This window comes from Xyrauchen texanus, chromosome 35, assembly GCF_025860055.1.
Source record: "Xyrauchen texanus isolate HMW12.3.18 chromosome 35, RBS_HiC_50CHRs, whole genome shotgun sequence".
In the NCBI taxonomy this organism is placed as follows: Eukaryota; Metazoa; Chordata; class Actinopteri; order Cypriniformes; family Catostomidae; genus Xyrauchen; species Xyrauchen texanus.
The window spans coordinates 10,601,925-10,869,419 of NC_068310.1; the positions used below are offsets into that span (position 1 = coordinate 10,601,925).

General features: G+C 40.9%; 3 protein-coding genes and 1 pseudogene across 7 annotated transcripts; 2 read left to right on the top strand and 2 right to left on the bottom strand.

Annotated features, from left to right (window-relative positions):
• The first annotated feature begins 4,006 nt into the window (after nt 1-4,006).
• On the top strand, nt 4,007-100,847 carry LOC127628988 (sodium/potassium-transporting ATPase subunit beta-1-interacting protein 3-like). 2 transcript variants are annotated; one of them, XM_052105995.1, is made up of 7 exons: nt 4,007-4,396; nt 43,988-44,125; nt 48,472-48,552; nt 65,392-65,589; nt 85,928-85,988; nt 93,264-93,348; nt 97,658-100,847. In XM_052105995.1, exons 1-7 carry the CDS (start codon nt 4,343-4,345, stop codon nt 97,665-97,667), a joined length of 627 nt encoding a protein of 208 aa, XP_051961955.1. In that variant the 5' UTR covers nt 4,007-4,342; the 3' UTR covers nt 97,668-100,847. The 2 variants fall into 2 exon arrangements, with proteins under 2 accessions (XP_051961955.1, XP_051961956.1); XM_052105996.1 differs by lacking the exon at nt 93,264-93,348.
• Nucleotides 100,848-100,875: 28 nt separating this feature from the next.
• Nucleotides 100,876-110,604, bottom strand: LOC127628987 (baculoviral IAP repeat-containing protein 7-like). 4 transcript variants are annotated; one of them, XM_052105991.1, is made up of 7 exons: nt 110,029-110,604; nt 107,949-108,048; nt 107,617-107,698; nt 107,475-107,514; nt 104,301-104,516; nt 102,754-102,819; nt 100,876-101,573 (listed from the first exon to the last, which is right to left on the bottom strand). In XM_052105991.1, the coding sequence occupies exons 1-7, from the start codon at nt 110,594-110,596 to the stop codon at nt 101,371-101,373; spliced, it is 1,275 nt and encodes a 424-aa protein (XP_051961951.1). In that variant the 5' UTR covers nt 110,597-110,604; the 3' UTR covers nt 100,876-101,370. The 4 variants fall into 4 exon arrangements, with proteins under 4 accessions (XP_051961951.1, XP_051961953.1, XP_051961952.1 ...); XM_052105992.1 differs by having other exon boundaries at nt 100,877-101,573; nt 102,790-102,819; XM_052105994.1 differs by having other exon boundaries at nt 101,462-101,573; nt 102,745-102,819.
• Nucleotides 110,605-111,849: 1,245 nt separating this feature from the next.
• On the top strand, nt 111,850-142,381 carry LOC127628529 (probable ATP-dependent RNA helicase DDX23; annotated as a pseudogene).
• A 9,124-nt stretch (nt 142,382-151,505) lies between these two features.
• LOC127628385 (voltage-dependent L-type calcium channel subunit beta-3-like) lies at nt 151,506-252,519 on the bottom strand. The gene is made up of 14 exons (XM_052105105.1): nt 252,345-252,519; nt 247,275-247,367; nt 177,092-177,211; nt 171,469-171,591; nt 168,776-168,894; nt 167,618-167,715; nt 161,806-161,825; nt 159,662-159,742; nt 159,488-159,546; nt 159,284-159,384; nt 159,032-159,183; nt 158,645-158,740; nt 157,682-157,852; nt 151,506-151,923 (listed from the first exon to the last, which is right to left on the bottom strand). Exons 1-14 carry the CDS (start codon nt 252,423-252,425, stop codon nt 151,561-151,563), a joined length of 1,677 nt encoding a protein of 558 aa, XP_051961065.1. The 5' UTR covers nt 252,426-252,519; the 3' UTR covers nt 151,506-151,560.
• Between the last annotated feature and the right edge of the window lie 14,976 nt (nt 252,520-267,495).

Genomic DNA, 267,495 nt, shown 5'->3' on the forward strand with positions numbered 1-267,495 from the left:
CTTTGTCAGCTGGCTCTGAAACTCACAAACCCACTAACAACTAACAAACACCAGCTTCAGACCAGCACTGCTGAACAAAACCAAATCAGAATAAACCAAATCATACAAGAAAGCACAAATTCATATTTGGACCATTGGGAAAATGAAAGTAAAAACCAAAGCAAATTAGAATGTCATCGGAACCTAAACAGAAAGTATAATCTGGCAGAATATTCAATTTCAATTTAAAGTACTTTATTGGCATGATTGTGTTTACAAACAATATTGCCAGAATATCTCCAAACTGTAAGAGATCCAAAACAGAGACGGATCCTCACCAAATACAGGCTCAGTGATCACAGTCTGGTCATAGAAAAAGGCCGACACAGACAAACATGGCTTCCAAAGGAAGAACGAGTCTGTGCTCACTGTGACACGGGTGAGGTCGAGACAGAGACACACTTTCTCCTTCACTGTGAGAAATTTACAGAGGTGAGAGAGTAATACCTCCACAAAATCTCAAACCTCATGCCACAGTTTTCCAGTTCAGCAGAAACAGATCAGATGCTGGTGTTACTGGGGGAGGACCATCATGCATCAGTTGCAGCTAAATTCATTTGTGAGATGCACACTCTCAGAAACCAGTTACTGCCTTAATGTACTTCATTCACAGTATTTTTATTTTCTTATATTAATAATGTCTTTATTTTAATCATTACCTATTTTACATCCTATTTTAATTATATTTTTTATTGTTATTTGTTACTATTTTATTATTATTATTATTTGTCTTGTCATTATCTGTTTTGTGTAGTAGTGCCAATAAAGTAATTGAACATTTTATTTTTTATTTTTTTATTGTGTATATACAGTGACTGAGGCCGAGTTCGGAATGGCATACTACCATACTAGGCTACTTTTACTTTCTGTGCCATAGACAGACATGGCAGGAGTAAAAGTATTATCGGTAGTATTCCATTCCGAACTCAGCATGACTCACTATACACTCACCTAAAGGATTATTAGATACACCATACTAATACTGTGTTTGACCCCCTTTTGCCTTCAGAACTGCCTTCATTCTACGTGGCATTGATTCAACAAGGTGCTGAAAGCATTCTTTAGAAATGTTGGCCCATATTGATAGGATAGCATCTTGCAGTTGATGGAGATTTGTGGGATGCACATCCAGGGCACGAAGCTCCCGTTCCAAAGATGCTCTATTGGGTTGAGACCTGGTGACTGTGGGGGCCATTTTAGTACAGTGAACTCATTGTCATGTTCAAGAAACCAATTTGAAATGATTCGACTTTGTGACATGGTGCATTATCCTGCTGGAAGTAGCCATCAGAGGATGGGGACATGGTGGCCATAAAGGGATGGACATGGTCAGAAACAATGCTCAGGTAGGCCGTGGCATTTAAACGATGCCCAATTGGCACTAAGGGGCCTAAAGTGTGCCAAGAAAACATCCCCCACACCATTACACCACCACCACCAGCCTGCACAGTGGTAACAAGGCATGATGGATCCATGTTCTCATTCTGTTTACGCCAAATTCTGACTCTACCATCTGAAAGTCTCAACAGAAATCGAGACTCATCAGACCAGGCAACATTTTTCCAGTCTTCAACTGTCCAATTATGGTGAGCTCTTGCAAATTGTAGCCTCTTTTTCCTATTTGCAGTGGAGATGAGTGGTACCCGGTGGGGTCTTCTGCTGTTGTAGCCCATCCGCCTCAAGGTTGTGCGTGTTGTGGCTTCACAAATGCTTTGCTGCATACCTCGGTTGTAACGAGTGGTTATTTCAGTCAAAGTTGCTCTTCTATCAGCTTGAATCAGTCGGCCCATTCTCCTCTGACCTCTAGCATCAACAAGGCATTTTCGCCCACAGGACTGCATTCTTTGTAAACCCTAGAAATGGTTGTGCGTGAAAATCCCAGTAACTGAGCAGATTGTGAAATACTCAGACCGGCCCGTCTGGCACCAACAACCATGCCAGGCTCAAAATTGCTTAAATCACTTTTCTTTCCCATTCTGACATTCAGTTTGGAGTTCAGGAGATTGTCTTGACCAGGACCACACCCCTAAATGCATTGAAGCAACTGCCATGTGACTGGTTGATTAGATAATTGCAACAGAAATTGAGAAATTGAACAGGTGTTCCTAATAATCCTTTAGGTGAGTGTATATGCTGTCTAAGGTGCCATTCTCACATAACACGTCCTTAAAGGGTAACTAAACCCCTGGTCAGAGTCTGACTCCACCCACTAGCAATATTTGAAAAATGCTCGAAAAGTGGGCAGACCCCAGCGGGGATAGAGGGGACGAACCGAGGGCGGGGATGAGCGGGGGGACCCGTAGTGACAGATTAATTGACAGCTGCTGTCAGACTCTAAAATGGAGAGTGACTGGAGTGACGCAAGTAGCTTTGCCACGGAGCGGTCTTTTGAAGTCGAGGACCTTTCTCCCCCACCTTTACCTGAAGTGGAGGAGGGTGAATTGTCTGTGGACACAGGGCCGAGCCATATCAATTCGAGCCGCTGGCTCAAACTGCGGTTTTAACTCCCTGTTGAGCATCCGAAGCGCATTCACCTTCACTGCGTGCAGGAAAAACAAACGAAGCGCTGTTCAGTGATGTTTATCCTTTTAGCAGGATTTTTATTTAGCAAGCTTCACTTGAACATAACATCAGTTAGCTGTTCTCTCAACTTAGAAGAATGTGACGTAAAGCGTAACGTCATCATGTACAAAATCATATACCTCCAAATAAAACTATACAGGTAGTCAATACCGTAATACAATGTATAAGGGTGCAATACGTTTAACACTCCCGCATCGCGAACGCGTGTTTGTCGGCCCCAGAGGATTAACTTTAGCCTAACCATAAATTGTGATTCAAATATATATGATCACTCACCTCAAGACGCCGCTGAGGTGGTCGAGTCCATGCAGGTGGAGCAGCGTTTGGCACTGCGTCGCTTTTCAGCGCGAGCTGTTTGGAGAAGCCCATTTCCAACTCCATTGCGTTGGAGAAGCAATCCTGCGTAAAATGCAGTTTGCACACTCCTACAGCTCTAGGCAGGAACTCGCGGTCTTCCAGAACAAGGACGTGCAACCCCTGGCGTCTAATTTCCAAGTCTATATGGAAAGCAATACAGTCCAGCAGTGCTGTTGCAACCAGCAACATTACACCTACATACCATCCTGACCACTGTACTAAATACAGATAATCTACGCTAACTTGAAGCTATCCTAACTGACCTAATACTATGCTACTAACTAACTATGCTTCTAACAATACTACACTAAAATATATGCTAATTAACTACCTAGGCTACACGTAAATAATCTAAATAACTATATAAATGCTATGCTAAATAGATGCTAAAATACTCTATCCTGATCGCTTTCAATACTCGCAATTCCAACTCCTGACTCGCTACAGTGGTTTTGACTAAACGAGATGGTTTTTATACTGCCATGGGCGTGGTAGCTCGTACCAAGGGCGTGGTGAGCTGGAACCTGCTTATGTCAGCTGTCACCGCTACGTCACAGTACCGCAAACAGCCAATAGGAAAATTCAACTGCAGTAGCCACCGTTCAACCTGAAGAGGGCAGCACTCAGATGTTTTTACACCATATATTGTAGAATTAAAACACTTTATACACAAATGTCAAAAAAATTACTTGAATCAATGACCAGTACTAATAAAGCCCCATTCTTACAGATCATTAACTAAAAAAAGTTGGTTTAGGGTTTAGTTACCCTTTAAGCTAAAACATGAAAGATAATAATAATAATAATAATAATAATAATAATAATAATAATAATAATAATAATAATAATAATAATAATAATAAAAAGCTACAGCGCGTTTTTAACCATTTAAGTTCTTTTTAAATTGACACGGACGCTGAAAAAACAAAACAAAAACAGCGAGACATGACGCAACGGGTAATCACGTCCGTTCAGCGCATATTTACATAGAACAACAATTGAAATACAACGCGTCTGGACACAGGAACGGACTCGCACGTTGTGTGTGTGTGTAAGGGAACTGCGATTTACAAAAGCGCGATTTAAGCACCCCCTCTCCCTACACTACTACACCCTCCCCTCTAGCCCCGTCTACCCCTTCTGTTTTCTGCCTTTCTTTATTCTCATACTCGCGCCGCGCCGCTCGTGTCTTATGCTTCACACTTTCCACGCGTGCTTCATTGAGCGCTGGAGGAAACAATGGGAATGGGAATGCACGCGCTTTGTCTCGGACAGCGACTGACGCGCGTCTTTGTGTTTGTTTAGAACTTTCTGCTGATATAAACACACATTCGTAATCACATTATCATCAAGATCGAACACAATGGGGTGCTGCAGCGGACGGTGCACGCTTATATTTCTGTGCACGTTTCAGATGGTGAGTTTGTATTCTTTTTGATGTTGCATTTAGATGTGCTCTACTTTTTTGCCTTGCTGGTGTTGCAGTGTCGCTGTTGTAATGGATACACAGTGTGATATTACTAACTTTCCGTTTGAGTGTGTGTTTTAAACCCCTTTCTTCAGTTCATCTTAAACATGTTTAAGTGATTGACCCAAAGAGGCGCCCTCTCTATGGAGTTGTAAAAGAGACTTTAATGGCCAGTTGCATGAGAGTTTCTATTCTTACACTAAAAAGGATTAGGCTATCAATCAACCAAACTGAGTACTGATTCTTGAGTACTGAGACAAAACAGCCTACAAGATAATAATAAAAGTTAATGTGCCAGCCAAGGAATTATTTAGGGTTAATCTAATGCGACCTCCTGCATATTCTGTTATTTCAATAATCAGAATGCTCAGTCATATATGACATTTTTTTTTGTGTCATGTCAGATATTTATTATACATATTAACAAATATAGCATTCACCTCATTTAATCACTGTATGACTGTATTCATATTTTGCATTGCACACATGTTGATATCAAAAATGTGGTGATGGAGTTGACATCATGGTTGTGAAACAGAAAATATAAGGTATAAAACAGAGTAACCTTTTGAACTCACACAGCAGGTGAAATACAGCAAGAGAAACTTCATGATAATGGTTTACTTAAATATTACCTTATCTTCACAAAAGTTTTAAGAAATATCGGAAAGTGTTGACTAGAAGTAGGGACACGTCTGTAAAAACTTTTATATATTTTATTGCACTGAATATAATTAATTGCACTGAATTAACTAGTTAAATCGACAGCCCTAATGTTTTTGTAAAATATAGTTAAGCCAATAGTTTTTTCCAAAACTCCCTAAACCAAGACCAAACTTGTACATAATTTGACTGTGCACAAACACAGGGCGCTAAAACTACTATGAACTATTTCTCTTCAGGAGTTTAGACCCATAAAGCTGTCTTTATATTCCTTTCGACTTGATTTATACAAATGCAGGTGTCTCTGTCCTCCTCGTACATGTGTTCTTGATGTGCACGTCTACTGTTGTTGTTTCCAGCTTCTTCTCCTGTTTAGCGGCAATCACATCATCTTCTAGCACTTCTTTTTGACAGCAACTGCTCAACTGTGAGTGTTGCCACCTTGTGGACCCACTAATTAGTGTAAATAACTCCAGCCGCATGTGCATTCTGCATGTTCAGAGTACACACTGTTAGAAAAATCTAGCTGCACGTGTTCAGTGTTCGAGCACTCTGCTGATGGTGAAATTAGCATCACGTGTCTGACCAAAGACTACGTGGGGTTTACCCCTCCTAGAATTTTCAAGCTACATCTACCAAACTTATTAGAGACCTTAGTACAGTTCTCACTTTTTGTTGCTATGACTTCTAGATTGATCTGTTTACACTATAACTACTAGCTAGAATACTATATAGCAATGCCTAGCAACCAACTGAAACACCCAAGCAAACCAATTATTAATGCTCGGTCTGATTGACTTTCTGTCTGTGTGGGTTTGTTAAACCAACACAAAAGTTTGTCTTGTCTAACTTTACCTGTCTTGTGTAGATCCTATAGATCTTGCTGCATGTCACTTTGCACTAAATTTTAGGGCTGGGGGAAAAATCGATTGTGTTACAAATTGCAGTTCTTGAGCCAAACGATTTAAAAATAGTTTCCCTGGTAAAATAAATTGTTTATATAAATAAAAAATATAGGTCTTTATCTTAATGCTACAATTAGTAATAGATAAATACAGGAAGCTATATATGTGCAGATTTCCACACTAACAGGTTTTCTCTTTGAGAAGTTTTGTCTATTTTATTCTTCACCTTTAGTTCTTTAATGCACTGCTGCTGCAGCCGTCAAGCGCCGTTTGTTCATCGTCGTATGTCAAAATCCTCTGCTGTGATCAATGCTCCTGTTATTATGTGTAATTCAAAAGATAATTTGAGAGGTGTTTTGGAGAGAATTTGTTATAAGTCATTCTGCAGATTCTGTCTGACACTGCTCAAATAAAGTTTAGCTGTAAAAAGGCTTATAAACTGTTGGATGCTAATAAACTACATCACGCCCTGCAGTATTTAACAGCCAGAGTATTCACGCACTGTGGCTGGTAATTTTGCACGTTTACCTGCCACTGTCGACAACAAATGTCTCTAGACACAAAGACGCGTGCTTGAGGAAACTCACCTGATTATATTTTGAAGAACAGATGAAAGATCCCATGTGTGTGTCTGATTTGCTTTTTTGTTCAGAATTTCAGCAGATCGATCGTGTCTCAGTCAGTCATCTGGGAGCAGTTTGTAAGAATAGTGTTGTCTATGAGAACGCTGAATAGGATCTCAGATTATCTTAGTATGCATATGTAAGTAACATGTAATGACACTGAGATTACAGGTGATATGCCATGTGTGTCATAACACCCCAGAAATGGTTCTTGAACAAATTTACTCTTTAGCCTCCATTTGTATGTTGCAAAATTATCATTATGATAATAGTGATAGCTTATGGTAATATATGTTATATTGTATATTCTAAAATAACAAAATTAGTTAAAGTTTAATGATATATGTATATATTTCTATTTAATACAAATGGACATAACGCAGCTTCCTCATACATGGGTTCCTTATGGTCGTCTAGCTCAGACAACGCAATGACTGGTCGATTGGTAGTTTTAAATTGGTAGTTTTGCACTTCCCTACCCTTTACCTACAAATTATATATTACAGAGTGAAAACAATTGTCATTTCAGACACAACTGTTCTTCAGTAGACAAATCTTTCTGACAAAAATTACTTTTAATTGATTTTTTTATATCAAAACATCAAATTACAATACTTACAGAATTGCAATATTGCAATACATATTGAATCGGCTAGGAAATATAATTGTAATATTGAACCGGGAGGTCTGTGGCAATTCCCACTTCCCAGATCTACTAAATTGATCTAGTTGCACTCTAGATAGAGTTGGCAGGAGCTTTCAGTGGTCAGTCATTAGTTAGGTCTACCCATGATCCTGTCAAAGAGAGAGATATGCATTTCTCCAAGAAGCTATCATACTGTAGTTGTCGCTTTATCTTTATTGCAGTCTGTCTTGGTTCATCGGATACCCAGCTTAAGTGTTTCATAGAGGTTTTGTTTATCAGTGAAATGCTACGTTGACTCAAAATTCTGCCATTGTGATTCAGCCGTTAGTGGCTGGTGTTCTCATTTCCATAAGAAAAGTTTGCAGCTGCTCTCTTTTCATTCTTTCAGAGTTAACCTGCCCCATCTACAATCCCAGCCCCAACAACCGCACAACAATGTAGGCTAAATGGGCATTGTACTGCTACGGCAAACATCTGCTGTGTGCACAAGACTGATTGCATGTTATTAAAGCATACACTATAGCACACTTCCCTGCTACACAGTATGCCATAACAGGATGTCAAGTGTATAGGATATCTGAATACTCAGTAGTCATCATACAGTATAGGCCAACAAAACCTGGATAACCTGCATCTGCTGAGATTCTGAAGCATGCAGACACATTTTAAAAAGTTGAATTAAAAAAAAAATGGTAAAGAGCTCTGAGCCAGGTATTTTTTTTCATGTGTAAGTTAACATACCAAGAAAGTTGTTACTCATGGTCACCACCCTATTTACATGACATACTTCATCAACGGTCAAGATGTAAGTTCTTCCTCTGATTCAGAACATTCTCTAAAAGTACAGGAATTTGGATGCGGTCTGTGAATGCTGCTGATCAGCTGAAAAAGATGCTGAAGAAGGTTTGCCAGTTTTAATCATTTAAGCTATTCTCCCAGCCTGACCTGCTGTAAAGTGCCCAAAACACCTGTAAAACCAGCCAACAGACCAGACCGACCAGGCAGGGAGACTGACTAAGACCACTTAACTGACATAGAATGGTTTTAGCTTGTTTTCCAGCAGTGTGTGAGGTAGCAGCCAGTGTTAATCTTATCAACAAAATGACCAATGAAAATGCTTGTTGATGAAGGATTTATCGCTTGTCAACGATATCAAAGATAAGACAAAAAAGACGATAAACTGTTTTAAGCACTAGTCAGAATGCACCTAAATTGTGTTGTTAATCTGCCATATTCTTGCACTTAATCTCCTAAATTCTCTAAATGTGAGGACTTCACAACAGAGTATTTTCTAAAAAAGTAGCTAATAACTATATTAATTATTTGTTATTATTTCATTATACATTATGTCATTGTTTTCTCATGTTGTTTAATAATACATATTAAACATATTAATTAACATAATTAATCTTTATAGTAATACATGTTTAAATAATTATAACTAGTTTATATATATATATATATATATATATATATAAAAATACTTGAATATGTGGTTAAACTTTGGTCTGCTGCAGTTACATGTTTTTTTTTACTCCACACATTATTGTCAACTAAAATAATTTGGCCTACTACAGTATTTTTGTTGACTAAAATTATACACCATTTTAGTATGACTAAAATACATTTTTGTGAATGTGAAATGCGAAAATTAACACTGGTAGTGTTTTCTTCTACAGTCCCAAGATGTGTCACATCCTGTGGCTCTGTGTCTGTAATGCTCAGTAGAGGTGCTACCCATTATTCCAAGAATCCTCTCTGAAAGAGGAATAATAAAGCTGCTGACACCTGCCACCTCCAGACAGTCATGTAATACACCTTGGGCCACATGCATGTTTGCGCGCCACACACACACACGCAACTACTGTCAGATCTTCTGCCTTCTCTGAGCTTCCTTTCATTTGAAGCACTCTTGGGGACAAACATTCTTTGGCTTTGATGTAGTTCTGCTCTGTGCCTTGCTTTAAGAACTTATTTTCTCAACGTCACAGAGTTTACCAAACTTGTTGACAGTCATTGCTGTTCCCACAGATGCCAGAGAGAGCATGGCATGAATATGACTATTCACTATTACAATTCCTCATACTGAATGCACAATTTACTTCATTGAAATTGAAGAACAAATAGGTGTGATGTCATTTCGAACTAAATCTGGCCATAAAGAAGTTGTTTTTGGGAGTGTTGCGGTGGGAAAGTCTCTGTTTGGAGACAGCGTACCCTTTCCACTGTCCACCAAAGCAGACAAAGAGCTGCTCAGAACGTCTAAAGCTCTGCGTGTGGCCCACATAATTAAACAGGGCATGTACTGGACACAGCAACGAAAGGGCTGGGTCTGCCTCTTCCCGGGGCAGCGCTTTCAGGTTCACGTCCTGGTCACTTCCTGGTGAGTGTCTGCCAGACCGAACTCCAGGCAAGTGTCGGCCAGACCGAACTCCAGGCAAGTGTTGCTGACAGAGAATGCTTGCAGGTCCCCAAACCTCTTGATGGAAGCGAGCGTGATCAGGAGGACCATCTTCAGGGAGAGGGCCTTGAGCTTGACTGTTTCTAGCGGCTCGATGGTGGGTATCTGGAGGCCCTTGATGACCACTGAGAGATCCCAGGAGGGGAACAGGCTTGGCCGGGGAGGGTTCGACCTCCGGGTGCCTCTTAAGGAACCTTTTAATCAAGCCGTGCTTACCCATGGACTTGACGTCCACTGCATCGTGGTGGGCCGCGATAGTGGCTACATACACCTTCAAGGTGGAGGGGGACAGCCTCCCCTCCAACCTCTCCTGCAGAAATGAGAGCACCGACCTGACTGCGCACCTCTGCGGGTCTTCAGACTGGGAAGAGCACCAATTCGCAAACAAGCGCCACTTCAGGGCGTAAAGTTGCCTGGTAGAGGGAGACTGTGGAGAGAGGCCTCTGGCTTGGTTGATCGTGTCTACGACGGCAGGTGGTAGGCCACTTAGATTTTCCGCATTCCCATCCAGGGACCAGACGTGGAGGTTCCAGAGGTCTGGGCGTGGATGCCAGAGGGTGCCCCGTCCCTGAGAAAGAAGGTCCTTCCTCAGGGGAATTTGCCAGGTAGGGGCTGTCGCGAGGAGCACGAGAGCCGAGAACCATGTCCGAGTGGGCCAGTAGGGGGCCACCATAATGACTTGTTCCTCGTCCTCCCTGACCCAGCACCCGTGCAAATAGGCTCACTGGGGGAAATGCATACTTGCGCAGCCCCTAGGGCCATCTGTGTGCCAGCGCATCTGTCCCGAGGGAGGTACCCGTTAGGGAGTAACAGAGCGGGCAGTGGGAGGTCTCTTGGGAAGCAAACAGGTCTACCCGTGCTTTGCCGAACTGTTCCCAAACCAGCTGGACCGACTGGGGGTGAAGCCTCCACTCTCCGCTGAGCGTACCTTGTCCCAACAGCGTGTCCGCTGCCATATTGAGGTTGCCAAATAAAATTTAAGAGCTACAGTGAAGGGGTTAGATAGCTACTGTCTGATTTCAGAAGACTTGAAATAAGAGGTTGACCGATAGCTAAGGTGGTAGAAAAGGCATAAAATATATTAATCAGCTGATAGTTTTAAAATCAATTTATAGAATGATAAAAAACAAAATGTGTTTTTCCTTACTGTGTTAAGTACACACATAGAGGCTACAAGTGTCCATAATAAATAAAATCTCAGAAGCGGTTTATTGCGCAAATAAATTCCCAATAATAACCAGAAAGAAAAAACATTGGATGCTTAACATGGGACTTTTTACTGTAGGCAAGCCCCGAACATACCAGGGGATTCTTATTTTGAAATGACAGATACTTGGCTCCATTACAATGCTCCATATGTAAGAATTTACCAAATTAAGCTTTTTATAGCCTTAATATTCACCAGATTAAGTGATTTGTATGTATATATTTTGCCAGATGAGGTTTATTGATTAGTATTTTTGCAGACAAACGATAGTTCCAAAAAGCAGTTATTGCACCGATTAATCTGTAAAATCTGAAACTTGAAATATGGCACACAAGTGACATGCACTAATTTTATGATGTTTTCTTTTTTTTTTACCTCGGAGCTTGACATCCACTGGTCTTGTCTGAAGAAAAAAATGACTTTAAGGCAAGTACTATGTTTAGTATCATAGGCTAGATGCCTGTGGTGGAGAATACTGTATTTATGAAAGTGGATGCATACACAAAACAATAATACAATAAATCACTGGAATATCTCTCTCTTAAAGAACAAACTTGAACAAATAATGCTGAAGAGCTCTGAAGTGAGCAAGCAAAGGAGGAATAATCTTTAGAGATGGTGAGAAACGGAGTTCTACTCGTGCATTGGTGACTAAAGAAGAATAGCATTAGAGAGATAGATGTGTAACTTAATGGTTTGTGTGACAGCTGCTGAACAGTGAAAGTGATTGATGAAGGACTCTGGGTAATAGATGGTTGTGTCTTTGACCTCTTTATGGAAAAGTAGCGAGGCTCATGGGAGCTACCATAATGAGCTCAAGATGAGGATAGACTCTGCTTCTTGACCCATGATCACACACACACACGTCAAATCAAAGTCGGAATGCTTGAATAGATATCACATACAATGTGACACATGCACATTTTTCCCTTCCTTACTTTCACATTAAAGGAATGTTCAAAGTTTAGGACAAGTTAAGATCAAACAACAGCTTTTGTGTCAAAATGCTGATTACCATAAACAAATATTTTGACTCGTCCTTTGTTTATTAAAAAAAAAGTGAAAACGTTACAGTGAGTTACAATGGAAGTTAAAACTGTTTCAAAAGCATAGCCCACAAGATGTAAAAATTATGTGTTAACATGATAAAATTTGTGATAAAATGAGGGATTTTCCAATGTTACAGTGTTTCCCCGATTATAGGGTTTACTACCAGTATGTCGTCATGACAACAAAGTTTACTATTAGATATAACTCTACACAGACAAGGTTAGTAAACAATTTTTATCATGCTAAAATCATGTTAACATGTATAATGTTTCTATCTTGTGGCTTTACTTTGGTGACAGTGTGTATTTTAATGTTTATGGACTGACCCATTCACTTTCATTGTAAGTGCCTTACTGTAAAAACAATACATGTTTGTGGTTTAAGCCTCAAATGCAGTTGATTAAGCTTATTTTACTTTAATTCCTTTAGGATTTATTGACCGCATCTGTAGCATGCTGTTTATTACATTATTGTAAAAAGATGTTTACTATAATGCACTTTGAATGAAAGTCTTGGTGCAAGAGTTGCAAGGAGCGATAAAAGGCTTAAATGTGCAACTTGTTTCTTTTTTTGTTAAAAAACATTGTCTTCTGTACAAAAATGTGTGTTATTTGAGCTGTAAACTTGTATAAATTGTCCTTTTAGTAGTGGGAACTGTTCTAGGTGAACATTTTTTGGTTAGAAATTACCTATGTAATTCCTGTAGCAGGACCTTTCTCCATATAAACAGTTATTTTCTGGTAAAATTGTACCTACAGTATTATGCAAAGTTTCCAGATTAACCAGCTTTACATGGTAATGAAAGAAGTTGAAAATTTGGACAAACTCACACAGACAAGGTTAGTACAGTGCATCCGGAAAGTATTCACAGCACTTCATTATTTTCCTCAAAATTCTACAAACAATACCCCATAATGACAATGTGAAAGAAGTTTGTTTGAAATCTTTGCAAATTTATTAAAAATAAAAAACAAAACAAAAATCACATGTACATAAGTATTCACTGCCTTTGTTCAATACTTTGTTGAAGCACCTTTGGCACCAATTACAGCCTCAAGTCTTTTTGTGTATGATGCTACAAGCTTGGCACACATATTTTTGGGCAGTTTCTCCCATTCTTCTTTGCAGGACCTCTCAAGCTCCATCAGGTTGGATGGAGAGCGTCGGTGCACAGCCATTTTCAGATCTCTCCAGAGATGTTCAATCCGGTTCAAGTCTGGGCTCTGGCTGGGCCACTCAAGGACATTCACAGAGTTGTCCCGTAGCCACTCCTTTGTTATCTTGGCTGTGTGCTTAGGGTCGTTGTACTGTTGGAAGATTAACCTTTGCCCCAGTCTGAGGTCCAGAGCGCTCTGGAGCAGGTTTTCATCAAGGATGTCTCTGTACATTGCTGCATTCATCTTTTCCTCGATCCTGACTAGTTTCCCAGTTCCTGCCGCTGAAAAACATCCCCACCGCATGATGCTGCCACCACCATGCTTCACTGTAGGGATGGTATTGGCCAGATGATGAGCAGTGCCTGGTGGTTCAAAACTTCATGCACTGTTAACTGTGGGACCTTATATAGACAGGTGTGTGCATTTCCAAATAATGTCCAATCAACTGAATTTACCACAGGTGGACTCCAATCAAGTTGTAGAAACATCTCAAGGATGATCAGTGGAAACAGGAAGCACCTGAGCTCAATTTTGAGTGTCATGGCAAAGGCTGTGAATACTTATGTACATGTGATTGTTTTTCGTTTCAAATTTTTAATACATTTGCAAAGATTTCAAACAAACCTCTTTCACGTTGTCATTATGGGGTATTGTTTGTAGAATTTTTAGGAAAATAATGAATTTAATACATATTGGAATAAGGCTGTAACCACAAAATGTGGAAAAAGTGAAGCGCTGTGAATACTTTCTGGATTGTCTGTAAGTGATTATGTACAGTCAGCTGGTTGTTGTCACAAAATAAACACTGACAGAATGACCAGGCCTGAGTTTCCCGATAACGTTGTCTCTTAGCGCGCTACGAAGACTCTTAAGGTATAACTTAACTGAAGGTATACCATTTCTAGGTGTGTTCCTCGAACCATGCCTTAGGAAGCCGCTTAAGATATACCTTCTTACGTGCGACGTTACCCGGTGCTGTCCGTGGCGATGGTGCTGAATTTGTTGATATCGATGGCTCGAGAATCAATTATTCTCTCGTGCAGGGGCTGCTTCACTGCGTTATGTGAGAAAACGGTGTTCTTTTTAAAAGAAGCACTTCAGAAATAGTGGAAATTGCATTTATTTGGACTCATGGGATATTATAAAAATAAAAAATTACAAATTGCAAACTAAATTAAACCCTGGATATTTTATATAATTTCGGAAAGAGTGCGCGAACGCACAACCTCGTGCTCAAACGTGTCATACCCACTACTGAATTGGCCCATACAAAGCTGTCGTGTGCGCTACCAGGCCACTTTGCCACCACGTCTGACATCCCCCTGTGGTCCACCACCACCTGGACATTGATGGCCGCGAAGCCCTTACGACAGATGAAGGCCTGGTTGAGCGCTGATGGGTTGGCTATGGGGATAAGTGTCACGTTGACAAGCCCTATTATTTGTGGTATACCGGCAATGGCATGGAAGCTTTGATGCGCCTCCATCACTTCGTGCCTGGCGGAAGGCATGCGGATATAATCTGTGGCATGACGGAGCAGGATGTTTGTGACTGAACGAACGCACCGCCACACCGAGGTCTTAGGCTACTCAGTCCATATCCATCCCCAACCACCTCCAGAAAACTCCCCACTGCATAAAAACGGAGAGCCACAAGCAGCTGAATTTCGGGACTGAGGGGGTGGTTTCGTCGAGTTTGTCTTGACACATCCGGACTAATAAGATCTAAAAGCTGCTGAATTTGCTGTCGTGGCAGGCGAAATTTCTTTTGAATTGTATCTTCTGACATGGTAGCCAGGGGACTAAAGTTTTCGCGAATATAATAGTGCACATACACTAAATGGCATCGCGAACGGCGCCGTCTTTGATTTAGCACAACTATTCGCTGTATCGCTGCAATAGTTTGACCAAATTCCCCACCACAGTCATTCTCTTTAAATAGACGAATAAGCCTTTACTTTCGAATGGTTTGCCAGCTGATGTACCTTTGGATAATATATTTAAAAAGCTAACAACAATCAGTGTGATGACAATTTTATTATTTGCATGAAAACACTTGAATTAGCCTAATTGAACACTGGGTGTATTCAATTTAAAATAATATTCGTATAGACTAAGATGTAAAGAAGCTTTTTGCAGTGGTGCCCACTAGCGGAGTGAACTGCCAACAGTGATAAGGTATAGCTAAGAGTGCTCCAGACCAACCTTCCGAACGTATGACTTACAGAAGGTATACTTAACTAAGAACGTTTCGGGAAACACGTATTAACGATAAGGTACAGCTTAAGGTGTAACTTAAGAACGACGTAGCGTTAAGAAGGTTTCGGGAAACTCAGCCCAGGACTCCGACGCAAAGAGGCTGACTGTACATTATCACACTTATTACACGGTTACTAACAAAAGAAATAAATAAACAAATACATGAACATAAAATATTAATTTGCATTGAAATTATGGAATTATGTGTGAAGAAAAAAAATAGCTGAACAGCTGAAACCAACCTGTTCTTTTCTGTTAGTGTTTATTTTGTGAAAATTATTGTAGCACTCCTCATTATCCATCAAATTATAAGACTTGCCAAGTAAATGAATAAATGGACATGAAACATTGATTTGCACTGAAATTATGTGAGAAGTAGTAAATTACTGAACAGGTGAATTAAACCTCCGGTTTGGGTAGAAGTTCTGCTGGTGTTGCACATGAAACATTGATTTGAGTTGAAGTTATTTTATTAGCTTACAGAATGCTCACACAATGATCCGAGAAGCAGAAATGAATACCCGGATGAGCGGTCTGACACATGGATGTGCGGTTGTTACTGAGCAACATCAGATCTCTTGATGGCGCCATCGACCATTCAGAATTGAGTGATAATCGACAGCATCAGAGCTTAACTAGTACTGAAGCCTTAACATTCTTTTAACACACACGCACACATTGAATAAAGCCTCCCTCCCCCCCTTTGTCTATCTAGAGAAGTACATTTGACATGTCATGTATTTTCACTCTTAACCCCTCACTGACAGCAAGATTATCTAAACAAACAGTGCACCCTATGGAAAAGAGAAGCTGCGGAAATGTGGACGAGCCGACTCCACAAAGTTAGAGACTGTCGTGGGAGGGTAGAAAACAGGAGGGGACATGGTCATTTGTGGTTTAGTTTGCTTGGGAGGTGCCATTACAAAGGCTACAAGGGTTCACTGGTTATGTTAATGAAAAGTTTTGCCCTCCTGTAAAGGTTAATTTGGCCCTGTTGTTGTTTCACTACAGCTAGGGAAGATAGAAACAGACTTGACAGCCACCACTGTGTTCCAGACAAATGGCGGAAGAGACGCATGGCTCTGTTTATCAGCTTATTTGCTTTTTATGATCCATCCTTTCAAACCAACATCAAATGTGTGCATCCCACAGCCAGACAAGCATATGAATGAGACTGTAGAAAAAGAGAGAGACCCAATTTACACCAATGATGGAAATGGGATCATAAGCATACACAACTGTCTGATGAGGAATGATGGAGAACAGGCCAGATGAGGGATCCAGCTGAGGGGAAGACTGCAGCTGCTCTTGACTAAGAGAATGTAGTCATACTATCTCTCACAGTTATGAGAGCCACAGAACAATTGAGATTAATGATATTTCTCTATGAATCTATAGTTATTTTCTACTACCTTGTGAGCTACATTATGTGGCAAAAATTGTGTGGACACCTTTTCTAAGTAATGGGGTTTGGCCAGGCCCCTTATAGTGGTAATTTTCCTTGATCTTTTAACATATAATAAATAGGTCCTAAAAAATTCCTCCTCATTGCCAAAAGAGCATTTGTTGAAACCAAGCTGCCAAAATGACTCATTCCCTACTTCCTCCACATTGTGATGTCACACTGTGGTATACATTTGCATCTGACCGCCTCCACACAACACATCAATGCCTTCTTTATCTTATCAACTCCTTAGCCTGCACAGGATTGTTTTTTTTTTTTTTGTTGGCAAAATTGATATTATAATTGAACCTCAAGAAATGTATAAAAAAATAAAAAAGGCACATCATGACCCCTTTAATTTCAATGAACACAAACCTTAATGCTTTGGCATACAGTGACATTATAGAGAATTTTGTGTTTCCTACTTTGTGGCAACAATTTGGTGAGGGCATTTTCTCTTCCAGCATGACCATGCGTCTGCGCACAAATTGAGGTCCATAAAGTAATGGTTTATTGAGTCTGGTGTGGAAGAACTTGTCTGGTCTACACTTTGAACATTTTATCAGGGCTCTGCATGAAACATTGTCACGTGCATTGCCAAGTAAATTGGTAATTTACTTGTCCGCGTAAAAAGGTTAATTGTTCGAGAGAAAAAAGGACATTGAAGTATTAGTTACATGCTGAAGTAACATGTTAATGTTTCTGTTGTATTTTTTCTAAATTTAGACAGTTACCCAACCTAATAGTATACCTATGCAATCAACTCTTCCGTGAAACAAAAATAGCTAAATTAAAATTAAGAAAACAGCTTTTTTAACAGCTTTAAACATTTTCTAAAAACAGTAACAAGTATTAGGTAAACAGTAAATGAGAAGTGAAATAAAATTCTACTGGTCTTCACTGTATGATTATAATACATGAATACTTTTAAAGCTACTAAATATATCCAGCCAAGAGCAGTGTGTGAATTTCTCATTTTCTTGTTATGGTTGTTTAATTAATATTAACGACATTCTGGACAGCAGCAGGTCTATCATTAGGTTGCACTTCAAGTCTGACATTTTGATACAAATCTGCTTTGTTTCCCCACTGTTTACATTAAACTGACTGTGTTTATATGAATACCTCACCAAGATGGGTATTTTGGTGGAATTTTGAACCATTGACATTCAGGCACATATCCCCATTACCATGAGCACACGTGCATGTTCAGTGTACACATTTTAAAGTTAAATGCGTCCTTGTCACATGTTCCATTATTTATGTGAACGTGACTTCCAGGTTTCATTGGGGCCAGACTGATCACACTGTGATTACTGAAATATCCGAAATTTAAATCACTTCCCCCAGCAGTCAAAGTTGTGTTGTTAAACGTGTGAGCTCCAGTTTCTGGATGAAATGTCCACAGAGTGGCACACCATTGTTTATGTGAATGTGGTTACTTTGGTTTCCATAGGACCAGAACCCACATCTTGCTTGCGCAACACACTTAACATTACTTACAAAAGTAATTTGGCAGAATTGGGTCAGTTTCAGAGTACATGAATATTCAAAAACATTAATAAATGTTACATTTATATAGCACTTTTCACTACACGCAGAGCACATTACACAGTGAACAGGGGACTCTCCACAACCACCACCAGCGTGCAGCATCCACCTGGATGATGCAATGGCAGCCAAAGTGCACCAGTACACTCACCACACACCAGCTATTGGTGATGAGGAGAGAGCAGAGTTATAGAGCCAATTATGGATGGATAATTATGGCCATGATTGGGTGATGGCCAGGATGGGATGATTGAGAAGGGCCAATGGGGGAATTTGACCAGGACACCAGGGTTACACCTCTACTCTTTTTGAGATGTGGCCTGAGATTTTGAATCCCCACAGAGAGTCAGGATCTCAGTTCAATGTCTCATCCGAAGGATGGTGCCTTCTTACAGTATAGTGTCACCGTCATAATACTGGGGCATTTGGACCCACATAGGCTGCAGGGTGAGCACCCCCTGCTGGCCTTCCTTATACCTCTGCCAGCAAAAACCTTAGTTTTCCTCAGGAGGTCTCCCATTCAGGTACTCACCAGGCTCAACCTTGCTTAACTTCAGTGGGCAACAAGTCTTAAGCTACAGGGTGATGAATAACTGCTGTATCAACACCCCATCAGCAGACAAACAACCAGATAATCTCCTCAACGTCTAACCTTTACCTACATATTCCAACTCACTCACGTCCCATTGAGTGCATTAGAATGAAGTAACTGATTAAATGTTTTGTGTTGAAGAAGGCCTCTTTTTCAATCTCTCAATTCCTGAAGTTGGTCTGATGTACATAGACTGTGGCAAACTGATCAGACCTCTGACAGTGAAAATTGGACAAACAGGACTGTAAAGATCGTAAAGTCATCTAACAGCATGTTCAAGACACGCTTGAGTTCAGGGCCATTTCTAGGCATAGGCAAACTAGGCAGCCACCTAGGGTGGCACTGTAGAAGCCACCCCACTAACAACATGGTGATCAACTGGGTCATCAAGTTTGAGATGATGAGTTTGCTCCGGGAGTCGGAAGCACCAGTGGCAAGGTCGCAGTGCAAGTCAAACCCCCCAGCTGAATGGAAACCATGATACTAAAGCACCAATTGAGAGAAGGTATCAGTAGGTAGTTGAAAGTTATTCTGACATCTCAAAAACTACAGTGTGGTGTTTTCATTCAGGTTTAGCTTGAGCATTTTGTAATTTTGAATCATTACACAGTCCTGTCAACTGACCCCGATCACCTGTTTGCTGAGTCACAACAAGATGCCTCAGAGTATGGTTGAATGATGCTTTTACTGTGATTATTGACTGCTCTCTGAAAAACTGAAGCCCCTGGTATTGAGTGCAACAGCAGGCAAGTTGTTCACCTAGAGGCTGATCAATAGTACTGAGGGGGAAGTTGACTCTGAACATATAATACTTTAGTCTAAAGAGAAAAAGAGAAATGGAGAGAGTGAACCCATGGGGGAAGAAACAAGCTCTACATTATTTGGTTTATTCTTCTTCCATATCAAAGAACAACAGAAAGAACACACATTCACTTTTTAAGAGGACTCCTAATGTCTCGTTTTTGTACTTACAGGAGACACAGATACATGGTCTGATCCAAAACCTAGTGAGCTGCCTACGTACACAACAAAGAGTGCCATAGATGTTTTCAATGTGTTCTGACTCAATCTTTTCGATAAATTCTAATGCCATTACCACACATCCATTTTCGTTCGAAATCAACATTTTCCAAAGTAGGCTGTAATAAAGATTGTTTGCAAAAGTCTCCACTTTTAGTTGAGGAAAATGCCATTACTGTGTGGATAAGAGGCAAAATGTGGCAAAACCAATGTGTTTTCAAACAATAATGGATTGCTGTGGATATAGCCCAAGTAACATGGATCCTTCAAAGATAAAGTAATCCCAAAAAATATCAGGCCCGGATTAAGAACACACAGGGCCCTGGGGCTATAGCAATCCCAAGGGCCCCCCTCATGGTCCATCTTGGTAGCCTATCTCAGCCCCTTCCACACATGAAACCAGGTAAATTACAGAAAAGTTGTTGGGTTGCATTTACTGGCATGTGCTTTTCACACAAAAAAATCAATATTTAAAGTTTTGTTAAAATTTGTCATTAAGGGAAATTGCTAGAGCAAAATATAACAGTATTTTCAAACACAACCTCTAACCTGGCAGTGTGAAGCATGGGAGCATGCAGCATTTCATCTGAGGTTATGCACAGAAATCTGACAAAACTATACCTTTCCCCTTCTGTCGCTCTCTCCACGTTGTGTCAGAGAAGCGACACTAGGGGTCTCTCTTGAGCGCCGATATTCACCTCTGGACTATGAAAAAAGGCCAATGAGAGTTGGCAACCAGTATTTGCATGTCCCGCCCCCGGACATACGGGTATTTAAGCGGCGCAAATACGGGAGTTCATTCAGAAAATTTCTTTGGAGCCGATGGTCGTGCATGCAGTCTGCTGCGAGTTACACACCAAGTTCCTGTTTAATCCTCTGACGCTCTGCATGCTGTTGGATCTGACGGCGCATAACAGCGGCTTTCTCATTCGTGCACGGCTGTGCATTCTTGCCCCTGGGCGCTTCGACAGCGCAGACAACTCGAAAGAGTTATTCTAAAAGAGTGAATTTCGCTCTAAAAGAGCAAAACACAGCGGCGTTGAACATCCCTCTCAGGACGCGTCTTTTTAAAGACGATTTTCCGCCTCTGTGTAGTTTCTGGATGCGTTGATTCTCCCCACCTCTGACGGCCAGAAAAACTGCCTTGCATTCCTGGGTTGCGATCACACACAGGCAGCGTTTTTATGAATGGTCTATGTTTTCAGTACGAGAACATAGCCATGACAGCATTGCGGTCGTAGGCTTTTTCTTGTAGTGAGAAAAAGCCGCTTCAGCCGCCCCCCGCGCCTCGCCTCCTTCCTACGGGATTGAGGCAGGCGCCGCGGGCGATGAAAACGATCTGGGGACAGTGACGGGCTCCGTTTCGCCGGGTGAACCCCCTCGAAACCCCCCGCCTCCCCGGCACGCTTGCTTGTTTCCGTCCGAGCTCGGGATGAGCATTCTCTCCAATGGGTTATGTTTTCAGTGTGAGAACATAACCGCGGCAGCGTTGCGATCTCTGCTTTCTCTTGTAGTGAGAGAGAGCCATTTCAGCCACCCCCCGCGCCTCGCCTCCTTCCTACGCGCCTCGCCTTCCTTCCTACCTTCCTTGAGGACCCAGAAGGCTCCCAGGCACTCCTGAGATGACAGACCCAGAGACCGAGATGTTAGCTCTGGAGCTGGTAAGACCACTCCGTTCCCCGGTGGAGGGCCGGGAGGAGAATTTTTGTTAAATTCTTTACACTCTATAGAGCTATTTCCTTGTTGTCTCTGGGGTCACCTGGCCCGCAAATGCCGTTCTCATGGCACTCTGCTTTCAGGCCTCAACAGTCCCGGCTCCATTGACTATGTGTCCCCGCCTTCAGCCCCATGACTGTTCCCCGGCCGGCCAGTTCAGACGAGTCCAGAGGACGCCAACATCAGCCCTCCTCCTCAGTCACGAACCCGCCCCCTGCCGTATGCGCGGAGCAAGGTAAGTGCTTTGAGTTTATTCTCAGCACCAGAGCCTCGGGACGCCACGTTGCATATGGGTATTTAAGCGGCGCAAATACGGGAGTTCATTCAGGATATTTCTGAGGTGCCGGAAATGGTCCGGCCACAACAGTGCGTTACCTGTTCCGCACCGCTGCAAAGCCCTACCGGGTACGTCCAAAAAACTCGTCCCCTTGGTGCCCCTAGCACGGAGTTTAGAGGCGTGTCTTTCACTGCCCAACCCGTCATGCTGGCTGCACCGGACCATTCGACTCGGTTACGCAATTCAGTTTGCCAGGTCTCCGCCCCCCTTCTTGGGCATACATTTTTCCGCAGTAAACGGCCAACATGCCCATTCCCTGCGCGAAGAAATCGCCTCCCTTATATTAAAGGACGCGATAGAGCCTGTCCCTCCAACCGAAACGAAGAAGGGTCTCTACAGCCCTTACTTAATTGTACCCAAGAAAGGCGGCGGCTTACAACCGATCTTGGACTTGCGAGTTTTTAATCGGACCTTGTCCAAACTCCCGTTCAAAATGCTCACCCAGAAACAAATTCTATCTGGTGTCCGGCATCTAGATTGGTTCGCAGCGGTAGACCTGAAGGACGCGTACTTCCACGTCTCAATTCGCCCTCTACATCGACCCTTCCTAAGGTTCGTGTTCGACGGCCAGGCGTATCAGTACAAAGTCCTCCCCTTCGGCCTGTCTCTGTCCCCTCGCGTCTTCACGAAAGTCGCAGAGGCAGCTCTTGCCCCGCTCCGAGAAGCCGGCATATGCATACTCAATTACCTCGACGACTGGCTCATACTGCCCCACTCCCGAGAGTTACTATGCGCACACAGAGACCAGGTGCTCAGCCACCTCAGCCGTTTGGGGCTTCAGGTCAACTGGGAAAAGAGGAAGCTCTCCCCGGTCCAGAGCATCTCTTTTCTCGGTCTGGAGTTAGACTCAGTCCCAATGACAGCACGTCTCTCCAACGAGCGTGCTCAGTCAGTGCTGAAATGCCTCGCTTCCTTCAAGCCAGGCGCCGTGGTCCCGCTAAAAACGTTTCCAACAGCTCCTGGGGCATATGGCATCCTCCGCGCCGGCCGCGCCGCTGGGGTTGATGCATATGAGACCACTTCAGCACTGGCTCCGGACTCGAGTCCCGAGACGAGCATGGCGCCGCGGCACGCACAACGTAAAAGTTACCTCTGCCTGCCGCCAAACCTTCAAACCCTGGACAGACCTCTGCTTTCTAAGGGCAGGAGTACCCTTGCAGCAGGTGTCCCGACGCATTCTGGTCACAACCGACGCCTCCAAACTGGGTTGGGGCGCCGTGTGCAAAGGGCGCGCAGCCGCAGGCCGGTGGAACCGAGGCCCGCTGTGCTGGCACTTCAACTGCCTAGAGCTGCTGGCTGTTTTTCTGGCCCTGCAGAAGTTTCTTCCGTTAATTCGGAACAAACACGTCCTAGTCAGGACAGACAGCACCACGGTCGAAGCCTACATAAACAGCCAAGGCGGAGTACGCTCCCTCCACATGTCACAGCTCGCCCGTCGTCTCCTCCTTTGGAGTCGGCAGCAACGCAAGTCACTGCGCGCCACTCACATCCCCGGCAACCTCAATGTGATAGCGGACGCGCTGTCAAGACAAAGCTTGCCTGGTGGAGAGTGGAGGCTCCACCCCCAGTCGGTCCAGCTGACTTGGGACCGGTTCGGCAAGGCTCAGGTAGACCTGTTTGCCTCCCAAGAAACCTCCCACTGCCCGCTCTGGTATGCCCGGACAGAGGCTCCCCTCGGGGCAGACGCGTTGGCACACAGCTGGCCAGCGGGGCTGCGCAAGTACGCATTTCCCCAGTGAGCCTTCTTGCACAGGTGCTATGCAAGGTCAGGGAGGACGAGGAGCAAGTCATTCTGGTAGCCCCTTACTGGCCCACCCGGACTTGGTTTTCAGACCTCACGCTCCTCATGACAGCTTCTCCTTGGCGAATTCCCCTGAGGAAGGACCTTCTTTCTCAGGGACGGGGCACGCTCTGGCACCCGCACCCAGACCTCTGGAACCTCCACGTCTGGCCCTTGGACGGGATGCGGAAGCTCTAGCCGGCCTACCACCGACCGTCATAGATACAATCAATCAAGCCAGAGCCCCTCTACCAGGCATCTCTACGCTCTAAAGTGGCGTCTGTTCGCGGACTGGTGTTCTTCCCGAGCCGAAGACCCGCAGAAGTGCGCAGTTAGGTCCTCTCTCTCAAGACTGCCCTGCTGATCGCGCTCACTTCCATCAAGAGGGTCGGGGACCTGCATGCGTTGCCTGGAGTTCGGTCCGGCAGATACTTTCGTGATCCTAAGACCGCGACCGGGCTATATGCCCAAGGTTCCTACCACGCCCTTCAGGGATCAGGTGGTGAACCTGCAAGCGCTGCCCCGGGAGGCAGACCCAGCCCTTTCACTGCTGTGTCCAGTACGTGCTTTACGTATTTATCTGGGCCGCACACAGAGCACCAGACTCTCTGAGCAGCTCTTCGTCTGCTTTGGGGGACAGCAGAAAGGGAACGCTGTCTCCAAGCAGAGACTCGCCCACTGGGTTGTCGACGCCATTTCCCTGGCTTATCACACCCAGGCCGTGCCCCCCCCCTTGCGGGTCCGAGCTCACTCCACCAGGAGTGTTGCGTCCTCATGGGCACTGGCTAGGGGCACTGCCCTAGCAGACATTTGTAGAGCAGCGGGCTGGGCAACACCTAACACTTTTGCAAGATTCTACAATCTCCGAGTTGAGTCAGTATCGTCCCGTGTTTTCTCAGGTACCGAGCCCGTAGAACTCGGTGGCACGCCCACGATCTGACCAGGTGAATCGCTTGCACCTAGCGCCCTTCCCCCTAACCAGGGGAAACAGTGCGCCTTCATTCCCAGGAGATCTCAGGTTTGGGACACTGGTTGATTCCTCCCTAGCCCTCGTGGGTCGCAGTTCAGCGGAGGAACTCGCTGACCCAAGCCACTGCGGGTACCGCAAGCTACCCTGTACTGGTATAGGTGCTCCACAGGTAAGGCCTCCTTCGGACTCCCCCTGTATGTAACACCACGGTTCTGTCCCCTCTGGTGAGCTGACTCCCGTGTTTCCCTTAGGCAGTCATGGCTGCCTCGGTTGCCGTGCTGTATGTTCCCCCCTCTATGAGGCTGGATCCACCACCGCACTGACTTTTCCACATAGGCCCTAAGCAGGCCTCTGATGGTTTTGCCACTTAAACTTGCCTCCCCTCTCGGGTAGGTGTGGCCTCCGCAGGGTCTTCTCCGCCCTGAATAAGGGCTAAGACCCCCTTCCCTCAATGCGTGTAAGGGCCCCGGCCTTAGTTGCTCTATGCGAGAAACATAGAGAGAAAAGAGGCCCGGCCAGGCTTGGCCCGTTCCCAGGTTGGCGGCCAGCACCTTGTTCCCCCTCCAGGGTAACGATAAGGAATCCTGATGGCTTAAATGGGGCATTGGGGAAGGGTACGTGCAGCCTGATACAGTTGGTCGTCCTGCACGTAAGAATACCTGCTCGCTCCTGTATCAGCAGTTCACGTACACGGCTCAGTGCATGGCACTTTTATAAGTGGACCCCTAGTGTCGCTTCTCTGACACAACGTGGAGAGAGCGACAGAAGGGGAATGTCTAGGTTACGTATGTGACCTCCGTTCCCCGATGGAGGGAACGAGACGTTGTGTCTCCCCTGCCACGTCGCTGAGCCGAGCCACTGTTGTGGCCGGACCATTTCCGGCTCCTCAGAAAAATCCTGAATGAACTCCCGTATTTGCGCTGCTTAAATATCCGTATGTCTGGGAGCGGGACATGCAAATACTGGTTGGCACTCTCATTGGCCTTTTTTCATAGTCCAGAGGTGAATATCGGCGCTCAAGAGAGACCCCTAGTGTCGCTTCTCTGACACAACGTCTCATGGTAAACAATTGAAAAAGAGCTCGAGCGGATGCAAAAACACATTCAATGTGAACAGCTCCTTGTTCAAACAGCACTTGCTGAAGTTTCTACATTTTACCTTGCAAAAATGCAGCCTTTTGTTTCAGTTGATTGTAGGTAAATATCCAATTTATCCATATTAATAAATATCCTGATACTGTTTTAAAGAGTGAGAAACTGCTCCAAAAGATTTCATGAGAGAGCGATCCGAACGAATTGGACAGAATCACAAATCGATTCAGGATGTTTTGCTGGCTCATTTGGCCAATTCACTGAAAAGAACCGACTCGAATGATTGATTTGTGATTCAGTCATCGCTATTTCTTTTAACAGGCAACAGAAAGATGAGACACGTCATTATTACTGAAATATTCTGAGAGTAAATGTTTCTCAGGTCAGTCGGAGCTCATGGTATGCATGGACATTCGGACTGCTCTCACTTTTTTGATAATTTTTGAACTCCGCTATTTCAACACGTTCTAGCCACATTTCTGAAGTACCAATGGGTAAATTAAAGTGGCGATCCCAGACACAATTCAGGCAAGTGTTCCGATCATCTCTTTTTGTGTTAAACACAGACAAACCACTTATGACTTGTCAATCAAGGAAGGACTTCTGCCCTCCGCAGCCAATCACAGGACCCCCTTTCTTTATTGGGCCTGCCGTTATGTTAATCCGGCCCTGCTAAATATGCTTGTATTTTATTAAGTACTGCAAAGAGCTGATAAAAATAGCTCCATAGAGGCCAATTAAAATCAAATAAATATTTCTGCATGCTGTGTATTTTTGTGCTCTAGCAGAGTATAACATCATTAGCATAGCTACATGCTAACTAACGCTAGAAAAAACAAATGTAACAGTTTAAATAATTTAATAATAATTTAAGGAGACCCCCACATTACTGATTCTCTCTCAACAGGATCTGTGTCTGTCTCTCACTGTCGATTTGTCTTTCTTCCCCTCCTTGAATATGTGTGAATTATTGATTGGTGAGTGTGACGTATAGGATGGGCCGGGGGAGAGAGTCAGAGGGCGGGTAGTCACACTTACCCCTCCTCTTCACCTCACCATTGCACTTTTAGGACCAATTATATAGGTGAACCCCAAGACAAGGGGGCTCTCTCTGCATTTTCTGATGTGTGCGGTCCAGTAGGGTGGTTCCCAAGGCAATTCTCCAAAATGATGCAGCAGAAATTAAGCTATCATGTGTTTTAACATGCAAAAAGATAGGAGGGGTCTGCCGTTATGTACATTTGAATGAGAATGAATCTTAAGATCAGTGCAGGTTAACATAAGCCCATTTTATTGTGTTAAGTCGCTGTGAACTTCTGCAGACCTCTAGATGCTGGTCCATTATCATTTCAGCTTCAGTTCAGTAATTCATTGATTTCTTGCTGACACTGAGGGTCACTGAACTCTGAGGTCTAAATCCTCCTTGTGCTCTCGCTAGTGTGGGAAAGTGTGTTCGTATGTTTAATGTTTATCAGGTATGAATGGCTTTACTTGCGCCAATAAACAAACCACTACCGTGTTTCTGTTTGTGAACACGCATCTGTGTTTGTCTTTTACTTTTCACAAAATTCCATCCTTAGGTTATGTTCCATGCTTTCACAGGGTGTTTGGCCATCTTAAGTAAGATCCTAAATTGTAGGACCACCCTTACAAATACATTTAAACTAGCCACACATTTTTCCAGAAGTTTGCAGCTCTTCACCGGTACTGGTGAACCTCTGGCAAACCTTTGGCAACAATGGACATCATGGACAAGCTCATTTGCATGTGAAAATTATCTGTGGCGAATTTGCGGCAAGTTTGCAGCAAATTTGTAGTGAACTCTCAATTTTTGTAACTGCATATACACTTTGTTTGAAGGGCACTGTAAATGGTATGGGAACAAGTGTACATCGATATATCACCACTTGAAATAGCGAGTAGAGGAATGTATATATTTTAATATAAAAACACTTGTATTTGTTAAATCGAAGTGTGTGGGGAGCCGTGAACACTGCGTTGAAACCTTGTGAATCGAAATGCAGCTTCAGTGTATCTCCATTAATGTTCTTTGTTTATCAGTTTTATGTCTGCGTTTATATTCTGTTGTACATGATGTAAAGGGGTGTTCTGATGTTTTAATTACTGGCTTTATCAACTGGGCAGCTGACCATGAATTAAGCTGTTAATTACTTTACAGAAAATAAAGATGAATTATGATAGATTTTACAATGATGAATGCAATAGGGACTTAATTACAACATGCTTTGATGAAAACATGCTGGCAGCCTTTGCGTTTTTTGGCTGTGGCTAGAAAAAAAAAAGCAAACTTAGTGTTTAACTTCAAAGGGAACGTATTAGGGTAGTGTTTCCACTGTTTTCACAGTCTCTGAAATAACATTTGTTTAGTTATATTGCTTAGAATTAACGTTGTGTTTGAAGTGATTTCCAAAGATCCAGTTTGGACTGTTCTGTTGTTTGGTTTATTGAAATTAAATTGCTCATTGTTCAGAATGCTGTCTTTGTGTTTTAAGGTGATCAGTGGTCTAATTGCCATAGAAGTGTGATATATATATATAAACAGGGTTGGGGAGTACTGGAATACATGTAATGGGATTACGTATTTAAAATACAAAATATAAGTAATTGTATTCCACTACCGTTACAATTTAAATCATTGGTAATTAGAATAAAGTTACATTCAAAAAGTATTTTGATTACTGAAGAGATTACTTTTCATTTTATTGTCATTTGTTTCATTTAATATTTAGTCCTTTTCAAGTAGAAAACATTTATACATATAAATTATGTGATCCAAATTGCATTTGAACAGCGATGAAACACTTTCTTATGATGTGTTACATTCGTACGAGCAGACAGAGACGTAAGGTTGAAGTAAGTTTGGAGCAGAAGAAATAGAAATAAACCTTGTGTAAATTGGCAGCTTTACGCTAAGCTAAAATGCTATTTCTAGCCATTTTATAAGCACATGTTACCAGGCACGATCATATTTTTTATCAAGAAGATTCATGTTGGATCATAATTTCTTTTTTTCTAGTAAGACCTTTGATATTAGGGCAAAAATCATATTCTTGATAATAATTTTTGTATTGTTTTCCTATAAAAATATAAAAAAAATACTTAAAACAAGATCAGTTTCATTTATCTTGTTTTAGAAACAACACTGCATAAGATATTTAGGTTTTTCAAAGAATGAATTTTTAACATGTGTATTTGGTCTTACTGTACAGGAAGAATTTTTATAGTCAAAACAAGTGAAGTAGTAATCCAAAGTATTTAGAATACGTTACTGACCTTATCAGTAATCTAACGGAATACGTTGCAAGTTACATTTTACAGCATGTATTCTGTAATCTGTAGTAGAATACATTTCAAAAGTAACCCTACAAACCCAGTATATAAAACATTCTAACGGTGTTAGATCTCAGTGAGCATATCTTGATGCAGCAGTTTTGAATGTATGCTAATGTGAATGAGATTAGAGAGCTAAGGAAGATTTTAAGGGGAGTAAATTAAAATGTTGGTCTCTTGCTCACACAAAGGTATTGTGTGACTTCAGAATACTTGGAATATAGTGTTGGACAACTTTTATTTTACTTTTACATTGCTTTAATAGTACCCATTCACTTTCATTGTATGGAAAAGAGCCCTTTAAGCCCTTTAAATCAACATGCATAGTTTTTTTTAAATAGTCAGTCGTTTGATTGCTAATGTTGTTATGAACAACTTTTCTGGGTGTGGCTTACTATTCTGGAAAAGATAGGAATGCTTTTGAAGCATTTTGGAGCAAATTGCAGTTGTTTATGCTGGGGTTGTACAGTGTGTATAGAAGGTAGGAAGAAATGACTTCATGGAATGGATTTTCTACTGAGGTAAAAGTGATGGAAAGACCATTAAATGCCTAGATCACACTGCTATAGCTTTCATCTATGTGTGTGTATGATGTTTGTACAGCAGCCTTGTTATCAAGAATGGAAAACAGTCTCCTCTTTATCAGTAGGAAAGATGGGGTAGAAAAGAGGTGACCTCTCAGAGGATTTGACTGATCTCTCGTTTGGGTCACAGGAAGGATGGAGGAATGGATGGATGAATGCAGTCATGGGTTATGGTCAGGAAATCACACCCCCTCTTTCATTCTGAAAGATAGGGATGTAACAGAGAGAGTGGTATATGTGTGCAGGTCTGCTGTCCCAGTGTGAAAGAGACTCCCGTCCGGGTCAGCGCTGCTTTGTCAGTACATCTCATGCTTTTTGATAATATACATTTTTATGTAATATATATAATGTATATAATCATTCAAATGTTTTATAAATATAATATGTAGGGCCTATAATAAATATAATTCAGATAGAAATAAATTGCATTATTGTGGCAGATGAGTAAAGCATTGATTAGACAACACAAAAAGTGTCTTTATAAGTCAATATATTGTATTGTTTTATATTAACAAATATATAGTTTTTTTTATTCCCATATAATTGAACATGAGCCTACAGCAGTCCATTTTGTATTGATTTTTTCAATCTGTTCTGCTCTCATAGGACACAATAGACTCTTTTGGAGTGCCTCACTGGATTTCAGGGTCATAAACGCTGTGTTAGCAGGATGCTGCATAAAGTTAAATGCAGTTGAACATTTTGATCTCAAGATTCCTACTGTCACGATTCACTGTTGTCTGGCCTGTGTTTCTACCCTGTCATCTGTTCCCGGACTACGCTTCCCATAATTCCCTGCTCTCATCTCTGCCAGCTGTCCTTCATTGTCCTCACCTGTGTTTCATTAAGTCATTATCCTTTGTGTATTTAAGCCCTGTTGTTTGATCATTTGTGGTCAGTTGTTGAATGTGTTTAGACCTACCGTGGTTTCCCCTTTTTTTTAAATTTATTTTTTTATGTTGTTGTTGCTCATCGTGGATGTTTTATTTGTTCCTGTGTCTACAAGTTATTTGTATTTGTTTATTTTCTTTAAAATCCTTAGCTGCACCAGCGCTCTTGACTTCTTCTGTTGTTGTTTTATGGCAGTTGGCAATCCAACTTAAATGGTGCATTCCCGCCACCTACTGGATTGGAGTGTGGAGCGCTAAATGGTTGGAAAGTTGGAGAAAGGGGAGAGGAGAAAAAAAAAAAAAACACTATCTTATATTCTATTAATCAATCTTGTATCTTTTAAGAAATCAAATAATTCTTCATAAATTCTTGATTGCTTTGGGCCATTTCCTAGCAAAACCTGAAGAGATATGTCATTTACTCCCAAAGATCTTAAAGCTTGCGTTAGATGTAATCTTGCTCTTTCATATGCATCACATTTTATAATTACATGTTCTACAGATTATTCTAGCCCACATTTACCATTCTCATGTTTCCCTATTCTATACAAACACTTATTTAATGCACAATGTCCAATACGTATTCTAGAAATTAAAACATCCTCTTTCCTGTTTCCAGATTTTCTTCTTTCTAGACCAACTTCTTTTTGAATATGTTGCAAGTGTCTTCCTTTAATTCCACTATCCCATTCTTTCTGCCATATCTTTCTTATTTCTACATTTCTAAAACTTCCGTTTTACTAAATGATACTTCTATGTCAATTTGAGAATGATTAAAAGCCTGTTTAGCCAGATGGTCTGCCTCCTTGTTTCCTTTAACACCCACATGTGATGGTACCCACAAAAAAATGTACAATAAGCCCAGATTGTTTTATTCTAAATAGACTCTGCATCACTTCATATAACAAATGTTGTCTTGCTACTTACATGCCACTTGACAAGCTATTGATAGCTGAAAGTGAATCTGTGCATATCACTGACCTTGTAGGTTGTTTTTCCTCAAGCCATTGAAAGAGCTAGGAATATTGCTATTAATTCATAAGTAAATACCGAAATATGGTTAGTGATCCTCTTTGAAATTTTAACTTTAAAATGAGGTATGTACAGGTCCTTCTCAAAAAATTAGCATATTGTGATAAAGTTCATTATTTTCCATAATGTAATGATAAAAATTAAACTTTCATATATTTTAGATTCATTGCACACCAACTGAAATATTTCAGGTCTTTTATTGTTTTAATACTGATGATTTTGGCATACAGCTCATGAAAACCCAAAATTCCTATCTCAAAAAATTAGCATATTTCATCCGACCAATAAAAGAAGTGTTTTTAATACCAAAAAAAAGTCAACCTTCAAATAATTATGTTCCGTTATGCACTCAATACTTGGTCGGGAATCCTTTTGCAGAAATGACTGCTTCAATGCGGCGTGGCATGGATGCTATCAGCCTGTGGCACTGCTGAGGTGTTATGGAGGCCCAGGATGCTTCGATAGCGGCCTTAAGCTCATCCAGAGTGTTGGGTCTTGCGTCTCTCAACTTTCTCTTCACAATATCCCACAGATTCTCTATGGGGTTCAGGTCAGGAGAGTTGGCAGGCCAATTGAGCACAGTAATACCATGGTCAGTAAACCATTTACCAGTGGTTTTGGCACTGTGAGCAGGTGCCAGGTCGTGCTGAAAAATGAAATCTTCATCTCCATAAAGCTTTTCAGCAGATGGAAGCATGAAGTGCTCCAAAATCTCCTGATAGCTAGCTGCATTGACCCTGCCCTTGATAAAACACAGTGGACCAACACCAGCAGCTGACATGGCACCCCAGACCATCACTGACTGTGGGTACTTGACACTGGACTTCAGGCATTTTGGCATTTCCTTCTCCCCAGTCTTCCTCCAGACTCTGGCACCTTGATTTCGAATGACATGCAAAATTTGCTTTCATCCGAAAAAGTACTTTGGACCACTGAGCAACAGTCCAGTGCTGCTTCTCTGTAGCCCAGGTCAGGCGCTTCTGCCGCTGTTTCTGGTGCCTGTGCACAGTGGCTCTGGATGTTTCTACTCCAGACTCAGTCCACTGCTTCCACAGGTCCCCAAGGTCTGGAATCGGTCCTTCTCCACAATCTTCCTCAGGGTCCGGTCACCTCTTCTCGTTGTGCAGCGTTTTTTGTCACACTTTTTCCTTCCCACAGACTTCCCACTGAGGTGCCTTGATACAGCACTCTGGGAACAGCCTATTTGTTCAGAAATTTCTTTCTGTGTCTTACCCTCTTGCTTGAGGGTGTCAATGATGGCCTTCTGGACAGCAGTCAGGTCGGCAGTCTTACCCATGATTGCGGTTTTGAGTAATGAAACAGGCTGGGAGTTTTTAAAAGCCTCAGGAATCTTTTGCAGGTGTTTAGAGTTAATTAGTTGATTCAGATGATTAGGTTAATAGCTCGTTTAGAGACCCTTTTCATGATATGTTAATTTTTTGAGATAGGAATTTTGGGTTATCATGAGCTGTATGCCAAAATCATCAGTATTAAAACAATAAAAGACCTGAAATATTTCAGTTGGTGTGCAATGAATCTAAAATATATGAAAGTTTAATTTTTATCATTACATTATGGAAAATAATGACCTTTATCACAATATGCTAATTTTTTGAGAAGAACATGTAAACTGCTGCTGCAGTAAATCCAGAATCTGGGTCCTTTGATCCATCTGTATAAATTTGCACTGCATTATAATATGTTTGATCAATATATTGTTGTACTGTTACACTTTCCAACACATTTCTTTCCTTGATATGCTTCTCTTCATACAACTGTATGTCCACTAGAGGCATAGGGAAAAGCCACGGAGGTATTGCTGACATAGCCACAGAAGGGGAAATGTCGAGATCTTTAACTCCTATGCTTTGTGCCTCCATATTAGCGGTCCATCCAAAACTTGTTGATTTTTTATATTCGTATTCCCAGCAATTATTCAAGACTTTCTTAACTGGATGACTATCTGAATGACCTTTTATATTAATCCAATATCTCATCTTTAATTTGAGCCTTCTAATTTCTAGGAGGCATTTCGTTCATCTCTACTTGTACTGCTGTTATTGGAGATGATCTTATTGCTCCACAACATATTGTCATTGCTTGTGACTGCAGTGCCTCAACTTTTAAATGTAATGTTTTAGAAGCAGAACTGTACACCATACATCCATAATCAATGGCAGCTCTTATTAGTGCACAATAATTACTTTTAAGAGACTGACGGCATGCCCCCCATTCAGTTCCTGCCAAACACCTCATTACATTAATTGCTTTTTTACATTTGTCAATCATTTTCTGAATATGTACTTTAAAATGTAGTTTTGAGTCCATCCACATTCCCAAGAATCTAACTACTGCTGTTTGCTCCAGTTGATGTCCATACAGATTAATATTAATAGATGGGATAATCCTTCTTTTTGTAAAACAGATTACCTGAGTTTTTGCCACTGAAAAACAAAAACCCCATTCAAAAGCCCAATTCTCTACCTTTCTTACAGCAGTTTGAATACACCTTTTCACGTGCTCAACATTGCGTCCTCTCTTCCACAGTGCCCCATCATCTGCATATAAAGACCTCCCTATCCCTGAATCTATCTGAGAAAAAACGTAATTTATCATTATATTAAACAGAATTGGACTGCTAACACTTCCTAGTGGTGTTCAGTTCTCTACTTGATATACCTGAGAAAAATCTGACCCTACCCTCACTTGTATTTATAATATTAAAATTTATAATCCAGTTATACATTCTACCTTTTATTCCCATTCTATCCAGTTTTATTAAAAGTCCCTCTTTCCACAACATATCGTAAGCTTTTTCTATGTCAAAAAATACTCCTACTAACACTTCCTTGTTTATTTGGGCCTTTCTAATTTCAGCTTCCAGGCATGAAACAGAATCCATTGTGTTTCTCCCTTTTCTGAAACCACATTGAAAAGCTGAGAAAAGGTTTCTCTTTTCAACAACATATAACAGTCTGTTCATGACCATACGCTCCATTATTTTACATAAATTTGACGTTAATGCTATGGGCCTGTAATTAGTGTGCTGCGAATGATCCTTCCCTGGCTTCGCTATAGGCACTATGATCCTGTGCTTCCAGTAAGCTGGCAATTTCCCTGACTCCCACACCTTATTAAAAAGAATCAAAATAATATTTAGAGATGTTTCTGATTGGTGTTTGACCATCTCATAACAGATATCATCTCTACCTGGAGAAGTTTGTTTTACCCCAGCACGCACTTTCTTTAATTCAAACAAGGTAAACTCTAAATCTAAAGTACATCCTGATGATCCTTTTTCCTCCAGAATTTGAGGGTTCTTACTCACGCTCAGATCCCTAAAGCTCCTCATTTCTTCTGTTATATTTGAATTACTATGGATATTAGCAAATGTTTCTGCTAACACCTCTGCTTTTTCAATGTCTGATATAACTGATCTGTTGTTGTATTCTAGGACAGGAATGATACTGTTTCCTTGTTTTCCTCCCATCTTCCTTATCATATTCCATACTTCATTAATTTCAATATCTTCTCCAATCTTACTACAAAATTCCCTCCAATATATTTTCTTAGATGTCCTAATTACTCTTCTCACTATAGCCTGTGCTCTTTTATAGTTAATAAAATCATTATAATTGAGTGATCTTCTTACTCTCTTAAGCACTTTATTTCTTTTTTTAATTGCCTCATTGCATTCCTCATTCCACCATGGGACAGCTTTACCCCTGCATCCTGACCTCTTCTTACCAATTACTTCTTCAGCTGAACTCCGAAGAACTTCACTTACCTTATGATTAAAAACTTCTACATCCTCTATAGAATTACTAATTTCTGCCATTTTGTTTTGACATAATTCCTTATATTTATCCCAGTTTTAAATTTCCACCTAGGTAACCTTTCCACCACTGTCTGGGCTATGTCCACCCCGATTATACAACTGATAGGAAAATGATCACTACCTATTGAACTATGATTTAGAACTTTCCAATCACATTTTCCTGCTAAACTTTCAGAAACGAGGGTCAAGTCTAACATTGAATATTTTCCCTGGTCCAAATCAACTCTTGTAAATCTTCCATCATTAATGCATACTAACCCTCTCCATTCAAGCATGTCTTCTATTATCTGTCCATTATGATCTGTTATTGTGCTACCCCATAATGTACTGTTTGCATTAAAGTCACCACACCACACTACTTTATAATTTTCATTCCCTCCAATATTTTCTGAAGTATTCTTACTTAACCTGTCACATGGATTATACAAATTAATTATTCTAATACTCCGTGATCCTTCCCGAATTTCCACCTCCACTACCTCTTGCTCCCCATCAACCTCAACTATTCTATACCCAATACCTTGTTTAATAAATGTTGCTACCCCACCACCATTTCCTTTATGTCTATCTCTTGTAATAGTATTGTATCCATGCATTAAAAAATTTAGTTGTGGTTTTAGCCATGTTTCTTGTACTCATATAATGTCAGGATAATTTTCTTGATTTGTTATGAATTTCTTAAATTCTCGTCCTTTAGCAATTAAACTTCTTGCATTCCATTGCAGGATCGTAAATACCATTATGAACCACCACATGCTGCCTGACTATTTACTGTCTGACTGTTTGCTGTTTGCATCTTAAGCCTTTCGTTTATCATATCAACGTTAAAATCCACTAATTCCAAGTACTTTTCAGCAGCTCTGATAATAATTTTAATTCTTTCTGTCCTACTTTTGGTTTGGGCTGAACAATTTACCACTTCTGCCAAGAATGCTATGAATGACACTTTATCTGAAATTACTTCTTTCTCTTTACTTTGTTCTTGCAGCTTAACTTTTTGTTGTGGAATTGTTGCCTTATCTTCTATTACTTTGCTTGTCTGTCTTACCTTCTTTAGTGCTTCAGCATATGATATTCCTTCTTCCACTCTGACATTTTGAACTTTCACTGCATTTTTCCTCACTAAACAACCTCCATACCCCGTGCTATGATCACCTCCGCAATTACAGCACTTAGGGTTTGTACCTTGCTCACATTTGCCATATTCATGTTCACCTCCACATCTCGCACATCTCTGTTTGCCTCTGCACACAGCTGCTACATGTCCGAATTTTTGACACTTATAACACCTTAAAGGGGGTGGGACGTAAGGTCTAACCATGTAGCTCACAAATCCTACAAATACTCTCTCAGGTAACTTATGCTCATCAAAGTTTAACACCACTGAGAGACTGTCTGTCTTTACATTATCTCTGACACACTTCAGTCGTCTGACGTCATTTACCGAAGCTGCAGTTATATTTCTTTTTATCTTTTCAACTGATACATCAGTTGGAATCCCTGTTATCACACCTTTAACCCAGATCTTTTCTTCAGGAATTAAACAAACTACTTTATGCCCAACTAGTGATTTAATTCCCAGGGCCGTTCTTTTTTGTCTACTATCTTTACAAAACAGCAACATTTTACCATCCCTTAAGGTCTTAACACTTTCAATCGTCCCTAATATTTCTTTCAGTGCTTTAGTTAATTTCAAAGGGTTGATGATGTTTACAGATTCTGACATAAACTTCAACAACACCTTATACTCCTCTTTCCTCCTCCTTACCTGTTGATATCCCTTCTCACTATCTGTTTCTGATATTTGCCCCCAACTTTTCTTTCTTTTCCTAGCTTCTACCACCTTCCATTCATTACTTGCATTTCCTTCTTTAGCCACATCTGCCATTTCATCCTTCATTTCCGGATCGCTTCTGGAGACCACGCTACTTCCTACCATCAGCGCTCCAGTCACAATCCAGCCGTTACCAACCGCCTTCCTTCTGCCGCCCCCTCTCTTGACTTCTTACCACCGTTACAGAACAACCGACCAAGACTGAACAGAAATCAGGGCATTATATGCACAAAGACTAATGAGAAAATTAAACACAGGTGAGGAACAATGGGGAACAGCTGGAGGTGATCAGAGCAGGGGATGATGGGAAGTGTAGTCCATGGGGAACAGATGACAGAGGCAAAACACAGGGCAGACAACAGTGAATTGTGACACATGCATTCTGTATATCCAGTTGTCAAGAATGCATCCTGTGTGACTTGCTCTCATTCTGTGGCTGCGGTGTTTGAGGTTTTTTGTGTAGTCCCTACTTCAGGCTTGAATTGTTCGTATGGTAGGAAATCCTTACTTTTATTACAGAATTTATGTACAGGTGGGGGGTATGAATACATAATTTTTTTTTTTACATAATTTTTTACATAATCACACAAATTTAACATATTAAATCGACAATCCTAGTTAAAATGTATCGCCTTACAAGTCATAAGATGGCATTGTGTGGACAACAGAGTGAAAGTAAGTATTTATGAACTGATAATCTGCTGTTTACTCATGATTTGTGTGTAAGGGATTAAAAGTAGTTGTTGTAGTGCCTACTTCACCAGGAAACTATCGTGATACATACCATGAGCCAAGTGAAAATTATTTTGCAAAAATTTGGAAAAGTATTGTGATTCTGTGAGTCCAATGATGGCAAAAACAGTTTATGATATATGTAGTGTATGCTCCTATTGTAAATGAGTAGTTGTGCCCCTGTTTCAAGTTATTATTCCAAAGTAGAAACCTAACAAATTGTTAACTGTTTTATTGAATCAATTTTTATGTAAAGAGAACTTTTAAAGAAAATAATGATCATGTAATTATAAAATGATGTACATGTGTGTATACACCTATCAGCCACAATATTAAAACCACCTGACAAATATTGCGTAGGTCCCCCTCATGCCGCCAAAACACGAGATGATATTCTTCTCCCCACAATTGTACAGAGCGGTTATCTAAGTTACCATAGACTTTGTCAATTCGAACCAGTTTGTCCATTCTCTTTTGACCTCTCTCATCAGCAAGACATTTTCGTCCACAGAACTGCCGCTCACTGGATGTTTTTTGAAAATCCCTTATTACAGAAATGCTAAAACCAGCCCGTCTGGCTCTAACAATCATGCCACAGTTGAAATCACTGAGATAATATTTTTTTTTCCCCATTCTGATGGTTGATGTGAACATTAACTGAAGCTCCTGACCAGTATCTGCATGATTTTATGCACTGCACTGCTTCCACAGGATTGGCTGATTAGATAATCGCATGGATGTTTGTTGGTGCCAGACGGGCTGGTTTGAGTATTTCTGTGTCTTCTGATCTCCTGGGATTTTCACACACAACAGTCTCTAGAATTTACTCTGTATATAGTATATTTATATTATCTTTCCAAACATGTATAAAAATTAAATATCACTTTTTTTTGTGGCCAATAAAATCCTTACTGTTGTACATTCCTAACTTTAACATTAATAAACAAAAGATTATAAGCATTTGAATGTGTTATTTCCCTCCCTTTTAGAAGTTATTAAGCTTGTTAATTTTTTCAATATATGATTATATGGTTAGAATTTTGTAATTTGCATTTAGCATTGGTTTTTCTGCTCTCTGAGACAAATATTGATTCTGAGAGATTAAAATAGATCTATGACCCATTTTTGGCTCACGACCCACCAGTTGAGAACCACTGTCTTAGGATGTAAAATTTCTCCCAAATATTTTCTTTGCAGGTGTACAGATTTATTAGAAGGGAACAAATGATCTTTTGATTGTTTCTTATGCTTAAGAGAGATGGAAAACTTCTCTCATTCTCTTATTAGTCCTCATTCCTAATCCCACCCACGCGCACATATGTGTCTTCTCCACATGATTTGAAGGATCACATGCACACTTTATGGGATTTATGGCAATTCAAACAGATGATTACTGCAGCGGAACATGGCCTTGTGGTAATGGATCAGGACAAAAAAGGTGCATTACACAAGTTGATTTGTGGGCTTGCTGAAGCTAATCTTGGGGAAATGGCTGGTTTAAGGAGCAGGAGTGCATATGATCTGATGGAGATCAGAATACTTTGCCAGGAACCTCAGCTTCATCTTTCAGGCTCTAAAAGCATTCAGCCATTCCTGCATGTGTTAATGAGTCCCACAAGTGAAGAGAGCATTCTCGTTCTTCATCATTAGCTGTTCGCTGCACGTGTGAAACACTCACTCACCATCTCTCGACTCTTCTGTTACCTCTCACACTTGAGAATTTTGTAGGTTTCCGTTCAGCCAGATACAGTGAGAACATAAGCATGCACTAGCAACCTTAACAGACTGGTATGTGATTTTAAGTGAAATGTTGGCTAATATATATTGGATATTCTTTCTTTCTGAGTTTTGTCTGCTCCAACAGTTATGAATGTGTCAGTTAAGTTATGTGCTTATCTGTTCATGTAGTCCACTTGGGTGTCATTAGAAGTGATTTGATTTTTAGAGGCCAGAAGCATGCAAGTACTGTAGTTGGATTGTGGTCGATATTTAACACTTCTCAAAGTAGAAATGACTGTAGGTCAGATGAACTTAAAGAAGTAGTTACCAAAACTATTTTCATCATTTACTCACCCTCAAGTCATTCCAAACCCAATTTTCGTATGCAAAACACAAAGAAATGTTCAAGAATGCACACTGGATACAGTGGCCACAATTTATTCCACAAAATAAAAGTGAATCAGGAATCAGAATCACAAAAAACATCATAATGCCATCCTAAAAGTTGTCCATAATACTTTTGTGCTATTTTCCAAGTCTTCTGAAGCCATACAATAGCTTTATACAAGGAACAGACCACTATTCAGTTATTATTCACTGAAAATCTTCTCTGCCAAAGCTCTAAAACATACAACAAAAGTCATATGGACTACAATAATGCCCTGTCGATGCCTTTGAAATGTGAAATTTGATTGGTTCTCATGTGTCTCGTGACACATGAAACGTTATTGACATAAAAATCTGACAGTGCATCTAACGGCACCATATTTCAGTTGAGAGCTACAGCAGAGAAGAAGCTTTTCAGTGAATAATTTAAACTGCGGTCTCTTCACAAAAATAAAGAAAGAAATAAAGCTGCTGTATGGCTAATTTTATGGCTGTCATATGTACTACTTTTATGATTTTGTTTTTAGCATTATATAGCTTGTCAGCCTGAATATCCATTCTGTTTCATTGTATTTTATCTTGAAAATGTCTCCTTTTGTGTTTCACAAAGGATGTCATATGGGTTTGGAACAGTAAACGATAACAGAATTTTCCTTTTTGAAAATTACGACAGGTTTTAAAGATTAAGATGGGGAATAGTGAAACATAGGAGAGGGAGTGGGATTTTTTTTAAATGAGAAAAAAAACTGTGCCACTTGTTTTTTTTATTACCATTAGTCTTTTGTTCTACTTTGGTTCTTTAAGGGTCTTAAAATTGCACTGTTTAACTTTTCAGGGATTTCCCAAAAGTAATAATCTTATACTAAAATGCAGAACTGATGCAGAAGCAGCTTGATTATGCTGAATGCCACAGAAGGTGTGACATGACTACCTGAACATAGACTGCCGTACCTCTGAATTTAGGTTAGAAATTAGCAGGTTCACTTTGTTGAGACTAATGTAACTCAGTTTTTAACGGAGCCAGATATATGCTACTAATGAATCATACAGTGAAACATATCATTGATTTCATTCTGTACATGGTTGACTTGGCAGGTGAATCCCATGAAGAAATTATCGTGTTTCACCCCAAAATCTATATAAATAAATATTTACAAATGGCTAAAAAGCACAGGACACTCCCCTGACCTGTTCTTTTTGTTGAAGCATGAAGAAAATCAAGCCCATTTTTGGACCGTTCTGATTATATTTTTCATTACTATAATAGAGTAAGTAAAATCATCCTGTTGTACATGATTTATTTGTTAAAATAATCATAAATTAAGTTCAACAAATACTACTATGAATATAAGTATAAATAAATAAATAAATGCTTTACAACTGGATTTTATTGTTAATATTTTTTTTCTTCCCATTAATGACAATGAGATTCTTTTTTTTTTTTTTTACATCTCAGTAAAAGGAATTTGGGGACAAAGTGTGCTAAATTGTCATGAAAATATAGTCACAATGTACAAACATCTACATTTATTTAGATTTTGGTGTGAAATGCGACTAAGACATGAACTTTCTATATAATCTGTCTGTTTCATTTCATCCTTTCTCTTTAGTCTTTTCTGTGCTCATTCTCTCCTCGTCCATCACCCTCATTCTTTCTTTTTTGTCACGTGTGTGCGTGTGTCACATTTTTCAATATGTTCATCTTTGATCAAGCCATCTAGGCAGACTGTTAATTGTGTCTGCCAGGTCTGTGACATGCCCCAAAGTCCTCTATCGCTTGCGCTCTTTGTCTGGCTGGATCTTGAGACAGAAAGGCAGTAATTTGAAGAGAGGACTAGTTTGCAGAATCCAAGACTTTAGGACTTCTTATTAAATAACTTACTTTAGAAGGAGTTTAAAAAACACAGAGCATGGCATCTCCAGGCCCAGTGTCTGTTTTGATAATTCTGTGCCACTTTGACTGGAGTTGTGCAACAACATTAGATGCAGTGTAATTTCTCTGCCATTTCAAATCAAATTGAATTATATGTTGTCGAGCCTCTCAAACAAACCAAGCATTGTTGAAAGCACCACAATATGAAACTTTTAAATGAAATATCTACCTAAAAATGTTTTTCTTTCAGTTATCTCTGTAATTAGGGCCTGTTTTAACATTGAAAAGCATGAAATAGAACATTACATGACAAAGTCATTGAAGTAGTTGTGGTCTTCTTTATCCCTCTTACATGCATATCACTGTCGGTATGATGAACAAATTAGGCTATTCCATTTGACATTTAAATGGCATTTATTATTATAGAAACATTCTCCGAGCAATTCAATCAAGGTGTCAGACAGACTTCTTTAATTAGAGCGACATTAGCATTTCCACTTTATTAACATCTATCAGAGCATTCTTTCCTCCTGCGAGCGATGCATGGTTTCACCTCTTCCCTCATTCATCATCTTATAACATGCAGTCTTGCGTGGCAAGTCCCAGAGGAGCAGGCGTGATGAGTGGACATGTTGGCAACTCGCCACCCCTTGTGTACTTAATAGCGAACTATGTCAATACAGTCTAAGTAAGAGATAGAATCATAAAGATAAGAGGCACTTTGGGGATGTTTGATGAGAGAAAAAAGGTGTTTTTCTCTTTTCAAGGCCCTGCAGTTTATGAAGATCAAGTATCGGAGCTGTGGCATTCTTGGCATATAAGAGCTATTTGCGTCATCTCCCAACCCTGTTACAGGAAGAAATTAACAAATTTAGGAAGGAAAATTGGGCCTTTCATTATCCTGCAAATATTGTTAATTTGCATACTTGAGCCAGTGCTGCGGAAGTAATCATTGGTGAACACAGAACAAACTATATTTGATGATGTTCAGGATTGAATATGCTGAATCACAGCTGTATAAACCACACACAATCAGATTGTTTGCATGTATGCAGGTTTAGCATTTCACATTTAATAATTTTTTATGAGCATTTCAGAGTCTGAACTAATGGGACACCTTGGTTTTACCAAGATGTGAGAATAAGCAGTGAGAATCAAAACATTATTAAGCATTATTATTGGACAAGATGCTATAGGGATGACCGTGTAGTGTTGTTTAACTCACCACTGAGTGTTGTTAAAATCAATGGTGATTTTTTCTTCACCCTGGGTTGGTAATTTATCCTGAGTAATCATGTTTGCAGATATCACACTATACATTTGTAAACCTTGAGTTAATGTTCTCATTTGCATATTCACAAGGTTTATTAAAATTGATTGGATGAGTAAAGCATGCAACGAGCACAGATGTTTTAATAACTACTTGTCAATGGAAATTTCACCATTTAAATCCTCACTGAGAGAGCACTGGCACTTAAGCTAAATTTGAATGGATCAGGTAATTTCCACCGGCCTCAGTTGTGTGGTAATATAAGTTACATTCTATTCATGCTGTGCTTGAACTGGCCCCTCATCAGATGCCATTATTTTGCAGAACATTAAAACTTGAAAGAATTATTAAGAGATATTCTGTTCTTCTAGTTTCTGGGAAGGTTTTGGAGTTTGACACATTATGAAGTCTCTGTGTCAAAACTTCTTTGATAGTACTTCAACCAAAATGAAAAGCAATTAAAAACGTATCATTTAAATTGTACTACCATGCTTTAATTATCATCATTCCTTATCTAAATAATTAATCTAAATATATGTCCTCTCTCTCTCTCTTTCAGATGGTGGCATTTGAGAGGCAGGTGTTTGATTTCTTGGGCTATCAGTGGGCTCCCATCCTCGCCAACTTCTTCCACATCCTGGTTGTCATCCTGGGACTGTTTGGCACCATTCAGTACAGACCTCGCTACATTGTAGTGGTAAGTACTGCAATTAATTCCTTTTGCTATGGATAACTGGGTAAATCTCACCAAAAATATCCATGTCATTTCATCCCAAAATTAAACACAATTTTAGAACCTTAAAATATTTTTGCATTGTGAGATTGCTCTGGACCAGGTTTTATTAAGGACATCTCTGTATTTTGCTGCATTCAGCTTGCCTTCAACCCTGGTCCACCCAAGGTGTCACGATCCCTTGTTGTCTGTCCCGTGTTTTCTGTTTCACTCAGCAGTTCACACTCCATGTCACGTTCCTTGTGGTCCGGCCCGTGTTTTCACCAGTCCCTGTCTAAGAAAACTACACTTCCCATCTTTCCTTGCCCTCACCACCTGCCACACTCACTCATTGTTTTCACCTGCTTATCGTTTAGTTCCATCACTTCGTGTATATAACCCTGTTTATTTCTCCATTCCCCTGTCGGTCTTTGTTGTATGTAGATGCCTGGTTCCCGTGTTTTCCGTCGTTGTTTTCCGTCGTTGTTTTCCGTCGTTGTTTTCCGTCGTTGTTTTCCGTCGTTGTTTTCCCCGCCTGTTATCTCCTTGTATGCCGTCCGTGTTCCTGTTAACTCCTTGTGTGCCTTCCGTGTTTTTGTTTTACTTTTTCCCATTGTGGATGTTTCATTTGTTCGTGTTTTTCATGTTGCCCTTGTGTTTCAATAAAGTCCCGCTGCATTTAGATCCTCGCCCCTCGTCTGCTTTCCTGCCTCACCTACAAGCATAACACAAGGCCTCAAGAAACAGACCAAGCTGGGGCCCCATTTCGAAATTTTTTGCTTATAAAATGACATAGGATGGGTTTCAAATAACTTTTAACAACCATTGTAGCCAAGTACATTCAAAATGTTGAATGAAATAAAAATGTTGTTAAAGATAATGAATGCATGTTTTCCAGTTTTACCACAATACTGTAATAAAAAAAGCAATATTTACCTTCATACATGTATAAAAATATTTAAGAACAGGGTGAGCAAAACTAATTCAAAATTTTGGAATTCAGTTGTTATTTATTAATTTTACAACCCAACAATTATTTATTGTTGTCATTATAATAAATTATACATTATTTGTATTACTTTGATGATTTGTTGTATAGAATAGTAATATATTCCTGTCTTATATATTTTACTTTCACCTAGAGTTTATATTCTGATGCTGAGGCTGTATTTTATGTACGCATTTTAGGCAACGTTCATATTGTAACAATAAACATACAAGGCACAGTAGCCCCTGCAAAAAAAACAATCTAGACATGAAATAACGCAGGTGTCTCGGCATACATTTTTGAAAGCTGAAGCTCTTATTAACTTGACACAGTGTCTAAAAATGTGCCAGTCCTCTGTGAGACACTGAAGAAACAGCGAAACGTGGTGCAGCAGATAAGGATGTTAGTCCAGCATGTGTTTACACAGGAAAACAATGGCAAAACAAAGCAGATGCAGTCAAAAACACGTTCGGTGTGATCAGCCCCTAACTCATAAGTTTGCGCGTATCTGTGAGTGACAGCATGTGCGCAAAACAATTTTGGACGGCCTATGTATTTGTTCATAAATTACAAACCCGAACATACTTAAAAAAAACTCAGCTGTCCCGACCCCAGCGGCTTCTAACAGGAACCACTCCAAGAGTGCTGACAACAGCTTATTCGTGAGTGTACCTAGAACAACGTGTCACACCTCAAGCAGATTTTGTGGAGCTTTCCTACTGGGGCATGGGCCCCCCCGACGCCCGACACCCCACGCAATTACGTGGTTTGCATGGTGGTTAAAACCGCTACAGCCCCTAGTCCCTGCCACTGAAAAACACCCCCACAGCATGATGCTACTACACCATGCTTCACCGTTGCAATGGTATTGTGCAGGTGATAAGCGGTGCCTAGTTTACATGACACTTGGAATTGAGGCCAAACTGTTCAAACTTTTTTTCATCAGACCATAGAATCTTGTTTCTCAGTGTCTGAGAGTCCTTTAGGTGTTTTTTTGCAAATTCCAAGCAGGCTTTCATGTGTTTTGTACTGAGAGGCTTTCGTCTGGCCACTCTGCCATAAAGTCCAGATCTGTGTAGTGTTGCAGTGATGACTGTCTTTCTGCAAGTTTCTCCCATCTCCACACATGATCTCTGGAGCTCAACCAGAGTGACCATCGGGTTCTTGGTCACCTCTCTTACCAAGGCCCTTCTCCCCCGATTGCTCAGTTTGGGCTGGCGGCCAGCTTTAGGAAGAGTCCTGGTTGTTCCATACTACTTCCATTTAAGAGTTATGGAGGCCACTGTGCTCTTGGACAGTAGTCTTCAATGCAGCCAAAATGATTTTGTAGCCTTCCCCAAATCTGTACCCCAACTCAATCTTTGACCTCTTGGCTTGGTTTTTGCTCTGATATGCATTTTCAGCTGTGACACTTTATATAGACAGGTGTGTGCCTTTCCAACTCATGTCCAATCAATTGAATTTGCCACTGTTGGACTCAAAATCAGACCCAATCAAAGTGTAGATACATCTCAAAGAAGATCCAGAAAAATGGGGTGCACCTGAGCTAAATTTCATGTGTCATAGCAAAGGGTCTGATTTCTTATGACAATGTGAAAATACATTTGCAAAGTTATCAAAATCTGTTTTTTTTATTATGTCATTATGGGGTATGGAGTGTAGATTGATGTGGAAACAAAAATAATTTAAAGCATTTTAGCACAAGGCTGCAACATAACAAAATGTGAAAAAAGGGGTCTGAATAATTTCTGAATGCACTGTATATACAAATATCACTTTACATGTTAATCTGCTTGCAGTATATCAAAGACAGCAGGCCACTGAAGCAGGTCCTTTAATAATGTACTCTGGCACACAGGCCTGCAGACACTAGACTGGGCCTTACACTTTGACATATTATTTAGCATTTTAATCCCTAAATCTGCAACTAATTACTTTGAATAGAATTAAAGTCCAGCTCCCTTCAGTTCTTCACTTGGTTAATCCATCTTACAGCTTCACTTCAAGTTCAACATGTACAAGTACAACAGCTTTTACTCTAGTCATGAGACGGGAAAGCAAGAATTTGTTTTCAAGAATTTATAAATTCAAGCACATTTTAAAGACTACATGAAATGGTTTAAAAAGCACCATTTTCTTTCCAGTTTTGGATGTATTGGCATTTTTATATACACGTTATTTATATACTCGCTTTTCTGAGTTTCCTTTTCCACTGCAGTTTAGTCCAAATTGACAGCCTCCTTGATGGTTCTTTAGTCACTTTTAATTTATTGTATTTTTTTTCCTATACTGTTGGTAGGTATGGTGGTAGCCCTGTGCAGCCAACAGCTGAGACACTTCCTGAAAGGCTTTTTCATACGATGCTATGAGAGGAACATCTGCACCTCGTTTATTGACCACAGTGTGGTTTTGCGCACAACCATTTCTTTTTAAAATTCTGAAGTCGCGTGAACAAATGATACTGCTATCGCTGTTGCTAACTTTAAAACTAGCGGTTGATGTCCCGTGTCGCAAATCTAGTGACGCTTGTAGTGACAATTCTCTCTGACAAATCAGTGATCTGCAGGGTTTTGACGTCACATTTAGTATTGGCTCAGCTCGCTTGGAACCTCGACCGAGTTGATACAAAAAAAAAAGTATCCACAGTAGAAGTTGTACTGTGCAGTGAAAAAGCCCCATATTTCATATTGAAACAAAGTTGAGGGGGGACATAAAGAGCTTGTTCTTTTTTTATACCCAATAGCACTTAGTTTATCCAATAGCTTGACAAAACTTGCTATTGCTAGTCAGAGGCATGTTGTATTAACAATTTAGGGGGAAGGGAGGGACATTATCTTTCTAGAGAGCATTTTACAGGACAAAACTTTGTATATGCCCAAGCATACATGATGAGTCAGTAATTTTAGTCTATCCCTTCAAATTAGGAATGTGCTTTGATATACCATGGTACTGAAATATTGCCATATTCATCATGGAAATCATGGCAACCATGTTACTACCATTGTACTTGGTCAAAATTCATGGGATTACATGCGTACATTGCCGAGGCTAATTTTGGTCCGATTATGTGTATACATTCTGGACGAAGCAGAGCTACAAGCACTTAATCTAGGTCTGTTAGTATGACTTTGCAATAATCGGACTGGTGCAATTTAAGGACTAAAGCTGTTTTAGTCTGACTGAAAGTTTTTTTGGAGTCTTGGCTGAGCAATTTAACAACATAAAACAGACTGAACAGAAAGAAACAGAATGGCAAGCTGTTTTTGTACAATGTTTTGTATGTTAACATATAGCCTATGTTATTAACATGTTTAAACTTGTTTGATTTTTATCTTTTTGACAGTACGTTGTATGGACAGCACTGTGGGTGGCCTGGAACGTCTTCATCATCTGTTTCTATCTGGAGGTTGGAGGTCTGTCAAAGGTAAGAGTGACTAGCATTACACAGGGGTCAGATAAAGTTTATGAGTACAAAGCATTTTAAAGACCTTGTTCCCTTTACAAAAAGCTTCACTTTGATGCTGCGCTGCTAAGCGCTACGGGGAACAACTCTAGCTGTGAACCGAGCTGAAATAGTGTGTGTAACACGTCAATGAACATTGACCGGAATTTCTAGCCTCGGCTGATGTAATCATTAGATGCACCTGTGGCCAGGCTATAAATGGATACGTCACCAGGTGTCGTCAGAAACTCTTTTTTCAGAGCGATTCTGTTTCTGTGTGTTTCACAAACCCTGTCAAAACTTTATTTCCTCTGTTAGAAGTTAGAATCAGTTAGGCAGTGTGCAGTGAACGTTGTTCTCTTTTCTCTTCTGTTTAGAAAATATTATATATATATATATATTTCTAAAAAAGAAAGAAAAAAAAGAGAGAATGACTGAAAGTCGCAAACGGTGCGTGTTCCCCTCTTCTCGCTGAAGACGACACACATCAGTTTTTGCTGTTTGTTTGGGGGTAAGAGCACGCTGCTCTCGCGTTGCAGCAGGGCGGGTGCGAGCACTGCGATTTGCTTTAACAGGCAGAGTGCGTCGTGCTCGCCTCGCTTGCTTCCGGGAGTCAGCACTCATGAAAAAAAAATAAAAATAGATCGTTCGTGGGGCTCTTGCATGGATTTGGCTGAGGAGCAAGAGACGGTTTGTTCCCTTTCTCTCACTTTCTCCCCAAACCCAGCTGGTCCTTCACATGATCTTGAAGCGCGTTCCGACGCTTCTTCGGATCATGAGGTGGATCGCGATTCTCTTCCCTGCCTCCGAGCTTTCTGTCCGCGATAGAAAATCTACGGAGGAATTGCTCGATGTTGTTACTCGTGCGGTTGCCAGATTGGACTGGCCATGCGAAAAAGAGACCCCCAAACGCTCCAAATTAGGGGATAGATTTTATCTTCCAGTCTAAGAAAGGGAACGCCTCATGGGTCCCTTCCCTTCTTTGATAACCTCCATGAAGAGCTTTTTCGCTCATGGAGAACCCCTAAAAAAAAAAAAAGCCTGTGTTCACATACCCTCGACGTCATTATATTCGACTATCATGGGTGCTGAGGCACGGCGGTATTCAGTGATGCTGCCGGTTCGAAGAGACGCTTGCGGGCTATCTTTCGCCGGGCTCGGCGTCGTCACTTAAGAAGCCCTCTCTCCCCTCAAAGCCTTGTAGGACAACCTCCACTTTAGTGGGAAGGGCTTATCAAGCAGCAGGTCAGGCTGGTGCTGCTCTGCACACTGTGCTGTTTTACAGGCGTACCAGGCTGACCTCCTGGACGACCTGAGTGTGGGTTCTGCGCTTGACGAGCAAGCCTCAGACCCGCCTCGGTCCTGGCTGAAGGGAGGCTCAAAAGCAAAGCGTGGCGAGTCGTGCTCCTCCTCCCAGGGATTGGGGACAGTCTCGCCGCCCTCGCCAGCCCCCGAAGCAAGACCCAAGAGAAAACCCTGAGGGTCTTGCGCCTAGATTAGGGGGTAGCTCCCCTCGGGACGGGGCGCGTGTTTCACTTCACCCCTCCCGGTACCCCCTCGAAGCCCCTCCATTCCCGCCACCTCTTGGTGTTTCGGGTTGCAGAGGCTTCCATCAAAATTGGGTGTTTTCGCTGTTCCTGCATTTTATTCAGGACGCGAAACACCTGACAACCCCTCAACAGGAAGTGTTAAAATATAATACCCATCTTAGAGATCCTGGCAGTGTGGAAACTTCTGCCGGATATATTCTTTTCTGTGGGTCTTATAAGGGCCTTGAGTCCCACTCTAGGTGCATCTTGTTGTCGCAGGCTGCTAACGACAGACGCCTCCCTGATGTGCGGGGTAGCGGCCTTAAGTGGTCGTCCAGCTTAAGGGGATAGGAGGGTCGTCAGCTCGGTTGTCACAGTCACTGTCTCGGGTTGATGGCTGTATTTCTGGCCCTGAAATACCTCCTCCTGAGGCTGCCATGTCTTGGTGCGGGTGGACAATACAGCGGTAGCCTCTTACATAAATCATCAAGGAGACCCACGTTCTTGTCAGCTGTATTTCTGACACGTTGGGTTCTCCTTGGGGCCCAGGGCAAGCTCCTGTCACTCAGGTCAGTTATATCCCTGGATGCCCGTATATGGGAGCAGATTTACGGTCCAGACAGAAAATACCAACAGGGGAGTTAAGAACTCCACCCTAAGGTAGTAGTTGCCCAGAGTTCGCCAGCAAGGGTTTTTGCCTCTTACTGATAGCACCGCGCTGGCCGAACAGGGCTTGGTTCTCGGAGCTAACCTCTTCCCTCGACGGCTCGCGTTGGGCGATTCCGAACAGGAAGGATCTTCTATCTCAGGCACAGGGCAATATTTCATCCCTGCCCCAAATTGTGGAATCTTTCATGTTTGGCCCCTAAGGGTACCAACTGAGGGACACAGGGCTCTCTCCTGAGGTTATCGAGACCTTTTTAAATGCCGGGCTTTTTCCACTTGGAACAAGTTTGGGTGAGATCTTAGGGCAGAAGAGGACATCTTTGCCTCTATGAATAGCGCAATGTCTCCTCTACTTCTCCCTGAAATCACCCAGCCCCCTTGGGTCTGGACATTAAGACACATACATGACCCAGAATGCATCTGTATGCGTTACTTTCCCCGGTTTCTCTGCTCCCGGGAGTCTTGGCAATGTTCACCAGCAAGGGTCTTGCCTCCTATTAATGGCGCTGCGCTGGCCGAACAGGATATGTTTCTCGGAGCTAATTCCTCTCCTCGACGGCTCGCCTTGGGCGAATCCGAACAGGGAGGACCTTCTCATCCTTGGCCCAAATTGTGAAACCTTTCACGTCTGGCCCCTAAGTTTACCGAATGAGGTTCACAGGGTTTTCTCTGGAGGTTATCGAGACCATTTCAAGTGCTAGGGCTCCCTCCACTTGGAACTGATCTGGGTAGATTTTACAGGGCAGAAGAGGACCTCTTCGCCTCTGTTGATAGCGCAATGTCTCCTCTACTTCTCCCCGAGTCGCCCAGTCCCCCCCCCTCGGGAGGGGCTGAACGTAGTAACGCAAATGCACCTGCATGCGTTTCCTTCTACTAAAGTTCTTATTACAGAACCGGCTAACTGCCAGTTTGCTTCAGTTCTGGATTTTCTGTAGAAAGAACTGTCAGCGGGCTCAAAGAGGCATCCTCATTATTGCCCGGGCCTACGAGGCGCGCGGTCAAGCTTCGCCAGTAGGTTTCAGGGCGCACTCTACCAGTGGGCTCTCCTCCTCTAAAACCTTGGCTAGAGGTCTCCCTCTGCAGCAAGTTTGTGATGCGGCAGGTTGTCCTGTCCGCACACATTCATTGGACTTTTTTAGTTTGGATGTTCTGCACTCCGGGCTCTTATGCACTTGAGTCGACATCTCAAGCTCATACCTGAACAAGTTTGTGATGCGGCAGGCTGGTCCTCTCCGCTCACATTCATCAGTTTTTATGACAAGTTTGTGTTGCGATAGGGTTCTCTTCGCACACATTCATCGAACTTTATGGGTTAGATGCTTTGCTACTCCGGGCTCTTATGCCCTTGAGTCAACATCTCAGCCCATTCCTAAACAAGTTTGTGATGCGGCAGGCTGGTCCTCTCCGCACACATTCATCAGTATTTATGACAAGTTTGTGTTGCAATAGGGTTATCTTCGCACACATTCATCGAACTTTATGGGTTAGATGCTTTGCTACTCCGGGCTCTTATGCCCTTGAATCGACATCTCAGCTCATGCCTGAACAAGTTTGTGATGCGGCAGGCTGGTCCTCTCCGCTCACATTCATCAGTTTTTATGACAAGTTTGTGTTGCGATCGGGTTCTCTTCGCACACATTCATTGAACTTTATGGGTTAGATGCTTTGCTACTCCGGGCTCTTATGCCCTTGAGTCGACATCTCAGCTCATGCCTGAACAAGTTTGTGATGCGGCAGGCTGGTCCTCTCCGCACACATTCATCAAAATTGAATGGTTTAGATGTTTATGCTACTCCGGGCTCTTATGCCCTTGAGTCGACATCTCAAGCTCATGTCTGAGACTTCTCGCATTTTTGTGAGTACACTGCACAACCGTAGGGGTCCGGACAGCCCCAAGTGCGGCAGCGTGGGTATTACGTTCCCCGTAGCGCTTAGCAGCGCAGCATCAAAGTAAAGCTTTTTGTAAAGGGAACGTCTCGGGTTACATGTGTAACCCTTATTCCCTGAAAAAAGCAGAACGAGATGCTGCGCTGCTTTGCCGCACTGGGATGTCCCAGGACTACTCTTCAAAAAGAAGTATCTGACGACACCTGGTGACGAATCCATTTATAGCCTGGCCACAGGTGCATCTAATGATTACATCAGCCGAGGCTATAAATTCCTGTCAATGTTCATTGACGTGTTACACACACTATTTCAGCTCGGTTCACAGCTAGAGTTGTTCCCCGTAGCGCTTAGCAGCGCAGCATCTCGTTCCGCTTTTTTCAGGGAACAAGGGTTACACATGTAACCCGAGACGTTTTACAGCTAAACAGGACCATTTGCAATGTCTAAAACAGCATTTGTTTACCTGTGTTTGTCTGTGTCAAAAGCTTTGTGCCTTTTTGTTATTTTTGCTGGCAAAAGAAAATTCTGTCTAAGCTGGTTTGTTGGTCTAATTCGTTTCAATTGGTCTAACTGGTCTCCCATTCTGGTCAAGGTGGTATTTAGCTGGTTTAGCTGGTATCCCTGCCTCACCAAGCTGGACTTTGCTGGTTTAGCTGTTCTTGAATTGGTTTAGCTGGTCTTCATCTGGTATACCTGGTCTCCCAGCCTGGGAAAGCAGGTCTTCAGCTGGTTTAGCTGGTCTCCCAGCATGGATAAGAGGGTATTTAGTTTGTCTGCATGGTCTCCCATCCTGGTTAAGATGGTTTTAAGTTGGTCTAGCTGGTGTCCCAGCCTGGGCAAGCAGGTATTTAACTGGTTTAGCTGGTCTCAAGCTGGTCATCAACTGGTCTAGCTTGTCTCCCAGCCTGGGCAAGCAGGTATTCAGCTTGTTTAGCTTGTCTCCTTCTGGTCTTTAACTGGTCTAGCTGGTCACCCAGTGTGGGCTAACAGTTCTTAAGCTGTTTTTTATGGTCTCCTAGCCTGGCTAAGCTGGTCTTCATCTGGTCTAGATGGTCTTCCAGCCTGGCCATGCAGGCCTTCAGTTAGTCTAGCTGGTCACCCAGCCTAGCCAAGCAGATCTTCAGCTGGTCTAGCTGGACTTCCAGTCTAGTTACAATGGTCTTCAAATGATCTAGCTGGTCGCACAGCCTGGCCAAGCAGGTATTTAGCTGGTTTAGATGGTCCACCAGCCTGCTGGTATTCAACTGGTGTAGCTGGTCTCCAGCTGGTATAGCAGGTCTTCAGCTGGTTTAGATGGTGTTCCATTGGTCTAGCTTGTCTTCCATCCTTTTTAAGGTATTCTTCAGTTTGTCTAGCCAGTCTCTCTGCCTCGGCAAGCAGGTCTTCAGCTGGTCGAGCTGGTCTTACAGCCTGGTTAGGCTGCTCTTCAGCTGGTTTAAGTGGTATGCCAGCCAGTCCAAGTAAGTCCTTAGGTGGTTTAACTGGTCTCTAAGCCTGGTTCAGCTGGTCTGTAGCTGATCTGGCTGGTCTACTAGCCTGGCTATAGTAGTGCTAAGCTAGTATAGCTGGCCAGTCTCCTAGTGTGTCCTGCTGACAAGCATCCAACACCCCAGAAATTAAGACTAGGCTGGAAGACCATCTACGGCCAACCATTTTAGGGTTGTTTTAGGTTTTTTTTTTAGTTTTTTTTGTAGAGACATGTCATATGCTTGGTTTTGCATTGAGAACTCCAGAAAATGTTACATATCTTTGTAGAGGAAATGAAATCAGGTTAAAGCCCTGAAGTGTTGAAATCATTAGTTAACAGTAGTTTTAGATTATCCCTAACCCTGACACAAACCACCCATCTCAGGATACACTTCTTTCTACATGTGCTGACAGGTTATGAATACAAACATTTAGCCCTTAGTGTGTTGCAGTGAGAAACAAGCTTGCTGTATAATTTACACATTCTCCTCTCGGTGTGCATGCTTGTTTATGACTGATTTGTTTTCTGCTCGGCAAGTTTCCTTGACTCAGATCTCTTATTCCCACAACAAAAGCAATTATCTACATTCAGACACTGGAATGAGATTGGAGGAGAACATGTCAAATTCTCAGTAGGTGCATACAGAGTAAAACAGAGATAATCTGGTACACTTGTAATGTGCTGATGTTATATCTGATTTAACCTTGTTTTCCACATTTATCACAACCGCATGAGACAAACTGTGCCATGGAAATAGGAATAACTGTCAAAGCAGCTTGCTAACTCGTTCAGAAATTGTATGCAGGGGATATTGATATGTGTTCTATACATTATCATGTGTAGGATGTTTTCCTGAATCAACATCCTAATCTCCATCCAATCAGATTTTAGGGTTAGAGCTGGGGTGGGGGCTTATATAACATTCTCATCAACTGATTGTTTCTCTCTGATTTTCAGTTTGTTTAGTGTTAGAGTTGGGGTTAGGATTGTTTGTTTGACAGTAATGTTGTTCCAGGACCAACAACAGATGTTGATCCAGGAACACATCTTACTCATGTGCAAGCTGCTCCTAGAGATCTTACACACACACATCTGTAATGCATCGACAGACACAGCAGGAGCAGACGAAGATGTGTAGAACCCAAGTGCAGTTTTATTTAGAGCGTGCAATAAATCCAAGAAGCGTGAATACAAAACATAAACTATGACGAGAACTAGTCTTGACTATAAGCAAAACCATGAATTAGAAATAACATCAACATAACCGACAAAGGACAGTGGCAAATGTGAGGGCTTAAATACACAGACAATGGTAAAGAGTTCACAGGACAATGAACCATGAACTAATAACAAGACTAATAAACCAGGGAACCAGTAACAAACTAGAACTGATAACAAGATAACCAAGAAAATGAAACAAGAGCCAATGAAAATATAGAACTAATAAACATGGTGAAACACGAGAGTCACATGACACAACCAGGAAATTACATGACATAGAACAGGAAGCTAAATTAATTTCAAAATAAATGGCATGAAAAAACCATGAACAAAATCACACATAGACATGACAGATGGCTCCTGATGCCCAAAATAAACAAGCAACAACAAAACAGCAGTCCAATAAGGAACTGGGTTGGAGGGCCTTTGGGAACCAGACAAGTCTGCAGACCACAGGGGACCAGACAGGGCTGGAGACCTCAGGAGATCAGAGGGCTCTGCAGACTATGGGGAAAAGAGGGCACTACAGACCATGGGAAACCAGAGGGCCAGACTGAGGGCCCTGAGACCAAGGAAGTCCAGGCGAGCAGGACAGAGCTGGCGGAGGGCCTGGAGACTAGGGCAGACCAGGCAACCATGGCGAAGAGTCCAGTGATCAGTGTGTATCAGGAGACCAGGGTGGAGCTGGTGGAGGACCCGGGACCAGGGCGGGTCTGGCAGGAGGCCAGAAAACCAGGGCGGACCAGACAAGTGGCCAGGAGACAAGGGCAGATCCGGCAGGAGCCCAGGAGACCAGGTGGACGCCAGGAGCGTGGCCTGACAGGACAGTCACTGGCTGAGGTGTAGGGTCTGGCGTGACAGACAATGGCTACCCTCCTACAGAAGGGCGCGATAGAGCCTGCCCCTCTGGCCAAGATGAAGAAAGGGTTTTACAGCCCCTACTTCATTGTACCGAAGAAAGGTGGTGGGTTGCGGCCAATCTTGAACCTGCGAGTATTGAACCAGGCTTTACACAGACTCCCGTTCAAGATGCTGTTGCAAAGACGGGCTGGAACACAGCTGACCCTCTGCACCACGCAAATATGCATTTTCCCCAGTGAGCCTACATGCACAGACCCTGTGCAAGGTCAGGGAGGATGAGGAGCAGGTCATCCTAATAGCACCCTACTGGCCCACCTAATAGGGTTGAATCCCTCAAGACCATGCCTCGTTCCCCTCATGGGACCACTCTGTAGTGCTTCAGGGTCTACGGGGAGCCCCCTTTTGCCTTTGGAGTCAGCTGAGCTTAAGGCACTCTCTTTAAAGACTGCCCTACTGACTACGCTCACTTCCATCAAAAGGGTAGGAGACCTGCAAACGTTCTCTGTCAGCGAAACGTGACTGGAGTTCGGTCCGGGCTACTTTCATGTAATCTTGAAACCCCGACTGGGCTATGTGCCCAAGGTTCCCACAACCCCATTTAGGGATCAGGTGATGAACCTGCAAGCGCTGTGAGCAGATAGGGAACATACTGGTTACTTTAGTAACCTCCGTTCCCTGATGGACTACCCACTGAAATAGCTGGGACCTTCTCTCGGCTACTCGGCACAAATCCTGAATGAGTGGTTTGCACACCAGCTACTTTATACACTTATTTTCGGGGGAGTGGCATGCAAATACCACTCTTCAATTCCCATTGACCTTTTATCAAAGATCAGAGGTTTCTCAAGCTCCCAAGAGTGACCCCTAGTGTCACTACATCGACACTACGTCTCGCCTCTATCAGGGAATGGAGGTTACGAAAGTAACCAGGACGTTATTGATGCAGTTTACAAGAACAGTTTGGTCTATCACAAACTTTTAATAAATGTTTTTATTTGTAGGCCACTCAGTTTAAAAGTTAAAAGCTAAAACATAAGTGCAATATTGAACTGTTGGGGGGTTTGATGTAGAGACTCCAAAATTGACATCAGGAATGTTCAGACTCCCCCTACCAGTGTGCCATATTTTACAACTTTTTATCATACAGTTCTATGGGCTACCATAGACTTCACACATGCTAGAAACAGAATAATAATAATAAGAAAACGAACAAATACTATAAGTACCTATTCACCTTCGATGCTTGGCCCCTAAAAACAGTGTTTATTTATGAATTACCTGAGATATTCTGTCCAGAACACAGCAGGTAGAACAGCATTGATCCTTTTCTTCCTTTCACTCTGTGTTTTTCTGTGTGTGTGTGTGTGTGTGTGTGTGTGTGTGTGTGTATTTCCTCTGCCAGCCACTTGTCCTCCTCCTGTCCATATGTAGCAGTGAGGCAGTGCTGTGTGTCCATCTGTCGGGTTAATGCCTGAGTTAGGACTCTGCCTCCTGCATAACACCCTATTATTCAGCCCTGTAGAACCCCACAACATTACACACACACACACACACACACACACACACACACACACACACACACACACACACACACACACACACACATGTTGTGTTTCCATGTTTTATGGGGACTTTCCATAGACATAATGGTTTTTATACTGTACAAACTTTATATTCTATCCCCTAAACCTAACCCTACCCCTAAACCTAACCCTCACAGAAAACTTTCTGCATTTTGACATTTTCAAAAAACATCATTTAATATGATTTATAAGCTGTTTTCCTCATGGGGACCGACAAAATGTCCCCACAAGGTCAAAAATTTCGGGTTTTACTATCCTTATGGGGACATTTGGTCCCCACAAAGTGATAAATACACGCTCACACACACACACACACACACACACACACACACACACACACACACACACACACACACACACACACACACACACACACATGTTGGTCTACCTATCATTATGAGGACTTTCCATAGACATAATGACTTTTATACTGTACAAACTATAGATTCTATCCTCTAAACCTAACACAACCCCTAAACCTAACCCTCACAGAAAACTTTCTGCATTTTTACATTTTCAATAAAACATTGTTTAGTATGATTTTTAAGCGATTTGAATTATGGGGACACTAGAAAGGTCCTCATAAATCACATTTATATCATAATACCCTTGTAATTACTAATTTGTAACTTACAAAATTGTCCTCATAAATCACAAAAACACGTACACACATACACCTTGCTTTAACTATCTTAAAAAAAACACAGCCCATCTTAAACCCTCAATGAAACTCCTGAAAACCCTGTCTTACTGCCGTCTCTGCTGTCATACTGGAAATGATAAAGCAGATACTGAGAACACCCATTAGAAATGTACACATTCCTGGGACAAATTCTAAGCAGGATGGCAAGACAGACAGATCCTGCAAATCCCCAATTCTTTTTAAAGAAGAATAGCCATAAGAAAAACACCCTTTAGAGTCAGAAGCTTGTCAGACACTGACTCTAGAGATTCAAAGGGGGTCTAAACCAGACCCTCAAGGACTATCCCATGAAGGGATCCTAGTTCTAACAGGAGGCCTCAGTCGCATGGCCGCACGAACAAAACGAGCAAGCAAAGGATGTTTCCCCTGTGGCACCCTGTCAATCAAGGTGTGGCAAGCAGACAGAGCGGCCACATAAACCCTGAGAGTGGCGGGGCGTGTGCCTGCTGGTAATTTCTCCTGCAGGAAGTCCAGAATTGAAGCAACCTGGCAGTTAACTGGATCTGCATTACGTGCAGTGCACCACCTTTCAAAGACACCCCATTTATTGGCATAAGTTTTCTAGTGGAAGGAGCCCTAGCACTCAGAATGGTCTCAATAATTTCAGGTGAAAACCCAGTGTCACTCAGTTGGTACCCTTCAGGGGCCAAACATGAAGGTTCCACAGCTCAGGCCAGGTATGAAATATTGTCCCTTGCTTGACCTTCTGTCAGCTTGAGACAGAAGGTCCCTCCTCTCCAGTATCGCCCAAGGCGAGCCATCGAGGAGAGATATTATCTCCGAGAACCATACTCTGTTCGGCCAACTCGGCGCTATCAGTAGAGGCAAGATCCTTGTCAAACTCTGGCTAGAACTCCCGGGAGCAGAGACACTGGAGGAAACGCAAACAGGCGCATTTTGGGCCATGTATGCGCCATTGCGTCCAGACCCAGGGGGGCTGTGACTTATAGAGAAGTAGAGGGGACATTGCGCTATCTGTTGGGAGGCGAAGAGGTCTAGATTTAACTTAACCAGATTTGTTTCACTACCTCGGGGTGGAGTTTCCATTCTCCCGTCTGTATTTTCTGTCTGGACAGTAAATCCACTCCCACATTCAGGCATCCAGGAATATATACTGCTTTGAGTGATGAGCTTGCCCTGGGCCCAAAAGTTAATCTGCCACACGTTTAGCTGGCGCGACCGCAGACCTCCTTGGTGATTTATGTAAGGGACTGCCGCTGTGTTGTCCACCCGCACCAGGACATGGCAGCCTCTCGGATGCTGGAGGAAGTACTTCAGGGCCAGAAATACCGCTATCAACTCGAGACAGTTGATGTGCCAATCGAGCTGATGACCCTCCCATTCCCCTTTAGCTGGACGACCACTTAAGACCGCTCCCCAGCCCGACAGGGAGGTGTCTGTCGTTAACTATCTGTAATGGCAAGACGCACTTAGAGTGGGACCCAAGGTGAGGAACCGGGGGCGATTGACCCTTGGATGAAATCCCCTGGCTTTGAGCCACAACTGGAATGGTCTCATATGCAAAAATCACATAGGGATCACAGAGGACGCAGATGCCATGAGACCTAAATCCATTGATACGAAGAACAGTACGATCTTGGCCTAGCCTGACTTTGCTCCGGGTATTCTGAATGGTCTTGATTTGAGTGTGAGACTACTGCGCCCGCATCGTGATAGAATTCCATACGATCTTTAAAAATGTCATTCTCTGGGCAGGAGAGAGAATGCTTTTCTTGTCGTTTGAGCTAAGACAATATTTATGTGCTGTAATGCCAGTTCTTGTGATTGTGCTAGTATAAGCCAGTCGTCTATATAATTCAAAATCCAGATTCCTTGGTGTCGCAATGAGCCAGTGCTGCATCCATGCACTTTGTGTATGTGTGAGGTGATAAGGCCCCTGAAAGCAAACCTCAGGAACTTCCTGTGTTGTGGCAGTATTTCTATATGAAAGTATGCGTCCATGAGATCGATCGTGACTTAATCGTGTTTAAAAATAAGTAATTAAATAATAATTGTATTAATAACCCCGACATTGAAACGCGGACGACGGTGATTGAATTTAATTCTGTTGCCCTTTTCTACTGTTTTAGGACCCTCATAGAAATACCCGGCAGTAGCTTCCACGTTGCCAGGTTCTCTGAAATGGGTACCAATTTTGATACTTCCCGTTGAAGGGATGTCTGATGTTCCGTGTCCTGGGCGACAACAGGAAGCAATGGAACACCCAACATTTTGCTGGAAACCGCTGCCCCCTGAAACACCAGAGGCGGTGGGGATGGAGAGGTTTCGTGGGGGTGTCGGGAAGGAGCAGGTTGGTGTTTTGCGCACCCCGTACCGAGGGGGGCTACCCCCACATGGCTGGGTGCAAAGACCATCAGGACTTCTTCTTTTTGGATATAATGGTCCTGAGTTCTTGCTTTGGAGGCTGCTGAGGGCGACGAAGCGGTCGCCAATCTTTACGAGGGGGAGTGCATCTCGCCACACTTGAGCCTCCCTTCTATTAGGACTGGGGCAAGGCTGAGGGGCCAACAACCCCTCCCCCTGAGTGCGGCAAGGAAGGAATTGCACAAAGACTTCCTTGTGTTTTTTCACCTCCCGAAACCTGGTGACTACTGTATTCACCGAATCGCCAAACAGGCCGGATGGTTAGACCAGGGCATCAAGTAGGAATACTCTGTCCTTATCCTTGATGCCCGTGAGGTTTAGCCACAGATGCTTTTCTATATTTATAAAGGCTAAGCATAACTATAAATTATTTTATCATCTTTACTTTCCTGGTAATTTATTATACCAATTAACACACTCTCTACATCAGGGGTCAGTATTATTAAAAACGAACAATATTTTCAAAAGATATTATTATTATTAAAAATGTCACTGTTTTATTCTATTACATTAATACTTTTAAAGCTAATCAAGTTATTCGGCCCAAAGTAGTGAGGGGTTTTCTCATTTCCTTGTTATTGTTGTTTGATTAATAGCCTTTAAATGACATAGCCTACTAGACAGTGCTCAGTTCAGTTACATGTACACTTCAATTCCGACATTTTGATGCAAATACGCTTTTTATCCCACTGTTTACGTCCACTTTAGACCAAACTGACTGCGTTTACAATAATGCTTCATCGGGACTGGCACTGGTGGAATTATTAAGGGTATTTGATCGTTTAGGCATGAACCATCATTAGCGCACAAACATTAGCCACCTGTCAATCAAACAGAACGAAGCTACAGACGTCAGGAAATAAAAAGTAAATATTTTATATTTTATCTAGATCAAACAACCAGTGGTGCTCTTGCTATCATGATTGATGTAATGACCACCCCTTTTCTAGATGTAGAACGTAGGCTAAATATAGAAAACTACCCAAAATTTTGATCGAGGACATCTCTCTTTTTTCCGATAAACATCTAGATCATTTTATTGCCCAGCCCTATTGATATCATTGCATTAATCTCTCACAGCAACCCAGTAGTCTCAGTAATAGATAGTTAAATCTGCTTGCGGCATTCTCCAGATCCAGATCCACAGTCAAGTTTTTTACGTGTGATTTGATTGGACGGGAGTCACAAGCCTCTCCCTAGCTAATCATGTTGATAGATAAAAATTAAATCAGGACAGACAAGTAGCGAACACAGACAGTGGGAAAATAGCGCATTAAAAGTACAGTTAGAGCACTTAAAATGTACTCAAGTAAATATATAAAAATGTTAAACTACTTAAAGTACAATTCTTCGGATAAAGTAGTTAATTAATGTGAGTATTTGTAATTCGTTACTTTACACCTCTGGTTACTTCAATATAAATTACCAATGCAATGTAATTAGTTACTTTTTCATGCATGGCTCTTAAAATGTAAAAGGCCAAATGTATTGCTTTTGCTTTGAAAAGTGAGAGATCCTTAATCAGCTGATTACGAGAAAACGTAACACAAAAGTAATTTAACATGATATTTTCCATAATTATTTACCTTTTTTTTTTTTTTTTTTTAGGAGTAATGCAATATTATAACATATAGCTTTTAAAAGTAATATTACCCAACACTAGAGACCCCCTCGCTGAACACAGACACATGACATATGTTCTGGAACTGAGCCATACATGTAATGATAACGCCTACTGATGATAAAGAGGACAAACATCTCTATCCTGCATTAACCAGAAGGAGGTCAAGGACAGGTTACATTCTAATAAGCACAGAAAGTCCATACATTTTTACTTTGACAAGTCTAATTTATCATGCAAGACCTTGAGAACAGTACGGATTGATTTGCCATAATATCTGATATGATATTAATGGAAGGCAGCAGCAGCTCTGGTAAACATCTCACAGTTACACGTTCACATGTACTTGTAAACGTATAATTTTCTCACATGCAACCTTTGCCATAACTGTAGCATATTTTTCAATTTAATGGTTGTGTGACCAGGTGCTAATGCATTTACTCCACACCTTTACTTTGAGAGTTGTACAGTGTAATAAAGGCAGCACTGTATTGATATTCCTCAAACATTTTGGATAGGGTTTGTTATAAGTAAAAAACCTCTGTAATTAATTCAGTCCAAATTGTCACGGTATTTAATCCTATGTCTCTTCCTTGTCTCGTGCCTTGTTCTTAGTGTGTGTTGTGTGGGTGCGTGAATGTGTGGGCGTGTTGTTTGTACCATGATTAGCGCTCTGCCGCAATCACTCCTCTCACCAGCTGTTACTCATTCCCATTCCCTTTAAATTCTCACCACTCTCTCATCTCCTTGTCAGATCGTTGTTTGTGATGTCCGGTGTTGTTCGCTCTTCAGAGTTCCAGTCCAGTTCTCTCGTTGTCCCTGTTTCGTGTCCTGTTTGCTGTTACCCGGATTCGCCGTGTCTGTTCAACACTTCTCTTCACTCTTCTCACCACGATCATCTGACCATTGGAGACTCTGCGCCACTAGACCATCACCCCGGACTTTTCCCCTATCTTCTCAATTTGACTGTCAATAAACTAATTGTCAACTTGCAACTTGCTTCCTAGCTTCATTACGTCACACAAATGGCTTATCATACAGACTCCATTCAAACTTTGTTTTGTAGATAATTTCAGCTTTAGGTGTGTCTTAATTTTTGTATATTGCACACACTTTAAAAAAACAATTACATTTTAAAATCTCTGTTTTCAATTTCCTAATGTCTTTGACTCAAAAGTCAAAATTTTTGGTGGAGGAAACCACTGTTCCAGTGAGAATGAGAGGCGTAAACGTAAATTAACTAAATTAACGTGTTTTCAAACTAAAACAATATAGTGTGGATTGTGACCTACAGTTACCAATAAATTAAGTTTGAAATTCATTATTTTGTATAGAATGTTCACTAATCAAAATCTGACAAACTTATGATGTCATGGCAATTGGTCTTTTATCTTATATCTGTTTACATACTTAATTATGCTTGGTCTTTTCTGTCATCTTTACACTAAATGACGGTGTCATGTTGTGTGATGATTCTCATGCAGTCTGCAATTTTATTGCAATTTAATGGGCTATTCACACTGAAAATGTTGTTGTGTCCATCTGCAGTGGTTTACAGTTATTTTTCTATGTCAACATGCGCTAGATAAACATCTTTGATCATTGCGCACATCTAGCTTTTTTCAGTGTTTTTTTAGCACTGCATTTTTCAGATGTCATTTCCAGTTAATAGCTTCTTTTAAAAATACATCTTGAGACACCTGCGTTGTGTTCCATTTGTTGCGTTGCGTCTAACTTTTAACGCAAAAACTGTTTCGGTCTGAACGGCCCAAAGCAGATTTCATGTGTGAATGTTGCTTTAAAAATGGCCACAGATAAATAAATTAGGAGCAATATCACACAAGCAAGAGTGCTGTTTTTCTGAATATCCAAACAACTGTGATGTTGCTTTTATACAACAGTTCTATAGCATTTTATGTGGGATTCTCACAAAACCTTTTCAGAAAACACCCTGGAACTATTTAACCCCAAATAAACATAAAAAATATGAAATTATATTTTGCATAAATAAAATTAAGACTATATTCACAACCCTTAAGATCTTTTGCATTCTGACATTATTTTAATGATAATTGCACTTTTAATATATTTTATGAATTACAGTAATTCTCATTACCGTCCTTTTCTCATTACTGTAATGCGTCCGGACGGTTTACTTTTACTGTTGCTGTTGTATAATTATTTTTAAAATTAAAATCAGCAAAAATAAGAGGCAGTACCGAGGAGTACTTCTATGCTGTTTAAATGCTACATCATTTTTTGTACCACCATTGTGGAAATGAGAATTTGGGGGTAAACAATGTGGAACTGAAATGAAAATAATCTCACAATGAAAAAAAATCTTAATGGCCCTAAAAATAGGCTTCATATATTATATGTAAAATTGTGCTTTTTTTTATTTTGGAGTAAAATAAGTCATTTTTGTTTTACAGGTTTTGTGAGAATCAACCTTTGAATTGAGCTACTTATATTTCTAACACTATATGACCAGGTAATTGTGTGTATATATGCTCCACCAATGAAAATGGTTTAGATACAATGTTGCAAACTATAGAATTGGAATGCTTTGAAGCATACACAGAAGAGTGGAGTATTACAAACAGTGAAACTTTCCCGTCCTGTGATCTGAAATATCAGAACACTTGAAACACCGCTTATCCTGTTGTACAAAGAAAAATGTATGAAATAAATTTTTGTGTGCGTTTTTGTTTCGTACATCTTTCTTGTTGTATACATGTAATTCCTCCCTCTCTCAAGTCGATGGAGCAGATTTTGTCTTGGTGTTAAATTATGCATGCTTGTTTTTCAGTGTGCAGCCCCGTTGTCACTCACACCCTCATGGATTTTATTGAAGTTTGTCTGAATTTTATGACATCCCCTTCCCTCTCTCCTTTTAGGTCAGTGACCTATTGACCTTTAAAATCTCGGCGCACCACTCCTGGTGGAGAGAGCACGGGCCAGGCTGTGTTCGACGAGAGATCCCCATCAGTGTAGATCGTGGTTCAGATGCACAGTCCTACATATCAATCATGGGCTGCATGCTGGAGTACCAGTACATCGAAGTCCTCCACAGCGGATTCCAAATCCTTATATCTGTGAGTTGCTCCAAAAAACACATACACCAACAAACAAATAATATGCCGTGAGGAGTGGACCCTTTTTTCTAGAAATAATTGAGTTCCTAACAAGACAGCCCTGCTTTAACTATAGTGTATAGTCACCACACACTATGTACTGTGTATATACTCTTAATGCATGTGCACTTATACAAGGCAAGAACTAAAAGTGTTCCCACAGTACACTTTTTCCAGATCCCAATTCATAAAAAAAGTTATCTTTCATTTCCGTAGTTACTCCTTGTCTGTCTCTCTACACTCAACAGGTCCTTGAGAGTCCTTAAAAACCTCACCAGCCTAAAGTGTACCCTGTGCATGTGTAAAACTCCCCTCTCCAAGTACAGAGGCTGTGTTATTGTGGTGAAGTGGCCCCTTGAGTTGAGGTCTGGCACGCCTCCAGGTTTTAGTCGAGCAAACTTAGCGGATTATAATCAGTAGGCTGCAAAACCCTCCTGGTCATGCAGAAAGGCTGTGCGCTCATATTCTAAAGGGTTATACAGTATTTAGCCACACTTAAGTATGAATTTCATTGCATAGATAGCAAAATCTCAAAACAAATCACAACTGCAAACAAATTATGCATATGCGCAATTACGTTTAACCTAAATGCCTTTTTTTTGCGAAAGTTACCATTAAGGGTCCATTTGACAACCACCGAGTCTAATTACTTTTTGTCTTCAAATTGTTACTTTTTATAAAGTCTGTATATTTTTCCATTTGTGTGCGTTCTTTCGTATTTTCTTTGACATGATCCTTGTCAAGTGTTTGTTCATGCTTGTTTTACTGTCTTTGTCAGAGGACTGAGAAAATATCAATGGAAATATAAACTGTATGTTTGGGGTAAATGGGGTTAGGGGTGGCTTTACAACCCATACACTCCAACTGCTCCAACTTCTATCTGTCCGCCCGTCCGCCTGTCTGTCTGTCTGTCTGTCTGTCTGTCTATCTAGCTACATCCTTAAACTTAACTTTCAGACTTTAAGCTTTTAAAAATATTGGCCAGGCTTTCTCAAACCAACATAATGTTTGTCTTGACTAACTATTTATCTAGTTTTATTTTATTCATTTTTTCTGTTTTTAATATAATTTTATTGTCCTCTATAACAGATTTTGTAACAATTTAGTAACTGTAGGTTTTATCACAACAGGTGCAGGTCTGAGACTGTGCATCGAACTATTGATATTCATCGACACTACCATGATATTTACAACTTTAGCTTTCTGCTTGTTTTAGAAAATTCAGTCACAAACTCATCCATGTCAGTTCATGTGTTATTGAATTTTTTTATGAGCTAAAAGTATAAGATTTTTTTCCTCTCGTGAAGCATTGTGCAGCAAAATGGTGTGAAAATTCTTGCCAGAGTGGAGAATGAGCTCTCACATGAAGCAGTAGAAACACCCATGACCAGGGCAGACACATACATTTTACAAAGTCCTGGAAATGCATATTTGTATTCCTGCAAGAGTTTGCAAACAGCAGAACTGTCAGCATCAGTTGGAAGCTTTTTGGTCAGCATTGCTCTGGCAACAAGAATTTCACCATGCAGCTCACTTTTTGCAACCCCTGCAAGACTACAGAAAGGCTCAAGCAGCTGAATGTCAAGAAAGGTGTTAGATTTTGCCATCAAACATGAGAGGGATTGCATCAGCTCTAAATTCTTTGTGAAAACCCTGTTTTCCAATTCTGATACAGCTGTATCAACAATGTTCAACATCTGTTGCCTTAGAGCTTCAGTGGAACATTCAGAGCCTGACTGCCCTTTTTACCCTATAGGTAATAAAATGGCAAAGTCAGCATAGAAGGGAATAATAGTCCTTCGATGTTTTGGTGAGTGCTCATCAGTAGACATGCCAGTGCAGTACTGCTGCAATTGACTGTCATTTTCTCTGATATTTCTCAGTACACTAAGAGATACTTGCAGTACTTCAGCTGCACTGCACAAATCAACATGGGGAGACTGTAGGATGACATTGGCTGGTTTCAAAATGGCAAGAAGGTGAATCAGAAATTTGCTAACTTCAAAAAAATGGTGTCGCTTCAGCTGAGAGAGAAGCCCAGAAGCTTCTTTTGCAAAGTTAACCGAGGTATTGTCATCATCAGAAACTTTGGAAAGAATGTCAAGAATGACTTCCTTGTTCTCCACAACACATTTGGTAACTTCAAAATGACTTGTCCAGTGGATTTCTAACAACCTCTTGAGATATGTGCAACTGTACCTCTGACAGACAAAATGATGGCTGAAAAAAGAGTACAGGGAGCCTGAGAAGTCAAAGAATCTTTTGGCATAAGGTTCACTTTGAATTGCATGTATGATGGAGAGGTGAAGCTGGTGGTTATAGCAGTGGATGTAGGGGATATGCCTGCCCAACCTTTTAAACAAAAAGCCTGAACACCACCCCACACATCACCGATGCTCCATCATAACCCTGGCTCAGTATTGTCAGAACTGAATCCTGTATGAGACAAGAGTCTTAATATTTCTGTGGTGATGTCATCTGCATCAAGCTGCTATAGTTCTAACAATGACATGTTTCTCTGGCACACCATTGCACACTAAGCGGATTACAACAGACACATTTTAATTGTTGCACAGATCCCTTGTGCCATCACTTTTTAAACAGAATGCAGCTGAATCAGCAGTGTCATATTCTTGACATATTTTCATACAGTGTCAATTTATTTTTTCAGAAACATGGATGCCAAAATTTAAATCAATTAATTCTGGATGGTTTTGGAAGTACACTTTGCATTTTCTGGGATACTTGACGTAATGGCAGCAAGATATTTACCTTTTCCAATGTGTATTTAAACAGCTTGTCAAAAAGCCCCACAGCTATGCAATCCTCCTCATAGTCAAAGGTTTCCCGATCTCCACGTAGTGGAAGCTCATTGACTGCTAAAAACAATTGACCTCTACAACACCTGCCACGCCTTTGATGTATTATTGATTCTTTTATATCTGTTGGGGGTCAAGTAAACATGCTACGGTCTCCCCTGACACTTGTCGGTGGCGAAATTCTGCCCACTCGGTTTAGGTTTGTAAATGAGCCTGACTGCAAGCATGTTTTTGAAGACACGGTCACGTTCTAATGCTGCTTTCCAGTTTCTAAAACCCACAGAAACGAAAGTATCCTTCTTGGAGAAAGCAACACCAAATACACGACATGGAAAACGTCTCTGGTTACATGTGTAACCCTTGTTCCCTGAAAAAAGTTTCTGAAGAGCAGTCCTGGGACGTCCCAGTGCGGCAAAGAAGCGCAGCATCTCGTTCCGCTTTTTTCAGGGAACAAGTGTTACACATGTAACCCGACACGTTCCCTTTACAAAAAGCTTCACTATGATGCTGCGCTTTGCTAATGCAATACCCACGCCGCCGCACTGGGGCTGTCCGGACCCCTACGGTTGTGAAGTGTGCTCACAAGAATGCAAGCGGTCTCGGACATGAGCTTGAGATGTCGACTCAAGGATGTAAGAGCCTGGAGTAGCATAAACATCTAAACCATAAAATTCGATGAATGTGTGCGGAGAGGACCAGCCTGCCGCATCACAAACTTGTTCAGGCATAAGCTTGAGAGGTCGACTCAAGGGCATAAGAGCCTGAAGTAGCATGAACATCTATACCATAAAATCTGATGAATGTGTGCGGAGAGGACCAGCCTGCCGCATCACAAACTTGTTCAGGCATGAGCATGAGAGGTCGACTCAAGGGCATAAGAGTCCGGAGTAGCATGAATATCTAAACTAAAAAATCTGATGAATGTGTGCGGAGAGGCCAGCCTACCGCATCACAAACCTGCTGCAGAGGGACCCCTCTAACCAAGGCTTTAGAGGAGGCGACCCCTCTGTTGGAGTGAGCCCTGACACCTACTGGCGAAGCTTGACCGCACACCTCATAGGCCAGGGCAATAGCATCCCTCACCCAATGTGACATAGTCTGCTTGGTAGCGGCCGCCCCCCTGTTGCGGCCCCCATAGCAGACAAATAATTGCCCTGACTTACGCCACTGGCTAGTGCGGTGGACATAAGTCTGAAGGACATGGTCTGGGCAGAGTCCGTGAAGTCTTTCCTGCTCCGGCATTAAAAACGGCAGGGAGCAGAAGGCTTCCAGAGTGACAGGATGTAGTGTCAAAAAAGGCACCTTAGCAAGGTAGTCAGGATGAGGATGCAGAATAGCTTTGGCCATACCTGGGGCAAATTCTAAACAGGCCGGCAAAACAGACAGAGTCTGTAGATCCTCTTAAGAGAGGTAATCGCCATAAGTAAGAACACCTTGAGAGTCAGAAGTCTGTCAGACGCTGATTCAAGGTTCAAAGGGGGTCTCAACCAGACCCTCCAGGACTATTGCTAAGTCCCATGAAGTAGTTCTGGTCCTAATAGGAGGCCTCAGTCGCATGGATCCGCGAATGAAGCGAGCGAGTAGAGGTCTGGCAAGCTGAAATGGTGGCCACATGAACCCTGAGAGTAGCGGGGCATATGCCTGCTGACAGTTTTTCCTGCAGAAAGTCCAGAACTGAAACAATTTGGCAGTCTACTGGATCTGCACCATGTGAACTGCACCACTTTTCGAAGACACCCCATTTTTTGGTGTAGATTCTTCTGGTAGAGGGAGCCCTAGCACTAAGAATGGTCTCAATAACCTCAGGTGACAGCCCTGTGTCCCTCAGTTGGTACCCTTCAGGGCCCAAACATGAAGTCTCCACAATTCAGGCGGGAATGAGGTGATATCGTCCCCTGTGCCTGAGACGGAAGGTCCCTCCTGTCCGGAATCGCACAAGGCGAGCCGTCGAGGAGAGATATCAGCTCTGAGAACCAAATCCTGTTTGGCCAGTGAGGCGCTATCAGTAAGAGGTAAGACCCTTGCTGGCGAACTCTGGCCAAGATTCAGAGGAGCAGAGAAACCAGGGGACATGCATACAGACACACTCTGGGCCATGTATGCGCCATCGTGTCCAGACCCAGGGGGGCTGGGTGACTCAGGAAGAAGTAGAGGAGACATTGCGCTGTTCATAGAGGTGAAGAGGTCCTCTTCTACCCTGTAAAATCTTACCCAGATTTGTTCCACTACCTAGGGGTGGAGATTCCACTCACCCGTCGGTATTTTCTGTTTGGACAGTAAATCTGCTCCCACATATGGGCAGCCAGGGATATAAACTGCAGTGACAGGGGTTTGCCCTGGGCCCCAAGGAGAATCCGATGTGCCAGAAATCTAGCTGACATGAACGTGGACCTCCTTGATGGTTTATGTAAGAGACTACCGCTGTATTGCCCACCCGCACCAAGACATGGTAGCCTCTGGAGGAAGTATTTCAGGGCCAGAAATACAGCCATCAACTGGAGACAGTTACTGTGACAACCGAGCTGACGACCCTCCCATCCCCTTGAGCTGGACGAACACTTAAGACCTCTACCCTGCACGTCAGGTAGGCGTCTGTCGTTAGTAGCCTGCGCCGACGAGATGCACCTAGAGTGAGACCCAAGGTAAGAAACCGGGTTCTGAACCACATAGCAAGGGAACGAAGCACGTGGCGCATAACCCTTATTAGCCCTAGGGGACTGGCCCTTGGATGAAATCCCCTGGCTTTTAGCCACAGCTGAAATGGTCTCATATGGAGCAGGCCCAAAGGGATCACCGTGGATGCAGACGCCATGAGACCTAGTATTTGTTGATACTGGAGAACAGTGCAACCTTGACCTAGCCTGAGTTTGCTCAGGGTGTTCTGAATGGACGTGATACGAGCGGGAGACAACTGTGCCCGCATCATGATCGAATTCCATATAACCCCCAGATAGGTGATTCCCCGGGTGGGAGAGAGAACGCTCTTTGACGTTGAGTCTCAGACCCGGAGAAACCAGATGAGCTAAGACAATATCCCTGTGCTGAACTGCCAGTTCTTGGAGCTGCGCTAAGATCAGCCAGTCGTCTATGTAATTCAGAATGCGGATGACCCGGAGTCGCGAAGGAGCCAGTGCTGCATCCATGCATTTTGTGAATGTGCGGGGTGATAGGGCTAGGCCGAATGGAAGAACCCGATACTGGAAGGCTTCATCCCCATATGCGAACCTCAGGAACTTCCTGTGCTGTAGCAGAATTCCAATATGGAAATATGCATCCATGAGATCAAAACGAAGTGGCGCCGAGGCACGCTTCAGGCTTACGAGAAGGATCAGCTGGATCTGGGGAGAGAGTGAGCGATAGGGACGGATCCGTCTCTCGCTCCTCAGCCAGATATATGAGAGTGGGCGCTGACTCCCGGAAGTAAGCAAGCGCAAAGCATTTCGCCCGAAATTAGGTCGCAATGCGCGTACTCGCCCTGCCCCAACGCGAGAGCAGCATGCTCTTCCCCCAAACAAACCAAACAAAACTGATGCGTGTCCCTGACAGTCATAGAACGTTGACAGGGAAACACGCATCGTTTGCTTCTCCGACATTTTTCCACTTTTTATATATATATATATATATATATATATATATATATATATATATATAGAAAGAGGGAAGGGAGAAAAGGTTCACTGTTTACTGCCTAACAAATTCTAAATCCTAGCAGAGAAAAGAAAGTTTCTGACAAGCTTGTGAGACACACAGCAGAGTATGCTCTAAAGAAAAGGATCTGACGACACGCTGGTGACGCCTCTATTTATGGCCCGGTCACAGGTGCATCCAATGATTACACCAACTGAGGCTATAAATTCCAGTCAATGTTCATTGACGTGTTACACACATATTTCAGCTGGTCACAAACATGTAGGATTGTTCCCAAAGCGCTTAGCAAAGCGCAGCATCATAGTGAAGCTTTTTGTAAAGGGAACAAAAGCATGTGTCTTACTCTACAGAGAATATTCAAGCCATGGTCATGACTGATACCAAGCAGACAAAAAACATCTCTCTCTCCCTCTAATAAGAGTTCAAGGGTAGGAATTCAGAGCTGGCTCATGAGGATTTGCCTTGTTTAAATAGCATTTTTCTGTAGGTGTACCCAAAGATGCCATTGAACTTGACCCAACTATTTCTCTGACCTTGTTGCCGCAAATGGAAGAGTTGGTAGCTGCATCCTGGAGAGCAAAAGTCCTTTTCTTTTGTCCTTTCGGAATAAGATATCTGTGCATGTTGTGCTCTGTTTAATGTATAAGTGTTTAATAATATGTTCACTGACTGTTAAAATGACAGTATCGTTATTAATATTGCTTTGTCCTTCAGCACGTTTTTTAATGGAAAAGGTTGCAAGGTAAATGAGGTTAAGGCTATTGTTTCAACAGTTTAAAAAAAAACATCGCACAAATTTTGTGATTGGTTGTTGATTGGGGCCAGGGTGGGCAAAGTGCTTTATAGGGTGGGCCAGGCCCACCCTGGCCCCCCGTGGATCCAGCCCTGATGGGGGGTAAGGAAGGAGTGCCAGAATGTTTTTTAAAGTGATGATTATCTGCTTATTTCCAAATAATGAAGTGCTAACATCACCATGAGAGTTAAGAAATGTGGCCTGCAGGAATTGAGAGCTTATAAATATATAGTCAAGTTCCTACAGGCTTTTCAAAATTAAATAGAGATTAGTTAGAAGGATGATTCCAAAAAGTACACTGCTTGTGGTCCTCTCTAAATTTGTAAATAACATTAAGGAAAGATAACATCACAGAGGAATTGGAAGATGACTTTAAAGTCAACATGAAGTGGCATTCGCAACCCACTTCTGTTATTTTATGTATTTTTACAGTAAAACGGGATATTCCATGAGAACAAATATAGAGCAGGACTTAATTTTATTCACAAGGAATTTATTGCAAATAAAAAGGGGCATTCCGTACCAGAATGCTGCCAAACCCGAACGTTGCAGTCAGACTTGTGGAGGACTATTCCCTTCCTGAAACGTAAGCAGCCTTAGTTTCTGGGGCTCAGCATGTTTTAGGGAATTTTAGGACTGAGCATTTTTGCTTTATCATTTATACCACATATACTGTATATACACTCACCTAAAGGATTATTAGGAACACCTGTTCAATTTCTCATTAATGCAATTATCTAATCAACCAATCACATGGCAGTTGCTTCAATGCATTTAGGGGTGTGGTCCTGGTCAAGACAATCTCCTGAACTCCAAACTGAATGTCAGAATGGGAAAGAAAGGGGATCTAAGCAATTTTGAGCTTGGCATGGTTGTTGGTGCCAGACGGGCCGGTCAGAGTATTTCACAATCTGCTCAGTTACTGGGATTTTCACGCACAACCATTTCTAGGGTTTACAAAGAATGGTGTGAAAAGGGAAAAACATCCAGTATGCGGCAGTCCTGTGGGCGAAAATGCCTTGTTGATGCTAGAGGTCAGAGGAGAATGGGCTGACTGATTCAAGCTGATAGAAGAGCAACTTTGCCTGAAATAACCACTTGTTACAACCGAGGTATGCAGCAAAGCATTTGTGAAGCCACAACATGCACAACCTTGAGGCGGATGGCTGCTACAACAGCAGAAGACCCCACCAGGTACCACTCATCTCCACTACAAATAGGAAAAAGAGGCTACAATTTGCAAGAGCTCACCAAAATTGGACAGTTGAAGACTGGAAAAATGTTGCCTGGTCTGATGAGTCTCAATTTCTGTTGAGACATTCAGATGGTAGAGTCAGAATTTGGCGTAAACAGAATAAGAACATGGATCCATCATGCCTTGTTACCACTGTGCAGGCTGGTGGTGGTGGTGTAATGGTGTGGGGGATGTTTTCTTGGCACACTTTAGGCCCCTTAGTGCCAATTGGGCATCGTTGAAATGCCACGGCCTACCTGAGCATTGTTTCTGACCATGTCCATCCCTTTATGGCCACCATGTACCCATCCTCTGATGGCTACTTCCAGCAGGATAATGCACCATGTCACAAAGCTCGAATCATTTCAAATTGGTTTCTTGAACATGACAATGAGTTCACTGTACTAAAATGGCCCCCACAGTCACCAGATCTCAACCCAATAGAGCATCTTTGGGATGTGGTGGAACGGGAGCTTCGTGCCCTGGATGTGCATCCCACAAATCTCCATCAACTGCAAGATGCTATCATATCAATATGGGCCAACATTTCTAAAGAATGCTTTCAGCAACTTGTTGAATCAATGCCATGTAGAATTAAGGCAGTTCTGAAGGCGAAAGGGGGTCAAACACAGTATTAGTATGGTGTTCCTAATAATCCTTTAGGTGAGTGTGTATATATATATATATATATATATATATATATATATATATATATATATATATATATATATATATATATATATATATATATATATATATATATATATATATATAAAATCAGAATCAGCTTTATTGCCAAGTATGCTTACACATACAAGGAATTTGTCTTGGTGACGGGAGCTTCCAGTGTACAACAATACAAAAAGAGCAGCAAGACTAAAAAAGAATAATACAAATAAATAATTATACATATACGTACATGCGCTCACCTTCACACATACACACATACACACACGTAGTGAAAATCTTTTATAAATCTGTTACATTAAGAACAAAAATACAGTATATTATTTACAGGGCAATGTATGTAATGGCAGAAGTGGATATGTTAGATAATATAAATAGACTAAACTGTGTATTACACATAATTATTGCTCAATGGGGCAATTTAACTGTTTATGAGATGGATAGCCTGAGGGAAAAAACTGTACGTTTCTGGTGCTCAGAGCTCTGAAGTGTCGACTAGAAGGCAACAGTTCAAAAAAGTAGTGGGCAGGGTGAGTGGGGTCCAGAGTGATTTTACCAGCCTTTTTCCTCACTCTGGAAGTGTATAGTTCTTGAAAGGGGGGGCAGGGGGCAACCAATAATCCTCTCAGCATTCCGAACTGTCCTCTGTATTCTTCTGATGTCTGATTTTGTAGCTGCACCAAACCAGACAGTTATTGAAGTGCAGAGGACAGACTCAATGACTTCTGTGTAGAACTGTTTCAGCAGCACTTGTGGCAGGTTGAACTTCCTCAGCTGGCGAAGGAAGTACAACCTCTGCTGGGCCTTTTTCACAATGGAGTCAATGTGTGTCTCCCACTTCAGGTCCTGTGAGATGGTAGTGCCCAGGAACTTGAATGACTCTACTGCTGCCACAGTGCTGTTTAGAATGGTGAGGGGGGGACAATGTTGGGGTGTTCCTCAAAGTCCACAATCATCTCCACCGTTTTAAGCATGTTCAGCTCCAGGTTGTTTTGACTGCACCAGACAGCCAGCCGTTCAACCTCCTTTCTATATGCAGACTCATCGTGATCTCGGATGAGGCCGATGACAGTGGTGTCGTCTGCAATCTTCAGGAGCTTGACAGAGGGATCATTGGTGGTGCAGTCATTGGTGTAGAGGGAGAAGAGTAGTGGGGAGAGCACACATCCCTGGGGGGCACCAGTGCTGATGGTACAGGTGGTGAAAGAGAATTTTTCCTGCCTCACATGCTGCTGCCTGTACATCAGTAAAGCTGGTAATCCACTGACAGATAGACATGGGAACAGGGAGTTGGTTTAACTTGGTCCGGAGAATAGCTGGGATGATTGTGTTAAAAGCCGAGCTGAAGTCCACATAAAGGATCCTTGCGTATGTCCCCTGTCTGTCCAGATGTTGCAGGACATGATGCAATCCCATGTTGACTGCATCATCCACAGACCTGTTTGCTCGATAAGCAAATTGAAGGGGATCTAGAAAGGATCCAGCAATGTCCTTCAGGTGGGCCAACACAAGTCTCTCAAATAACTTCATGACCACAGATGTCAGGGGGACAGGTCTGTAGTCATTAAGTCCTGTGATTTTTGGTTTCTTAGGGACAGGGATAATAATTGAGCGTTTGAAGCAGCGTGGGACTTCACACTGCTCCAGTGATCTATTGAATATCTGTGTGAAAATGGGGGCCAGTTGGTTAGCACAGGAACGAGGGCACGCTGGTGAGACGCCATCTGGGCCTGAAGCCTTCCTTGACCTTTGCTTCCGAAAGACACGGCACACATCATCTTCACAGATTTTGAGTGCAGGTTGATTAGCAGGAGGGGGAGGAGAGGGGTTGCAGGAGGTGTTAATGTTTGTGTGAAGTGAAGGTCAAAGTGCGTGTGGGGTGTGAGATTGGGCCTTTCGAATCTGCAATAGGACACATTCAGGTCGTCAGCCAGTCGTTGGTCCACCACAGGGTTGGGGGTAGGACTCCTGTAATTAGTAAGTTGTTTCAGGCCACTTCACACTGATGCAGGGTCATTAGCTGAAAACTTGTTTTTCAGCTTCTCAGAGTAGCTTCTTTTAGCCACTCTGATTTCCTTATTCAGTGTGTTCCTGGCCTGATTATACAAGACTCTATCCCCACCCCTGTAAGCATCCTCTTTGGCATGACGAATCTGCTTTCCTGAGTTTTCCTGTGAACCATAGTTTATTACTGTTGAATGATAAAAATGTCCTAGTAGGGATGCACATGCCCTCACAGAAACTGAAGTATGATGTAACAGTATCTGTGAGCTTGTCCAGGTCTGTAGCTGCAGCTTCAAAAACACTCCAATCAGTGCAGTCAAAGCAGGCTTGTAGTTCCAGCTCTGCTTCATTAGTCTATCTCTTTACAGTCCTTACAACTGGCTTTGTTGATTTTAATTTCTGCCTATAGGTCGGAAGAAGATGAACCAGACAGTGATCAGAGAGTCCCAAAGCTGCACGTGGGACAGACCGATATGCATCATTTATTGTTTTGTAGCAGTGATCCAATATATTCCTGTCTCTGGTGGGACATGTGCTGTCTATTTGGGCAGTTCACGTGTGAGATTTGCTTTGTTAAAGTCCCCAAGAATAGTAATAACTGAGTATTGTTGTTCTGTGTCTGTGATTTGATCAGCCAGCTGTTGCAGCGCTATGTTCCCAGATGCGTTTGGAGGAATGTAAACACACACCAGAATAAACTAAGGAAACTCCCGTGGCGAGTAGAATGGCTTACAGTTAATAAAGAGCACTTCCAGATTAGGACAGCACATCCTCTTTAACGTTGTTACATCTGTACACCAACTTTCGTCGATGTAAATTCACGTTCCACCGCGTCTCGTTTTCCCCTTTAACTCCGCGATGCGATTCGCTCTGAACAGCTGGAAGCCCGGCAGATGTAATGCGCTGTCTGGAATGGCTTCACTCAGCCAGGTTTCTGTGAAGCATAGTGCAGCAGAGTTTGAGAAGTCCTTATTTGTACGTGTGAGGAGACAGTAGTTCATCTGATTTGTTGGGAAGAGAGCAGAGATTCGCTAGATGAATGCTCTGCAGTGTTCGAACGCCGTGCTGACTGAGTTTAACCAGTCTCGTAGCGCGTTTTAAACAACGCAGCTGCACCTCCGACTAAAATGTCCAGCAAACGTCTGAATATTAAAAAAACGGGAAAAGATGATCTGGTATGTGCTGCCGAATGTTCTGCAGTTCGTCCCTGGTAAAACTGACTGGAAAAAGATTACTAAACACAGGACAAACAAACAAAAACAACAAAAGAATTGGAGAGCTCCACACCGAGGTGGGCATTTGCGGAGCCATCGTGCAGTGTAACATCTTCTGATTCTGATATATAATCATAGATCTGTGTTCTCTCTATTACTCAGTTTTTTAATTCTACTGTCGTATTTCTCTTTTTGTGCAACAGGCACACAAACAAAAGTGTTTTTTTCATGCTGTACCGCTGTCACAGCTAGTCTGAAGTTTAGTCAAAGCTTTTCACTCTCTTGTGCACTTTGCCATTTTCAGCATCAACAGGGGTGGGTGAGTTCATTCCGCCTCTATCTTTGTCTTTCGCTGTCTCTTCCTAATTTTTTTCTTCTCTCATATCTCTTGTCTCATATCATAGTTGTCTTCTGTAAAACTCTGAAGTGAAGATAAGGCTGCTGCTTTAGATTAAGAAAAATGTGGTGTCAGAATATTGTGGGAGTTCATCACTTCTTTTCCCATAGCTGTAAATAAAAGGAAAGTTTTATCCAAAATTCAAATCAGAGAAGAATCAGAATCAGCTTTATTGCCAAGTATGCTTACACATACAAGGAATTTGTCTTGGTGACAAATTAATGTCCCTACTTATGGAAAACATTGGAATTTCTTTGACAGGCCTATTTATACAATGTATATCTTTAAAAAAGTGTGAAATGTCAAAAACCGAGGACTCCATTGCAATGTATTTAAAAGAAAAGAGAAATAAAAGAATTACACATTATTATAGTGTTAAAAAATAAGAAAACAATTATAAAATAAATTAAATTAAAACAATAAAACAACTTAATACTCAATAAAATAATGATTACAACTGAATAATCTTCATTACAGCATAATATTACACAGTACGATACACATATATGCATAATAACATTTCTATGAAGATAATTACACCTATTGATTAAAAACGAATCAATTAAAAATAATAAATTTAATTCAAATAATAAAAAACTATATACTCTTAATAACAGCATAATAGTATACAACAATATAATGTGCAATATCTATGGAGATATTTGCACATACTGATAATAATGTAAAAAATATAGTAATAGAATAAAACATTTTTAAATAAATAAAAAAACTGTTGTAGTGGTCTGATGATCATGTGTTCAGTTATGCAAATGAGTACTGTTAAACATGGTTATGGTGAGATAAAGGAAGATTTTATACAACCCCAATTCCAAAAATGTTGGGACAGCATGAAAAATGCTATTAAAAACAAAAAGGAGTGATTTGTAAATTATATTCACCCTTTGCTTTATTGAAAACACTACAACTACACTTTCTATAATGTTTTTTTCTTGTTAATTTCATTGTTTTTTTGTACAGTAATTTCAAATCAGATGATTGCAACACTCTCCAGAAAAGTTGAGACAGTCGAGTGTTCATACTGTCCCAACCTTTTTAGAATTGGGGTTGTATTATGTATATACAAGTTGTTGCATTGTAATTACATTTAAATTACCTGCATTTAATTACATCTGTAGTTATTCTTTGTTTCTTACCTCTAATCCTAAACCTAACCCAACCCCTAGCCTAAACCCTAATCTTTAACCCTAACCCTACTCTTAAACCTGCCCATACCTTAACCTCAGTAGCAGCTAATGTTAATCTTGTAAGAATTTTGCAGAACAGCATGTAGTCACACAATAAACATTGTATTTTATGTTTTTTAATGTTAGTACATAGTAGTTATAGACACCTAATAAGAAGTGAGACCCTTCTCTCTCTCTCTCTCTCTCTCTCTCTCTCTCTCTTATACTTTCAGCTAGCTTTCTTGGCAGGGCAAATTATGCTAGATAAAAGCAGATAATGAATATAAGCAGAGCTTTAGAACTAAAGCTAGAGCCCCGCTGAGAAAGGAGACTGTTTTCCTTGCTCAGCTCATTTATCCAAGTCTTTATAATGATATGAGTGGGACTCATCAAGATGTGCTCACAGGATTTGTCTGTTTTTGTATCTTTGAAATTAGTGGTGCTTGCTATGGCTCCCATTGCTATTAAATGGCTCATAATTGGGGTTAGGGTTTTGAACAAACCTCTAACACTAATTGTTAAACTTCAGCGCATAAATCATTCTGCTTATCTAAAATCATATCTAAGCTTATTGACCAGAGGTGTGCTGCTATTTATTAATATGTATTTTATTTCTTGAGAAATGGATTTGTGAAAGGATAAAAGTCATTATTTGTGTGTAAATCCTGGCACATATCAGGCAGTGCTGCCTGTTCAGGCTTTTAAATATCACAGTTCAGATGACATAAGCAGGTCATCTGCTCAGGCATCAGATCTCTGAGACATGCAGAAAGAATGTCTTTCATTCTCTGTGTTTATCTGCACCATGAAATTAGTTGCAGTCTAATTCCCTGCATTAATCTTTAGAATCGTTTTTGAGCAGAGTCTGCACAAATAAATGTTCGAGTCATGTAGTTAATTAACCAAGAGATCAGTAAAAAGAAAGATAAATAAATATATGGATATTATTTTATATATATTTAACATTATATAACCTTAAAATGCAAGTTAAACATATGTAGATTGCTTCAACACATCTCTTGTATGATAAATGTGCTTTCAGTTTTGGAATTCAAATTTATTTTTATATTTTTTGTGGGTTCAAAGAAAATAAATTCAAGATGGCAAGCTTATAACTATAACACTTGAGATTGTATAGAAGAAAATCAAATTAAAGGCTTAAATTCCTAAAAGAGAACTTTATTAATTAACTTGATTATAATTTCTAGAAAAAGTACTAATTAATGAAGAAGTTTTGTTTTAACAGTTTTTATTGTTTATTTTTAACACTACAAGACATTTCAGGTTTGGCACTATTTTTAATAGCCTGATCTCATTAATATACGTAACAATTTGTACGTTAATATTTGTAACATTTAAACGTATTATGTTTGTACATTTGGATAGACACTAAAACTTTCAATATGGACATTTGAAAACATCTAAAACGTAAACATTTGTAAGAATTTACAGCATTAGAAACTGAAAATAGTGACAAATCCAATTAAAATATATTTGAATACACAAATCAATTATAAACCTCTAAACATAACCACATTTCAACAATATAAAAACATGTAACAAGTAGATTAATGTACAGTAGCAATAATTTGTGTTACAACATATTAATTAAAATATATTTTACCTACTCTTAAACCTAATAATAACCATTTATTAAGCATATAAAACACGTAAATTTAATCACAATAATATTTTCAGAAAAATGGCAAAATTCAGGACAAAAATAGTCCAAATGGCGATGCACTGTATTCGATGTGCTCCCTGACAGCATACAATAGCATTGTGTGAGGTGGAGAGAAGAAATAAAATGATTAACCTCTGTAAGTCTTCTGATGCACACCGTATCATCACTGTCATATCTCATTCAAACATATCCATCACAGAATACGGCGTGTCGCCAATGAGCATTCGACAACACTGTCGTAAAACTGCTGGTCGTAATGCTTGAGATGGCAATTTTTGAATTTTGAAAACAAAACCAACTCATGTTGATGGTTACAGCGAGCATGGTGACGCTGTGGTGGATGGAGATGGACATTGTTAAATAAAAGGCTTGAATTTGGGTTTGTTCTTCACAGAAAGCAGTCTGAAGATTTGGTTTATAGCTAACACATTTATAGATTAATTTTATTATTGTTTTATATATTGTTTCACTCGTTGTGCAGAAGGAGAGAAAGCCGCTAGAAATGCGCTGAATATCCAACAGCATACGCTTAAGAGGTGAATGGAACAGCAGAAGTGTTCAGCTCTCTTATAGTACAACCGCTTGGCTCAGAAGAAAAAATCTGAATGTGAGTGGGCATTCCTTCTCCTTTTATACCCGGATATCCGGGGGAGTGGCATGCAAATTGCACTCGCCAATTCTCATTGGCCTTTTCTCAAAAGAATAGAGGTGTTCGGGCTCTCGAGCGACCCCTAGTGTCACTACATCAACACAACGTCTCGTTCCCTCCATCAGGGAACAGAGTTTATGACAGTAACCAAGACGTTTGTGTCCCATGACAAGCAAAAGTGTAATAAAAAGCTTTATAAATGATTAAAATATTTTTTATTTTGAGAGTTTTATTAAGAGTTTTTATTTGTTTTAACATTTTAAAGTTTAGTCTTGGTTTAAGTGATATAATCCTTTAAAACGTTGTGTAGGGCAGCAGAACTCACACAGAACTGAATGAAACCATTAAAATGTCATATTATAATGTCAACTGCGTTAAATAAATGTGATGGCATTTAACTAATCTCATTGATTACAAATTAAATGTAATTAACTGATTAATTCTATGAATCATTCAATATGAATCTATACAAACAGGACACAGAAACATTTGTATGTTTCTAGAGCTGTTAATATGTTAAAGGATGACGTTTAGATGCTGTCAATATGTCAATATTGTACATTTTGGTGTCTATGCAAACGTAAGAGAATGTACTATCTTAAGAATACATATGAATTCTCATGAGATCACGTTGTATTTAAAGGCTTTTTTCAAATTGGCTGAATTCCCAATATAAAGAAAAACTGAAATGTATCCCCTTTTTTTACATTTACATTAAAATGTTTTACTTGTATAATGCCATGGCAGCAAATATGTATTATAATAAAGAGTTTTGTAATCTAGAAACACATCAAGGTTAGATACTAGTTTCAGGCAAATTCCACAATGATTATTAAAATCAATTTTGAAATAATTCCATTTATATTTAAGGTATTATTAAGACTAGACAGAGAGATTGAAAGTTTAATTAGCTAGCCTGAGAAACACCCTGAGGGACTTTTATGGCCAGTGACCCAGAACACCCCCGCTGCAACATTACCCTTTAACCTGAAAGACCAGACCATGAAATGCAGCCTAAGCACCGTTTAACTCAACCTGTCACCCCAATCACTTTATATTACAGAGTGAGAGAAGTTCAGGTTACATCTGCACCTCTTTGCTTTTCTCAGTCAGAGAGTCGATAGCGATGCTGAAAGTGTACAGACTATGCTTCAGTAAAGAACATGTCTATAAAGTGCCCCAAAAAAGTCTGATACTTGTGCATTTAAAATGCACAGGAAGTCAGCATGTGTGTTTTGCTTTTGAGAGTTCAGGTACTGTAGTGTCGGACACATTATGCCGACTCACTGACAAGTGCAATCTCCTGTCAGACATTTTTGCATCGGCTCCAGTGTGTTTACCTTTCCTTGTGGTGCAACCGGATAGTCAGTGACGAGCTTGATTCAGATGTTGCGTTTTTCCCTCTAACTCTAAATTTTTACTCCATGAATGGTTAGGTTTATGTTTGGTGTTCAGTTTATAAAATATGTATTCCTCTTCACGGCATTTCATCCTGTACAGCAGAAACCAACTTGTTTTTGGCACAGATTTAAGGTTAATGCAACATGTTAATGTATTGTGAGTTTTTCAGCTTCGACCCCTTTAGATGGCAGTCTGGCTGTTGACATTTCCTCTGATGTGATTGGTATTTCACAGCTCCTTCAGTGAAATAAAATGTGATTCTGAACCACTTTAACCTGCACAGAGAGAACTACAGCTGTGTTTGTCACTTGTGCTGTTGTGTTCAGCATGTGCCTGCATTCAAAAACTTAAACACAAACCACTCTCTCTCATGCACAGATCCAAATATATTGCATTGATGTTTTCAAGGTAGGTGCATGCAGGGCAGTCTGCCCAATGACAGATTAATTACTTTGGAATAGTGCCAATTTCTTGTGTTTTGGAGCAGAGCTGTGCCATCTGCCTCTGTGGCACCGCCATAATCATCAATATGCCCGTCTATGAAGGTAAAATAGTGTCTAAATGATTTGCATGCACAGGGTAAATTTTGTAAAAATGTAAATGAAGTTACAAGTGTGATAGAAACATTTTAATGCACAGAGTAAGATCTGTGAAAGAGTAAATTAAATTGCAAGTGTAAAAATAGTGCATGGAACGTATTTTAAAGGTCTAAATCAAGTTGCAAGCATAAGAAACTAATATTAGCATTACTTTAATGCTTTGCGTAAGTGTAATTCATGTGTTGTGAAAATAAATGTGGTCTGTATTCTTCTGACTTCTTTTATTTTCACACTTACACTTTTGGCACTATTTTTGCACCTAAACCTGACCAAAAACTTTTCAAACCTGCAATCAGTGTTATGCAAGCAAAGAAAGGGTGTCATGAACAGCAAAACTGATTGACAGCATAGAATCAGTCTGTATGTGTAAAATAAACTGCTGCAAACATGTAAATGACTTGTGTTTGTGGCACAGGCCAAAATGTCTTCCTGAAATTATCCGATATACACTGTTCTGTCTTCCCTTTTGTTGCGCTTACACTTTTAGCATGAATTTCGAACTAAAAAGAGTTTTGCAAGCACGAGTGAGAAGGCGGATCTTCCTGCTTCTAGTAATCAATCAAATGAGGTTTTCCTTGAGCAGTTTACTCTGACCTGATTGGTTTAATAACTTGACTGGCAGCTTCTTCTGCATATGGGTAAGCATTGTCATCTCCTCTTTTAAATATTAAACCAATTTTATTATTAATACATACACATTCTATATTTCTTCAATTATCATTTTTATTGATTCATAGATATATAACAAATAAAAACACAACATATATATGCTGTACATTGAATCAACATTTAACATTGAATCCCCCCTTATACCCCTCCCCAATCACCAAACCCACCCTGACCCCCAATGAACACCCCTGTGGTCACAAATAACACACACATTGGCAAGGCATTTTGATGAATTAGCTGGTATCATAGAACTCATGCTAGAAAACAAATTAATAAAGTAAGCCATATAAAATAAATCTCTCTGAACAGATAGATAAATATAGTTTACTTATATCATTTTCTTTTCTAGAATGAGTTCTATGATATCTGCAAGTTCCATCCATCCACCCGATTGCCATTCCAATGATAATTGAAAGTAATTAAAATAATGAAAATAATGAACCGCAACAAGAATAAACATTTGAAAACCAGATTGAGAATCGTATTTATATCAATAAACGGTGTCAGCTCAACTTCACACTCACAATAAAAGAACGTGCATGCATTAATATTTCAATGTAATATTTAAAAGAGGAGAGATACCCAGAGGAATGATGCTTAGCCATATGTAGAAGAAGTCTGTCATGTTATTAAGAGTAAACTGGTTAAGGAAAACCTAATTCGATTGGTTAATAGAAGCAGGTAGAACCGCCTTCCCCCAAATTTCAGGGAGAAAAACAAACACAAGTCATTTACACATTTGCAGTAGTTTATTGTACACAAACAGACGGATTCTACACGGTCAATTAGTTTTGCTGTTCATGACACCCTTTCTTTGCTTGCATATCACTGATTGCATGTTTGCAATGTTTTCGGTCATGTTTAAGTGCAAAAACAGTGCCAAAAGTATAAGCGTGAAAAAAGAAAGTCAGAAGAATACAGACCACATTTATTTTGTGTTATTATGAAATGACTGATTCGCAACACACAAATTACTCTTATGCTAAATATTTAAAGTATAATTTTTCCTACACCTGCATTTACAAAATGTTCTGTCCGCATGCAAAACAAATTTAGCTTGCAATTTGATTTACGCTTTCACAAATCCTATAGACTTAGAGGTTTGAGATGCATATTTGGACTATTCCAAATTAAACTGAATATTGGTAAAACCCTCTTATAAATAATGTTGATAATCAGAGCACTGTCTGATGCTTGAAATAAAAGCAGCGGCACTAGTGATCGTCCTGGAGATGTTGCCGTGTTCTGGTCTGACCTCTCTCTGTCTCTTGTCTTGTCTCTGTCAGCACACTGATGTGTTTGTGTTTGTCTCCTCAGCTGCTGGGTTTCATTTACGCCTGCTACGTCATCAGTGTCATCACAGAGGAGGAAGAGAGCTGTAAGTGTCTTTTTATCTCTCTCTCTCTCTCTCTCTATCTGTCTGGTTATGTATAATTGTGATGAGAAAAAAATGGAAATCTGTCCAAACAACAACAACAATCTTTACTCTAGAAAACACAGCAGACACCTTAATCAATATTATTAAAGTTTTGTTTGTACTTTTACAAAAGCACCATACACAGGAGAGGATGTCTTTTCCTTTCCTTCTAGTTTTATTTTTGTGTGGAAACAACGAGTCAGATATAGATTTGAAGCATATGAATTATCAATGTTAAAGAATATGAAATATTGATTTAAAAAGCAAACCAATTTTGATCTGTGGGAAGTGGAGCACACTGCTGGATGTAGTTCGTTCCCCTGTGAGAAACACTGTTTGTGTAGCGTCACTCAGCTCACTTTGTAAAATTGTGTGTGTGTGTGTGTGTGTGTGTGTGTGTGTGTGTGTGTGTGTGTGTGAAATGATTGGAAAAACTAAACTAAAATACTTTCCATAATTCCAAAACTAACTCTTTAACTTTTGTTAAAACAAAAATGATCTTAATGATCACAGTAGGGTGAATATGTGACCAAAATGGGAAACTTTGGGAAATTTTACATTTTTCGTCACTTTTAATTATGATCCAAATACCACATAACCTGAAATTATATCTTCATAGAACGCTTAGGATGTATCCTGCCGTAGTCAAAATAAAAAATTAAGAAATGCTCAATACTGGAAAGACAAATCTTTGGAGGCACACTTTTGGCCAAATCCCTGACTATCTGTGCTGGTAAAGTGGGACAGAAGAAAAATTATTCTATAGAAAATGTCTACAAATTATTTTGAAATATATATTTGATATTTTCTTACACGCTTTCACATCATAAATCATCATATGTAACATTTACAAACATTAAGTCAACATTTACTTTTTTGCCTCAAATTTGTCATTTTCTTTTCCATTGATTTTTCCAGTGATGGTCATGAAATGACCTCTGACAAACATGCTGATATAAAATCATTAATTTAAAACCTCAAAAGGTTAATTGATCACTTCTCAAAGATTAGAACTGACATTCAGCCTTGTAATAAGTGGGATAATGGACAGTCAGTCGGTTGATATTGCAAAATAAACACCTATAGGCTGATTTAAGAGTCCTCCGCTTTGCGTCAGGGTCCCGATCACCCTGTCGGGGTTTATTTTGTGATAACAAATGGTTGACTGTACATTAACCCTTACATATATCCAGATCTATGGTGTAGTTAAACACACTTCCAGCATGTTAAAGAGATGATCCTGGTGTCTGGATTAATGTAGTGGAGTGATGCTGCACAGTGCCTGCAGTGTCCCATGATTATGGTGGTCTGCTGCATCCGCCAAAATAATATAGTGCTCAATATCAGCCTGAAAGATTGCAATTGCGCCTTGCAAGTTGCGTTGATTGAAAATGTTTTGGGTGCATTTGTGCCATTGCCTGATCTGCATAATTCCTTTAGTGAACTAGTCGCTAAATCAGCCCAGTCAGCCCATACAAATAACTGGTGTTTTTACCTGGCGCTATTAATTCTTGGTGAATTCCCCCCTCTATCTTTAAAAACATTTTCAAATTTGTAGAAGACCAGATTGAAGCCAAGGGGGTGAGAAAAAGACCCAGCCCTATTTGTACAGGTCAAAAAGCAGGCCTCAACCTATTATTAAAATGATTGCGTTGTTGCACTTTTGTGGCCCAGAAAAGGGGAATACCATTCTTTTATTTACCAGCACTGAACATTCCCCAGAGTGCTGTACCACTCTGACATGAGGGAGTGGACACCACAGAAATAATGGACTTTTATTTTTTACAGCAACTTCCTGTTTGCTTTTGTGTTTTGATGACCTTTGAGCGTCATTCATCAGTTCAGAGGACATGAGGGAGTGTGTCTGTTTGTGATTGACTGCAGGGGGTCTGAAAAAAATTATGCACATTGATGTAGAATGTGTTAAAGGTGAACTCTATAAAGCTCTGTACAAATTTACCAACATCAAAATGATGTTCAAAGTGTACATTCAAAGTGCAAGTATGTGCAATCCTATGGTTGCAAAGGAAGTGTTTTTGTGTTAAGGCGCCAAAACACTTCTAGGGAAATAGAAGAAACAGGTGTGACACCATTTAGAACAAGATCTAGTCCAAAACAAGGTGTTTTTGAGTTTGGTGCGGTGGTTCAAAACGTCCTGGTTACTTCCGTAACCTCTGTTGCCTGATGGAGGGAACGAGACGTTGTGTCGATGAAGTTACACTAGGGGTCACTCTTGGGAGCCCGAGACACCTTCTGATATTTTATAAAGCCAATGGGAATTGGCAAGTTGTATTTGCATGCCACTCCCCCGGACATGAAGGAGGGTGTGTGCATACCGCTCATTCAGGTCATTCAGAGCCTGAATGAGAACCAGACAGGGAGCGTGCGCTTCCTGCGGGTGCTCGATGCGGGGGCTGAGAGCTGGGCCAGGGTTGAGGTGGAGCTGCACATGTTTTAGCCGCAGGAGGACGCCCTCAGCGAGCAGGCCTTTGAGGGGAGCACAGGGCGACCCCACCAGGTGGCGGCGTTCTCGGGCCATAAGTGGATCGCAACCACCCTATCCACCTGGGGAATTGCAGTGTACCCTTGTGCCGCTCCGCCGTCGAGGGTAGTGAGAGCGGATGAGCGAGGGGCTTTGTGACGAGTGGAGAGGGGTGCTGGCTGTGAGCGACGCGCAGACCCCAGGAACCAATCATCCAACCGTGACGACTGTGGGGAGGACGGAGGGTTCCAACCCAGACACATGAGACAGCGCCAGTGGCCATCTGAAGCGGATAGCACTCTACCACATCCAGGAACTACACGGGCGGAAAGACATCTTTATAAAGAAAAAAGGACGTTCAACGGCGCTGTGTATTGCTCTTTTAGAGGAAAATAGTCTTTTAGAGAAAATCACTCTTTTAACAAAACAGTCTTTTAGTTTTGCGCTGTCGAAGCACCTAGGGACAAACTGTACTACCGTTCTGAGAAGGAGAAAGCCACTGAAGTGCGCCACAGATCCAACAGCAGTATCGCTCAGAGGTAGAGGAACAGGTGTGTGACTCACAGCTCTCTGCATACGTGACCATCGGCTCTGAAGAAAATTTCTGAATGAAACAGATGCATTTCCCCACCTTTTATACCCGTATGTCTGGGGTGGGACATGCAAATTCTGTCTGCCAACTTCTCATTGGCCTTTTTTCATAGTTCAGAGGTATATTCAGCGCCGAGAGACCCCTAGTGTCGCTTCTTCAACACAAGTCGAAGTGAGCGACATATGGGGAAACAGTTTCAAAGCAGCTTTACAGGAAGCCATAATGTGATAATGTCTAAATGTCATGCTGTCTTATAATTTACATTGAGCAGTTTTTGGGTGATATGGCGATTTATGTCGTGACAATTACGTAAACGGTCAGCCAATTGAGATTTGCTAAGTATATGTGATATATCTGCAGCGCTTTATCTGTGGAAAGTGGGCCTTTTGCCCCATGCTGGTGGGCCTTTTCCCCCAAGTGTGGGTTAAAAAGGCCCCCCTTGCCGCCTTTATATTTATATGGTTTTTATAATTTTTTCCCCCTCAAATTGTGTTGCTTCATCAATGCACAAAAACTACATCTTTTTTTCTGTAATCATATACTGTGAGATTAGTAAACAACACATTTTCCTTAAGGTGTGTACTCTTGTGTACCATATCATGCGGTGCCTGCACCTGCCTACCATTTCTCCCTGCTGCCGTGATAGGTGTCTAATATCCACCTGAAACAAGAATGAACAACTAATTTTAACACATTATAAAAGGAAGCAGCTGGCTAAAGGTGTTGACTTTGCTATACAGTGGACCAGGGTGATCAGAACTGGATCAACAGTTAGCTGCGTGGCCTGGACCAACACCGCTGCATTTTCCCAAACATAACCGAACAGCTAAATATCTCAAATATGCATTGCTTAATATTGTTAAATGTGATCATTATGTTCTCATTTAATTTGAAAAACTCCCGACATAAATACGCCTTTCCTCTCCCACCACAAAAACAAAACAAAAAAAATTGCACAGAAACAAATTATATACTACATAAGCATGTGATACAGAGCACCAAAAATAAATTATATCCGAGGCTGTAGAAAAAAACATTTGGTGCTATAGCCCAATAGCCAGGTCCTAGTCACGCCCCTGACAATGATAAAAGAAAATGCAAATCTGGCCTCACATCAGAGTTGTTTGTGTGTGTGTGTCAGAAGGACAGAGATGAAAAGAGTGTGTGTGGGGGACCATGAATGTCTGCTTGGTTATCAGTGCTTAGCAGATTCCTTTAAACACAAAACAAAAAGCTTCTTTTAATGAAAGTGGGTCAACATAGTGCAGTGCTGAACATTTGCTTGAGTGGTACCCTCTATACGAGTCAATGAGTATTCGTGTGTGCGCTTGAGTCATCTTATTGCATGAGCCTTGTTTCTGATCTCTACCTGTGATGCAAGACCAAGCTAACACAAACAGCAAAAAAATCTGTGTGTGTGTGTGTGTGTGTGTGTGTGTGTGTGTGTGTGTGTGTGTGTGTGTGTGTGTTACTAAAGCAAGTTCTCACTAAAAGATTCACCTAAAGGTGGCATCACAATAGTCGACTCAAAACAACTGGAATTTGGTTGGGTGACCGACTGTTTTTGCTGAAATCTCACCCTCTTCTCTCAGAGGTTTTTTACATTGAATACTTTATGACTGTTCTGTTTCCACTTTCTTGCTTTGTCAGTCATTTAAGTGTAGAACCGCAAAAAAACCTTGGTACAGAATCACCATGGATAATAATCGCCATTTGCAATATATGCAGGGTGATAGCTGGTCAGTTCTTCAATGTAAGGAGCAGCTCATTGATCGCTGACAAGGCCACAGGATCCATCACACAGACTGTTGTCTTTGAGTTGGCAGGGCTATTAACTTAGCTGGGAGTTGAGTTGCTGGAGTTGTTAAAGGGATAGTAACTCTGAACTTTCTTCTACTGAACACAAATTAAGATATTTTGAATGATATGTTTTTGTCCTTACAATGTTAGCCAATGGGGTCGAGTGGTTTAGTCCATGTCTTCTGAATCCATATTGCTTTGGGTGAGAAACAGACAAAATGTTTTAGTAATATTCCAGGTTCAATACAAATTTAGCTCAATCAACAGCATATGTGACATTATGTTGATTACCACAAAAAGTAATTTAGTGGACTCCTCCATTTTTGCTTTTTTTAAAGAAAAAGAGGGATGTTACAGTGGAAGCACTTACAATGGAAGTGAATGAGGGCCACTTTTTGGAGGGTTTAAAGGAAGAATTGTGATGCTTATAACTTTATAAAAGCACTTATGTAAATTCTTCTGTTAAAACTTGTGTATTATTTGAGCTATTTTTACAGTTGTTTTAGGGTTTGTTGTTAAAGTGGCTATAACTTTATACAGAAAAGGTTAGTAAGTGATTTTATCACATTAAAATCATGTTCACACACACTCTGTTTGTCTTGTGGTTATACTTTTGAAACAATGAGTATTTCAAAGTTCAAAAATTGGCCCCATTCACTTCCACTGTAAGTGACTCATTGTAAAACAGAGTAGGAATCCATATTATGACACAAGTGCTGATGATTGAGCTGAAGTTGTATTGAACCCGGAATATTCCGTTGAGTTCTTTTTAATAAATCTTGACTATATTCTGTTTACATGTTTTTGTGCGTGCGTTTTCACCATTATCAGTTGAGCATTGTAACCAATCACAGAAGAGTCTGTTGCTCAATTTGAGTACAGTTTATTCAATATTTGACACATAGTTTAAATTATAATGCTGCTAAGAGGGTTAATATGTAGTTGAAAGTTTAGGAACTGTCTTGATTTAATTATGTATAATAAAGCAAATAAATATTTCAGGAACACCGTTCTATGCTGTTTTGGATGTGTAGCCTACATAAAGATATTCTATTGATCACAATTCATCACAATTACAGCCATGTTTTTTCTCATAATTTTTTTGCTCTACTTCCGACTGAAAATCTGCTTAAAAACTGGCTAGTGACCGGCTTAAGAATGTGTGAAGCTGGCCATTTAACCGTATTAGTAGGAATACGTTCCTGCATTCCACACATTGCAGTGCAGCTCATGGTCCCTGAACCTCTGCAGATGCAAATAACACTAATGACACATTATGAGCTTAAAGCCTGTCGTTTAGGTTGCACAAACAGCTGCTCTCTTTTCAAGCCTGCTGTATGTAAAATGTGTGTAAACATGGAGACAATTGCTCTTGAAATTGTTTCCTATAGATTGACTGAAATGTTTGCGTGAGCTTTTAGCAGTAGCACAGTGTTAATGAGTCACAGATGATGCGCATGCTCACTGGCACCATGTTTCAATTAAACTATTTTAATGTACACTAAAATTTGTACATCACTGGTGATTGGAAGGCACATTTGAGTGAGTAGCATAAGAGTAAGCCAGTACTGGGACATACATACTACCATATCAGAAAATGTATACCTCAGACTCTCTTCTCGCATTATCATTTAGCTAAATCAGTTGCATTAAAGGTGAAAAATAAATCAGATGTTTTCTCTTGTCCCAGCTTTAAATGCTGAGACAACTAGAAGAAAACCATTCATAAGTCAATTTCCAGAACGTGAACAAACACTGTCTCTGTGACACTATCAAAAGCAACATCGGCTCAACCAGTAGTGTGAGATTGGGGCGAGACTATCTGTTTGTTCGACTAATGGCAAAGGGAAAGTGCTTGGAAAACCTGATTGCAAAAAATCCTATTTTTGCATTTTTTTTAATTGTTTGATTACTTAATTTTTTATGTGCATACATTTAAAAACTGATGAAGCTGTGATGTAATTCATTTACATTTAGTCATTTAGCAGATGCTTTAATCAAAATTAGATACATAACAAGCAAAAAATACAGAACACAGAAACTTGTTCAAGTATTATAATTACACCGATTTGTGTGTGGTTGTTACAGTGTGATCATTTCAAATTCTGTTTAACTCATGTGGATTGTAGTATGTCATGTAGTATGTTCATTGTTAATAATTATGTCTGATTTGTGTAATAGAAAGTTGCATGGTCAAAATTCCAGTGTTAATGTTCACATTGATTCATATTCATGCCATGCATAATGTCAGCTCATGGTTTTTGCATCTAGTGATCATTTTGTGTTCCGTTTCATTTTTCTCTCCTCATGGCTCATTTTCGTTTCTTTCATTCTTTAATTTCATCTTTTGTTTGGTTTTCAGTTGATTTTATTGGTGGATTTGACCCATTCCCACTCTACCATGTCAATGAGAAACCATCCCATCTACTATTAAAGCCTGTGCATCAGTAAGTACCTGTGTGTGTGTGTGTGTGTGTGTGTGTGTGTGTGTGTGTGTGTGTGTGTGTGTGTGTGTGTGTGCGTGTAAGTTTAGATCCTTTTACAGATGTCACTGCTTGCCCCTTATCTGAAGCATTAATTAAAGTTAGGTTTTCTTTAATTAGTGTAAGTTCCTAATTAGTCCATTGATGAAGCATTCAGATCTTGTCCAATGAGAGATTACTTAAGACTGTGACAATAATCAATTTTTTAAATAGTGTTTGGCAAATAATACTTGTTGGCTATTTGCTTAAGCTATGTGTCTTTAAGAAAAGAGTTTATGTTGGTCTGTTGTCATGTTAGATTTAACTTTTACTAATTAAATACATAAAAAGTCCTGGAGGTCTCTGTTTCACATAATAATCATAAAAGTGTTGGCCTCATTTCAATAAGTCTTTTTAATGTACATTTTTGCATATGGAAGTGCTAAATACATAGAATTTGCCCAGGTAAATTTTTCAAGACAGTTTAATCAGACTAGTTGCAACTGAGACAAGTGCTTGTCCTGTCTCTAGGTACACAACCAATTCAAAGTCAGAGGGATTAATTAACCCAGCAGGTGTGCATTTGTGTGTTCACATACAAAATGCAGAATTAATAATAATACAGAATTTGTCTTTTTCAATTCAAGAGTTGGAATTTGGAATTTAATTGGAAACACACTTTAAGATGTTGAACTGGAATTTGAATTGGAATGAAAGGGAAAGAATTTCGCTGAATTGCAATTATATCATATATAATTAGTACAGCACAACAAGAATAGATAACTTTGTAGGTGTTATGTTTAAGGTTTCCATCTTGTAAGCTTGCTGTTGTGTTCTGTTTTGAAGACTGTGTGTTAAATTAGAAGGGTTCTTCCACCTTGGTCCATAAAATGAAAGCTTAATTATTAAATTTAATTAAAAAATATCACATGATCAAGAGTGCTGTCATGCTGTAAATCGGAACAGCTGTGATTTGGAAGTAGGCATAATGCACGTGCTGATATACGCACCAACAGCACGATTGCGAGTGTGATATTCCTTTTATACAACAGTCGAATAGGCAAGTAAATAATATTTATTAATAATATGACTTCGTGCATTTTGTCTCTGCCAGCGAAAAAAGTTCCAAAAAAGCCATGTATCTGTTTTGAAGTAGTGATGTTTCGTTCGTAATCGAATCTGTGTTTTCGAACATTTTTAAAGAGAAAGAATCGTTCTCGTTCACTTCCATTGTTTCGGTGGTAAACAACTCTTGTGGGTTTTTTTTATTAATTACTTGAGTCTATTATTGATTAACTCACTCATAACATTAACATCAAGATAATGAAATCAAAATGAACAATGATTTACAAATCCCCACCACTATTGTGAAAGCTTTGAACACAGAGAGGAATGATACAAATAGTGAAGCTTCCCAGTGCTGTTGGACTATATACCAGCACTCTTGAAATGTCTCTCCAATCAGATTGAAGGACCGGAACTAACTGTTGTATAATGAAATATACAGCACACCAATCAGACACAACATTAAAACCACATGTCTAATATCATGTAGGTCCCCCTTGTGCCGCCAAAACAGTTTGACCTCCTCAAGACCTCTGAAGGTGTCCTGTGGTATATGGCACCAGCACGTTAGCAGCAGATCCATTAAGTCCTGTAAATTGCGAGGTGGGGCCTCCATGGATCTGACTTTTTGGTCCAGGACATCCCATAGAATGCTCAATCATATTGAAATCTTGGGAATTTGGAGGCCAAGTCAACACCTTGAACTCTTTGTCATGTTCCTCAAACTATTCCTTGACAATTTTTGCAGTGTGGCAGGGTGCATTGTCCTTCTGAAAGAGGCCACTGCCATCAGGGAATACTGTTACCATGAATGGATGTATGTGGTCTGCAACAATCCCTTCCCCATGTAAATTACACACACACACACACCCTGCCATCCACATGATCTAAAGAAAACATGATTCATCAGACCAAGCCACCTTCTTCCATTGCTCCATGATCCAGTTCTGACGCTCACGTGCCCATTGTAGGAGGGTGAAGTGTTTGTGTGAGGGGTGAATGCTGGTTGCTTTGCGGATGCAGCATTTAATGTAAATGTCTTTGATGGAGGGAAGAGAGACCCCTATGATCTTCTCAGCTGTTCTCACTATCCTCTGCAGGGCCTTGTGGTCCGAAGCGGTGCAAGTCCCAAACCAGGCAGTGATGCTCTCAATAGTCCCTCTATAGAATGTAGTGAGGATGGGGGGTGGGAGATGTGCTTTCCTCAGCCTTCGAAGAAAGTAGAGACGCTGCTGGGATTTCTTGGTGATAGAGCTGGTGTTGAGGGACCAGGTGAGGAATTAGGTGCTCTTAACGATCTCCACAGAGGAGCCGTCGATGTTCAGCGGAGAGCGGTCACTCTGTGCTCTCCTAAAGTCAACAACCATCTCTTTTGTTATGTCCACATTCAGAGACAGGTTGTTGGCTCTACACCAGTCCGTTAGCCACTGCACCTCCTCTCTGTATGCTGACTCATCATTCTTGCTGATGAGACCCACCATGGTCGTGTCATCGGCGAACTTGACGATGTGGTTTGAGCTGTGCAATGCTGCACAGTCGTGAGTCAGCAGAGTGAACAGCAGTGGACTGAGCACACAGCCCTGGGGGGCCCCAGTTCTCAGTGTGGTGGTGGTGGAGATGCTGTTCCCGATCCGGACTGACTGAGGTCTCCCAGTCAGGAAGTCCAGGATCCAGTTGCAGAGGGAGGTGTCCAGGCCCAGCAGGTTCATCTTTCCAATCAGGTGCTGAGGAATGATTGTGTTGAATGCTGAGCTGAAGTCTATGAACAGCATTCAAACGTATGAGTCCTTTTTATCTAGGTGGGTGAGGGCCAGATGGAGGGTGGTGGCGATGGCGTCGTCTGTTGAACGGTTGTGACGATACGCAAACTGCAGTGGGTCTAGTGAGGGGGACAGCTGGGTCTTAATGTGCCTCATGACAAGCCTCTCGAAGCACTTCATGATGATGGGTGTGAGTGCGACGGGGCGGTAGTCGTTGAGACAGGACACTGAAGACTTCTTTGGCATGAGGATGATGGTGGTGGCCTTGAAGCACGTTGGAACGACGGCGCTCCTCAGAGAGATGTTGAAGATGTCGGTAAGAACATCTGCCAGCTGGTCTGCACATCCTCTAAGCACTCTGCTAGGAATGTTGTCTAGTCCAGCAGCCTTCCGTGGGTTGACTCTGCGTAGAGTTTTTCTCACATCGGCCGTGGTAAGGAGGGGTGGTCTTCCTCGCCACCACGTTGTTCTGCGCCTCAAACCGAGCGTAGAAGTCATCCAGCGCATCTGGAAGGGAGGCATCTTTATCACAGGCAACTGATGTTATCCTGTAGTTGGTTATGGCCTGGATGCCCTGCCACATGTGCCGCGTGTCGCCGCTGTCCTGGAAGTGACTATGGATTCTCTGTGCGTGCGCACTTTGCCTCCCTGATGTCCCAGGACAATTTGGCCCTCGATGTTCTTAGGGCTGCCTTTTACCTGCTCTGAAGGCAGAGTCTCGGGTCCTTAGCAGCGCACGCACCTCCGCAGTCATCCACGACTTCTGGTTGGAGCGTGTGGTGATGGTCTTGGAGAAAGTGACATCATCAATGCACTTGCTGATGTAGCTGGTCACTGATGCTGTGTATTCCTCCAAGTTGGTAGAGTTGCCATATGTTGCAGCCTCCCTGAACATGTGCCAGTCAGTACACTCAAAACAGTCCTGAATAGCAGCGATGGCTCCTGCTGGCCAGGTTTTCACCTCCTTCTGGAGCAGTTTTGTGCGTCTGAAGAGCGGTCTGTATGCTGGAATTAACATAACAGAGATGTGGTCTGAGTAGCAGAAGTGGGGGCAGGTCTCCGCCTGGTACGCGCCTGGGATGTTTGTGTTAACAAGATCAAGTGTGTTCGCCCCTCTCGTTGCAAAGTGCACATACTGATGGAATTTAGGGAGCACTGTTTCGAGATGCCGGAATGGTGTTAAAAATTAACTAACTAACATTATGCCTAACATATCCATTTGTGTTCTGTTGAAAGAAAGGAAGTCATTCAGGTTTGGAACAATATGAGTGTGAATAAATAATAAATGAGGTTTCATTTTTGGTGATTCCCTTTATGTTCCCTTTGGTGATACCCTAATTCAACACCAATTTATTAAATTAATAGGGATTTAAAAGGCATTCTTAATAAAAATTTTGAATGACACACAACCTTTGTCCATACTCAACTTCTTGTAATCTCAAAACCTTATGCGTTTTTGTGTATTTCAGGTCTTCGTAAATGATTGCGTCTGTGAAGATGAGCAGCCTGTCTGATTCCTCTTCTCCACCAGACTCCTCGTTCCTCGCCTCCTGCCCCATTCCTCAGTGTCTCTCCATACCCATTAAAACACCTTAAAATCTTCTTCAATAAGCCTTTTCTGGGTTGGAAAGATGGTTGGAGAATTGCCTCTCTTCTTCCCAACTCTGGACAAAACACGTCCATCAGATTCACTAGCTCCTGCATTGTTCCAGCTTCCTCATTTAGAAGCTGTTACATATGGCCATAAAAATATCTAAACATAAAGGTCCATTATTTTTATCGGGCGGGTTTCCATGTGTGTGGTCAATGTTTAGTATGCATTGTGACCTAAGGCCACGACCCTAAAAGTTACTCTATAGAGCTCAAATAGTAAGGTTAACATCTCTGTTTATGTGTGAGAGAGGAGCACCATTGAATGCTGTTTACCTTCACACAGGATTTGCGCATGTACACAGTAAAACAGTGGAATGAACGGAGAGGAGAAAGGGTGGGCCGGAAAGTGGGTGCGGCCAAATATCCAACAAACAATAAAGATAAAGCAAGCAAACCTCCTGTGGTTGTATTCAAAAATAGAAACAAAATAAGAAAGCATTGTGTGTTGCGATACAAAAGATAAATAATTAGAGTGGTTTTGAGACTTATTTCATAGTTTGCTTCTAAAGATTTTGTCATTGTCTAATTTAAATTTTAGTCTTAGCTAGGAGTTTTTAAAGTACAAAAATAGCCCCAAAAACTATGTGGACACTTAAGCCTGACTTAAAAAATTATAAATGCCATTGAACTAGATTACAAAATATCAAAGCAAGTAGAATTTATTTTAAAGATGACAGCACAGGCACACTTCTTAAGCTAAATATTTCAATAAAAGAAGTGTGTACAATTATAAAAACAACAGATTTACTGTTCAAAATGAAGACAAAAGGTAATTGTACTCTTTCTGTTTGTCAAATGATTATGGACTACATCCACAGTTGATGTGATGAACTACACCTGTAGTTACTCTGCTTACATCCACTAATAATCACCTTGACAATTGTTGGTTTAAAGTAATTGATAAAAGTCAAGTTAGTTCTGAGAAAAGCTCTAGCATCATTCGTTTTCAGATCCAAATGCATTGGCATTTCTGTGTTGTGCATGCCCCATCAGTATTTTTATTGTGTTATCATAATTTAATGCACAATGTTTTTGAATATAATAAGCCTTCAGATCAATATTAAATAAACAGGGCTTCCTCTTTTAGTCAGTCCCATAATGAAATTCTCATACACTCATTCTTCATTATTGGACTGGCAGATTGGAATGGCATAATGCAACATGACATCCTCTTTTTTTTATATGGATGGTGCTTGTTATGAAATATCATTTTGTGAACAAATATAATGTAAAACAAGCCATCAGCATGTACCCTTGTTTTTATGAATATGAGTAACAGTTGAGTGGCAAGTTTTTCACTGTCGATGTGCTAAAAAAAAATAAACCTCATAGCACAATTGATTGATTGGTTGACATGCAACATTAGATTTATCATAATGTGTTTGACATGTTTTGAAGAGGTGGACTCTGTATTGCTTTACAAACTGAGATGTAAAGGCGAAAGGTTAGTTTGGAAAAAGTTTGTATAATCTCCATTATCTCAAAGTGTTTCATCAGAAAAGCATCACATTCTAATTAACATCTGCTAAACATCTTGAAAAGAGCAGATTTAGAAACACTCTTAAACATAAACATCTCAAAGACATCTGCTGAATGTCTTATTGACATCCGAGAGGAAACGTATTATAGACATATTACAGATGAGCAAGCAACCTAAAACATACATCTTCCAGATGTAAACAAACACATCAAGCACATCTGGGTGATGAATGTGTGCTATCAGAGAACGGTGTTCCATACATTTTCTAACAACATTTGGTTCTAATCTTTAAATAATGTCAGCCAAAGTTATTTGAACGTTCCCTGTAATTTAGTCAGCTTTTATCCTGAATTGAATGAGAAATTTCTTATTTCCATGTTATATGACGTGATACTTCAACTGTCTTTGAGACATTTATGCTTACATAGATTGTTTGTAAATTTGCTCTTTTTAGCAGATCTCATTTGGAATGTGATGCTTTCCTGATGAAAAGATCTAAAAGAGACATCTGAGATGTTTTGGGACACCATTTTTCTCTACCGAAAACACCATCCATTACTGCATACTTTGGGAAACTATGACATTACGAAACTGAAAACAGAATTTTCAAACGAAAGGGATTAGTGTGGATGTTGGCTGTTTCAAACAGACAAAAACAAAACTAAAACAAACAAAAAAACACAATAAAAGTTATCTAAAAAGTCCTTCTAAAGTTTTATATCTTTACATTTTCATAAATGATGACAGAATTTACATTTTGGGAGAATTATCCCTTTAAACTACGCAAGGGTGAATGGGAACTTTTATAGCTTATAGTTTTCCAATCTGTGTAACTCGAAATGGCAAAAACGAACAAATCCTGCTTCTGTTTAGTAATCTTGTACAATGTTCCATGGATCTACTATGACTTCCTAGTGTCCAATGTTCTTCTGTAAAAGAATTAGACATCTCAGCTCTGTGGCCTAGCAGGATAAAATGCATTTTTACCACTTTGACAATATCTGTGTACATTTGTAATTCTAGAATTTAGAATAATGATAAATAAAGCAAATGTAGCTATTTGTTGCTCAAAGCTGTAAAAAGTGTTATAAATCTCCATCTCTCCTTTTCTCCTTAAATAACATCTTTTCCAATCTTGTTTAATTTGGTAACAATTTACAATAAGGTTCCATTTGCTATCATTAGTTAATGCATGAGGCACCATTAACTAACACTTAATATATATTTTTACAGCATTTATTAATCTGTTAATGTTAATAAAAAATAAAATTGTTCACTTTTAGTTAATTTTAGTGCATTAACTAATGTTAACAAATACAAATTTTGATTTAAAAATTTTACTATATATGTTCAAATAAACATTAAGTAAGATTTATAAATGCTTAAATGTGTCGTTCATTGTTAGTTCATTTTAAATAATGTTAACTAATGGAAATGTATTGTAAAGTTACCTTTTTCACTTTGTTTTTGACAGGTATATCCTTTGTAAGCAATATTTTTTGTACCTTTTTTTTAGGTCTCATAGTTTTGCATTGATTGCAAATGTCATTTAAGTGTAAATAGATGTTTGTTCATAAAATATGTCCTTTTCATCTGATCATGTTGTCTTGTTTGTGTTTGGAATGATGCTTCCGTCTGTGTGCCGTTGCCCATGAAACATGCACTCTTATTTATACACAAACACACTCACAGACAGACACACATTTATATAATCAGCCATATAATTACCAATTTTAAAATAAGGTGTTTAGACAAAGAAGAGTAATTCAAATATTTTTTATTAATGAAAATATAAGTACAGTGTTTATAATCTGATAATAAAATTATTATAACAATATAATATGCTCCTATAAAATACCATCAGTTTATTTTATATTCAAATTTAAAAAATAAAACTGCTTGTTAACATGACGCATTTTTTTTTTTATCAATAACTTATGTCAACAGCACTGCTGATTTGGCAGCTAAAGATCATATCTGTAGAGTTTTTCTCAGCATTAATCAGACTATGCAGTATGATTCTTGTTAAAGACATTTCAGTTCAGAGCTTTAGGACATGAATGCTCGAACGCTCCCTCGGATGACTGCCCTGCAGATGGGGCAGTGGCGCAGACTAGCTGCGCAGTCTGTGCAGACAACCAGATGGCCACAGGGGATGAAGACCATGGAGACAAGTTTGTCCATACAGACCTTACAGGTCCTCTCTTCCTGGAGCTGTCTCAACTGCTCCTCTGGACTCATGTCTGATCGCTCTGGAAAACACACACATACAAACAAACAAGTGAAGACAGCTAAACTCACCCTGGGTCATTGGATGTTTAATGTATGAGCTGTTTTACACTCTTAAAAAAATTTAGTTTCTTCATTGATTCTTGCGGCACCTTAGAAAAGAAAATTTTTCTTAACAAATATTTTTTTCGCTGTATATTAATATTAAGAGATTTCAAAAAAGTTATTGATGTTATATTTATGGGTTCAAATATGAAGAATCTTAAATAGAAGATATTTTTGGTTTGTGGTATTGTCCTATACCAATTTGTGTTATTTCATTGTTTTGATGACATTACCATAGTTAAAAAATGTGGAAAGTATGAATAATAAAGAATGAGTACATGTTTCCAAAGTTTGACTTGTAATGTAGATTGTTTTCTAAAGAATCATAGAAGTTTCCTCTATGGCACCTCGCTGTCAAACCTTTTTAGCACTTTTTCAACCCTCCTATTGTTTAACGAAACTGCACCGTCCTTTTGTCCTTCGGGTCATTTTTTACCCCTTTTGAAAACCATAATAAAAATTGCAAAACATTTGTATTCTAATCCAGGGCATGCTGAGTGACTCCAGCCAGGTCTCCTAAGCAACCAAAATGAGAGTGGTGGTGGCGTAGTGGGCTAAAACACTGAACTGGTAATCAGAAGGTTGTAGGTTCGATCCCCACAGCCACCACCATTGTGTCATTGAGCAAGGCACTTAACTCCAGGTTGCTCTGGAGGGATTGTCCCTGTAATAAGTGCACTTTGGATAAAAGCATCTGCCAAATGCATAAATGTAAATGTAAATTGGCCCGGTTGCTAGGGAGGGTAGAGTCACATGGGGTAACCTCCTCGTGGTCGCGATTAGTGGTTCTCGCGTGGTAAGTTGTGCATGGATCACGGTGAGTAGCATGAGCCTCCACATGCTGGGAGTCTCTGCGGTGTCATGCACAACAAAAGCCACGTGATAACATTCGTTGGTTGACTGTCTCAGAAGCGGAGGCAGCTGAGTCATCCACACCCAGATTGAGGTGAGTAACCGTGCTACCAAGAGGACCTACTACAAAGTGGAAGTTTGGAATTGGGCATTCCAAATTGGGAGAAAAAGGGGATAAATAATAATAATTGTAACTGTGTAATAATAATAATAACACACACACACACACACACACACAATGTAGACCTTTCTCCCTGACTGTGACCTGCGTTCTCTTCCCACCTGCACTGCTGCCCTGCCTCTCCACAGTCTCTGAGGGAACAAACCATCCACACGTTAGAGGAGGATTGGGACATACAATAAGAGATTTCATTATATAGAATCTTATTTTTCCTCCATTTTTTTGAGGAACATGTATTTGACAAAATATACAATAGGTCTATGCTCCAAAACCTCATGGGCTGCCTACCTAGTCAGCTTTTAAAGCATAATAGGCAGACTGTTGACACAAAGGCTGTTCCTAGAGGTATACTGCCTTCTAAGATACTTAAATTTAGACAAATGCTAAGGCAGCATCTCATGTATCTTTCACAGTAATGTTAATCCCAAAATGCATTGCGACAAGCTTTATGAAAGAAAAAGCAATTCCAAGATGGTGGACAGTTAATTTACAGCTGTTTGATGAAAGTATTGTTGAAACAAAAATGTATATAATTTAAAAACAACTATTTTGCCCAATATCTGTGTGCTATTTTTTTAATGCCCATTAAAGCTGCACAGTATTTTTTTTGTCACTTTACACTTACACTGACACCTAGGGGCCTAGATGCAGCATCATTCAAACACAGTAGTTTTCAGTTAACAATATCACTGTTGAAATTCAATATTCACAGTCAGCCATAATTAATTTATTGTGTGAATTATGACCAATAAAATGCTGTTACTGAGATTCATGTGATTCTAATATGGCCGCCCCCATGAGGGGACTCTCTCCATGTAGATTTAAACAACTTTTATAAGGTTGCATCATTTCTTTTCCAAAGACAGAATTGACTATAAAAGATAACTTATAAACCTTTAAAGACAGACCTACTCTGAGGTTGTTAATCAATAATGTGTGCTCCTTTTGAATTTTATTCAACAAAATTTGTGTTTATTAAAATAATCCCTGGTAAAAAAAAAGAATTTGACAACTCAGCAGAGAAAAATCCAGCAGTCAGAGAATCATGGCAAACAAACCAAGACAAAATATACAGGCCTATAAATGAATATTTATCAATATACTTTGAATATAGGCTATCGATTCTGCACTTAGAAATAAAACGTTTTTAAATCAATTATGTAATTTGCAATGCTTCATGTTTTGTAGATCATTCCTCATTAAAGACGTGAAGTACACAATCTGATTTCTCAGATTTCTTTCTTTCTTTATTTTTCAAAAAACGGGAAAATATCACAGACCCTGAGATGGGGATTCCTACTAATATCCTCTATGATATAGTCTACTTATTGGGCCCAAGGAAAGCAGGGCCCACCTTTAAAATTTTGTCCTGGACAAATACATTTTACTGACGACCCTGATGTAGAGCGTTCACTGTGTAAATCAATCACTTATGAAGTTCCTGTTCATTTAGGATGCTGCCAGAGATGACAGCTTCCTAGTTAAGCAGTAGACAGAAAGGCAGCTCACTAGGTTTTGGAATTGAGCTATTGGCTCCCTCTAGTGCCAAATAAAAGGTATTTTGCAGCTATTTTGACGGAGGAATGATTTTGAAACAGAGGGTGCTCCACACCTGGTCTGGGCTCCCCTGTCTGCCTCTCCTCTTCCTCAGCCTGCAGGACGTCAGTCACCAGGTCAGAAACTGAGGTGTAGTGTGAGCCAGTGAGAAGATAGCGTGACTGCACCAGACTCTCCACTAGCGAGCGCTGGAAGCCCATCTGCAGCACCATCTTCACAACAGGAGACAACATCGCTGCTGCTGCCACCGAGCTCTGCTCACCCAAGACCTCTGCAAGCGGGACAGCACACAGGAACATTGGGTTCTTGTGTTAGTGTACTTGTGAGGGCAATTATTTCTGAAAATGTCCTCATAAATGCAGTTAAACGTTTTAAAACAATTGTCAGAGGATGGTCCTCACTGGGAAAAAGGTTAATAAAAGAGCAAATGAACGTCTTAATTAAAATGGTAAAGGTGTCTGTAAGGGTTAGGGTGTAGTAATTAACTTTAAATTATGTTCAATCAACAGCATTTGTGGCATAATTACCAAAGAAGAAGAAATAAAAATGGTCTCTAAGCAACTAATATATATATAAAATATAGGTATAATAATTTTAACATGATTTTAGTTTGATATAATCTGGGATTATCGGTGTTGCTGCGTTTACCAGATAATAAAGCATTACGGCGTCATGACAACAAAGTTTTAATATTGGATATTTACACAAATAAGGTTATAATTATCAACATTTTACCGCAAATGCTAAGAGAAAAGGCTTTGAAAAGTACAGCCCTTATTCCAAAAAAGTTGGGACAGTTGAGTGTTTAGTAGTATATGTACATCTAGAAATTTGAGATACTGGCACACTGCTAACCATTCCAATTTATTGACAAATTTCCACCCAGAATAGGTCTTCTTCAGGTCAAACAAATGGGTCTTTGACCTGACAAAAGACCTATTTTGGGTTGAAACTTTGTCACTAAATTGGAATTGGTTAGCAGTGTGCCAGCATCACACTTTGTTTTATGTACTGTCGAGTGTTTACAACTGTATAACGTCACCATTTCTTCTAATAACTTTTTTAGCGTTTGGGCACTGAAGGCACAAGTTTTTTAATTATGCAGGTCTTCAGCTGAGAAACTGTACATACTGTGACACACATTCTGAATTGGAGACAGGTCAGGCCAAACTAGCACCCGCACTTGTTTACACAGTCATGCACTTGTAATCCGGGCAGTATATGGTTTGACATTGTCCTGCTGGAAACCACCTCTGAATACACATGATCTCTAGATCTGATGTCACAGTTTTAAAAACCGTTATGCATTTCTAATTGATGTCATGAAATGGCCTCAGCAATACTTCGGTAAACCTTTGTCAGTCATCACCATTCGCTGCTGCATCCACCAGGACAAGTTAAGTCTTTACTATACAAAGCAGAAGCCATACATCAACACTGTCCAGAAGCACCACCAACTTCTATGGGCTCGGTCTCATCTTAGATGGAAAGTAGAACGTTGGAATCGAGTCCACATTTCAAACATCTGCAGCACCGTCTTCACAACAGGAGACAACATCGCTGCTGCTGCCACCGAGCTCTGCTCACCCAACACCTCTGCAAGCGGGACAGCACACAGGAACATTGGGTTCTTGTGTTAGTGTACTTGTGAGGGCAAATATTTCTGAAAATGTCCTCATAAATGCAGTTAAATGTTTTAAAACAATTGTCCGAGGATGGTCCTGAGAAAAAGGTTAATAAAAGAGCAAATTAATGTCTTAATTAAAATGGTAAAGGTGTCTGTAATGTTAGGGTTTAGTAATAATGTTCGTGGTTCAATACAAGTTAAACTCAATCGACAGCATTTGTGGCATAATTACCAAAAAAAAAAAAAAAAAGGTCTCTAAGCAACTAATACAGTCACAGCACGGCACTGACAATGGAAGTGAATGGGGCCAGTCCTTTAACATTAAAATACACATTGTTTCAAAAGTATAGGCACAAGATAGGTATGATTTTAATTTGATAAAATCTGGGATTATTGGTGTTGCTGCATGCTGCAGTAAAAAACAGCTGTCGTGTCCAGAGAGGAAAAGGGCCATCCAAGCTTTTATCAACGTCAGGTCCAAAATACAGTATCTGTCATGGTATGAGGTGTTTCAGTGCCCGAGGCATGGGTAACAAGCACATCTGTGTGAGGTACCATTAATGCAGAAAGATTTGTACAACTTTTAAAGCAACATATGCTGCCATCCAGACACCACCTTTTAAAGGGACATCCCTGCATTGTCCAGCTGGACAATGCCAAACCACATACTGCCTGGATTACAAGTATAATGCAAGTTCTACACACATAAATGGAGACCAATGAAGACTTGACAAAGCCAACATACTGTTATTCTACAAACTTGCCTTGGGTTTTTTCAAAATCCTTAAACTGAGACAAAAATGACTGACTGCTCTTAGCACTTTCAATCTACATCCACTAAACTAAGCCAGAGACTATTTAGCAGAGATGGGGCACTTCTATTAAAATGAATGGGAGAAATTGGAACGGCCAACGGTCAACGGATGTAGAAAGGAAGTCCCGCCTTACAGGTAAAAGAGCCAATCACCTTTTAGATACAGACATCATAACCAACTGTTTTGGATATTCCGTTCTTTCCCCATTCAAGTAGATAGGAGCTGAACTTTTTACGCTTGTTTACATAGAAATATTGTTCCAAAGATGGCTGCCGAGTGAACTGACTTACTAAAAAGACATTGACTAAGCACAGACCTTCAGAATGTTCTGTATAAGCATGCTAAATATTTTCTATATACTCAGAATTATGATTTTCTGTTTCCAGAAATGCCTAGCAACCAGAGAGAACTCCCTAACAACAAGATAGAACAGCCTAGAAATGCCTGGCAATCAGGCAGAACACTCTAGCAACCACTCAGACAACCTTAGCAACCTATTTATCTGAAATGTTGTCCATTTGTCTGACTTTCTGTCTGATTGTGAGGCCTGTATATCCTTTAAACTGTAAGCTTTTCAACCTTTCAGACACAACTTGGTCAAGCCAACATCAAAGATAGCAGTTAATGTTACGAGACTTTAGCAGAACACAAGAAATTGGAATCAAATACATGTGAAATCTTAAACCACTGTTGAGGCTCCCACATGTTCCATTTTACTGACTGGCCTGTTTTATTTGCTTTTTGATTAAAATTGTCACATTACCTGTATGAACTTCCATTCGCTTACCTGAGCTCACACTCCCTACAGTTGATGATAGTGATCCACCCTTTAAAAAAGAAAACCGTTAAAGCCCTAAACCACATCCTAAAATGACTTAGCTGCTAAACACAAAATAAACATTTGATTCGCTTTCATGACTATTTCTCACCACTCTCTCACTCATGTTGATGTAAGACTGCTGGATGTTGCTCACATATTCCCGTCCTCTGGATTGCAGCAAATATTCACATCTTTGGAAGCACAAGACAGACAAAATGTGGAATAATCATAATTGTCTATTCTTGAGAAAAGCTTACATAAATTTCAATTTTGTAATAAATCCCTTTAGGCTTCAAGACAAAAGTTGTTAATTTTAGAATAAAACATGAACATGTTTTTATTATGATTAATATATTGTGTAGTGTTGTATTATTAGATTATATTGCAGGAACTTCTTGTTGTCTGATTTTTTTTATATGTGAGCAATAATTCAGTACTCACTGTGGAAACCATTTGGCGTGTTCTTGCCAGGGCTCATCTCCTGGTTCCCAGTTCCTCAGACCGCCATCACAAAAGAAACACTTAACATTGTCACCATGACCTGAGAAACAGAGGCAATATGGTATTAACATCTCACAACTGCACAATATACATTGCAATGCACATACAAAACCAATATGCACTGTAAAAGAAAAATCACAACAACAGGGCCATAATGCCATAGCAATAAGGGGACATATATATTGGTTAATTTTTTTAAACAATTAAAATTAAGATAAATATTAACTCCCCAATCTTGACTATTTGGTAATGGACTAGCTATAACTATTTTGATCTTTGTTATCATCCATTTAAATTAAAATGTATGCCATTTCTTCTCTATTTATTTATTTATTTATTTTTTCATATTTTATTTTATTGTATTATTATTATTGTAATTCAAGTAAAAAATACAGTTCTATTTAATCTGACTGAATTAACCGGACTACATTAGGTTACACCAATAAAAAAATATTTCTTATAATTTCCAGAAATAAATCCATAAAGAAAAATGATGAGTTTAATAGAAGTTAAGTGAAATAGACAGCATTTGTAGCATAATATTGATAACCACAAAACATTTTTTTTACTTGCCATTACTTGCCATTTTACTTCATTAAAAAGATCAAAAAATCTGGGTTACATTGAGGCACTTACAATAGAAGTGAATCGAGGACAATCCATAAATGTTAAAATTCTCACTGTTTCGAATGTATAGCCATAAGACATAAACAATATGCGTGTTAACATAACTTCAGTGTGATAAAATCACTAACTTTCTTTTTCTGTGTAAATTTATTGTTAATTTTACAACTTTGTTGCCATAATGATGTAATGTCAAAACCCCTAAAATGACTGTAAAAATTACCCTTTAAAGGTGCACTCAAAATTTTAATTTTGCAATATATGTAAGACATCATGACCACTCACATTAAAAAGAAGATTCCAGTAATATCAGTAACCTTATAAAAGTGGTTTTATACTACATGGGGCAGGGGCTGCCATTTTAGAATCACATGACCAGCAGAATACTACTTGTCTAATCTCAGTAACTGTCTTGTTATTGGACACTCTCAGTCTTGAATTAAATTAATCAGGGCTGATTGTGAATACTGAATTTCTACAATGGCATCTGAAACTGAATTTTTTTTATTTCAAATGATGCTGCATCCAAGCCGCTGTCAGCGTAAGTCCAAGAAGTCCAAAGACACAAAGAAAAGTGCACCTTTAAACAACTTTACAGCCCAAGTAATACATGAATTTTAACAGAAAAATTAATGTAAGTGCTTTTATAAAATTCTAAGCTTCACATTTCTGACTTTAAACCCTCCACAAATTCACCACATTAACTTCCAGTGTAAGTGCACATCGATTTGTTTTTCTTTTTTTAAGAAAAGTAGGGACAGGTCGACATTGTTTTTTGTGTTAATCAACATTGACACAAATGCTGTCGATTAAGTTTAACTTGTGCTGAACCCGGAACATTCCTTTAACAATTGTACTTTTTTACAATTACGTTTTTTAAAACAAATTTACTGTAAAAAAAAATGCAAGGAAGAATTTAACTTTGCCACCACTTTTATTTTGCTTCAAATTTAAGGCGGCAAACAAATTGTGGCATCAAATTAAAGAATTCAAAATATTTTGAAGGGAACGTTTTTATACAGTTATCATACATTTGTCTTGTTTATTGTATATCAAGAGAATTCATTTCATTTCTCTCTGATAAAATGAAGAAGGCATTTTTGAGTTGCCTACATTGTATTTCTAAAAGGAACAGCAAGAATAATTCTGTTTTCAGAATAATAACGCGCACGCGCTGAACTGGGCAGCGCTCGCGGTCTCTAGTTCATTCGGCTCATTCACAGCAATGCGCGTGACTGCAGGGGCGCGTGACTGAGCGGCCAGAAAAGGGAAGCAGCAAAGTTTCGCTGCTCCACTGAATCGAAACCGCATAAAATTACAGTTATAACTTAATAGGAGAAGTAAGAAAATATGCTAACTTTTCTCTCCAATAGGCCCTTGCTTTATCGAAACATACCTGTATAGAAAAAGCCAGCTCGCGCCAGTGTGTCAGGCTGTACTGTAGCTCCAGTGGGCCAGTTGTGATAAGTGGCCAGTCTGTTGTCCACTGACTCCATCTCCGGGTACACCGCCTGCCCGGACACCACCTGTTCGTCCACGGCCAGCCGCTGCAGTTGACTCAAGAGCTGTCCGTCCACAGAATCAGACGAGCCCAGCGGAACATTGCCCACATCTCTGCCTATCACAAAGCCGCATGTGGGGAAATGCTTCTCATGTTCGCCCAATGGGGTATCCCCATGAACCCAGTGTCTCAGTATCCCATCACAACAGAAGCACTGCACCGTATCACCGCGTGCCAGATAGAAAAACCCCGCCCGGGCCAGATCCGCAGGGCTCACCGGCGCATCTCTGGACCAGTTTTGGAAAGTCTGGAGTCTCTCCTCCTCACTCCGCATCCCGAGCTGAACCTCCGCCACCATCTGCGTACTCCTCTCGCGTTCATGTCCACGATCTGCCCTCATCCTGCTCATCTTCCATAGTGGACCATCCAAGTGTGCTTCGATCAACCCCCCTCCGCTAGCCATACAGCCTATTATTGCCTGTAACAGAACACATTTCCAGAATAGGCAGTGATCAAAATGGTCCACCTTGAGGCCAAGCTCTGAATAACTTTCACCTTTCATGGTTATCTTCTCTGGTAAATTTGAAACTTTCACATACCTAGGAAATATTTTATTTAAAATATATATTTTGCATCATAATTAAAACACTCATGGAATGATCGAATATTAAAGATATTCGTGACAAAAAGAAAAAAGAGGCTGCTTTCAAAGTAAACCTTTAACTCATCAATTGAAGTCATATAGAGTAGAATCTATGTGAAAGTAAATTACTTATTCATAATTGAAAATGTTACAAAAAGGATTCATATTTTTTAATTAAATAATACATTGAAAAGTCACATATTCATTTGTTTATTTATTAAATGTTTATTTTATTGAAACAGTAATGTTTACACGAACATGTACATAATAGCACAAGCATAGCACTGTAACATTAGAGTAATAAAAGTTACATCACTTAAGGGGGATTTTTGAACAAATCATCATACCTTACACAACCTTTGGACTTTTTGTTATTTGTTATTACAGATTTAAAGATTGCAAATAATTTTCAAACTCTACAATGCAAATCCAGACAGTTGGGGATAAGTGTGCACATTTTTGCTTATGAATATAACATTTTGTGAACAAAATAAAAAGGTTATTAATTTATTCATTTATGAGTAAAATAATGTCTGTGGTAAACATTAGTTGAAAATACTTGGACATTTTGTTCTACAACATAAATTACAATCAGGGAATGAACATAACAAACACTACAAACATAGAATAGAAGAATCCTTGATTTTGGTCACACATTATACACACAGATTTTTGCATATATACAACTGCTTTAAAAAATATTTTTGTTGCTAACGAGTTGCAAGAGAAGGACTACAAATACCACAAGCATATGGAATTGTTTTTTGTTTGTTTTTTGGTGGTGGTAGGAGAAACAAGTGCACACAGAACATTACAGTGAGATACAGGATGTAAAACAAGGTAAGAGTATAACTAGACACAAATAATAGGACATATAACATAATGGCGTATGTACATGTGCAAGTGGTAATATATGTGCAAGTAGGGGTGTGTACAGTTATTTAATTATATGTGAATTTACATGTACATGAGATATGTATTTACATTGCTGCACTATGGGGAGTCCTGAGGCAGTTTAATTGTTCATGAAGAAAATGGGTTGAGGGTATAAACTGTTCTTGTGCCTGTATGTCATGGCGCTCAGTAGTCTGGAGCGCCGGCCAGAGGGCAACAGTTCAAAGAGGGAGTGGGCAGGGTATGTAAGGTACAGAGTGATTCTATGTGCACGTTTCCTCACTCTGGAGAGGTACAGGTCTTTGAAGGGGGGCAGGAGGGCACCAATAATTCTCTCTGCAGTCCTGACTGACCATTGTTATTTCCTTCTGTCTGATTTGGTGGCTGAACCAAACCAGACAGTTATAGATGTACTCAGGACAGACACAATGATGGCTGAGTAGAACTATGACAGCAGCTCCTGTGGGAGGCTGAACTTCCTCAGCTGGCGAAGTATATACAACCTCTGCTGAGCCTTCTTCTCAATGGAGTCTATGTGGGTGTCCCATTTCAGGTCCTGAGAGATTAACTTATGCAAAGCAATGCCCACGTGCGGTCCATTTTAATGGCCCGATGAGGTCCATATCAATTCTTTCTAAGGGGACCTCGATTAACGGTAGAGGGCAAGATGATGCTTTTGGTGTGATGGATTCACCAACTGACATTCACGTCATGCTACACACCACCTGCGAATGTCCTCGAGAATGCCAAAAAATGGCACAAAAAAACGGGTTAAGTGTTCTTTCCTGTCCTAAATGGCCAGCCATTGGATTATGGTGAGCCATCTGGAAGAGAGCTTCCCGATGGCTCTTTGGGACTAATAACTGGGTTGTATTTTCTTTTGTTTGAGTGTCCTGTGTCACTTGATACAACCTATCTTTGATAATTGAAAAATAAGGGTATGTGAGTGCGGCGTCAGGCTGGAGCCATTGACCATCGATTACTTTCACTTGGTCAAATGAGTGTCTGAGGGACTCATCACGTGACTGCTCTAGTGTGAAATCCCCTTCAGGGAACCCCCTGAGGGCGAGGACTCCCTCCCTTGCGTCATTTTGACATGGAGCAGATGTAGACAGCCCTGGCACCACCTCCCCAGCCATAGCATTGCATGTCACACACCAAGGCATTGTTTCACATGACCCATCCGCACATATTTCCCTTAACAACTTCTTGAAATCAGGCCAATTAGCCCCCAAAATTAGCGGATGGGTGAGGTGGGAATTAACCGCGGCCTCCACTGTATGTTTATCCCTTGAAGAGTATCTCAATGGTAACCACCGGATACCCCCATGCACACACACCATACCTTCACCCAACTATTTGTGCCCAATGCCCCGTCTTGTACTAAACATTGGTGGATGGAGGTTTTAGAACAGCCAGAATCCACCAAAGCTTGATATGTATCCCTCTGGGTACTCACCGGTATCTGATGAGCCTCAGCTTATTAGAAGTTCTGTCCTGTACCAGCTGCAGAATGGCTCTCTTCAAATCAACATCAAGTTGGCTGTGGGGAGCTGTTGGGCTGCAAGCTGCACTTCCCCGGAGAGTAGTGGCAACATTTGGGATGCCCACTGGTCAGGTGGTCATTCCCACTCCTCACCGGTCTTCTCAAAGAGGTTGAGATATGCTTCAGGATCGGCGGCCGGCCCCATTTTGACGAGGGTGAATGGTTGGACTGCCGGGGTGGGCTCCGGGGCCACAGCAGCAACCCCTTCGAGTCAGGCTCCTGCTCCAGCCGCAGCTCGACGAGGGCCCGATGCTGGTTCTGTTGGATGCCAGCAAGGGTCTTGATGTTCCCACCACTTCTCAAGACACTCACTTGAGAAGTGGTGGGGACATTATTGGTAAAGGCAAAAGTGGTAGGGACATGTCCTACCTGTAAATAATGCCTATAACTGCTACATGGCGTTCAAACGAAAGTCCACGTTATTTTTTCATTTTATTGCATCGTATGTATTCTTAGGCAGATATCAGCATAGGTTTGAGGTAGTGGCTTAGAAATTGCCCAGTAACCAGTTATTTATACAATGGAACTTTTTAACTAAAGCAACCTACACAGATCCTGCATTTATCCCACGCACAGCAGCATTTTTAAAATGTTGTTGATGAGGAAAATAAATAAAAGAAAGTCACGTCCAAGCCAAACCCACAATTCGTTTTAATTATTATCAACACTCTTCGACTAGACGAGTTCTCTCAGGTTAAGAACTTGCAAGTAGAGGAGAAATATGATCAAGTGGACACCTTAACAGAACAAAAACACCAAAGCTTTTTGTCATAATATTTAGAAAAAACAATGTTTAGGTTGAACGAAGCCTGTTTACCCAGTAAGTTTACTGTAAATTAGCCTTTATGAGCTGTTTAAAGGGATAGTTCACCCAAAAATGAAAGTTCTCTCATCATTCACTCACCGTCATGCTATCCTAGATGTGTATGAATTTATTTTATCTGCAGAACACAAATTAAGATTTTTAGAGGAATGTTTTAGTTCTGAAGGTCCACACAGTGCAAGTGAATGGGGAGCAGAACTCAGAGATCAGCAGTCTCCAGTCGTTAAATCAATGTCTTCAGAAGCGATATGATAGGTGAATAACTGATCAATCTTTAAGTCCTTTTCTACAATACATCTACACTTTCACATTCAGCCACCCTCTGGTTTGAGATAAAATGTTTTTTTTTTTATTTATATAAAAAAAAAAATCACTTGAATATTGATCTGTTTCTCACCCGCACCTATCATAATGCTTCTGAAGACATGGATTTAACCACTAGAGTCTTGTGGATTACTTTTATGCTGCCTTTATGTGATTTATGGAGCTTCAAAGTTCTGGTCACCATTCACTTGCATTGTATGGACCTACAAAGCTGACATATTCTTCTAAAAATCTTTATTTGTGTTCTACAGAAGAAAGAAAGTCATACACTGGGATAGCATGAGGGTGAGTAAATAATGAGAATGAAATATTCCTTTGTTTAATGGGAAAAAAGAGAGTGTAATATGATTGCAATGAGTGGTATTTTATAACAAAAAGTAAAACATGAATGAATAAATTATTTATTTGAATTTTTCTAATTAATATATATGGCAAGTTGTTGTATTGCATTTAAAGGTCTATGAAAAGTTATTAACTCATCATTTCACAACAGATTGTTGAGGGCATTAAATGCAATAGGAATTGTGTTTTTCCTCAAAAGTACAGAAGGAAACTGAATCATTAAGAGGAATTGGAATCTGAAATGGAATTTTTACATTCCTTGTCATTTCGTTCCCTGTTATTTATTTAGTATAAGTGATCATAAAGCTATAAAGTTGTTGAAAGAGTCCCCAACATGCACGTTCAACGGTTTTGTGAATGTGTGTGTTTGCTTAGGTATAAATAGAAGCATCAAGTTCAACTCTATGGCCGAGGCTTCATTGCCGCCATTGGAGTAAGCCACACTTATCATTTGACCTACAATACTTCTGTATATGAACCTCTGTGTAATTTACACTGCAATTCAAAATGTAAATGTATTTATGCATCTTCTACAGACAGCGTCTCAAGGAGGTCCGTAAAAAGGAGGCTAACCAGTGCTGGGACGACAGGCACTGGTCTCATAAGGAACTAGATGAGATGACGGACAGAGACTGGATAATCTTCAGAGAAGACTACAGCATCACAAACAAAGGAGGCAAGATCCCCAACCCTATCCGCAACTGGAAGGAGTATTTTATAAGTTCAGCTAATCATGTTTCATGCACAACAGATTCATGTTTTATTTTTCCTGTGTTGGGTCCATTTTTCAGTTACGATATGATACCAAGTTCAGTGTCCTTTTAAAAGCTAGTTCACTCAGCTCACAAGTTTTGTGGTAATGTTTATGTTGTATAGAATTATTATTTTAGAAGTTATGAAATGCTTGGCTACATGTTACCAATAACTTCCTTGTAAATGTACCGCCTTGCTCATTCCCTTATTGGTCTGGATCAGCACCATGCCTAAGAATGACAGGTGAGAGCTCACTTAACCAACTAATATTCTGTCATACTTTTATATGCCAACACTTATTTTGCATAATCAGATCAAATGTGGAAAAGTCTCCGTTAATCATGTCTGCATGTTGACTCTAGAATTGAGGACTCCGTACAGGGGCCGTATGCCGTTATTCTGGCCCTCACTCATAAGGAGGAGGAGGCCATTCAATTTGGGAAACTGCTGGGGATCCGGATGGTAGCTGTGATTGTGGAATATCCAGAGAAGATCAAGGTTTCAAACTAAGAAAGGGTTGTGAGGTGAGAGTAGTCAAGGATAGTAATTATATATAATACTGTTTAAAAACTGAATTCTAATAATAATTGTTATAATTGAAAGTGTTGGGCATCAATCATCTATATCACCCCATATGCTTCTAGATCTGATCTTTATTTTTATCTTCACCCTCACATTATCATAGCCACACCCGGTGAATCATTTGATCAACGTGTTGGAGAACCGATAACTCATCCTGAGCAGGTGCACATATGTAGTACTGGACGAAGCCGACAGAATGATTGATGTGGGATTTGAACCCAACATACAGAAGATTCTAGAATACATTCCTGTGACTAAGCAGAAGCCAGACACAGATGATGCTATGGACCCTGAAAAAATTATGCAGAACTTTGAGTCTGGCAAACATAAAGACAGGTAACAGATACAGTCATCACACCCTCATTTTCAGCAGAATCTGAATCACCTTTTGAATCTGTTTGATATCAAATGATGTAATACAGGTTCATTAATAGAGTCTGACATAAAATATCAAGTTTTCTAAAGCTTTCTTTATTTTTTATTTCATGTCATCTTTGTAATCTTTCCAGACCGTCATGTTTACAGCCACTATGTCTCCAGCAGTGGAGATTTTGGCCAGGAGTTATGTCCGGTGCCCCGTGGTAGTGTACATCGGTTCTTCAGGCAAACCTCAAGAGAAAGATCATCCTCATGTCATAGGGTGAAAAGAGGTCACACACTAACTTTTATATGCATGCATGAGCAGATGACAAATTTGACTTAAAAACATTTTCTCTGTGTAAAGTAAACTGGAAGAATCTGTTGGAGGTTCTGGTGCATGGCTTGGATCCGCACATCATCATCTTCAGTAACCAAAAGAAGGGTTGTGATGTACTGGCTAAGTCTTTGGAGAAGATGGGCATAAGTGCACAGTGTTTATTATTATTATCATCATCAATTTCTCAACAGAGCAAAAGGAGAATTTGCACAATAAATTACACTTTTTTCAAAACCCAGTGCATTGGCTGTACGAGTGCAGTTCCCTTCCGAGGGAACTCGCACTGCGTCGTTGAAAACGACTCTTTGGAGAACGCTCCTTAGCGTGCGCCTCTGAATTATGAATGAAACTATTCCAATCTTGATTGGTGTTGCGTCATGACGTAACATGTGACGGCATAACCGGATGCATAAAAGTGACGCCGGTACACATACACATTAGCTTTCGCTCTTCAGCAAGCGCTCTATGTTGAAATTGTTTGTCTTATTTGGTGTTGTTTGTCTGATTTAAAAATATTATGGTCACCGAACAGTTCAAGAAGTGCGTGCACTCCTGCCCTCGTTTCATTACGGGTAGGGACACGCACGCTTTATGTGTGAACTGTTTGGGAGCACAGCACGCACAGGCAGCTCTCGAGGGATCTGCCTGTGAAAGTTGTGAAGCACTACCCATGAGAGTGCTGTGCTCCGGTTGGCGTGCTTCGATGAGCACGGTCAGGCTCGCGTTCCCCACGGTTTTGGTCCCGCGTCTGTTGAGGCAGCGCGGCGATTGAAATCGCGGGGTTCGCAGCGGATTTTGCAGATGAGAATGAGACTGCTGCGGCACGTTCTCATTCTTCGTTTGAGGATCCCGAGCCTACTGTGAGTGGTGCAGAAGCCCGCGTCGCGGCTTCTTCTGCCCATGATCAGGTCCCCTTGCTTGAGCTCACTGCTTCCGAGGAAGTGGATATGCTCAGCATCGATGCAGACGACCGTGAGCCAAGCACGCCCGTTTTTGGCCAAGCTTATGAGGAGCTGATTGAGGTTGTGACGCGTGCGTGGCCAGACTGAATATCAGCTGGCCACAAAATGAGCAGGGAACGCAAGTTGAAAGCAATTAGACGTGCGTTTCCTGCGGCACAGATCACAAACTCAGCGCCGGGGTTTGCCGTTTATCCCCGATCTCCACAAAGATATCTAAAACGAGATCGTGGGGTAAACCGCATTCGATCCCGTATCTCCAGCCCCAGTGTTTGATTACAGATGATGTTTTGGGGGCACGGTATATGGGCTAAAACCCGGCGCTGCCTAGTAAGCCCTGCAGAGATACATCTGCTTTAATAAGTAGGGCTTACATGGCCGCACACTATCGGTGTTGGTTTCCGCCGTCTCTGACGCTTCGGGCCACATCAATTTCCAGCGAACGTACAGCGAACGTTCGTGTCAAAAATAAAAATAAAATAAATAAATAAATAAAAACAGCAAGCATCAATTGTGGTCACAAGAACCGTATCGACTAAATCCTGCCGGTTTCCGCTTCAGGAAGTCGGGAACAGTGCTCGAAAAACACCGAGACCAGCCTCGAGAGGCTGGTTCCCTTAGTTGAAGCTTCAGGAAAGAGGTCCTACCGAGGTGGTAGAACCTCGGAGGGCTGTCCCCGCTGCAGAGCAACCGAGGTTGCTCTCACAGCGGAGTCCTCAGGAAATCGGTGTCGGTTCCCGCCGTCTCTGACGCTCGGGCCACATCAATTTCCAGCTGAACGCACACCGTGCCGTTACGTGTCAAAAAAAAACAAGCATCAGTGGTGGTCACAGAAACCGTATCGACTAAATCCTGCCGGTCTTTCGCTTCAGGAAGTCGAGAACAGTGCTTGAAAAACACCGAGACCAGCCTCGAGAGGCTGGTTCCCTTAGTTGAAGCTGGGATAGAGGTCCTACCGAGGTGGTAGAACCTCGGAGGGCAACCGAGGTTGCTCTCGCAGCGAGTCCTCAGGAAATCGGTGTCGGTTCCGCCGTCTCTGACGCTTCGGGCCACATCAATTTCAAAAAATAAAAACACACATCAATTGTGGTCACAAGGACTGTATCGACTAAATCCTGCCGGTATCTCGCTTCAGGAAGTCGAGAACAGTGCTCGAAAAACACCGAGACCAGCCTCGAGAGGCTGGTTCCCGTAGTAGATTTTGTAGAGGCATGGAATCATCTTCCCAACATATCTGCATGGGTCCTGCATATAATAAAATCAGGGTACAAACTGCAGTTCGGGCACCGCCCCCAAATTCTCTGGGGTGGTGCAGACTACAGTGGTTCGGAGCAGGCTCAGGTGATGGAACAAGAAGTGCAATCTCTGCTGCTGAAGGAGGCCATAGAATGTGTTCCTCATTCAGACAGGAGTCCGGTCTTTACAGCCGGTACTTTATAGTTCCAAAAAAAAAAAAAAAAAAAAAAGGATGGGGGTTGAGGCCGATTTTAGATCTCAGAGTTTTGAACCGGCCTTTGAGGAGGTTCAGGTTCAAAATGCTTACCATTCCTGTCATCGTGAGTCAGATCAGATCCGAGGACTGGTTTGTCACGATAGATCTAAAAGACGCCTATTTTCATGTACCCATCCTTCCATGTCACAGGAGGTTCCTGAGGTTCGCTTCGGGGCGAAGCTTACCAATATCGGGTTCTTCCGTTCGGCCTAGCACTCTCTCCCGCACATTCACCAAATGTATGGATGCAGCTCCTGCTCCTCTGAGACTTCAGGGCATCCGCATACTGAATTTTATCGATGACTGGCTCATTCTGGCCCAGTCTCGAGAAATGGCGGTTCGGCATCGAGATGTCGTCCTTGGCCATATTCGAAGTTTGGGATTGAGACTCAACACAAAAGAGTGTGTTACAACCATCCCAGTGCACAACGTTTCTGGGTGTTGTGTGGGACTCTGTTACGATGCAGGCACGCATGTCTCCTGCACGTATCGAGTCCATTCTGGCGATGGTGTCCGGGTTAAAACTAGGCCAGGCCATCACTGTAAAGCAGTTTCAAAGACTGCTGGGCCTCATGGCAGCGGCATCCAACTTGATACCTTTGGGCCTTCTACACATGAGGCCCCTCCAGTGGTGGCTGAAAGCCAAGGTGTTTTCCCCCAAGGGGAATCCATTTCGTATAATCAGAGTAACGCGCAGATGTCTTCGTTCTCTGCTAATATGGAAGAAACCTTGGTTCCTGTCCCTAGGGCCAGTGTTGGGAGCGTCATGTCGCCGGAAAACCGTTTCGACAGACGCCTCCCTCACTGGCTGGGGCGCGGTCATGGACGGCCGCTTTGCCAGGGGTCTGTGGCAGGACCATCATCATTCTTGGCACATAAACTGTCTAGAGATGTTGGCTGTGTTCAGGGCTCTGAGGAGCTTCCTTCCAGACATCAAAGGTTACCATGTCCTAGTACGTTCGGACAATACATCAGTGGTAGCTTATCTGAACCGACAAGGAGGACTCAGATCAGCCCTCTGTGCAGACTGGCACATCAGATAATTCTTTGGTCCCAAGGGAAAATACTGTCTATCAGAGCATGTATATTCCGGGGTTCAGAATCAGGGAGCAGACATCCTGTCGAGGCAGGGGCTGAGGCCCGGGGAATGGAGACTTCATCCAGAGGTGGTGAAGTTGATATGGGACAAATTTGGACCATCAGAAGTGGATCTATTCGCGTCTCGAGAGACGTCCCACTGTCCACTTTGGTTCTCCCTCTCACATCCAGCCCCACTGGGGTTGGACGCCATGGTACAGGCTTGGCCGAGGCTTCGCCTGTACGCATTTCCCCGATCGCTCTGCTCCGGGAGTCCTGGAAAGGGTCCGCCAAGAGGGCATCAGTCTACTTCTGGTTGCCCCCATGTGGCCGGCCCGAGTATGGTTCTCAGACATAATTTCACTCCTGATAGCTCCGCCATGGCAGATTCCTCTGAGGAGGGATCTGTTGTCTCAGGCGGGGGCACAGTCTTCCACCCTCGTCCAGAGCTGTGGAAACTGTGGGTCTGGCCCCTGAGGGGTTCAGTACCTAAATGCTGGTCTATCAGCGGGGTGGTTGAAACCATACTTAGCTCTAGGGCTCCGTCTACTAGGAGATTATATGGCCTCAAGTGGAATGTGTTCTCCACTTGGTGTAGAGAACATGAATTAGATCCAGTTAACTGCCCGGTGGCTTCAGTTCTGGAGTTTCTTCAAGATCGTTTCTCTGTGGTCTCTCCCTTCCACACTTAAGGTGTACGTGGCTGCCATTTCGGCGTTCCATGCACCACTGAGTGATGGGCCTCTGGGGAGGCACCAGCTGGTCATTCGATTTCTCCGTGGTACATGGAGGATGAGACTGACAACCAGGTCCAGGGTTCCTGCCTGGGACCTGGCGGTGGTTCTCGAAGGGTTATCCCTGGCCCCCTTCGAACCCCTTCAGTCGGCTTAGCCCAAGGACCTGACGTTCAAGATGGCTTTTCTCTTAGCTATTACCTCTCTAAAGAGGGTGGGTGATCTTCAAGCCCTGGCAGTGACGCCAGCTTGCTTGGAGTTTGCCCCTGGCGGAGTTAAAGCCATTTTACACCCGAGACCTGGCTATGTGCCTAAGGTGCTGTCTAACACGGCACGGTCTACGGTCCTGCAGGCTTTTTATCCTCCACCTCATGTGTCGGCAGAAGAAGAGAGGCTCCATTTGCTCTGCCCTGTCAGAGCTTTGAGTGTTTACCTCGAGAGGTCCTCTTCTTGGAGGAGGTCGGACCAACTGTTAGTGTGTTTTGGGTCACCTAAGAAGGGGCTCCCTGCCTCGAAACAAACCATTAGTAATTGGATTGTTCAGGCTATTATCTCGGCCTACAAGGTGCGCAATTTGCCTTCACCTTTGGCCGTGAGGGCTCATTCAACTAGAGGCGTGGCGTCCTCTAGGGCTCTCTTATCGGGAGTACCCCTCCAGGAGATCTGTGAGGCAGCCGGTTGGGCTACCCCACACACTTTCATCAGGTTTTACAGTCTGCACCTCCCTAGTACGCCTGGCGCACGTGTGCTCTCGTCCTAGCTGAGTGCCTGAGTTCAGTTTCACCCTAGGGCAGGCCTTTTTTTCGGTGCGTGGCCTAGTGGGCATTCGTTCCCCAAAGAGTCGTTTTCAACGACGCAGTGCGAGTTCCCTCGGAGGGAACGTCTCGGGTTATGACTATAACCCTTGTTCCCTGAGAAGGGAACGAGACACTGCGTCGTCCTGCCACGCCCCTCAAGGCCTGAGAGCGGCTTGCTTCATCGCTAGGCTAATGTGTATGTGTACCGGCGTCACTTTTATGCATCCGGTTATGCCGTCACATGTTACGTCATGACGCAACACCAATCAAGATTGGAATAGTTTCATTCATAATTCAGAGGCGCACGCTAAGGAGCGTTCTCCAAAGAGTCGTTTTCAACGACGCAGTGTCTCGTTCCCTTCTCAGGGAACAAGGGTTATAGTCATAACCCGAGACGTTTTCTGTCTTGTGTTAAAACATAGTTTTGGTTGGGCATATCAACACATTGGTTATTTTTAAATGACCCAGAGGCTTTGTTTGCATCACAGCCAGGAACTATGATTTGCTACTGGCTGGATGTTTGTAGGGGAAGGGGCATTCTCATTCTAGAGTGCATTTAATTGGACAAAAATCTGTTATGTAAAAGGAGTCATCAATATTTTAATCTCTTTTTCTGAAAGAAAAAGACTCTACAAATGTGTATACCTGCTAAAAATGTATTTAGTCAAAGTTTAGGAGTACATCAAATCAATCAAATCTCTTTATTGTCACACGACCATATACACAAGTGCAACAGTGGGTTGTGTTGTGTGCAGTTCCGAGCAACCTAGCAGTCATGACAGTGACGAGACATATACCAATTTACAATAAACAACACATTTACACAACACAATGTACATATCAAATGTACACATAAATACACAACACAATAATAATATACAATGTACAGTAAACAATACACACAAAATAGAATACACGTACAATAAAAATTTAAAATAAAAAGTTTATAAAAAATATATATACAGTAGTTGTATTGTGAAGAGTATATAATTATGACAGTCCAGTGTGAGATATAATATTAATAAAGTGCAGTGCTGATATATTGATCGTGAGAGATCAAGTGTTCAAAAGTCGAATTGCTTGGGGGAATAAGCTGTCATGTAGTTGGCTGGTGTGGGTTCTGATGCTGTGATACCGCCAGCCTGATGGTAGCAGTGAGAGCAGCCCATGACTTGGGTGGCTGGAGTCTCTGATGTTCCTCCGAGCTTTTTTCACACACCGCCTGGTATATATGTCCTGGAGGGAGGGAAGCTCAGCTCCGATGATGTGTCTGGCAGTTCGCAGCACACTTTGTAGGGCTTTGCAGTTGTGGGCGGTGCTATTACCGTAAGAGGCAGTGATGCAGCCAGTCAAGATGCTCTTTACAGTGCTGGCGTAGAACCGTATGATTCATTCCAAACTTCCTCAGCCGTCTCAGGAAGAAGAGGCACTGATTACATCTGTGAGCCTTCTTCACAATGGTCTCAGTGTGGACGGACCATGTGAGTTCCTCAGTAATGTGGACACCGAGGAACTTGAAGCTGCTGACTCTCTCCACTGGTGCTCCATTAATGGTGATGGGTCTGTGTCCTCTGTCTTTCCTCCTGAAGTCCACTACAAGCTCCTTGGTCTTACTGACGTTGAGTGAGAGGTTGTCCTCCTGACAGCAACATGTCAGAGTGTGCACCTCCTCTCTGTAGACTGTTTCATCATTGTCAGTGATCAGACCTACCACTGTCGTATCGTCAACAAACTTAATGATGGCATTGGAGCTATGTGTTGTTACACGGTCATGTGTGTACAGGGAATACAGGAGTGGGCTGAGAACACAGCCCTGCAGGGCTCCAGTGTTGAGGGTAGTGATGAGGAGATGTTGCTGCCCATTCTAACCACCTGACGTCTGCCTGACAGGAAGTCCAAGATTCAGCTGCACAGCGAGCTGTTTAAGCCCAGAACCCAGAGTTTCACATCAAGCTTGGAGGGCACTATGGTGTTGAATGCTGAGCTGTAGTCTACAAACGGCATTCTCACATATGTGTTCATTTTTTCCAGGTGGGAGAGAGCAGTGTGTATTGTAGATGCAATGGCATCATCAGTGGAGCAGTTGTTGCGGTAGGCAAACTGCAATGGGTCCAATGAGGTGGGCAGCACAGAGCAGATGTAATCTCTGATTAGCATTTGCTGATGATGGGGGTCAGAGCAACTGGACGCCAGTCATTTAAACAAGTGATTTTTGATTGCTTTGGTACAGGCACAATGGTTGATGTTTTGAAGCATGTGGGGACTACAGACAAGGAGAGGGAAAGGTTGAAAATGTCCAAAAAAACACCAGCCAGTTGGTTCGCGCACACTCTGATGACGTGGCCTGGAATGGCGCCTGGACCCGCGGCTTTACGGATGTTCACCAGTCGGAAGGATCGGGTTACATCCGCAACAGAGACGGAGAGTGAACCAACCTCTGTAGCGTCAGCCACGAGTGTTCTCTCCGAGAGGGCGGTGTCATTTTCCTCGAAACAAGCTTAAAATATATTTAGCTCATCCGGGAGAGAGGCAGCAGTGTTCACGACGGAGTTTTTATTCCCTTTGTAGTCCTTGATGACGTTAATTCCCTGCCACACACTTCTAGAGTCGGTGGTGTTGAACTGTCCTTCAATTTTGTGCCTGTACTGGCGTTTGGCTGCTCTGATAGTTTTACGGAGGGCATAACTGGCTTGTTTACGCTCCTCCGTGTTCCTGGAATTAAAAGCAGAGGTCCATGCATTAAGTGCCTGTAAGAAAACCCTGGAGTTTACTTAGTAAGGATTGGTTTTCTTTGGTCCCTCTATCAATAGTTTGTCTCCATTCGTAGTTCGTCTGCATTCGTTGAGTTTGCGCCTCAAATGACAACCTTGCAAAACAAATGACAACTACACCGAGTGTATCAGTTCCTTCTCTTGTCGTTTATTGTTCAAGCACATCCTTATGTATCATTCAGTAAAGCAGTATGGGGTGGGGCTATGGCCAAATATTTTACATAAAATAGTTCCCCAGGGCCTCCAATTTTGCTGCGTGTTCAGCTCCTCCGGTGCTTTCAATGTATCCCCTCGAATCAGTATTACCCTCCTCTGGTGCTCAGCACACTGGTCCTTGTTACTGCAAGCACGGTGGTTGGGCCCAGATATTTAGTCTCTCCCAAATTAGTCGGTTTTAGGCTCTTCACTAGGACCTGTTGATTTGGAACAAATGGGTGAGTGTGTTTTTCTGTGGGCATAGGGAGAGAGAGAGAGATATCACCATTAATGCCATTCAATGTTTTGATTAGGGAATCCACGTATTCCTCGATCACCACCTCCGTGTCACCTGTGGATAAAAAGCCAGCGTGGCCTCTGACCCACGGGGGTCTGTAGGTGCTGCCATGGGATTGTGCAAGGATCACTGCTGCTGTACCTGCCGCCTCGTGCGCGTAAAGGTGGAATGTTTCACCATAGTTGGGTAAGTCTAGAGCTGGTGGGGAGCTAATGCTGCTCCGGAGATGCTTAAAATCCATGTCCATCTCGGCTGTCCACTTAATGGGTTCTTCGGCTCCCGAGAGTGTGGCTTCTCTCAGAATCTTGTCATATAGAGATCAGTTCGGTACCCAGGCTCTTTTGCAGTTCGTGACGAGATAGTCAACTTTCAGTTTAACCCATTGCAGTTTCTATTTGGATGCTTTGAAGCCAGCCTGTGCCATAACGTTGCAGACAATAGTTGAGGCAGCTATACAGGATGCAGCCTAGGGGCCGAAAACTAGAATATCATCTGCATATTGCAGCAAACAAGTCTGTGGTGGAAGCTTTGTGTCTTTCAGCGAGGCGTGCACTACAGCGGAGAATACAGCAGGCGAGTCTCGGAAACCCTGTGGCAGACCCAAGTGTACTGTCGGCCCCCGTATTTGAATGCGAACAGAGGCTGTGTGGCATGAGATACTGGTACACTGAAAAAGACAGAACACAAGTTGATTACAGTAAAATGAGTGTGATCTGCAGGTATTGAATTTATAGTTGTACACACATCAGGCACCAACTGTGAGAGTGGAATGATTAAATCATTAATCTTTCTCAGTTCTTGAGTTAGTCGCCAAGTGGCCTTCTTTACAGGATTAATTGGAGTGTTATATGGAGAGTGTATAGGTTTTAGAATACCTTTACTCAGACATTGTTGTATTATGGGACCTATACCTTCCTCCTTTTCCTTGGATAGTGGGTATTGTTTGCAGTATACCGACATGTCAGAGCGGAGTTTTGCAACAAATGGTCTGACATCAATGAGGCCTGCTTCATCTTTGTTGGCTGCCCATAGCGCCTGGTTGACATTTGGCAGTTCTGTTTTTGCTGCTGAGGATCCAGCAGAAGTGAAACTGCAGACATCACCACAACATCCTGTACACACAGACTGGGAATATACTGAGGGGGACAGCAATTGGAGAGAGTTAGAGTCAAATGTTATCTTAGCCCCAATTTTATGCATCAGATCACGACCTAATAAGCAGAATGGAGATTCTGGTCAGATTAATATCTTGTCTAGATGCTGCCATACTCTGCAGGAATGTGAGGAGGTCTTTAAAAAATATCGGCAATTTTATCGTTTGTGGTTGGTGTACTTTTGCTATTAGGGCTGTACGCAACAGCCATGTGCGCCTGTTTGTGGTCTGTCCCTTGGTCCCAGACTGGTTTAATTTTTTTATATATTATTTTTTATATACATCATACGATTCTTTCATATATTTGTAATCCCATTGTGAGTCCCCCCATCCCCCTTTTACCATAGATTTAGCTTCGCTCATGTCCTATCGCTAAATTAACCATCTCTTGGATATGGATCTAACTGCGTTTTTCCTTCTGACTAGCCGGCCAAATTACTAATTTAGGTTCAGTATTGTATCCTTGGTTATTACGAAACATCCATTGATTTGGAGTTTCGTCAGGAAGTCGATGGCTTATATCAGATCACATATCTTTATAATATTTTCAAAATGTCACAGTTTTAATTCTTCAAATATCACAGTTTACTTGATTGGGTTCAGTTGGGCCAGGTATTTCTGCTTTCCCAGCCTAGTTGGTCTCGCACTGCTCGCCTATGATCTTGAGGTTACACAGAGTCTAAAGTTACTTTAACATTCATCTACAATTTACATTATTACAGTTAACATTTTCATCAGTGGTATGCAATATTAAACATAATTACAATAGGAATTTTATGATCGTAATCACAATTTTATGGTCATGTACAGTACTATTATGTTATAATTGTGTTAATTCAAAAGTAATTCAACTTGTGTAATTTGATGAGTCACAATCGATGGTATTTTTCCCTCCGAACTTGTAATGGGTCAGTAGGTTTATTCCTTTCAAACCAGCTATCCTTTTATCATGTTCTTCATTGCATATTGGCATTGTGTCGAAAACCAGGGGCCCTCTGATCTGCAACCATGCCAATAGCAGTTTTTGATTCTATTTATCAAATGGAAATGTTATTACTTGAGTGCCAAGTTGTACTTGTATTTTATCAATTTGAACTATCGAGGTATAACTGTAACCATGCACATTTCCCATGTATGTATCAGAGCTTAAATATATTGTGGCAGGGTGGAGGGCGGGGGCCGGGTCATGATTATACACACCCGGTCCCTTATCAGGCTAATTAAGCCTCCGAGAGGGATAAAGGCCGATGGCAGACGGTGGTGCGACGAGAGAGAGATAGTTTACGGACACGTCCGTTGTGTGTGTTTGTGTCTTCTGGTTTAAGTTTATTATTAAAATATTATTTGTTTTGTCAAGCCGGTTCTCGCCTCCTCCTTTCCATTGACTTATTTATATATATATATATATATATATATATATATATATATATATATATATTGTAATCTAAAAACGTCATAACTTTACTTAATAAGATTTGCAAATGCAGAGGCAGACTATAATCTTATTTCCCTAGGACTTTATCCCATCCTCTTCCCACCTTAGTGAGGATATGTTAAACTGCACTCACAGAGCTAGAGCTCCCTTTCCAGGGGCACACTGATGCAGAGAAACCCTTTTTCAAAATTTTTAATCACGTATAGTGAACTGAAACACCACAGTATTAACGTGTTAGTAAAATAAGGTATAACCTTCTTCCTATATTCCTAATAGGGCAAAGCGTCTCTTGAAAAAGAGGTACCCTAGCACGGTGCAAAAATGGAATCTATGTTTTAATCGATTTCTCAGCAGACAGGAATATTGTCAAATAAATAGATTAACCTTACCTGTCTGGAGAAATCCCGGGCGAGCCCCCAAAACTGTAAGAAAACCCTGGAGTTTACTTAGTAAGGATTGGTTTTCTTTGGTCCCTCTATACATAGTTTGTCTCAGTCTGAATTCGTTGAGTTTGCGCCTCCGAACCTCATGAGGGAAGAGAAACAAATGACAACTACACAGAGTGTATCTGTTCCTTTTCTTGTCATTTATTGTTCAAGCACATCTTTATGTATCATTCAGTAAAGCAGTATAAGCCAATAGAATTTAGCAGAATAGTTTCTTCACCTTATATGGGTTGACCTAGTTTAACATAGTGGGCTACACAATATCGAATAGTTTCTTCCACGAAAGAGAAACTTGTAAGTAAGAGAAAAACAAGTTGTTCAGCGGAACGAACATTTTGTTCAGCAGTTAGCCTTGACAAAATACAATGTCTCGTAATATTATCTCTCACAGTGCCATATAAGTGCCATTGGCATATAGATGGCCTTAACGCTGATAGACGAGAACTAGACGAAAAACTCATGTTTTGATTTGATGGGGTCTTTAAAGCCTTTGACGTACATGAAACATTTTGTTCTAACAATTCCCATTCTCTTCTATAAAAAATACCATAACAACAAGGATGAAAATAATGTATAGATACATATAGTTATGGTATTTTGGAGTGGTGGTGGTGTAGTGGTCTAAAGCACATAACTGGTAATCTGGTAATCAGAATGTTGCTGGTTCGATCCCCACAGCCACCACCATTGTGTCCTTGAGCAAGGCACTTAGCTCCAGGTTGCTCCGGGGGGATTGTCCCTGTAATAAGGGCTCTGTAAGTCGCTTTGGATAAAAGCGTCGCCAAATGTAAATGTATTTTTTTTATCACTTGTACCAGATGTAATAAAAAATGAACTATCAATATTTCCCTTCCTTTATTTACCCCTGCAGTACAACACTTGTACACTTCACGGTGGTAAAGGACAGGAGCAGAGATTTCACCCTGTCCAACCTGAAAGCTGGAGCCAAAAACATCCTGGTGGCCACAGATGTGGCAGGCAGAGGTATCGACATCCATGATGTCTCACCATGGTCCTCAACTACGACATGGCCAAGAAAATAGAGGTCTAACAGCTCCTCAGCCTTCAACATTTGCACCTTTGCTCTCAGTTCTTGTTGTGCAGTTATTATACGGGGTTCTTGTTTCTCTCTGATCAGTATGCAACCAAAGAAACAAAACTTTGATCATGCAACAGAGATTGAAGAAAAAGGCATTAGAGAGTTTATTCTGTTAAAAGTACGTTGCTCAATCTTATTCAAATGTTTAGTGTAAATATAGATATATTTTATTTACATAGGATCAAACTTCACTGCTTTTGCCAGATTATATCCATCAGATCAGCTGAACGGGTCATGCTGGAAAGAGTGGTGTGGCAATGTCCTTCCTGAACAAAGAAGACTCGTCTGTGTTCTTCGACTTAGAACAGGCCATCTTGGAGAGCCCTATGCCCACCTGAGCTGGCGAATCATCCCAATGCCCAGCACAAGCCTGGCACCATCCTTACCAAGAAGAGGAGGAAGGATACTATCATTGCCTGGGCCAAACCACCACCTACACATGGCTCTTTTCTGTTCTTTCCCATTCCCTCAGTTTTCTATAAACATCTCCTGACTGTGCTGTTTCATGAACATTGCTTCTTTCAAAATTCTCTCATCATTTACTAACCCTCATGCCATCCCAGACGTGAATGTGTTCAGCAGATGAAAGAAAGTCAAAGATGTTTAGAAGAATATCTCAGCTCTGTAGGTCCATACAATGTAAGTGAATGGTGACACAATTTTGAAGCTCCAAAATCCACAAGGGCAACATAAAAGTTCTCCAGATGACGAAGCCCGGGAAGGAGGAGCCAATAGCGGTTGGTGGTTAAATCCATATTTCCTGAAGTGATATGATAGGTGTGGGTGAGAAACAGTTCAACATTTAAGTCCTTTTTCTTTCACTTTCACCTTTTATGTTTTGTGATTCACATTATTTGTGCATATCGCTCCCTAATGGGCAGAAAGGAGAAATAATGATAAAAAAATGACTTAAATATTGATCTGTTTCTCACCCACACCATATCATATCTGAATATATGGATTTAACCACTGGAGTCAAATGGATTACTTTTATGCTCCCTTTATGTGGAATTTGGAGCTTCAAATGTTTGGCACCCATTCACTTGCATTGTATGGCCCTACAGAGCTGAAATATTCTTCTAAAAATCTTTGTTTGTGTTCTGCAGAAGAAATAAAATCATACACATCTGGGACACCAGTAGGGTGAGTAAATAATGAGAGAATTAACATTTTTGGGTGAAATATCCCTTCAAGGGTCCTGATAAAAAACTCCCAGAAAACCATATTGCCGTTTCTAGACAGATAGACAAACCATTGACTTCTTCTTTTTTTTTTTTTTTTACTGTCCATTAGTGTTTGTGACTTTTAAATTGTGTGAAAATATCAATTCAATGTTCAATGTAGATTCCTTTTCAGTGAGAGGTTGAGGAAAAATTATAGCTTGATAGTCTTGTAATACAAAACATGTCACATGTTTGGGAACATGCAGATATGAAAATAAAAAAACACTAGGCGTAAAACTGCAAGCAAAGATCAAACAAGGCACGACTTAAAGTACATAAAAAAGTACATAAAATGTTTTTATTTTATTATAACTAGTGGCATTTTATTTCAGTAGAAAGCATATACAGCATCAGGCAAATTCATGTTGTCTTGTCAGAAAGATGAAATGCAAGAGAGAGTGTACCTACATCATGCCTGAGGAAAACAATTCACTGTCCTTGGGATTATTGTACTACCAAGTGCATTTATTGCGTTACAAAGCAGATATCGAAAAAGAAAAAAATAGTGCAATATATTTTTCTCTACTTTCACAGAAGAGGAAGTGATAATGTTCTAAGGCATTTTCTTTCCATGTTTGTATTGCATACAGAATAGAATACAAAGGACTCAAATTATACCCATTGTAAATATTGTGCTTCTTATACCTCAGAAAACAAGAAAAATATTTTTTATGGTTACTGTATTGGTCCACTAGAAAACAATGTGATGCCATAACAGATAAGGAACAAAACATAAAATGTTGCATGTACATTGGCATGTATTAAGACATGAAAATCTTAATTTATAGTTTATGCTTTAACAGGACCTCATTTCACATATTGGCAATACTCATTACATTTTGCACTGTGAATCTTACACATGTCTTTTCAAAATAATATATCAAGGTTATTTCAGGTCAAATTCAAGTTAAGCTCTATCCACAGTACCTGAGGTATGTTGTCTCAGACCACAGACAATGGCAAGAGGGAAAAAAATGCAACTGGTAGCCGCATACACTTCCATTGTAAATTCAGCATTGTCTGAATGAAGCATTTTTGTTTGTTGCTGTGGAAAGAGCTTAAAGGGATAGTTCACCCAAAAAAGAAAATTCTACTATCATTTACTCACCTTCATGCCAACCCAGATGTGTATGAATTTCTTCTGCTGAACACGAATTACAACCCCAATTCCAAAAAAGTTTGGACAGTATGAAAAATGCTAATAAAAACAAAAAGGAGTGATTTGTAAATTATGCTTTATCCTTTGCTATATTGAAAACACTAAAACTACACATTATATAATGTTTTACCTTGTGAATTTCATTGTTTTTTGAAAATGTACAGTAATTTCAAATCAGATGATTGCATCACGCTTCAAAAAAGTTGGGTCAGTCAAGTGTTTACCACTGTGACACATCACCATTTCTTCTAATAACACTTATTAAGTATTTGGGCATTGAAGATACAAGTTTAAGTTAAGAAAGTGGAATTTCCCTTATTAATGTATTATGTAGGTCTTCAGCTGCACAATTGTACAGGGTCTTCATTGCTGTATGGTGTGCTTCATTCTCAGTTGGAGATGATCAGGACTGCAGGCAGGCCAATCTAGTACCCGCACTCTCTGCTTACACAGTCATGCATTTGTAATCCGGACAGTATGTGGTTTGAAGTTGTCCTGCTGGAAAATGCAGGGATGTCCTTGGAAAAGATGTGCTGGATGGCAGTATATGATGCTCCAAAATCTTTAAATATCTGTGTGCATTCATGGTGTTCTCACAGATGTGTGAATTACCCATGCCATGGGCACTGACAATCCCCCTGGCCCATACAGACACTGGCCTTTGGAACTGATGCTAATAACAGCTTGGATGGTCCTTCTCTTTGGCCCGGAGAACAAAACGGCTGTTTTTTTTTAAATTGACTCTTTGGACCAAAAATCACAGTTCCACTAATCTACTTTCCATCTATGATGAGACAGAGCCCAGAGAAGTCAGCAGTGCTTCTGGACAGTGTTGATGTAGGGCTTCTGCTTTGCATAGTAAAGACTTAACTTGCATCTGTGGATGCAGCGGTGAATGGTGTTGACTAACAAAGGTTTACTAAAGTAATCCCAAACCCATGTTCATGATATCCATCACAGATGAATGATGTTTTTTAAGATGGTGATGTCTGAGGGATCAGAGACCACGCACATTCAGAAGTGGTTTTGTTCTTGCCCTTTATACACCAATATTTGACCAGATTCCTTGAATCTTTTAACTATATTGTGCACTTTAGAGGGTAAAATGCCCCAAATCCTTCCAATTTGTCTTTGGGTATCATTGTTCTCAAAGTGCTGGATTATTTGCTGAAAAATCTGTTGGCAAATTGACAGGTCTTGAATGATCCCTGATCTTTCAAGAGGACTAAGCTGTTTTTGGAGGCTCCTTATATACTATGACATAATTGCCTCACCTGTTTAACATTTCGGTTTCACATCACCTTGTTATTTTAACTCGTCAAATTTTTATTAGTCTTAAATTGCCCATCTGAACTTTTTGGAGTGTGTTGCAATAACCTGATTTGAAATTACTGTACATTTTTAAAATCAATTAAATACAATTAAATTCATATAACTTTATATAATGTGTAGTTGTGGTGTTTTCAATATAGCAAAGTGTGAATATAATTTACAAATCACTCCTTTATGTTTTATTAGCCTTTTTCATACTGTCCCAACCTTTTCGGAATTGGGGTTGTAAGATTTTTAGAAGAATATTTCAGCTCGGTAGGTCCATACAAAGCAAATTAATGGGTGCCAAAATGTTGATGCTCCAAAAAGCACATGAAGGCATCATAAAAGTAATTCACCCACGTCTTTTTATAGGTGTGGGTGATTAAATCACTGGAGTCATCTGGAGAATTTTTATGTTGCTCTTATGTGGATTTTGGAGCTTCAAAATTTTGGCACATATTCACTTGCATTGTATGAACCTACAGAGGAGAGATATTCTTCTAAAAATCTTTGTATGTGTTCTACAGAAGAAAGAAAGTCATACACATCTGGGATGGCATAAGGGTGAGTAAATGATGAAAGAACTTTCATTTTTGGGTGAAGTAATCCTTTAAGATTAAAAGAAGCTTGTATAGTGCAATTTCACGCTTTTTGGTGTGGAGTACTATTTTTAGTCTTGATAAATAATATTTAATGCATTGATTGAATTATAATCTATGTCCAAAAGTTGTCAAAAAGAAAAACAAAACTGTGGAGGTATTGAAGCCCATGAGTTTGTAAATGAGTATTTTAAATAAAAAGGATTTGTTCCACAGGAGCCCCTTGTCTGTGCTCAGTATAAAAGATACTAACTATAATAATAGTTACAAACAACAAGAACCAATGCAATACTAAAATAGAGCAGACACAATAGAAAGAAACAATTAGATCTCATGCAACACTTGCATAGAATTTTTTTTTCAGTCATGCTTTGATTTTCTTTTTTCTTTTTTAAAAAATCTAGAACAATAGATTAAAGTGAGACATGTTGATAGCAAATAAAGATGGACTTGTTACCCTGACTTCCAAATCCCAGAACATGTTAATATTTTATGAACCTCTAAATGGCCTATGTGAGGTTTTGCTTCAAGAACCATGCTCTAAAAACAATGTCCATTTCTATGACACACAATAAACATCCATTTAAACTTGCATGAGAAAGCCAAGAGCTGGAAAGATACAGTGACTTGTCTAATGACCTGAGATCAACACATGTCGTGGGTTGTTAACAGGCAGTCGTGTAATTTCTTAGATTTGACATGGACTCATACTCTACGCAACAACATGAACGCAAATGGTTCAATACATGCAAGCTCAATTTTATAGGCCAAAGCGTTCCAAAATAGTTAGAAATGCAACTGATAAAGCAACTCATGTGTTTTCACATGCATTCTCATTGTTGTCACAAGGTGCGCTATAAGCAGGTAGCATATTAGCATAAACTCTTCTTCTACAGCTACTGTGATGGTGTACCGTTGCTAAACAAGTTAGTTCAAGCAAGTTAAACTGTCAACATGTTTATAGCTAGCTACCTGAATAATAATATCGAGTTAAATGGCACAGACATTTTAATGTAACTCTGGCCACCTCCACACTAACAGTTTAAGTTTAAAAACTCTTTGTTCAGTTTCCTAATATCACCGTTTTTTGAAGTATGTGGTAATTCAGAGCATTTTCAAAAAGACCCAGTTTTGGTTGAGGACAATGCTGTTCTAGTGTGGATGAGAGGCATAAACAGCAAAACCATTTATTTTTCAAATATATATGGGCTGATCGATGCTAAAGTATCGATACTTCTGATACTGATGTGGTATCAAGAATATCGATCCTCACAAAATATTGATTCTGAAGTGATCTTATTATTTAGATAACACGAATATTAATGCATCTCATAAGCTTCCAAGTAGAAAAAAAAGTATCATATTAGCGAATTGTTGCATGGCACCGGAACAATTTTTTGTTCCGCTCATCTTGATGCACAAAAATGCTAAAATACACCAGCAGTCAGACAGCGCTCACTCTTTCAGTCACAGCGCTCGTTCAAAGAGAGCAGTGTTTTGTTTCTGTCAGTGTAATGACAGAAAAACAGCATTTGGAGTTATTCACACCAAGAAATGACAAACCTAGACATGACATGTTTTATAATGGGCTTGTGTGACCATTTATACAGGCTAATTTAAATTCAGATGTATTAAAACATTAATTAATGAGGATTACATATCATTATCAATGATACCCTTATGAAAACTACCCATGGATTTACTGTAGTAATATTGTATTAACCATGACTAGTAACCACGACTGTAGTAACCATGTTTTTTTGGCTGTAACCAAGGTTTTGAAACAATTAACCATGGTTTAGAAACAGCATTACTGTAGTATCATATTGTAACTTGATTTTAGTAATAGTAACCATGTAATAATATCTATGGTTATGTAAAACAGTTAAAGGATGGGCAAGGAGGAGGCGAGAACCGGCTTGTCAATATAAATAATAATTTAATGAAAACTCAAAAACACATAAACAAACACACATGACGGACATGCCCGTAATTCTCTCTCTCTCTCGAACAATCGTCACCGGCCGCCTTTATCCCTCGCGCGCCTCATCAGGCCGATTGGGGACCGGGCGCACGATATTCCGACCCGGCCCGCCCCCTCCGCTCCACATTCCTCCCGGCGTTATCTCAGGCCGGGGTGCCACCGGCATGAAGTACACCCCCCATCCCTGGGGCGGGGTGTATTTCGCATCCCGCGTGGTCATCCCCGCCTTCCTCGCCCTGGGAGGAGACAGGAGGGGAAAACAACAACAAATAGGCGAGGGAAAAGGCCAAAACGGTGCGAAAGGGAGAGAGAGAGGAGAGAAAGAAAAAGCTCACTCACCGGTTCTCTGATGTACCGTCGCGTGGTCCTCGAACACTCCTCCACACTCAGGCGGACGACAGCCGATCCACCCCTGGGCGAACCGGAGTGAAACCGTCGACCCCCAGCGGGCAGAACGCGCCTCCGCTTTTCTGGCGGCAAATGGGGACACTCCTCCGCCCCTGGCAGTGGCTCTACCGCTCCGGGCGGTCGGAGAGTTTCTTCCCTTCTCCCCTCGCGGACGGCGGTCTTCCCTCGACCCCTCCGCGTCTCTGGGGATGGCAGGGCACTCCTCCGCCCCCGGCAGCGGCTCCCTCGCTCCAGGCGGTCGGGGTATCCAGTCCCCACTTGCCCCGCGGACGACGGCCGTACCCTGCATCCGGGCGGTCGGGCTACTCCGTCACCTGGCAGATGGCAGCGGCGCTCCCCTGGGTGGACGGCAGTGTCGAGGACTCTGCGACGGCCATCCCTCCTCCTTCCCGGCTTTCGGCACCAATGTAAAACAGTTAAAGGATGGTCAAGGAGGAGGCGAGAACCGGCTTGTCAACATAAATAATATTTTAATGTAAACTTAAACCAAAAGCACAAACATAAACACACATGACGGACATGCCCATAATTCTCTCTCTCTCGAACAATCGTCACCGGCCGCCTTTATCCCTCGCGCGCCTCATCAGGCCGATTGGGGACCGGGCGCGCGATATTCCGACCCGGCCCCGCCCCCCTCCGCTCCACATTCCTCCCGGCGTTATCTCAGGCCGGGGTGCCACCGGCATGACTTACACCTATCCCTGGGGCGGGGTGTATCTCGCGTGGTCATCCCCGCCTTCCTTGCCCTGGGAGGAGACAGAAGGGGACAAACAACAAAAAAATAGGTGAGGGAAAAGGCCAACACGGTTCGAAGGGAGAGAGAGAGGAGAGAGAGAAAAAGCTCACTCACCGGTTCTCTGATGTACCGTCGCGTGGTCCTCGAACACTCCTCCACACTCAGGCGGACGACAGCCGCTCCACCCCCGGGCGAACCGGAGTGAAATCGTCGACCCCCAGTGGGCAGAACGCACCTACGCTTTTCTGGCGGCAAATGGGGACACTCCTCCGCCCCTGGCAGCGGCTCTACCGCTCCGGGCGGTCGGAGAGTTTCTTCCCTCCTCCCCTCGCGGACGGCGGTCTTCCCTCGACCCCTCCGCATCTCTGGGGACGGCAGGGCACTCCTCCACCCCCGGCAGCGGCTCCCTCGCTCCAGGCAGTCGGGGTATCCAGTCCCCACTTGCCCCACGGACGACGGGCGTACCCCGCATCCGGGCGGTCGGGCTACTCCGTCACCCGGCAGATGGCAGCGGCGCTCCCCTGGGTGGACGGCAGTGTCGGGGACTCTGCGACGGCCATCCCTCCTCCTTCCCGGGTTTCGGCACCAATGTAAAACAGTTAAAGGATGGGCAAGGAGGAGGCGAGAACCGGCTTGTCAATATAAATAATAATTTAATGAAAACTCAAAAACACATAAACAAACACACATGACGGACATGCCCGTAATTCTCTCTCTCTCTCGAACAATCGTCACCGGCCGCCTTTATCCCTCGCGCGCCTCATCAGGCCGATTGGGGACCAGGTGCGCGATATTCCGACCCGGCCCCCCCCCTCTGCTCCACAGGTTAATTTTGTGGTTATATATGTTGCTTATACTTACTAAGTGTCACGAATTGCAGACAACGAAGGCAGACGAAGGTTGAGGATCCAAATGCAGTCCTTTTATTATTATTACAAACACAAAGGAAAACCCACAATGGGGAAATAAACTTGAACAGAGAACTTCGGGCAGGGAAACACACACCAGGCTAACAACATTCATGAACATACAAACAACGACTGACAGAGACTGAACAAACAGACAGGGTTTAAATACAAGAATGTGGGACAAAGGGCCCAATGAACAAACAGGACTCAAACAAGATAACAAGGTGATCGACAGAAATCAAAGGCAAACAAATGAGGGCAGGTGCAAACAATGAACGAAAGCTAACAAGGAGACAGTGGAGCTACAAAAGGGCCAAAAGTGAAAACTAAGGAGTACAAAAGTGACAAAAATGGTAAACAAAAGGGCAACGGTGGAACAAGACAGGGTATACATAACACTAAGTTTTAAAAGGTATACAAAGCAGCCAAATAATTTTCTGCTTAGGCCTATAAATATATAAAAAACGTAAGTATTAATTTAAGTTAATAATTTTATCCAAAGAATTAGTAAAAATAAAATGTATTAGAGGTATCTGTATTGGCATCGATATCGGCGATACAGGTTTAAAAGTACTTGGTATCGGATCGAAAAGAAAATAAGTGGCATCACCCAACCATATTTTCAAATGAAAACGCATTAGTGGACTCTATCGCCCCCTTTAGTACTGAAGTTTGTTATTGCCATAGTAACACAAGAACACACATCAAGTATGTACAATGTGACTGCATTGGCAATGTGCTGGCCAAGCATTAACGTCTGTGTTTGCGTACTTGTGTAGAGTAAGTTTTTGGCCTTAGCCGAATAGTTTACCAACACATTCCAATTGCACAGTCCCGTTGAACACACAAATGTACACTCTTGCATTGCTGTGGTGGCAACAAACCTTGGAGGGCAATAGAGTTACCTTAAGATGTTTGCGATATTAAAACGCATGTGTTATTATTCAGGTAGCTAGCTAGCTATAAACATCTGTTTATGGTTAACAGTTTAACTAACTTTAACAATCTTGATCAGCATAGTAGAGGAGTTTATGCTGATGCACACTATTGCGTCCCTTGCAGCAATGCTGAGAATGCAACACATCTTGCATTATGAGTAACACTGTGAAACATTTCATAAAGCTACAATGCGCAAAATGACTGTTCATTTCACATATTGCATAGAATATGTTTCAGCCTTATGCTGCGTTCACATTATGTAAGAATTACTTTTATTATTCTCTGACATTATTTCTTCTACAGCAACACTTATAATGCTGAAATGGCTTTGTTGTTGATAACAGCAAAATATTTATCACTACAGTAATTCATTAATTCACCTCTATATGTTCTTGCTAAATGTTATAGTGACAATGAAATCACTTCAGGTAACAATGGCATAGTAAAACTGCATATCAAACAGAATTACAGTATGTATTCACTACCTTTAACTGTTTAGGCCTCTGCCATAATCGATCTTTTCACCCTCACGACTGTTAAGTCCCGACTGTCAAGTCAGGGCTTTCATAGTATTCCAATAGAATTTGTAATTACAAGTTTAACGAAAACGTGAGCGCTTTTTACAAGTTGGAATCTCGTAATGGTGGTATTTACGACATTAAGTGAACGCAACATTTGCATTCACTGAGTCAATGTAACGTAGTGGCCACTAGTAGCTGCTGTTTCCCATGTTTGGCCTAGTACAACATTGGCCACATAAATGGCTGATTCTTCAGATTAGGCCTCATTTTGGTCTATAAGAAAAGCCTTTACAATCTGAAATAAGGGGTTACGTTTCTAAAAGTGCATTCTTGGAGTGTATGAATCCAATACAATCAATGCAACACAATCAATTAAGGGACAGTCAATTTGGCACAATCCCTCTGGAGGACAATTCATTAGTTCTGAGGACTAGAGGTGTTAAGGCATGCAACTATACATTCACTCAAGTCTCTGTGCATATTTTTAAGGAACTGTGTAGTCTATGTGATACAATTAAGTAAACGTCCTATATATAAACATTGATTCATTTGGAAAGATTATTTCTTAAGAAAAATAAGGATTTCTCTTGTTGGCAGGCAATGTTGACTAATGTTCTAAAATCTATTAATTACAAGTTTATTAGTCTGAGGATCCAAATCAATAACTACAGCGCTATGTGAGAGTGTACTGCAACTTTATGTGACTACATCACCATATAACAACTGACATTACATATACAGTATTTCAATGCATCTCACATCCCCAGACTGAGTGAGAGTAATCCTTACTTGTATCCTGTAAACATAGCAACATTTGTTAAAAACAAGTTACAGATCTTTAATTACAAAGTAAATTATCCAGGATCTGGTCAATTTCCATTTGATGTATATACACTAGTTATTATTAAATTTGTTTCCATTATCCTGTTGCAGATTTAAATTTGAAATAAAACTACAAGAGTAGATTTTTCAAATAGTCCTAAATAATTATATTCGAAACATGCAGTGGTAAAGATATACATGTAAATATTAAGGCCAGTTTGAATTGTCCTACAATGGATAAAACTTAGCCTAAGCTGCTACAGGTCACATCCAAGTCTAGAAGTCATGGTAATAACAAACAGGGAAATTTTTTTCTTGGATTTACTCGGAACACAACCCAGTGTTGAACGTATCGCCAAAGCAAGGTGTGACGCTATGTTCTTTTAAGTAGCCCCTGGTTACTGCCCCTTGTGCGAAGAAGAAAGAAGATCGCTTACTTGTTTAAGACACAATTTCAGCTCAGTAGAGGCGAAGTCCATATGAGGCAAGATGGTTAACTTAGCAGTTGGGTTGCCAACTGTCACGTATTAGCCAGGAAGTCCCACATTTTGGCCAAAATGAAGACGACCCTTGCGAGACCCCATTGCCATGTACTTAAGGGGTGATACGCCTGAGGGGCAAATGCAGAACGGACAGCGAAACGTCCTGCATTGAAGGCATAGTGTCCTATATTGAAGTGCCAAATTGCTTAAGGTGAACCACAAGCCCACAAACCCTGGTATGATGTTGAAACTTCCCATATTAAAAAAAATGCTATTCAGTGGCCAGCTATTTTGTAGCATGCAAGTACAGCTCCTATCTGCTTGAATGGGCAAAGAAAATAAAAGCTGACAACATTGGTATCACTACATTTGCTTCTTTAGCTCAAATTCATCCTAATGTGCAGGCATGTTCTAGAGCAAAATGACCAGGCAACCTTTGCCAAACACAAGACTGCCTGTTTTAACTGAAAGGTGGTACTTCCTTTCTTACAGCAGTCATTGGAAAGCATTGTGATTTTTTCCATTCATTTTTCTACAAGTGGTCAGTCTCCTACTCCTCTGTAGGAGAAAAACTGACTCTGGCAAAGGTCAAACAACAGATGACTCGCAAATGTGTCAAATAAATGAACCTCAACCAACTTTCCATGCATGTCTGTTTACAGATGCATTCATCTACCTGTATCATTTGGTCACTGTCACGGTATTTAAATCCTATGTCTCTTCCTTGTCTCGTGCCTTGTTCATATTGTGTGTGTGTGTGCGTGAATGTGTGGGCGTGTTGCTTGTTACCGTGATTACCGCTCTGACGCAATCACTCCTCTTACCAGCTGTTACTCATTCCCATTCCCTTTAAATTCTCACCACTCTCTCATCTCCTTGTCAGATCGTTGTTTGTGATGTCCAGTGTTGTTCTCCACTCTGAAGTTCCAGTCCAGTTCTCTCGTTGTTCCTGTTTCATGTTCTGTTGCTGTTTCCCGGATTCGTCGTGTCCGTTCTACACTTCTCATTGGATTGTCACAGGATTGTTCTAGGCACATCACTTTCTCTCATTTTCTTGGATCGATTGCTCCTGTCTGCTTTCCTGCCTGCTGTGTTTGTTTGCGTCAAGGCTGTAGGCTCTAGCCTCGTATTGGCTTAGTATTTCTCTGTGTTTTGAACCATCTTCCTAGCCAGCTTTAGGCTTTTCAGCCACCACCACCAGGCCGGCCCCAGGCTTTCAGTCACTACCACCAGGCCGGGTTCAGGCTTCCAGCCATCACCACCAGGCCGGCTTCAGGCTTTCAGCCACTACCATCTGGCCGGTTCCAGGCTTCCAGCTTCCAGGGTTAGTGAACATGGCTCCCCCAAAGTTGAGGAACACAGAGGAGGAATATGCAACCATCATTCATGTAAATGAACTGTTACAACAGCAAAAAGATATGTTCATGGCTCTGTTACAGCAGCAGCGGGAAATGTTCAAAGATTTTGTTAAAATTATTATGGACTCAGTGAACACCAGAATGGATAACGTTTCCAAAGAATTACAAGAGCTAAAAGCAAGTTTACAATACACACAGAAGGATGTAGATGAACTTAAAGTCACTCAAGCTAAACAGTCTGAGCATGGAAAAATCACAGAAACTGATATAGTGAAAATCTGTGAGAGTCTACAAGTTATGTGTGAAAAACAAGAACATCTTGAAAGTCAATCAAGGAGAAATAATATTGTGATTGATGGAGTTCCTGAATCCACTGGCGAATCCTGGGCAGACTCTGAAGAAAAAGTGAAGGACATTTTTAAGCAAAAACTACAACTACAAAGAGACATGGAGATGGAGCGTGTACACCGAATAGGAAAGTCTGAAGCTGCTAGAAATAGACCGAGATCTATGGTTGTTAAATTTCTGAACTTCAAGGACAAAGCTGCTGTCATGCAAAGAGCAAAGAACCTCAAGGGCACAAAAATTTTCATCAATGACGACTACACGGATGCTGTGCGGCTAAAAAGAAAGGAATTGATGCCAAAGTTAAAAGAAGCACGTGACAAAGGTGACATTGCCTACCTTAGATACGACAAACTCATCATCCATTCCCGCACTAGCACCCCTGAGTAATCTCTGCGCAACTCTGAAGGTATGATAACGCATAAAACTCATGTACTCATTACCAAGAAAAGGCTTAAGACTAGCACATATTAATATAAACAGTCTCAGGAATAAAATCAATGAAGTTGCTGAACTGCTAAATGAGTATAAAATACACATTCTTGCTATCTCAGAGACCCACTTGGACTCCTCCTTTGATGACACAGAACTATTTATTGAAGGTTACAACATATACAGAAATGACAGAAATGGTTTCGGTGGTGGAGTTGCTTTTTATATTCAGAATCACTTACCAGTAAAAATAAGAACTGATTTAATGAGTTTCAACATCGAAATATTATGGTTGCAAATGCATCTACCTCATCGAAAGTCGATACTTCTGTGTTGCTGTTACCGGTCACCAAGTGCCAATTGTGAATATCTTGACACTATCTGTAAAATGTTGGATATAAATACTAATGTAAGTCAGGACATATATTTCATGGGTGACTTAAACATTGACTGGTTTTCTAAAGACTGTCACTTGAAAAGAAAACTGTTAACTACTGCAAATGCATGTGGACTTAGTCAACTGATAAATAAGCCCACAAGAACATGTTTCAAGAGCGATGGCTCCAGAACATCTACTTGTATAGATCATATTTTTACAAACCGTCCTGAACTGTGTAAAAAGGTACTGTCTATTCCCACTGGTAGCAGTGATCATAATTTGATCATTTCTGCGTTAACAACCAAGTTGAGTGGATCTGGAACTGCAGTCTTTTTTAAAAGATCTTATAAATTGTTTAAAAATGACAAGTTTATTGAAGATGTTCAAGCTATATGTTGGTCTGATGTGTTGGCTGCTAGTAATCCAGAAATTGCTCTCTTTAAATTTAACAATCTATTCTTGTCACTGATTGAGAAACATGCGCCTTTAAAGAAGTTTACTGTCAGGAACAACGTCACACCTTGGTTGGATGATGAACTGAAAAATTCTATGAAAATAAGAGATCAAATGAAAAGAACAGCAGTTACTACAGGAAATAAATGTGATTGGGACCTATATCGTAAAATGAGAAATTCTGTTACTAAACTTAATAAAAAGAAGAAGAAAATCTATTTTGATAATCATGTTAAAAATATAGGTAATGATAATAGGAAGTTATGGAATGTTTTAAATCAATTGACTGGAAAGAAAAATAAAATAAATCCATCTTTTTTGGAAACAGGGATAAATTTATAATTAAGCCAATAGATATTGCAAATTATCTTAATGATTATTTTATAAGAAAATTAGATAAACTAAGAGAAAATATGCCTAATCTAAGTAATGACATATCTTACCTATTAATAAGAAATGAATTAATGAAAAATAAAAATTTAAGGTTTAAATTAGAAAGTGTAAATATAGATCAAGTAAAGAATCTTTTAAAATCTTGCAAAAACAAACCACCAGGTGTCGACGGTCTTGACAGCAGGCTTCTGAAACTAGCTGCTGACTTTATTGCCCCGGTTCTAACCCATATCATTAACCTCAGTTTTATCTGCTGTACCTGCCCACAGGCATGGAAGCAGGCTAAAATAGTTCCTCTGCCCAAAGATAAAAAACTGCCTTTCTCTGGTCCCAACAGTCAGCCCGATAAGTATATTACCTGTATTATCTAAAATAATGGAATCTATAGTGTACGATCAAATTAATAACTATTTTTATACAAATCATTTATTAACAGATTTTCAGCATGCATACAGAAAAAGTCACTCCACTGCCACTGCACTGACTCATATGTCTGATGATTGGCTTAGAGAGACTGAAAAGAGAAATATTACAGGTGTTGTGTTTTTAGATTTTTCTGCTGCATTTGACATCATAGATCACGACCTGTTATTAACAAAATTATCTTGTTATGGTTTTGAGCAATCAGCAATCACATGGATGTACAGTTATTTGTCAAACAGAACACAGACAGTGTTTTTTAATGGCAGTTTCTCAGGTATCAGAAATATTACATGTGGAGTACCCCAAGGCAGTTGTCTGGGTCCATTATTATTTAATATTTTTACTAATGATTTACCGTATATTTTATGTAAGGCTAACATTGTCATGTACGCTGATGATTCAACTATATATACATCAGCAAGTACGCTAAATGGAATTAGAAACTGTTTTAAATAAAGAATTACAATATGTAGTAGATTGGATCAAATTAAATAAACTGGCATTAAATACTGTAAAAACTAACTGCTTGATTGTAGGTTCAAATTATAACATTAATCAAAATCCTGTAATTAATATTAAAATTAATAACGCAATTATTGAACAGGTGCATGAGACCAGACTGCTGGGTGTAATAGTTGACTCTAGATTATCATGGAAAAAACATATTAGTAATATTATTGCAAAAATGGGAAGAGGTATATCTATTATGAGAAGACATGCAAATTTTTTAACTTCAAATATTATGAATTATGCGATGAAAGCACTAATATTGACATACCTCGACTATTGCCCAGCAGTTTGGTCAAATGCCACTGGTGAATATATGAATAAATTACAACTTATACAGAATAGAGCTGCTCGTGTAGCTCTTAGGTGCAGCTATAGGAGAAATATTATATTAATACACAACGATCTTAATTGGTTGTTGGTTGAAGATAGACTGTTGTATTCACTGTTAATTTTCATAAGAAATATTTCTATTTCAAAATTTCCTTCTGTTTTGTTCAAGCATCTTTCTTTTAGTGTAGACAATCATCAGTACAGTACCAGACATGCAACTAAAGGTAACTTCACCTTACCCATAGTAAGAACAAATGCCATAAAAAACACTGTTGTGTTCAGAGGTATGAGGGAATGTAATAAACTGCCAAAACATATTATGCTTACTAATAATGTCAATAAATTTAAATTATATGTAAAACAGCATCTATCAAAATAATATATCTGACTGTTTATATTTATTAATATATGTGTGTGAATATGTATGTACATGCACATGTGTAGGTATGTTTATAGGCGTATGTGTAGAATGTGTTTTTATATATGTGTATATTTCATGCCCGTATAAGGGGATATATGTATGTTGATATGTGTATATACATGTGCATATGTATGTGTATATGTGTATGTGTTTGTGTATTTACTTTTTCCATTTATTTGTTGTATTTTTAATGTACATATTTTTCAGGACCCCAGGAAGAATAGCTGCAGCACGGCTGTAGCTAATGGGGATCCTTTCAATAAAAAACTAACTAAAAAAAAAAAAAAAAAAACTCATCACTCTTCTCACCACGATCACCTGACCATTGGAGACTCTGCGCCACTAGACCATTACCCCGGACTTTTCCCAATCTTCACATTTTGCTGTTAATAAACTAACTGTCACTTGCAACTTGCTTCCTAGTTTCATTCCGTTACAGAACGATCTGACCACAAGATGGAAGCAGCGAGTAACAGTTCAGACAGCCTAGAAGAATTCGTGATGAACAGCAGATTTCGTATGGAAAACCAAGAGAAGAATCTCAATGACACGGCTCGCGCTGTCCAGGCTCTAGTGGCGCAGGTGTCCGGACTCACCCAGCAAATTCAACTTCTGCGAGCTCCCACTGCGCCACCCGCACCGCTGATTCCTCAACCACCACCAGCGGCCCCCTCCCAGTCGGAGCCCCGCCTACCGGTTCCAGAGTTATATTCAGGTGAACCTAATTTTTGCCGAGCTTTTCTAACACGATGCTCAATGCATTTTTCTCTACAGCCCAGGACATTCTGTGATGAAAGAACCAAGGTCGCCTTTGTTCTGATGCTACTTTCTGGGAGAGCGGCTCTATGGGGAACGGCGGTGTGGGAGAATCAAGACGAATGCTGCGCCTCTTTTCAAACACTCTCCGCGGAGATGAAGCGAGTTTTTGACCGTGCTGTCTCCGGTAGAGAGGCAGCCAGAGTGCTGGCCGACTTGTGTCAGGGAGAGAGATCTGTATCAGACTTTTCTATTGAGTTCCGGACGCTAGAGGCGGAGAGCCAATGGAACGAGGAGGCGTAGTGGGACATGTTCCTGCATGGGCCCGCGTCCAGAAGGAAATATACGCCATGGATCTTCCCACCAAGCTCAACGACTTGATCGCCCTGGCGCTTAGAGTGGACGCAAGGTTGTCCAGAGTGGAACAACGAGTACGAACCAACCACCCATCGGGATGAGTTGGCGGCCAATGCTCTGGAGGCGGGGACGCGTTCAGCCCCGTCTGTGATCCCGAGCCCATGCAGTTGGGTCGAGCCCGGCTTTCCCGGGAAGAGAGGGAAAGGCGGAGATCCCAGGGACTTTGCTTGTACTGTGGAGCAATCAATGTCATAAGTCTTGTCTTGTTTCTGCCTGTCCGTCTGTTTTTGTCCCTGTTTTTCAGGAAGAGGCGGTGGATTTAGCTAACGTGCCCACGGAGTACCTGGACCTGAAGGAGGTGTTCAGTAAGTCTCGGGCGGCTTCTCTCCCTCCACATCGTCCCTATGACTGTGCCATAGAGTTATTGCCAGGTACATCTCCGCCTAAAGGCAAGTTATATTCACTCTCGGTTCCAGAGAGGGAGGCTATGGAGAAATATATTTCTGATTCTCTAGCTAATGGATTCATCCGCCCTTCCTCTTCTCCAGCGGGGCAGGATTCTTTTTGTGGGGAAGAAGGATGGATCTCTGCGACCTTGTATTGATTACCGGGAGCTGAACAACATCACGGTAAAGAATACTTATCCTCTGCCGTTGATGTCTTCAGCTTTTGAGAGGTTGCAGGGAGCATCTATCTTCACGAAATTGGATTTACATAATGCTTATCATTTGGTCCGCATCAGGGAGGGGGATGAATGGAAAACCGCTTTTAACACCCCCAGGGGGCACTTTGAATACTTGGTCATGCCGTTCAGCCTGTCCAACTCCCCAGCGGTCTTCCAGGCACTCGTCAATGACGTGCTGTGAGACATGGTTGATCAGTTCATATGTTTACCTGGATGACATATTGATTTTTTCTTCGTCTCTCCAGGAACATGTGCAGCACGTCCGGCTAGTGCTTCAGAGATTGCTAGAGAATGGGCTTTTTGTCAAGGCGGAGAAATGCATTTTTCATGCACAGTCTGTTCCTTTCTTAGGGTACATCGTTTCGGTTGAGGGAATGCGCATGGATCCTGAGAAGATCAAGGCTGTGGTAGATTGGCCAAGTCCAGAGTCTCGTAAGGCCCTACTGAGGTTCCTGGGGTTCGCCAATTTCTACCGGCGTTTCATTCGCAATTTCAGTCAACTAGCCGCACCTCTGACCGCCTTGACCTCCCCCAGAACAACGTTCAGGTGGTCAGACGCAGCTGAGGCTGCGTTTGCCAAACTGAAAGGTTGCTTTGTTTCAGCCCCCATCCTGATAACCCCTGATCCATCACGTCAGTTCGTGGTAGAGGTCAATGCGTCAGAGGTGGGGGTAGGCGCAGTGTTATCCCAGCGTTCTCCTTCAGACAACAAGATACACCCTTGCGCGTTTCTTTCTCATCGCTTGTCCTCAGCCGAACGTAATTATGACATTGGTAACAGAGAGTTGTTGGCAGTCAAGTTAGCTTTGGAGGAATGGCGCCACTGGTTGGAGGGTTCGGGGGTACCTTTTATCGTCTGGACCGATCACAAGAACTTGGAATATATTCGCACAGCTAAAAGATTAAACTCCAGGCAGGCTCGGTGGGCTCTTTTTTTCGGTCGTTTTGATTTTACTCTCTCGTACCGCCCGGGTTCCAAGAACATCAAACCCGATTCTTTATCTCGTATATTTGATCACTCCGAACGCCCGTCTACTCCCGAGTGCATTTTGCCAGAGACGCTATTCATCTCTACACTCACATGGGAGATCGAATCGAAGGTCAAGACGGCCTTAGAAGGGGTAACGCCCCCGGCTCGGTGCCCACCGAACCGTTTGTTTGTGCCGGAGGGGTTACGGTCCAGCGTTATTCAGTGGGGACATTGTTCTAATGTGGCTTGTCATCCAGGAGTTAATCGAACTAGATTTTTAGTCAAGCAACGATTCTGGTGGCCTTTGATGGCTCGTGACGTTCACAGTTTTGTTTTGGCTTGTTCAGTCTGTGCCACTGGTAAGAGTTCCAATCGACCCCCAGATGGGTTACTTCAACCGCTGCCGGTGCCATCGAGACCCTGGTCCCATATCGCTCTAGATTTTATCACCGCCCTCCTACCCTCACAGGGACACACGGTAATTTTAACCGTGGTGGACCGGTTCTCGAAGGCGGCCCACTTCATTCCCTTGCCCAAATTACCCTCTGCCAAGGAGACAGCAGTGATTGTCATTGACCACGTCTTTCGGCTACATGGCCTCCCGACAGATGTGGTCTCTGACAGAGGACCCCAATTTGTGTCAAAATTTTGGCGAGAATTTTGTAAATTACTGGGAGCGACTGTTAGTCTGTCCTCAGGGTTTCATCCCCAGAGCAATGGTCAATCTGAGCGAGCCAACCAGGATCTGGAGAGAACGTTACGATGTTTGGTATCCAAGAATCCTTCCTCATGGAGTCAACAACTGTCTTTTGTTGAGTACGCCCACAACACGTTACCAGTATCATCCACGGGCCTATCTCCGTTTGAGTGTAGTGTAGGTTACCAGCCACCTATTCTTCCTAGTCTGGAATCCGAGTCGCGGTCCCTCCGCTCACGCCTAGTCCAGAGGTGTCACCGCGACTTGGACTAGGGCCCGTGAGACTCTACTCCAAGTGGGGTCACGCACCAAGGCCAAAGCTGATCGCCACCGGTCTAGGCCTCCCGTATACGTCGTTGGTCAAAAAGTGTGGCTTTCTACTAAGAACATTCCTCTACGTTCCGTATCTAATAAACTTGCACCTAAATTCATTGGCCTGTTCGCTGTCACCAAGATTGTTAGTCCGGTGGCGGTCCGCCTCAACCTTCCTCCAGCGTACAGGAGAATTCACCCCGTATTTCATGTATCCAAAATAAAACCCGTCTTTTATTCCAGCATTAACCCGCCGGTTCCGGTTCCCCCCCCCCCCCGCCGCGACTCGTAGATGGGGAACCTACTTATTTGGTCAACCATATTCTGGACTCAAGACGGAGGGGACGCGGATTTCAGTACCTGGTGGACTGGGAAGGTTATGGTCCGGAGGAGAGAAGTTGGGTGCCGGCCAGAGACATTCTAGATCACTCCCTTATCGATGACTACAATCGGCAGGTAAGGGAGCCTGGGAACGCCAGGAGGCGTTCCTAGGGGGAGGGGTACTGTCACGGTATTTAAATCCTATGTCTCTTCCTTGTCTCGTGCCTTGTTCATATTGTGTGTGTGTGTGCGTGAATGTGTGGGCGTGTTGCTTGTTACCGTGATTAGCGCTCTGCCGCAATCACTCCTCTTACCAGCTGTTACTCATTCCCATTCCCTTTAAATTCTCACCACTCTCTCATCTCCTTGTCAGATCGTTGTTTGTGATGTCCAGTGTTGTTCTCCACTCTGATGTTCCAGTCCAGTTCTCTCGTTGTTCCTGTTTCATGTTCTGTTGCTGTTTCCCGGATTCGTCGTGTCCGTTCTACACTTCTCATCACTCTTCTCACCACGATCACCTGACCATTGGAGACTCTGCGCCACTAGACCATTACCCCGGACTTTTCCCAATCTTCACATTTTGCTGTTAATAAACTAACAGTCACTTGCAACTTGCTTCCTAGTTTCATTCCGTTACAGTCACGTCCAAAATTAAAAAATTCAAACAACTAGGCCATCCCATTTCCAAAAATGGACACCAAAACTGGTGTGCTACAACAACTAAAAGGCCTGCAGTGTACTGTATATATGGACACTTTCAACTGCTGGGTGATAAACTGCCTTAAATTTTATCTTATATTAATATCTCAGGAAAAGAAAAATAATCCTGCTATAAAATCCATTTTAAGCTTGTAGCTGTGTTTTGGAACGTGGTAGCTGAATTCCAGCAGGTCATTAGCAGATTCAAGCTGGTGTAGGTGGTTAACCATCTTGAACCACAAACAAAACAGGTTCCAGGTTCCTAAAAACAGCTTGACAAAGTTAACCCTTCCTTGGACTTTTTTTAAATGGTTCTAAATGGGTCCAAAAGCGGTTTTAGTAGGATTTTTCTGAAAGAAACTCTGCCCTATATAGGCTTCCTCTTCCATCTTGATCATGATGTGCTATTGGCATTACAAATGTAAATGCTAAGATACATAAGGATGACAATCTGCTTCTTTTAATAAAAGTATTGGAATGTATCTTATGTACAGACCAAATAGGCAGTTGCATTCCACAAAAGCAGAGCGTAACCCTGTTTGCCCTGAATTCCCTTTCTAGATACAGTAACATGTCATGCTTCTACAAAATGGCAATGTGTGCAACATCTAAAGGTAACAAAAAAGTGACTGCTTAAGTCAATTGCCTGAATGATTAGAGTTGCCCAGTGAACTTCCTATTAACTATTGATAATGATACAAACACAAAAGAACTCCCATCAGGCTTTAACTAAAAAATCAGAGCATAATTTTCAAATTTACAAAAGCACTAACAAAAAATATGTCTATAAAGTAAGATGCAACAAAATGCTACAGTATCTTTCATTGTGACTACCATTCCATGCTATAAAAGTGCTTTTCATTATCCCATAATGCCTTATGTGCTCATTAGATTCAGGATGAGGGTAAAATCATGCTCCTTCCTGCTGTAAAAAATAACTAAAACCAGTCTAAGCTGGTTTACGCTGGTCTAGCTATCCCCCCAGCCTGGTCAAGCTGGTGTGTTCAGCTAGTTAAGCTGGTCTCCAAGTCTGACCAGCTCACAAGTGCCCCAAACCCTCCTAAAACCAGCAAACAGGCCAGTTAATATCAGAAAACTACATTAAGCTATTTTTCTTTTCAAACAGGGCATGATACGAAAATAATTTTTGACCCAGGAGACGTTAGGTGTTTTCCTCCAGAGGAAGTTCAAATGTTGTTTCAACAAAAACATGCATTTGTTCTTAAAGGAGAGAAGTTGCCCTGCTTTTAAAAGGCAAATGTAGTACAATACCTCAAACAATAATGACTACATATGCTTATAAAACAAAATAATCTATTCTTCAACCATGGGCAGTTACATCCACACACTATGTGTTTCCTAGTTTCTCACCGATCCCATCACCCCAATTCAGGACACAATCCTCTCCTCCCAACTCCTCCATGCGGGTGCTCAGTAGTTGTCTCGCGGCCAGGCAAGCGTACGCTGTTGATTGTTGCGGTGGTTGTGTCCGTCTTGTGAGTCTCGCTGTTGCAGAATTCGGTCCTGGGACTCGTGTTCGTTAGCGCTTTGGATGCCCCCGGGATGGTTACGGTTGGGTGGGTACATGTTCAGGTACGTGTGGGAGGGTCGGTGGGGTTTGTATTCATCTTCCTCCTCTTCTTCCTCATCCTCGGGGGGTTGCAGGGAGCTAGAGCCGCCTCGGTGAAGGGAGTGTGAGTCACTGGCCTCGTCGGAGGGTATGAGGCTGTCCTGCTCACCCTGCTCCTCCTCCTCCACACCCCCTCCACCCCCGGTGGGCAACAGCTGCCGGTTCTGAGATAGAAAGAGAGAGATGACAACTCTATACCATATTGAGGTCACACGTTTCCTCTGTTTGTTTCACTACAAAGTAAAATTAGTAATTTAGAAGACAGCGAGACCCATTTACACACAGTAAACACACATATATAAAACACAACGAGAGAGAAAAATAGGAGTTTTTGGAGACAGTTATGCCTCAACAAGGACATTAGGAAATTGAAAGTGACTAGTTTCTATGGCTTCGTTCACACTACACGGAAATCCAGTTGGTGTCCGATATCAAATTGCTATGCATTACAAATTGCTACACATTTTCCACAGGAGCAAATAGATTCAGGTTAATTTTAGAAACAAGGAGGTTGCATTCAAAGGAAAGTTAGAGGGGTTGTCACATTCACCAAGCATCAGTCTGTGTGATCAGATACAGCCTCTTTTTCACAGCCAAAGCCTTACAATGGACAGATTTCTTAATAATGCAGGAAAACAGGCAACAAATCTGCTTTGTGAATTCACCAAACGTAAATCACGAGGATGTACAGTGTTAATATCAATCAGCAAGCGGCATAATAAGAGCAGTTTGAGATGATAGAGTGTGCAGCTCGCTTTGTAAACAGAAAAATAAAGACTACAATAAAAGTGCAGGGGGTCAGAAAAAGGTGGTGTAAGGAGATAGAAATTATAGAATTTAAAAATGACTTTTCAAATGGAAAGTTTACACTGCCATATGGAAGTTTATATAATTTCACTGAAATGGACAGTTAAAGCATGTAGCCTACTGTAGATTCAATTCAGTTTTAACCTTTGAACTTCACTGTATTTTCAAATTACATATTAGGATTCAATTTACATTTAATAAATCTCAAAAAAGGTGCATTGCACAGGGCTCAACAAAAAGGATGCGAGAGAGTCTGTTTGAATTGTCACTTGCGGTATCCAATGCTGTGTTGTCACTATCTCTTACTTGACCTACACCTTTACAAACATGACCTACACCTTTACAAACTTGATCTACAACTTTACAAACAGGACCTGCATATTTACAAACATGATCTACAACTTTACTAACATGATCTACATCTTTACAAACATGACCTATAACTTTATAAACAAAACCTACACCTTCAATAACATGATCTACACCTTTACTAACATGATCTACACCTTTACAAACATGATCTACACCTTTACAAACATGACCTACAACTTTATCAAAATGACCTATACCTTTACAAACAAAACCTACACTTTCAATAACATGACTACATCTTTACAAACTTGACCTATACCTCTATACTGCATACACCCTTAGCAAAACTGTCTATACCTATATCTTCACAAAAATAACCTATACCTTTACAAACATGATTTACACCTCTATACTTCCTACACCATTAGCAACACTGTCTACACCTATATTATCACAAACATAACCTACACCTTTACAAACTTTGACCTACAGAAGTGCTGCTTCTAGATATATAGACTCCACATTTAAACACTATCTACACAATCTAAAGCACAGACTACACCTTTAGAAATTCTGCCTACACCCTTAGCAACATGGTCTACAACTAAACCTTTAAAAACATGTCCAACACCTTCACAAAAATGACCTTCACCTTTATAAACATGACCTGCACCTTTACAGACACAACCGACACCTTTACAAACATGATCTATAGAAGTGCTGCCAGTATCTTGAAAAACATTGCCTCCACCTTTAAAAATAATGTCTTCACACTCAGAAGCACAGACAGCACTTTCTGAAATGCTGTCTACACATTCATCTACACTCAACAGTGCATGCCCCTTTTAGAAACACTGACTTCATTAGTGCTACAAGAACATGAATTAGCAAACTAGCAATTTATAGCATTCAATTATGTTAAAAGGATATTTGAATGTGATTTTGGGGGAAGTTAAGGTCTGTAACCTAAATAAATATTCAAGAAATGTAAATACTTGAATAATTTTTGTGAAGTCAGAAATTTGTTTTTGCATGACTAACTTTTCCATCTATTGGCAAATGAGTTAATACATATAAACAAAGATTATGTGTGAGCTACATGTCTCCAAAATTATACAAAGCAGGACAATGTTTGTATAAACTTAACAGAGTATCAAAATCATATACAGTATTTGCATAATAGGATTTTTTTGAGTGCTTTGTTAATGGAGATACCACATGGCCATTTCCATTTGGAGGGGTTAAAGTAAGAATAATCAGGGTGGGGTTCTTATTTAAAGTCTGTGTGGGGAAAGTCACATTGACCGTCCCACCTACTCACCGCAGGTTTGCAAGCGTTCATTCAATTAATTCCTGTGTTTCAGAGAACTGCAAAGATGTCAGGCATGAATAAGACACAAAACAGACAGATTCAGACTTACAACATGTCAGTATTCAATGGTTTTTGGATCCAAGACTACAAACAACAGAGAAAATGGAGTACAGGAATGAACAGAACAGGCAAATGCTTACTCTACAACTTTTCTTTTGACAAAAAAAAGGCAATTACTAGTATCAGCTTGAAAATTACAAACCCAATATACAAGGCTTACAATTTTTTGCCTTATTATTAGTTGTGAACATAAATTGATTAAAGCAGAACAAAACTGTCACTTTAGTTTAGTTTAGAGTTTTTAATAAATGCGTGGCCAATCTAATTCACAAATACATGGACTGTGTAAATTGATCAATATTTGTAATAAGTAAATCTCTGTGAAACAAAATTAGCTGATTTTGCCATATTTCTAGAGGTTCATATTTTTAAAACTTCATAACGTAAGTTCCAAAAAGGCTGTCTATTCTTATAAACTTGGACAAACAGTATTGGGAAATACTACCAGTATAATGTTATTGTGTCTTAATTCCACAGACTCCCTTGTTGCATACTGTTAAATGTTAGCATCTAGCTAAAATTCATAACCTTAAAACTTGTTTTTACTTAACTTATACGTTTTTATTGTGCACTTAACTGACGTGGCAGCTTCAATTGAAACAGAACTATTAAGAACTTTATCTTTCATTGCACAAGGGGTTGTGGGCAATATTTGTGGAAACAGCATGCACAGATGCACACTTCGAAAACAAACCAGAAATAGATGAAACACGTCTTGGTTACACGTGTATCCTCCTTGGTTCCCTGAAAGGAGGGAACGACATGCTGCATCAAAAGCCACCATGCCAATTTGATTGGCTGGTTAATTAACAATTTTCTTACTGAAGGTAGGTCTGAAGGAAAAATTATAGATAGCACAGGGAACCAAGGTTACGCAAGTAATCAAGACGTTCCCTTTCAAGAAGGTAACTTTGATGCTGTATCAGAAGCTGGTGCTATGGGAGTCAAATTCCATAATGCAATAGCACTGATGTGCAATGCCTACTATTACAGGGTAGTCAAAAACACTGCTGTAGCCACCCCTAGTGAAAAATAGAAAGGTAACTGGGGACAATAAACCAACAGCTTGATGCCAAGACATAGACTCTAGTTATGCAAGGTAGTGGAGCAATTTCTCAACACATCAACCTGGTTAGCGGGATGAAGGCGAGCAGAGCTTTTGCACAATGACACTAGCCAACAGGGTAATGAAACATTGCACACATGCTCTCATTCACAGCAGTGGGAATGGAGAGACCATAGTTTTTGATCTAACACCAATACTAACCAGTTGGTCAGTGATCAACCTTCTTCCTCTGTAAAGAACTGGGAAAAGAGGGAAGATACATGCAAGTTATAAAATCTGGCATAGGTGTTTGGCTGCAGGTTGGGCTTCTCCTGTCATATGACTTCTAGAGACACGCCCTCTGCGCATGCCCAGACTCCTGGTAGAATGAACTGTTATGCCCATGGGAAATTGTATGCCAGAGCTTTGTCAAGTGTAGGAGAATGGACTGAACGCGTTCATTGGTCAGGTGCAGACATGGTTTCAGAGTCGAGTTTCACTCCTAAGAAGGAAACTTTCTGAGTGGCCACTCATGTGCTCTTTGTCCAGTTGTCCATGAGGCCCCAATGTCCTAGCAACAGGTCTCTGTGCTTGTACACTTGTACCTTCGATTGAGCTATCAGTAACCATTCTTCGATGTAACACGGATGCAGCTCGAAACATTTCGCACATTTTTGAAGGGCCAAGGACAACTTGAAGGGTAGGACCTTGAACTGGTATGCAACCCCTTTGAAGGCAAATCTCAAGAATGGTTTGCAGCAAGGGCTATCTGCACACATGCATCTGCAAATTGCTTGACACAAACCTTAACTGTGGACAAACATAATCTGTCTATAAGTAACGACTTTGAATGGATACAGTAAGTGTCCACACACACGTGAAGTGATCCAGGAAATGACGTAAGATCATGGGTGAGACTAGAGTTCTCGCGTGGGACTGGAGTTCTTCCCTCTAAAAATGGTGGTCCGCAAGAAGCTTGCGATCCAAGTTGTTTGTGTGCTGATTTGCAGTGAAAACCCAAAAAAGCATTGTCTGTTTGCAGAGAGAGTTGGAGGTAAATAAATAATTTTGCAATGATTGCAGGTAGCTGCTGGTGTTGTGGTTTGACAAGCACATGTTTGTGCTTTGTTTCAAATAATTGAAAAGCTTATGTGTATGCAAATTTATTCTGATAGAAACTCTATTATTGTGTTTACCATACAAATAGATGCATGATAATACTGGGATCAGGGAGCTCTCTCATTGGCTGTAGGTCGTCGCTGATGTAATTTCCATTCAAAAAATATGTCAAACTGCAGGACATTGAGTCACAGAGAGGTCTAGATATTTAACCTGCTAGATATCTCTCGGGCATCTGCAACGCATCACCACATCTCTCGGATCACGTCTTTCAAAATTCACACATTTGTCTGCGATCTCCTTTAACTGTCGGCAAGTGGAAAATCAGGGCTAAAATCATGTAGCGTAAACTAGGCATAAGACGTTCAGTTGTGATGTGATATGCATTTTTTGCATAAGTGCTGTTGTATAATAATACAAATTGCAAATATTCATAACACCGGTTAACCGTGATTTTTTTCTCATACGTAATCTCAATCTCACACCAGTGGAGCATCAAACTTCACCAGCCAATCAAACTGGCATGAAGGTATACGGTTTCAAAGTCTGCCCATTGGGAGATGCTCCCGTAGTTTCAGCTTATGTAGCAGCACCGAAGTAACCTTCTTGAAAGAAACTTTAGAAAAACAAAAAAGAAAAAGATTTTCTTAATAATTATTTTTGTCTCTTTTTTCTAGGATCTAAACATCCTTAAAACAAGATAAATCTACTTCACTGATATCTTTTACATCAGATAATAAGTCTTATTTTCAGATAATTGTAACATTTTAAGCATAACTCTCATTAAATTTAGCTAGATTTCTTGAAAAACAAGACTTAACATCTGATGCCATTTTACTTCTCAAGTAAATGTAAGAATGTCATATGCAGAAAAAAAGACTACCATTCGAATTGGGTAGTATGGACTAGAACATCATAGTACAGAAATCAGGTGCATATTTCTTATAGCTCATGGTTCATCTACCATCTATCAAGGTGACAACAAACTATCTACAGGCACAGTAGGACACTATATGTGATTATGTGTAATTTTAGCACAGTCCTATTACAGTCTCTGGACTACTTTCCTGGCTGATCTATGAGGACCCATACTGGTCATACCAAGTCTGGGTGGCCTCTAATCTAACTAGGTCAACTCATATATAACTGCAATACTCAAGGGGTGTTCACACTGCCAGCTGTCACCCATCCACAAAGATCACCTCACCTGAAGGCTGGAGATTGCTGAGGGCGGGGTGATCAGATTTTGCTCCAATAAGGGGTTGAGAGAGGCAGTGCCTGGCAGATGAGTGGCACGCCAGTAAACCTCCAAATATTCTGCAAGATGCTCACAGGCGTCCTCCAATTGGTTCTCATCCAAAATAACATCAAACATCTCCTGATGGGGAGACAGGGTGGAGGAGAAGATGACATGCAGGGGATGGAATTAGAAGATATTATTTCAAATATCTTGTGATGGTGATCAGGTGATGGAGATGACGTAGGATCATGGCTCTATGGAACAACATGCAACATGGCTTGTGTCAGAATGTGGTTTGGAAAAGCAAGCGTATACATCATTACAACTGTAGCAAGGCCAGTGTCAACAGCTTCAGTTAAGAATATAGCTGCTGTACAGGGTTGAATCAAGAAGGAATGAAGAAAAAATATTTCAATAATTTTTTTTTTACATAATTTTGCCTTCATTTCGAAATAACACAAGATACATTAACATAATGTAGTCAAAGAGTTGGAGGAACATTGTTTTTGTTTATTATAAAAGATCCTATCTTTCTGTGTCAGCCACTTACATTTTTAATAGGGATGTGGGAAACACATCTAACTGCACTTTGTTTGGGTTTCAGAGTTTTGGTGCTGTGCTTTAAAGTCAACATAAAACAGATTTTGCACTGAGAAATTTGCAGTCCATTTTACTTCTGTATTCTGATGTATTCCCAAGTAAAAAAGGATATTCAAGGGGGTGGGGCATTATCAGCCTAGATCTTCCTTGTGCCCCCCAGTCGGACAATGAAACGACCAAGTGGGACACCCCGGTCGGATGAAAAGAGTACCTATTGCCACCCTAATGGTCAAAATACCCCACCCAAAAATCTAATCCTAGTACCAGCCCTGATTGTTTGTGTGTGTGTGTGTGTGTGTGTGTGTGTGTGTTTAAACTTAATGAACTCACAGGAGGACACTGAGTCAGTTTATCTGCTGCCATCATCTGGACATTCAGATGCTTGCTCTGTGATTTACCCCTTGACTTTATCAACCGCTGCAGGACCTGCAGAGTGTAAAGAACAATGAGAAAATGGGTTATCTTTTAAAAAAAAAAGCTTTTGAATGACATCTATTTTGTGTAGATCAAGCAAGTGTAGTTAAATAATTACATCATAATTTGTGTTTTTTTATGGTAATGGGCCGCACTTGGTTTAATAGTTTTTTAAGCAAGTTAAGAAGGGTTGGTAGGGACACTAACATTCCAGCATCTCAAAACATAAAATATTCTGGTGACATCCACCAATGAGGGTGGTTTAACGGTGATAAATGGTGCACACACGTTTATGGGGCATACCTTTGGTGAGGAGACCTTGACGTACACTATGATGGGAGCTAGTGATGTTTTAGCGAGCTGTGCAGGATGGTTAATGGTGTCTGCATCCAGAATCACAAGTTGAAGGGTTTTAGCCAGTTCAAAGATCCTCTCTATCTCACTCTGGACCTCCGCTGACAGCACAAACAGATATCCAAAACATAAGGCCAGAGAAAATAGAGGAAGAATGTGGCCCAGAGTTCAAAGTGTGTCTTTAGTGTGTGATGCTCTCACCCAGACTGGTTCGTGTGTTGGATCTCTCCATGATGGGCCTCTTGTTGAGAACTGATCTTTTGGCCAAAGAAAGGTCAGCGGTAACCCGGGTTATAGAAATCCTGTCAATATAAAATTACTTAATAAACTTCTACCTATGTTTTGATCTCTAGTATGTATACAGATGAGAAATGTGACATGGTCAAAATGTCTTTTCAAACTCACCGTCCATCAAAACGATGTTTGACAAAGTCAAACAGGGCTTTCTGCATCATGTCTGTCACCTGTCAACAGACATACACATGTGACCACACATTTGAAAGAGTAATATTTGTTATCATATATATTATATTTGTATATTTGTGCTATACAGAGGGATGTTTGATGTCTAGCATTCACCTCATAGCCCTTCAGTGAAGGCCCAACCAGGACCACAGGTCTCATGGACGGCACTACATCGTAAGGAGGAACATGTTCAGTCTAATTCAGAAAGACAAGAGCAGCACTGTAACAGATGATTTAGTCACACAGAGTTAAAGCAGCAAGTCAACATTATTATTACTGTAATAATACAGGACGGTAACTTACAACTAGATAAGAAAATATGTCCAGTTTGTCTTGAAAAATCAACATTTTATTAGATTTATCCCTTTTTCAGTCTCAAATGTTGGAGTACTAGGATAAGATTCAACAGTAAATCTATTTTGTATAACATCTTAGAAGTAAAATACAGATAAACCACATAAACACAAATGAATGGGCATGATAATATGCAAAATAAATGGGCATGATAAAGAATACATATCACAAAAAATTATTTCGACTCAACCATCAGTTTTCAAAAATCGCATTTAAAATATTGTACTACAATGGAAGTCTATGGGGTAAGGCACTCCGGAGGGTTTAAAAGAAACATGCACTTGAATTTACAATTTTATTTAAGCACTTCATAAAAGTGCATGTTATTTGCACAGTAAAGCTGTCTAAATGATCCTTTTAGCATTGGGACTTCTTTTTTTTGGGTAGCTGTGACTCGGGTGATAGAGCGGGTTGTCCACTAATCGCAGGGTTGGTGGTTCGATTCCCGGCCCACACAACTCCACATGCCGAAGTGTCCTTGGGCAAGACACTGAACCACAAGTTGCTCCCAATGACAGGCTAGCTCCTTGCATGGCAGCTCTGCCATCATTGGTGTGTGAATGGGTGAATGAGTCACAGAGTAAAGCATTTTGAATACCGCTAAGGTTAAAAAGGCGTTATATAAGTGCAGACCATTTACCATTTTTGCCAATGTAATTTCTCTGGATGGCATTTTCTCAATGTAAATAGTCACTTTGTGTTTTCTATGCACACGTTACTGTGTTTACCGTCTTTACATGGTCGTGACAGAATTTGCAAACTTGATATAACCTTACAGAAAGTTAGTTAGCGATGTTATCATGCTAGTGTCATGTTAACACATGTAAGTCTAGTGGCTGTACCTTTTCTAGTACCACGACTTGACCCATAGACTTCTGTTACAAGAACTATGACAAAAATTACATTCTATGGAAATAGACAGCACAGATGCCACAGATGCGGTCAGCAGAACTTAAAGGAATATTCCAGATTCAATAAGATTCAAAGTTAAACTCAATTGACAGAATTTGTGGCATAACGTTGATTACCACAAAACATTATTTCTACTCATACCTCCTTTTATAAAAATAAAAAAAAAGCAAAAATCTGGATTACAGTGAGACACTTACAAAGGAATAAATGGGGGTAAGTTTTGGAGAGTTAAATGCAGATATGTGAAGCTTATCATTTTATAAAAGCGCTTACATTAATTATTTTTAAACTCATGTATTATTTGAACTGATAAGTTGTTAAAATCACAATTTGTACAGTCATTTTAGGGTTTGTTGACATTACATATTCATGGCAACAAAGTAGTAAAATTGGCTATAACTTTACACAGTAAAGGTTAGTAAGAGATGTCATCACACTAAAATCATGTGGCTATGGATATTGTTTATCTTGTGGCTATACTTTTTAAACAGTGAGAATTTGAACATTTATGGATTGACCCCCATTCACTTCCTTTGTAAGTGCCTCACTGTAATCGAGATTTCTGCTTTTTTTTAAATAAAAGGAGGTATGAGTAGAAATAATGTTTTGTGGTAATTGGCATTATGCCACAAATGCTGTCGATTGAGCTCAACTTGTATTGAATATTCCTTTAAGCTGAATTGAACCCAGAACATTTATTAAAGTTTCTACATGTGCACTCTATTTGTCAAGCACACAAGCACACATCCAGAAAACATGCAGTTAAGCAAATATACCATAATTTATGGCATACAAAAGTATTTGGGGCAGCATAAAACCTCAATAAAAACCCCAAAGGGTTCCTTTATACTTGCTATGAGTTTCATAACAAATCAAAAATCTCACATCCTGCCTGACCAATCACAAGAAAGTAAAAGATGAAATTAGAACAGATGTGTATGACACTCTTCAACTACATAACACACAAACAATGGCTTTGTCAACACACCTACCTGCTTTAGCTTCTGCTTGGCTTTTGAAAATGAGAGAACACACATCAAGATCAGCTTTGAGAAGATTTATGCTTAGAAGAATTGCTTATAACATGTTTACTGTAACCTGGACCTCATAGGTGGATGTTAGGATTTGACAATTTAATCTAAGGCATAGTTCACCCAAAAAATATAAAAGTCTGTCCTTAAAATTCTGTACTCATTCTGCCTCATGTCATTTCAATTCCATTCAACCATTAATTTTTCAAAGTGATCATGACTTTCAAGCTCCTAAAAGAAAGTAGCCCATAAAATCCATCCCACATATTCAAATTGACATGCAATATATACCGTTCCATAGTTACGAAACAAGAATCAATACTGTTTGCTACTTTTATGATACTTTAATGTTATTTATTTTATTTTTTTTACCATTTTGGAGTGAATATGCCCTTGAGTGTTCCATGGAAAAAATAACAGCATATGGGTTTGGAAAGACTTCAGGCTGTGTAAATAATGACAAAATAAAATTTTTGGCTGAACTATTCCTGTCATGTTCACTGTTGTTTTTTGTTTTGTGCTGTTATTTTGAAGTTTAGTTTAGTTCCTGTTTCCTGTTTGGTTTTTGTAGTCCTCTGTAGTTTCTTTGTATCATTGGTCTTTCCCTGATTGTTTCCTCCAGGTGTCCCTCATTCCCTTGTTTGTTCCCTCCTGTATTTAAACCTGGTTCTTTGTTCAGTCTTTGTCGATCGTTGTTGAATGTTGACGTTTTGTTGCATGTCCTTGATATTCTCTGTCTTCGTTCGAGGTTCCCCCTGACTCTTTATGGATGTATCCCCAACCTGTTTAGCCCCTTTATGTTTTCCTCATTTAGTTTATTTTTCCCATCGTGGACTTTTCATTTGCTCCTGAGTTTGTTTATGTTTGTATGCTTGCCCAATAAAGCTGCATTTGGATCCGCACCTCCCGTCTGCCTTCTCCTGACTTCCCTGTGTTACAGAACGATCAACCAACTATGGATCCAGAGGTTCTACGCGCAAACTACAACCTGCTCTGCCTAAAGCAAGAGGACCGCCCTATAGAGGACCACATTCGCGACTTCCATACACTGGCGAGTATCTCGGATTTCCCGGACTCCTCTCTGGTGGTTTTCTTCAGGGACAACCTGCGGAGTTCGCTGAAGGAGCAGTTGCAACAGATGACGCACGGCTGGACTCTTCGCGACTTCCTGGAGGCGACTTTGCTGGCCTGTGGCTCGCCGTTCACCATGGGCGTCGTCGAGGGGGACCCTAGCTCTCCTCCCTCAGTGGTGACTCTCCAGTCGCCCATGGCGCTTCCTGTCGCGCCAGCCCCTCCTGTCAGCGAACTCACCCCCAGGCCTGTCGTTGTCCTTGAGCCAGCACGGTCAACTTCGTCCGCTCGGAGGAGGAAGAGAAGACGGGCTTCCGCCTCCCAGTCCACGCCTGCCACGGTCAGCGAGCCTGAGTCCACGCCTGCCACGGTCAGCGAGCCTGAGTCCACGCCTGCCACGGTCAGCGAGCCAGCGCCTGCCGCCTCGACCGGCCCTGAGCCAGCGCCTGCCGCCTCGACCGTCCCTGAGCCAGCGCCTGTGGCCTCAACCGTCCCTGAGCCAGCGCCAGTGGCCACGACCGTCCCTGAGCCAGCGCCAGTGGCCACGACAGTCCCTGAGCCAGCGCCAGTGGCCACGACCGTCCAAGAGCCAGTTTCCCTCGAGCCTCCCGAGCCTTCTAGGGCTCTGCCTCCCGAGCCTCCAAGGGCTCCGCCTCTCGAGCCACTCAGGGCTCCGCCTCTCAAGTCTCTCGAGCCTTCCAGGGCTCCGCCTCTCGAGCCTTCCAGGGCTCCGCCTCTCGAGCCTCCTGAGCCTTCCGGGGCTCCGCCTCTCGAGCCACCCAGGGCTCCGCCTCTCGATCGTTGATTGTTTAGGATCGTCTGGAATCCGATCCTTTGAGGGGGGATTCTGTCATGTTCACTGTTGTCTTTTGTTTTTGTGCTGTTATTTTGAAGTTTAGTTTAGTTCCTGTTTCCTGTTTGGTTTTTGTAGTCCTCTGTAGTTTCTTTGTATCATTGGTCTTTCCCTGATTGTTTCCTCCAGGTGTCCCTCATTCCCTTGTTTGTTCCCTCCTGTATTTAAACCTGGTTCTTTGTTCAGTCTTTGTCGATCGTTGTTGAATGTTGACGTTTTGTTGCATGTCCTTGATATTCTCTGTCTTCGTTCGAGGTTTCCCTGACTCTTTATGGATGTTTCCCCAACCTGTTTAGCCCCTTTATGTTTGCCTCATTTAGTTTATTTTTCCCATCGTGGACTTTTCATTTGCTCCTGAGTTTGTTTATGTTTATATGCTTGCCCAATAAAGCTGCATTTGAATCCGCACCTCCCGTCTGCCTTCTCCTGACTTCCCTGTGTTACAATTCCTTTGACCTGTGACCAGGGGTGTAAAGTAACAAATTACAAATACTCATTACACACAGTAATTACAAAAAGCTTCACTAGGATGCTGCGCTGAGAAAAGCGCTTTGGGGAACAATCCTACATTGTGACCAGCTGTGAATATTTGTGTAACATGTCAATAAACATTGACAGGAATTTATAGCCTCGGCTGGTGAGATCATTAGATGCACCTGTGGCCAGGCTATAAATGGATACGTCAGATCCTATTTTCTTCAGAGCCATTCTATGTGTGTGTGTGTCTCACTCACAAGCCTGTCAAAACTTTCTTCCCTTTGTTAGGAGTTAGAAATTGTTAGGCAGTGCGCAGAACTTTCTTTCTCTTCTCTCTTTGCTATGAAAAAGAAGATATATATATAGAGAAAATGTCGGAGAGTCAAGGCAAACGATGCGTGTTCCCCTGTCAACGTTCTATGACTGATAGGGACACGCATCAGTTTTGCTTTGTTTGTTTGGGGGAAGAGCATGCTGATGGGTCCGTCCCTTTCGCTCGCTCCCACCCCAGATCCGGCTGGTCCTTCCCATGACCTTGAAGCGTGCTCCGGTGCTTCTTCAGTTCATGAGGGGGACCTTGATTCTCTTGGGTCTGCAGACTTCGAGTTACCCACATCTGAGCACTCCAAACATGACTCAAAATCTTCTGAGGAGTTACTCGATGTGGTTGCTCATGCGGTGGGCAGACTTCAGTTAGACTGGCCACGCAATCAAGAAACCCCCAAACGCTCCAAATTAGAGGACAGATTTCTGTCTGGTGGCCAGGGGAAGGGAACGCCAACTTTAAATTTACTTGAGTACATTTTAAGTGCTGTAACTGTACTTTTAATGCACTATTTTACCGCCGTCTGTGTTCGCTACTTCCCTGTCCTGATTTTATTTTTATCTATCAACATGATTGGCTAGGGAGAATCTCGTGACTCCAATCAAATTACACGTGAAAACTTGAACGGCAGCTGCAGATCTGGTGCCAACTGTTATGGATATGGAGGATGCCTCAAGCACAGTTTACACCTGAACATCACAGCTGCACCTGAAAGGGATTTTCGCATTGAAAAAGATCACAGAAATCTATCACTGAGCTTATGTGGTTGCTGAAAGAGATTAAGGTGATGTTATCAATAGGCCTGGGTAATAAAATGATCTAGATTTTTATGTGAAAGAGAGAGAGAGAGAGATGTCCTCGATACGATGATAGAATTTTGAGCCTCTGTTTTACATCTAGAGCAGGGGTGTTAATTACATCGATCGGGATAGCAAGAGCATCATTAGTTGGTTGATAAAGATAAAATATAAAAGATTGACTTTTTATTTCCAGACTTCAGTAGCTGCGTGCTGTTTGATTGACAGGTGGCTAATGTTTGTGTGCTAATGCTGGTACGCACCTAAATGATCAAATACTTTATAATTCCGCCAGTGCCCGTCTTGTTGAGGCTTTATTGTCAGTCAGTTTAGTCGAAAGTGAATGTAAGCAGTGGGACAAAAAGCATATTTGCATCAAAATATTGGACTAGAAGTGTACATGTAACTGAATTGAGCACTGTCTAGTAGGCTGTGTCATATAAAGGCTATTAATCAAACAACAATAACAAGGAAACAAGATAACCACTCGCTACTTTTGGCCGAATAATATTGTTAGTTTTTTAATAATAACAACCCCTGATGTAGAGACAGTGTTAATTTGTATAAAAAATTACCAGGAAAGAAGAGATGATAAAATATTTTATAATTATGCTCAGCCTTTATCATGTTTTTTCTAATGCCTGATAGAAAATTATCAACATATGTAGAGCAATGTTTCAGGCAAAACATTCCACCAGTCACAAACTTCAGAAAATTGTGCATCATGCATGAGAATGAGAACAAATCTATTTCTGGGCTTAAAAGATACAAGAACTAAATCAGTATGGAACATTGTATCTCAAAAGAAGGACAATGTGGCCCCCCATGTGCTACATGAAATAGTTCACCCAAAATGGAAAATTCTCTTATCATTTAGTCACCATTATGCCATCCCGAATGTGTATGACTTTCTTCAGCAGAACATAAATTAAGATTTTAAGAAGAATAGCTCAGCTCTTTTGGTCCATACAATGCCAAAATTTTGATGCTCCGAAAAGCACATAAAGGCAGCGCAAAAATGATCCATATGACTCCAGTGGTTAAATCCATGTCTTCAGAAGTGATATGATTGGTGTGGGTGAGAAACAGATCAATATTTAAGTACATTTTTGCTAGAAATTCTTCTCAAAGCCCAGTAGATGGTGATATACAAGAAGAATGTGAATCATCAAATACACAAGAAGTGAAAGTGGAGATTGACTGAGCAGGGAGGAGAATTTATAGTAAAAATTGACTTAAATATTGATCTGATTCTCACCCAGCCTATCATATCTCTTCAGAAGACATGGATTTAACCACTGGAGTAACATGGATTAGACTACTTTTATGCTGCCTTTATGTGTTTTTTGGAGCTTCAAAATTTTGACTGCCATTAACTTGCCAATGGACTGAAGGAGCTGAAATATTTTTCTTAAAATCTTAATTTTTGTTCTGCTGAAGATAGAAAATCATATACATCAGAGATGGCATAAGGGTGACTAAATAATGAGAGAATTTAAATTTTTGGATGAAGCCCAAAGGAATATATATATATATTTTTTGCATTCCTTGCATTGATTTGAACATGTTTTATGCCAAACAATAACTCTCTCGGTCGGCATTAAGGGAAATTTAGACCCTACCCTTTAATGTAATTGTTTCATACATTATGATATAAAATGGGGATCTTTGAAAAGAAAATTAATTTCCTGTTTTAATTTCTGTAATCATGTCACCCTTTTATTTATTTTTTTAAATCAGATTAATGTAGTGTTTACATTATCATAGATAAGTGATGTATTTTAAAAGTTGTCAGTCACAAACACCTATAAAATATCTATATTTTTTATTCTTTCTGGCAAACAGCCATACAAGGGAATGTAAATTACGGTATGTGTGCAATATTTTTAAATTGCAGCACACAGTTTTTATTATAAAGGGGAATAGATTTCTGAACTCAGTACTCAATATTCACTACTCATGAGTACTTTTAAATGAGCTACTCTTTTACTCTTACTTGAGTAGTTTACAGGACAGGTACTTTTACTCTACTCAAACAATTTACTTTTACTTGAGTATTATTTTTCAGTATTCTTTCCACCCCTGCCTGTGACAGAATATCTCATGCATGTTTAGAAGAGAAGGAAAGTCTAAAAACAAAATCAAGCGGAGAATAAACGCAATGATCAGCTTCAGTTCTACTGATATTATGCTCATTTGGGGTTGTAGTTCCAGCCACACACAACCTTCCACCAAAGAAGCATGTCACACTGGCTCTGTCATACTCCCTCTCACCTGCAGGTGGCGGCGTAGATCTCCAACCTCCTGATACCATGTCACCCAGACTGGAGGAAGAGTTGCCACTTTTCCTGCAGAGACAGAAACAACATTATCACAATCAAAGAGCAGCCAATAACACATTCCTTCACTGAGCTAGGGAGTAAAATGTTTAAAAATGTAAAACTTAGCAGGAAATGTGTTTGAAAGGAATTGTTCACACCAAAATTAACATTATGTTATTGTATACTCAAATGTTACTGTAGAAGACAAACTTTTTTGCAAAAGTTTTTACAAGGTTTATTATACTTTTGCACAATATATCAAGTCTTCTAAAGACAGACAATCAATTGTCTGTCTTCAGAAGACTTGGAATATTGTGTGATGAACTGAATGACATGGAAGTTATTATTCAGTTTCACATAAAATCTTGAATTAATAAAGTGCTGAAATGCAGTATGGAGGCTGCGTCGATAACATCAATGAGGACTGAAATTATCTAAGTAGCCGCTATATTTGTCATATGAGTTGTATTGATTACTTTTACTGTGGTTTTATGGTGTTTTTGACAGACTAGACCATTCACTGTCATTATGGTGAATAAACCCTGTAAGGACTTTTAAAAATTCACCTCTTCCACAGAAGAGGGAATATCATAAGGGTTTGGAGCAAAATTGAATAAAAACTGAATTTTCATTTCATTTAGCTTTGTGGTCACATACAACTCTGACAACAAATCAGATGTGCTCGAAGAAATATCTTAGCATGCTACTATTAACTGCATCATGTAATAATTAATAGCATGCTCCTACTAACTGATTCATTGCCATGACTCTACCAAACTTTGGCAAATTCAGGGACTAGCTTTTGTTCAGAAGCGCTCATTGGAGCAGCCTGGTACCTAGTACACTACACTTTTGTTTCACTTCGGACTAAAACAGCTTGTGCAAACTTGTCACAGACATTGCTTAGCACACAGTCAATCAAATTGGAGCTTGCTATTTTCAATAGCTTTTGACATTTTAGTGTGCTGTATGCATCAGATGGTCTGAGAATGTTTTTTGGGCTTAGACTAGCCACTGCAATACGAACAGTCAAGTTTTGTGCTTGAGATGCTATGAACGTGTCAGAGAGAGAGAGAGAGAGAGAGACCTCTGTTGTTTTTGCTCCTGTTTGAGTCTCATGGCCTCCAGTCGGAGGGGGCTAGGAATGAAGCTGATGTCTGCCCCCTCTTTCACCAGCCTTCCAATCCACCAGTCATTATTGTACTTCTGCAACACCCACACACAAGAGAAAAAAAACATGCTTAGTCATTCTTGGGTTAAGATTTGTCACAACGCAAAAATTCAGTTGTCAAAACCAATACCAGTGAAATTTTATGATTCTTGAAACAAATTTTGATACAGCAGTACAAATTAGTGAACAGACTCAAAGAGTTAAATATTAATATAAATGTTATCAAGTAAAATCAAAATAATGGCATGTTGCTTAAAGTTTTTCAGGTAATTACTCAAGTACACAATCAGTAATAAAAAAATTAATTGTATGTATAAAGTGTACGATTATCTCTTTTTGTTGTCAATATTGTTGTTTGACTAATATTAATAATTCAACTAAAAATGAAAAATCTCTCATCATTTACTCACCCTTATGCCATCCCAGATGTGTATGACTGTCTTTCTTCTGAAGAACACAAATTAAGATTTTTAGAAGAATATTTCAGCTGTAGGTCTATACAATGCAAGTGAATGATGACCAGAACTTTGAAAATCAAGCTTGAAATCACAATAGTGCTTAGAGACTGGAATTGCAAGATGTACTGTGAAAAAGGAGTTACATTTTGATCTGATCTCACCCAAAATCGATTGGATCGCTTCAAAAGACATGGATTAAAAGACTGGAGTCGTATGGATTACTTTTATGATGCCTTTATGTTCTTTTTGGAGCTTCAAAGTGTTGGTCACATTCACTTGCATTGTATGGACCTACAGAGCTGAAATATTCTTCTTAAAATCTTCATTTGTGTTCTGCAGAAGAAAGAAATTCATACACATCTGGGATGGAATGAGGGTGAGTAAATTAGCACGTTTACATGCACATTATTACACTGATTATGCTTGATAAGCCGACAGCATGTGTGGTCATGTAAAAGCAATACGACTTTCATTTATCAGTGTAACAGCTTAAGAATAAACCGGTCGACAAGGGTAGATTTTTGTCAATTGCCCCGATAATGTGTTGCATGTAAACTCCTTAACCCGAATTCTTACAGGCTTATCCAATGTGCGCAAGTAAGGCTGAAAAATTTATGTCGTACATTCAATTTTCATAGCATGAGATCACAAACTCTAATGATGATGCGTGAGTGCAGCACTGCAGTTTGCACCCGACTGAGGAGAGGAAGAATTACACAGCTCACAGTCCAGATGCACTCTACACTTTCCAAACAGCTTCAGGTGATGTAGACTGCAAATTATGAGGGAATTATTATGCAAAAATACAAAATAAATACAGAAGCACTCTCATTCTGGAATAAGCGGAGCTGGAGCAGTTATTTTTAATAAGTTATAACTTAAAATTAAAGTTAAAATATACAGAAGCAGATCATGTAAATAACTACAAACTCCAAAACTGGCATTTCTCTGTGCGGTCAGCACCTCTTCTATGAATTGCGTGAATGTCCCGATCTAAGGGGGAGAAACTGAAACTGCACCCAACTGATGCACACTCTGATACGGGACGCTTGTCTCTCAAGCATGCACACTTAATACAGCTCGATTATAACGTGATGGCTCGCAACTTACTATAATGCAGAAGAAAATGTTTTATCTGAGAATGATGAATAAATATTACAAATATTTTTAAATATCTAAAAATCCTTGAAAAAAAGGTGCATTCACCTGAGAAGCAGCATATACGATATTTATACTTGCTTTTAGAGAATAGATCGTGAATTATATTTTGTCTTTACTGCACTCGCAGAAGTATAACCAAGTGATAACTTATATACAAAATACACTTACTGTATATTTAAGATACATTCTCTTAAAGCAAGTTTAAATATCTTATATGTTGCTTCAAGTAAATGTATCTTGTTTTTAGCTCAGGGAGTATTGACGCTGACTATCACCCCTGGAGTCACAAGTTCAAATCCAGGGCATGCTGAGTGACGCCAGCCAGGTCTCCTAAGCAACCAAATTGGCCCGGTTGCTAGGGAGGGTAGAGTCAAATGGGGTAACCTCCTCATGATCACTGTAATGTGGTTCTTGCTCTTGGTGGGGCGCGTGGCGAGTTGTGCGTGGATGCCGCAGAGAATAGCGTGAAGCCTCCACACACGCTATGTCTCTGCGGTAAAGCACTCAACAATCCACTAGATAAGTTGCACTGATTGATGTTCTCAGATGCGGAGGCAACTTAGATTACTCCTCCACCACCCGGATTGAGGCGAGTCACTACGCCACCATGAGGACTTAGAGCGCATTGGGACTTGGACATTCCAAATTGGGGAGAAAAAATATTTATCTTGTTTTAAGGAATTTTAGACAATTTTAAATGGAAAACAAGACAAAAACAGTTGATAACAATATGATTTTTTGCAGTGAATTTCTTTACTGAATTAAACCTAATAACATTTATTTTTTCAATTTAATTCAGTGAATGTCATTTAGAGGTATTTTTAAAAGATGATTTTGTCCTCTTTATTCAAGATGGCCAGTCCATCACTGGTACCAAAGTACCAGTAATTTTGACATTCTTACTTGGGATTATAAAATAGCATTGTGAGCCAAGAGCATTGACCTATATAATACCTTTCACATGTTAGTTTGCATTGACATGTAGCTTACCTCTTTAATGTGCAGAAAGTCTTTGGCTTCAAAGTTTATGGCAGCACCCTGAACAGGACAGTCCTCATCGAGAGCTCCACAATAATTTACATTTGTCTTCACTGCGAACGCAACAGGTTTGGACTGTCAGAAAAAAAATCACATGTTAATAATCACACCAGAGTGTGTGTGTGTGTGTGTGTGCATGAGTGTTTCAGCACAAATAATTCACTCAATTCACTATATTAAAAATATAGTTTCTTTATAATATTAGACTATACAGTATATACTACATATGCTGTATATACTGTTGATATTCTCTGTGGACACCCTTCAGTACCTTCATTAATATATTGTAATACTTCTCAGATGAAGGAGGACAGGAAACAGGTCTTCACCACAAGGTAAGCTTTTTAATTCCCTTAGTTTCTCACAGTATTACTTTCACACACACAATACAATACAATATCAAACACTGTCGTCTCTCTCTCTGACTGGAGGCTCTGTGTCTGCTTTTATGCCGCTCTCCTCATGCTCACTGGAATTAGAGACAGGTGTTAGGCATAATTTAGCTCAGGTGTAAGCGCCCTTACTGCTTTCCTCTCCCGGACGGGCGCTTGACCACGCCCCCGCTGCCACATACCCCCACCGCCCGACTCAGGCCGGGGCACCATCCGGCCTGTCTACCACTCCCCCCCCATTTCTGGAGAGAAAGTCGGCGACAGCCATCTGCACCCCCGGTCTGTGGACCACCTTGAATTTAAAGGGCTGGAGAGCCAGGTACCAACGGGTGATCCGGGTGTTAGTATCTTTCATGCGGTGGAGCCACTGGAGTGGGGCGTGATCCGAGCAGAGGGTGAAGGCCCGCCCCAGCAGGTAATACCGGAGGGTGAGGACCACCCACTTGATGGCCAAACACTCCTTCTCCACGGTGCTGTACTTTGTCTCCCTCAAAGAGAGCTTCCGGCTAATGTACAGCACTGGGCGCTCCTCCCCCTCCACCACCTGCGAGAGTACGGCCCCCAGCCCTCTGTCTGAAGCGTCCGTCTGCAAAATAAAAGGGAGAGAGAAGTCAGGTGCATGAAGTAGCAGCCCCCCACAAAGTGCGGCTTTAATCTGCATAAACGCCTGTTGACACTGCTCCGACCACTGAACCGGATCTGGAGCCCCCTTTTTAGTGAGGTCAGTCAGCGGGCTGGTGACATCCGAATAATTAGGCACAAACCTTCTATAATAGCCAGCCAGCCCCAGGAACTGCCTCACCCCCTTTTTGGTCTTAGGTCTAGGGCAAGTCGCAATCGCCGCGGTCTTATCAATTTGGGGACGCACCTGGCCATGACCCAAGTGGAACCCCAAATACCGTACCTCCACCCGCCCTATCGCGCACTTCTTAGGGTTTGCTGTGAGCCCCGCCCGCCGCAGCGATCTCAGGACGGCCCTCAGATGGTGCATGTGCCGCTGCCAATCATTGCTATAAATGATAATATCATCTAAATAGGCAGCGGCGTACGCGGTGTGTGGTCTGAGGATCCGATCCATGAGGCGCTGAAACGTGGCCGGAGCCCCAAACAAACCGAAAGGAAGCGTCACAAATTGGTGTAATCCAAACGGCGTCGTGAAGGCTGTTTTCTCACGGGACATTGGTGTCAAGGGGATCTGCCAATAACCCTTTGTTAAATCCAAGGTCGAATAAAATCGAGCAGTACCTAACCGATCGAGCAGTTCATCAACACGGGGCATTGGGTACGCGTCAAATTTAGACACCGCGTTGACTTTTCTGTAATCCACACAGAATCGAACAGACCCATCGCTCTTCGGAACAAGAACAACCGGGCTGGACCAATCACTGTGGGATTCCTCTATTACGCCCATAACAAGCATCGCATCTAATTCCTCCTGAACTATTTTCTTTTTATGTTCGGGTAAGCGATAGGGGCAGCTACGTACCACCACGCCCGGTTCGGTCTCGATGTGGTGCTGTATGATGTTTGTACGGCCCGGTAGAGGGGAAAACACATCTGCAAATTCCATTTGTAAATCAGAAACCTCTGTGAGTTGACGCGGTGAGAGGTGGTCTCCACAAGTAAGCGGGGTGTTGAGATTGCAAGCTTTGTTTACCTCCGGTCCGAGCTCCGCCCTCTCTGGAACAACCGTGGCCAACGTCACAGAGGCCGCCTCTTCTCTCCACAATTTCAGGAGGTTGAGATGGTATATTTGCCACGCCCCTCTATCGATACGTTTAACTTCATAATCGAGATCCCCCACTCGTCGTGTGACCTCAAAGGGTCCTTGCCACTTGGCGAGTAATTTAGAGCTCGATGTTGGGAGTAATACGAGTACCTTATCTCCCGGTGCAAATTCCCGTAGCCAAGCACCCCTGTCATACAGCCGGCGTTGGCGTTCTTGAGCCTGGAGCAAATTCTCCTGTGTTAGTCGCCCCAGTGTGTGGAGTTTTGCTCTAAGATCAAGAACGAACTGAATTTCATTTTTACTATTAGAAGGTCCCTCCTCCCAAGCTTCGCGGATGACGTCAAGGACCCCGCGTGGGCGTCGCCCATACAGCAGCTCAAACGGGGAAAACCCTGTGGAGGCTTGTCGGACCTCTCATACTGCAAACAACAGGGGGTCTAGCCACTTATCCCAATTTCTAGCGTCATCGTGTACGAATTTACAAATCATGTTCTTGAGAGTTTTATTAAATCGTTCCACTAGGCCATCAGTCTGCGGACGGTAAACGCTAGTGCGAATCGATTTAATGCCCAAGAGCTCGTAAAGTTCGCGGAGTGTTCGTGACATAAAAGTCGTGCCTTGATCGGTGAGGATTTCTTTCGGAATACTTTAAACCCAAAGCCCCGGGTTGAACCAAGCGTTGGTGGATGATGGTCTGATTGCAGCCGGTATCCAGCAAAGCTTGGTAAATACCCCCCCTGATCCTTACCGGAATCCGGTATGCTCCAGCCCGATTGGGGGCAGCCTGCGGGACGTCGGAGACCCGCACCACCGTCCCCACCTCCATTAGCGGACACTGATCCCGGAAGTGGTCCGGGTCTCCGCACCTCCAACAGGCCGGCCCAGGTGTTGCGACCGCACTTGTGCTGGCGGGCGCCCCCACCTGAGGAGGAGAGTCCTGAATGACGGGGAATGGGAGGGTACATTCTCCCAAGGCCGGGAAGCTGGTCTCTGGAACCCTCCACGCCTGCGCGGGGCAGGAACGGGCCCTGGGGAGAGAACAGAAGGAGAGAACATAGGGGAGGGGCGAGGGCAGGGGCAAACACAAGGGAAGGGGAAAGAGAGAGAGAAGAAGAAGAAGAGGGCTCGTCTGCCCTCGGGATCGCCACCAAGTGGTCCTCCGCCAGCCGAACAGCTTCCTCCAGCGACGCCGGGCGATGGCACTGGACCCACCCCGCCGTCTTCCGAGGCAGCCGTTGAACGAACTGTTCCAGTACCACCTGGTCGATTACTCCCTCGACGTTGCGGTCCCCCGCGAGCAGCCACCTCCGACAGGCGTCCCGGAGCAGTTGAGCGAACGCGAACGGGCGATCGGACATTCCTAGTTTCATGCCCGGAAGAGCTGGCGATTCTCTTCCGGGCTCCGACCGACCCGCTGCAGAATAGACCTCTTCAGAACGGTGTAGGCCAGGAGGTTTGTCGCCGGCAGCTGCTGTGCCGCAAGTTGAGCTTCCCCGGACAGGAGGGGAATCAGGCGGGCTGCCCACTTTTCGCGGGGCCAGCCCCAGATTTCTGCTGAGCGCTCGAACAAATCGAGGAAGGCCTCAGGATCATCTGCTTCCCCCATCTTCTGAAGCATGGGGGGGCAGCGTAGCGCGGGTGTCCGGGGGCGCGGTTGTGGCCGGCGCCTCCTCCTGGCTGAGGAGGCTCCGGATGGCGAGCCGGTCCTCTGCCTGAGCCCGCATGATTTCGAAAAACCGGCGATCTTGGTCCTGCCGGAGCTCAAGCAGGGATTGCTGGTGGCCTTGATGCAGCGTTGCGAGGGACTGGAGGACTTCTGCCAGCTGGGTGGTCTCTATGGGGTGACCACTTTCCATGCTTCCTTTAAAGTCCCGGGTTTCGGCACCAGTGTAATACTTCTCAGATGAAGGAGGACAGGAAACAGGTCTTCACCACAAGGTAAGCTTTTTAATTCCCTTAGTTTCTCACAGTATTACTTTCACACACACAATACAATACAATATCAAACACTGGGTTTGCTTGTCGTCTCTCTCTCTGACTGGAGGCTCTGTGTCTGCTTTTATGCCGCTCTCCTCGTGCTCAATGGAATTAGAGACAGGTGTAAGGCATAATTTAGCTCAGGTGTAAGCGCCCTTACCGCTTTCCTCTCCCGGACGGGCGCTTGACCACGCCCCCGCTGCCACATATATATATATTATTTAATTCAGCAACACATTCATCCAAAACAGGGGCATAGATTGTGGGTTTTCAGTAATTAAAACAAGCAAGTAAAACCTCCCGATTTTTAAACCATGATCAATGGAAACATGGGTAAATGCTTTCACGTTGTTTAAGCCAATTCTATGCTCTTGAACATAAACAATTATCATTTAGATATAACAAATATCTAAAATGTTGACTGACACTAGGGCTGGGGCAAAATATGCGCGTCGATTCGTCGGACCCAAAACAAATATGGCGGCGCCGGAGCGTAGTAGCAACACGAGTGGCTCCTCAGACTACCAGAAGTGCAAGGCGGCATGCACTCGTTCCTCTAAAGTATGGGAATTCTTTAATTTCAAAGGAGACAATTCCGAGATATGTCGTCTTTGCAAAATGGAGATGGCCTTCCATTCTAGCACCACGGCAATGCACCAGCATCTGAAGAGGCGTCACCCGGTTGCAGCTGCAGATGACAGAGCACCGTAAGTTTTTTTTCAACTCCCCACTTTGCACTCGATGTTGGAGTAGGCTATAATACGTTGTCGACACATAAAGTATTCGCTTATAGCTATTAATAATGCGCTTATAGCTATGAATGTCGTGAAAAATACATAGAGGACACTGACAACGCGCTGACAGACAGGACCAAGCAGGTAACATTTATTAAAGTCTCAACTTTCAAATTTGGTCATTCAAAGAAAATTAAACCATAAATAGGCCTACTATTTTGTGTCTCTTTAATGTGTCGTGGCAGATTGCCTCAGTTAAAGCTGCTCGTGAACCGATCATCTTTTCCTTGGTTAATTTATAGCATCAAATAGGCTAAACATGAATGTAGCCTACATCAGAAGGACTGTTGTTTTAACCGTGGAATGATGTCAGTACAGTAGCCTACAATCCATTATTCAAATTCAAATCCACCGACGTTAATCTTCTCTCTCCTGACTAATTTGTCAGACAAAAATGGCGTATTATGATTGATTGATCAGATCGCCAGTCAATCAAACTCCCGGCAAATGTTTTTTTTAAACATTTTATACACCCCCACCCCCGATGAAACCGGTATTACCGGTGTTGTCACAAGTCGATTAATCAAATCGTAATCGAATCGGACTGAAAAAATTAATCGTTAGATTAATCAATGCATCAAAAAAATAAATCGCTAGATTAATCGTTTAAAAAATAATCGTTTATCCCAGCCCTAACTGACACATTAGCACTCTAATGCTCATTAGAGAAGAGCTTGATAAACCTTGGCTCTCTCAAGCTGCAGCTGGGCCTGGCGTTCGGCTTCATGCCGATACGCCTCGCGGTCCTCCTCCGCTGACAGGTCGGAATCCGAAGGTCTGCTCGTGTACGAATCGGCTGAGCCCTGCAAAACAAAGAGAACAAGGGAAGCAAAGAATGTTGAACATAATGGAGAAATGGAAAAGTAAAGGAAATAACCCTTGACATGCAGTGTAAACATAGCTGTGGCATGGGGGGTGTGGTCGTGTGTCGGTCTGCGGGAGAGAGAGAGAGAGAGAGAGAGAGAGAGCGGTAAGGCTTGTCACCAGAGAGAGAGAGAGAGAGAGAGAGAGAGAGAGAGAGAGAGCGGTAAGGCTTGTCACCTGGTTTGTAATTATCTCTCTCTGTTCAGTGCTGTCGTGCTTTCTGGACACTCTCTCCCCCTCTCTCGATACTTGGCGTTCCTTAAATGTCTCTCTCCATATTACTATAACAAGACACTGGTGTTAGAGATAATTACAAACCAGTTGACAAGCCTTTCCGCTCTCTCTCTCTCTCCCGCAGACCGACACACTGTAACTTTTTTTTTGTGTCACATCACCTTAGACGTACAGTGACACCTAGCAGCTTGGATGCAGCATTATTCAAAATCAATAGTTTTCAGTTTCAAATGGCATTGTAGAAATTTACTATTCATAGTCAGTCACTATTACTTTAAATCTTGAGTAACAGTGTCCAATAACAGAACGGTTACTGAGATTAACCAAGTAGTATTCAGCTGGTCATGTGACCTCAACATGGCAGCCCCCGTGAGGGGACCCTCTCCATGTATAATAAAACAGCTTTAAAATCTTACTGACATGACTGGAGTCTTCATCTCATGGAGTGCTCATGATTTTATACATAAATTTCAAAATTAAAATTAATTTATTTAGGAGTAAAACATTTTTAGTGAGGAAAATATTAATGAATGCACTTTTAAAACATAACAAAATAATGATTGCCAATATTCTTAAATTGTGTTATAACACAAGACACAGAAATGTAAAAAGACCATGAATTTACAATATAATTTACATAAAGAAAAAGGCCTAAAACACTTAAATGTGTGTAGTAAGATAAATGGACTTGGTGCAACATAAAATGTTCTGTCACTCACTCGATGTTGTGTCGATGTAGTGACACTAGGGGTCTCTCTCTTGAGGGCCTCGGTTGCCACTTAACCTAAGAAAAGGCCAATAAGAATTGGCAAACAAAATTTGCAAGTTCCTCCCCTGGACATACGGGTATAAAAGGAGGGAATCGTGCATCTGTTTAGTCAGATTTTTTCTTCGGTGCAGAGCGTTTGTGTGTTCAGCAAGCTGCCGTTCCCACTACTGTTTACTCGCCTCTACAGAGCTTTTGCTGTTGGATCTACGGCGAGTTACCAGCGTCTTTTCTCTTCTTTGCATGCCAGAGCAGTCTACACCCCTGGGCGCTTCGATAGCGCTTCTAAAAGAGCAAACACTCTCTAAAAGAGTATTTTCTCTAAAAGAGTAACACATTGGAGTTGAACGTCTTTTTAAAGACGCGACTTTTTGAAGATGCCCTTCCACCTTTGTGTAGTTCCTGGAGATATCTCTCCACTTCTGACGGTCATTGACAGTCATCTGATGTTTGTGGATGGCTCTTGTTCTCACTGCGAGAACTTCGGGGTCCGATGTGAGACAGGCTTGCCCCACGGCCAGTCTGATGTCTCCTTCAGACCCCTTCAGCTGGATGATGACGTCGCCGCTGCATCGGAGAGCATCGCGTCGTCTGATGCGGAGGACTCAACTGGGCTGCACCTTCTGGTCTGCCCACCCAGTCTTAGGCCGACGTGCAGATGGCTGATATGCTTGCCCAGGCCGCCGTGAGCGTGGGGATGGACATGAACCCTCAGTCCTCCCCTCAGCCCTCATGGATATACGATTGGTTCCTCGGGTTGTCCCTGTCCCCTCGCGTCTTCACTAAGGTCGCAGAGGCAGCCCTTGGCTGGCTGATTCTAGCTCACTATCAAGAATGACTGGGACCACGTGTTCAGGCACCTCAACCATTTAGGCTTCAGGTCAACTGGGAAAAGAGCAAGCTCTCCCCGGTTCAGAGCAACTATTTTCTTGGCATGGAGTAAGACTCCGTCTCAATGACAGCGTGCCTCACAAATGAGCGTGCGGAGTCGGTACTGAATTGCCTCACCTCATTCAAACTAGGCACAGCGGTCCCTCTAAAGTAGTTCCAGAGGCTCCTGGGGCATATGGCATCCTCAGTGGCAGTCGCACCTCTCGGGTTGATGCATATGAGACAGCATATGAGACTCGAGTCCAGAGATGGGCTCCACCCCCAGCTGATTTTGGACCAATATGGCGAAGCACAGGTAGACTGTTTGCTTTCTAGGAAAACTCCCACTGTCCGCTCTGGTACTGCCTATAGGAGGATCCCCTCGGGACATACGCGCTGGCACACAGCTGGCCCTGGGGGCTGTGCAAATACGCATTTCTCATAGTGAGCCTACTTGCACAGTTCAGTGCAAGGTCAGGGAGGACTTGCACAGGTTCAGTGCAAGGTCAGGGAGGACAGAGTCATTTTAGTGGCTCCTTAATGGCCCACTCGGACTTGGCTCTCGGACCTCACACTCCTCGTGACAGCACCTCCCTGGACCTTCTTTCTCATGGACAGGGCACCCTCTGGCATCCGCGCCCATACCTCTGGAACTTCAACGTCTTGCCCTTGGATGGGAAGTGGTAGATCTAAATGGCCTACCATCAGCTGTCTTAGACATGATCAACCAAGCCAGAGCTCTCTCCACCAGGCAGCTCTACACGCTAAAGTGCCATTTGTTTGCAAACTGGTGCTCTTCCCGATCAGAAGACCTGCAGAGGAGCGCAGTCGGGTCAGTGCTCTCATTCCTGCAGGAGAGATTGGGGGGCGGCTGTCCCCCTCCACCTTGAAGGTGTATGTAGCCGCTACATCTTCCTTAGGGAACCACGATCTGATCATCAGGTCTGATCTGTTCATCAATCACGATCTGTTCCCCTCATGGGATCTCTCCGTGGTCCTTGAAGGCCTTCGGAGAGCCCCCTTCGAGCCGCTAGGTTCAGTTGAGATAAAAGCCCTCTTGCTGAAGACGTCCCTCATGATTGCGCTCACTTCCATCAAGAGGGTTGGGGAACTGCAAGCATTCTCTGTCAGCTACTCTTGCCTGGAGTTCAGTCCGGGAGATGCTCATGTCATCCTAAGACCCCGACCGGGCTATGTGCCCAAGGTTCCTATGACCCCCTTCAGGGACCAGGTAGAGAAACTGCAAGTGCTGCCCCGAGAGGAGGCAGATCCAGCCTTATCGTTGCTATGTCCAGTGCTTGCTTTGCGCACCTAATTGGACTGCACACAGAGCTTTAGACGTTCTGAGCAGCTCTTTGTTTGCTTTGGCGAACAGCAGAAAGGGAACTCTGTCTCCAAACAGAGGCTTGCCCACTGGGTCGTCGACACCATTGCATTGTCAGATCCAGGCCCCCTTGCGGGTCGAGCACACTCCTCGTGGGCACTGGCCAACGGCACTTCCCTAGCAGACATCTGCAGAGTGGCGGGCTGGACCACACCCAATGCCTTTGCGAGATTTTATAATCTCTGGGTTGAGTCGGTCTCATCCCGTGTTTTGTCAGGTCCGAGCACATAGAACTTGGTAATACGGAACAGCTGACCGGGTGTACCTCTTGCCCATAGTGCCTTTCCCTTCTCTGAGGTGAATTCGGCAGAGGAATTCCCTACAAGACCCACTACGGCTGCTAATTACTCTGTACTGGCATAGGCTCCACAGGTGCCAGTTGTCACAGTAACTCCGTGTCGTATTTTCCATGGTACGGTACCTCTCTTGGCGGACCCATGTCTCCCTTGGGCAGTCCCCTCTGCCCCTGTCACTGTATTGTAGAGCTCCTCCCTAACCAGGCAGGACCTACCACCACGCCACTTCCATGTGTGGCTTGTAAGCCCATGTGACATATTTGCCACATTTTGACCTCCCCACCCTGGGCAGGATGTGGTCTCCGCGGGGTCTTTTCTCCCTGAAAAAATAGGATTGGAAATGAATGCTTTCCTAGATGTGTGTATAGCGCTAGATGGCCCCAGCCTAATCTAAATCTCTATGGGAGTGTCTTATGGAGCATTGGGGAAGGTTACGTGCAGCCTGATGCGGTCTGCTCCTCTGGCACCCAACAGCTTGCTTGCACCTGCATTAGCAGTTCACGTAACACGGTTCAGTGTCGTGGCGTTATTGGATAGAGAACCCTAGTGTCACTACATCGACACAACGTTGAGTGAGTGACAGAAGGTGAATGTCTAGGTTTCTGTCGTAACCCCCGTTCCCTCATTCTACATGTACAATGGGGAGAACAAGTATTTGATACACTGCTGATTTTGCAGGTTTTCCTACTTACAAAGCATGTAGAGGTCTGTAATTTGTATCATAGGTGCACTTCAACTGTGAGAGATGGAATCTAAAACAAAAATCCAGAAAATCACATTGTATGATTTTTAAATAATTAATTTGCATTTTATTGCATGACATAAATATTTGATCACCTACCAACCAGTAAGAATTCTGGCTCTCACAGACCTGTTAGTTTTTCTTTAAGAAGCCCTCCTGTTCTCCACTCATTACCTGTATTAACTGCACCTGTTTGAACACGTTACCTGTATAAAAGACACCTGTCCACACACTCAATCAAACAGACTCCAACCTCTCTACAATGGCCAAGACCAGAGCTGTGTAAGGACATCGTTGATAAAATTGTAGACCTGCACAAGGCTGGGGTGGGCTACAGGGCAATAGGCAAGCAGCTTGGTGAGAAGGCAACAACTGTTGGCGCAATTATTAGAAAATGGAAGAAGTTCAATCTCCCTCGGTCTGGGGCTCCATGCAAGATCTCACCTCGTGGGGCATCAATGATCATGAGGAAGGTGAGGGATCAGCCCAGAACTACACGACAGGACCTGGTCAATGACCTGAAGAGAGCTGGGACCACAGTCTCAAAGAAAACCATTCAAAAATAGAGCTTTTTGGTCTAAACTCCACTCGCCGTGTTTGGAGGAAGAAGAAGGATGAGTACAACCCCAAGAACGCCATCCCAACAGTGAAGCATGGAGGTGGAAACATCATTCTTTGGGGATGCTTTTCTGCAAAGGGGACAGGACGACTGCACCGTATTGAGGGGAGGATGGATGGGGCCATGTATCGCGAGATCTTGTCCAACAACCTCCTTCCCTCAGTAAGAGCATTGAAGATGGGTCGTGGCAGGGTCTTACAGCATGACAACGACCCGAAAAACACAGCCAGGGCAACTAAGGAGTGGCTCCGTAAGAAGCATCTCAAGGTCCTGGAGTGGCCTAGCCAGTCTCCAGACCTGAACCCAATAGAAAATCTTTGGAGGGAGCTGAATGTCCGTATTGCCCAACGACAGCCCTGAAACCTGAAGGATCTGGAGAAGGTCTGTATGGAGGAGTGGGCCAAAATCCCTGCTGCAGTGTGTGCAACCTGGTCAAGAACTACAGGAAATGTATGATCTCTGTAATTGCAAACAAAGGTTTCTGTACCAAATATTAAGTTCTGCTTTTCTGATGTATCAAATATTTATGTCATGCAATAAAATGCAAATTAATTATTTAAAAATCACAGTTGTAGTGCACCTATGATACAAATTACACATGCTTTGTAAGTAGGAAAACCTGCAAAATCAGCAGTGTATCAAATGCTTGTTCTCCCCACTGTATATATATATATATATATATATAAAAAGTAGTAAACCTTAGTACATTTTGTAAATATAATAGCAATTAAATTTTACTATATTACAAGCGATCTTTAAAATGTGCTGGTTTGGAAAACATATGTATGTACATAACAGTGTACAATAGAAACATGCAATGTGAAAATTACTATTCAATCACTGCAGTACAGTTTGAGTATATTTTATATTCATTCCCTATTTTGGGCTGTTGGAAATTCCTGTAAAATCAACCAGTAAAGCGACTCAAGAGCTGAAATATTGATGGTCAATGAGTCATCGGATGATATTTCCCATTGACTGTATGATCTTAATGGCCGTATAAAATAGCCACAGCTAATTTCAAACAATTCAGATGGCTTAAAGATAAAACAGAAACTGTACACAAGTTCTTTGTGGGTAATTTCTTAAATTCAATACATAAAACTGTCAACTGTGACCCAGTGATCCTCATACTCTCAGATTTCATCTGTACAGCCTCTTCAGAAAGTGACAGATAGTTCACTGCAGCACTGAAGCAGTGAGCCTGAGGCCACATGTAAAGCAGAGAACAGTGATTCCACAAAGAATAATGAAACAAAAATAACCAAAAAAAACAAAACACCAGGATGTACTTTTGCAAACCAAAGCGGTATTACAACAATGTTGATAACAATGTCAAATCAACCTATAACAATCCTGCATTCAGACCAACACCCTAAATGTGGTTTGATTTATGCTTAAAACAAGAAAATGTATGCTGCTTAAAACAAGTTGCCAATGGGGTAAGAAAAATAAATGTATCATCAAAGTATCAGCACGCATCTCTTTAACAAAATCACAGCCTATATTCCTCTTACCTTCCTCAGGACAATAGTTAGTGGTGTTTGTTTAACACAATCCCATTCTCTCTCTGCTCAAGAGAGAGAACGAGACCTCAGTCTTCTCTCAAAGCATCGTCCAGTGGTTGGTGGCCTTTTCCTTATCCATTCAGAAGAACAAAAACCATCAACTGGGGCTCAATGCCACCGCTAAACCACACAGGGATCAAAGCAAAACAGAGCAATTCTGCCCTCTCAATTTCACACTGCAGGGAGGGTGGAAGAGAGAGAGAGAGAGAGAGAGAGAGAGAGAGAGAGAGAGAGAGAAAGTGGAACACAGGAAACAAATGAAAATGCAAGCAAGTGGTACAAGCTGTTACAAGGGGGAAAAAATGGAGGAGGGGTTGAAAACAAGCACCTCAAGACTAGCCGAGCTGCAGTAGGAAGAATGTATTGAGGGAAAAACAAACTGTATGTAAGTGTGGAATACTGTAGTATAAGGCAGCTTGAAAAAAACATTGCATTCGCAACTTCACCAAGAACAACTTCCTTGATTGATATCAAATGCTGCTCACAGTGTCCATCACTAAACCACAGACTCAGAGTCAGCATTTTCACTTACAACCTTAATTCTATTACCTTACGGGTTGTTCAGATAGAACACGTTCTTGTGTGTTCTGAAAAAAGCTAGAATGGAAGAGATTTTAAAAGTTGGTGTAGAGATTTTAAAAGTTGAATTGTTTTTTTACATTGCGCACCTTCTTATGGCACTCATGGCACAAGGTGCTAAAAAACAGTGAGACGTGGGGCAACAGTCAAGACGTTGTCTAGTTCAGTGCTTCTCAACAGATGGATTGTGACCCAATAGTGGGTTGTGGTAAAAAAAAAATCATTAAATGTGAATCTGCTACTGACTATTATTTTGAAAGACGTGTGTGTTTAGTACGCCAACCGTTGCCATGGCTACCTCAGATTGATTAAGAGATGACAAGGTTGAATCCTTTTTTTTAGCGATAAATATAGCGAAGCACAAGTATGACCCAGAATATGTGAAATATGGATTCACATACATTGATGACAATGTAAAAGGGCCTGAAACCTCAGAGAGGGGTATGTAGTGAAATGCTCTCACAAGAAAGCATAAAACCATCCAAACTGAAATGTCATTTAGAAACAAAACACCCAGCATGCAAAAACAAACCTGTTGAGTATTTTCAAATGCGACTCCAGGAGCTGAGGGCATCACGAAAGTGCCTAACATCATCATAAAACCAAATACAGGCATTCCACACATCTTACTCTGTACACTGTATTGCAAAGGCCAAGAAACACAACAGCAGAACAGCTTCTCTTACCTGCAGCCATGGACATGGTAAGAGAGGCGCAAGATCAATCTGCAGCAGGGATAAATGGTCTGCACTTATATAGCGCCTTTTATTAACCTTAGAGGTTACCAAAGTGCGTTTTCACTGTGTCCCATTCACCCATTCACACACACATTCACATTCACACTCACACTCATACACCAATGGCGGCAGAGCTGCCATGCAAGGCGCCAGCCTGCCATTGGGAGCAACTTGTGGTTCAGTGTCTTGCCCAAGGACACTTCGGCATGTGGAGTCATGTGGGCCGGAAATCGAACCGCCAACCCTGCGATTAGTGGCCGACCTGCTCTACCACCTGAGCCACAGTCTCCCAACAATAATACCACAGGTAGGTGCAACACAAAATGTATTCCCTTATTATGATATACATCCTCTGGCATAGGCCTACCATCAGTAAAATCGCAGCCCTATATCAACGAGCCACGTGATGTCATAAACCCTATTCAGATAAGATTTTTTTTATATGGGGGATTTTTTATATTGTTTTTCTATAAACAATTTCCAGAAAAAAACAACCTAGGTAAAGGTAGTCCACAGCAAATTGACATGCTGTCTGTGAGCACTTTAACTATTGTTGTTTCTGAAGTTCTCCACGTGTGAAGTCTTTGGTCCAACAAACCAGAAATGAGAAGATGCGCTTCACATCCTCAGATAAAGCTGGCTGTTGCGCATATGCATTCATGCATGTTAAAAAGAAAGAAAGGATTGTGTATTCTTTTGGTTAGGAAAAGTGCAGCCCCTCATTTTCTGACATATTTTTCAGAAGAACAAATAAATGACATAATGTGAACGGATTGTTCATCTTTTTAATTCAAGAGAGTAATATTGCATTACAATATGTTGTATTTTGACAACTGTTCCAAAATTCCAAGATTAATAAAGTGAAATGGCTGTGTAAATGCAGTAGACACAACAATAGACATCGATTATATATATTACAGATGTCTGCTGTTAATTTGTAATTGTACTTTTTTCTATTATTATTATTTTGCTTTATTATTTACTTATCTAATTTTTTTTTTTTTTTTCAGGCTGCTGTGACCCGATTTTTTTGTCATGGTCATCTGTTCACCCTATACTTACAGAAAAAAGAAAAAACTATTGATTTAAGTTTATTGGAAGTTTAGAAATAATATATTTTGATTTGATTAGGATAGTGACCACTTAATCGAATGGTGATGTACATAAATATTCCCACATTCCCACTCCTTCTATTCTTTGATTACTTGTGATCGGATCACCAAACCAGAACAAGGCCATTAGTGCAGTGCTCCATAAACCATGCCAGTGAAAGTCAGTTCCAACCTAACGCAATGTTTCAATACTGTAAATTTCAGGTTTGAACACTACCACATTGACAGGCCATGAGGTAAAGCACACACATACACTCTTATCTATTATAAACAGCAGCTGACTGAAGAAAGAAGGTGGTGAGAAAGTGCAGATATTAGCATATTTAACTCACTCAGGCTCTGAACAGACAGTATGTTTTTGACAATTCAACTCTTTCATTGTAAGCTGCGCTTAATCACCACGGTCTCCATGTAACGCTCATCGAACATTAGTAATTGAGTGTATCGAGAACTTCTGTGCTGTTGTCTGTTTTGACAAGGATACCGATTTGATGTAGACATATCTGCTAGCTCACAGAAAACACATACGTATGAGTATTCAGTTTAGAGCAGAAAATTAAACTAGATTTTTATATTTTGTAAGAAATTGTAGATGATCGTGTAGAAGTTGCCACCATGATGATAGGTTGTGGGTGGCTGCCAGGGCGTTGATTTGCTTTTGCTAACATGCCGTTATGTCTTTCAAACGGTGAAGCATTCTAGCCTTTCAAAGTATGCACTATTCAACTTGAGCCCATACAGATGTGTTCAACGCATGCACACTAATAATAAAATTAATACATTTTATTTGTATAGTACCATTCATACATAAAATGTAATCAAAGTGCTTCTCAGTTGGAAGTATAACAACATAGAATTCAGGGGCCTGGGTAGCTCAGAGAGTAAAGACATGAATTTGAATCCAGGGTATGCTGAGTGACTCCAGTTAGGTCTCCTAAGCAAACAAATTGGCCCGGTTGCTAGGGAGGGTAGAGTCACATGGGGTAACCAACTCGTGATCGCTATTATGTTGTTCTTGTTCTCAGTGGGGCACGTCATGAGTTGTGCATGGATGCCGCGAAGAATAGCGTGAAGCCTCCACACGTGCTATGTCTCCACGGTAACGCGCTCAACAAGCCACATGGTAAAATAAGAGGGTTTCATCCTCCGTCTCCCGGATTGAGGCGAGTCACTACACCACCACGAGGACTTAGAGTGCATTGGGAATTGGGCATTTCAAATTGGGGAGAAAAGGGAGAAAAAAAAGGTGTTTCAGAGAAAGTAAAAATACAAAAGTTTATACAAAAAATTCAATAAAATTAATTAAAACAAATCAAAAGCTAGTTTAAAAAGATATGCCTTCAAATGCTTTTTAAAAATGCTTTTCTAATTTCAATTGGTAAAGCATTCCACGAATGCTTTGTGACATTCTTTAGCACAGTCAACTCCAGACACATGCGCAGATGACATGCACAGATTCACACAAGTGTGCAAGGTTACAAAAACTGAGATGCATGCAGACAGTCCATGCGGACTGCGCTGATGACAAAATATACAAAAAAATATTCTTTAAGGCTAATGTACGCTTTAGATTTACTTGTGCAGCTACATCTCACAAATAGTGTGCAAGACGTGCAGCACAAGGTAAACCAAAGCATAATTTAGCTGTAAATATGTTTTTAGTGGTTTGCTATGTGGTTACAAGGGTGTTATGGCTAGTTACTAGGAGGGCATTGTTATGTGGCTGCAGAGTTCTGAATGTTTTTTAGTGTGTTGCTGTGCAGTTGACACGGTGCTCTGGGTAGATGCAAGTAATATGCTTGCTTTCTTCTTGCTGCATCTTGTTCGCAAAGGTCTCTCTCTCTCTCTCTCTCTCACTCTCTCTCACTCTCTCTCCCTACACCTGTCTCTCTCTCGCTTTCTCCCATATCTTCCTCGCTCCTCTCCCATGTGAACCACTGGCTTTGTCTGAGGCTGTGTTATTTGGAGCTGACAGAATCAGGACTGAGTTTCAAATATAGGAGGAAGCATTACTGTGGCCTCACCACAGAAGACATCTCTCCTACCAGCAAAGAACATCCCAAGTTTTCAATGAAAATATATATTTTTTAATTATGTTGATGTTTCTTATGATTTCTCAGATGTACAATTTTTGCCTGTTGGATGGCAAAAAGTTTTTTTCTTCTTTTAAGCATTAATTTTACCAAATTTTGTGAGATTATGCTTAAAACTAAACATAAACAATTAGTCAGTAGGGTAAGACAAATACAATAAATTGAAGATATTTTCTCTGAAAAGAGTTCTTATTATGCTACACAGTTTTGCTTCTCAGGTAAATGTATCTTTCTATAAGGATGTTGAGATATTTTTACTGGAAAACAAGACAAAAAACTGATTAAGATGTTTGTTTGTTTTTAGATATATCTGATATAGCAACCACATTTGCTCTGTTTTTCTTACAATTTATACTGAGAGAGATCATATTCCTTGTTGAAATCGACCAGCTTTATCCTCATCCCACCCATGGCAATGTGGTTTTACTACCACCTTCGGGTCTGCTTGCCAAATCTGAGGCTGACGCAGAGCTGACCGCCATGCATGCCTGGGCCGCCGCGAGCATCGGGTTGGACTGGAACCCTCCACCCTCACTTGAGCGCTGGCGGCTTGATGATTGGTGCCTGGATTCGTGCCTGGATTGGTGCCTAGATTGGTGCCCCCTATATTGGTGGCTTTTGCAGCCCGAAACAGACTTCCAGGTTCGTCCGCTCTCACTACCCTCGACAGCGGGTCGGTCCACAGGTACACAGAGGTCCCTCAGGTGGATAAGGCGGTTGCGACGCACCTTTACCCGCAAAACGCTGCCACCTGGCGGGATCGACCGGCGATCCCCTCCAGAGCCTGTAGGACTACGTCGTTGCTGGTGACCAAAGACTACAGTGCAGCTGGACAGGCTGCATCCTCCCTGCATGCTATGGCCATCCTGCATGTAAACAAGGCCAAGGCACTCAAAGAACTGCACGTGGGTAGTCCTGATCCCGACGTGCTGCAATAGCTGCGCTCGGCGACTGACCTCTACCTCCAGGCGACGAAGGTCAAAGCGCAAGCACTCGGGCAGGCGATGTCCACCTTAGTGGTCCAGGAGCGCCACATGTGGCTGAATCTGGTCGAGATGAGGGACGTCGACAAAGCCCGCTTTCTCAAAACGCCCAGATCAGACTTTTTGGCAACACCGTTGAGGACTTCACCCAGCAGTTCTCGCCAGTGAAGAAACAAACTGAGGCCATCCAGCACATCTTGAGAAGGCGCAGCTCAAGATCCCGCACCCCATCTGCTCGCTGAGGATGTCCCCCAGCGGCGGCGAAAGCCCAGGTTGCTCCGCCTCAACCCGAGCCCAGTTCTCGGCCCCAGCATAGAGCCCCCCCCATCTCTCGGGCCGGCACGAGGAGCCGGAAGGCTCCTAAGCGCACATGAGAAGGATTACCCAGGGAGCTAGAAGTCCGCTACGGAGCTGGTATCCAGACCACTCCATCCCCTGCTGGAGGGCCGGAGTGTAAATCCTTTGATTCCATTTCTCTTTTGTTTGCCACACCCCAAAAGTACTACAGTACCCACATTGTCAAAATTAGAGTGGCTGTACTACTTGCCCTGTGGATGCTATTGCCGTTGATTCAGGGCAAGCATGTGTAGCACCGCGACAGCAGCATATATAAATCGCCAAGGCGATGTACACTCTCATCAAATGTCACAACTCTCCCGCCATCTCCTCTAGGGATGAGTTGCGATCTTCGAATGGTCGAATAGTGGAACTGCGTGTGAAATTCGATCATAAAATAGCTTTTTCGAATATCATTATATTTTCCGCGCCTACCATCACAGATCGCGCAGCAGGGTATTTTCAGGTCAGGGACACAAGGTGTCGCTAACATGAATGAAACCCCCTACTGCGTGATCTAGCTAGGGTACACGTTTTGTACATAGTGTAAACAAAAAACAGAAGAAGAGCATTGCCGTTAACTCTGCGACCAACCATGCAACAACCAAGAAGCTCCGTGTGGGACTGGGAAAAATTAACAATGATAAAGTTGAGTGTAAATTATGCCAAGCAAAGCTGGCATACCACCACTCTACAACAACGATGCATAGCCACCTGAGATAAAAGCACCCGGCAGCAGCTTCATCATCCTCAGGCAGCACGCAGCAGTCAATGGCTAGTTTCTTGGGTAGACGTAAGTTGGATGCTAGGCGCAGTGAGCAGATCACTATGCTAATTACTAAGATGATAGCTAAGGATATGCTCCCTGTCAGCGTTGTTGAAGGAGAAGGTTTCCGGGAGTTAATGAAATTCACTGAGCCTGAATACACCATTCCAACAAGAAAGACAATCACAACCAGAGTAGAAAAAATGCATGGTGAAAGTGCAACTGATCTGCGCCGCCGTTTAGCGAGTGCTCGTACAGTTTCATTGACCACGGATTCGTGGACGGCACTGACAACTGAATCATATGTTACGATCACTTGCCATTACATGCTTAACTGGGAGATGCAGAGTGCCGTTCTGCAGACCAAAGCCATGCCAGAGCGACACACGGATGAAAATCTGGCACTTGTTCTTTCTAATGCTCGCGACCAGTGGGGGCTAACTGGAAAGGTTACAGCCTGCGTGCATGACAACACAAAAAACATGGTTTTGGCCAATGCTAACGATGAACTTGAATGGGACTCACAGCCATGTTTCGCACACACACTTCAACTTGTAATAAACGATGGTTTCAAACTACCGAACATAAAACACATAATCGGAGCTGCTAATCGCCTAGTTTCCCATTTCCACCACAGCACAGTTGCAACACAGGCATTAAAGCAAAAGCAACAACTCCAGAATTTACCTGAGCATAAGTTAGTGCAATCCTGTAAGACCAGGTGGAATTCGGTGTATGACATGTTCCAGCGCTTATTGGAGCAGCGATGGGCCGTGTGTGCTGCCTTATCAGACAGGAGTGTCACTAAGCTATCAGATGCACACACCCTAGAATTGACAGATGATAGTTGGATTGTAATGGAGGAGGTCTTACCCGTGTTGCACTCGCTAAAATGTGCCACTACTGCCTTGTGTGGGGAATATGAAGTGTCCGTCTCCATGGTGTACCCGGTGACCGTAACTTTACTGTCCAAGCATCTCAAAGAAATCCCAGGGGAGAACGCCAAAGTCAAGGGATTCAAAAGCACAGTGTCTGTATCACTGGAAAGGAGACTCGGTCCTGCAGAAGTCAGCAACGCACGAAAGGTTGCATACATCGCATCATTCCTAGACCCAAGGCACAAGCACCTGAGATTTGCAACAGACGATGTTAGAGGCGCTGTGCAGGCCGAAGTCAGAGACCTCCTGTCCAGCATTGATAACGCTGGAGACACTGACGTAGAGGGAGAAAGGTCTACCGAACCACCAGCGGCTAAAAATCCACGAAATGACACCCTCTCTGCTGCCGCGATTGCTGTTTTGTTTGGCGATGATAACATCGAGCAGACAGCAACAGCCACAACCGAACTCTTGCAATACTGTCAAGACATATGCCCACCAATGAACACTGACCCCATGACATGGTGGAAGGCCAACGAGAAGAAATATCCCCGCCTGGCAAAGTTAGCAATCTCCTACTTGAGTGTGCCTGCGACCTCTGTGCCATCCGAGCGGGTCTTCTCCGCGGCTGGACTAATTGTTAATAGGTTGCGCTCGCGTCTGCTCCCAGAACATGTTGACATGCTAATTTTTTTGAACAAGAATATGACATATGCCTAAGCCTTAGACTATGAATAGTTACACTGATTAAAACTAATTTGTTTAAAAAGTAGGCAGGTTCGCATAAAATCATTATGACATGTATCCTTCCGCATTTATTTTATTTTTTGATCTAACGAGCATCTGGTTTGGTGATGCAGAAACGGACTGTCTTGCTTAATGTTTTTTTTCCTTTTTTTGTTCTTCCAATTAGCCTACTGTGTAAAAAAAAACACGACAAAAACAAGTTCCTTGTTCAATTAATAAACAGTTTGTTTGATGACAAACCGCAAAAGATTAAATTGGCCTCCCTTTCTGTCATTGTGAGTGTGCGTTTTTTTTCCCTTCCGATTTTCGAACAGTATTCGACTTTTGCTCCTTGATTATCGAATGGCATTTTTGGCAGATATTCACATCCCTAATCTCCTCCTCTAGAGTCAGCAGCAGCTGAGGTCAATGCCACAGCGGACGCGCTGTCGCGGCAGGCAACGCTCAGCGGAGACTCCATCCCCAGGTGTTCCAGCTTATTTGGAGTCGATTTGGTAAAGCACATTTAGACCTGTTTGCTTCCCAGGAATCCTCTCCTGCCCGCTCTGGACTCCCCAGAGCGGGCAGTGGAGCCTCCTTCGGGACAGATGCACTGGCACACAGCTGGCCCCGAGGGAGGCTACGACACTAACCATGACGTTTTGTAAGGTAATGAAGTAGGTGGGTATTCATCAAAAAAGATTGAGAACTACTGATCTTCAGTATGTGCTGCAAAGGGAAAGGAGAAGACAGGGGGTGGAAGAGGGGGGTTGTGCTATATTTGGTGTTGCAGTGTAGCGGGTGTGGGTGTGAACCGAGATTTATCTGCCACCAGAGGATTGTTTAGAAAAGGGGTGGGGGTAAACATCTGCACACAGATGAGTTGGACCTTGTTGGGGAACAAATGAAGTTCCATTCTTTTCTGAAACAATAATGATGATGTCATAATGGTAGCAGACGAGCATGATGATTATGTGTAAATGGGTAAAATTGTAATAAGGACATGAATAATACCTCAAATCATGTGACTTGCTGAGGAGAGGAGTGCTTTTACTTTTCTAACTGATCAGACTTAAGATTGTTGCCTGGCACATGGCAAATGATGCAAAACAATTCCACAGGCCATACCTAGGGACCAGAATATCACAAAGACTTTTGACATGGGCCAATAAGCAGCCACCTAACAAACACCCAGAACATCCTGGCAACCACATGTAATGCATCGTGGTATTGACTTTTACACGGGCAAAAACAGCAGATTCAATCAAGTTATTTTTATTATTTATTTAATATTATGTATATTTGTATATTAAATCGTAATATTTGTTATTATTTATTACATTTTTTACACTATAGCTTTGTGGTGATGATTCACAAATGAAAAAAATCTAGTTATATTCATCATTTTTTTGTATTATTTATTTATATTCTTTATATTTGTATAATAAATAAAAAAAATTCATGAAATACTTGTATTTATTTATTTTAGTTTTTACACCATAGCATTGTGGTGTTGACTTAGCCAACAGTTATTTAATAATGAAATATAGTAATTATAATATTAGTTATTATTATATAAATATTATCTATATAATACATATTATTATTATTTATTTTTGTTGTTTTCCTTAAATGTATGTACCTTACGTACACTATTTTTATTTGCATGCTTTGCCAATGAATATTTACAATAACTGAGAGAGAGAGAGAGAGAGAGAGAGAGAGAGAGAGAGAGAGAGAGAGAGAGAGAGAGAGAGAGATGATAAGGACAGTCATGCTCTTATTGAGGTTTTAAAAATGTAAAATTTTTAAACGTCTAGAGTAGGGATGGATGATTCATCGACGTAATCGACGTTATCGATTACAGAAATACGTCGATTTGCAGCACCCGGTTTAAGCATGGATTCCCCGAAGAAAAAACTGCAGCTAAAAAATCTTGCCCATGGTGAGCTAAAGCGTGAGAGTATTTTAGCCGGAGACCCAATGTGATATATTCTCAGTTGACTTTTGTTTGTGTACTTTTATTTTGAAATTTCTTGTTAAAGTTCCTGTTCCCCAGTCATGTTCATATGTCCTGTTTTCCCTCCATGTTTATGTGTCTGGTTTTCATTGGTTCATTGTTTGATTAATTTGATTCAGTTCTAGTTTGTCATTGGTTTTAGTTAATTGTCTTGTTATCTTGTTTTAGAGTTCTGTTTGTTCATTGGCCTTTGTTACCCATGTCTTGTGTATTTAAACCCTCATGTTTACCTTTGTTGGTGGTCAGGTATTGTTCATGTAACCTTGTTGTTTTGCCTTAGTCTAGTCTAGTCTAGTCTAGTCTAGTCTAGTCTAGTCTAGTCTAGTCTAGTCTAGTCTAGTCTAGTCTAGTCTAGTCCTTGTTTTCTTGTAGTGTTGTCACGATACTAGAATTTCTAACTTCGATACGATACCTTGAAAAATATCAATATTCGATACCATTTTCGATACAGAGAAAAAAAATTGACACAATATAAATGGGGTATTTTTTTTTTTTATTTAAAGCTAAAAATAACAATTCTAGAACATGACAAATGAGGTATGTTATAACAAAAATGTCCTGAGGTAGTGCACTTGTTCAAAGGCATCTCAGATTGCCATATATTCAAAAGACAATAAAGTGCAAGTAAAAAAAAGTGCAATCTTTTGTATTTCCAAGTTAAATCAAATACAATCACAGTCTCAACAAAAGATACTTAAACTTCAAACAAAAACAAGATTAGTGCAATCTTATGCATCAAGTAACAAATTAGTAAACAAAATAATTGAATGGAATCTGTTGCTGCAGTTCTATGCAGGTTCTCTACAGAGGTGAGTGAGATTGACACCCATTACTGTATCCTACAGTTTCAGATTTTGAGCTAGAAACACCAGCATGTCGATGTGCTCCTCTGTAAGTCGTGCCCTTCTTGCACTGCAAATGAGCCCTGATGTACTAAATACATGCTCTGAAGCTGAACTTGAAGCAGAGATGCACAAATACTTCTTAGCAAACTGGGCAAGGTGAGGTAAAGTTGTCTCATGTGTCCTTAACCATGTGAGTGGGTCCTCTTCTGCACTGATCTCAGGCATCTTTTCATATATTGAAAACTCATTTTTGAGTTCCGTTTCTGCACTCTCACTTTCTCTGGATGATGAACCCTCTCCATGTTCATTCTTTTTTTCCGCCTGTATGTTTTTTAACAGTCTCTTCAGATCTGTTTTAGTTTTTTTTGCTGGTTGCTGCTTGTCATCTGGAGATGATGTTTGCTGACTTTGGCCCCCTGCTTCTAGCAAATTGAAACTGACCATAAGATTCTGTTTAACCTCCTCTCTTAAGGTACAAAACTGTCCTTGAACCTTGGGTCAAGAAATGTGGCTTTGTTTAATATCAGCTGCAGATGTGTGTTCTCATATCTATGTCTGAGATCTTCTCTGATGTTGTCTTTAAGTTGACATTTTAGGTTGCTGTCACCTTCCTCAACTGTCAAAGTAGAGAAATCTTCCAACTCAGAGGCAGGACTGCAGAGATAGTGGTGTGTTTTTCGCCACTAAGGGCATCCGTGAAAGAGCTGACGGGGCTCAATACCTCTTTAACAGTCTCAAGAACTGTAATATCTGTATCTTTGGGCATGAGGTGCCATTTCTTCCGATCATCAGCTAGAACTGAACAGACAGCTTGCTGCTGTTCTAGAAATCTCTCCACCATTTCATAAGCTGAGTCCCAGCGTGTGGGCTCATCATGGATCATTATGTGTTCAGGCAGTTGCAAATCTTTTTGTTTTTTCTTCAGCTGTCGCAACATCTTTGGTGACCTGCTGAAGGCAGACACTGTCTTTCTCAACCTCGACAGTGATCCAGACACATGGTCTATATCTAGGCCCTTGTTAATGGCAAGGTGCAAGTTATGCCCAAAGCAGGGGACCCATGTGAAGTCTTGCTGAAATGCTTTCTTGTTTGCTGAAGCATTATCAGTGGTGATACCAGCCATGTATGACATGTCCAGCTTCCATGCTTCTTGTATCATCTCTTCCAATGCTTCCCTCAAGCATTCTGCTGTGTGCTCAGTGTGGAGCCCAATACAGCCCAAACACCAGCTCTGCATATCCCAGGTTTCAGTGACAAATTGCAGAGTTACTGCCATGAACGTGGAAGTGGCCCTGCTTGTCCACAGATCAGCGGTGCATGAAAAAAAGTTTTTCCTTCCAAGATTGTTCATGACTATTTCTTTCATTTTGTTATATAGGGCTGGGATTTCAGTGTGCATGAAAAAGTTTCGTGAAGGAAGGGCATACCTGTTGTTCAAATGTTGAAGAAGTTGTTTGAAGCCAGGTTTCTCAACAGTATACACAGGAACCTGATCCATGCATATGTACACTGCTACAGCCCTGTTCAGCTTCTTGGCTTCATTTGAGTTTGCTTCATACTTTCTTTGCTGTTCAAATACAGATGGTAGTGTAGGTTGTGTGTGTGTTGTTTCTGTTGCAGGCCGAGTCTCATCTTCTTTCTGGTGCTAAAAGAGAATGCCAAAATTCAATAAACATTTTTCTTTTTAGACCACACTTTTAAAATGTACTGAACTAACTTATCTAAGAACGTAGGTTAATGGTAATAGATATTTAATTGTTAACATGAATAATTCATGAAAAATACTTCCAAAACATTTATTAATCTTAGTAAAAAGGTTTATTTAAACTAACATTTACTAATACATGTGCTAATTAAAATCCAAAGTTCTATCTGTTAATATTTTCTTCATTAGACCAGAGCTAACATGATGTATTTTTATTACCTACTGTTATCAAAGATTAAAATATACTGTAACAAATGCAATGCTCATCGGTCATAAATGCTGGTTAATACATTAACGTTATTTGATGAACAGCTTTAAACGAAAACGTGCGTGCATCACACGCGAAAACAATACTTATTGGATCAACATGAAGTCAAGTCACCTATATTTATATAGTGCTTTAAACAATCACACTCTCTCATATCAACAACAATATTGGGCCATCTTGGTTAATGTTTCAGAAATGTTCAAATAAGAAGAGTTACTAACCTCTCGAAATTCTTTATATAGATCCGGGTGTCGGTCTTTCAGGTGCTTTGCTATATTAGTGGTGTTAGCGCCTTTTGTTAGCACTGCTCTGTAGCATCTCTTGCATATTGGCTTGCTTGTGTCCTTCGGCTTTCCATGTTCATTTGCTTCATATCCAAAATATTTCCAGATAGCACTCCTGCTGTGTTCTTTATCGATCAAAGGCGGTCGCGTCGGAGATGCACTCGCCATCTTTCCTTTCACTTCAATTTTGCTGGTGAATGAGACGAGTGCGCGTGCGCTGTTTGTCAATGCGCCTTTGGAGAGAAGTGAAATTGACAGCTCGGCTAGTAGCCTATTGGTGTATCGAAATTAATATTGATACCGTTTAGATATTTCAGTATCGATATTTATCGAAAAATCGATATTTTTGACAACACTAGTTTCTTGTTTCATTGACTTCACTTTTATAGTATGGGATACTAGTTTCCACATTTGATAATAAAACTGCACTTGGGTTCATCTAAACTTTATCTTTGTCTCTGCCTGTTTAGTCAACATCGTTACACCCAACGATGTGGTGCTGTGTAAGATATGCAAATTGGAAATGGCTCATCACAGCCGCACAACCGCCATGAACGAACACTTGAAGCGAAAGCATCCCGGAGCGCTTGCCAAGATGGCATCACCGTAAGTCCAGTTGATACAGTATTACAACTTTCTGTTAGTAGTAGTCACTTAAAATATATTTTCTAAATGTTTCCTCATTGCCCCCATGTTAAAAGTAATTTCTGCACCACTGCTAATGTAACTTTAACCCATGCGTCATCTAATTTTGTTATTTGGCCATTTTATATTTTCTGTTTACTTTATCGGCCATGCAGCCCTCTACATTGCGAGTAAATTTGCCAGTGAGTGCGGAGGAAAAAGCACTTGTGTCTCATTCACTTATACGCCAAACACTTCAGGAAACCGCTGACGTCACGAGCAGCTCTCTTGAGAGTGTGTGAAGATGAACCATTTCTCAAGCGCTCTGATGTGCACGCCGTCTACAGAGGCGTGCACAAAACTCCCGCGAAAATATAAACTAGGTATAAACGGATTCGTTTGTGAATGCAAAGCGCTCCAGTTTCACTTTACGGCCATGTAATGTCAAATATCCGTGGTCATTGTGGGTTTATTCAAGCAGTTTTATAACATGCAGTGAGACAGAGATGCCCTGCTCTATTTCTGTGGAGATGATCAAATGCAAGAAACTGAAAAAGTCTTCCTTCATGAGAAATAAGGGCTTGTGAGTTAACCAGAGAGCCTTAAAATAATGTGTGAAAGTGAAGAATTTAAGGCAGAAATATTTTACTATTGCATTATATAATATAATAGCTATACAGGTTAGCTGGGTTACAAAAGAAGCAAAAGAACACAAAACATTGAAAGTCCAATGGATCAAAAGTAAATCTGACAAAGAGAGATGCATATATTTTAGTTATTTAGACCTATTTTGTTAATTAAAATATTTTAATTTTATCATTTTATTTGACTGTCATTCATACGTTTTTGAAGCCTGAAAAGGAAATCATATACCCTTATTTTATTATATGACCCAAGCTAAATTTGTATAAATTACTTTGTTGTATGCATGTAGCACACATAGTGAGTTTGTATGGTAATTAATCATCATATTTGTGAAACATCTAAAACAGACAATCCATCATAGTCCTAAAACAGTAATCATAGTCTTAATCACAATTATTTGTTTGACAATTAATTGTCAGCCAAATTTCACAACCGTGACACCTCATTTTCATTATTAGGTTCCTACCTTGTGAATTGTTTTGTTACAAATGTTTCTTTTTCTGAGAGTTGATTAAGAAATTGATTAAGAACAATGAGCAACCTCGAGTTTAGCAGTCCAACATAAAATCTCTCCAAAATAAAATTAATGTTGGACTGTAAAATGGAGATTACCAGTTAAAACAGGGCTAATTTTGTTGCAGAATAATGCCCTGCAGTGCACACTGTGTTTCTTATACATTAGTTGGGTGTTTAAGAGAATATAATTTATTAAAATATTGAGAGAAGTTTTTTATATTTATTTTGGGTTAATTAAATAGGTCGTTAGATTAATAGATTTAAAAAAATTATCGTTAGGTGCAGCCCTACTCTAGAGAGAAACAAACCTGACAAAACCTACATAATATTGAAGACAAAAACAAGAGGAATGTTAGGATAACTGTTTTTTTTTTTTTTTGTTGGTTTTTTTTGTTTGTAGATTATTTAAAAAATGTCTATTAAAAAAAAAGCAACTAAGGAGCAGCAGCACTCTGAGCAAGGATAGCAGGACAACACAGAAGAAATCATCCCAAAGCAAACTCCAATCAACAAACAGACAAGACAAAGTAACCACCTCCATTCCCAATGCTTTCTACAATAAAGAAATGCTCCATTCCCAATGCTTTCTTTCTATAATAAAATAAATAAGCTAGAGGCTGGACAAGTAATTTGTTGACTAGAGTTAATTTAGCAGCATGCAGTGAGTGAGTGAGTGACAGCTGAACAGTGACAGTTGAAAATGGAGGGAGCAGAAGAAGCCTCCCTCCCACTCAATTACATATCCATAGAAAATAAAAATTGTAAAAGACAAGAAAACATGCAGTATAAACACAATCTACTGATCTAAGAGATTTTAATGGCTGATTATTCTCTAAAAGAAGACAAGTCCACTATCACAAATATGCTGTTCAACACAGAAGACTGCACTGTTTGGCACACAGTTATCTGCAAATACTGCAAGAGTATTAAAAACACGGCAACTGTAATGGGAGACAAATTCAAATTCATGAAGATGGGAGACACCAACAAATCATTTCTGACTCTAAACATATATCACAATGGAACTATAACATTTCAGGGGGGTGAAGCATGTCTCAACTCCATTCAAGCAATCTTTAACAGCCTCAAAGTACTGGCAGAAACTGAGAAGCAAACACAGAGAACAGACAGCCATATTGAAGCTAAGAGCATAGGGGAGGAAGTAGAGGAGGTGCAGCCAATCCTGGAATGTGACACAAAGCTGGAGCAGTCTGTAACTCAAATACAAAGCAGCATATCTCTACAGGTGGTAGAACTGGTGGAGCTCAGAGAAATGTAAGTGTAGTGTAGCTCTAGCGGGAAGACTAGCAGCTGTACATCATCACATCATTAGCGGGGTAACTCCCAGCCAATCACAAGCCATTGCTTTAACATCACAATGCTGTTTCAGTGTGCTAACAAGGCAACCTCCACCACCCCACCACCAGTTGAGTCCCATCCTGCACAGGGGTAGGCTCCTTGCCCCTGCCTCCTATCTCCGGCAGGACATTCTACGCCAAAGAGAGACATTACCTTTCTGTTTTATATCCATCAAATAAATGTCATCTTAAAATTTCACTCAAGTCGGCGAGTCTTCCTGATAGAACTGGTGCTCTCGCAGGTGACATCCAGTGAGAGTGTGGAACACCTGGAAAACAAACTCAATCACATCACGAGAATTTAATGCCAGTGTTGAGGAGCTGAGAGGAGAAATAAAAGAGCAACAGCAGGATAGAGACACTCTTCAACTCTCTGCTCAGAGTTGAAGAGTGTAAGGGAGGAGCTGCTCATCAGAGAGAAAGTAATCCAGAGTCTGAGAGAGCAGACAGAGACCCTCATACAGCCCAGCTCAAACACCACTCAGATGCCAGCACACCATCCTCTGACACTCCCTGAGTCCAACACTCCAACAACACAGACAGAAGCCCCTGAGTGCCCCCAAGAACAAGAAAATATGTCTAGAAATACAGAGATAGTCATTTTAATGGACTCAAATGACAGGTTAATCAATCAGAAACAGCTCTTCCCCAACTACAAAACACTGAAACTTTGGTGCCCAAAAACAGAAAATGCCCTTCAAAATGACCTGAGGGCACAACAAGAACAAGTGGCATGGTCAGTTACACGAGTGGCAGTAAAAGCAACACAGACATTCCCAACATCAAAAAAGTAATCTCCAATTTCCTATCCAGAATTGATTTCCATCCCCGCACCATACAGAGAGTAAACAAGTGCAAACCAAGGCAGTAAGAGAATGGACTGAGGAATCAGTTATGTGTCTCCAGGAGTGTTATGATTGCACAGACTGGGATATTTTTAAAGAATCCTGCAAGGACTTGGATGAAATGACTGATGCTGTTTGTTCATATGTGGCCTTTTGTAGAGATATGATTATACCCTGCAAACAAGTAAAGATATACCCAAATAATAAACCATGGGTGAATAGGTCTATAAAAGTATACAGAAAAAAAGACATGCTCATAAGCAGGGAACTGCCTCTGATCTACATGTAGCCACCAAAGAGCTTAAAGGTGAGATATATAAAGCAAAGCAAAGATATAAGTCTAAACTTGAAAAACGTCTGGCTGAAAATAACCTTAGCTCTGCCTGGTCCTGTATGAAAACGATAGCAGGTACCCAGAAGCACAGTAATAGTAGCCATGTCTTTCCAGAGGGTTTTGGATCTGATGCGGAGCTTGCCAATGCTTTCAACTCTTTTTATACACGTTTTGATAAGTATGATTTCAGCCAGGAGGTCCAAGAACTCCAACACAAACTCAAGGATAATCAACATTTCAACATCACACATAAAGATGTTGAAAATGTCTTTAGTAGGACAAAGATTAATAAAAGTCATGGACCTGATAACATTTGTGGGCGTGTGATCAAAACATGTACAAGAGAGCTGAGTCACATATTCCAATATATTTTTAATAAATCCCTGCAGACGCAACATGTACCAAAAATTTGGAAGGATGCGGTAGTGGTCCCAGTTCCAAAATGCAGTCGTTCTAAAACTCTAAATGAATTTAGACCTGTCGCTCTCACTACAAGGGGTGTAGAAGATGCCACACTCACTCTGCTTCATTTGCTCCTCAAACATCTTGAGGGAAGTGGGTCCCATGCACAAATTCTTTTTATCGATTTTTCATCTGCTTTTAATACAATTCAACCGTATATTTTAGCCAACCGTCTTATTGAGCAATTTGATTTTTGTCCTGATCTTGTTGGTTGGATTTTGGATTTTTTAACAAACAGAACACAGAGAGTAAAGGTGAATGGAGCTCTGTCTGGTCAGCTTTGCTCTTCAACAGGTTCACCACAGGGGTGTGTACTTTCACCCCTTCTGTTCATTTTATATACAAATGTGTCAGAGCAAATATGTAAATAGGACCATTATTAAATATGCGGACGACTCCGTCATAGTATGTCTGCTCCATAAAAATGATAGAGGCCATGGTCCAATAATTGAAGACTTTGTCCAATGGTGTGAGGAGTCGCACCTTCAATTGAACATATCCAAAACGAAGGATATGTACATTGATTTTGGAAAAACTCCAGGATATGAGGCTATAACTATAAATGGTCAACTAGTGGATCAAGTACAATCCTATAGATACCTAGGGACAATTACTGACTCTAAATTAAATTTTCAGGAGAATTGTGAGGCTGTCTGTAAAAAAGGACAACAACGTCTATACTGTTTGAGAAAATTGTATCATTTTAATATAGACAAGACTATGATGACATTATTTTATCATGCTTTTATTGAAACCATCATATCTTTCTCCCTAGTGGCATGGTTTGGTTGTGTCTCAGTCAAGCACAAGAATCGCCTAAACCAAATTGTAAAATGGTCAAGTAAGCTAACTGGGGAGCCCCAGCTGCACCCCGCATCCCTGTATGCTAAACAGTTACAGCGGCTAGCTATGGCTATCAAAAAAGTTAGCCTACATCCTCTGAATAGGGAATTCCAGTATCTCCCTTCTGGACGGAGGTTAAAAGTTCCTGGTTACAGAACCACAAGATTTAAAAACAGTTTTGTACCAGCGGCAATCACTCTGTTAAACAAACGGTAAAATTATTTGCACAAAACGCATAAGCAATTTATTTATTTTCTTTAACATGTTTTTATATGTTTTAATGTTTTGTATGTTGCATGTTATGTTGTGGTCAACAAAGTTGGATGTCCTGACACTCAGACTGTAAAACTAGTTTACCTACGGGTACCAATAAAGTAACCTAACCTAACCTAACCTAAACACAGACATCTCACGTGGTTGTGCAGGAATGCCAAAAGTTCACCTGGCATATCACCCTACCCTGGACATTCACAACCTCCATGACCACGTCCATCTCAGACAGTGTGAATGTTTTTGCAAAAAATCTTAGAGATGCTGCCCTTGGCCGGACCCCTGGTATTCCTTCAAAGAGCAACAGAGGGTCCAGCCCCCTCAACCAGTGAGATGCATTCTCCCAGCAACACAATACAGCGTCTTTTCTCCACACCCAGCTGAGCCCTACACTGCAGCACCCTGGAGTTCCCTTCACCGGCACACAGTGTTGCCTTCAGCCTCCACACCAGCATCCTAGACATGAGCACCCTGTGCCCCATCACAGTCATCAACCCCAGGATCTTGTGCCACCATACCAGCCAAGAACCAAAGCAGCCACAGCGATGAGTAACAACACCTCAACAGAGCAGCAGCCTGCTCCACACCTCCACCAGCCAGAGCAGCAGGAGCAAAGATCTATGCTGTAGCCCTAAAAGGTCCATCAAGGACCTGCTTAACCTAATATACACACTGAACAATTACACTCTAATACACATACTGTAATAACAATAATAATAATAAACAATAGTGATTATTATAATCAAATGTATAAAGCAGCCTATATGTGTGTTTATGTGTACGTGTATGTATATATGTATATATATATATATATATATATATATATATATATATATATATATATATATATATATCTGGTTCAAATCAGGTTGGTTCTATTCTAGAGGACTGTTAAGACTGTTTGTTAACCACATGAAACCACTGACAATAACATTGTGGAACATCCAGGGCATTAATTCATCCAGTTTTGGATGTAAAACCAAAACCCTGAATTTTAAGAAAAGTGTACTGAACAAAGACATAATAATATTACAGGAAACATGGTGCAGAAATGATGAGGTCACTCTTTGTCCCCCGGGATATCATGAAATAACTTTATAGTTACTAAAACATAAAAAAATTACACATCTGAGAGATTCAGGGGGCACAATCATTTGGCACAAACTAGCAATATATATATAGAGGTCGACCAATATTGGTTTTTTCAGGCCGATGCTGATGCCGATCTTTTGAAATCCTGGTCAGCCGATGGCCGATTAATGCTGCCGATTTATTTTGGCCGATATGTGCTTGTTTTTAACCTCTTATTTGAACCTTTTCTTTGAAAGATAAAATGTAACACACATAATTACTTAAGATAGACAACATTTCTCAACAAATACATTTATTGAACACTTGACCAATCTGCACTTGTACACTTAAAATTAAAAATGTATAATGTAAAAACATATTGTATAAATAATGTATAACAAATATATTAAATAAACAAAGCAGGTGTTACGAACTGCTCCGAGACACGAAGGTTGAGATCCAAATGCAGCTTTAATTAAGGGGCAATCCAGACACGTAATCCAATATTCAGAGCATCCAAGAGAAGCACAGGCATAACTAGGGATGGGTATCGTTAAGGTTTTAATGGTATTACTACTCTTACCAATACTGCTTATCGATCCGGTACTTTAACGGTATTCTTAATGGTTCTTTTTGTTATATATATATATATATATTACACAAATATGAACGTTATATAGGCACAGTGATTTAATTTCAGGAAGGTCTACTAACATTACTGTTCAGGTGTGGTCTAAAAAGAAATCTAATAAAGTAATCAATTGTAAAATAACACTGCATAGTTTATCATAGATAGATTAATGCTTATTAATGCAGAAGTTATTCATTCAAGAGCTGTAAGTGATTTTCTCTTTGCCTTTTGTTGTTTGATTCGCAGTGGCGCAATCGTCACATGTTTAATAGACAGCTTCCCCTTTAAGACTGAGTTCAGATCTAATAGGCTCCTGATGCACCATATTTTCTCCCCAACTATTTCCATAACTACGTCCATTTTAGACATAAACTGTGTTTAAGTGAATCTCCAAGCCGGTCGTTTTGACATATTTTTGTGTATAGTTGATCGTTTAGACGCATGAAACCCAAAGTAGCCTTTACTTTGCTTGTCTCTTTGCGGTGTGTTTCGGAGCGCGCGCCGCCTTGGGAATGGTATCTCTTGCGCTCTTTTTATTATTATACGCGTCCCGCAATTTAGCAACAGTAGCTAGACTGCATTTTACAACAATCACCGATCGTGCTGATTCTGACGTTAAGTTTGAGTTTTAGGGAGAAATGTCAGTGCACCGCTGTGAAGGGAAGGAAGTTGTGCTAGACAGAATGCGGCTTATGTATAAATATTCTTTTTATAATCTTTGGAAGGCGAAATCTAAAATAAAATCAGACTAATATCACAGATCTAAACCAGGCTATGTTTAAATGTTTAGTTCTGTCACTCATTATGTTGGGCTCGTTTTGTGCTCGCTGTGGCACCGCGTGAGCGAGATCTATCTCTCTCTCTTGCTCTCTCACTGCGAATAGCTAAACTGCATCACAGAGAATGGTTTCATATTATTATTATTATACATAGAAATGGCTGGCGATATAAAATAACTTTCTCTTTATAGCAATAAAGAATGTATTTTCTTAATTTCTCCAGTACCGACAGCAGAACCAATAACGTCCGAGCATACCAAAGCCAGTCCTTCAATAGCATATACTGCGTTGGTATATTTTTATTACTTATTTATCTGCATTGAGTGACAACCTTCTCAAATATAAGACACACAAACAGAACAAATATAAAGTCTCAGATTCACTGTCTGTAATTGCAAAATTCTTGCTTCCTTATTGTGACATGATAGCAACCCTTCTGCTGTGATAATGCAACTTCAACTACGCTATCAATATCCAAAGTAGCTGAACGTCATGTCAACTATCACGTTTGTCACGTTTTTCTTGAAGTTGGCATTAATGTATCAAAAGTTTTTAATTAAATCTAAAGAAGTTATACAAATTTAACCCTTACTGTTTTCTCCAAGGAACTTAGCTCCTTCCTTAGGCACTGGATGAGGTCTGCTCACTCTGCTGGAAAATTACTCTAGGGGCAGTGTGCGTCGAAAATGTGTTTCACAACAACACTAGGCTGCCCACAGATGCGCCTGCCTAATAATCGGCTTGATATGCGTGGATATTGGCCGATGCCGATCATGTAAAAAATGCTAAAAATTAATCGGTCGACCTCTATATATATATATATATATATATATATATATATATATATATATATATAGAAATATATCCAACTAGTCAAAAAAAAGAGAATAATCCCATATCTGGCTCAAAATCAATAAACAGCACAGTCAAACAACAAAAGATCTATTCTTATGTGCTCGTTACATTGCTCCCTCTGAATCTCCTTAATATAATGAAGACATCTTTGAGACTCTTGTAGCCCAGGCATAATAATGGAAAAAACTATTTAGCTGTCTGACAAAGTCACTAAGGGTTAATTAGATTTTTCTCATCTTTGATGGATTTGTTAGTGAGCAAATGGGTGAACTCTATGAGGCTGTGAGCTGACCAATCAGCTGTCAGCTAAGCTCCATTACAGTTACGCCTCTAGGTTTGCGTCTCTGCACGTTCTTTTTGGCGCCGCATCTGAGCATAGGAGGCTGCGTTATTTATTTGGTAAGACAGAAAAAAAACGACAGAGTGAATTAAATATATTCTAAAAATTAGTATTACATATACTGACTATACCTTGTTGTACAGTAGAGATTAAAAGAGAGCTGTGCCTGAATCCACAGTTGTCAAGGAGTTAAAAGCAGTGAATTCCACTAAAATGGTGAGTTGGTTACCTGGTTACCCAACTGTGAGTTCGCTAGCATTTATGCTAATCGGCGCTAATGGGTAAAGCAATGCAAAGGTGCTACCTGTGTAAAGCTAATGTGAGCCTACTGTAGTCATATGCTAATAGGGTAATTAGGCACAATAGGCTAGCGGAATACTAGTTACTACCTGTGAAAGGGACTAATGTTTTTGGTTGTGTGTTATAAAAAGAAATGGTACCTTTCCATACTGTGCTTAGTGTTAAATAATAATGTTAAAAACTTAATTGTGGTTACTGGAGTTACAGAGGTAAATTTTTAGTGCATTCTTTCCACTGTTACCGTGCAGAGGGGGATAAATAAGCACGCTAATGTCTTAATGCCTCTAATTTTCAATATTGTAGTTTAAGTGTAAGGGTATTAATACCAGTTGATGAATGTTTACATGCAATTGCAGTTTTATTCCTTATACTGCTAAAGTTACTAAGGTTCCATAAAACTTTTATTAGAAATGTGTGTTTTTAGGAAGGATGTCATTTTTGATGTAAATGTACTTTTGATATTTGAGAGAAATGTATATACTTTGATACCTGAGAAGAAACAAAAGAGATGTTGTACAATGAGGGAGATATTTTGATATTGCATTATAGGTGTACTGAAATATGATTTCATTTCATTTTATAGTAGCCTGTAGTAGTCCATTTAAATACTGAATGGTAATTGAGAGAAATGATCTGGCCTTATTTTTAGGTCAGGTTTTGGTAAAGAGTTGGAAACATCCTGTATCTGAGATCCTTTCCACGGAGTGATACAGATCCAGATGATCTCCCAGAGATTCCTAGATTCCCAGTCCAGGTGGCTGGGTGGCGAGCCAACTGTGTTTGATTCTGACTTTAGACGGATTGTCAGGATCTCCTTCTTCATCCTTATGGTGGTAGGACAAACACTGACATAAACTCAAAAGGGCCCCAACGTTGATTACTGAACTCTTGTCAACGAAGGCAAGTGGAACTGAGCTCAAAGAAATTTAAAGACAAGGGATTTATTTAAGTGCGCACTTTATTATTTTAGTTTGTTATTTTTCATAATTGTTTTCTTATATGTATGTACCAGCCATATGTAATTAATACACTTGTTACAAACTGTCATTCTGGTGTGGTATTCTTTTTTTTATTGACATTCAATTCTCAGGCTCTCAACAATTTAGCATCTTCTGATTCTGGTCCAAGTTCACATTAATGATAACCTCTAAGACTACTTTAGACTACTACACCTATGTACATTATTACTACCTCGTAATAAGGGTTACATAAAGTGGCGAGCCAGCCAGGAGCCAGAGACATTGAGTATCAATATTGAAAGAATATGCAACATGGACTTTATACAGAAGTCATGTGTTAAAATTCCCAATTCAGTGATCGTTAGTGGGGTAACCCAGGTAGCAGATCAGGATGAGCAAGTTCTTGACTTCCTTAAGAAGTATGGTTCCATCGAAAGAGCCCTTTTTGTTGATGATTCTAAATCAGAATTTTACCAAAACCTGATCATTGAGTTTTCGAGCGGTTCAGATTTAGAGAACTTAGAGCCACTTTTGCCATACACATACACCGTGCAGGGTGATCCATGTGCTATTTATGGTGTAAAAGCATTAAGCAGTGTGTACACTACTCAGATTGGCAGTAATGTTACAAAAACATACCTAGCTGAGTTAAAGGGCTTAGCCAAGCTAAGTGGCAAAGATTATGGGGAGCTGTTGAAAGAGATGATGTCTCAGATTGGTGAAGATATTGAAGCTATGAGACCCGTAATTACAGAAATCTCCCTTCACAAGTTGAGACCCCAGTTGTAACACTTCAACCTCCTACCCCTGAATGTCAACAGCCCCTTGTATCACTCTTGGATGCCCCTCTAGAAGGCAATTGCGTAGGTGCCACTGATTCAGTCCTGTTCACTAAAGGAGGGAAAGCTCCATCCCTTTCAGTAAGTGACATAAACCCATCAGAAGTACAGAAGGTGGTGGTTGAACATATTGTAAGAAGGGAAAATGTAAGCTCACATTTGCAATCTCCGGTAAGGCTTCGTTCCTTCTCTGGAAAGATTCCCAGACCCAATAATGATGCTGATTACGACACTTGGCACTCACACATCGAACTGCTTTTAAATGATCCCAGCATGTCCCATCTCCAGATCTCAAGAAGAATTCTTGAAAGTCTACTTTCGCCTGCGGCCGATGTGGTCAAAGGGCTATGGCCAGGATCACCCCCCACCACTTACCTGCAGCTCTTGGACTCAGCCTTTGGTACTGTTGAGGATGGGGAGGAACTGTTTGCCCAGTTTATGAACACACTTCAAGATCCGGGTGAGAAGCCCTCCACTTATCTTCATAGATTGCAATTAGCATTAAACTTAGCCGTAAAAAGGGGTGGGGTGTCACCTGAAGAAGTAGATAAACACCTACTCAAACAGTTCTGTAGGGGGTGCTGGGACAATTCTTTGCTCTCTGCCCTGCAACTTGAGCAGAAGAAAAGTAACCCCCCGTCATTTGCCGACCTCTTGCTGTTACTCAGAACAGAGTCGACCTGTGCAGAGTCGAAAGAGAAGTCAGAGGTCAGTGTTATTGAGGATCTTGGGAGGCAAGTAGCCAGTCTCCAAAGCCAATTAACCTCTTTTATGGCACAGAAAAAGACAAAGGGGGCTGATAACAAGGGAGCAGCAGGGAAAAGTCCGGGAAAAGTACCGAAACTAGACAGTGCTAACATAGACATGCTAATACAGACAAAGAAAAAACATACTAACAGACCCAGGCCTTGGTACTGCTTTAACTGTGGGGAGGATGGGCATATTGCTTCATTTTGCACAGACAGGGCAAACCCTGCTTTAGTAGCTGAAAAGAGAAAACAGTTAGAGAAGCAGCACATGTGGGAAACACAAAACAGTCTCAACTCACCTTTAAACGACTAGCAGTTCCTGTTGTGGGACAAACAGGGGCTGAAGAGAGTCGACAACGTCCCCCAGACGTAAACAGTAAAGGCGATGCTCAAGTATGTGCCAGTCTAGATCATTCAAGTAAGAATCACCCTTTTAAACTTCCTAAAGGGTTGGTTGGCACCAAGAGTACAGCTAGAGTCAATATAAAAGGTGAAGAATTCAACTGCCTACTTGATACAGGTTCACAAGTAACAACAATTCCCCGGTCATTTTATGAACAGAACTTTTCAGAGCAGGAGATTAAGCCACTGCATGATCTCTTGGAGGTGGAGGGAGCAAATGGACAGTCCGTACCCTACTTAGGTTACATAGAAATGACTGTAACCTTTCCAAAAGAGTTTATTGGAGCATCAATGGATGTAAATACACTCGCTTTGGTTGTTCCTGACATTCGAGCCACCTCACAGTCTCTCGTGCTTATAGGCACCAATACCCTTGATGTGTTGTATGACATGTACTCCGAAGCCAGATTGACACACCATCAACCCATCCCAAATGGCTATAGAGCAGTTCTTAAATGTCTTGAGCTCAGACAAAAGCAGACCAACAACAGTCACCACAGTGTAGTGATATTGCAAGGCAAAAACTCTAAAGTCATTCCAGCTGGTGAAACCGTAGTAGTTGAGGGGGTTGCTGTAACTAATTGCTTTCAGAGTGAGAAGTCTGTAGTTATTGAGCAGCCATCTTCACCCACCTTGCCGGGTGGCTTGCTGGTAACAGCTAGCCTAGTCAGTATTCCCCAGCAGCGGTCCTGTAAGCTACCAGTTGTCATCAGTAATGAGTCTGACCATGATATAGTCATTCCCGCAAAATGTGAAATTGCAGAAATAAGTGCTTACCAGACCATCTTGTTACAGGAGCACAGTGTAGTGAAACCATCAGAACCCCTCCAAAAGTCGCCAGAGGCTCAGTTTAACAAAAAGCACAACCTAAATTTCAATTTCGGTGAGTCCCCAATTCCATCTGAATGGAAGGAACGCATCACTCAGCAGCTCAACAACATGCCCGACGTGTTTGCGCAACATGACCTGGATTTTGACCGAACAGATAAGGTAGCACACAACATAAAACTCTCAGATGAAACTCCTTTTAAACAGCGTGCTCGACCAATACACCCACAAGACATCGAAGCTGTTCGAAAACACATTCAGGAGCTTCTTGATGCAGGAGTCATCAGAGAGTCAGAGTCACCGTACTCGTCACCGATAGTGGTGGTCAGAAAAAAGAATGGCCAGGTTCGGTTGTGTATAGACTACAGACGTCTGAACCTTCAGACCATAAAGGATACATATTCTCTTCCAAAGCTGGAAGACACATTCTCAGCGCTCAGCGTTTCCCAGTGGTTCTCTGTCCTTGATTTAAAGTCTGGTTATTACCAAATCAAAGTGGAGGAAGCAGACAAACCAAAGACCGCTTTCGTGTGTCCTCTTGGGTTCTGGGAATTTAACCGAATGCCTCAGGGAGTGACGAATGCGCCGAGTACATTTCAAAGATTAATGGAAAAGTGCATGGGGGATATGCATTTAAAGGATGTGCTAGTCTTTATTGATGATTTGATTGTGTTCTCAAAGACTCTAGAGGAGCATGAAGCAAGGCTGATGAAGGTGCTCACACGCCTTAGAGAGTTCGGGTTGAAATTATCTCCTGAAAAATGTGTCTTCTTCCAGACGTCAGTCCGCTATCTTGAGCATGTGGTTTCCAGGAATGGAGTCGAGACTGATCCGGAGAAGATCACTGCTCTTAAGACTTGGCCAGTCCCTCACAACTTACGAGAGTTGAGATCTTTTCTTGGGTTCGCTGGGTACTACAGGAGGTTTGTTAAGGGCTACTCTAACATTGTGAAGCCCCTCCACAATCTAACCTCTGGTTACCCACCTTCTCACAAGAAATTAAAGTCAGGAGAGAAAGCAGGTCAGTACCACAACCCAAAGGAGGTCTTTGGGAGTCGCTGGACACATGCTTGCCAGCAAGCATTTGACCTGGTTGTTGAGAACCTTACCACCGCCCCTGTGTTGGGGTTTGCTGATCCCCAGAAGCCCTATGTACTCCACACTGATGCAAGCACCACTTGGCTCGGTGCTGTTTTGTATCAGGAACAGGAGGGCCAGCTTCGAGTCATAGGCTATGCAAGTAGAGGGTTGTCAAGGCGTGAAAGTCACTATCCAGCACACAAGTTGGAATTTTTGGCACTCAAGTGGTCAGTGACAGAAAAGTTCAGTGATTATCTTTACGGCAACCACTTCACTGTTGTTACTGATAGCAATCCCCTGACATACATACTGACCTCAGCAAAACTTGACACGACAAGCTATAGGTGGCTGGCAGCACTGTCCACGTTCTCATTCAAACTCCTCTATCGTCCAGGGAAGCAAAACGGAGATGCGGATGGATTGTCCCGCAGGCCTCATGGAAAGCTGGCTGATGATCTTAAATCTCAAAAAGAAAGAGAGCGCATAAGACAGTTCACTCAAAGTCACCTCTCTGATCCAGAAAACATAGATGCAGTAGATCAGGCTGTTGTGCAAGCAATCTGTGAGAGACAGCTCATCTACAGTGTCAGTCATGATGACCAAGATTTTACAGATGGTGTTGCCTTAGTTGAAACACTTGCCATCTCACCTACTGCTGTGCCTGACAGTTATGGGCAAGAAGGTCACCTTGGTGGATTGCCAGTAGTCCCCCACTTAACTGAGGCAGAACTTGTGAGTAAACAAAGAGCTGATCAGAGTATACAGCATGTCATTTCCCAGATCGAGCAGGGAGATAAACCACCCCCAACTTTGCGACATGAACTCCCTGAGCTTCCACTCTTGTTGAGGGAGCTAAATCGCCTTGAACTCCTCAATAACATCTTGTACCGGAGACGTCAAGTAGGCTCTCAGACCTTTTATCAGCTGGTGCTCCCAGCTGAACTTCGTGACACAGTTTTGACCAGCCTACACAATCACATGGGTCATATGGGGGTTGACCGCACACTGGATCTTGTAAGGACCAGATTCTTTTGGCCAAAGATGGCTTTGGATGTTGAGAGAAAGGTCAAAACATGTGGCAGGTGTGTACGGAGGAAGGCGCTACCTGAGAGAGCTGCGCCTTTGGTCAACATTAACACCACTAGACCCCTTGAGCTCCTCTGTATGCACTTCCTCTCTCTTGAACCTGACAAAAGTGGGACCAAAGACATACTAGTGATTACAGATCACTTTACCAAGTTTGCTATTGCCATGCCAACACCTAACCAAAAGGCCCGCACAGTGGCAAAGTGTCTGTGGGAGAACTTTATGGTGCACTACGGAATCCCAGAAAAGCTACACAGTGATCAGGGACCCGATTTCGAGTCCCGCACGATAAAGGAACTCTGTCGAGTGGCCGGCATACATAAAGTAAGAACAACCCCATACCACCCTAGGGGCAACCCTGTTGAGCGATTTAATGGCACCTTACTAGACATGTTAGGTACTCTTCAAGGCCCAAAGAAGTCTCGTTGGCATGATTTTGTAAAACCCCTGGTCCACGCCTAAAATTGCACCAGGAATGATGTGACAGGATTCACACCATATGAACTGATGTTTGGACGTCAGCCTCGTCTGCCGGTTGATCTGGCGTTTGGATTGCCAGTGCAAGGGGGTCAGCATATATCACACTCAGAGTATGTGCAAAACCTCAAGTCACGACTTGAAGACAGCTACAAGATATCAACTGATAATGCTGCAAAAATAGCACACAAGAACAAAACGAGGTATGACAGGCGTGTGACTGCTTCAGACTTGGAAACTGGAGACAGAGTACTGGTCAGAAATGTTCGTATTCGGGGGAAACATAAGATTTCAGACAAGTGGGAGTCAACTGTCCATGTAGTGGTGAGGAGAGCAGGTACTCTACCTGTCTACACAGTCAAACCTGAAAACCAGGACGGTCCTTTAAGAACACTGCATAGGGACTTACTACTTCCATGTGGATACTTGTCTACAGAGGTCAACCAGGAGCCTGACCAGCAGCCCAAAAGGCAAAGGCCAGCAACTCGTGCAAATCCCACTGCAGAGGAAAATCACTTCTCAGAAGAGGAGGATGAAATCATTCCTGTTTACTGGTTAAGAGAACCTCCAATTGCTGAGTTTCCTACAGGCCGTGACAACCTGGTGCAGTTTGATTCAACTATGTCTTCTTTGCAGGATACACAGCATACTGAACCTCCAGGCGGTTGTCCCACTGGGAGTCCTTTAAATGCTCAAAATGTTGATTGCACTCCTGAAATTGACAAACCACCTGATATGTCTGAAGGTACCTCAGACAGTCCCCTCACTTTGAGTGAGCCTAACTGCCATCACTATGACACTGAGTACCTACCTAATGAAAAAGTAATGCCTGCTGAACGAGTGGATGAAATAGTTATGACTGAAAGTAGCTTACTTGATAATGACCAACCTGTGGGAGAACAAAACTTACCTGTAGAAGACATCCGGAATGAGCAGCTTCCAGTGTTCCCGGACATGTCAGAGAGTGAAGAAGAGAAGAGCTGCGCTGGAAGTGGAGAACTAGAAGAGGAAAGAAATGATGAGACAGTCGAAATGGAGACAGCAAGTCAAGAGGAGACACAGGAGCAAACAGGCACAGAAATCCCTGTCAGAAGATCAGAGAGAAATCGACAGCCGTCAAAAAGACTTGACTATACTGAACTTGGAAACCCCTTTGTCACAGTTGTTAAATCATTCTTTCATGGGTTAACCACAGTTGTTGCTGACATTTTAAGTGAGGGTGAAAACTCCTTTGTGGAGCGGAGGGGGGCGGGGCCGGTCGGAATATCGCGTGCCCGGTCCCCAATCAGCCTGATGAGGCGCGCGAGGGATAAAGGCGGCCGGTGACGATGGTTCGAGAGAGAGAGAATTACGGACATGTCCGTCATGTGTGTTTGTTTATGTGTTTTTGAGTTTAAGTTACTCATTAAAATATAATTTATGTTGACAAGCCGGTTCTCGCCTCCTCCTTGCCCATCCTTCAACTGTGTTACATTGGTGCCAAAACCCGGGAAGGAGGAGGGATGCCCGTCGCAGAGTCCTCGACACTGCCGTCCACCCAGGGGAGCGCCGCTGCCATCTGCCGGGTGACGGAGTAGCCCGACCGCCCGGATGCGGTAGAGCCGCTGCCAGGGGCGGAGGAGTGTCCCCATTTGCCACCAGAAAAGCGGAGGCGCGTTCTACCCGCTGGGGGTCGGCGGTTTCACTCCGGTTCGCCCGGTGTTGGAGCGGCTGTCGTCCGCCTGAGTGTGGAGGAGTGTTCGAGGACCACGCGACGGTACATCAGAGAACCGGTGAGTGAGCTTTTTCTCTCTCTCCTCTCTCTCTCCCTGTCGCACCGTGTTGGCCTTTTCCTGCACCTATTTTGTTTAGTTGTTGTTGTCTTCCCCTCCTGTCTCCTCCCAGGGCGAGGAAGGCGGGGATGACCACGCGGACGCTAAGATACACCCCGCCCCACGGATAGGGGGTGTACGTCATGCCGGTGGCACCCGGCCTGAGATAACGCCGGGAGGAGTTTGGGCCGAGGCGGGCGGTCGGATATCGCGCCCGGTCCCCAATCAGCCTGATGGAGCTGAGGATAAAGCGGCGGTGGCGATGGTTCGAGAGAGAGATTACGGACATATCCGTCATGTGTGTTGTTTATGTGTTTTTGAGTTTAAGTTTCTCATTAAAATATAATTTATGTTGACAAGCGGTTCTCGCCTCCTCCTTCCCGGGTTTCAGCACCAATGTAACACAGTTGAAGGATGGGCAAGGAGGAGGCGAGAACCGGCTTGTCAACATAAATTATATTTTAATGAGAAACTTAAACTCAAAAACACATAAACAAACACACATGACGGACATGTCCGTAATTCTCTCTCTCTCGAACCATCGTCACCGGCCGCCTTTATCCCTCGCGCGCCTCATCAGGCTGATTGGGGACCGGGCGCGCGATATTCCGACCGGCCCCGCCCCCCTCCGCTCCACATCCTTATATCCCCCTGTCCTGTCCCCTCAGATAATAGCAGTTCAGCCATTGCCATGTACAGGGACGTACATGAGTTCAAGGGGGGAGAGTGTAGCCCAGGCTTAATAATGGAAAAAACTATTTAGCTGTCTGACAAAGTCACTAAGGGTTAATTACATTTTTCTCATCTTTGATGGATTTGTTAGTGAGCAAATGGGTGAACTCTATGAGGCTGTGAGCTGACCAATCAGCTGTCAGCTAAGCTCCGTTACAGTTACGCCTCTAGGTTTGCGTCTCTGCACATTCTTTTTGGCGCTGCATCTGAGCATAGGAGGCTGCGTTATTTATTTGGTAAGAGAGAAAAAAAACGACAGAGTGAATTAAATATATTCTAAAAATTAGTATTACATATACTGACTATACCTTGTTGTACAGTAGAGATTAAAAGAGAGCTGTGCCTGAATCCACAGTTGTCAAGGAGTTAAAAGCAGTGAATTCCACTAAAATGGTGAGTTGGTTACCTGGTTACCCAACTGTGAGTTCGCTGGCATTTATGCTAATCGGCGCTAATGGGTAAAGCAATGCAAAGGTGCTACCTGTGTAAAGCTAACGTGAGCCTGCTGTAGTCATATGCTAATAGGGTAATTAGGCACAATAGGCTAGCGGAATACTAGTTACTACCTGTGAAAGGGACTAATGTTTTTGGTTGTGTGTTATAAAAAGAAATGGTACCTTTCCATACTGTGCTTAGTGTTAAATAATAATGTTAAAAACTTAATTGTGGTTACTGGAGTTACAGAGGTAAATTTTTAGTGCATTCGTTCCACTGTTACCGGTGCAGAGGGGGATAAATAAGCACGCTAATGTCTTAATGCCTCTAATTTTCAATATTGTAGTTTAAGTGTAAGGGTATTAATACCAGTTGATGAATGTTTACATGCAATTGCAGTTTTATTCCTTATACTGCTAAAGTTACTAAGGTTCCATAAAACTGTTATTAGAAATGTGTGTTTTTAGGAAGGATGTCATTTTTGATGTAAATGTACTTTTGATATTTGAGAGAAATGTATATACTTTGATACCTGAGAAGAAACAAAAGAGCTGTTGTACAATGAGGGAGATATTTTGATATTGCATTATTGGTGTACTGAAATATGATTTCATTTCATTTTATAGTAGCCTGTAGTAGTCCATTTAAACACTGAATGGTAATTGAGAGAAATGATCTGGCCTTATTTTTAGGTCAGGTTTTGGTAAAGAGTTGGAAACATCCTGTATCTGAGATCCTTTCCACGGAGTGATACAGATCCAGATGATCTCCCAGAGATTCCTAGATTCCCAGTCCAGGTGGCTGGGTGGCGAGCCAACTGTGTTTGATTCTGACTTTAGTCGGATTGTCAGGATCTCCTTCTTCATCCTTATGGTGGTAGGACAAACACTGACATAAACTCAAAAGGGCCCTAACGTTGATTACTGAACTCTTGTCAACGAAGGCAAGTGGAACTGAGCTCAAAGAAATTTAAAGACAAGGGATTTATTTATGTGCGCACTTTATTATTTTAGTTTGTTATTTTTCATAATTGTTTTCTTATATGTATGTACCAGCCATATGTAATTAATACACTTGTTACAAACTGTCATTCTGGTGTGGTATTCTTTTTTTTATTGACATTCAATTCTCAGGCTCTCAACAATTTAGCATCTTCTGATTCTGGTCCAAGTTCACATTAATGATAACCTCTAAGACTACTTTAGACTACTACACCTATGTACATTATTACTACCTCGTAATAAGGGTTACACTCTCACAAACAAATCAACCATTTCCAGGCCCAGGGATGTGTGCTGGTTTGTGGGGATCTAAATGCAAAAACGGGATCCCTACCCGACTACACAACACATAGGGAATAACTACATTCGGACAGAGCTTTCCAATATTTCCAAGGATTAACTCCAATCCCCAAATAAATTAAAATGGGAAGCTTCTAAATTCAGCTTTGTAGAAGCCTCAGTCTGTACCTCATCAATGGCTGGGTGAGAGGGGATTCTCTTGGAAGATACAACTACAGTTCATTTCATGGTTGCTCAACAGTTGATTACAAGATCACTAACACCCCTATCAGATCACAGCCAAATTACTGTGTATCTAAAAAGGACAAAAAATACTAACATGCATCCACGACCCAGTAAGCTGTATAACATTAAAGAGCATTACAGATGCAAAGCAGCACTCAAAAATACAGCAATTGGCCACCACAAAGGATGTTCACTCATAGATAACCTTATATAAACCATTTATCCTCACAATGGAGATGGCATAAATCTGGCTGTAGAAAATATTAATTACATTTTTGTTTATTTGGCAACAATATCTAATCTTAAAGCCACTAAGAAAATTAATAAGCAAAAACAAAAGAATGAAAAATGGTTTGATTCAGACTGTACAATGATGAGGAAAAATGTAAGACAACTCGCAAATCAAAAACATAGACAACCAGACTGTGTAGATTTACGCCTTCATTATTGTGAAGAACTTAAAAAGTATAAAAATACACTCAGAAAGAGAGAACAGTGCATCCAAAATCAACACAAAACAATTGAAGAATCTATACATTCAAACAGCTTCTGTCACGTTTTGTAAAGATGAGGCGAGAGCAAGATCTATGTGCAGCAGTCCTTTAATTCACAACAAAAAGGCGGCGAGAATACACAGAAGAGATGACTAAGGTTACAAAACAAGAAAGTCGTTTGAGGTAACATAAACTATGCAACAATGAACAAGAACTGACAATCAGGGAACCAAACTAGAGGATATTTAAACAAACAGGTGCTGATGAGGGAATGGAGAATGGGTGAGGAAGAATGGGGAACAGATGGCTGAGGAGGGCAGTGCATGATGGGAAATGTAGTTAATGGCAAACAGATAACACAAGACACAAAACCATCTCAAAATAAGAGTTCTTTGGGAACAACGGTGACTGTAACAACTTCTGGGACAACTGGAATATCCTGAATAAAAAGCATAATGAACAAATAACCATACAAAATGGAGACACCTGGAAAAATCACTTTGAACAACTTTACAGCAAAATAAACTTGAATACAGAACAAACCTATATATATGAAAAAATAAACCACATGGAATACACAATTGGAAAACAAAAAACCCATTAGACTACCCAATCACAGAAAAACAATTAATTGATCAAATACAGGCCCTGCCAGTCAAAAAGGCTAGTGGACCAGAAGGCAATATAAACAAAATGCTCAAAAATACAAACATTAAATTTAATACAAAATTAAAACTCTTCAACTGCATTCTGAGTGTTGGTCATTTCCCTGACACATGGAATAAAGGACTCATTATGAGTCAAGAGTGGAAACAAATCTGACCCAAACAATTCCAGAGGCATCTGTGTAAGCAGTATTCTGGGGAAATTGTTTTGCATTATCATCAACACAAGACTCTTACACTTCCTTACAGAGCATGATGTCTTAAGCAAAATCAGATTGGATTCTTTAAAACATCAGACCATATCTTCACCCTACATATCATGATTGACAAATACAACAACCAAAACAAAACCAAAATATTTGCTTGCTTTGTAGGTTTCCAGAAGGCCTTTGAAACAATTTGGCATGAAGGTCTACTGTCTAAACTTATAGAAATGGGTATCGGTGGGAAAACATACAACATAGTAAAAACAATGTATTCAAACAATCAATGTGCAATCAAAATTGGAAATAAACAAACAGATTTCTTCACTCAAGGGCAGGAGGTAAGACAGGGCTGCCCTCTATCACCGACCCTCTTCAATATATACATTAATTAATTGCTGAAACTACTAGAATCATGTGCAAGATTTGCTACATGGTGGTGTCTGCACCAGATGGTAACACCATGAATCTGTTTAACCACTTTCAACATGTCACATATGACCAACTTGTAAGGAAGAAACAGAAAGAGAAGACAGCCCCAACGACATCTTGTGCAATAGTCTTCCATTAAAGATGCACTTTACAGTGCAACTCCCTACCCATCAAGCTCGGAGAGGCACAGAAATATAACAGATGCCATTGCATACTTTTTAGCTAAAGACATGTGCCCCATTAGTACAGTCGACAACGACGGCTTCAGAAAGTTGGACAATACTTTGGACAAGTGTTATGTTTTGCCATCTCGCCACTATTTCACCAGAGTTGCTCTGCCTGCTTTATATGAGAAATGCCGTGCAGAAGTGGCTAATGAGGTGGCAACGGCAGAGTACTTCGCCACCACTACTGACCTATGGTATAGCCGAACCATGGACCCCTATATTAGCATCACATCGACGCAGATTTCAATTTGAACATGAAATGTCTCCAAACAGCATTTATTCCCAAAGATCACAAGGGTCAAAACATCGCACATGGTCTACAGGAAGCTATGGCTGCATGGGGTTTAAAGGAGGAAAAGCTAATCTGCATCACCACTGACAATACCACAAACATAAAGCTGGCGGCTGAGGTAAATGGATGGATTTGTTTTTCTTTTATTTGTATTTTATTTATTACTTGTTTTTAAAAGATTGTGAAAAGTGCACTACAACAGTTGATCTTATTTTGTGTTTATTATTTAATACTATTTAAACATTTGAATATATTATTGATTATTTATATTATTTATATATTATTCATTTTAAGGGGAATTAAAAATGTTCAACGGAAAAAGTATCAAGGGAAATTTCACAGTTCAAGGTGATTTAACTGTTGACTTTTAGTGCAATAAATGCAACATCTTTCCAAAAGTCAATGAGTAATTGTTTAAATAATCGTGATTTCAATATTGACCAAAAAAATCGTGATTATGATTTTTTCTGTAATCGAGCAGCCCTAGAACCTAGACATCTTGCACAAGTTCTGTCAGACCTGGGCCCTGACTATTAACCCTAACAAAACTAAAATACTAACATTTCATAAAAGAACAAGATGTCAGGGAAAGAGACCCAATTTCACCCTTAGTACGACAAAAATCGAACATGCCACAAACAACACATATCTCAGGGTGAAAATAAGTTAAAATGGAAACCTCAGCTTGGCTGTGAATGAACTGAAAGAGAAAGCAAGAAGGGCCTTCTATGCCATCAAAAAATCTATACAATTTAAAATACCAATTAGAATCTGGCTCAAAATATTCCAATCAGTTATAGAACCAATTGCATTATGTGGCAGTGAAGTGTGGGGTCCTCTTCTGAATCATGAATTTGACAAATGAGACAAAAACTCGATTGAAACCCTCCATGCAGAGTTTTGTAAGAGTATCTTCAGAGTCCAGAGAAACACACCGAACATGCAGGGCGGAATTAGGCCAATACCCTCTATTGAGTCGCATTGAGAAACGAGCCATCAAATTTTGGAAACATCTAAAAATTTGTGACCCTAACTTATAATTTTATACCCCTTAAAAACCATGAAACGAATATTGACAAAAGCCCCCTCATTCAGATGGTCCAGAGGCAACTAAAATGACTAACAACAGTGTGCCTCAGGACACTGACACCCTCATCCACAAAATTCACCCTAACTAAATTATTAAACCGCAAAAATAAATGTATCTGTCTTATTGTACTGAAACAACACAAAAACAAAGTAAACTGGAATCATCATGTATATGGGGAAGAATTGGGGGTGCTGTTTCTCACAATTCAATTTATTTCAAAGATGCCCACTGCAGCTTTAAGAGCACAAAACTGTTTACAAGAGCACAACACTAGCCACTTAATTTTGCTCTCAAAGTGCACCAAATGGAATTATTTCACTTTAAAATGTACAAAACTTTCTTGGACCCCCTATAGGGTCCGAGGTCCATCCCCCGTAGTCTCACAATATCCTGTGGGAAACACTGCCCTCCATCAGGGAACAGACGTTACGGAAGTAACCAGGATGTTTATAGGGCAATTCAATGCAAGTGAATGGTGGCCAGACATTTCAAGCAACAAAAAGCTTATAGAAGTTATCCATGCTACAACAGTAGCTAAATCCATGTCCTCTGAAGCAATTTAGTTGGTTTTGGGTGAGAGCAAACCAAATTGTAACTCGTTTTCACTGAATACCTTGCCATTTCAATCTCTAGGCACGATGATGATTTCAAGCTTGATTTCACTTTCTAGTTCTTGATGCATGTGCAGAGCCCTGGATGGCGCTATAGAAAGTGTAATCGAGCTTGAAATCCTGATCGCCAAGGACACTGCAAATGTAAAGATTTATGGTCGAAAAAGGAGTTATATTTTGGTCTATTCTCACCCAAAACCAATTGGATCTTTTCAGAAGACACTGATGAAACCACTGGAGTCTTATGTATTTATCTTATGCTGCATTTATGTGCTTTTTTGAGCTTCAAAGTTCTGGCCACCATTCACTTACATTGAATTGACCTACATAACAGCGATATTCTTCTGAAAAACTTTTTTTGTTTGTGTTCTGCAGAAACAAAATGAAACGCATAAACATTTTGATCGAATGAGGGTAAGATAATTAAATCAACTATCCATTTAATGGTGCATTGAATTCAAGTCATATCAGAATGATATTATTTATGGGATGAGTGTAAATGAACACCACAGTCCATAAACATTGGAACACTGAAAGAGGGAGTTGAGTTGTATTATAGTGTCCAGAACAGAGATTGTAGGGGTGGGCTCTTTTCATTTGGGCTAATAAGCAACAACCCAGAACACCCTGGCAACTGCATAGCAATGTGCTGAAAAACAATTAAAACAACTTAACAGAATAGTAACAACCTGGCAACCACATACTGTAGCAATGCGACAAACACACAGCAGTGGTCACCTTGACAACTGCATAGCATGCCCTAGCAACCATCCAGAAAACCCTAGTAAGCACATACTGTAGCATAAATATGCTACAAAGAAAATATAACACTTTAGCAACCAAAGACCACTCACATCTTCATCAAATATCAAAATCAATATTTATGGACATATTCATGAGAAAATATAAAAATAAATATTGTTGGACATTTTCATGAGTGCTGGTAATTATTCATTCACTTAATACCTTGTTTAAATGTAAAATGTAAACACATGTGATTGACTTTTATATGAACAGGTCTCCTGGAAAGGACTCATTATTTCACAGCTTTCATAATGATTAAGCCAAAACTTCTCAAATTAATTAGTCAAAATAAAAAAAAATAACTTACATGAGCAGTTTCTTGTCTTCCCCAGAGGAGACAGACGACAGAACAGGCAAACAGGCGCACACTTCGCTTATGACTTTGATTCAGATTCGTGATTCACAAAATGAATCATTCAGACCACTTTTTGAATCTTTTTGTTCAGTTCAAATGAATTAATTTAAAAGATTCAACTCTTTTGCTTCTTTTAACGAATCACACATCCCTATCGCCGATCAGCATGCATTTTTTAACCTACAGCTGCTATTGTTTTTCTGTGTTCAGTCGCAAAAATAATGAAATGGTCTGGAGGAATTTATCAGAGTAAAAGTATACATTTTCTCTTTAAAATATAGAAAAGTGAAAGTAAAAGTCCAAAGAAATATTTATACTCAATAAAGTAGAAAAATTTTAAAACTGTACTTAAGTACAGTAACAGAGAATTTGTACTTCGTTACTATACATTTCTGCTAGTTAGTTTGTAACTAAGTCAGTGCCTAATTTTGTTGCACCACCTACAACACTTACGAACAGTAGGTCGTAAGCTCTCCATAAATTAATGCACAGTCGCATAATATGACATTTACAATATAATAAACAGCCTTGAAATTTGTGCCCAGAAGGGTTAAAAAGCTGTGAATTTCTGTTTGATTTTGTTACGGTTGATGTTCAGACCTTGTTTGCTCACATAACGAAAGAATTCGTAAGTAGATTTGATAAATAGTATATTTGCCCTGTACAAATAACAACATATAGGAACTGTATCTAAAATAAATAAGGTGTGATAAATAAATACTAATACAACAGGCTGGAAAAATAGAAATTTATACATTTTAAATGTGTTGAAACTTAACACTGGGTGACGCATCCTGAAAACTGCACCATTAGATCGGTTTCATGCTGAAGAGCTGCTTAAAAGTAAGGTTTTTTTCTCTCCTAAATGTAACCGAGTGTAAATGCCAACACCATCATATATGTCAAAAGGACTGATGCCTGTCAAGCAAAACATGAGCTCATTGATGTCATAAAATATCAGTCTGATTTTTTTATTCCATGAGTTACTCCTGGTCAGAGTCTTCCGTAAATATTTAGTTCATTCATATCGTTACGTTCTAAGTTTAATGGTGCAACGCTCAAATATTTAGTAGTGTGTAAATTGTGAATTAGTTCCCATTTATGCCACAACTAGGCTAAGTTGTAACTTATGTATAGCTGGTGCAACTGGCCCCTGAACACTCCAGACAGCTACACAGAAAGAAGCAGATTAAGGAAAAGCCTGAAACACTATTTGCTATCCATGATCACAGTGTCATAACCAATCTGGTCTTTTAAGGCCAGTTCGCGCTGCACCGACAGACACTGACCAACGCAGACAATCACCAACCTTCTAAAGTCGGCTGTTGGATTTAGAATGTTGGAAACACAATGTTTATGTTCACGCTGCACCAACAGACACCAACAGACTTCGTTACAGAGAGTCAGTTAAAAAATGGATGATCATTTTACCACATTCCAAATTTTACTTTTACTTATGTCTTTAAGTGTCGTTCTTCACCTGAAAATACAACGAATGAAACGAAAGAGGTTGTTGGTGAAGCCTTGGTTGTTGCGACGTGAGAGACGGGGCTCTTAAATTTATGCAGAGAACTGCAAACAGACGATGTCCAGAGCTTTCAAAATTTTGCTCTGTTTGCCCCCAATCAGTTTCAATAACTACTTCAGATGGTGACACCAATAATTCAGAGGCGAACTACAAATTTTAGAGATGCCATTTCACCCGGTGAACGCCTAATGATTACACTTTGTTTCCTGGCAACAGGCAATAATCTCATATTATCCCTTGAAATGTCAATTTAACCAACTAACAGTATTTGTTACAGTAATTAAACAAGATAAATTAAGCTATTTAAGTGGAAATGATAAATATTGCTATTTCTAACAGCTATGTTGTACCTATTGAATTGTTTTAGTGGAATCTATCCGTAACCTGCACTACTTGTTTCGAATTGGATGCTCTAACTTTAACTGAGCTTATTCCCGAAACATGTAGAGCCATCTACCATGTTCTCCGAGAAAGACATATTAATGAAGGTTATGTGATAAGATAAGATCATTGTTAGTAAATATGGCATATGGTTAAGTGGATGATCCCGATTGATAACAAAACACAAGGGTAGATTATCTTCACCAGGCGCCGAAATAAAGAAATGGATTTAAATAACACATTGGTACATAATGACCTTATCTCAAATAATATGTTGGTGTCCGCTCTTTAATTAATGTATGTGCATAGTTACAGAGCTGTCAGTGTCAGCTGTCCAGTGGTGCTGAACAAGGTCAAAGCTTTCAGCACTATCTAGTTTAATAATAGTTTTAGTGCTATTCTATCCACATAGATTAATGATGCATGCTATATAAATGCATGTTATGTGATTACACACGATATTGTCATAAGGACTTCATAAGAAAGAAATGTCAGCTGTACACTTGGCGAGAAAGGGCACTATAGTCCTAAAGTTGTAACCAAATGCTTCATTCCTTTGTGCTATTAACACAATTTTACAGTTCATATGTGTTTGGGAACAAAACAAAGTAATTTCACGTCCAGAAATCTGTCATTTTTATATTTACAACAGCCTGCTGCTAGCACCTAGCTCACACGCTTTCGTTTCCATGGAGTTTTCAGGGACACTTCCCTCAACGTCATGGCCACAGATTACGTCAGAGATTGTTGAAAAATCATAGCACACTGCTAAGACATTCTACAACCGCCAACTGAACATGTTCCATGCCTCTCCCATAAGTAGTCCAAAAGAAGATTCCATCTCCAATGTCGAGAATGAATAACCATTTTTCACTTCTGGAGTTAGAGGTAGTGGAGCTAAAATAATTAATATTGTCCCATCTGAAAGACAACAACAACACGGAACAGCTTACAAATGACATCATGAATTTAAGAGAGATTGAATGTCTACAGAGAGACAGAAAGGAGATGTCAAAGAAAGTCCTGAGAGAAGTAAAATCAACTTTTGGAAGACAATTAAAAGAAGTTAAGACAGAAATGCAGAAGGAAATTTTGCCTTGATGTCAAAACTCCACACCAAAGTTGAACTCATCAATAATCTGAAAGAACAACTCAACTCTGTTTCAGCACCCAAAGAAATTCCTGCTAAACCCTTGATGTATCCAGAGATACTCACTGAAAATCCCCAAATTGAAGAATCACCAGTGCAGCAAGAGCTTCACTCCTCAACTAATCCACCAGCCCAGATCAACAGCTCTGCTCAAGAGGATCCCAGAGAAACACAAGCTCTTATCCTGACTGATTCAAATGGGATATATATCAATGTGAAACTTTTGTTGCCAAACATGAAGGTCCAGAGAATGTGGTGCCAAAACACAAGTGCTTTTCAGATCCTTCTGATAAACATCTAAATGAAACTTACAAGCACATTACAATCCACACAGGGACGAATGATTTAAGGGCCACAAAAGGGCATATGGCTCCTGTGCTCAGAGAGGTGGCAATCAGAGCCACACAACGGTTCGCAGAGGCAAAAACAACCCTGTCCGTGTACCATTCCACGTCATTCATGGAAATAATGCGGAACTCTCCAGAAACTGTGCACTTCTTTCAAACATTCATCTCGCCTATCATGAAGATATATGGCCTCATCATATGTATGATCACATTATCTAAACAAACAAGGAGTAAAAGTCTTTGCCAGAATGCTAAAAAACACAGCCCTTGGGAACACAAAGCAACAGCAAAAATTCAACTGACAACAGAAGCTCTCAGCCATCAAGAACCCTCCACCACAGTCCAGACTAGTCACAGGACCTTCATCACAACACAAGAGCTATGCGGCAGCACAAAACCCTGCTGCTGCTGCTGAACTCAACCAGATAAGACATCTACTGAGCATCATCTGCTCAAACTGATGAATTAATCTGCATAACTCTTACACATGTTTATATATATACACACACACACGCACGCACACACATTATAGACAAACTTATCCATGAAATCATTTAAAATCAGTTGTTGGAATATACAGGGTCTGGACTCTTCTACTTTTGGAATGTAGACCATGTACTAAGTAGTTTAACAGACATTGATATCTCTGTCTTTCATGAGACATGGTGTCACAATAATGAGACTTTACAGTGTCCAAACAGATACAGAGAAATTGTTGTTCCCTCATTAACAAAATCTCAAATAAAATGCAGCTGTGATTTAGGTGGAATACTCAAATGGCATAAAGATGATTAAAATAGAAATAAATTAGTCCACAGAGTAAACTTTACCTCTGTGCTGTTTATATTCCACCTCATGACTCTCCCTATGACTTAGAGGAATGCTTTCTAAAGTTACAGATTGATATCTTACACTTCCAGTCCAGAGGAAATATCCTAATATGTGGAGATTTAAATGTAAGGACAGGGAGGGAAATTGATTATGTAAATATAGTCAATAACAGTTACACATTCTGTGACACCATCTTTCAAACCCCATGAATTATCACACCAAGAAACAGTTATAGTTAAGTGAACACAAATGGAAAGCAAACGTTAAAGCTCTGTAAAGGATTGGGGCTGTACATCATTAATGGCAGAACCAAGGGAGATTCTCTTGGTAGATTCACGTATTGCTCCAGATCAGGAGCCAGTGAGGTTTATTATGCAATAACAGATACTGATCCAAACTTTATTAGTGCTTATACAATCAGACCTCATCTCCCCATTTCTCATCACTGTCAAACAGTGCTTTACTTGAAACAATCATGTGAAAAGACCAACAATCCTCCCATTGTCTCTGAAAGACTGTTTCCTTTGAAACCCAAACTCAAATTAACCAATCCAATCTTGGTCAATTCAAACAAACATGAACAATTCCATTACATTAAAAATGCTGAATGATTTTATGTACACTGATTTCACCACAGATATTAATGGAATAAATTTAGCTACAAACAACCTTAATCATATATTTGAAACATTGGCTTCTTTATCTAACATTAAAAAACAAACAAATATAAAACAAATCAACAAAAAATAAAAACAGATTTGTGGTTTGAAAAAAAAAAAACTAGAAGATTTAAAGAAAACAATCAAAAATGATCAAAATTCATTGGATACATTTATAACAATGTCAGAAATAATAGAGCATTTTAAAAATCTTAAATTAAAGAAAGCATGTAGACAAAGACTACATTAGCAACAAAATGTTTAAACTCAGCATCCCCAATATAATCAAAGATCTAGTCAAAATATTCAATCTGTTTTTTGGTCTGCTATCTTCCCTGAGATCTGGTCTGAAGGACTGAACACCACTATATTTAAAAAAGGAGATAAATTTGACCCCAATAATTACCATGGCATTGGCATGGGCAGTGTCCTAGGGAAGTTATTCTGCAGTATAATATATAGCTGCATAGTCACATTCATTTCAAAACACAACATAGTAAATAAATCACAAATTGGCTTTTTACCAAAACAGCACACATCTGATTACATTTATTCTCTTCATACGCTAATTAACAAAAAAATCAATGGCAAAGAAAAATATATGCCTGTTATATAGCTTTTAAAAAGCATTAGACTGAATTTGGCATGATGGTTTATTTAACAAACTTCAAATTGGCATTGGCGGAAAAACATTTGACATTATACAGTCCCTGCACGCAAACAGTAAATGTGCAATCAAAATGAGAAATCACATAACTTCCAGCAGGGATGTGGAGTGAGACAGGGATGCAATCTGAGTCCAACCCTATTTAACATCTATATAAATGATTTGCAGCAGCTCTGGAGCAGTCCAGTATCCCTGGCCTCACTCTACATGACAGTGAGGTCAAATGTCTGCTGTATGCAGATGATTTAGACCTGTAGTCTCCCACAGCAGAGAGTCTTCAGCAGAGCTTGTCCCTGCCTGGAGGAGTACTGTCAGGAGTGGGCTCTTATAGTCAACCTGGACAATACCAGAGTCATGGTTTTCCAGAAGAAGGCCAGATCTCATGGAAACAAACAGTTCACCTATAGAGGTGATGTCCTACAACCCAGCACCAGCTACAATTATCTGGATACTGAGATCAGTGCATCTGTGGGTTTTGATCTGGCTGTAAAATCATTGAGTGAATAGGATTGGTGTCACGAACACACCAGGCTCCCCAGTCATCCAATCACAGCGCTCAAACTCACCAGAGTACTAATCACCTGCACCTGCAGCCAATATAAGATACCGATCAGCACCACTATAAGAAGCACACACAAACACTCTTTTCTGGTCACCAATTTGTTCACAGACTCTAACCCCTGCTCCAGCAATCTTCCTTAGATTACCTACCTGTGCTCTAAGCAATCCCCTGCAGAATACTAACCCTTTCTCCAACGATCTCCAGTGGATTACTCACCCATTCTCCAGCAATCCCCAGTGAAATACTCATCTGTGCCCCAACGGTCTCCTGTGGATTACACACCCATTCTCCAGTGATCTCCTGTGAAATACACATCTGTGCCCCAGTGATCTCCTGTGAAATATTTATCCTCTCTCCAACTATCTCCAGTGGTATACTTACCCATTTTCTGACATCCTCCTGTGGGTTACTTACCAAAGCTCTGGTGCTCACCTGTGATACCCTCACCTGTGGATTCACCTTCATCAAGTGAACACCTCCCTTGACATCAGCTCACCTCTTTGTATCTGGCTTAGTCTTACCATTCACCCTCCATCTCCACCAAGAACAGTACTTCACCAGTCTGCTTTCACTTGTGCATAATTTTGTAAAAAACTCTATGTTGTGTCTGTGGTTACATAACTGATGACCAGACCTAAAACACAGCCATGAACGCAGCAGGAACCACATCACCAGACCCTATTCAAGATCTTGTCAACGTCCCCCACAGTGCAGTCTCCAACCCCGCTCCATCTACATCACCTCCGGTTCCCAATCCTACATCTGTGTTTACTGCCAGTCCTGTGGTCAATCCAGCACATTTCTCTGGATCGGAGGAAGACTGTCATGGATTCTTACTCCAATGTTCTCTGGCGTTGGAAATGCAGCCGCACCGGTTCCCTACCAACAGATCCAAGGTTTCATTCATCATCTCCTTACTCACTGGAAGAGCTCTTCAATGGGCACAAATCCTCTGGCAGCAGGACAGCCCTATCTTACACACCCTTGATGGCTTCATGGCTCACTCCCAAGGGGTGTTCGGTCACCCAGGCAGTGACTCGACTCTAAGTGAACAATAATATAAATTACATCAGGACAAAAGCTCAATAACTGATTATTCCCTCAGATTCAAAACTCTAGCTGCTGCCAGTGGGTGGAATGAACCGGCCTTAATCACCATGAATAGACAGGGACTAGATTCATCTATATGGCTACATGATTCCACTGGATTGGAGAAATTTATTCAATATTCCATTAGAGTCTCCCATTGTACGAAGTCAAGTCTCCTTGAAATGTCCACACGGCATCCTCCATCACACAGCCGGCCTTTCAACCACCTGCTGGATTCTTCTCAAGATGGTGAGTTTTGTCTTCTCAAGAATCCAGCCCAGAACCCATGCAGGTGGACACATCCCATTTAACTCTGGCAGAGCGTCAACAGCGGCTGAACCAGTGGTGAAGTCTATATTGTGGTGGCAGGGAACATGTTATAGCAGCATGCCCCTTTCGACCTCCTCGTCCAATGGTGAGTTTTGTCTCCAGATCAAATGTTGTTACTCACCCTTGGTTACATCTATAACACTTACTGCTGGTACAACTTCTGTTACAGTTTCCGGTGAACCAGTGCCTAAAGGAAATTTTTACCCACTATCACTCCCTGAGTAGAAGGCCATGGAAGAACATGTGGAGGAGGCACTAAAACAGTGCTATATCAGACCATAAACATTCCCCTGCTGCTTCCAGCTTTTTCTTTGTGGCTAAAAAGGATGGTGATTTGAGACCTTGTATTGATTACCACACCCTCAACAAGGTGACCATCAAGTTCCGGTACCCCTTTCCTCTTGTCCCAGCCACCCTGGAGCAATTGCGTGGAGTCACTATTTCACTAAGCTTTTCACCCATGCAGTGCATATAACCTCATTCGTACCAGGGAGGGGGACGAATGGAAGATAGCTTTTATCACCCCAACAGGCCACTATGAGTACCGGGTGATGCCATGTGGCCTGGTAAACCACCCTCTATCTTCCAGGGGTTCATGAATTAGGTGTTCTGGGAGTACCTCCTTCAAATCATCCTAGTTTACATTGATGATATCCTGGTTTACTCCTGGAATGAAACAGACCATCATAAGCAAGTCACACTTGGGTTGGAAAAGCTGAGGAAGTTCCACCTGTATCTAAAAGCTGAAAAGTACTCATTCCATCAGGTCTCCATGCAATTCCTCGGATACAACATCATCTCTGAAAGCATTCAGATGGACGAGGGGAAGGTGGAAGCTGTGAGATCCTGGCCCACTCAAACCACCATAAAAGAGCTCCAATGTTTTCTTGGCTTCACCAATTTCTATCGTCACTTCATCCAGAACTACAGTTCCATTACGCACCACTAACATCCCTCCTTAAGGCCAAACTGAAATCCCTCTCATGGTCATCCAAAGCCAATCAAGCTTTTAATGGGTTGAAACAAGCATTTAAATCTGCTACACTTCTAATCCACCCAGACCCAAATAAACCTTTTATGGTGGAAGTAGATGCTTCGACATCTGTAGTGGGCACTGTGCTTTCACAGCAGCAGGGGAAGCCACCTCGCTACCACCCATGCGCCTTCTTCTCCAAGAAACTTTCCCCGGCAGAGCAGAATTATGATATCAGGAATCGGGAACTTCTGGCCATCAAGCTTGCCTTGGAGGAATGACGTCACTGGCTGGAAGGAGCCTGTCATCTCTACTGGTTCTTACCGATCACCGTAACCTGGAGTACCTATGAGAGTCATGACGATTAAACCCCCGTCAATCCCGATGTGCTCTATTCTTCACCAGGTTCGACTTCAACATTATCTATCATCCAAGGACGAAAATGTTAAGGCTGATGCCCTCCCTGGCATACACTCTACCAAAGACTATCAGGAGACTCCTGAACTCATCCTACCTCAAAAGATCTTCATAAATCGCATTCAATGGTCCCAGAACAATAGGATCGCAGAAGCCGCCGCCACAGAAGCTGCTCTGCTGGGCTGCCCGGATACCCACCTCTATGTCCCATCTGCCCTACATAATGAACTCATTGACTCTGTCCACTCTTCCCTAGGGACTGGTCACCCGGGGACCAAAAGGACCCTCTCACTGCTCCAAAATCGATTCCGATGGCCCCAGATGGGGCATGATGTGCAGAGGTTCATCCAAGGATGTCACGAGTGTGCCATGTCCAAGACCCCTTGTCATCTATCCTCAGGTTAACTTCTCCCACTGCCAGTTCCCCAGTGTCCTTGGTCACATCTAGGAGTAGACTTCAGAACTGATTTACCTGTTTCTGAAAGTTTTACCTGCGTTAGTGTAGACAGATTTTCTAAAGCATGCAAATTGATACCTCTCAAAGGTCTTCCCACAGCTATGGAAGCAGCTGAACTCCTGTTCACTCACGTCTTTTGCTTAAGACATCGCCTCAGATTGCGGAACCCAGTTCATATTGCGAGTTTGGAGGGCCTTCTTCTCACTCCTAGGCGTGACCATCAGCCTGACCTCCGGCTACCATCCCCAGAGCAACGGGCAGACAGAGAGGAAGATCCAAGAGATTGGACGATTCCTCAGAACCTTTTGCCATCACCGACAACACAGCTGGAACCGCTACCTGCCCTGGGCCGAGTACGCCCAGAACTCCCTCGTACAAGCCTCCAGCAACCTCACTCCTTTCCAATGCATTGACGGCTTCCAACCCCCACTATTCCCATGGTCTGTAGAGCCTTCAGATGTTCCCAGAGTCGATCACTGGTTCAGAGAAAGTGAGAGGGTCTGGGATTTAGCTCACATCATCTCCAGAGAGCAGTGCACAACCAAAAAAGCCAAGCTGATGCCCGAAGATCGGAGGACCCCACATTCCAACCTGGGAAAACGGTTTGGCTCTCTATGCGGGACATCAGGATGCACCTGCCCTGTAAGAAGTCCCCTGTACATTGGTCCCTTCACCATAACGAAGCAGATCAACCCCATCACCTACCAGCTTCGACTTCCTCCTCAGTACTGGATCCACCCCACATTTCACATCTCTCTAATAAAACATCACCATCCTTCTCTCTCTCTATCTTACCCACAGAGCCTGGTCCCATGGAAGAACCCCCTCTCCTGCTTCTCCTCGAGGATGGACCCATCTATGCTGTGAAAGAGATCCTAAGGTCCTGGCGCCGCAGGGGTAGTCTCAAGTATCTAGAAGACTGGGAGGGCTACGGACCCGGGATGACATCCTGGATCCAACCCTACTTACTGAGTTCCATGTATCTCACCCACAGCTTCCAACTCTACATGGACAGGGTCGGCCACGGTGTCGGGGGTCTCGGTCTGCATGAGCGGCCCATGGAGAGGGGTAATGCCATGAATACACCAGGCTCCCCAGTCATCCAATCACAGAACTAAAACTCACCAGAGTACTAGTCACCTGCACCTGCAGCAATTCAAGATATCAATCAGCACCACCATGCCCCAACGATCTCATGTGGATTACACACCCATTCTCCAACAATCTTCAGTGGATTACACACACACATTCTCCAGCGATCTCCTGTGAAATACTCATTGGAAATATTCATCCTCTCTTCAACGATCTCCTGTGGTATACTTACCCATTCTCCGACGTCCTCCTGCGGGTTACTTACCAAAGCTCCGGTGCTCACCTGTGGATTCACCTTCACCAAGTGAACACCTTCCTTGACATCAGCTCACCTCAGTTTATCTGGCTTAGTCTTACCATTCACCCTCTATCTCCAACAAGAACGGTACTTCACCAGTCTGCCTTTACTTGTGCACAATTTTGTAAACAAACACCCTTGCCTGGGTTCAATGCTTAGGAATTTGCAAAGAATATTTTGGGGGTACATTCCAGAGGCACTTCCAATACTGGCTGCAGGACTGAATTAGGCTTATATCCCCTAAATGTTGAAATACAGAAGAGATCTGTTCAATTCGAGAGAGAGAGAGAGAGAGGGGGGGGGGAGGGGTTGTTGGAATGGAAAGCATCCATAATTTTACATATTGGCTCTCTCTCCATTCATGGGCTGTGCATGGCACAAGCAGGAAAAGGGCTCCAGCTAAGTGATGCTTAATGATGTTATGGCCATTTGTGAACTGTCAGAGTGGCCATTTTCCATCCATTATTAATGCGATAGATTTCAAAACCACTCTCAGTGCTACACACCCTGCATTGATATCTTAGCCTGCCTTTACATTTCATAACACTTCGCTCTTTGATTCGATGTGAAAACCATTGATATGTTTTATAATCAGCATCAGTATTTCTCTCAAAACTGAGGTGTGTAATAATTTGACTTTGTCAGATGTAAGATAATTCTTCATCCTAAATGATTTGTTTATTGGGTAAATCACACACATACACACAAAATTAAAAATTAAAAAAGTGCCTGGTCATATTTAGGAATGCGTAATATTTTGGCGGCCATATCGGTATCGGCTGATAAATATGTTTCTAATAAGAAAATTTGGCAGATATTTTAAAGTCGATAAATTATGGCTTTTCAGGCACATGCTACTCGTCATGTGGGTTGTGATTGATACCTTCTGGATTTGCTTTAAAGGATCATCCTGGATCTGAGTAAACACTCCATTATACAGTATTTATTTATGTCACATGCCACTGGTTTACATTCCTTAATTTTGTCTTTTCACTGGTTTGAATCAAGTGCAATGCAATGGATTAATAAAAGTAGCTCATTCATCAAATTCATTTATACATTTTTTTAAATAGGAAAGTTATTTTTTATATACTTTTGTTATTTAACTGGTTCAAAGTAGGCTACATTTGGTAAATGATTTAAAAGTTTTAGATTCCTTGTTTTCTGCAATTGAAGTTGTTTTAAATTAAAAGCAATAATCTACTTTGGTTGATTTCATTAGAAGTGCTCCGGATGTGGCTTTACAAGGTGTGCCTTTTGTTTTTGTCATCAGACACACAAAACGTAGATTTAATATCCATATACAGCAAATATATTGGTTATTGGCCTCCAAATACACTGAATGATCATTTATCAGCCATAATTTCCATATCGTTGAATCCATAGTCATATTTCAGACAAAAATCAAAAGAGAAAACTAAGAAACTAACTCAACTTAAAGTCAACTTACTTTCATGAATATTTATTTATTAGTATTTTTTTATCCCCTTTCTCCCCAATTTGAAATGCCCAATTCCCACTACTTTGTAGGTCCTTGTGGTGACGCGGTTACTCACCTCAATCCGGGTAGTGGAGGACAAGTCTCAGTTGCCTCCACTTCTGAGACAGCCAATCCGACCATCTTATCACGTGGCTCATTGTGCATGACACTGCGGAGACTCACAGCATGTTGAGGCTCATGCTACTCTCTGCGATCCACACACAACTTACCACGCACCCCATTGAGAATGAGAACCACAAATCGCAACCACAAGGTAGTTACCCCCATATGACTCTACCCTACCTAGCAACCAGGCCAATTTGGTTGCTTTGGAGACCTGAGTCACTCAGCACACCCTGGATTCGAACTCACGACTCCAGGGGTTTTAGTCAGCATAAATACTCCCTGAGCTACCCAGCCCCCCCAATTATTTTTGAAATGGTCAAAAAAAAATGTTTTTATTAAAATCAGTAGCATCAACAACATAATCAAAACTTTTCTGAAAAACCTGCTGTATGCAATGCACTAGATATCTACTGCCTCCTGGTCAAAGTTTCTGTGCTCTTCTGGAAGTAAAAGACCTTGTAACATCTTTTCTAAAAAAGCCGCCTTCTTATAGTGGCCCACATGTATTTGTGCTGTGAAATCTTTGCTTATTTTGATAAAGTATCAATAATGTTTGTATCGTTACTGATTTTTCAAAATGAGTGTTTACTGAATATAAGCAACTTTCTGGCTTGCTTAATTTTTATTTTTTTGACATTTATAGAAAAATCACATTGAAAATCAAAAATGATACAACAGGATTTTGAGGTATATTATAATATATATATAATTACATAATAAAACAACATAAAACACAAAGCTTTGAAAATACTGACATACAGTGCTGTGAGCAAGTATTTGCCCCAACCTGATTTCTTCTGTTTTGTATATATCTCATACTAAATTGTTTCAAAAACATTCAAACAAAATCTAACCTAAAAAAAAGGCAAATTAAGTAAACACAAAATACAGTTTTTAAATTATACTATTATTTATTGAAGCAAAAAATTTATCCAATACCAACTGGGCTTGTGTGAAAAAAGTATTTGCCCTCTTAGTTACTAAATCCCCAAATCTATGAAACTGCATTGTTAATGGGGTTCAACTGGACTAGACACACTGTAAACGATGTTAATCTGTAATTATTCAGCAAGGTAAACTACAATAACACATGAAATGAATGCAAGACAATGTTCAAGATAATGCAAAAAGCTCCATTCATTAGTGTAACATAACTTGGTTATACAGAAAATATATACATTATAAAACAATAGCTTATTAATATATCAAAATGATAGTTGTGATGGAATCACATCAATACTAAATTGTGTCAATATAAACAGCTACTGTCATCATCCACAACATTTAGCCAACTGCTATTGATAAAGCTGGTTAGCTAGCTAACGGCGACATAGGCTCTTGTATAAATGCAGTCAATGTGATTACTCCAAACTACAGTCTTGCATAGTCAGACCTATATCCAGTGCTTCGAATTGAGGAGGGGCTGGGGGAATCTGTGACCCCCCATAAGGCATTAGGGACCCTCCATAAGAAGTAAAAAATAGACCTAGGGGTGTCCCCAAGATACTTATATTTTAGTAAAAATAATAATGACAAATCTGATTAAATTCATACAGTGGATACGGTAAATTTCGTGAATTAATTATTTACAATAATTTATATTACATTTGTTTATAGGCTAGTTGTCATGTCTCTTTAAAATGTAAATGCTCCGCCCCACATCTAAAGACCGCTAAGCCCATGACATCGTTGACATGACTGCTTGCTAAAGTTAGCTCCAGTGAAGCTAACTTTAGCTAAAAAATGGAGAATAATAAACCTCCACTCGCAGTCGGGAAGAGAAAGCTTCTTACTGATTTTTCTCTCTATATATCTTTCTACTATATCTATCCACTCCATGTTGGGGCTTTTGTTTTCCTTGCATAAATTGGAAACATTTAGGCTTACTCATCTACCTCATTTGTCTGCTGGCGCATCCCAGAGCATTAAAGAGCCAAACCAGATGCTCGTTAGTGGAGCATCTGGTGTGCTTTAAAAACACTGCAGTGACAATCAGTGTTTGTCTGGCCTTGAATGTTGTGATACTTATTCTCTGTGCACTCATGGAAGAATGCTATTTGTGTCTCAGATTGGACTTCAGATAAGTGTTTTCTACGAGTGTTACACTTCCTGAGTGTTACAATTCCTGAGTGTTATTTCTCGATTTTCCTAGAATATTCACTTAGCTACTTCAAAGTTATATTTTTGGAACTACTATGTTTATTCCTACCTGCATTGATAAACCTGTTATGTTCAGTTCTCCATTTCAGTTGTGGGCAAATAGACTTGAGTTTATACATAGCCTGAGTATGCATTTCTGTTTGAGTTTCATTCCTCATTTGAGATTTTCGTTATCCCTGCTTCTGAACAAATTTGATGCTTAACTGTCCTGAGTTCTGTTCTAATCCAAGGAGATGTTGATGATACTAGCCAGTGAACACTTACATGTCATGAGTTTTGGTTTATGTCTTCACCCACTATTTCCTGAAATTACCTTGACGGCTGTTCTGCTTGAATGCTGAGTTGACTTTTTGTGAATCTCCTGTGGACGTGCCCATGTTCAACTTATGAACTATTTTATAGACTGTACCCTGTTTGACCAGTCGTCCTGCACTCTTTGAATAAAGCATCTGCTCCTGGGTTTATACCTAATATCCTCTCTATGGTATCATTACAGCCTGACAAAAGTATTTTGGCATCCTTTTACAACTGTTTAAGTAATAAAAAAAAAGATCCTTAAACAGGTCCTTTGGAAGTTACTGATACTGCTTTCTAAGACATTATGAAATAATTATTCCTGTGCCACTGCTGAATCTGACAGTGATACCATCCAGTGAGTCTTTAAGCCATCTGATTTTTATCTACTGTTTTTGAGACATGTCAATGTATTTTGAAGTCAAATGCTTTTGGTGGGTCCCCACCATAAGACTTGATTAAATTTGAGCACTACCTATATCCACACTTTGTTTTAGCCCTCTTCCAGCACTGGAGAGTCAAATAAAATATAAATTTCAAAGTTTGAAGGAAAACAATTATAGCTGTGTCATTTTAATTATGCTGTCAGCATGATGACGGTGAATCACATTCAGTCACTTTGTAAGTTACGTCATTGTTTTGGCCGATGCTCGCATCCCTATGGAGTGTGTGTGTGCGTGTGTGCGTGAGTAAAAGATAGTGGCTGCAGCTCACTTAACGGGCACCGATTTCTGAATCTTACATACTGCACCTTTAATGACATGCAATTTTGTGCACCTTTTTATATGTATTACAGACTCTGATGGTTCAAATAAAAATTCATATGGGTTGTTTTTTTATTTATTTTTTTATTTGGTAGAGTCAAAAGTGACCATAGTTGCAGAAACACCCATATATGTTGTCTCACATTGGTCAGTGTTTTTATGTTTTATGTAGCACCATTGTCCTGGTGGAATGTGTGTACTGTACTAGCTGTATATGGTTGAAATGACAATAAAAGCCACTTGACTTGATGTGTATATATAAACTCAGCAAAAAAAGAAACGTCCTCTCACTTTCAACTGCTTTTGTTTTCAGCAAACTTAACATGTGTAAATATTTGTATGAACATAAAAAGATTCAACAACTAAGAAATAAACTGAACAATTTCAGAGACATGAGACTAACAGAAATGGAGTAATGGGGGGGTTGGGGTCAAAATCAAAAGTAACATTCAGTATCTGGTGTGGCCACCAGCTGCTTTAAGTACTGCAGTGCATCTTCTCCTCATCGACTGCACCAGATTTATCAGTTCTTGTTGTGAGATGTTACCCCACTCTTCCACCAAGACACTTGCAAGTTCCCCGACATTTCTAGGGGGAATGGCCCTAGCCCTCACCCTCCGATCCAACAGGTCCCAGACGTGCTCAATGGGATTGCGATCCGGGCTCTTTGCTGGCCATGGCAGAACACTGACATTCCTGTCTTGCAGGAAATCATGCACAGAACGAGCAGTATGGCTGGTGGCATTGTCATGCTGGAGGGCCGTGTTAGGATGAGCCTGCAGGAAATGTACCACATGAGGGAGGAGGATGTCTTTCCAGTAACACACAGCGTTGAGACTGCCTGCAATGACGACAAGCTCAGTCCGATGATGCTGTGACACACCACCCCAGACCATGATGGACTCTCCACCCCCAAATCGATCCCACTCCAGAGTACAGTCCTTTGTGTAACGCTCATTCCTTCGCAGATAAACGCGAGTCCGACCATCACCCCTGGTGAGAAAAAACTGCGACTCGTCAGTGAAGAGCATTTTTTGCCAGTCCTGTCTGGTCCAGCAATGGTGGGTTTGTGCCCATATAGGTGACGTCTGGCAAGGACCTGCCTTACAACAGGCATACAAGGCCTCAGTCCAGCCTCTCTCAGCCTATTGCGGACAGTCTGAGCACTGATGGAGTGAACGTGCATTTCTGGTTTAACTCGGACAGTTGTTGTTGCCATCCTGTACCTGTCCCACAGGTGTGATATTCGGATGTACTGATCCTGTGCAGGTGTTGTTACACATGGTCTGCCACTGAGAGCAAGATCAGCTGTCCTTCCTGTCTCCCTGTAGGGCTGTCTTAGGCGTCTCACAGTACAGATATTGCAATTTTTTGCACTGGCCACATCTGCAGTCCTCATGCCTCCATGCAGCATGCCAAAGGCACGTTCACACAAATGAGCAGGGACCCTGGGCATCTTTCTTTTGGTGTTTTTCAGAGTCAGTAGAAAGGTCTCATTAGGGTCCCAAGTTTTTATAACTGTGACCTTAATTGCCTACCTTCTGTAAGCTGTTAGTGTCTTAACGTCCATTCCACAGGCGCATGTTCAATAACTGTTTATGGTTCATTGAACAAGCATGGTGCAAAACATTGCTTAAACCCTTTACAGTAAAGATCTGCAAAGTTATTTGGATTTTTATAAAATTATCATTAAAATACAGTGTCCAGAAAAATGCGCGTTTATGTTTTTGCTTAGTTTATATTAAATTGCATATTTGTCAATAAACATTCTATGTCTATACACAAAGGAGAGAAATGTATCATGTTCAAACTCCCAAACATTTAGTATATTGGAAAAGCCCAGGGATTTCCTTATGTGCATTTATGGTCTAAGAGTCCTAAAATTAAACACTGGGTCACAGGAGCACAGTGACCTTTAAAACTTGATGTATCAAATTTGATACAAAAGAAAAAATAATCACATATTCAATTTTGTTTTAAATATGTTGTTTACATGTTCAAAAACCAACTTCATAAAAAAAAAAACTGACTATTACTTATAGGGTTAATTGTGATACAAATAAAAACTTCAGTTGAAAAAAATAATTTGATATTCTTTCTGAGATTCAGCCTTTTAAACAGCAAAGCTCGCTATGTGTGAACAGATAAAGTACACCAACTGAGACAAAGGAATGTAACCCAAACTTCAGCAAATGAGTGTGAGAATGTTTATGGCAACTGTAGTTCACACATTACTTTATAAATAAAATATGGACATTAAAATCATAGCACACACTTAAATATGAAGAATACCTTGATCAATATTAAGCATCACAGTCTTTAGCCATAACAGACAATGAATGAAAAAGAGGATCTAAGTGCAGGTTTTTTAATTTATTATATATATATATATATATATATATATATATATATATATATATATATATATATATATATATATAAACACAAGAAACTGAAAACAGAACAAACCACTACATGAAACCACTATGAAAGGTAAAGAACTGATGAGGAACAGAGGAAAACAGGGATACACAAGGACCTAATGAGGAAACAAGGAACACCTGGGACTATTAATAAGAACCAATGAAACAAAAACAAAGAAAAGAACTACAAAATAATAATCAATCAAAAGATAGTCAGAGAACAATAAACATATATGGCTACCCCTAGTGGTTGCCAGGATAACCATTACAGAAAGAAAGAAAGATTGAAAGCATCAGTACAGCAGTTTCCTGGTGAAATGAGCATGAGGTGCTACAACGATGTCACTTTCACACAAATCAGTAGTAAACCTGTTCCTCACAAAATGTTATCTTATGACATTAAAACACATTTACTATAAATAACTTGTAGCACATGACTTTTACGGTGATACATTTTAACGAAGCACCGCAAATTAGAAGATATTTCACCCCAGAACTGCCGCAATACTTGTAATGAACCATGTAAAACTGAGCGAAATGAGGTTGTAATCAGATGAGGTTAAGGTGAATGGATGGATGGTTTTAATGAGTAAAGCATACCACCCTAACCTAAAACTTTACCCTACCCTTAACATACAAGACACTGCGGCCCCTCAGAACATTAGAGAGCATTAAAAAAAAAACATTATAAAACGTTTATCACAAGCAGAATCTTTGTTTGTTGCAGAAAAATCTGAAATAATGTTAAACATTGTAACAGTCACCTATTTGCTACCTGAACTTGTTCAGAACGTTCAATCTTTTTGGCACCTGTGCTAAAAACAATCTAATCAGGACTACGAATGAAGCAGAATGCAGGTGTCTTGACATGCATTTTTGAAACCTAAAGCTCTTTTTTGGACCACACAGACAAATTGTCTGGTATTATCTAATCTTGAAAATACACTGGTTAAAATCTTTGAGCTTCAAAATAGTGTAGATCTATAATATCAACCACTTTTTGGCCATCAGCCATTACATGACATTGGCCTTATTATATCGGCCAGAATTGTTATATCTACAAATGTAACTAATCGGTATTTGACTATAAAACAATGTGAACTATCCATTTATAAGGCTGTCATAGATTGCATTTGTGGACACTAGGCAGAGTGACCGTTTCTATAAATTGGCCATGCAGTCAAAGCTATCTTCCAATGCTGATAATATTGAAATCTCAACATCTATCGTCCTATTAATCAACCTGGCCGATATTTCGGTCAGTCGGTAGTATTGAATGTTTAGCATAGATATTAACCATTGTGGACACTAGGTGGAGTGACCACTTCTATTAATCGGCCAAGTGGGCACAGTTATCGTCTTATGCAGATCATTTCAAAAGCTTAATATCTGCCAATAAATTAGCCTGGGCGCTATATATTGTTCTATCAATAGTACTGCATGATTACCATAGCTATGTATTATTGTATAAACAAAAGAATACCATAGTACTACCATGGTACATGTCCAAAACTACATGGTATTACCATAGAGGCATGTTAAAAACAAAATAAAAAAAAACAGGGTCATTTTTTACTGCTTTTTAATTAGTGTTAAAAGTCAGAAATTGCAAGTAAGAGAGACCCTTAAAAAAGATAGAGTGTGAGTGATTCGCGGTTCTGTAAGCCCATTAACACTTTTAATCAATCCTCATTTCCATATACTAAAATAAAGCCCCCTGATGTTGCTGGAGTCCACAATATAGAGACGAATCATGAGAGATACGTTTTCTTACAATGCAAAAACAGATGGGATCTGAAAGTCTTGAAATAGATCCACTCGGCAGCAGTAGGTAAATGCCACTATTTCTTCTGCAGAGGTGAGTCACAATCTAGCAAAGCAACCCCACCCCATTCAAGCAAGATTTCAATGCAAGGAATCAAAAGCAAGGCAACACAACCAGCATAAAACGACTTTTAAACCAGCACTACTCAAAGCACCAAACTCCTTTCATTTTAAAAGTTCATTTGGTCCGAAATAGAGTACTTGCTCAAAAAGCCTTACATTTGTGGAGTTATCCAATGGTTAGATTTACATTTGTCAATAACTAGATTGTTCTTTGTCATTTGACAAGGGCCAGTGGAATTTGTTTCGGCAGTTCTCTTTGGTGTAACCTGGTGTTTATGTTAACATGAAATCAAAATGCTCTGATTTTTGACACTTTTTACTTTCTTAAAACACATCACATTCCAGGTCTTACTGTCTTATTGTGAATGATTCATCAGCGGACATTATTCCATATACAAAACTCAAATGTTTGTCTTTGTAATCTTTTATCAAAATGCAATAACTTCCACCTCTAAAACCCCTTTTATTTTCCTAACCTACCCGACTACTTTTTACAATACAATTACAATAATTAATAAAGCCCCCTAAATTTAAAAAAAGGAATCTGCTTCATTCAGAAATAAATCACAATACGTCAGAAATACATTGGAGGGCTGTGATTGTGATCTCTTTGAAAAGATACATCTGACCTTCAGCTTGTTGCAGTCGGTTATGAGACACATAAGAGCCAATGGCATATGTCAAACCTGTGTCATAATGCTTCTTGAGGTGGCAATTTTAGATTTTTAATACAAGTGCAAGATTTGTGAGGGCGGATGCCGGGTGACTAATGGAAAATTAATTGCAGAGGAATTCACATTAAAAGCGAGGTGTATGATCGCCATTGGCACATTCAAGACTTTCCAATCGGTGGTGCCAACTGACAGTTTAGGTCTGGACTATCTGTTTGTCGACCAATGAGGGCCAAGAGGAGGGTTCAGAAAACAAAAATCCTTTTTGCATTTCCATTTGGTGACACAACTTGCGCAGAAATGGCACATTTCACCTATAAATATAGTATCCCTTTCACAAATATAATGCATGCATCTCTGGCCTTCATAAATGTAAGGATTCTATAAAGTAGTATGTCACAGATGATACTTTTCATGTCCCAAGGCACAGGTAAAAATATATTATGAACATACAGAGAGTGTGAGGATTTAACCTCCACCAGCAAGCTCCAAGCCAAATGAGCTCCATTAATATTTGAATATTTTAGGAACTGTGATATTTTGGGAGAAAATTGAAACTGCCATAACCTCCTAGTCATGAAAATTAACAACCAGCTCATAATGTCATCTGTTCTCTCTCTCTCTCTCACACACACACACACACACACAAACTCTCTCTTTCTATCTCACAATAGTACAGTATTAGCAAATTAAACACTACCTACACTGCATTGCAGACTAGTGCCTAGAGAGTAAATGGCCCCATTATAGAGATAGTTCACCCAAAAATGAAGATTCTGTCATTATGAACTCACCCTGATATATTTCCAAATGTGTATGACTTTCCTAATTTTAAGGAAAACAAGTGAACGGTGACTTAGCCTCAGTCACCGTTCACTATCATTCCATCTTTTTTTTCCATACAATTCAATTAAATGGTGACAGAGGCTGTCATTCTACCTAATACCTCCTTTTGTGTTTCATGAAAGAAAGAAAGTTCATAAAGACAAATATATCATTTTTTAGGTGAACTATCCCTTTAATGCTCCTTTAACCTCAGTGGGCTTGTCTGTAAACCTGTCTTTGCTGACTTCCTGATATATGAAAAGAAGACTTTAGAGTAGGTGTCTAAGGGTGTCTCATTTCACAGGCTGAATATAAGGACAAATATGAGCTTATATGGTATGAGAAGAACAAACTGAAGAATTTGGGTCATTCATTACAGAGGAAATTAATTGATGTAATAAGGCTGACACAGATGCTGTACAGCGCCATGAAGAAATACAGCTTCAAGAGTGCTTGTCATAACCTATTTTTTCCCTTTTGGTGTTTTTGTCACCAGTTCAAAAGATTTTGTTAAATAACACCAAATCTCCATCCTACTTCTGGCTTGGTTGACCTGAAAACATTAATAAAAAAAAACAAAGCAAAAACGGGATTTTCATGCATCAAGATGCTGTAGTGAAGTAAGACATGTGCTTCCATCTTGCGGCCAAATCTTGAATTGCAGCACAGTTTAGACTGACATATCAGGTTTCATCTAATAAGCACCTATTTTACGCATTACACATGCTTATTGGATATGTAACTGTAAATATGTAAATTAATCAAAAGGAAATACAAGGACACATGGTATCTAAAGACAAATACTGTTCAGATACAAGGGAAATCTTTTTCTAAATGTCTAGTGAAACTAAAGTAATTTCATTGCACAACACCATGCTGTCAGTTATAATAGATCTACAGAGAGAGGAAGTTTTATACATTATCTAAACTAGCAACAACTTTTTAAAACATCAGAACAACAAAGGTTGTATTTTATTAAATAATAAATAAAAAGATATATACAAATATGTTGTGTATAATGTTACATCACACATATGGAACGGTATAGCATGTTTACCATGCATTTTGGAGCAAGCCATCAAGTTAAATGCCTGTAAATGCAATATACTTGCAATGGGAATTCTGATTTTGATAAAGAATTGATTGTGTAAAAGGGGTGTATTTCATAGAGTATGTGAAGACACATTTAAAAAAATGTAAAGTATAATAAAGCATTATCTTTCTTCACAATACTGAATCGATACGGAGATGGCAAAGGTTGAGTAGTAATTGTTATTTAAATGCTCTATCATTTTTAAATGTATAAAACAAACCCATTAAAACATAGTTTATTAGCGTAACGAAACGAGGATATACACTTACTGGCCACTTTATTAGGTATACCTGTACATCTGCTTTTTCATGTGATTATTTATTCAGCCAATCGTGTGGCAGCACTGTACAGTAGATATGGGTCAGGAGCTTCAGTTAATGTTCACATCAACCATCAGAATGGGGAATTTCAGTGATTTAGACCGTGGCATGATTGTTGGTGCCAGATGGGCTGGTTTGAGTATTTCTGTAACTGCTGATCTCCTGGGATTTTCATGCACAACAATCTCTAGTGTAAAGAAAATGTTGCGAAAAACAAAAAAACATCCAGCGAGCGGCAGTTCTGTGGGTGAAAGCAGCTTGTTAATGACGGATGTCAGAGGAAGGTGACAGTAACCCAAATAAACACACATTATAGTGTTATGCAGAAAAGCATTTCTGAACGTACAACACGTTGAACATTAAAACAGACGGGCTACAGCAGCAGAAGACCCCTCCAGGCACCACTACTATCAGCTAAGAACAGGAAACTGAGGCTACAGTGAGCATAGGCTCACCAAAACTGTAGATGTATGGAAAAACATTGGCTGGTCTGGCAAATCTCGATTTCTGCTGCAACTTGCAGATGGTAGGCCCACTGCAGCCTCAGTTTTCTGTTCTTGGCTGACAGAAGTGGAATCCAATATGGTCTTCTGCTGCTGTAGCTCATTCACCTCTACGGTCAACATGTTGTGCATTCTGAGATGCTATTCTGCTCACTACAATTGTACAGAGCGGTTATATGAGTTACTGAAGCCTTTCTGTCAACTAGAACAAGTCTTGACATTGTCCATTGTACCCTCTCATAAACAAGGTGTTTCCATCAGCAGAGCTGCCGCTCACTGGATGTTTTTTTTTGTTTGTTTTGTTATTTGCACCATTCTGAGTAAACAGAAGAATGCAAAGGGCAGCCCTAAAATAGGAAAACTGATATATACACAAAAAATAAATAGGTGGTATATATATATATATATATAGACACTCCAATCTAGGGCAAGACACCACTTATATGCATCCCGAGCTCAGTGATGTGCTTCAATGTAACCGGAGTGCTACAAAAGTGCTTAAAAGATTTTTGAGGTCGCGCAACATGTAGCTCACGGAATCCAATAGCTTTTTTCTTCTGCAACAGTTCATTAAAGCAACCCTTTGTCTGTCAGGCACTCCAACATAAAGAATCAGCAACAGACTCTATCTCTATCTCATAAAACTGTGGACTATGCATAATAATGAGAAAATTGCTTAAAGCAGGTGATTTAAAATCCTATGACTAAAATTGACATTCATTGTTAAATGCGATGAATTTGCACACAAGCAATGCTTTAAATAAAGATGACGATTTAAGATGCACCGTTTCAAGAAATTATTGACATAAAGTGATCACTCCAAAAATCCAAACGCACCACTCATAATGATAGAAACAATATAAGATTTTGAGATAATATATTGTTAAGGCTTACCTGTCGTTTGATGAAGCTAGAGGTGGTGTCAGAGGAGGTGCTGCCATCTGAGCGTTTAAAACGACCCTTGCGCTTCGGCAACTTTCGTGGTAACTAGATGGAGATGTCCACATCAAAACAAAGAGTCACTCGGTTACAGTAGCATCACCACAAACACATGTTGCTTTAAGACTGAGAATCTCTTTATTGATGTCTGATCTTTATAAAACAGGTGCTGTTGCCTTGAATTGTAAAATTAGTCTAAGCTGCAGAAACAGTGGCCAGACTCCTGAGTAGTGTTCACATTATAGGATCGGTAAAGCTTTTTGACTCACTGAAACTACTGGTTAAATCTAGTACTTGTACTTATAGCAGAAATATCACGTCATGCAATATTGAACATAGAAATATTACATTTCTCATCCAATCAACCTAACAGGGAATGTTTAAACAAATTAGCATTTACATTTATTCATTTGGCAGATGCTTTTATCTAAAGCGACATACAAAAGAGGAATGCATTATAAGCGAATCATCTTATGGAGACAGTGGTACGAAAGGTGCAGTATTAAAAAGTTTCACTAGCATCAGAATAACAGTATTCAAGACAGATGAAAGTGCAACAAGAAATTATAATTATTTTTTAAATTGTTTGGGCTAACATTATTTAAAGGTTAGGACCAAATGTTGTTATAACATTGGTGGAACATTTTAATGGCATCCTTCCCTGGTAGCACACATCACCCAGATGTACTTGATGTGTTTGTTTACCTCTGGCAGATGAATTTTTTTTACGTTGTTTGCTCATCTGCAATACATCTATAAGATGTTTCCTCTTGGATGTCAAGACATTCAGCAGATAAATCTGCCCAGATAGCACACGTAATATACATCTTTTTCTGTTTTGTTTTTTAATCCCCTTTTCTCCCCAATTTGGAATGCCCAATTCCCACTACTCAGTAGGTCCTTGTGGTGGTGCGGTTACTCACCTCAATCCGGGTGGCAGAGGACAAGTCTCAGCTGCCTCCACTTCTGAGACAGTCAATCCACGCATCTTTTCATGTGGCTCATTGTGCATGACACCACAGAGACTCACAGCATGTGGAGGCTCATGCTACTCTCCACGATCCACGAACCCCATTGAGAGCGAGAACCACAAATCGCTACCACAAGGAGGTTACACCATGTGACTCTACCCTCCCTAGCAACCGGGCCAATTTGGTTGCTTAGTCACTCAGTACACCCTGGATTCAAACTTGCGACTCCTGGGATGGTAGTCATCGTCAATACTCACTGAGCCTTCCAGACCCCTGAGATGTCTGTTTTAGATCTTTTCATCTGGAAAGCATCATATCCTAATTTAAATCTGCTAAACATCTTAAAGGTGCCATATGTAACAATTTTCATGTAATATTCACCTTTTTTTGCCAATGTGTGAATGGCTTGCAACGCAACTTAAAAAATTTGCTCTTCCCGGACTTCAAATGTTGCCTTTTAAAGCCTGTAGACTGATTTTCATGGAAAGGGAGCGGGTTGCTTTTGCTGGGAATATCCAATTGGATGTGAAGTTTATGCACGTTACCGAGAGCCTTGCCTCAGACAGTAATAGCTTCTCTTCTGCTATTCAACAGTGACAAAAAACTACAACATTAGGTAATGTTATCTTAGAGCTGAAACCAGCAAATGTCCGGCTCCCAGCACAACACCGACTCCTACACAAACTCAGAGTTAGCCCAAAAAAAAAAAAAAGAGTGAACATCGGCAGGGTATTTGATTCCTGGAAGGACCTTCATTCAGTTTTGGGGATCAAATCTAACCATGAATTGGCATTTTTCTTATTAGACATTTAAGCTTACATAACTGCAACGCATGTGAAATATATTGCCATAAGGATTGATCTGTGTAATTTTAGCTGAACTACAGTAACACATGAAATGAATGCTAGACAATGTTCAAGATAATGCAAAAAGCTCCATTCATTAGTGTAACATAACTTGGTTATACAGAAAATATATACATTATAAAACAATAGCTCATCAATATCAAAATGATAGTTGTGATGGAATCACATCAATACTGAATTGTGTCAACATATTTATAATGTATAGTCTATTTTATCAACCGCTACTGTCATCACCCACCAAATTTACCTAACAGCTATTGATAAAGCTGGCTAGCTAGCTAACGGCAACATAGGCTATCGTATAAATGCAATCAATTTATCATGCAAAGAAAATGATTAATTTAAACTACAGTCTCGCATAGTCAGACCTATATCCACACCTTTTCATTTATTTATTATATTGAGTAAAATATAATATACATCTCAAAGTTTGTAGTAAAACAATCATAACTGTGTCATTTTAAGTATGCTACCTCATCTGTCAGCATGATGCCGGTGAATCACATTCAGTCTCTTTGTACGTTATGTCATTGTTTTGGCCAATGCTCGCATCCCTATGGAGTGTGTGCAACAGGTAGCTGGCTGCAGTTCACTTTACGGCCACAGGTGTCATTAATAACAAGGGTTTATGACTCTTACATACTGCATTCAATTACATACATTCAAAATTATAAACATACCTAAGACATCAGCTGAATGTCTTATGGACATCCGAGACATACTTATTGGCATATGTCTTATAGACTTATTGCAGATGAGCAAACAACCTGAAAAACACATCTTTCAGATGTATGCACACACATCAAATAGACATCTGGGTGATGTACATGTGCTAACAGGTGAGTACATATAAAAGAACATTTGACTGATGTTAAGAAAACTGGACATTTTCATGTTCCCACAACCACAATGTAACATTTGGAAAAGAACATACATTTGTGGCGTCACAAACAAATACTCAGCGAGTATTTATGCTGACTACCACCCGTACCAGGGTGTGCTGAGTCACTAAGACATCAATTTCGTGGAGAGTAGCATGAGTCTCCACATGCTGGGAGTCTCTGCGGTGTAATGCACAATGAGCCACGTGATAAGATGTGCAGATTGATTGTCTGAGAAGCGGAAGCAACTTTTGAGACTTGTCTTCCACCACCCGGATTGAGGTGAGTAACCGCGCCATCACGAGGACCTACTAAGTAGTGGGAATTTGCCATTCCAAATTGGGAGAAAAGGGAAAAAATGTAAAAATAAATAACAATAAAAATAACACATTTGTACGCTGGGTGACTGACCTGATATATATTCTTTTATTTATTTTTTCTGATATTATTTGATGACACTCTCGTTTCAGTTTAAAATATGTATTGTGAAGTGTCCAATCTGTTCTAATGTCCAAATACAGCCTACATTTTGATGTACTTACATATTATAAAAATACTTTTTTTTTAAAAAAAAAGAAATGTTGGCCCATATTGATAGGATAGCATCTTGCAGTTGATGGAGATTTGTGGGATGTACATCCAGGGCACGAAGCTCCCGTTCCATCCAAAGATGCTCTATTGGGTTGAGATCTGGTGACTGTGGGGGCCATTTTAGTACAGTGAACTCATTGTCATGTTCAAGAAACCAATTTGAAATGATTTGAGCTTTGTGACATGGTGCATTATCCTGCTGGAAGTAGCCAGCAGAGGATGGGTACATGGTGGCCATAAAGGGATGGACATGGTCAGAAACAATGCTCAGGTAGGCCGTGGCATTTAAACGATGCCCAATTGGCACTAAGGGGCCTAAAGTGTGCCAAGAAAACTTCCCCCACACCATTACACCACCACCATCAGCTTGCACAGTGGTAACAAGGCATGATGGATCCATGTTCTCATTCTGTTTACGCCAAATTCTGACTCTACCATCTGAATGTCTCAACAGAAATCGAGACTCATCAGACCAGGCAACATTTTTCCAGTCTTCAACTGTCCAATTTTGGTGAGCTCTTGCAAATTGTAGCCTCTTTTTCCTATTTGTAGTGGAGATGAGTGGTATCCGGTGGGGTCTTCTGCTGTTGTAGCCCATCCGCCTCAATGTTGTGCGTGTTGTGGCTTCACAAATGCTTTGCTGCATACCTCGGTCGTAACGAGTGGTTATTTCAGGCAAAGTTGCTCTTCTATCAGCTTGAATCAGTCGGCCCATTCTCCTCTGACCCCTAGCATCAACAAGGCATTTTCGCCCACAGGACTGCCGCATACTGGATGTTTTTCCCTTTTCACACCATTCTTTGTAAACCCTAGAAATGGTTATGCGTGAAAATCCCAGTAACTGAGCAGATTGTGAAATACTCAGACCGGCCCGTCTGGCACCAACAACCATGCCACACTCAAAATTGCTTAAATCACCTTTCTTTCCCATTCTGACATTCAGTTTGGAGTTCAGGAGATTGTCTTGACCAGGACCACACCCCTAAATGCATTGAAGCAACTGCCATGTGATTGGTTGATTAGATAATTGCATTAATGAGAAATTGAACAGGTGTTCCTAATAATCCTTTAGGTGAGTGTATATAGGTGTGTGTGTGTGTGTATCTGTGTGTGTGTGTGTGTATGTATATGTATGTATGTGTATGTATGTATGTCTTGAAAATATCCGTTCTGCTACGCAATTGCGTTTTTTATTTAGAGGCAAATCCTTGTGGCATTAGACATTCAATATGTTTTAAGCGATGTGATAGGGCAGGTGAACCGACCACGGCACTTTGGCTGGCTACAGGTGAGCACCAGTAAGTGCCGGCGATTGAGGGTTTACCATGGGTATTATGAGAGATTTTAGCGCAGTTGATTCGATCCAATAAATATAAACGTATAGAAAGCCATTATTTCTACTGTTAAATTGACAATAAAGCCAAAAGATGCCTCGCCTTATGTACGAGGCCTTAGTTGCTTTGGAAAATCTCAGGGCAGGGCTGGAAGCACAGGAATCGGAAGTTTCACGGATGGTGGAAAAGGATCAAAACATCTTATCATCATTTCGACTCAAGGCAACAGCGCGTGGCCGATTAACCGCGCGATAAAGGCAATATACTGCAACGCCAGATTGTGTAGATGAAGCGCTCTGCGGATACACACGAATGCGCCAACAACAAGTAGCAACAAATTAACCATTTACGAGATGATATACAATTCGGCCCAAAGTCTTACCTGAAAATAGTGCGCCTGAGAAGCGCTTTCAACACCAGACAGAGGGTCTGCGGAAGATTTGGACATCTTTACTTGCACCATCTATTAGAGAGGAGGCGGGTGCATTGGTGCTTATCAGAAGAACAGGCGATGCGAAATACATATGCCTTCCGAGGAAGAAGGGAGCATCACTTAATAAAACAAACACTGAATCTATTTGAGCTACAGACGTAAAGACCAATACATATATTCCGAAGCGCTGAGAATCATAAATCCAGATAGTAAAAACAGGTGAAAAAAATGCAACGTCTGTTTCCTTCGCTTGCGCTTTTGGAAACTGCGCTGCTGTGTGTGCGCGCGCGCTGCGATCTCTCTCTCTCTCTCTCTCTCTCTCTCTCTCTCTCTCTCTCTCTCTACACACACACACACACACACACACACACACACACACACACACACACACACACACACACACACACACACACTCTCTCGCTCTCTCTTTCTCTCTCAATTCCCACTGCATACTATATTTGCCTCTTTCTACAGTATGCATTGGGGGTTTGTCCACAGATTACTCTTTCAGCTCTACAAAGGTTAGCTAATCAGAATGCAATTATTGGCGAGTTTATCCTAGTTGGAAGGGCTGTGTCTGGGCATATGGGCCTTAAGCGATAGGCCTGCTTGAAGGCCCCCCTCATCCCTTCCCTCTCAGGCCACAGGGGGGGCCCCCTGCCTGAGGTTTACTTGCAGCTTTTAATATTACCTTGCTTCGCTGGGCCCCTTGGTGGCTCGGGGGCCCTAAGCGTCCGCTTATACTGCTTATAAAGCATGTTTCTCCATTACCGGCCATGATATACTGCCTCCATTACAGTAATTTTCTGATTCAATTATAATTTTTTTCGCAAGTGCTGTATTCATACAAATCGCAAAAGTTTCATTATATTTCATAATTTAGCAATTTTGAGAGCTCTAACATCATGAAATAGACTTTTGTTTTTCCTTATCTGCTGCAAGGAGTTCTAATTAGGGTTGTCGATGTAACGTGTTAATTTAGTGTAACTAATGATATAAAAAAATAACATGTTAAAAAAATACGCAATTAATCGTTTCCCTGGAATGTAACAATCAATATTCAGTCCATCGGAGCGATTCAAGTTTGAAGAACCATCTTTTTTCAGCAGGGGGTAGTAAGCAAAACTCTTATCTTGCAGACAACAAGATAAGAATGAGTTCTTGCATTCAAACACAGCTGGACGGAGCGCAATTCCAAATGCAGGGCTTAAGATGGATTTTTCGAAGTTTCAAACTGCATTTTACTTCACACAGCAACCTAAAATGCTCTGTTTATGTGTAAATTGATACGTCCTTAGAAAAGCCCATATGATAACCCATCTTGGAGATGTACGTGTGCTATCCCAGATGGCACACGTACATCTCCAAGATGTCTGTTTAAGAGCATTTCATCTGGAAAGCATCACATTATAATTAACATCTGCTAAACATCTTTTAAAGATTAGATTTACATACATTTATAAATCATAAACATCTCAAAAACATCTTCTGAATGTTTCATTGACATCCGTAATTGCAGATGAGCAAACAACCTAAAGAATATGTCTTCCAGATGTAAGCACACACATCAAACAGACAACTGGGTAATGCATGTGTGATATCTGGGAAATCTATCCATGGAAAAATTTACAAATTCAATTGCACAATGGATTCATGTGGACTGTAAGCTAATGATGGGTTTTTATAGTATTATAATTATAGGCAAATACTTGTATCGATTAATTAATTCAATTAAAAACAATTTTTTAAAGTCTGCTGCATGCAGAAGCATGTGTAATGGGAACCAGCTGGTACGTGATAGCTGTGCGGTATGTGTAAACCTCACTCCCCTGGCATCAAGAGGCGCACTAGCGACTGACGCTAGAGGCTGTTGGCTTTAGCCTCCTTGTTTGCGCGTCCACCTCCCATGCCAGCTGATGCCGGTTCAAATCCCACATGGTGCAGGTTGAGTAGGACCAGTTACACAAGCAACCTATGTAATGCCATTTTTGCTCAAGGGCACTTAATTCTGGACACAATTTTTTTTTGTTGTAAATGCCACGTAACCTCAGTACTCTGGACCCACAGGGAAATTACATCCACCAAAACATTGGTCACTGGAAAAACATGTACAGTATGATGTAATTAAATATCTTCGATTTATATGTTGCTTGCATAAAAAATAGATAATAATAATTAGTCAGAATTCCCACATTTGAATGGTCATTAGTAGTGAAACAGGCTTTTGCCTACAGATCACCAACTGAAAGCAGGAAACTAGTGTGATAAGTGTAATAAGGCATACTTTCAGCATTTGAACAAGTAAATTCAGGTGACTGGAGTGAGGTGGTGGGTTAAGCTGTACAGTCCTGGTCAAACCAATGTGCAAGATCAGGAATTATGCCATGCAAATTGTATTTAGCAAAGATTTGTGTGTGTGTGTGTGTGTGTGTGTGTGTGTGTGTGTGTGTGTGTGTGTGTGTGTGTGTGTGCGTGTGTGTGCGCGTGCGTTCGCGTGCGTGCGTGTGTGTGTGTGTGTGTGTGTCAAAACTCTGGCCTTGGCTTTTTTTTTCATGATACCAACAAAAAATGAACTATAATATAAACACTCCACAGTGGGAATAACATGAATAACTGATTTGGAAACAGTGCGACACTGAAACAGTTATCCAAAGGTACCAAACCCAGCAGCACCCAAAGTATCCACAGAACAGAGTTTCTGAGCATTTTGATTGTTTTGATTGATTATACACAAATTAGATCTGGGCCATTAATTTGAGTGGTCAATCCACATTCCAAGAGTGCTGATATTTTGTATGATAGCACAGGCAATGTTCACTCTGCGTTTGCAACGTTTGGTCCTGCTTTGACTTCCTGTCAAGCTATTTTCATTGCCAGTGCAAAACAAAATAGATGGTATTGTGTCTGAAATGTCACTTAATCAATATTAGCTTCTTGTTTAACTGTTGTACAAAAGCGAGATCACACAAGCAAAATGTTTTCTTAGGTAAAAATGTGCTTCATTTGGTAACATCTAAATTAAAGGATTTTATTCCAGTCAAAATAATTAACAGGACTAAATCAGCCTGATTTAATTATAGGCTACACCAATAAAAGCAACTTTTAAGGGTAGAAACACACTGTAAACAGTGGTATGTTAAATAAGGAATAGTTCGCCCAAAAATGAAAATTCTCTCATCATTTACTCATGACTTACTTTCTTCAGCACAAATTAAGATTTTTAGAAGAATATTTTTTGTAAAGTAAATTTTGTAAATGGTGACCAAAACATTGAAGCTCCCAAAGCACATAAAGGCAGCATAACAGTAATCTACACGACTCCAGTGGTTTAATCCATGCCTTCTAAAGATATATGATGGTGTGGGTGTGAAACAGATCGATATTTAAGTCCTTTACTACTATCAATCTTCACATTCACTTCATTCTTGTGTTTTTGGCAATTCACCTTCTCCAAAATGTTGGTACCCATTAACTTTGTATGGGCCAATAGAGCTGAAATATTCATCTACAAAACTTTGATTGTGTTCTGCATATGAAAGAAAGTCATACACATCTGGGATGGGATGAGTGTTAGTAAATGATTAGATAATTTTTATATTTAGGTGAATTATTCCTTACAGGAGCTATTTCTACCAGATCTAACACTTGAAATTAGTTTAGTTGGAGTAGCCAAATGTATTCTGGTTGGTTCAGGGATGTTTTAAACTGTAACTCTATTTAAAATAACAATTGCACATTTTGACTTCTGGCAGGATCACAACAGCTTGTGATATTTCTTAAAAAGCAATGATTTTATTGCTATGTCCTGAAGACTAAATTCCTCCAATTTGGATATCTCAACTGTTTCATTTTTTAAGCAGTGATTGGTGGAATTGGAGTTGTTATCCAACATGGTGTGTGATGTGTACATGTCCAAGGGCTCTTCCTTCCAGTTTACGCCGTCACACTGAAGCAATCGGGCTGTCAATCACGTGAATATAAACTCCCCTGGTAGCCACTAATCGTCAGACACTAAAATCATGTGGTCAGTGTTGGGAGCGGATCTGACAGGTGATCCACTGCTGTCAGCTGGACTCTGATTTGACTAAGAAAGAAACAGCAGGTGCTCTCTGTGTAATGACATTAATTGCAATGATTTTTGTGCATATGGTTTCTGTTGCCTTCACCTCAACATAAACACCTCTCTGGCACAACCTAGCAATACCCAACATTTTTGTTACGCATTTCAGTTTCATAACAAAATCCATCAACTTGAATTGAATAATTTAAAATAGCATAAAATAAGTATCCTAAATATTTAATTATAATAATAAATTTTATTTTATTAAATATTACACAGTTCAGTTTGAACTTTTTTGGGGATTTTTTTAATTGAAATGTGTAAAATCTTAAAAATAGACTAAAATATTTTTTGGAGCGTATGTAATGTTGTTTTGAATAGTAAGTGTATTATTTCTTGATTACATACAAATTTTGCATATAATTTAAAAGGTAGGTGTGTGCTCAGTATACTTAATGGCCTGTCAAATGTTTAGACACACCAACTAATTATTTATTTTTAAAGGTGCAATATGTACAATTTTATGTAATATTCGCCTTTTTTTGCCAATGTATGAACAGCTTGTAATGCAACTTAAAAAATTAGCCATTCCCGGACTTCCTAGGTTGCCTATTAAAGCCTGTAGACTGATTTTCATGTGAAGGGTGTGTTTATACACGCTCCCGAGAGCTTTGCCTCAGACAGTAATAGCTTCTATTCTGCTATTAATCAATGACAAAAAACTACAACACTAGTGTAAGGACTCCACAGCAGACAACAGGTTTCTTTATCTCAAGTGAGTAGTCTTTTTATTTAGCTCTCATGCCAGATGACAGCTTCAATTTCACACATAGCCTATAGCATTTCAGTTTTATAATGTAACATAAGTGTACACGGAACTCTCTCTCTGATCCAGACTCACGATCTGCTGGCTATGTCGCTCTTTTATGCCGCTCTCCCCGTGTTCACTGTAATCAAAAACAGTGTTAGGCATAATTTAGCTCAGGTGTAAGCGCCCTTACCGCTCTTTCTCTCTCCAAGCGGACGCTTGACCACGCCCCTGCTGCCACAACTCGGTAATGTTATCTTAGAGATGGAATCCAGCAAATATCCGGCTCCCAGCACAACACCGACTCCTAAACAAACTCAGAGTAAGCTGAATCCTGTCTGGCTAAGCGTGAACGTGATCATGGTCAAGCGAAAACTAGAGTGAACATCGGCAGGGTATTTGATTCCTGGAGGGAACTTCGTTTGGTTTTGGGGATCAAAACCGATCCTGAATTGGCATTCTTCTTATTAGACATGTAAGCTTACATAACGGCAACGCATGTGAAATATAGTGCCATAAGGATTGATCTGTGTAATTTTAGCTAAACTACAATAACACATGAAATGAATGCTAGACAATGTTCAAGATAATGCAAAAAGCTCCATTCATTAGTGTAACATAACTTGGTTATACAAAAAATATATACATTATAAAACAATAGCTCATCAATATCAAAATGATAGTTGTGATGGAATCACATCAATACTGAATTGTGTCAACATATTTATAATGTATAGTCTATTTTACCAACCGCTACTGTCATCACCCACCAAATTTACCTAACAGCTATTGATAAAGCTGGCAAGCTAGCTAACGGCAACATAGGCTATCGTATAAATGCAGTCAATGTATCATGCAAAGAAAATGATTAATTTAAACTACAGTCTCGCATAGTCAGACCTATATCCACACTTTGTTTTAGCCCTGTTCCAGCACTGGAGAGTCAAATATAATATACATCTCAAAGTTTGTAGTAAAACAATCATAACTGTTTTATTTATGCTACCTAATCTGTCAGCATGATGCCGGAGAATCACATTCAGTCTCTTTGTACGCTACGTCAATGTTTTGGCCAATGCTCGCATCCCTATGGAGTGTGCGCGCACACGAGCACGAGCAACAGGTAGCTGGCTGCAGTTCACTTTATGGCCACAGGTGTCATTAATAACAAGGTTTCTGAATCTTACATACCTTTAAATTCTATTTTGAATGACTGTATACTCACTTTCAGAACAAAAAAACAACTAATTGAATTGAGGAATCTTAAATACTGTATATCTAAGTTTAATTAATTTAATTTTGACAAAGTTTATGCCACTCAATTACATTTTATGGCATTTTGTTATGAAATTGAAATGCATAAATCATAAAAATAGGTTAAAATATGTTTTTGAGTGATTAAATAACATAAACGGAAGTATGTTAATTAGATAGTGATTAGCTTATTCAAATGATCCACCTATTGGCTGAGTTCGGAATTGCAGACTGCTGTCCTAGTCCAGAACACTCTTACTATTTTTGCTATTAAAAAAATATGGTAGAAATATCAAGAGTAGTATGTACACACACACACACACACACACACACACACACAAAACAAACACAAGTAAATAAATAAATAAATAAATAAATATTTTAGCCTATCTTTTAAGATTTACGCATTTCAGTGTGCCATTCCGAACTGCCATTTTTCTGATTACAGCTCTGCACACACTGGGATATCTTTTTCTACTGGAGCCAGATGCAAAAAGAAATAAGGTGTTGTGGGCCGCATCATTGTAATAAAAAACAATAATAATAAATAAATAAAGATAGATAGAGTGGCTTTGTATTTATATTCTATGCTTAATATTATGCAAGTTTTAAATACATTTTCTATTCATAAAGGGTATTTCTCTCACCGAGAACACTTGCAATAGAACAAAAGCAGTGTTGTAGTAGTGTTTGAAGAGGTGGGCATACAGTGACATTTTTAATGAAAAAATCTGGGTCCATTCAAAATATTAATTAAACCTGAAAATAATGTTTTAGGATTTTGCAGGTGTGATTCACCGAAAAGGGCTAAATAATTGGTTTGTGATGCGCGAATGGATTGCACACACAGCGTGAGTCTTGTCACATTTGAATAGTGTTTATCCTCCCATTCAGCTGATGAAAACAAGCCACGTGATCTTGAGGAATTGACCAGGAAAACAAAAATGGCACTCCATGTCAAAAAGTTTGCCGACCCCTATTATATAGCCTACATAAGAATTGTAATAATATCACAAAATATCACTTGCATGGGTGCAATAACATGCAGCATTTTCACAAAGTTTAGTTGCACAATATATATATGTACACACACACACAAACACACACACTTGCGGCAAAATAGTTTGGAATAATGTACAGATTTTGATGTTTCGGAAGGAAATTGGTACTTTAATTCACCAAAGTGGCATTCACAAAGTATATTCAGGACATTACTGATGTAATAAACAGCACCATCGCTATTTGCAAAAAATCATTTTTGATCAAATCTAGACAGGACCCATTACCAGCAGCCTTCACTCCAACATCTTATCCTTGAGTAATCATGCTGAATTGCTAATTTGTTACTAGAAAATCACTTGCCATTATATCAAACACAGCTGAAAGCTAGGTATTTGGTTTGTTAAATGAAGCTTTGGTTTGTCTTTGTGTTTGTTTTTGAGTTGCCACAGAATGCAATAGACTTGCATGTCTTAAGGTCAATATTTGGCCAAAAATGGTAAAAAATTTTCTCTAGAAACTCGTCAGTCAATAATTTTTTTGAGGAATGAAGGATATACAATGCTTGAAATTGCCAAAAAAAAGGGAATGGTAGAAAGAGACTCTCTCTGCTTTATATATCTAGTCAAAAGCTTCCCTGCTTTATCTCCCCGACTCAAATTATGACTGTCTTGCCCTGAATAACCAAAACTCCACCTTCCAGGACAAAATAGCATTATATCTATATTTCAATCGGGTCAATTCTTTGAGGCCATCAGATGACATTCGGCACTTCAGCTCTGCCTCTGCACTTTTAATATTTCCTTCCAACTCAACGAGTTCTCGTGCTTTGGATATTTTGCTGAATGAGGTGTACTGTATGATCTGACCCCTAAGAACTGCCTTAAGTGCCTCCCAGGCCACGCCCACAGAGGATACTGAGGACCAGTTGCTCTCCATATAAACATTGATTTCAGTCTTTAACGTTTGTTGGAAATCAGGATTTTGCAAAGGGGATACATTAAGGTGCCAACTACATGATTTATTTTTCTTTATATGCGGCAACACCTCTAAACACACCAGGACGTGATCTGAGTCTAAAATGTTTCCAGATGAAATGAGGGATTTGGATTTAAAATTTATCTTTAAATTGTTCTTCTGAACAACATCTGAATTGTAGTACTTGAGCCGGCACTAAAGAAAACATGTCCACCCCATATCTTCCCAAATTTTTCAGATTCCTGCAGGGAAAGATGCATTTTTTGAAGGAACATTATATCATATTTCATAGGTTTAAGAAAATAAATAACCTTCCTTCTTTTTATGGGGTGCTCCAACCCATTCACATTCCATGTGGAGAGAGATAGTACACTCATTTTAACATTTGACATTTTGATATAATAGAAATAAATTATTGTCTGCCAAAAACAAAATTATGAAGCCCACATTTCAACAGTAATCAAAAATAAAATCCTGAACTTCCCCCCGAACAAAACAAACAGAAAAAAGAAAAACGTGCGCATTAACCCACGTATGACGTCGCCAAATGTTGTCAATCCCTTTAAACTCAAAGAGTCCATGCATGCCTACGAAAGCCCCCGCGATAACTTTGCCATCGGATTGCTCAAGTTTGCCTCACAAATTTGTTAGGCAAAATTACATAACATAAAATATTTTGTAAAACAAACCCCAGCCAATAGGCAGAATAAACACAAATAATGTGTAGATTCATTCACAGAACTGTCTCAAAGGTGTGTTCCTTCACAAAACAATTTCCAGCCGATATAAAGCCGTTCAGTTTCCGCAGATAGACAAACAAATCTTCAGTGAACCAGCTGATGAGTGCAGCAGATGATGTAATCATTCCAATGTCCCATGAAAATACTCCACAAAACATACTCCAGCCAACAGGAGGCATAAGCACATTAACTAACAGATTCATCCATATCTGTCCCAAAGTAGTGTTATTTAACAAAACAAGCTCCAAACGCTAAGCAGAACCAGGACAAAAGGAAACAAAACACGCATCCCGGTTCCTCGGATGGTCAAGAGTCAATTCTCTCAGAAGCCACTTAAAAGTATATACCATGACTTACACAGTCTGTCAACTTAATAATAAACATCTTGTGTGGGCAAGTAGATATTTTGCAGTCATCCGTAGTGTCAGTTCTCAATCTGACCGGGAACTTAATTGTAAAAGTGATCTTCCGTAAATGCAAAAGTTTCTTTAAGGAAAAGTGTTAATCCTCAAAACAAAACAAACTCAAGCCGTTCGGCGGAGCCAACGAAAAAAGAAACAAAAATGGCACTCCACTCTCTTGTGAGTGGACAAATCCACTCACAAGAGAAACACCCAATGGTTACTCACCCATTGTTTCTATAAAAGACATTGTATGATTGGAACATGTAAATACTTTGCTGCTGTCCTTGGTGTTTATTCTCATTTTGGCCGGAAACATCAGTGCAAAAGCGACCTTACATTGATGCATTTATTTATTTGGCAGACACTTTTATCCAAAGCGTCTACCAAATGCATGATGCAAGATTTTCTTACATTCCTTGAACCGATCATGTGTCTTTCTTGTTGAGTTTGCAAATCAGGGAACAAGAAAAATTGTGATTCTTCCAAGAAATGTTTCCTTTGCTCCTCGTCTGGCTCAACACAAGATCTTTATCTGATTATCTCAGAAATTTGGCCAGGAATGATCAGAGTATGTCTCACTCAGCAGATCTGCAAGCCGGGACTATGTGAGCGTGCGCATGCGGATAAGCGGATAATTCCCTTTCTGATGACTCCAGATAATCGATTTGTTTCTCAACATCTGCCACTCTAGTGACTAACTCAGAGAATTTTTTTTCCATCACCTGAATCAATTAACGTATTACAGTGAGATCCTCCAAGTCCGCAACTGCCTTCATCAACATCACCTATATGTCGGACAGTTGCTGCTGGATTCCTCCCGCTGCGCCATCCAAATCGAGTCCTCAGTAAACAGGCCTGTCTGGGCTTCATCTTGAACACGTAAGTGTCTTTTAACATCTCAGAGCCAATCCATTTTTACTTCTTTGCCATGTTTACCTCAAACAGCATAAATGTAACTGGGTGAATCAAATTTCACTGGATTATATCATGAAAATAATTACAAAAATTAGCAAAGTGCGCAGAGCTGCGTCTCACATATCTGCCCTTCGCATGGCATCATGGGACCCTCGAGTGTTATGGATCTTAACCCCATTGAGCTTTTGTGGGATCAAATAGACTGTAAGGTGTGTGAGAAGTACCTGACAAGACAGAAATGTCACCTGAGTATATGGACAAACTGACAGCTAGAATGCCAAGGATCTGCAAAGCTGTCATTGCTACACATGGAGGATTTTTTTGATGAGATCTCTTTGAAGTTGTTTAAGAAGTTCTGAATTTCTTTAAAAAATTGTAATAGTAATTTTTCACGTTATTAATGTCCTGACTATACATTGTGATAAGTTGAATGCCACTTTGGGGAATTTTGGTGAATATATATATATATATATATATATATATATATATATATATATATATATATACCGTCAGGAAAATACATGGTTACTCCAAGGATGCTTGTCCATCAGATGCTGGAAATGTCCCACCCCTTACTGAAACTGAAAATACGATTGGTTATCAAATATCCAGTCACATCTTAAATGAACGTTCTGATTGGTGGATTAAGCCTTTAAATTAGAATCTCTGTGCAATTAAAAAAAAAATATTCCCTCAATGGTGCTGCAGCATCGAGTTTGTAGAAGTAGTAGAAGACTACTCGTTGTTCTGGCGGCCATATGTATCATCACTTATTTCAGGTGGGCATACGCAAAAACCTAAGAAAGATAGGTGGGCATATGGTGTATGCCTGCGTATTATGTAAGGCCCAAACATACTGTATGCAAATATGTAAACGCAGACGCATCTTGATACACAAGCTCGATTTCACATATTGCTGCAATGTGAAAAGTGTCAACGCTCAATTCATAACACAACGCAAGTATGTGCTGCATTCTCAGTGATGCTGCAAGGGGCGCTAGAGCAGATTTTCTTTTTTCAATCAGTAACTGTCATGGTGGACTCGGCAGCAATTTGAGATGAATCTTTTCGAAAAATATATACAACTTTTTGTCCCCAGTCCATTCAAACGAACTTGTTTTTTATTCATGTCTCTACCCACACCTCAACTATCGACTCATCTACCACATCTGGGCAGCATCCGAAAACATAGGCAGCTGAGTTGCTGCTTAATCAGTTTATGTCTTAACTGACAGCTGTTTTGAATGAATGGAACTCTTTAGGTAACTGGTCTTCGAACAGTTTGAAAAGCACCTTGTTTTCATCCTGCCTCTGTTTACAGCCTCCGAAGGCAGCATTTTCCTTGTTTCCGATGCAGCACCGGTTTCGTGGTCGCACCTAAAAAATCTATTGCCCTCTTGTGGTCTGAGGTTTGTAACAACCTGAGCAATGCAAGAGTGCATGTAATGTATGCACAACGGGACCACGCGTTGGCCAAGTGCTTGCATATACATTTGTGTACTTGCTTGAAGTATGTTTCGGCCTTTACATAATTGACAAAAAAAAGCCTGTTCTGTTATTTATTTATTTATTATTATTTATACCATCTGATATAGTACTTAAAAATCTACTTTAAGAGTAGCATTACATATTATGACATAAAACATGTGTTAAAAAAGAATGACAGTAAATTTTTATATATTTAGAAAAAAAAGCCCTCATAAACCTAAAAAATATCATGAAAATTATTTCTAGTCTGCAGTTATTAGCCCCTTTATGGAAAAGTTCATTTCTGACAATGCAGTAATGTAACATTATTATACAAAATATTGTACTGGGTAATAGCTTGTTACTTTCAATGTGCTTGGATTTTGTGTTTTTATTTTTCTGAAGTCCATTCTGTTGTTTTTTTCTGTCAAATAGATTTTTTTGTTTTTTAAACTAGAGCCCACGCAGTACTGGGAGATATGCATACGTTTCTCACGCTCTCTTATGTCCTAACTGTCAAATGGTGCTGGGAAGTCAGTGAATATTTTTTCATGCTTCAATGAAACATCAGAACAAACCAAATCACTACAATTAATTAAACTTCCCAGCGCTACAGAGGACATTATCCAAAATATTCCTGAGTCCCATGACGCTTTGCAGGCGATGTGGGCGGAACTTCCGGTTAAGTGTAAACAATCATTATGTTATGTACTAATTCAACATTAAAAATGACAGAAACTTGAGAACAAATGATCACAAAATTATAGATGGGCGATATTGCTCTTCCCCACCTATATGTTAATGATTGTGTTTCAGGATGATGGACAAATATTACAAATAGAAGTATTTTTGCTATTTTGTTGAGTCTTTATCCATCGATGGAAGAACCTGAGCAGACTAACCTGAAAAGCTATGCAGCCTATTAGCGCCTTCACAGCTGTAAAGTTGGACATGTTTTGTGGGAACTGTGGACAATTATTTATTGCAATTGCAATAAATATTGCAGTGCAGTTTATTTTAAAGCATATATTGAGTCTAGTCAGTACCTGAAGAGTTTGTTTTTCCAAGATTATGTACTTACTACAGATACAAGGGAGGTCCAGACAGCGGGATGCTCATGTATTACAGGACTCAAGTTATGATACTGTCATGCTGCTTTTTTTTGGATAAAATAAAATAATTTTGTGGAAGATGAATTTGTAAGCTCAATCTAGCTTTATAATTGTTAGTTTACATACATAATATCTGTATCTAAATGCTACAACCTACATGAAATATTTTAGTGTTGACTGAACAACTGATCCTGTTGATAGATTGAATTTATTGTTCTTGTGTAGGAAATAACAATGTATTAGCAGTCACACAATAAACTTTACCGTACAAAAGAACTACATGCAATACAAATAAACATATTTATTTGGACAAACATTATAAACATTGTATACAAAACATGAATGTTCTCTGTAGATCAACTATATAACAGTATGCATTATTTAAAGCACTAGCTTTTGATACTGAATTATTTTCCACAGTGTTTTCCAAATCACCTTTTCACCTCTTAAGAAAAGACATTCTACAAAGACACTCAAAAGAAAGTGAATTGCCGGCAGGAAAAATGCAGGGCAGAGGAAATTTTATTTAAAATGTGATAAAACATCTCACTACTGTACATGTCTCATCTAATAATTATGGTGTTCCACTGTAGAATATATCCTTTTAGCATCACAGCATGAAAACATCGTCTCTACTCACAGACAGTTCAAGTAAAACACTGTTCCTTGTATATGCCATTTCAAAACATGAAACATTCACAAAGGCAAACACTGAATAGCACATATACACACATCTGTTAGCACAATAATGCTATAGTTTATATGTAATTCGTTGCACTCTGTTTCTGGACATCTATCGTAGCCTATCTATCTATATATTATATATAGATAATATAAGTAATCCCACTGTTGACTTCTTGCCAATAAAGTGAAAAGAACACACAAACAAATTATTCAAAATTCAAACAGATGTTTCAAAGTTAATCCTTAGGCAGCCGATGGAAGAAGCAGCATCTGGGACTGGCGCTGTGCTTTGCAAGTGGTTTCTGATCATAACATTGCTGTTTTAGACAAAACTTTAGTTTTGCTTGATTATTAGGATAACCATTAACTGCACACATTGTCCGGGACATTTTTAAGACATCTTACGACATTTTAAAAAGCAAGAATCTAACCGCATGACACGCAAGCAGTGACCGGTTACACACAAAACGTCAACCTCTTCAGCACTTCAGCTAACAAACCGGAAATTCCGCCTTCCTAGCAAAATACAGTGGACTCGTGGAGAATATTGTGGATAGGAAAGTGTGCTCAGTTCTTGCGGATAGGAAATTGTGCTGAGCTATTGTGGATAGGAAAGTGTGCTCTGCTGTGCTCTCAAAAAACTCAGTGCAGCCGCTCCTGCTGCACAACAAAAGCTCTACACAGTTGCATGATGCGTGGTGGTATCTGGACAATTTATCGAGAACGAGTACATGAGTACACGAGTATCTAACCTGATAGCAATCCTTTCACAAATCATTCTTTTTGCGTGGTGCTTCATCCGTTCATTCCAAACTCCTGAACTCTCCCAATTGTTACATCCTGAGACATATTATTATTATTACTGTTGTTGTTTTCTTTGTTTTCACGTTGCCTTTGTGGACGAATTGTGTTTATGTTACTTATTGTTGTTTATCTTTGTTTCCATGGTTTCTGCTGTGCTACAGCTCTGCTCCTCAGGTACTGATAGTGTTCACCTGCTGCTAATTTTCTACCTGATAACCTCACTTACACTGATTGGCTCTTGCAAGGATAAGGCCTGCATAAATGCCAGCCGATGCCTCACAGACAGAAAGAGATAAAAGAGAGACTCTGAGAACTTGTCTCCACCACAGAGATTCCTTTTCTCCTGACATTTTGTTGAAGTCCAATTGCTATTGTTGAAAATTCAGAGTACTGTTGAACCTTTTTTTGTAAAATAGCTTTTTCAACAGAAAGATCCTTAGTGATTGAGGAAACCAGTAAGGATGTGGGTACCATTTTTTTTTTGGGGGGGGCATCCTTTTTCTCCTGTTTATCTGGGCAACCTAGGGAGATGGGTAATATTTATCATTTAATTATTTGTTTTGTGTTTCAGGTCTAAAAGTTAGATTAGAATCTTTTTGTTTATTAATTTGGCCTTGCTCCCTCCTGAAGCCATTTGTGTTTCCATTCCTTTTTTGTGTGAGCATCAATAAACCCAATTTCAGTTTTACCCTATTTGAAAGAGGTTTTTCTAGTGCTGGGGCTGGAGATGATTTCTTGGGTTCTCCACTTTTGTTACCTCTGCACTTAACCCCTAGACTGAAAAGGGAGCAGATCGTAACAGTGGATGGAGCTGGTGGCAACTAAAGAAAATGTGCTAGTGGAGATGATGCACTGTAAAATGTGGCTTCACTTGA

What these genes read in the sequence shown, in the direction of transcription:
- LOC127628987 (XM_052105991.1), bottom strand. Translation starts at nt 110,596, where the DNA reads ATGGCTAGCGGAGGGGGGTTGATCGAAGCACACTTGGATGGTCCACTA. An exon ending in TCAACATGAGTGAGAGAGTG is followed by an intron (nt 107,515 to 107,616) that starts GTGAGAAATAGT and finishes TCTTTTTTAAAG; the next exon opens with GGTGGATCACTATCATCAAC. An exon ending in TGTAGGGAGTGTGAGCTCAG is followed by an intron (nt 104,517 to 107,474) that starts GTAAGCGAATGG and finishes TCCCGCTTGCAG; the next exon opens with AGGTCTTGGGTGAGCAGAGC.
- LOC127628385 (XM_052105105.1), bottom strand. Translation starts at nt 252,425, where the DNA reads ATGGTGCAAGTAAAGATGTCCAAATCTTCCGCAGACCCTCTGTCTGGT. An exon ending in CTCAGGCGCACTATTTTCAG is followed by an intron (nt 247,368 to 252,344) that starts GTAAGACTTTGG and finishes ATCTCCATCTAG; the next exon opens with TTACCACGAAAGTTGCCGAA. An exon ending in CCAAGCAGAAGCTAAAGCAG is followed by an intron (nt 159,743 to 161,805) that starts GTAGGTGTGTTG and finishes TTTCTGAATTAG; the next exon opens with ACTGAACATGTTCCTCCTTA.
- LOC127628988 (XM_052105995.1), top strand. Translation starts at nt 4,343, where the DNA reads ATGGGGTGCTGCAGCGGACGGTGCACGCTTATATTTCTGTGCACGTTT. An exon ending in GACCTCGCTACATTGTAGTG is followed by an intron (nt 44,126 to 48,471) that starts GTAAGTACTGCA and finishes TCTTTTTGACAG; the next exon opens with TACGTTGTATGGACAGCACT. An exon ending in GATTCCAAATCCTTATATCT is followed by an intron (nt 65,590 to 85,927) that starts GTGAGTTGCTCC and finishes TTGTCTCCTCAG; the next exon opens with CTGCTGGGTTTCATTTACGC.